General features: G+C 42.8%; 17 protein-coding genes across 24 annotated transcripts; 6 read left to right on the top strand and 11 right to left on the bottom strand.

Moving 5' to 3' along the window:
• Positions 1–363: 363 nt before the first annotated feature.
• Positions 364–6,542, bottom strand: usp12a (ubiquitin specific peptidase 12a). Its single transcript, XM_085762603.1, has 9 exons — positions 6,449–6,542; positions 5,209–5,289; positions 4,899–5,112; positions 4,451–4,686; positions 4,028–4,104; positions 3,256–3,339; positions 2,940–3,137; positions 1,381–1,459; positions 364–1,286 (listed from the first exon to the last, which is right to left on the bottom strand). The coding sequence occupies exons 1-9, from the start codon at positions 6,494–6,496 to the stop codon at positions 1,185–1,187; spliced, it is 1,119 nt and encodes a 372-aa protein (XP_085618729.1). The 5' UTR covers positions 6,497–6,542; the 3' UTR covers positions 364–1,184.
• Positions 6,543–9,034: 2,492 nt separating this feature from the next.
• Positions 9,035–11,116, top strand: rpl21 (ribosomal protein L21). The gene is made up of 5 exons (XM_085762757.1): positions 9,035–9,114; positions 9,233–9,294; positions 9,965–10,077; positions 10,589–10,739; positions 10,997–11,116. The coding sequence occupies exons 1-5, from the start codon at positions 9,048–9,050 to the stop codon at positions 11,084–11,086; spliced, it is 483 nt and encodes a 160-aa protein (XP_085618883.1). The 5' UTR covers positions 9,035–9,047; the 3' UTR covers positions 11,087–11,116.
• Positions 11,117–18,027: 6,911 nt separating this feature from the next.
• On the top strand, positions 18,028–20,359 carry gtf3ab (general transcription factor IIIA, b). The gene is made up of 9 exons (XM_085762755.1): positions 18,028–18,239; positions 18,397–18,491; positions 18,575–18,671; positions 18,789–18,877; positions 18,970–19,043; positions 19,118–19,198; positions 19,295–19,527; positions 19,932–19,985; positions 20,102–20,359. Exons 1-9 carry the CDS (start codon positions 18,126–18,128, stop codon positions 20,219–20,221), a joined length of 957 nt encoding a protein of 318 aa, XP_085618881.1. The 5' UTR covers positions 18,028–18,125; the 3' UTR covers positions 20,222–20,359.
• A 104-nt stretch (positions 20,360–20,463) lies between these two features.
• Positions 20,464–34,207, bottom strand: lnx2a (ligand of numb-protein X 2a). Of its 2 annotated transcripts, XM_085762754.1 has the most exons (12): positions 34,103–34,207; positions 32,508–32,679; positions 30,972–31,534; positions 27,478–27,722; positions 27,232–27,369; positions 25,733–25,932; positions 24,544–24,957; positions 24,263–24,436; positions 23,390–23,567; positions 23,058–23,283; positions 22,172–22,330; positions 20,464–21,272 (listed from the first exon to the last, which is right to left on the bottom strand). In XM_085762754.1, the coding sequence occupies exons 3-12, from the start codon at positions 31,376–31,378 to the stop codon at positions 21,137–21,139; spliced, it is 2,277 nt and encodes a 758-aa protein (XP_085618880.1). In that variant the 5' UTR covers positions 31,379–31,534; positions 32,508–32,679; positions 34,103–34,207; the 3' UTR covers positions 20,464–21,136. The 2 variants fall into 2 exon arrangements, with proteins under 2 accessions (XP_085618880.1, XP_085618879.1); XM_085762753.1 differs by lacking the exon at positions 32,508–32,679.
• Positions 34,208–35,829: 1,622 nt separating this feature from the next.
• Positions 35,830–38,479, top strand: LOC146966586 (uncharacterized). Its single transcript, XM_085762752.1, has 3 exons — positions 35,830–35,996; positions 36,497–36,571; positions 37,862–38,479. Exons 1-3 carry the CDS (start codon positions 35,971–35,973, stop codon positions 38,190–38,192), a joined length of 432 nt encoding a protein of 143 aa, XP_085618878.1. The 5' UTR covers positions 35,830–35,970; the 3' UTR covers positions 38,193–38,479.
• Positions 38,480–41,439: 2,960 nt separating this feature from the next.
• On the top strand, positions 41,440–45,272 carry pdx1 (pancreatic and duodenal homeobox 1). Its single transcript, XM_085763275.1, has 2 exons — positions 41,440–42,503; positions 44,563–45,272. The coding sequence occupies exons 1-2, from the start codon at positions 42,122–42,124 to the stop codon at positions 44,961–44,963; spliced, it is 783 nt and encodes a 260-aa protein (XP_085619401.1). The 5' UTR covers positions 41,440–42,121; the 3' UTR covers positions 44,964–45,272.
• Positions 45,273–45,427: 155 nt separating this feature from the next.
• On the bottom strand, positions 45,428–46,282 carry urad (ureidoimidazoline (2-oxo-4-hydroxy-4-carboxy-5-) decarboxylase). The gene is made up of 2 exons (XM_085763276.1): positions 46,045–46,282; positions 45,428–45,920 (listed from the first exon to the last, which is right to left on the bottom strand). Exons 1-2 carry the CDS (start codon positions 46,217–46,219, stop codon positions 45,571–45,573), a joined length of 525 nt encoding a protein of 174 aa, XP_085619402.1. The 5' UTR covers positions 46,220–46,282; the 3' UTR covers positions 45,428–45,570.
• Positions 46,283–51,714: 5,432 nt separating this feature from the next.
• On the bottom strand, positions 51,715–62,146 carry LOC146966583 (receptor-type tyrosine-protein kinase FLT3-like). The gene is made up of 24 exons (XM_085763243.1): positions 62,072–62,146; positions 61,438–61,508; positions 60,871–61,019; positions 60,656–60,780; positions 60,440–60,551; positions 60,225–60,349; positions 59,894–60,060; positions 59,640–59,778; positions 59,329–59,506; positions 57,597–57,697; positions 57,387–57,489; positions 57,101–57,300; positions 56,897–57,009; positions 56,680–56,812; positions 55,977–56,081; positions 55,778–55,888; positions 55,444–55,600; positions 55,178–55,290; positions 54,969–55,081; positions 54,214–54,336; positions 53,984–54,095; positions 53,787–53,886; positions 52,898–53,003; positions 51,715–52,711 (listed from the first exon to the last, which is right to left on the bottom strand). The coding sequence occupies exons 1-24, from the start codon at positions 62,097–62,099 to the stop codon at positions 52,496–52,498; spliced, it is 3,000 nt and encodes a 999-aa protein (XP_085619369.1). The 5' UTR covers positions 62,100–62,146; the 3' UTR covers positions 51,715–52,495.
• A 1,077-nt stretch (positions 62,147–63,223) lies between these two features.
• Positions 63,224–81,433, top strand: pan3 (poly(A) specific ribonuclease subunit PAN3). Of its 5 annotated transcripts, none has more exons than XM_085763820.1 (19): positions 63,224–63,358; positions 63,504–63,922; positions 64,858–64,979; positions 65,343–65,415; positions 65,521–65,591; positions 65,718–65,865; positions 67,021–67,238; positions 67,527–67,631; positions 67,735–67,792; positions 68,244–68,405; positions 68,628–68,744; positions 69,603–69,704; positions 70,628–70,793; positions 71,073–71,160; positions 71,322–71,461; positions 73,683–73,812; positions 75,961–76,025; positions 76,111–76,249; positions 78,784–81,433. In XM_085763820.1, exons 2-19 carry the CDS (start codon positions 63,529–63,531, stop codon positions 78,922–78,924), a joined length of 2,439 nt encoding a protein of 812 aa, XP_085619946.1. In that variant the 5' UTR covers positions 63,224–63,358; positions 63,504–63,528; the 3' UTR covers positions 78,925–81,433. The 5 variants fall into 5 exon arrangements, with proteins under 5 accessions (XP_085619946.1, XP_085619948.1, XP_085619947.1 ...); XM_085763822.1 differs by having other exon boundaries at positions 63,224–63,706; positions 63,758–63,922; positions 65,721–65,865; XM_085763821.1 differs by having other exon boundaries at positions 63,224–63,706; positions 63,758–63,922.
• Positions 81,434–82,446: 1,013 nt separating this feature from the next.
• On the bottom strand, positions 82,447–115,988 carry flt1 (fms related receptor tyrosine kinase 1). The gene is made up of 30 exons (XM_085762613.1): positions 115,682–115,988; positions 113,007–113,103; positions 111,138–111,343; positions 108,703–108,827; positions 105,421–105,586; positions 105,170–105,306; positions 103,976–104,147; positions 103,636–103,753; positions 103,116–103,285; positions 102,843–102,990; positions 96,486–96,609; positions 95,328–95,436; positions 93,182–93,484; positions 91,163–91,309; positions 90,949–91,080; positions 89,952–90,058; positions 89,396–89,531; positions 88,803–88,907; positions 87,673–87,786; positions 87,410–87,498; positions 86,847–86,952; positions 86,639–86,736; positions 85,939–86,061; positions 85,379–85,490; positions 85,082–85,181; positions 84,435–84,540; positions 84,249–84,346; positions 83,944–84,013; positions 83,727–83,821; positions 82,447–83,426 (listed from the first exon to the last, which is right to left on the bottom strand). The coding sequence occupies exons 1-30, from the start codon at positions 115,737–115,739 to the stop codon at positions 83,261–83,263; spliced, it is 3,837 nt and encodes a 1,278-aa protein (XP_085618739.1). The 5' UTR covers positions 115,740–115,988; the 3' UTR covers positions 82,447–83,260.
• Positions 115,989–118,006: 2,018 nt separating this feature from the next.
• Positions 118,007–127,719, bottom strand: LOC146966580 (suppressor of tumorigenicity 14 protein homolog). Of its 2 annotated transcripts, none has more exons than XM_085763815.1 (19): positions 127,587–127,719; positions 126,834–127,008; positions 126,555–126,679; positions 125,388–125,455; positions 125,077–125,273; positions 124,725–124,820; positions 123,601–123,820; positions 123,300–123,442; positions 123,029–123,126; positions 122,744–122,853; positions 122,467–122,600; positions 122,237–122,341; positions 122,033–122,146; positions 121,816–121,929; positions 121,577–121,696; positions 120,418–120,601; positions 120,062–120,333; positions 119,382–119,518; positions 118,007–118,462 (listed from the first exon to the last, which is right to left on the bottom strand). In XM_085763815.1, exons 1-19 carry the CDS (start codon positions 127,665–127,667, stop codon positions 118,295–118,297), a joined length of 2,661 nt encoding a protein of 886 aa, XP_085619941.1. In that variant the 5' UTR covers positions 127,668–127,719; the 3' UTR covers positions 118,007–118,294. The 2 variants fall into 2 exon arrangements, with proteins under 2 accessions (XP_085619941.1, XP_085619942.1); XM_085763816.1 differs by having other exon boundaries at positions 122,036–122,146.
• A 606-nt stretch (positions 127,720–128,325) lies between these two features.
• Positions 128,326–137,058, bottom strand: tmprss7 (transmembrane serine protease 7). The gene is made up of 18 exons (XM_085763818.1): positions 136,915–137,058; positions 135,848–136,052; positions 135,554–135,684; positions 135,395–135,462; positions 134,791–134,984; positions 134,678–134,713; positions 134,355–134,583; positions 134,056–134,180; positions 133,636–133,742; positions 133,377–133,483; positions 133,011–133,147; positions 132,581–132,688; positions 132,325–132,432; positions 131,561–131,677; positions 130,550–130,745; positions 129,462–129,730; positions 128,641–128,777; positions 128,326–128,552 (listed from the first exon to the last, which is right to left on the bottom strand). Exons 1-18 carry the CDS (start codon positions 136,987–136,989, stop codon positions 128,391–128,393), a joined length of 2,511 nt encoding a protein of 836 aa, XP_085619944.1. The 5' UTR covers positions 136,990–137,058; the 3' UTR covers positions 128,326–128,390.
• A 306-nt stretch (positions 137,059–137,364) lies between these two features.
• Positions 137,365–152,480, bottom strand: spata13 (spermatogenesis associated 13). Its single transcript, XM_085763814.1, has 13 exons — positions 151,938–152,480; positions 145,138–146,679; positions 142,641–143,096; positions 141,641–141,785; positions 141,285–141,412; positions 140,818–140,997; positions 140,093–140,272; positions 139,781–139,960; positions 139,458–139,690; positions 138,950–139,079; positions 138,455–138,830; positions 138,229–138,303; positions 137,365–138,108 (listed from the first exon to the last, which is right to left on the bottom strand). Exons 1-13 carry the CDS (start codon positions 151,944–151,946, stop codon positions 137,927–137,929), a joined length of 3,816 nt encoding a protein of 1,271 aa, XP_085619940.1. The 5' UTR covers positions 151,947–152,480; the 3' UTR covers positions 137,365–137,926.
• A 922-nt stretch (positions 152,481–153,402) lies between these two features.
• c1qtnf9 (C1q and TNF related 9) lies at positions 153,403–155,169 on the bottom strand. The gene is made up of 3 exons (XM_085763824.1): positions 154,793–155,169; positions 154,633–154,695; positions 153,403–154,412 (listed from the first exon to the last, which is right to left on the bottom strand). The coding sequence occupies exons 1-3, from the start codon at positions 154,977–154,979 to the stop codon at positions 153,643–153,645; spliced, it is 1,020 nt and encodes a 339-aa protein (XP_085619950.1). The 5' UTR covers positions 154,980–155,169; the 3' UTR covers positions 153,403–153,642.
• A 987-nt stretch (positions 155,170–156,156) lies between these two features.
• On the bottom strand, positions 156,157–160,000 carry tagln3b (transgelin 3b). The gene is made up of 5 exons (XM_085763826.1): positions 159,724–160,000; positions 158,643–158,868; positions 157,559–157,733; positions 157,338–157,440; positions 156,157–157,242 (listed from the first exon to the last, which is right to left on the bottom strand). Exons 2-5 carry the CDS (start codon positions 158,820–158,822, stop codon positions 157,101–157,103), a joined length of 600 nt encoding a protein of 199 aa, XP_085619952.1. The 5' UTR covers positions 158,823–158,868; positions 159,724–160,000; the 3' UTR covers positions 156,157–157,100.
• Positions 160,001–161,200: 1,200 nt separating this feature from the next.
• Positions 161,201–166,174, bottom strand: abhd10b (abhydrolase domain containing 10, depalmitoylase b). The gene is made up of 5 exons (XM_085763825.1): positions 166,064–166,174; positions 165,438–165,624; positions 163,076–163,187; positions 162,092–162,229; positions 161,201–161,974 (listed from the first exon to the last, which is right to left on the bottom strand). The coding sequence occupies exons 1-5, from the start codon at positions 166,155–166,157 to the stop codon at positions 161,633–161,635; spliced, it is 873 nt and encodes a 290-aa protein (XP_085619951.1). The 5' UTR covers positions 166,158–166,174; the 3' UTR covers positions 161,201–161,632.
• A 1,702-nt stretch (positions 166,175–167,876) lies between these two features.
• Positions 167,877–175,239, top strand: ythdf3 (YTH N6-methyladenosine RNA binding protein F3). Of its 2 annotated transcripts, XM_085762619.1 has the most exons (6): positions 167,881–168,201; positions 168,724–168,748; positions 169,085–169,164; positions 169,404–170,235; positions 170,314–171,158; positions 174,144–175,239. In XM_085762619.1, exons 1-6 carry the CDS (start codon positions 168,178–168,180, stop codon positions 174,165–174,167), a joined length of 1,830 nt encoding a protein of 609 aa, XP_085618745.1. In that variant the 5' UTR covers positions 167,881–168,177; the 3' UTR covers positions 174,168–175,239. The 2 variants fall into 2 exon arrangements, with proteins under 2 accessions (XP_085618744.1, XP_085618745.1); XM_085762618.1 differs by having other exon boundaries at positions 167,877–168,201; positions 169,404–171,158.
• Positions 175,240–214,789: the final 39,550 nt, after the last annotated feature.

Genomic DNA, 214,789 nt, shown 5'->3' with positions numbered 1-214,789 from the left:
TCTCCCTCTCTCCCCTGTCCTCCATCTTCTCTGCCTCGCCTCTCCATCCCTGCAGCGCTGCCTCCCAGACACCTCTGAGGGGGGGGGTGGGGGGGGGGGGTAGCTGCTCATATGCATGGATGTGACCGCTCACTCAGTTGACCAAGCGTCAAGTCTGCTCTATGTGTGTGTGTGTGTGTGTGTGTGTGTTATTCCAAAGCACCTGCCTTTGGAGTGTGAATGGATTAAAAATAGCTCCTGTTGCAGTGGGGAGGCAGAGCTGCCACATGACGCCGCTGGGGGGCGACGCTGAGCGCGTATGAGTCATCAGTGCGTACCTGTGGGACAGAGAGCACACACACAGACACACACAGACACACAGCCTCAATCTTACCGGCTTTATTTCGTTTTCTTTAAAACAGAAAATGATCGCTTCACAACAGGCCTTTTCAAGCAAACCCTCACATTAAACTCGCCAACACCTACAAAACGGTATCAAAAGTGCACCATAGTGTTAATACATCTTCTCAAGGTCTAACATTTTCCAATGATAATATTATCTTCTTGTAATATTTATACAAATACCATTCTGTACACTGTAGAAATACACAACCCGGTGGGCCCTCATATCTGGGACGCCTCACACACACACACACGCCCTCCTTTCCATCCATGATCAAAAACATGATCCACTCAGTAAAACCCCAGCAGAGTGAGAGTGTGAGGGGTGGAGACACCAGGCCAATATTACATCATGAATTGTTAAATACCCATTCAACCCCGCACCCAAGGCAAAAAAAAAAAAAAACTAATACGCCACTCACACGACCACCCGAACATCTGTACAGCTCTCATTCAATGTCTTTTTTTTTCTTTTTTTAAAACAATCTTGACACAGTTTTCATTCATTATCGTCTCATTGTCCCTGCAGCAGCAGCAGCAGCAGCAGCGTCCAGCCGAAGTGAAGGGGGATGATGTGGCGGTGTGAGACTCGGAGGCCAGGAGGGACAGCTGGTACATAGGCAGAACTTCCATGGCTGAGCTGCGGCGCCGAGTGCATGAAAGCACAGGTATTTAATTACAGCTGTGCGTGCAGGTAGGACACCATGCAGGCTGCTGTGGTGTGTTTATGGTCCACTCTTCCCTGCAGAGAGGGAACAGAGCATCGCTCCTGGTTTCTGTGGTGAAACACCCTAAATCCACATTTAGTCTCTGGACTGGTAGAAGAGGATGTAGCCCGACTCAGAGTTCTTGGAGATTTCAGAAGTGAGGCCGTAGAACTCCTCTATGGCCTGTGCATCGATTTTCTACGACAACAGACAGGTGACACACGGCAGTGGTTAGAAAAGCTGGTCTTCTGTGAAAAAGACATGTGGCGGAAGTGTGAATAAACTCACTCACCTCTACAATGTCATCGTCGAACAGCAACCAGAAGTCGTGACTTTTCACAATGGCGATATAGTGACCCCTGTTTGGACCACTGAAAAGAAACAAGAGTGTGTTAGCCTGACAGAGTAAATGTGAGTCTTATCACTGAAGGCCTGACACAATGGCAGCATGAACACATCCCCATTTAATTTGGGTTTAGTTCAACTGAACGACTGAATATGGCTGATGTAAGACGCCCATATTTGACTTGGCATTTCCGTATTACTAAGTTACAGCGTTATCATCCTTTTGTTTGTGAAGTTTGGTGACTACCTGCAGAGCTCCACCTAAGTTCAACCTGAGCAGACGACGTCTTATCAGCCAAAACAGGAGGGAACAAGTGTGTGGAATGGGACATGAAATCTGTGCAACTACACACTGAACATGCTGAAAATGAGATGACTGATCATGTCGGACCTGAATCCGGCAGAAAAATAATAAATTCTATGTTAACAGACCAATAAAAACAAAGGGTGAAGTGTGATTCTCTGGATTTTTTAAAATTACATTAGCTATTCTTCAGCTCTTCCCTTTACTGCTTTATTTATATGAAACAGCTAAAAATGAAAACTGCTAGATTTGCACAAGTTCTGTTTTAAGAAGCCTGATCTTTGCCCTTGTTATTGTAACTTATGCTTTTCTGTGCTTTCATGAAAAGTCATCATCAGCTTGTTTCAATATCCGGCTTTGTTGTTTGTGTTGAATTCTGCTCATATTGTACAGGTCACAGCAGACAGAAGAAGGGAACAAGATGAAAGAAAGGTCCCTGGTCAGATTTAAACCGAGGAACCAGATACCAGAAAACCTGCACTCTGAATATAGGCAACAAAGTGAATTAAATGTGCCGGGTAATTTCTTCTCAGAAACATATTTTTAAACTAATACACTATTGGCCTGGATTGATTTTAATACAAAGAAATGCGGTTTGTGGTCCAGGTCTATCCCATCACTTGTAAGAAATAAAAATACTCTATCATTTAAGCACAACATAATAATGGAGCTCACACACGCTACGGTATGTAGCCTCACACTGTGGCAATCAATTCCATGATAAATCTCCCTGCTCTGAAAATAACCCTGGCAAAGCTGAACTGGGAGTTCAGCTTAAAGGCAGGAGACTCAGACACCCAGACAGATAATTTACATCTGTACGACTGCTAACTCACTCAGGTCCAGAGAAGTCTGACCTGTTAATTCATTTTCCTCACTCTATTATTCCTATCAGAGTCGTGAAGGGCCACAGTCTGCTCCTGCATGCACCGAGCGAAAGACAAGGAAACACCCTGCACAAACACAGACAGACTCACTCCCACTCACTGCAGGCCGAAAGTGGAGCTGAGAAAACACAGCTCAACTATGATGACAGGTGTGTTTTCTCCTGTGAGATGTGATTTAGACTCTAATGTGCCTTTATTCTCGGGCCAGTGGGTACAGATGCATTTTATTATTAGCGCGATGATTTCTCTGCGTCGCCAGTTGCTGTGGAGACGGTTAAGAGGTGTTGTGTTCTAGCTGCGTGTTCACCTACACACCTCCCACAATGCACCACCACAGCGACCAGGTCGTACAGCCTCTCCGGGTTGGTGGCGTCCCCGGAGGTGTTGAAGAGGCGGAGCTCCAGGGGGAAGACGACGCGATAGGACAGCTTGGTGTAGCGCTGCAGCTGCTCCATGTACTTAAAGCGCTTCAGGTGCAGGGCCAGGATCATCGGCAGCTTCTTCACACGCATCCTAAATCACAGATATCACAGCGTCAGACGAATCTAACATCTATGTCGTCTAAATGTCCAACAACAGACAAAAAGTAAAATCTGAAATTGATACATGAAGAATGAAACTGGGCTCTGACCTCTTGTGTGCCTCCTGCTTGCTTCTACATTCTTCACAGTAGTATTTGTACTCACTGCACAGCGTCTCTGTGTTGCTGAAACCTCTGGGAGGGGAAACCAAGAGAAAACTGGTCAGTTGCACATATACATATTTACAGATAAAAGGCAGCAGCCTCAAACCAATATATGGAAGAGAACTATCTAACTTCTTCAGAATAAAAAAGGGTTAGAATAAATAAAAAAGTAGTTACAAATAAGTATTAACTTCAAATTTTACAACTATAATGTACTTTATTTCAACCAAATTTTGTAAATTAGAGGCTCAAAACATTTTAAAGCCTCAGTGATATTCACAGCTGAATAGTGCTGTGACATAAGCTAACATGTTCATTTTTTCTTTATATTGAATGGATAGTTATAACATTTTGGAAAACATTATGCAGCAACTTAGCCTGAAACTAGTACCAAGAACTTATTTACGTTCATTTGTTAAGAGATTGTTTTCTTAATTCATTGATCAAATGTTAGTCTTTAAATCAAAACCAAACCATCGATTGTTGTCCTCATTTTGTCTGACTTGTAGCCCAAAAATGAAAGATATTCAAGGAAGTAAAATACAGAATTGAAAGAGCCGCTCCCTTCTTTACCTTAGGGCAGCAATACTGGTAATAACATATTGTGGCCATTGGTTACCATCACATTTTGTTTTTGTTCATTATTTCCTTAATTTAGTTTTGGTTAGTTAAAAAACTACAGTACTAATTCAGTGGCTGATACATGTGGTTGTTTTACCTGAGGCAGTGTGTGATGGAGGTATTCTGTTCAACATCCACAGAAAGGTCCAGAAAGTCCTCATCTTTGCTGCTTATCTGAAAAAAGAAAAGAACCTAAATTAACCTGCATAATAAATATTAAACACATCTTGATTTGTCTCGGATACTACAGAAATGTCTTCCTTCCAACCTCTGAGCTGTGGCAATAAAATTCCTTTCTGTGTGCAGTTGTGTTGTATTTACTCAACACATGACAGAAACGATAGCTCACACAGCCTGAGCTGGTGCCTGAGTTAATCTTTGTACGTTTACTAACCCTTGACATAAGCAGCAGGACTGTTTAACTCAAAGGAAAACACATTTTAACAGAGCTATGGTGACACAATGGTAGTAATCCATTCATAATTCCCCATCAGATGAAAATAGAGGTGAGGCATTTTACCGTTTCACAGGTGAGGCAGCGCGTCTCATTGGTAAGAGTGCCTTGGAAGATCTCATGGACCCAGGTGGGAGCGGGCGTGGCATTGCTGTTGTTGTTCTGGGAGTCCAATGTGCCGTTGGCGAGGCGGCCATTGGTCTTGTCCTGCTTCCTCTCCTCTTGTAGCAGGTCAGCAATGGTGTTGAGCAGGTAGTTTAGGAACTCATGAGCATCTTGCTGCATGTAGTTGTCAAACAGCTCTGAGGGAGAAAATATACAGAAAGAGACAATTTAAGAGTTGTTATCCTGCTCTTCTACATGCTACGCAGGTACTTCAGGATCTTCAGGATAGTGGACTCATCAGCAAACGAGGAAAAACAAAAGAAGGAGTAATTTAGAGTTGTTTAAGTGATGCCTTGACACGCTGGTATAGCCTCTTTTTACCACAACAATCTCCCTATGTTAATCTCACCATTCTCTTTGCGTAGTCGTGTGATGAACTTCTTGGGTGGTATAACGCCCACTTTCCTCTTCTGGTTGGCAATGCTGTGGAAAAGGTCGGCCAGGCAGGTGAGCAGGTTCTCCTTCCGGCGAGGCTGACTGCGGTACGCCAAAATCTTTTCTCGGAAGGGCCGGCAGAAGTACAGAGCCTGCAGCACCGAGTTGCAGTAGCAGGTGTTTCCAAACTAAAACCAAACATGGCATACAGCAGAATCAGTTCGACTTCAAAATGGGTGGAAATGAATACAAAGTGGACCTGCACCGTGTTATCGCCCACTTACATTGACCAGGCCGAAGTAGTGCTCATTAACCGGAAACTGCTCAGATCCAATCTCTTTCTCCAGAGCAGAGGCATTGGCGCCCTAAATGTGTGTGCAAAGAAAAAAAACCAGGAAAAAAAATCTGTTATTCCCTTGAAACAAAAGTAAACTTTTATTTGTGAACAAGACAATCACACAAATGTAAACACTCTATAACTTTCTAAGTATCTTCCAAATTTGATAGTATCTGATTGGCATTTTCAAGGTCATTTGTTACTGGGACAAAGCAAAAATAAATAAATAAAAACTAATGGGTGCTTAACGCCTCCAAGACTATGCACGTTTCCCATGCGACCTCCACTCTGCCCTTTTATGCCATTAGAGCTAAAAGCATGCACCATCTTTAACTGACAGTAAAGTGCCTGACCAGTGCTGACTCTCACCCCCAAAAAGCTTTTAAATGCAAAACTTAGCTTGGATGACAAAACTGCATGTGTGAAAACAGAAAATATTACAGGTGCAGAGGGTTAGGAGGTAACCGGGGTTACCTGTTTATGCAGACACATGCCCTACTAGTGGGATTATACAGTACAATACGATGTGCAGACAGTAACAAGCTGTGCGCAGACATGGACTTGGAGCGGGTCCATGACTGCGTAGCTAATGTTAAACCATGTCGTCATTACATTGCATGCCTTTTAATATTATCTGGTAGTTTATCAATGGCCAACGCGCCGCGACTTGGCCTGTTATTTACGATTCTCCTACACACGCACTGCAGATTAATGGTCCCTCGGTCGGAAGTCATCCATTATCCAGCTGTGTTCCAGTGGTTGGCAAACAACCGAAACGCTGGTTTAGCTTTTTTTTTAGTTGCCTTTGCATTAGCTTATTAGCTGTGAATCCCAACAGCAGCAGCAGCAGCAGCAGCAGCAGGTGCACTGTCATTGTGCTTGAATAAACTGCGATAAATAATAATAATAATACAATGTATCGGCTACGAGTAGAGACAGTCAACACAGGAGCGTCCATTAGCAGAGCAGAGAAGGCGGTGGGTGGCTGCTCGCTTTGCTTTGCCATGGTCGGAAAACTGCTTGGCTTAGCACACACACACGCACACACACCAACACAAACCCCGTGTTGAAACTGTTTTTTCATTGCAATTCCGCGGTTTTAAAAAGCCAATAACAGTGCAACTACTGTCTACCTATCAACCCCCACAGTCTGGCTAATGTCAACACGAGCCCGCTGCTGCACTCACCATGGTACAAAAAGACGCAAATTTGGAGACTGTCATTAGGATTTCCATTCGGCTCGCGCCATCTTCCACCACACCGTCTCGCGCTGACAAGACTGGGCTCTGGCTCCCCTCGTGACCATAGATATATATAAGAAGACTAGATGACTCACCTGACGCTGCTGCCCAATGAAACTGCGTCGCTACACGGCCGCCATCTTGGCTCAGTCCGCTCGCTCCCTCAGAGCATTAGGCTATGTCTACGGTGCATTTTCTGCTATGAAAATAACCAGAACTTGCTCTTAAAAAAAAAAATAAAAAAAAGTATTATTATTATTATTATTTTTATTTTATTTTATTTTATTTTTTTTTTTATTTTTTTTAACCGATTTTCAAACAGGCTTGGTTTGTTATGAACGTCAGAAATGCAGTAATGATACTGCATACTTAAAATCACGAATAAACGTATATTTTATTTCAGACTCAAGGTCCATAGGCAAGAACAACACAACAGACACACTACACATACAACAAGAAAATAAAGCTTACAAAAAACAAAAACTACATACTATGAAAAATATATATACTACAAAGTTAAAAAAAAAAAAAAAAAGACAACTGTACCAGTGTCTCCAGTACAGACTGTTACCTGGTGGAGCTGTTGATGTTGGTCAAACTATTGATTATATTGTTTTCTGAGGCATCAAGTCTACACATACAGTAAATCCAAACATAAGGTTTCTAAGTGGTGTTGACACGTGCATTTACAAACATTTCGCTGGGTTTCTGCAGTGCTTTCATATAGTTAGCCCACAGGTATGCGGTGCACAGAGATGTACAGTAACTTAGGCCTACGCTTTGAACAGAGATATTTTTTATACACGAATGAAATGCCTGCACATGCATGCACATACAGTTTGCGAATTACGAATAGTTTTAATCATGTACTTTTACATGGAAGTAATATTATGAATATTATGTAGAATATTTTTTTTATTCATTTTATTTTATGATGATGATCCATGAGCCAGAGTCAGAGTTGACTGACCCAATATGGCCGCCTGTGAGTTGCGTCTGCGCTAGAGTGCCTAGGCACTCTAGTCTGCGCGTAGTGCGAGGGTCCTCCCCCCTGGTCCCACAGCTCAAGAAAAAGACGAGAGCGATATCTGCATGTTGCGTCCGTCTTCGCGTAGTCAGCCCTCGGTAAAAAAAAAATAAAAAGGATTGCTCCGGGTTTTGGCACGACACGAGTGTCACAATCCGGGTACACGTCTAGCGACCCGATAGTGGCTTTTTTTTTTTTTAATCCAAAATGAAGCCATGTCAAAAAAAATCTTTAATATGTCGTTAAAGAAATTAAAGGTTAGCCAGCTTGCTCAAGTTTCGCGCATGCGTATCAACACCAACACAATGTACGCGTTATGTATGTATTTTCACCGTCGTACAAACTAAGTGTACCAGGTTTAAAAAAAAAAAAAGAGCTGTCCTTTTATTTTTAACTTTTTATTTCTTAATAAACGAAACGATGCTGTCGTGTATTTTTTATTTATTTTTTATCCCACATTCTGCGATAAACAGCAAACACGCCACAGAGAGAGAGGGAGAGACTGTGTTGACTACACCTGCTCTGGGATCAGTTGACGTATCGCTCAGGCATGCGGGGCCTCATTGTGACTGATAAATGTGCTGACTCTGGATCAGCCGCTGCCCACTCCCAGTTTCCCCCCCCACCACAGTCATTCTGCTCAGGCGGTATCGCGGACTGCCTCAATGGTATTTCACAAGGCGGAGTTTGGGGTCTTTCGCTCTCTCTTTCCGCCGTACCCGCCATCTTGTAGATCACCGGGGGTAAGATCTTCTCCGTGAAAAATTACAATTTCTACCTTATTTTCGTATTGTTCGCTCGTCAATTACATTTATATAAACTCCGTAGCAACACCTTTACGTGTCATCCGGTCGATATGGTCTGAAAACCGGCCCCACGGAGTGATATTATCCGTGTAATGTGGACGGCAGCAGCGGTAGCGTGGCTCTCCCATGTGGAGCTTCACAGGCAGAGGAACCACTAGTAGAAACAGTAAAATCCCTCAGACACTCTGTTACCCTGCTGAAGAGCAGTCTAACTCGGCACAGGTCTTTTTAAATCAGTCTCTTTTATCAAAATAATTGAATCTGTGTGTTCGTTTCAGCCTAGTGAGGCGTCCTCTACGTTAACTTAGTCTTTCTATCCTCTAGTCGGCGTAAACCTGCTAACGGACCGTGCCATTAGCTAGTAGCTATGTTGCTATGTTAAATCAATCGATCATCCATCCAAACTATTTATATTATAAATGTGAGGGGGGCATACTTGACAGTTAGCGTTGCCCTGCACTAGGACCAGCCAGTTTTTAGACGCATTGGACCCAGTTTCGTTGTGTAGCAGCAGGATGTTTGCATCTATCGGGTGTCAATACATGCCATTTTCTCCCTTTTTTTAGTTAATCCTACTCCATATCTTTCTTGATAAACTTAAAAAAAACAACACTTGTGGACATTAGTTTCTATTATAAAAATAGATGGAAAATGTGCGAAATGACACCATGACTAACTTCAGTGTCTTTCCTTCTTGAAGTAATCAGGCATCATGACGAACACCAGAGGCAAGAGGAGGGGGACCAGGTACATGTTCAGCAGGCCATTCCGCAAGCATGGTGAGTACAGATTAAAACAATCATCAGGCTTTGTGTAGATTTGTTTTTGTACAGCCTCGAAGAACTGTTAAAAGATGTGCAGAATAACATGAATTAATTGGAAGCATTTACTTCACAGGCCCAATCCCCCTGTCCACTTACATGCGCATCTACAAGAAGGGCGACATCGTTGATATCAAGGTAAGATGAAGCATGTGTGTTGACAGATGTTCTTGTTTGGATTGTCAGTAGTCATTCATGAAATCAATTATTTTTTCACTTAATTTTAATATTAAACTCAGGGTTGCCGTTTAGCTCTGTAGGTAGAGCAGGCGCCCCATATGCAGAGGCTATAGCCCTCGCTGCAGCCAGCCCTGGATTGAGTCCTGACTCTGGTGGCCCTTTGCTGCATGTCATTCCCCCCTCTCTGCCTCCCCATTTCCTGTCTCTCAAGACTGCACTATCAATTAAAAGCAAAATTCCCCCCCAAAATATACTTAATAATAATATTATGCTCAGGGTGTTCAACATTTTAAGTTGGCTTCCATAGTTTTGTTTGCTCAAGCAAAGTGTTTTTGCAACCTCAACATAAACCAAAGCTTCCAGCTGAAGCTTTGGCAAAGATACATTGTACAGCAATTTTTCTGTCGGTAAGACATGTTTTGAGATGGTTTCACCTGAACTCGCCACAGACTCAACTCAAACAGGAAGCCATTTGTGTTGTAGCAGTAATTAGATGTGGAGCCTTGTCATTGGCACAGTGGAGGAGATGAAGCCTGTTTGTTCTGTGCTCTTGCAACTAATATTAAAAAGATACTTTAGCTCTCCCTTAACTTTTAATAATACAATATGAAATGTGGTTTCCTCCCAGGGCACAGGCACGGTTCAGAAGGGTATGCCTCACAAGTGCTACCACGGCAAAACAGGACGTGTATACAACGTAACCCAACATGCTGTCGGCATCATTGTCAACAAGCAGGTCAAGTAAGTAAAGAAGTGATATTTATTGTTTTAGGCTTGTGTAACCTTGAGCTGGCACACACCAAACAACTGGAAATCCAAAAAGCCTCATACATGTGGTCTATTGTCACCATGACATGGACAGGTGCTGATCGAAACGTGTATTGTGTTTCCTTCAGCGTTGGCTTGAGTTTACATGATTTGGTCTGGTTAATGTCACAATGTCCGAGTGCAGATTGTTGAATCCCTTTGGCTTCAGTCTTTGTTGTGTGCCTTTGCTCATCTTTACTCATCTAGAAAGATGAATGTGACCCCATCTTCACTTTGCCACCAGGAATCTTTATGTCCTGAGTGGTCATTCACGTGGGGAAAAGTATCTCAGCCTCTAGTACTCCAGTCCAACTCCTTCTGTTTGACCTGGGGTCCTAACGAGGAAACAGCCGAGTTATTTATAACACCCAGGGCAAAAACTACCTGGGAAGATGCGTAAATTATGTTTTTGATATGAACATGTTGATGCTCTACGCTCTCACAGGGGCAAGATCCTGGCCAAGAGGATCAACGTGCGCATTGAGCATGTGAAGCACTCAAAGAGCAGGGACAGTTTCCTGCAGCGCGTCAAAGAGAACGAGGCCTTGAAGCTGGAGGCCAAGCAGAAGGGCAGCTGGGTGGAGCTGAAGCGCCAGGTAAGAATCTGGAAAAGTTTATTGGAAACTTGGATATTATCTAAGATATTCATTCAAATGATGCATTCTGGGTAAAAACTTTAATTCTTAACCTTGTGGTCAACACTAAAAAGGTGTTGTCAATGGTTTCAATAGGCCTTCAATTGTTAAGTTACAAAAAGAGTTGTCTTTGCAGTGGGTCCGCTTGCTTTCGTTATTTTGTCAGTGTAACGTGTGTTCTCGCTGACCACCTGAATTTCTGTGTCTCGTCTCCGCAGCCCGCTCCTCCCCGTGACGCTCACTTCGTCAGCACCAAGAAAAACGTGCCCCAGCTGCTGGAGCCCATCCCCTACGAGTTCATGGCCTAAACGATCCAGAATAAAAATATTTGTACACACGCTGCTTGTCATTTTGTCGTCTGTTCACACATGGATGTATTGTAACGCTTCCCTGTCATGTGTTGTCACTCGGTGATGATTAGCCTCTTTTGATTCAAAATGAAATCAAAATCACTTTATATTTCACCGGCGATCTGAGAGTGACTGGTTCACATGTCATAAGCATTTCACATCTCAGCTGCTGTCAAAACGATCTCCTTTCAATACCGACCACCACACTGACAGGCAGGGAGAAACGGCCCCACACGAGTTACCTGCATTAGTGATCTCGCTTGGTATCCGTAATACATGGAAAAGAAGGCACATAGAAGATAAAAAGTGAATGATTAGCTCAACTCCATCTGGTTTCTTGTTATTCCACGTTCCTATTGTCACATCTTATCGAGACTTTTGACCAGAACAGTCGTGTGTTTCTACAGCCATCAGTCAAATGTCTGCTGTGATGCCTCCTGCAGTGTTTGGTCATCTGTAGCTGCAGTTAAGCCTCCACACAGCCGACATAAGTCTGTCACTTGACCAGAGTTTGGAGTTGTCAAAAGTCTTTTTTGCATAGTTTTTAAATAAAAATGTAAAAAACAAACTCATTCAAGGAAGTTGAACTCTGGGGTACAAATATGTCTTTGCAGGGTTTCCATGGCATTGTTTTATGAAGATTACATTTTTGACACAAAGATGAATTATAAAGAAATAACAGCCAACATGAAACTTCAAGCCCACCATCCTGTCAGGATATTTATTACAAACTATTGCTTTGCAGGCAGCATCCATCAACACCTCTTGAATCTTGAATGGTGCAGCTATAACAATATGGTGACTTGGGTTTGAGTATTTCACCTAGAGTCAGAAAAAAATAGATTTCACCAACCTTAAAGCTACTTTATAGTGGAAATCAATGGACAGTGGACCCTGAGGGTTTAATTACAGGGCTGGAGATCATCAGTAATATGATAAATCACTGGTTGTTGCCCCTCAGGCCCAGGTGGCCCAGTCTCCACCATCATAGGCAGCGTTTCTGTCTCAGAGCAGTAGGTGGCAGTGTCCACTAGAAAATGTGCTGAACGCAGAACGTGCATCAGGTTTTCTCTTTCGTAAATCGATGACACCAAGCTGTTCATGAAGAAATAAATACAGTAGATGATGTATATGATTTCATCTTCTGTGATACTGACTGAAAACACTGACAGTGTTTTGCTTATATTTTGGTTGAATTAAGACAGACCATGATTCAGCAGTTCCCTTACTTAACTAGTTACCCCCACCATCATTTTTCATGGTCGTAATCTTGATTTCCCACACTCACCTCCAGACAAGGGCATTGTCTCATATTAATCTGAGTTTTCATAATCAATCACACACTGAGATGAAGTTAGTATTGAACTATTTTATTACGAATGCCTTTACTGAACTTATGTACATATAATAACCCTATTGCATTTCTTTTATTGTTTACATTCCTAATACTCCTGAATACTGTAATACTACATTTAATTGCATAATATTTTTAGTGAGGGCTTTCCAGTGCAAGTAAAATGACATTAAATAAGAAAAAGGTTTTGAATACTAAAACAAAACATAAAAATAATCCATAAATTAAGTATAACTTTAAAAAAAAGTCAAAAGGCCCAGAATTGTATACACAGATCATGTGTATATTTTATTATCATTATTAATAGGCTATTTTAATTTAATTTATTGTTATTTTTGAAACAATTGAAACTACAAATTTAGTTTCAAAACAATTTTTTTTAATGATTCAGAATGAATGACTCATAGATAAGAAGAACAAAAATAGTAAATCGGTATATATATTTATATTACAAAAAATATATATATCGGTATATACACAGAAGAACCGCCATCAATTTTGCTTTTTCAAAGTGTGTGTGTGTGTGCGCAGCACTTCATGTGTGCTGTTTAATCAGTGGAGGCTGAATGGCTGGCTGGTTATGTGACAAATAGGTTATCTCAACCCACCTCAGTACTTTACCCAATATTTACACGAATTAGGGCCAGTTTACAGAGATAGGGGTGAGCAGCTGACAGGACTAAGTGTCTGTGAGAGGGAGAGAGGAGGCCAGCAGTCAATCAGTCCAAAGATTATATTATATGCATTTTTAAAAGTGTCTTTAAAGACCAAAGCTGAGGAAGAAATTAGTTTTATAAACCTGGAGTGGATCATTTTAGAGTTGAACGTGGAGAGGCTGCCTTTCTTCACCCTCATGACCTCATGGGCCTGAGGTCAGGGAATTCAGACACAGTCTTATCAGAGCAGAGTAATAAGTATCCAACAACCTGAAGAGATAAAACCAGAAAAAATAAAATGCAATCAATCAGTTGAGCAGGTTGGCAGCCAAAGCCTTTGGTATTGATCGGTGAAGTCTGGATTTTGCTTGGTATATTTAGATAAGGGAATTGTATCTATGCTTTTCTTGTATATTCCCACAGCTTTTAGCAGTGATCCAACACATTATATACCGGTATATTAACTGAACACAGTGCCGTTGTATTTCTGCCGCTTTGCTCTATTTTTAATGTAGCCTAACGTAACCATGATAGATGAAAAAGTCTGTAGAGTTTTCCTCATCTAATCAGTTTTTAAGAACATTTCCTGCACTTATTTTCATCCTTCCTATACATCTATAGTTGTTCCTTTGTGTGTTTTCTCACAGATACACCAGAGTGTCATGTGTGGCACTGACTCATGGAAGTTACTGATTGAAGGAACAAAAAGTAAACAGAAAAGGAGAGAGAAAGAGAGAGAAAGCAACTGAGAGGGAGGGGAGCAGAAAGACAAGGCATGTGGATAAAAGCTGCGGAGCACCATGAACTCCTTAATCACACATGTTTGACACCCACAGATTGAGTCTGTCAGCTCAGCCAGCAGCTCGGAGCAGCTGTATCGACTCAGGGCGTTACATATTAACCGCACACACACACACACACACACACACACAAACAGTAGATAATTGGATATAGACACAGACAGGTTTGTACCACTGATGCCAGAGGAGCTATGTGTGGAAATGTTGCACAATATGGAAAATCTGAGAATTATCAACCGTCCTACTGCCACTGAATCACACACAGGTTCATCCAACAACAAACGTAACACACACAAAAAACACATTTTTTCACTGTTGTCTCGTCTTGTCTTGTCACATAGCCTATGAAATTTGTTTTTTGTGACCAGGGCTGAGATTTCTGCCTCTATCTTGGCACAACAGAGATTGATGTGATTTCATTTGTGTCACTCAAAGTACTAAAATGTTTTTAGCAGCCATGTTGACCTTGCAAAAAATAGTGTCTTGATTCTTCTTGGATAATCTACATACCATAATATCAATTTTCTTTGGAGAAAGAAGAAATAATCAACAGGAAAATTGCAACTGTCTTCAGTTGATTATTGTGAGTAAAAGGGACAAGTTCTATGAATATGAAAATTAATTGTTAATATTGTGACACTGATTAAAGAAAAATACTACAGATTCAAAATAAAAAAAACTAAAATTGTTCTGAATCAAAATGTAAAAACCCTGTGGTAATAAGAATTATTATCTCTACTATTTGTGTCGCCCATGCTTTGATTTACTCTGCATTGTAGTTCTCTGCCTCTTTTTGGATGGTTCAACAAACTGTAATTGTAATTCCCCAATAAGCTCAATGATGTATAGGCAGAGGGTACGTCCTCCTTGTAGCATAATTGTTGAATGATATGCCTCTGATAAAAACAAAGTACTACTACTATAATAATAATTTTATATGAACACGTAAAAGTGGAAATATTACAGATTAGAAATATTGCATTCTAAACAGTATTTTGTATAAAGGCAAATTTATTGTTTTTTTCCTTTTGTCTTTTAAAAAAAATATTATTATTTCTATGGTGTAACAATAAATATCATAGCCTATAGCTATAGAATAATATTTTGTAAGGTTACTGAGGACTAAAAAACTACAATTCAATGGGGTAAAAAGTAAATATTTGGCCAAAGATCTGTCATGGACTAGAGGTATAAAGCAGTATTAAATTAAAATACTCAAGTAAAATAGAGAGATGAACCACAAAGACGTTCTGCTTAAACGCAGTAGTCTATTTGGGATTAATGTAATTATTGTATTAAATTTCCATAATTGCAAATTAATTTTGTTCCCATTGTAATGGAGTGACATACTGTCAAAAAAATGGGGGTAAGTGGAAACACTAACCCTTTAAACATTGTTCTCCTTATCTCACTTCAAGGCTTCACCATCCCACATGTATTCTCTCTAGTTGCTGCAGAACGAAGGCCTTTAGTTGTAATAATGACAATAATATTTGTGACTGTGGTGCAAGTGAGCGAGCAAGGTGTGACAGTGTGTGTTTGGGATAGGCCCGAGGGTTTGACAAAGGAAATCCCACCTCGGGCCAAACAGAGTGCACGCTGTACTGTATCTCTGAGCCTGATAGGTGGGTGATAGAGTCTGTGTGGTTATCAGAGACGGGGGAGGCACGGTCATATATGTGGATATTGGGCCAGCTGTATTGATCCCGGCCCTGACAGCAGGGAGAGGGGGAGGTGAAGCGTTGGGGGGGCCGGATGGGAAGAGGAGGAGGAGGCTGATAACGGTGTCAACTCAGCCAGCTATGCTCACCTGACGCATGGGAGGGCACTGAGTTAACGCCCAACAGGCTCTCAATAGGCCTTATTCAGAGAAGTCAGTCAAAGGTTTCACATGAGAGCGTTGCACGGGCACAGAGGGTCATCTCTGCTGTTTAGACAAGCAGATAGTGTCACTGGATTGAAATCTTGTCCTTTTTTTATTTAAAGAGTCACTGTGTAATCTATGTTATCTTTAGAAACGTTTTTTTGTACACAAATGCACCCTCGCTCAATTCAGTTCTCTCAGGGGTATTGCTGCTACAAAACTTGTGATGACTAGTGGCTAACAAACACATTGTTTCCTTGACTTTATCACTCTGTTGACGTGGCGCTAAAGTGTTGTAGCCAGGGCCGTTGCTAGGAATTCTGGGCCCCCTTAAAGAATACTAAAGTGGGCCCCTCCCCCTAACTTTTCCTTTTTTTTTTTTTTAGACTACGTATTATCGTTTTTTATTTAGCCTTCTTTGTTTTGATGCTAATGCAGCATTATACTGCAAAAACTCAAGTATCTTAGCAAGAATATTTGTCTTATTTCTAGTCAAAATGTCATTTCTAGTCAAAACAAATCTCATTATACTTAAAATAAGACACATCATATTAAAAGTAGCTTGTTTTTAGACACTTTTTTTTACTTCTTTCAAGCATATTTTCACTTGGAATAAGTAGAAAAAATCTGATAGTGGAGCAATTTTTTCTTCCTTATTACAAGCACAAAAAACTTACTTTCACTGGCAGATTTTTCTATTTATTGTGAATTTAAGTGAAAATTATCTAAAAACAAGTTAATTTTTAGGTAATGAGTCTTATTTTAAGTGGAAAGAGATTAGTTTTGACTAGAAATGAGACATTTGGACAAGAAATAATGTTGAGATGAGATGTTGAGTTTTTACAGTGTACTATGAGTATTAGTCAGGGTCTTACGCAGAATAAATCAGTCATACAAAGATTAGACTACTGGGGTTTTTTATGGGCCCCACTGGGCGCTGGGCCCCTAGAATTATCATCACCTTTCTCCCCTATACAACGGCCCTGGTTGTAGCACAAAAGTCTCACTTTAGGAAGTTTGTCATAAGCTTTAATGTCTGAATTTCTGCCTCAATAAACAATTATTTCTCACTTGGTGTGGCCCAACCAGTAGCTCATGTCGGCTTATATCAGCTCATTTTATCGAGGTACTGCTGTGTTAATGAGTCAGACGCTGAGTCACTTTGCTAACGGCTCCTCTCTCTCTGCTTGTGTAGTTGTTACACTACCTTTGAGTGTTTACTATTATCCCATAATTGTCACTTGTGGCCACAGTGGCACTGTTCAGATAAAGGCAGTTTAGCCTTTGAGACTTTGTTACCTTTGCTTGACAGTGGCTGCAAGTGTCACTAACACCTAATTTATCTTAAATGGTAAACTAATACAACACAGATAAAGTTTAAAATAAATAAATAAAAGAAATACCTAAAAGAAAATGAAGAAAAAATAGCTAAAGAAACCTAACATCAACCATGTGGTGCATTATGGCAACATTTAACAACAATTTGCCAAGCTACTGGTTATATCCAGACTAACAAAAGGTGAAACTACCCTCTTGTATTTCAGTGAATAATGATCTATTTTATTGCTAATAAATGTAATTTTCTACTTGTAAACTACAAAAACAAAACGACACAGTCTTGTGGACCTAAAGGCTGATGTAGGTTCAGGTTTGTGCGTTACAAAGGACCTCACTGAACACTAATTTCTGACAATAATAAATCACGCTTATCAGAAAGCAATATTGTAGGGTTGATAAGATTAAGATTAGAGCAGTAGATTCTGTGTATGTGTGTGTGTGATTAATGGAGACAGACAGTCGCCTCTCTCCCTGCCTGCGCGCCACACGCACACACACACACACACACACACACACACACACACACACACACACACACACACACACACACACAGCCGATCAACAGATAGGAACGTATACTGCAAGGAGCCTGTGTGACATTTTTAAAGCCTGAATCAATCAACATGAGGAAAAGAGTCACGGACGTTTAGCATGTTTGAGTATCAATGAGATCACTATTAAACTCAGGGCAGGGGCTTAAATCATTTTCCAGCACCTGTTGGCTCATGTGTACTGCAATGTTACACAGCTGCATGTGTTTTTTAGGTGTGTAAACAGTTAAAACACTTAATTCATTGGAGCAAACCGTTCTCTTTCTTTCTGTTTCAGTGAGGCAGGACTCCCCCGTTCGTCCTCTGATTGGTACGTCCCAATAAGATAAATTAGGCACAGGTGAGCTGCTGGTTGTAGGTCACCAAGTGTCCTGCCCCTTTGATGCTATTTTTGCCTGTGACCACAACACCACATCTGACATCTATTATTAAAGATGGGGGAGAGGTTGCAAAGTCAGAAAAACTATGTTTGCTCATTTTTTGATTGTAAAGCTACATTCAGTAAGTCGTGGAAGCTAGAGGCTCATCTTTGCAAACACACAGGATTGGTAAGTGGCTGCGGTGAGCCAAGCAGAATAAATGCAAATAGCTCGACATGAAAAAGATCCAGGATCAAGTGGCATATTATAGTAGTTAATGTTGTGTGTCTGACTATTAATGACCTGGAAATGTTTTGTTTTGTCAAATGTTTCCCTCTGACCTCAGAAACCGTTCTCCTGTGAGAACTGTGACAAGAGCTTTTGTACTCGCTATCAACTCACCAGGCATGAGCTCAGTCACAGTGGGGAGAAACCACACAAGTAAGCCACCATTTGAAATGAAGAGATTGTAATTTTGATCTTTTTAAGCTGCTATTTATTTCTTTGAACTGTTTGGTCTCCAGGTGTTTGGCTGATGGGTGCTCCGAGGCCTTTGTCACCAATGCCAGCATGAGGAACCACATGGCCCGAGTTCACCAGCACCAGGAGAAGCGATATCAAGTACACTAACCTTGGAACAGTCTTTTTCCTTTTTCTTTTTTTAAACCCTCAATTTTTGTCCTGAACATTTTTGATTTTTGTACGTTGCTTTTGGCTCTTACTGTCTTTTTTTTTTAGTGTGACCATCAAGGCTGTAAGAAGGATTTCAACAAGAGGAACCAACTGAAAGCACACAAGTGTGAGCACCAAAAGATTCAGCCTTTTCAGTAAGTGGCTTCAATTCTGATGCAAGAATAACTGTGGCTTTTATCTGTCTCTTTATTTGTCCAGCTAAACTATTTCTGATCTTTTGATACAGTTGCTCCTTCAGTGGCTGTGTGAGGGAATTCCCTTCTCATGGAAAACTGAAACATCATGAGAAAGTGCATGAAGGTTAGTTGGTGTTTTGTTTCGTTTTCCCCTCATAATGAAGATGAATTTATCTGACATCTGTCTCTCTGCTGCAGGTTACCCCTGTGAGACTGAAGGTTGTCCTTTCCAGGGAAAGACATGGACAGACTATCTGAAGCACAGAAAAGAACATAAAGGTATGAATGCAATACTGGGGAAGTGTTAAAAATCACCTTGTTGCTCATAAGCTGCTGAGTCACAAATGACACAAACGTTATTTCAATGCCTCTCAGTCAAGGTGCCATGTGGAGAGTGCAAAAAGCAGTTTAACAACACCTGGTTCTTGCACCAGCACGAGCTGCATGTCCACTCTGGGGAGAAGAGGATGCTGCCGTGCCCCAAAAAAGGCTGCGGCAAGAAATTCACTCGTCCCTTTAACTTGGAGAGTCACATACTGGGAGACCATGAGGGCAAGAAGCCGTTCAGCTGTGCCTACGCCGGCTGTGGGAAGAGCTTCGCCATGAAGGTAAAATTCACCCAATGCACACTCACTGCTGCAAAACATTGGTATCAGCCATCTGTGTAGTCGTTGCAACAGCAGTGAATTGTTTGCTGTGCTCCAGAGAAATGAAAAACGACATAGCAGAGCTTTGCGGCTTCGTTTCCCACATACTACAGAATGATAATCTATTCCACATTGCTATTTTCTATAGAAGAAATGCCAGTGGAATCTGTGCAGAATGAAATCCAGATCACCTCGAGTTATTGATTCTTGAAAATGTATTTTCAGTGTGTCTGACCTGCAAAAATCCAAAAACATGATGAAGAATTGAAAGAATATATATGGCTAGGTCACAAGTCTTTGTTTGTTTTTTCCTCCGTAATCCATTTAATTAACTTTGCGATCTAACTGTTCTCATTGTCCACTAGGAAAGCCTGTGGCGGCACGGAGTGGTGCATGACCCAGCAAAGAAAAAGCTGAAGGTAACATGTCCTTGTCGACCTCTTTTCTTTTCCCCTGGCTTTTTTAGATGGATAGCTGTTCTCCCCTCCATCTTGCCCTTGTATTATTATGTGTTATTTTATTTGTTCCCTTCCAGAAACTGCATCCCAAAAAGAATCAGCCCGTGCGTTCGGCACAGCAGGTCAAACCGGCAGCTGCAGCCAATCGAGCAGATGCCAACAAGCTTGCTGCAAAGCTGCGCCATACAACTTTATAGAGAATACAAATATATTTGAGGCTGCTTTATATAAATCTGGTTTTCAGTAATGGGTGAAATATATCACATTTTTTGTTTCTGTATGCAAATGTAAAATAAAGCCTCATTAATGCAGCACTATGCTAACACTCTTTCTAAGTCTTGGTGTACAGTTACTAATAAAAACGCCTCTTCATATAAATCACACTAAACTGGCTTCTAACAGTCACTTTGCACTGCAAAAGAAGATGTGGAGCAATTAATCCTTTAAAGGAAATGTTTATTAAACAAACAGAACACACATTCACACATGTATAAAACTCCAGCTGATGGGACAGCTGGTTTTCATGGTGATGAGGCCTAAGGGTAGTTGAGCCCCCAGGGTGCGGCAGGTTTCTAATAAGGCCTGAGGCTTATTCAGCTGGATACAGCGCTGGTGTTGCAGAACATCTTGATTAAAGTGATTATAGGTCATTATCCTAGATGACGCAGGATCACAGGCTACTTTCGTTTTTTTTATTTTTTCGTCTTTTTAATATTCTATCTCTACCCACAACGTTGCATCCACCTGAATACAGCCCTGGATTCTACAACTGCCTGGTGAGATGAATACAGCACAGATCGCCTGTTAACAGTTGCAGTACCATTCTCCCCTGCGGGAGTGAAGACAACATGACCATATGAACACAGCAGTGTGTTTGTGAGTGCAGTCTGTCGAGGGACGTGGCACGATCTGGATCAGTTCCCACCTGGTCAGGACAAGCGTAGTCCTGCTGGGTCTACTACAGTTCTGAATGCTTTTGGTCCTGGATTAAGCCCGGTATGGAGCGATGTACAGTAGCGTGTACCAGTTCACTTTGGCCAAGGTCGTTCTCAATATAGAACATTCAGGGGTGGACTCGGCGTGGTGCGCAGCCTGCTTATGATCTGGCCTAGCTACACCAGGCTGCCGGGCCAGGAGACCACAGTCAGCGCCACCCGGCTGCGCTGCTCCTTCAGCATGGGCACCAGAGCAGAGTGGCTCATTCCTGCTGTCGACAGGCCGTTGACCGCCACGATCATATCCCCACACCTAGGATGACACCAAGAGACAAGTCAGTATGGAATATAAATAGGAAGTGACAGCTGCAGCTATGTGTGCCATTCAAACAGCTCTGTCTGCAGTAAAGAGCATCGTATGAAAGCTGTTAATTTGAGATGATGGGAATATTAGGAAACAATACAGTTAAAGGATGATGCTGGAGAAATGTAAATATTCCTCATAATCAACAGTTTCCATGAACAAAACCAACTTGAGTTGACAGGATTACTCTTTCAACTGATCAGCTGATCAACACAAAATGTATCTTTAACAATTTCAACAAATGTTAAATATAGCTTATTTTTTCGCAAAGATACCAAAATGACCTAGTTCCAGCATCTACAATGTGATACAATGGTGATATCATATGACAATAAAATGATTGATGATATATGATATTAGCATTGAGCTGTATGGCAAAAGAGGAAGTAAATATTATCAGGCTTGGCAACACTTGTAAGGACATTAACTTGTGGTTTGTTTTGTTTTTAATGGAAATTGTCTTCTTTTGGACGACAGAGTAAATGTTTGCTTACTATTTAAAATCGAAGGCAGATGTAAAGTTTTCTGACTTTAAATCATTTCATGTGTGTAATAATGGGGTCAAATAATGACTTTTGCTTTGTGGTTGTCTGCGTAATGACAATAACTAAAATATGAAAATATTACACACGTTTGCCCATGGACTTAGGCGTGTGTTTTAGAAAATGCTCGATCAAAGATCTTCTGTCCTGAGCGATGATAAATATTGTGCAGCTGTTTCGTTAAAGGTGTTTGGAAAATTCCTGAATTTAAATTATCTTACAGTACTGAAATATGTTCGCCTTACAAAATATCATCACACTTCTCACCCCACAGTCAGTAACGTATGGCAGCGACTGATCACTCACTTGAGGCGGCCATCGTAGTACGCAGGTGTGCCAAGGACTATGGTCTTGATGAAGAAAGCCTGGTTGCCGTGGGTCTCCTCGTATCCCCCGACGATACTGAAGCCCCAGCTGCCGGGATGACTCCTCCGCAGCACGATCTCATGACTACTGTGCAGGTAACTACAAGGAAAGACAATCGGAGTCAGGGAGGAGAGATGGACTGACAGAAAAATGCATGGAATGAAAAATAATACAATTTAACCTCAAAAGATGTAGATTGTGAATTCTAAAATGTACAAAAAGTATTAGATTAGATTAGATTAGATTAGATTATACTTTATTTCATCCCCGAAGGGAAATTCGTTCATGACAGCAGCATTTGACAAAGGAAATAAAAACAAGACAAATAATAAAATACACAATTAGAAATTGTCCAGTGCTGTTATATAATCTGTTATTGTTGCTGTTGATGTCTGTTGTTCTTGCCAGATGAAATCAATATTCTTAATAGCTTTGATCAAATTTAAATCTTGCCAATTGTAGAAACGTGTAGTCTGTGCATCATTTCACTATTTTTCCGGTTTTCTAATTGTTTGACAATTGGATTACTGCCATTACAAGCCTCCAAATGATCCCAATTCACTCATATTGCAATTTTCTATTAGTGGTCACCATCCCATACAAATGCACTGGCAATAGTTGTAAGAACTAATGACATCTAAGCAAAAAATTAAACATCCCATATTCAATTATGACAAACAAATAAAAAACAATACAATGTGACAATGTGGCAATTTAACATCCTATATGTTTCAGTGCACATTGTCCAGTCCTAAGAAGAAAAAGGCAGAACAACATTGATCCAGTGAAGTCTGTATGTATGTTTATGATCTCCTCTGTATGTTACCTGGGCAGGCCCAGCCACATGACCCACGAGGGCGACCAGTTGGCATCGAAGTCGCTGTCATGAGTGTGAGGCAGCAGCTCGTCGTGGTCGTGTTCCTCCACCATGCTGACCTCCAGCACTCGCAGCTGGACCGAGGGCGAGGCGGCGCTGGCCTTCAACGTGCCCACAGCCTCACTGTGGCTCAGGTATGTCAAGTCCTGCCCATTGATACTTAGCAGAACGTCACCTAGAGGAGCGAGAGGATGCACCTGCTATCGATGAACTGCGTATAATGTAATGCGACTTTGACTTTAAGCAACACGCAAAATAGTTCCGGTGCGTATTTCGCTCACCTCGTTTGATTCGTCCGTCTCTCGACAAGCAGCCGTGTGGTTGGACGCTGGTCACAAAGATTGGCAGCTCCCCGCTCTTACTGCCCCTCCCTCCCGCAACAGTCATACCCAGAGACTCAAGTGGTTCCTTCTTCACAGTGATGTGCTTCTCCTTACAGGACACACACTGGGAAAGGTCCTGTGAAAATGATGAGTCAGAGGTAAAACACACACATGTAGGTGAGTCTTCTAACTCTTTGTGCATCTCACTCAATTTTCCTGTTGTTTAAAACAGATAAAAGATGGGAAAACATCCCAAATAATAGAAATATACAGCTCTGGAAAAAATTAAGAGACCACTCCCAAAATAGGTATATGTTTGAGTAAAATTAAATTAATTTTTTGTTTTGTTTTATTCTATCAACTACCGACAACATTTCTCCCAAAATTGAAATAAAAATATTGTCATTTAGAGCTTTTATTGGCTGAAAATGACTAAACTAGTCTAAATAACAAAAAATATCAAGTCTTTTCAGACCTTGAATAATAATAATGCAAAGAAAACATGCTCATATTTATTCCTCGACAACACAGCAAGAATATTTTAACTCAGGAAGAGTTTATAAATCAATGTTTGTGGGATAATGTTAAATGTTTAATCTCAGCAGTGGTTTTTATAATCTTCCTATAAAACCAGATGTGGTTCAGGTGATCACCTCATCAGTGTCTCATTAAGTAGAATGAGTTGTGTTTGTGTGTTGGTATTTAAAAAAGAAAAGAAAAGAATGACTGTCATACATGTAGAGATGCTTTTAAGAAACATTTGTGAAAGTGGTATCTTATTTTTTCCCAGAGCTGTATGTGTAAATAATAAAATATAAGTGTTGTCCTCACTCTGTGGGTGCTGGTGCGGGACAGGTGTAGGGGCACAGGACTCGGAGTAGAGCTGTGGTTAGGCAGGAAGTGATCAAGGCAGTAGAGGTCTCTGGTGGAGCTCGATTTGGGTGGTGGGGGTGGAGTTGGTTTGCTGGGTCGGCCAATGAGCAGGTGGACTCGCTCTCCACTGGCCTAAAGAGTCAGAGTCAGCAGAGCCAGCGGTTTTAAAATCGAATCTCAAGTAAATTAATTTCACTGAAATTTCAATATTTTTCTAAATAAATCTAGGATAAATGAACCTGTATAATCTGTGCAGCCTGCTCTGGGGTACCGTGACGTAGGTCCTGGTCGTTGACGGCCAGAACGCGGTCGTTGCTCCGCAGTCTGCCGTCCTTCGCCGCCAGGCCTCCGTCCAACAGGTCCAACACGAACACTCCCGACTCGTCCGTCCGTCGTACCAGCTTAATGCCCAGCTGCTCCGTCGAGTCCCTCTTGTGTAGGGTGATTCTCAGCGTGGCGGGGCTGGACGGCGTCCCCTCGGGAGTGGAGCAGGGGGCGTGGGGAACGGCCGGGGTGGAGGAGGAAGAGGAGGGAGGGGCCCGGGAGGCGCAGCGACGCTCCCTCAGCACAGTCAGCTGCAGCGTGGTGCAGGGACGAGCCAGCGTCGACCGAGCGAAACTGTGGGGCACGTTACTGATGTCCACGTTGTTCACCTTTGGAGAGAGTGAAACCGAGATTAAAGGGATAGTTCAATATTTTAGCAAATTGGCCCATTGCCCTAATCCCTATAGTCATAGCAGTAGGTTCGTTACCTTTAATTGTCGGTGCAAGCTATTTTTAGAACGGCGGAGCAGAGCCGCGAGCTGCTCAGAGCTACGTTACGGAGGCTAATGGGATTTCTTGGTTTCCCTCATCAAACTCATCAAATACACAATCCAACAACTCCAAAACGCTCTGGTGGACAAGTTGTGACCTGCACATTCACCACGCTATGAGATAATAACAGAGATGGAGTTATTTTAGAGGCAAATACAGAGACTGCTTGCTGAAAAACTGTCCCTGAAGGCAACGCGTATCAGTGGTTTTGCATGAATTTTCCTCTAAAACAACTCTGTCTGGTAACGTTCTGTTATCTCATAGCGTGGTGAATGTGCAGGTCACAACTTGTCCACCAGAGCGTTTTGGAGTTGTTGGATTGTGTATTTGAAGAGTTTGATGAGGGAAACCAAGAAATCCCATTAGCTTCCGTAGCGTAGCTCTGAGCAGCTTGCGGCTCTGCTCCGCCGTTCTAGCGTGCACCGACAATTAAAGGTAACAAACCTACTCCTAAAACTATAGGGATTATGGCAATGGGCCAATTTGCCAAAATGTTGAACTATCCCTTTAACTGATTTTTTTTTTTGGCTACTTGGTGCCACCATAAACAAAACACTGACCTACAATCACCTTTTAACGTCTCCTTTCCTTACAAACACTGACATCTCTCACCTGTAGTATCTGATCTCCAGCCAGCAGCCTCCCATCTCGTGCAATGACCCCGTCTCTGTACACCTCCTGAATCACAATGTTGATGAGAGGCGTCTCGTTTCCCCCGACGATGCTGATGCCCAGCTCGACGTACGGGTTGGCCCGGTGGACCTCTATGGCAGTTATCTCTCCTTCAGGAAGGGAGGGCAACTTCACGCAGCCTGATGGACGCCAACAAATCACATTACACTGCTGCATCTCAGGCTTTAATTTCCACATCTTAATCACAATGTTCCCTGAACCTGATGACCCTGTTGTCTAAGATTACAGCTCTTACGCTCACAAGGAGGACGAACTGCAAATATTTCATATCTCAGATTTTCTAGTATTTAAAGGGCATTTCCAGTCGTAATCAATGTTTACCTCAGATATCAGGTCACCTATGATCAGTTCATTTCATACCATCTATACTCACAACTGCAGCGTGTGGACGTTTATATTCGTTTTTGTTCAAGAATCTATCGTTTTTTCAATGTTCATTAATGGGCTCCGGACTAATTTTAAAATTATTCTGTGGTCGCAAGTAACGTCCTTTTGACCATCATTTAAATTTTAAAATTCGCTTTACAATTAAATTAACCCTCCTGTTGTCCTTCTTGGTCAAATTGACCCAATCTGTTCCCTTCCTCCATCCTTCTTTTCTTCCTTCCCTTCGTCCTTACTACTTCTTCCTTCCTCTTTTGATCCAATTCACCTGGTCTGTTCCCCCCCTCCATCTTTCTTTCCTCCCTTTTCCCTTCCTTCTTTCCCTTCTTCCTTCCTTGAACGAATCTGTTCTCTCCCTCCATCTTTCTTTTCTTCCCTTTTCCCTTCCTCCTTTCCACAGTCCTTTTTGCCTCCCTCCCTTCCTTCCTTCCCTTCATCCTTACTTCTTCCTTCTTTTTTGCCCCAATTGACCCAATCTGTTTCCCCCCTCTATCTTTCCTTCCTTTTTCCCCTTCCTTCTTTCCTCCTATCTTTCCCTTTGTCCTTCCTTCCTTCTTTCCCTTCATCCTTCCTGCATTCCTTCCTTCCTTCTATCCCTTCATCATTCCTTCCTTCTTTGACCCAGGAGGACAACAGGAGGGTTAAATCAAAATTTGGACTTAACGCGGCTTCTGCATTGTCTACTGTTTTGTTCTCTGACCCGGAAAGGAACAATGCGGTGCCGCGGTAAGTCCGAATTTTGATTTAATTGAATTGTAAAGCAAATTCTAAAATTTAAATGATGGTCAAAAGGACATTACTTGCGACCACAGAATAATTTTAAAATTAGTCCGGAGCCCATTAATGAACATTGAAAAAACGATAGATTCTTGAACAAGAACGAATATAAATGCCCACACGCTACAGTTGTGAGTATGGATGGTACGAAATGAACTGATCATAGGTGACCTGATATCTGAGGTAAACATTGATTACGACTGGAAACGCCCTTCGACCCTTCGGGAGAATGTTACGGAGGATACAGATTATCATACCCTCTTCTGCAGAAAGGGGCGGGGACTCTGGGCAGTCCCAACCGGAGGAGGTGGAGCTGACGGAGCGAAGGAGGTGGATGCAGGGGTTACTGAGGGGCCGCTTCACCCTGGGGACCACGCACTCCAACCCCACCACACCTGGAGCCACGGAGAGATTAAGAGAGTTTCCACGTTAATGCTGCGTCTAATCAATCTGAACTTTATCGTCTTCATTTTTTTTGGGGATCTAGCAGTGGATTGGCTCACTGTCTTCCTCTGTGCTCTCCTCAAAGGCGGGGTTGTCGAGGCCGGCGTCGTCCGTCCACACGGGTCCGTTGCTGCTACTGGTGGTGGTGGTGGTATTAGGTGGTCCTGTGGGCGGAGAGGGCGTGTGGTCCCTCAGGACGGTCTGCGGGGGCGACCTGGGGGGGCTGGTCACCATCGCTCGCTCGTCCCCGCTCTCGCATCTCGGACCGTCCACGTTGGTCTGCTGACACCGCGTCCCGGGACACCTTTCACCAAGCAACAGGCGTCAGTTTGTTAGTCCATCTGACGTGTAAAGAAAATCAGGTTCAGCATCAGTTAATTTAATGTGACGCGACCGGTCCCATGAGGGAACTTCTCTCTTTGTTTGTCCCCTCCTTAAAGAAGGTGAGAGTGAGTGACCGGCCCCGAGCAGCTGGGACGGATTCAAGGGGCAAAGGGAAAAAGTAATTTTCATAGGAAAGGTCCCAACTGAGTTATGGTTCATGCACATTGATCTGATGCTGATTAGAGAAAAAATACCAGATGTTGGGCTAAAGATTAAGTATATGATGGACTATATGAAGAGGGCATGAATATTATGTGCACATGTGTATTGGTTGCAGAAAACCATTGTTTTCCCTCAAACATAAATATAATGTTACGTTTTGTTGCCTGAACCTAATAAATAAATAAAAAACTGAAAGTAAAATGTCCATCAACCTCCCATAGTAAGCAGTTTGACCAACCAACAGGTCATAATCAAGAGATATTTAAACCATACAACGAAAGAGTGAGTGCACAGACAGAAATCACATTTGAGAAGATGGGAAGGAAACACTGAGCATCGTTGTTTGACCAATTACATAAATAAATTAGATAATGACATATAAGTCGTTCCAAGAAGTTCAAGTGTTCTTTCCATCGATGTATTAATCAGATGGAGGCGGCTGAGATCGGCCCTGTCCCACAAATAGATACTCTTAACTAAAGAACAATTAAAAATACACACAGACAGACTCAAGAGGTCAATGTGGTCTCACTGTTAATTGACTCTGGAGTATTTACTGTAAGAGGCCGGTTGAATAATTTAAAAGCTTTTGTTCTTCCAAACCTACATCCCAGGAAAAATAGAAAACAGACAACTTCCCATGATTCTTTGCTCTTGCAATATAAACCAGTGAACACTCAACAAGTAGCTGTTAAGTCGGCCTGATTGTAATTGTTAGGATTTATTAATCCATTCTCTTCCACCTACCTTTGACTTAACTTATCTATTATGCATTATCTTCTCTTACTTAACACTTGATTGGTTTAAGCTCATATAAAGGTTTAGTTCATGTACTTTGCTTCAGGAACAGTGAGAGTACTTCAGCCTTTACACATACACACCACCAGTAATAAGATCAACCAGCCCACCTTGACCACTGCGGCCTGTCTTTTAATCTAATGTCTCTAATCTTCACCATAAACAGCGTTGACTGGCAGCCGCGGCCCCAGACGGCGACAACAGACTGTAGGCTTCTGTTACTATGTTAGACATAAGTCTGCGGGGCAGGAGAACCACCAGCGAGCCCACGTGGGACCGAGGTCTAATCTTTACTGAAGAATGTCACGTTAGTCCTCACAGTGACCTCGTCGTTTGTCGCTTTCTTGCACCATCTTCCCTCGTCCTCCCAACACGACACGATGCGTGGTGCTCTGAACTTCCCTGAGATGCATCCATCTGCTGATGTGACTGACATGCAGACTGTTTGCAGAGAGGTTTAAACGGGCTGCAGTGATCAAATACTGATGGTGATGCTATTTAAGGGTTAGAGAAAATACTGTATTTTCTTGTTTTTCAGGCTTGGATACAATTTAAGTGCAACTATGCCGTTTCTGAAAGATGAATAGGCCTATATTGTTTAATTCATAGATGAAAAGTAGATTTTTTAGACATTAAAACACTTCATTTCACGTTTCACCACTAGAATATGTTTGCTAATATTAGAGAGATGTTCCTATAAGACAAAGACACACTGCTGCCCCGTCTCTCCTACATTACCTTCACCTATAACTCTCACTCATGACCACAGACTTGTCATTTTTATGAAGTAACTCTCTCTCGCCTGCCGAGCTTTCTCTTAAAAACGGCTGACTCAGAAAGGCTTTAACCAGCTGGTTAGCTCTAGCTTGTTAGTGTGAGCTTGTTAAGGCAAATCTCCTCGACTTAACGGAGGTGTTTGGCAGTGAAGGGATAACAAGTCAATAAGTTAATATCAAAACACCGCATCGGATCGTTCCTTAGCAACACACGCAATCTCAGGAGATAGATGTCTACTCCTGAATCAATACATAACCTTGATCTCCTCAACTTAAGCTACGATTTTACACCTTTTAAGTATGTTTTGACTTAAACATCGCAGCAAAGAAAAGTAAAACATCTATATGTTGTTGTATTGTAAATTCTCCAAGCAGCACAGCTACATTTACTTAGATATTCTGCTGAACGTACACTACAGTACCTCCATTCATGGGTTGGCAACAACATCCTTTTGTGGTTTTCCCTTTGGTGATGCTGATGCATAGACAAATACACACACACACACACACATACACACACACACACACAAATTGCCTTCTGTTTCTATACAACATCAGAGAAAGCAAAAAAAAAAAGCGAGAGCAAGAGAGAGAGTAATTTGAAAAGCAGACAAAAGAAAAGACAGAGGGACATCATTCAGAGGAAAATGTCATTCTGTCGTCCTAAGTCACGCCAACCGCCCGTCCCACTATATTCGACTCACCACAGGCCAGGGTTGCCCTTGGCTGTCTCACAGAAGAAATGGTTGAAAAGGTCTCTGGTGTTGAAGTTGCTCAACATGTTTGCAGAGTGAGAACATGGAGCTCCTGGTCTGCAAACCCATGACTGTGGTAGGGAACCACTAATCCCCCGTCACATGACCTACAGCCCAATAATCCCCTCAGGGTCTCACAGCACCTGGTCCAAATGGGCCAAAAGCCAATGTGTGTGTGGGGGGGATCTTTAAGGCTAAAGATGGCTGGAAAGTTTAATTGATCCACTGGTTTCTCCAAACGTTTCAAGCCAATCACGAGGGATGGTTCGGTTTTAAAGTTATAAAGACAACTAGACTTGAAACTAACAGTTATTTTCATTATTGATTGATTACCCTCTATTATCGTTTAGTGAATAAATTGTCAGCAAACTGAAGAAATTTGCTGTTGCAATTCAGAGCTGAAAGCGATCTCTTCAAGTACAACCAACCATTCACAACGCAAAACTATCACAACCCATTGGAAAAGCTTGAACCAGCACAGATTCACTCCTGGAAACCTGGAATCTGCTCATTTGTGCCAGTTTGATAATCATCTGTACAACTCTAACACAAGTACAATAAAACTGCATTACCAGTACAAAGCTTAGGAGAACTTGTCCGTCATGCATGTGTAGTGTTTGTTGCTGTACGTGCGTGAGTGAGTGTCCGTCTATTATATCTGAATGTGAGCTTCATTACCGGTGTTTGAGGTGTGCCTCCAGGTCACATCGTGGCATGCTGAGGGAGCAGACGGGCGTCAGGGGGCAGGACACGGACAGCTTGTCCAGCAGCTTGTGAACCAGTATGCTGGACCTGCGGCAGGCCTGGAGCTGCAGCCGCGTCCTGTCCAGAGGGCAGAAGTCCCTCTCCTGGAGGAAGCTCCGCAGGCAGCGGGCGCAGAAGGTGTGTCCGCACGGCGTGTCGAGCGGCTGCACCAGCGGCTGCAGGCAGATGTGGCACACCAGGTCGTCGTCCACCTCCAGGCGGTAGTTGTAAAGGTGGTTCTCCCAGGTGCGGTGGATCTGGCCGCACTCGGGGCACAGGGCCTCCAGCGCCGGCTCCACCACCGGCACGGCGAGACCCACCTCGCAGCCCGGGCTGCCCATCTCTGCTGCTTCCACGCAACTCGGCTTTGGCACAAATGACTCCAGTGGGGCTGCAGCGTTTGGGAAGGGGCACGGTCACTCCTATCCCATAAGCTTCAGAGGATGCACAGGCTGCGGCGAGGACAGATGCCCCCCAGTGGCTGACGGCACATCACCCTGCAGGTCAGAGGGCAAAGACAGAGGGTTAAACAGCTGTTTCAGAAAAAAACAACAACAAGTGTCTGATTATGTGCTCGTGCATTTATTCGTGGGGCAAATGCTTTGTGCACGTGAGCCCACGTGTTCGCATGAGCTCGTGAGTGGCGCCGGCGTGTATGTGTGTATATGTGTGCGCACGCATGTGTCAGTGAGTGTGCTGAGATTATGTATTGCTGCTCCTGTCCACTAATCTGACAGTATAATCTCTCTTTTGCTCTCGCCTGCTGCAATCTTCCAATTCCACAGAGAGGGAATTATCTGGGATTGAGGCAGAGAGAGGACACAGATCAGAGGAAGTGGGATTGGGAAAGCAACGGAGAGGGAAAATAGTCCCAGAAAGAGTAAGAAAGGAGCAGAGACGGGGAAAGAAAGTACAGATAGAGACAGGGAGGGGGGTGAAAAAAGATTAATGTGGTGTGGAAATCTAAAGGAAGTATAAAACAAAGACAGGACAAAAGATGAGAGAGAGGAGAGAGGCAGTGAAGAGCAAGAACGATGGAAAAAAAAGCAAACAAGGCAAGAAAATAGTAGAAACTCTTTAAACATCCCCCTCAGCGAACTTCACAATTATTTTTGGTTCAGGCCACGTACAGTACAGTAGATGCACTCAGTCTCCTCTGCAACAGAACGAGAACATGCCTAAAGCAAAGTCTTGAAATATATAGCACTCCACCGAGCAGAGCGGTCCCCAGAGCGAACGCACTCGGTGTGTGCACTGATCATTTCCACAGCGTTTCACATCCAAAGCCATTCAGACCTTCAGCTCCCTCTATTAGCAGCCGAAGCCCCCCCCCTCCCCTCATCCCCTCATCCCCTCTCCCCCTCTTCTCCCTCCCCACCGTGGGCCTGATGCTGCTATCGGCGGACAGCAGAGGGCGTGCCTCAGCACACACACAGCGGGGCCGGGCCCAAGCCAAGCCACAGTGACTACCTGCCTCTGTTCCAGCGAGGGTCTGCTCCTGTCTCCATGACGACCTGGAGCCTGTGCTGTTCAGCGGGGCTTGACATTCAGCGTGTAGCCGGAGAAGGATGCAGAGGAGCCACACAACAGATGCACTTCTCTCAGCAGGATGCTCTGCTCCTCCCTGGTGCAGCCTGAACGCCTGTCAGACAGCACAGACGACGATGATGATGATGGTGATGATGATGATGATGATGATGATGGTGATGGTGATGATGATGATGATGAGAGCCTCCTCGGTTCCTTTTTTCGCTGCTTTTTTTCCGTCTCGTCTCCGTTTCTGCCCATTTCCCCCCGTGACACAGACAACCTGTCTCTCCTGTCTCCTTGGCTACCGGACCGGTAGTTACTTATTTCAGCCTCCTTTAAGTACGTGCTCCTGTCTGTGTGTGACTGGCTGCTTCTGTCTCTATCCCGCAGCTGGACATGAATTAATCATGAGGACACAAGGCTTCTCTGTTCCTATAACAAAGCTGTGACATCACCACATCACACACACACACACACACACACACACACACACACAGACTTGTAGACATGCAAGCATAAGTCTACACAAGCAAAACCAAACACACACACATACATCATGCACAAAGGCTTTTTAGGTAGGCGACCAGATGCTGTAAATAGACTTTATCAATAAGTAAAGTCTTCAGGTTTTCACTGTGGCAGCAGTTTAGAGCCCCGTCCGTCCATGAAAAGCACTTAAATCTATTTTAATCGTATCCGGACTCAGTAGCAACAGATTCCTTTACACTACTCATATGAAGACTGGCAAATGCTTGTGAAATATCTTTCTTTTAATCTCAGTGTGTAGGCTATGTGTGCTGTGTGTATGTGTGTGTGAGAGTCCAAGGCCATGCTGTTATTGTCATTGCACTGCTTTCTATATTAATAAATAACAGTCTTGGCCCTGCACCTGTCTCTGCTCATTTTTCATTTTTCAGAGATGACAATCTAATCTTACAACACAGGACAAGCCATGGACTACCTCACATGCAGGAATGACATTTTCAAATAAGATGAGATGATGTTTTAGGCCACAGATTTAAAATCTCAGGTCCTGTCGGCTTAGCCTACATTTTCATAAAACCCCACCTCATCGTCTCTTATCTTAAAAAAAAAAAAAAAAATCCAGAAAGGCTGTTAGCCACTTGGAAGAACAGGCCAGCTGCTGTTTTCTGCGAGGTCTGTTGCAATAGGCTGCCTTTCCCCCCTCCACAATAGTCAGACAGACATGTAATGATAACAACAAAAACACACACTAATTTCATTGAGATTTGCAATCATTTTTTCAGTTGTCATAGTCCTAATTTGCTTTGGCATCGCACCAACTGCAGTGTCATGATCTATAAGCAACCCGTAAGCGTTGAACACGTTTGATTAGACAAGAGCATTTTTTTTTAAATCATTGCTCCCATCTGTCTGACTCCATCCCACCCCTCCACAGGCGGAAAAGCTAGGACAGATGAAGCGACAATGGCAATATCAATGCAAAGCCAGCCACACACTGACACCGTTCATACAGGCTGTGGATAATATAGAGAGATGTAGGGTATCATTACCTATTCTCGCTGCTCCTCCGCGCCGCGCACTCCGGCCCCAAAAAGGGGGGACGATTATTAGCTGCGGGACCTCAATCACGCATTCACCGCAACGGACCGATCCGCAAACCCGCACGAAAACGCCCCCGTGCCTTTGGCGCCGCCGGCCCCGCCCACTGCTGTCCGTCAGCGGGGAGGGGCGGGGTCTGCGGCCGTCAATCCACAGCAAGAATCAGGAGAGGCTGCCAGACAGCCTGCTCAAAAAAATATATCACTACTCACTGTTTTAGACTAAGTTGTAGCTATTTTCCACAGAAATGTAATGTTGTAGATTAGCTTATTTGTTTGTTTTGTTTTGTTTTAATCTTGTTTCTATGTCAAGATTAATTAGCCTACATTTGACAGCAACAATTTATAGCAGGCCAATATACAGTAATAGGCTTTTTGAAGCACATAATACAATACAGATCAGTGAAAGCATGGAACTCTTTACCACTGCCAATAACTAAATTCACACAGAAACTAACATTCAAAAAGCAAGTAAAAAAATATTTTGGAATTTCATATCCGTAGAATAACATACGCGCACATATATGCACTATGCACAAATAGGCCTACATACACACAAAGGGTTTTTAGCCTATGTAGGGTCGTAGGTTTTCTTGTTATTGTCATTTTGATTTGTATTTTATTTTATAACCACTGTGCATTGGAGTATCTTACATACATTCTTTGATGTAGATGACAATGCGATTGTACAGATTTAATCTAAGTTTTTGTTTACATGTCTTGTCTTTTTCATGCTGTGATTGTAAATGTATATTAAATGTACTGGTTTTAAATGTGGACCCCAGGAAGAATAGTGGTGCTCCAGAGCACGGCTAGGGGATCCATGGGGGATTATAAGAGCTATACTTAGGCTACCTCATGATTTGACATTTAACAAATCATGAGGTAGCCTAAGTAGCTTTTATAATCCCCCATGATTATTGCCCTACAACATACACTTGAACTTTGTGTAGGCTAGTAGGCCTACGTGTGTAGGACCCAAAATTGAGAGTTGCTTGGTCACACACAGAAACACTATCTTCAAGGATGAGCCTGTGGTAGAATCACCATAACATGGTAATATCAAGCTACTGTATAGGCCTTGGCTACAAAAACAAAGATATTGCCTGCACTTCCCATTAAATAGCTATAAGCATTTTGGTCTGGGTTATGGTGGGAACCGTTAACAAGTAGGGTGTGTCTGACTTCAAGAGTTTCATATCATATACAGCTAGATAAGCCTATTCTAATTCTAATTTTATCAGTAGTGCTGGTAGCTTTGCCATAGTTGAACTTCTTCCTGTGGAAAGTAGTAAATTGACTGCTTCCACAACACAACAATTCAGATTAAACTGCCCAAGTAATATTATAAATAAAGTTTGTCAATCTAATATATCTCCACCAATTATCACCATCAATGACGAATCCTTACTGTATAATGGGTTATCTTAAATCATTTGTTGTTAAGCCCATGTTGCTGGACCTACTAACCCCAACCCCTAACTTGATTATACTACTTTTATTTAACTAAATACTACTTCCACTGCTGTTTCTTATTTCTTGTATTTAGTATATATGTAAATAAACTAACCTGCTTTTGTGCCGTTTAAGTTCATTTAATTGATTTTTGCCAACTAGTTTCAAGTTAAATGGTTGCAGGGGGAAACAACCAGGCATCGCCATGGACACCCCATACCACGGGGTCCTCGGCGGAAGGACCCAACAGAGAGGTAAACAAAAAGGAGGTTACGTTAATTAACCTGCAATCATCGATTTTTCGCTGAATTAATTGCATTGCAAGAATAAAGTTTAGGTTTTAAGGTGTAGTTGTTTGCGACGCGATGGCAGAAGACAACGAGCTGGAAAAGTACGTCGCCATTTTGTTTTTTATCTCGTTTTTTTTCGTCCTGCTGCATTTTGTTCACACTAGTGGCTGGTTTTCTACTAAACCCGTAACACCCATCCCCTCAAGTGGGAAAAGGGATATTTTTAGCCGACAGCTGTTGTGTTTATTGCACAGTAAGACAAGTGTGAGTGTGTTGTGGTTGTAAGGAAACCCTGCCTCGATAATAGACACCATTAGCTGCTGCCGCCGGTGCTGTGTGGTTAAAGGTCGGCTAAATCAGTTGCGTCTCTTCTGATGAGACTGTGCTGATTCAGCAGCTCGGGTCACACCAGGACACTGCCTTTCACTAATGATTCATTTTCTCCTCAGCTCTCTGCATCACTGTTTTCTCTCACTTAATTAAATCCTAACCCCCTCCCCATCCCCTCCCCCTTTGCCCCCCCCCCCCTTCAGGACGCTGTGCCATCTTTGTCCTCAGCTTCTCCCCATCCCATGATGTTTTTCTCTGTGTGTCCATCCAGGCGTGCGGTGGAGGAGCTCCTCAGGGAGACTGACAGGGCCCGGGTGAGAGCAGAGACCATGGGCCCCGCGGGATGGTGAGCAGTGTGTCTGACATGATGCCATCTGTATCAGCCTGAACACATGTGTCATCTGTGGATATTTAACTGTTACTTATCATCTTAGCTGTAATTGCAGAAGGGGGATATTTGTTTGTTGAGTGTAGCCTACTACAGCCTAATTTGGTCTGTGCACAGTTTGACTTGAGTCTGTTATATTCTCAGATGGAAGCACTGCACGATACTTAACTCATATTATTGCATTTTTAAACATTTGTGACATTCTTAGTATTGCATAACATAGGCCTACTGTGATACGTTGCCATGCAAAACAAAACAATGTCCAAAAAGGGAAGCTTTAGCAACATCTGCTTTATCTAATAAGATACAATTTGCAGTCTGTTTATCTCACTGAAAGGAATAGTTCACCAAAAAATGAAATTCAGTCATTATTGACTCACCCTCATGCTGATGAATACTCCGGAGTAGTTTTTTATGCCTCAAAGTGCATCTGGAGACCTGGGAGGGGTGTTGGTAGTCCAATGAAATCCTTATATGAGAGTGAGTCAATAGCGGCCGACACAGAAAGGTCCATAAAACTACACAAAAACCTTGTAATATTCCTCCATACACTGCTTGTCCGCAGTATGGAGTCCTGAAGGGAGTCCTGAAGGGATATAGTCCAGAGTTTACTCGAAGCAACGTCATTTAGGACATTTTTATAGCCTAAACAGTCCTGTATTGAATTTGCCTGGTGCGCACTCTCATGTTCAGGCAAATTCAATACAGGACTGTTTAGATTACAGCGGACGAGCAGTATGGAGGAATATTACAAGGTTTTTGTGTAGTTTTATGGACCTTTCTGTGTTGGGTGCTATAGACTCTCATATAAGGATTTCGTTGGACTACGAACCCCCAACCCGGGTCTTATTATTAGGCAATTAGGCAGGTTAGGGAGTAGAAAATTAAGAGGTGCTTTCAGAAAATGTGGGTCTTCCAGAGAGCCTTGAAAATGTAGAGCAATTTTGTAGTATTTAGTAGCTTGCTTTAACAAAATTGCACTGACCAACTCAATTGTTTATCTTTTTCATGGCCTTAAAGTAGTCAAAATATGACTAACGTATACGAACTGGACTCAATACATGATTTATCCATAATGTAACTGACTGTAGGTTGCTATGGCCCCCAGATTCTTTCAACAAATTGCAGGGGTCATGACCCAAGTGTCCTGAATTACATCCCATGGTTCTTCTTGTTACAGAGAATCATGTGTCCCTCATGTTAGAAATGTCCCTCAGAGTTTTAAAACTTTGTTCACTTCTCTGTCAGGATGAAGTGTCCCCTCCGGAGCACCAACAAGCGCTTCCTCCTCAACACCCTGCGCTCCACCCGGCCCCAGCGGCGCCCCAGCGAGCCCACAGCCGTGCACTCGACCACGAGAGGGCACCTGAACAGCGAGAAGACCAGGGACAGGAGCCACGAACGCAGCAGGTCGCCTCCCAGAGATCGAAGGAGCAACGGAGATCACACAGATCATAAGAATCATCACAGAGACAGCTGGAATAAAAAAGACAAGAAAGAGGACAGAGACAAAGAGAGGAAATCCAGACACAGAGACCGAGACAAGAGACATGCGGACGATGGACAGAAAAGACAATGACTTAATAATGAAGAAAGTACTTCTGTTTAAAGGAGGAACACTGCTTTTTCTGAGGCCAGTTGTTTCTAGAGAGCACAGAGGTGGACACTCCAGCACATCTCACAGGGCAGCTTGAGCACTGCTCACCTTGAAGAAGCCAGAGAAGACACTGATTTTACTTTTTATTTCTGCCTATAAAACAGTCTCAACCTTTTTTTTCCCCCAGGGAAGTGGGTGAATGATTTACATGTTACTTGATTAACTGGTAATGTTTCTAATGTCAGAACCATATCATAGGTTTAATTGAGGCTTATGGTATTTCTTGGTTTCCCCCATCAAACTCACCAAATACACATCAAACAACTCCAAAACGCTCTGGTGGACAAGTTGTGACCTGCACATTCACCACGCTATGAGATAATAACGAAACATTACCAGACTGAGTTGTTTTCGAGGTAAATTCATGCAAAACTGCTGCCTGTCGGGGCAGTTTTTCGGCAAGCAGTCTCTGAATTTACCTCTAAAACAACTCCGTCTGGTAACGTTCTGTTATTATCTCATAGTGTGGTGAATGTGCAGGTCACAACTTGAAATTGGGGACTTACATAAAAACTACTGAAAAGCAGTTGAAACAACTGATATTACCTTAAAAAAAAGACAAAGACTGTGATGTGTGTTCAGCTTAATTTACTTGGTTAAGTTAGAAGTGACAGGATATCCTTTATATTTCATCTCAAACAGAGCACAAAACTTAAATAAACAGTTTGACAGTATCGACACATTCATTAAAATCTGTATTTTGCTTTTATACTGTGTATTTCTGTTATGTTTGTAAATCAAGTACTTACAAAGTCAGGTAGAGGGAACCTGTTTTGAAAAGAGGTCAATGACAGAGTCCTTACGTTTGACCAGTGAGAGCAAGAATGACACAAGGTGAGTTATTCCTTATAGTCATATGTTTACGTTATAAAAACAAATTAACACAAGATAACTTTATCTGTTAGTATTGAGAAACCTAAGTCAGGTTGGAGTTGACATTTGGATCTTACGTTAATTACAAGCCATTTTGGATTCACAGTATCTTTACTATGATAGGTATTGTCATTGTCATAATGTAACTTTTCTCATCTCACTCAGTATTGGATATACAGACAATTCAGTCCATTGTAAGGTGCTGCAATAAACAGACTTATCAGTACCAATTAACGTTTGGGCAGAGAAGAGTTATTGTTGTTGTCATATGTAGCATACTAATTAGATTACTATTTAATTCAGCACTGTATTATGCCAGGTTGTTTAGCTGCCAGAGGTGAGGGAGCTCTGAAGGTCCGGCCAACTCTGCTTCCCCCCAGTGATCTACCACAGAGGAGGAGAAGTCTTCAGTGCCACCGCAGGTCATTTATTGATCTGCAGCCTGTGAGTTCAGCTCAAGTTTTTTTTTAATTCACTCAGGGTGTGTGTGTGTGTGTAGTGCCTGATTATATAATTTACAGCCAGAGTGGTAGAAAGCAAAATAAGAGTGAACAAACACAACAAAGAGAACAAATAACACAAAGAACAATGAAAACCAAAAGAAGAAATTAGATGAATTAGTTGTGTAATTGTGTAACAGCTTTTTTCACTCTTTATTATACAGTATTAACATTAGATCAATATCAAAAATGATAAAACTCGTCATCCCAGTAAATGAAGGAAACCGAGTTAAAATAAAGGTTTAAATAGTTGAAAGTGTTAGAAGTACCAATTTGGAAGACAATTTTAATTTGTTTGCAGTTCAGCCTATATTTATGCATAATATAGTTGTCATCAAATGTACATTTAGGTAATTGACGTTGCATTCTTATGTTTTCCCACTGGTTTTCCATAGTAACTTGAATAAACAAACAACCAAAGAGTTGTAAAAGCCCTGAACCTAAGAACTGCTGACACTTCTCTTCATGTCCTCCCTCTCTCACGTGACTGCTGGTTTGGCTTAAATCTGTGTCACCATGAGGTTTGATTTTAAATTATAATGTCATTACTATTATTTACTAGTCACAATGTTTACATAAGCCATGCTGCTGTCGCCACCGGGTAAGCACGTTTTATCAGGCGTCCAACTTCTTTGACATGTGTACACCAGCTATCAGAAAGGGTTCTGTTTGTCAAAGGAGAAATCAACTATTTCCCTGCTGACACTCCTGTGCTCAACTCCTCCAGTGAGTAGATTAATAATCCTATGACTAAACCCAATACTACATGATATAATATTAGTATGGTTTGTCATGGTTCAGGTGTACCTTTGGAAAACATGAACCTTTACGCAAGGCCTCTCCACATTTGGCTCTGGTCCATGTGTTTAAGGCTCCACTCTTTTATTGCTCCACATGTTTTAAAAGCGTGGCAACTGTCAGTCTCTGTGGCCACGATTAAACCCGTATATCTATAATAGCAAAGTTAAGCTGCATTTACTCCTCCTCGCTTAAGCCATTACGCCAAAGTTGTGTGTCTGTAAAGTCCGGCTAAAATGCGTTTAACGCGCCTTATGGTTCATAAATCACGTTGTCCCTCTTCACTGTAGTGGGGGAATAGCCTCGGTTAACTGTTTCCTTCCTCTTTGAAACAATGATCAAATATAAACACCATTGAACGTGCATAGTGCAGCGGGTGATTTGTATAGAATTGGTTTACTTGAACTTTATTGCATCTGCTGAGTGCCCCATTAAGATACCATGGAAAGTGCCTTAATTGCTTTTCAAGAACTCAGTGTAAATATATAGTCTATAGATACACGCTATCAAGGTAAAAGCCCCGTGGTGCTGAACAGTTACCTGGAGAATAGGCACATTACACCTGTATTATAGCAGAGGCTCCAAATGTTGCATAAAGTTGCAGGTGGAGCTCGCGGGGCTGAGTGTGTGTGTGTGTGTGTGTGTGTGTGTGTGTGTGTGTGTGGAGGGAAGACACGCTCCGTGCGCACGCCGGTTAATTGAGTTTTGTTGCTCACTCCAACCTAATTGGTTTTTACCGCGAGAGCTGTTGTTTAATGGGGCGAACACGCACCGGCTGAAGGCTAATGGCCAGCAAACATGGCGAGAGTGCAGCGGCTGAGGCGACCGCATAGGCTCCGTGTTTGCTATATCGTCAAAGGGCCCACGGTGCCGGGGCTGCGGGGCCACACGGGCCAAATGGTGTTAAATGATGCATTTACAGGCGCGTAATGGGTACATTTTCAAAAGTCGGAAAGGTGTGGGCCAAAAAAAAATAAAAAAAATAAAGGAGGGTGGGTGGGTGGAGGGCTGGAGTGGAGTGGATGTTTGAGTTTCTCATCCGAGTCTCCAAGACAACTGTCTCTCCATCCAGGTCTCTTATCTCACAGGTCAACCAATGTTTGCGCCCATACGTATCGATTTGTCAGCCGCAGTGTGCAGACAAGAGATCTATCCATATAAATGGTCGATGGCTTCACTGTTTGCGGACAAACCTACAACTCCTGCATGAGAATCATGTTTCTGTCGTGCGCTCTAGACCCAGCAGGACCTCTGTAACACACTTACACAGGGTCCCGGTCCTGTACAGACTCTGTTGCTCCTGTGCGCAAACACAGGTGAGCGCCGGTGTACTCCTATACCCAAACGGTGCGGTATTTACAGAGGGACATTGATTTACGCGCGGGCAGCCGCTCTGCTCTTTACTGAAAACAATCTCACAAGTCACAGAATATCCTGGAAACTGAGGGGGCTGTAGGTCTGTCGGTCTGAGCAAACACTGAGACCAATGGCTTGTGCGCTGCAGGGTCACATGGTGACAGAGTGACACACCTGTGCGGAGCCGTAAGGGCCTCGCAGTTGCGCCAGACAGAGGCAGGTAGAGCAGAAGGTCCACGCCGAGGCAGCTGCTGGGCGCATGCAGGTACAGGTTCAGGTACATGTGCGCGCAAACGGCCCCACAGCCTCGGGTCCTCGGCAGCCATGAATCGGGAAGATCATTATTACCCCTCGCAGGTTTTCAAAGACTCCTGCGCCTACCAGAGACCACAGGGCGAGGACTACAGCCACAGCCCGCCGCCCTGCTTGTACATGAACAGGCAGGTCCACTCCGTCTACACGCCGCCGTCCATGGGGGCTCTGGAGCCGGCCAGCCTTCCTGACATCGCCCCCTCTTACAGTCTACCCGGCCTGCGAGACGACCCCGGTGTCCCCCAGCTGCACCACCCGCAGGGGCTCCAGCAGCAGGCTCTGCAGCCCACCGCGGGGTATGGAGACACTGTGGAGCAGAGCAGATACCACCTCCCCTTCCCCTGGATGAAAACCACAAAATCCCACTCGCACACCTGGAAGGGACAGTGGGCAGGTAAAAACCGTCCACGCCGCTACAAGCCAGTAAATGGCTTTTGTTTTTCAAAACACACAGAAGAGAATCACTGAATGGAGACAAGCTGTACATGAAAGCGAGATTTATTTCTCTTTGATAACATTGTAATCGCTTATCAAAATACATGGATAGTGTTGTTTGCTGCATTTCTCTGTAGTCATAGCACTAACTTTCTAAGTCCTGCAGTGACATCATGCCCTCAACAATATGATCCTGGGTGTTTCAGTTTACCTTGTCAGTCAATTTGTAAAAGGCCCGGAAGGTCAACGCTCACCTTTATCAGGTCTTATCGTCACAAAAAATGTGGGTTTTGTCTTTTCAAAACATTTTTCACAAATCACCATATCTTAAGCCATCAGCGGCAGGTTACTATAGAGTATTATAACCAACCAACAACCAAATCTACCACAGTCGGCAGTGATTCATGTGGGCCTGGTAACATAAAAAGGAGAAAAGATTATATTAACAGAGTTGTTCCAGAAGTTTGCAGCTTAAATTACGTTAATAAACCATTACTTCTATCACAAAATGCTGATTTTAATTGTTCTAGTTAGTCTATAATGAGCGTAAAGTATCTAACAGGGCTACCAGTTTGCTAATAGGAGAAATGTGTGTGCCAGAGTTTCTTCTATTGTCTGTAAAGTTTTCAGGAAATCAGATTAACAAACATTTATTCTGCTTCAGTGATTTGATGTAAATGTGATATATATTTTTAGCCACATGGCCACAGTGATCTATTTTCTCGCGTTACACTTATACGAGTTTGGTTAACTTTTACGCACAGTCTTTGTGAGCAGAATCAGTGAGAATTATAGCAGATTTTGGATGTTTTATTACCAGATGATTCAAATAAACCTATAACAACAAGATTCAAAGAGTCCTGAACAAGTTGAGATGACATTAAAGTTGTTTACCATTCAGAGATGCTGTAGGCAACGGCACAAAAGTTTCTAAAACAGTGCTGCTCTATCCAAAACAGTATAATAACAACATGGTCGTTGACTGTAATTAGTGCCATATGCATTTTAATTGTAAATGGCTGAAGCCTATTTTTGTTAAACCTTCCCAAGAGCTGTCTTGCCTAATTACAAAATAATTAAAATGTACTCTGTTTGGAAATACCCTCAATTTTACGTTCACTTTGACTGAACTTTTATTTATTTATTTCACATTTTGTCACATCAAAAAAAAATCATGTTGGCCCTTCATGATCTGTCTTAATAGCCTATAAATTCAAGATAATGTCAAAGCGATAACTGATATTAGGCTAACTATTTTAAAAGTAGCTACCAAATGAACGACTAATCATGCTAAAGTAAAATAATCTAAAATTGTAATAAATAAAGAAAAAATTGTCACAACTGTATTTTAAAATTAAGTCTTTTCGGTCATCGGTAAAATACAGGAGGTCATTTAATCGATGTCGAGGAGAGGATCAGGAAGTCCCGATAAAATAAAGCGTAGGCTGCACTTCGGTTGATTTCATTATAAAATAATTTGTCTCTCTTTGACCTTTGGCCTTCAGTCATGGAAAAATACTATATCTTCTTTGCTCTCAGATATCAAACCACACTAATTTCTCAATACAAACTACTTTTGTCATGGGATGAATTTTAGATGTGGGTCACCAGATGAACCAAAATGGTAATCTTAATCTCCTTCATAATTTAGTCTGTAACTCTGCATTCAAAAGTTTTTTTTGTATGATTTAAAAACAACACATTTTCAGTGGGACCTTCACCTGTTGCTTTCAAATTTCAACTTTAACCAAGGAGGGATTTTTGTGGCAAATCTCGGCAGATTTCCTCTTGACATTACAAGTTAATAAATGCTTATTTTATCCGCTATGAGACGCTTTTATCATGTGTGGTTTCAGCAAGAGCCAGTGGTCAAAATCTGTGCGCACTTGACATAAATCATCCAGTAAATTTACAATAAAATAAAGGAATAGATTAAGAAAGTATAATAATTAAGATTAACAAAATCCTACTTGAAAACATCTCACTGACAAAGGCACTACACCTCTGTCTGTGTCCAGGGCCGTACGTGATGGAGACTGAGGAGAACAAACGCACGAGGACCGCCTACACGCGCGCCCAGCTGCTGGAGCTCGAGAAGGAGTTTCTGTTCAACCGCTACATCTCGAGGCCGCGGCGCGTGGAGCTGGCGCTGACCCTGAGCCTCACCGAGCGCCACATCAAGATCTGGTTTCAGAACCGGCGCATGAAGTGGAAGAAGGAGGAGGACCGGAGGAGGGCGAGGGGGGCAGACCCGGACCAGGACAGCTCCATCACCTCCGGAGACCAGGGGCAAGGGGAGGGGGCCGCGGGAGGGGGGGTCTCCTCGACAAACGGACCCCACACCGCCACTACAACACCGCCCGTTTCCCCGCTGCACGGCCACTCTCTCACCGCCCCTGGCCCCAGAGAACCTGCATAGCCCCCCCCCCCCCCACACACACACACACACACCAGCACTTACTTATCCCTCAGACGACCACCCAGATGTTGCAGGGAACTTTTCCCGAGGGAAAGAATGGAAACCAATAAAAACATTCTACACGGAAGCACAAAGGATTTATATTTAAACACTGGACAGAGTGAAACAAGGACCACCGTGGGCCTCCTTTATCATTTCTGGACTTGAAGGGGACTCCATCCTCTCCAGTGACAGTGAAGGCTTTGAGACTTTCTGAACACCCAGTGACATGCTGAGACAACCAGATCACAAGAGACCCTCCTCCCACCCCACCCAACTTTGAGGGAAGCAACGTGGATTCAGTTGCACAGACTTTTGCTGTATAGTCCATGCTCATGAATGTAAATATCATAATCTGACCATCAGTAATATGTATCAATGTTCACATGTGTACATAAATCCACATCATGTAAATTGCGTTACTCAATGAGCCACATAGCTTATTTTATTCTTGGAAATTTTAATTATGATGAATGAATAGCACGTATAATAAATTTGGAATAAAATCACAACAACAATAATGACAGTCTTTTGGCATTTGGCATAGGTGAAATCCAGTGATTAAAGGTCACAACTTGTTTGGAGCGTCAGTGAGCACGAGACCCTGGAGGCGCAGGTGACATATCTTCTTCACCTCGTCGATGCCTCGCGCCCTCTCCACGACGCACTCGTTCTGACAGCGCGCGGCCAGCTGCCGTAAAATGTTGGCCTTGTCGTTCATCCGGGCGCAGATGACAAACGGGAACCCGAACCTCTCTTTGTACTCCTCGTTGAGCCGCGCCATGCGCGAGGCTTCCGCGGCATCCAGCGCGTCCATCCCGGCTCGTGCCTGCTCCTCGCGAGACTCTGAGGTCAAAGTGCCCCTTTGGAGATCCCTGCCCGCGAGGTCCGGGTGACATCTGAGGATCCCCTCTTTACCTGGACACACATGATTTTGATTATTGCCCACAAAACCAAATTCCGGGAGTAATAAACTCAAAATAACCACCAAAAAGTGAAGCAAACTAACAGAAAATTTATCAAACCCAAATCTGTGTCTCACCTGATTCCGGAAGAGAATCGATAAACTCACTAATAGCAGCCTCCAGAGCAGACAAGCTCGCAAAGGGACGCCTCGACCACACAGCAGCTGTTATGATGGGACATTTCTCCACCACGTTGCCAAAAATATTCACAAAATCCTCATAGGGAAGAGCGTTTACTGCGTTGATGTCCATGTCTCCTTGTCGCTGGGTTGTGGTTGCTGTTGAATGACCTCAGGGTTATTGCACTGGTGGACACACACACACACACACACACACACACACACACACACACACACACACACACACACACACACACACACACACACACACACACACACACACACACCCTTGTAATGCTATCTTTGTGAGGACACTCACTGACATAATGTATTCCCTAGCCCCTTACCCTAACCTTAACCATCCAAAACAAATGCCTTAACCTTAACCATTACTCTTAACCTAACTTAAACCTAATTATAACCTAAAGTCTTAACCCTCAAACAGCCCTTGGAAAAAGTGAGGACCAAAAATGTTCTCACTCTGTTGGTTAAAAACTCTTTCTGGTCCACAACGTAGTAAATACAAGAACACACACACCTGATGCCCCAGAAAACGAGTTCAGACAAGTTTACAAAAGGGTGTGAAAGTAAAATGCAAATTTTTAGAAGCAGGTTGACTTCTTCAAAGTGCAAACTCTGATCTCTGGCGTCACCTAGCGCCTAAAGAGGGCAACTAACAGATAAACTGTTGGGCAACACTGAAACACTGAGTGGCTGAGGGTCAGCAAGCTGTCAGAAGATGGTTAAATAGACGGAGGGCAAATTGTTGTTTTATTTTTTGCACTTTTATTCTTTTATTTTAAAATATTGGTTTGTTTTCTCCTAAAGACAGATTTTTGCTTTAGCTATTGACAGTCACATGTACAGATGGCATCATTTCAAGCCATCACAATAAAGAAAAAAAAACAACCCCTCACTTAACACCTGACTTTCAATTATTTATTTTACAATTTTTTAATAGTTAAAGCAGAAGTAAGCGATCCGGTCGTTTTGGCTAACTTCTTGTCAGCAGATGGAGTTAGCAGCCCCCGCACTCGTCATGGATCTATTGGTCCTCGTCCCTACGTCACCACATTCACGCGCATCCCTTGGCTGCACACACAGCCCTTCATGCAGTTCTCTCTCCTCATTGGATAAAGCTTGTAGGATACAAGGAAGTATACAAGAAGTTTTCTCCTCGGATTACAGCAGAGCAGAGGGACTGACAGACCCGTGTTTCGGTCCAAACACTCTATGTAAGTGATTGCTGTCGGAAGATATAACTATTTAAGACTTAGGTAACACTTTACAATAAGGTACACAAAATTAGAGTAGTTAATGAGGAACTAATGAAGAACTAATGAGGAACTAATGAGGAACTAATGAGTAGTTAGTGAGGAATTGAGGTACACAAAATTACAGTAGTTACTGAGGAACTAATGATGAACTATTAATGATCAGTTCTTCATTAACTCATGATTAAATTTCATAGAAAGTTAATCACAACTTGATGATTAGTGAACTAATTACTTCATCAGTACAGAATCATTACTCAATAACATGTCCAGTAGTTAACCTTTATGACCTAAAGTGACACATATAATGAGTGGTTTTTCATTTCTTCATCTTCATCTTTACATTAGTAGTTCCTTAAAAATATCACAGACAGCAGGATTCTTGAGAAGATTGTATTCATTAATTTCAGACCACATACACATTACTATGACCATCCATGTTGCCTTCGAAATAAATATGATAGTTTGTCACATGTTTGGTAGGATAAATGAATGTATCATGGGGCTGTGTGTAAAGTACTGTATACTGATCACACCGTGGTTCACAGTAAAGCTGTTTGAGGTGCACAACATTTTGAGTAGTTATTTACTATGAAACAAATTTGGAATGAATGAGGAACTCACTATTAGTTAATGGCGAGTTCTTCAGTAACTCCTAATCAAATTACTGAGGAACTAACTATTACTTAATCATTAGTTACCCTTTTTGTGTACCTTAAGGTAAAGTGAGACATCAAAATGAGTAGGTAATGAGTACTGAATACATTGAAGTGAGATGGAGCTAAGCTAACTCGTTGGTTGTTTTATTAATGCAACAGGACGTATTTTGTCTGTTTGATGTGAGGTCTGGTAAGGTTAAAAACAGTTTATTGGATTAAAACGGTTAAAAATATTTATTTCATGGTAATACAGCACTCCATTTGGATATTGTCTTTTGATTAAAATAGATAAAAGGGAGTCAACTTACATGATTGTTTATGTGATAAAAGCAGTTAAAAATAATTTCATTTAAGTAAAAGGAAAGGTAACTGTATTTTATTTTCTTCTTCTCATAGCTCTTACGGTGTGTCTGCAACTGAATACGGTCCACGGAATAAAGGAATCTATACCATCAGTTTCATCATTTGTGACCATCATTTAGCTGGGGATGCTACACACTTGTTATTTTTTATTAGGCTATTATTAAAACAAGAAAGCTACAAAGGTTTTTCTTTTCTTTTCTTTCTCTCTTTTTTTTTTTTTTACATTCTATGTCATTTTCTTGTGTGTGGACATAAAAAAAAAAGTTATTTTGGTGGTGCAGGTAAAATCTTATTTTGGTGCCTGTGAAGACAAAAGTTATTTTGGTGCACATGGAGGCAAATGATTATTTTGGTTCTTCATTAGTTCATCAGTAACTACTGTAATGTTTGTGTACCTTACACAAAAATAGTAACTAATGAGTAGGTAATGATTCTGTACTTATTACCTACTCATTTTGATGTCTCACTTTACCTTAAGGTACACAAAAAGGGTAACTAATGATTAAGTAATAGTTAGTTCCTCAGTAATTTGATTAGGAGTTACTGTAGAACTCGCCATTAACTAATAGTGAGTTCCTCATTCATTTCAAATTTGTTTCATAGTAAATAACTACTCAAAATTTTGTGCACCTCAAACAGCTTTACTGTGAACCATGGTGTGATCAGTATACTACACAGCCCCATGATACATTCATTTATCCTACCAAACATGTGACAAACTATCATATTTATTTCGAAGGCAACATGGATGGTCATATTCATGTGTATGTGGTCTGAAATTAATGAATACAATCTTCTCAAGAATCCTGCTGTCTGTGATTTTTTTAAGGAACTACTAATGTAAAGATGAAGATGAAGAAAAGAAAAACCACTCATTATGTGTCACTTTAGGTCATAAAGGTTAACTACTGGACATGTTATTGAGTAATGATTCTGTACTGATGAAGTAACTAGTTCACTAATCATCAAGTTGTGATTAACTATATGAAATTTGATCATGAGTTAATGAAGAACTGATCATTAATAGTTCCTCATTAGTTCCTCAGTAACTACTCCTCTGAAATTTGATCAGGGGTTCCTGAAGAACTGACCATTAACTAATAGTTAATTAATCAGTAGTTCCTCAGTAACTACTCTAATTTTGTGTACCTTAGTTCCTCAGTAACTACTGTAATTTTGTGTCCCTCAATTCCTCACTAACTACTCATTAGTTCCTCATTAGTTCTTCATTAGTTCCTCATTAACTACTCTAATTTTGTGTACCTTATTCGTTATAAGACTTAAAACTAAAGGTCGATCAGTTGCTCCCATACTAGTCCTAATACTGATGAAATGAAACTCCTATAGCTTACATTGTCTACAGTCCTGAGTTGTTTGGATTTATTTATCAGACCTGTTTTTCATTTTCAGCTGCACAATACAACATGATAAAAAAACAAAACAAAATTCAGAACATTCAGAACATACCATCAGATAAATCTTTTATCAAGACTCTGAGGACAAAGTGCCCCTTTGGAGGTCCCTGCCCGCGAGGTCCGGGAGACATCTGAGGATCCCCTCTTTACCTGGACACACATGATTGTGATTATTGCCCACAAAACCACATTCTCCCGCATTCTGTGAGTAATAAACTCAAAATAACCACCAAAAAGTAAAGCAAAGCTGTAACAGAAAATTTATCAAAAAGCTAAAAAAAAAAAAAAAAAAAATCTGTCTCACCTGATTCTGGAAGAGAATCGATAAACTCACTAATAGCCAGTGGCGGCCTTAGACATCTGGGGGCCCGTTTCAATATTTCATATGAGGCCCTACCCTGTTAAACATACAATGATTTGCCAGCTATGTGCCCATGTGTCGCTGATGCTTTAAACCCTGAAAGGACGCAGTAAACGCACTATCCATGCATCCCAGGTACGCACAACACATTAAGTGTTACAATCACTATCAGGGCAAGAAACCAGGACTTCGCAGAAAAAACGAGGACTGAAGTTGGTTTTCATCAAAAAGCAAAATCATTATGTACATTTTCAGACAAACTACAGGCTTTAACAATATTCTGAATTTAAATTGGCAACAAAAGTAATGAGAGCAAAGTGCTCCGCGTTATTTCAGCACCACGGACAAGGAAAGGACGAGACATGCGGACAGACAGACGTCTACAGGTGCTGATCCTGCCGGTGCTGCGGTGCTGGAGCAGCAGACAGACAGCTGTCTCCTCCATTAGTAAAATCTGTAAATAAGCTGCCAATAATATCACATTTTAGTTGTGCTCTCGCTGTGTTTTATTTCTCTGTTAAGTTAGGACGTACTCATAGATCGCCTGTTTGGAGGCATTTTAACCCGAGGAAAAAAAGGAAAGAGGAGGAAAGTGATTGACAGACGTCAATCATCAGGTTACGCAACTGGGCGCACGTCAGGAGGAAAGCAGGAAAAACAAAAGGACATTAGAAACACTAAGAGAAAAGGAATAATACTGGGAGAAGGAAAACGAGGGTCTATTGATAGTCTGCGGGCCGTTTTCAAAGGTAAGCTACGTTGTTATTAATATTTCCTGCCGTATTATTAATTAGGAGCGATTAGTAGGCTACAGTCGCGGTGTGGCATGACACGCGCATCAGTGGTTGTAGAGCGGATCAGGGGTCGAGTGTGTGACTGCACGGTGGACAGAGCTGTGTGTGGTGGATGTAGGCCTGTGTGTGTGTGTGTGTGTGTGTGTGTGTGTGTGTGTGTGTGTGTGTGTGTGTATGATAAGGTGAAACCTATGAATTATTGTACTGTCTTTTACTTGGTGGCTGGCAGCTGGGGGCCCCCCTGGTGGCTGGGGCCCGTTTCAATTGAAACGGTTGAAACATAGGTAAGGCCGCCTATGCTAATAGCAGCCTCCAGAGCAGACAAGCTCGCAAAGGGACGCCTCTGCCACACAGCAGCTGTTATGATGGGACATTTCTCCACCACGTTGCCAAAAATATTCACAAAATCCTCATAGGGAAGAGCGTTTACTGCGTTGATGTCCATGTCTCCTCGTCGCTGGGTTGTGGTTGCTGTTGAATGACCTCAGGGTTATTGCACTGGTGGACACGCACTCACACCACACAGAATGACACCCTCTGAGCCCTGTGGTGGCTAAAAATTCATTTGTCAGAGATCACTTCTACCAAGTGCAAACTCTGATCTCTGGCGTCACCTAGCGCCTAAAGAGGGCAACTAACAGATAAACTGTTGGGCATGTAGCTACCTGAAGCCCACAACACTGAAACACTGAGTGACTGAGGGTCACCAAGCGGTCAGAAGATGGTTAAATAGACGGAGGGCAAATTGTTGTTTAATTTTTGCACTTTTATTCTTTTATTTTAAAATATTGGTTTGTTATTTCTCCTAAAGACAGATTGTTTTTGCTTTAGCTATTGACAGTCACATGTACAGATGGCATCATTTCAAGCCATCACAATAAAGAAAAAAAACAACCCATCACACCTGACCTTCAATTATCTTTTTTTTTTTTAATAACATTTTTTAATAGTTAAAGTACATTTTATTGCAGGTAAAATGCTTCTCGGTACAATTAAAAAAATACATACATGGAAAGCTGGGTTATAAAATATAAATGTGTACAAATAGCTGCTGATAAAAAAAAGTATAACAATGAAAATCCATAACATTACAATGTCCAACAATGTTTTGAGAGGAAGGGTTTTTGCCGTACATTAACGTTAGAATATATGATACAACTTAAAACTAAAGGTCAATCAGTTGCTCCAGTATATACTAGTCCTAATACTGATTAAATGAAACTCCTAGCTTACATGTCTGATGTCTACAGTCCTGAGTTGTTTGGATTCATTTATCAGACCTGTTTTTCATTTTTAGCTGCACAATACAATAGATAAAAAAACTAAACTAAATAACTATTTACATTCAGAACATACCATCATATAAAACTTATATTAATCTTAACCCTTTGCATAATAAAATCTATCTTCTGATACTGTTACTGCTATACAACTGTTATACTATTTCATAACCCTAACATAAAAGAAGTGCACTCCACTGTAGCTGCTGAGATTATAATGAGTAAAATATTGTGTAAACCGTTAACAAATACAGACAAAATGATCACTCCCTATCAGATGGTTTCATCAGTTTGTCCTCAGCTGCCTCAGCGTCGGTGTCAGACACCTCTGCTTTGTTATCTTCAGTTGCGTATGTTCGACAGTAGTCATTGGCCGACGGTGTCTTGCTCTCATCCCAATTTGCCAAAGGAGAAATGTCCAGAACGAAAGATGTGTTTTGGTAGTCTGTCGACGTCTGGTCAAGCATGTTGTGGTAGAGCTGAAAGAAGAAGGAAGTAGGTGGTGAAAAATAAGGAAATAAGATGATAATGCCACTTATAGATCAGATACACAACATTTTGTCTCTTTGTCCAATGGAGAGAGGGAAAGGCTAAAACTATGCTGCCTTCACATATATTATCTCTAAATAGTATAGAAGCATGTTGACGATGCACTCTGTTCCTACCTTCTCCTCTCTGTCTGTCAGCTGGTCACACATAAAGGACACCAGTTTGGAGAACGAAGGGCGATTGCAGGCATCCAGAGCCCAACACTTACACATCATCTCATACCTGGAGAAAACAGACCAGCACAAAGGAGAAACATGAGTGAATATTAGTTCATCCATTGATCCTTATATCTATTATATCCAAGTGATTGGCAACAGGACTATTGTATTGGCTTGGTCTGGAAGATTTTTTACTTTTATGTGAAAATATGAATACATACAACAATGTCAAATTAATACATTACACGCAAAAGTCAATAAAAGAAAGAAAAAATAAAACCGGGTCAAAAGTAGACGTATGGTAAAATGTTGCATGTGGTCATATAGCCTACATATTATATAATTGGATAATTGTCATGAATGTATTAATGTATAAATTAGATTTTACCAGTGTACTCTTGTCAAGGTGGAACTAGTTGTCTTATTACAATTGGATGGTTTATCAATTTTTTATACTCTATTAAACAGACAATTCTTGCTGTAATATTTTACAGTAAAAACTGTATTTTCTTTACATGTCAAATGCAATTTAACCAGTTTCTGAAATGTATTTTAAAAAAGGTTCTTTTTTTTAAGTCACAAAATAATAATAGAAGAAATTAGAGGTAGATTTCCCTTTGAAATGTTGTACACTGAAAGTATTACAATGAAATATTAAAGTAAAATAAATGATTTAATATTGTTCAGTGCAGGCATTCAGGAAAAACTAAACCAGTTTGTGGATCTATACTGTTCCCCTTAATTGTAATCATTGGTAAAATGATTAAATTAAATGTGTTTTCTTTCTGCAACACTTACAGTTTTGTTCAATGTCTAATAATGTTGCATGCAGACCAAAGACACTTACACAGCATCGTTGGCATAGTACGGACAGTCCATCTTAAATCCTTTCTCAATCATTGAATAGAACGTGTGATCAACCTTCATCCCAGGATATGGAGTGACACCTGAAACCATACGTAAAAGGGGATTCAGTGGATTATGTTATGGAGGAACTGACTCTAAATGAACTACTCATGGAGGGCACTAGTCTATGAAAGCTACCAAGTGAGAAGATCTCCCAGAGCAGAATGCCATAAGCCCAGACGTCACTCTTCATGGTGTACATCCCCTGGAAGATGCTCTCTGGTGCCATCCACTTCACTGGTAAACGCACCTGTAAGTACAGTGGAACCATATCACCCACAAAATGTGTGAGAAATGACGACGCAAGACGGACAAGATTAAGCAACAAAACAGTGACGTAAAACAGGCGCCTCTGTTATCTCACATACATTTCCTCTCACAACGTAGTTGGAGTCGTTGTCGATGTCTCGTGCCAGCCCGAAGTCACCAATTTTCACCATTCTGCCCTTTGTCACCAACACATTTCGAGCTGCCAGGTCTCTGTGGATACACTGCAGAAATACAGGACCAGTCGTCAATATAGTTATCTATATACTATCAGACCACCTCCACAAGACTAAATCAAGAAGTGACATTTGAATTTGAATATTGTGTTATTTGTTTAGTGTTACTTTATTTAACTATTTCACTTTTGTTCTATAACAAGACTTTTACATTCTTGTTTTACAATGTCCGGCAATTAGAGAGATGATAAGATATAGTTAAAAAAAAGAAAAGTTTTTGATTTCCACACTATAACACTGTGTTTGCATGTTGGTTAAATAAAGTATCTCTCTTTGAAAAACAAATGAGAGGTTTCTAGTTATTCTTCTTTAGCTCTCCGATGTGCAAATTTGTTATCAAATGACCTGCAGATTATATCATAGTTTAGACTCTCATTATGTAAAAATGAAAATGCAAATCCAAAATTTTCATAGGCCAAGCTGGTGTCTTTAAATGTGTTTGCTTGTTTGTCTGATTAACGGTACAAGATTTGCAGATTGTCAAGAGCAAATCCTCACGATTGGGAAGCTGGAACGAGAAATTCTTTGGTATTTTGCTTAAGATTTCTTAATAAAAAATGATTAAGAAATTAAATGATTAATGATGGATTTTATCTCTAGTCCCTCCCTTTGTCTCTTACATTCTTGGAGGAGAGGAAGTCCATGCCCTTGGCCACTTGGAAGGCAAAGCTCAGCAGGTCATCGAAGGTCAAGGCTTGAACGTCGTCATCAGGATCATCGTTTTCATAAGAATCTGCAGTTCACAGATTAAAAGTAGATCTAATTTGCACTGGTGAACTCATGTTTATATTTAGTTTATGTCTTGACTTTAGAATTTGTGTTTCCTGACCTTCATACATGTCCATGTCACCAGAGCTGAGGGTGAGGAGGGAGATGTCCTCTTGCCCTGTGCCGTTAGCAGGATGCATTGGCACATAATTGTCCACTGGAAATTTTCCCTCACTGTAAAAAAAAGAAAGAAAGAAAAACACGATGTGAGTGATACTGTAATATTGAACCAGACTTCTAACAGAATAATTTAATATGTCTCTAAATTTCATGTTGGACCTCCATTTGCTTAACTATCCGCACTATTGCGCCTCTTTATTTCCCCACCTCGAGCATTTCTTAGGCTGCAGGTTGTGGTAAAGGCTGCTGAAACGGTCCCTGTTGAAAGCGTCGGTCACAGACTTGTGGTAGCGCTCGCTGTTGGTCTTTAAATAGTTCAGCAGGTCTCCGTAACAGCAGTACTGGAAAATCAGGTATATGGGTCCTAAATGGAGAAAAGTAACATTAGCATCAGCTTACTGTAAATTCACCCTCACGATTATCTGACACCATTTTACTATTCATATCATCTCATATACTGTAGAGAAACCCACATGCTTACTTGGGATGTGCTGCGGTGGGAATAAATTAGTTGTGCATGCGTGTGTGTGGTAAATTGTACCTGTATTTGTGCATGCACCCAGCAGGTTCACAATGTTGGTGTGGTTACCGACATGAGTCAGCATCTTCAGCTCTGACATCAGCGCCTCTTTCTCCATCGTCTGGTGTTTGTCTGTTGGGTCAAACACCACATCAGCCACTGAAATCACCTCCATGTCAATTCGCGTTTCACTGGTGGAATAAACATAGGAAACACCGACCTTTAAGCATCTTGACAGCCACCTGCTGAGAGACTCCAGGCTTGTTGATACCATAGGCTGTAGCTTGGAGCACCATACCAAAAGCTCCAGAGCCCAGTTCTTTTCCTGCAGGTGATACAAAAACATAACAAATGAAAAAATGTTTTCATTAATTTTTTTCCCTCAATATTAATATGAAGCTTGGAACAATAATAAAACAGCCTGGAAATGGTTGGAAATGCATTTACACTCATATGTCGACAAGTTGATTCGAAATGAACTAAAAATCTGAAATATATAATATGATATGTGAAAAACTACCACATAAAGGCAAATATTAGAGGAAAATTAATTAAAATCTTTGTCCTTAACCCATAATAATAATAATAACCTCTCACATTTATCATCAGACCCTAAAAGGAGCACCTTACCTGAGTTGGGAAACACTGCATTAAACTAACTGTAAAGAAAGTACTTCATATAGCTCCACCCCTCGTGATTCACAATAATGAAACACTGCTTACATACTAACTTTACTCATAAGTACAAACAATTTTTTAACTAATAAATGTAGTAGATTTATCAGATAATCTTCGATTTTTACTTGAGCAGGATTTTAAATACAGTTTATATTTTATTTTGTGTTTTTACATTCTTCTGAATCTGAGTAGTTCTTCCAGCACTCGGATGCTGCATTATGTCTCATGCCTGGTGTAATTCGTACCCAGCTCCAGGTTCTCCCGGGGAAACTCCCATTTCTGATCGTATTCAAAGTCCTTGAAGTTGATGTAGATGTAATCATTGTCATTGGGTCCAACCATCTGGATCATCTGAAGCTGCGGCTGATACTGGGGTTTCTGTTGCAGAAGCAGAATGAGCTGTTGTAATGTCTTCACATGTCTGAGCTTGCATATCTTTTCTCTGATGTATATAATACATACCTTCTTTTTGACAAAGTGAATGAGCGCCACAGATAGCACTACCAAAGCCAGGAGCAGGAGCAAACTGCCCACTTTCAGCACCATCAAACTGTTGTCATCAGAAACTTGAGTACCTAAAAAAACAGTTTTGTATTCAGAAATGTTCCTTATGGAAATGTAATAATTTCATTTGATAATTTTATAAGGTGAAAAACATCTCACTACCTATGGACGGCTGGTATAAAGGTCGGTAGTATATTTTGTCAAAACACCAGGAACCCACTGAGTTTGTCACGCAAAACCTTAACTGGTCCCCGGCCACTTCATCATTTCTCAGTGAGCTCCTGATTGTTTTGTGGCAGAGGACATCAGAGTCTGTTTGAGAGGTGCCTTCGATTTCTTCCCAGGATGAATCTGTTTTACAACTGTAATTAAACAAAGAGTTGGAAAAAACAAATCAGACTGTGTGCACACCAGGCCCTGACCTGAGCACCTCTGACAGTATCCATACCTGTCATTGGAGGAGCAATACATCCAGGTATAATTAGCTGGCACAAGAGTCACAACCTCAGCGGTGAGGCCATCATCATCGCTGCTGGAAAATGTTGGTTTGTCTAAAACAAAACAAGTGGATTTGTAAGGTTATAATATAACAGCAAAATCAAAGTGATATGAACAGTATTGGCTATATTTTTTAAATATACAAACACATGTGTCTTACCAACAACACACACTGATATAGTTCGTGTTTCTCTTTGCCCTCCAGCTTCTAGGTGTAACTTGTAATCTCCTGATGTGAGTGGACCAACCAGCTCCACAGTCCTGAGAAAGAAGTAGGCTATTATAGTCATTATCATATACTGCAGTGCCGTGAAAAATATACTTGCTCCCTTCCTGATTTCTTTGTTTTTTGCATATTTGTCACACTTAAATGTTTACAATAATCCAACAAATTTGGATATTAGACAAAGATAACCCAAAATGCAGTTTTTAAATGATGAAAAAACAAAATCATTGATACCTATCAGCCAGGAAAGTGTTACAAAGCCATTTCTAAAGCTTTGGGACTCCAGTGAACCACAGTGAGAGTCTTTATCCACCGGAGAGAGATTTAATTTTATAAGGGAAAAAAGCTGTCCAAACCTACCTGGCCCTGTGTGAAGAAGTATTTGCCCCCCCTTGTTAAATCATGAATAAGTGCGATAAACCAATTTTTTTAGAAAGCTGAGTTCAATTTCACTGTCCACCCCCAGGCCTGGTCGCTGCCAGACCTGTTGAATCAAGAAATCACTTCAATAGAGGCTGTTTGAGTGAAGTGAAGGAGGATAAGAGATCTCAAACAGAAACACATCATGTCGCTAGCTAAAAAAAATTCAAAAAAATATGAAAAACAAAATCATTGACACCCATCAGTCAGAAAAGTGTTGCAAAGTCATTTCTAAAGCTTTGGGACTCCAGTGAACCACTGTGTGAGCCTTTATCCACTAATGGAGAAAGCTTGGAACAGTGGTGAAAACCTTCCCAAGATGGCCGCCTTACCAAGTTACTCCAAAAGCGCAGCAGCAACTGATCCAGGAGGTCACAAAAGACCTCAGAACAACTTCTAAAGACCTGCAGGCCTCCCTTGGCTCAGTTAAGGTCATTGTTCATGATTCAACAATAAGAAAGAAACGGGGCAAAAACTGCATCCATGGGAGAGTTCAAAGGTGAAAACCACTGCTGAGCAAAAAGGCTCATCTTTTTTGGCTTCGTTTTCTTCTTGATGATCTCGAGACATTTGGGAAAATATTCTGTGGACTGACGAGACAAAAGTTGAATTTTATGGAAAGTGTACTTCCCATTACATCTGGTGTAAAAGTGATATAGCATTTCATAAAAGGACCATCATACCAACAGTTAATATGTTGGTGGTGGTGGTAGTGTGACGGTCTGGTGCTACTCTGACTCAACTTGCAGTAATTGATTGAACCATGAATTCTGTTGTCTATCAGAAAATCCTGAAGGAGGACGTCCGGCCTTCAGTTCGTGACCTCAAGGTCAAACTCTTGGGTTTCTCCATTAGTGGATAAAGGCTCTCACTGTGGTTCACTGGAGTCCCAAAGCTTTAGAAATGGCTTTGTAACACCTTCCAGACTGAAAGGTGTCAATGATTTAGTTTTTTCATCATTTTAAAACTGTATTTTATATTCACTTGGGTTATCTTTGTCTAATATCCAAATTTGTAAACATTTAAGTCTGACAAATATGCAAAAAACAAAGAAATCAGGAAGGGAGCAAATACTTTTTGTATTTGTACCTGTATATGATTATCATGTTATATGATGATATTCCCAAAAGTAGCTGTCTATTGTACTGTATGTTGTTCTTATAGATACTGGGACTTTTCTACATCCTGACAATTTTTTGGAAGTTAATTGAGACTGAGCTGTAGAAACATCACTTCCTGGGGTTACCTGTGTTTTGTTACCCATTTCTCCTTGTTGCATTTAATTATGGTTTTGTTCGGAGTCTGCCAGGAGCAGTGCTGGAGCACGGGGTGGTAGGAGACATTGGCTTGCAAACTGGCGCTAGATGCATCCTCTGCTAAGAGAGTCTTACTCTTATCCAACTGGACAGACAGGAAACCTTCAGCTGATAAGAACAAATCAGTACAAATGAGCCAAAATATTAGAGAACATGAATAATTTAGAAGTGTTCATTAATGACAGAGTCAATCAGCACATACAGGGAAGAAAAACAACAAAATAAAATGAGCTCTACTAACCCTGGACATGAACGTGAACAGTCTTAGTTTTATTGTCTTGTCTTCTGCAGGTATACGTGCCACTGTCCTCCACTCTAACTGAGTTTATGAACAGGTACGCCACCCGATTACCCATATGCGAGTCATTTTTGATGCAGACCTGGAAGAAAAAAACATTTTTATGATTGAATTGTGGTGATTAAAAGTAACCTGTTTGTGTGAATTGAAACATGGTGAGATAAAGTCAAACAAAAAAGCAATTTTTTCCTCATTACCTCATTTTTGACTTTAGAAGGACATGCCATTGACTTGTTATTCAGTGTTTTCCCGTCTTTCTCCCACACAGGTGGTTTTTCTTTTTGATTTCGTGCACGAAGCAGCAAAGACTGACCAGGGCTCACGGTCACATTAGAAACCTCCGTCTGTTTATCCACATCAAGGTCTAAAACACACAGTATAGTCACAGTGGTTAGGTTTTTAAATGATAGATAGATAGATAGATAGATAGATAGATAGATAGATAGATAGATAGATAGATAGATAGATAGATAGATAGATAGATAGATAGATAGATAGATAGATAGATAGATTCAAATGGTTCATTACCATAGTCATACAGTTGGGAGCACTCGCGATCTGCAGCATTTGAGGCACAGCACATCACAGATCTATCAATGTTGTTGGCACCTGACACTTTGCTCCCTGTTCTGTCACTTGTAACTCTTGTGTCTCTGTTCAAAAGAAAGATAAACTGTTTATAGTCAACATTGGTTTTAGTTGAGACATACTCTGAATTACATACAGAACTGACAACATCTTACTTAGACCACTCAATTGTGGGCATTGGGCAGCCCCGAGAGACACAGGCGAGTTCAGGGGACTCATATGGCCTATCTGCACCCTCCAGTGTCAACTGTGGTTTTGTGGGACGTTCTGGAAAACATTACAGCATTAACATCAAATTGTTAACATCTTTTTAATACCACAGATTTATTATCAGCATCAAAAAGTCTGGTATGATCAATGCTGTTACTCACCCATTGCTACGTGTAAAGACACAGTCATTGAGGAGTTGGCCCTGCTGCTGGCTTCAAAGCTCAGCAGGTACTCCCCAGAATCTGTCTCAGCAAGCGGCGGCAGGACGATGGAGTCATTGCTGCTTCTGATAAGGAGTGTGAAAAGGCGTCCGTTTTATCAAAGTTACATAAAGAGGGGGAAACCCATCGAAATACACACAACGATGTTCACTTACATAGTCGTTAGGTCTTCTCTTCTGATCCAGTGACTGACAGGATGTCCATCTAAGCCCTCTGGAGAGATGACGAGTTTCTTACCAGCACACACGTCTATGCTGACAGGACCAGTTGCATTCAGATGAACAGCTGGGACGAAACATGCCACCTAGAAGATAAAAGTCGTCAAGTAATCGCTCACTTTATGTACAATTCAGTGCAGGAGCATGAAACTATTCCCTATTCATCTCTGGTCTGTTAAACAGAAATGAAACAGCGCTAGGCTAATTTTAGTGACATTTGTGTCATCTCTGTCTCTGAGGTTTGAGAGGCTGTTGCTTCGCTGCAGTTTTGTTATTGCAAAGTCAAAAAATTAACCCGAAAAGATATTCCAAGTACAGTATCTTTCTGCAATATTTGTGTTCGACTGTACAAACCTAAGTTTGATATTTTGCAGAAGTGTAGACAATATGCCTGATTCTGTCTCCTTGGGACAATAGTGCTAAATATATTAAATAGATTATTGCATAATGTGATTAATTAATTTAACTGTTGAGTTAAGACATAGAAATGATTGTGGATGTTACCTCCTCACTGGGTACACACGGCTGACTGCGTGCTGAGCAGAGCAGCCCGGCAACACACAGCAGGAGACCAGCTGAAAGACAGGAAATTTACTTTATTTCAAACATTTATATAAATGTATGTGTATGTGTGCATAATTAAAGCACACATACACATACTTATCAGTGTGAATTGATTTGAATTTGTATTTTAGTGCAAATACATGAATAGCAAAGTTTGTTCTCCTTTAATCCTAAAACAGAAGTAATTAAAGAAACTAAGCAGTAATTAAAGAAACTAAAACAAATACATTAAAAGTAATAAGTATAAGAATGCAAAAATGAAAACAACCGTAATTGGAAAAAAGTTTTAGAAACACAAAAAGCACAGAAAAACACTGTTGTGCGGATAAATTAGGATGAGGATAAACAGTTTGGTTGATTTCTTTAAACCTAGTTATAGTCATATATTTTTGCACAGACACAAAGTTATAGACTTATTTTAATATTTACAAAAACTTAATTTTGTCTATTTCCTCATTTTAATGGCACACATATGCACACACTATATTTTTTTCTTTATGTTATGTTATGTTTTGTTTTTTTAAAGGCGTTTAATCCCAAGGCATCATGATCTCAGAAGTGAGACGCAACTCACCTGCAGTCATATTTCTCTGCCTCGGCATTGATGCTCTCTGTTTCTCCCCCCCCACCGTCACATACTCATTATCGGACTGCGAAACCTTGACATGCAACTTGAGTTCAAGTACCTACTTTATAAAGAGAGGAAATGGTGACGTTATAAGTCACGCCTGACAACGGTTTTTTTAAAAATAGTTTTTCATTTCTTCCTTTTTTGTTGTTGTTGCGCGTCTATTCCTGCAAGTCCGGTACCAGTGTTTAGTGACCAGTGGGCTCTAGATAGAAACTGACTGACTTTAGTTTAAATGTTAGTATACATTTTCCCTTTTCTATGATTTTGCTATAGGACAGCTTTAAATGAGGAGGGGATATTTGCTTCAGTTACAAATGTCCAAATAGGCCAATGTATAAGGAATCCCTAGCCTTTCTTTCTTAAAAAAAAAAAAAAGAAGATAATAAACCACTTGTAGAGCTATTTGCTGAAAAAGCCAGCGTAATTCTGCTCCTATATCACTGACTGCTATAATATAAAGTTAAAAATCATTCTTCTGTAAAGATTTAGAGAACAAAAGGTCAAAAATAAAAACCTGAAAACTTAAAACGTGGATTCTTGAATATGACCTCGCACAGAAACAGCCGAAATTTTCAGTGGACGATGGGCCTACACATTTTGACAAATGCATGAGAAATGTACATTAAAGGGCTGCTTGGAACTAGTCACAATTAACATTGGTGATAAACTATCACATAAATACACTAATGTATCCTTCACTAACTTGCCCTGTGCGGAGTTGCATTAAAAAAAACAGTGTTAATTTAAGTACTAATTTCTTCTCATTCCGATGTTTTACTTTCATGTATCATCTTTTCAGCATTGTGTTGTTAAAATGTAGCATTGCAATTGTATGAGTAGTCACTGCAATTTAAGTTGGATTAATTGGGAAATGGATATTATGTTGTGCCAGCTGAAAACAGGAACTGGGAAAATGCTGATCCTGTAGACTTTCGCTCTTAAGTCCTCTACTCCTTCAGCTTCAGTGTCTGCTTGCATTTCCAGGCTGCAAGTGCATTGCATGTGCAGCAGGTAAACTCAGTCAAAACGCTGTAGTACCCACAATGCAAAGCTATGCTAGCTGGTCCCTAGCAGAGCAGAGCAGAGCAGCCACACACACCGCGAGCAAAAAAACAACAACAGGCTACTTTCCGAGGACGGCAGCTGCATGGATAACGACAACAACGACGACCAGGATTTCGCGCATGCAATGATATTTCCTTAAACCAAAGTGCATCCTAGCCTTATAATGTGAGTACTGTAGCGTCTGAAGTGTTTCCTCACCAGCTGAAGTGATATTAATCCGTTGGTTTTAAGTGGAAACTGTTTGCAGGGCTAGCTGGCTAGCTCGCTAGCTATCTGCGCCCCTCTATGTTTGAGCGTCTTCCGGCAGCAGCGGCGGCGGCGGCAGCAGCGGTGCCATGAACAGTGGACTCCCAGCTTCAGCCGCTCCGCTCGGGGGTGCCGGGATCATACCAAATGTCAAGGTGAAGTTTTGCCGATACTATGCGAAAGACAAAACGTGCTTTTATGGAGACGAGTGTCAGTTCCTGCATGAGGATCCGTCTATGGCCAGTTTGCCGCTGCACGCCGGCGCTGGTGGTGGTGGTGGTGGTGGCGGTAGCAGCGGCGGCGGCGGAGGAGGAGGAGGCAGCCCCGTGCCGATGTCCATGGCCGGGGGAGGCGCGGCGCCGGCGGGGTACTCCCTCGGCGGCTCCGCGGCAGCCTGTCCGGGCGGCGGGGGAGCCGTGGTGCCCAAGAAGAGCGAAGCACTGGGGCCTGCAGGCACGTCTCTGGAGGGGCAGCTGTTAACCAGTGAGTAACAATCACAACAAGACACAGCAAGGCCTCACACGAGGAGACTGACGGCGACTTTACTTTTGGGCCTTGTGGGACTCGTGTAAAAATCGAGCCCGAGGATCCACTGCGGCCTGTTCCCCCCCCACAGCACAACGTGGGTTGCGTTTCCCTGCCAGACATGATGCTACCTCCTCCCGCGTACACAGCTAGCTGGCCCCGGTCCTCTTAGTGTGTCTGTGAACTCCTTTTGTCTGAAGATTGTTAGTTGTGCCCGGTGTCAACATGTAACATTAGCCACGCTGTTGCAGCTCCCACGGAGGAGGAGGAGGCCTGTGTTTGTGTCACAGCTGTGAGTGGACAGAAACCCGTGGGCTAGTGCGGCTAGTGGCTAAACTAGCGGGAGCTAAACTAGAGTCAAACTGGCTGCTTTAACTAACTTTAATACATCTGTTGAGGCATTTAAAGGTATTATAGACAGTTTTGGTTGTGGTGCAGTTAGTCGCCTTTCCCCAATTTAATAACTTTGTTTGCGTGAAGCTCAACTTTGCTGTTTAGATACAAGTTTATTAATGTTTGCTAACATTAGCATAGCTACGCTTTAGCTGTTCACGGAGCATTGTTTTTACTGTGTTGATGTTGTTGTGTTTAGCCAACGTAAACAAACAACAAGTAACTAACACTCAACGTGCACCGCTAGTGTTCACAGTTTCCTACGTCCAGTTTTAACCAGGAACATCGGTAACAAGTAATATTCACCAGAAAGTTTTATTTCTGTAAGATTATTCACACTTTAGTAGCGCACCCTGCAGCTGTATAGTACTGTTTACATGCTTTGTGATTGAAGTAAACACTGAGTAGTTCTGACATTATTATCACTGTTAAGTTATTTTGATCGAAGGAGCTTTTGTTAAGTTGTTAAACTTTCTTTTCTTTTTTTAAATCATCCACAGTCCCAGGGATGGAGGGCGCAACCCTGAGCGATGCCAATCTCACCAACTCTTACTTCAGCAGCAGCTTTATTGGGGTCAATGGGTTCGGAAGCCCAGCAGAGTCTAAATACTCCATGATGCAGGTACAAGAGAGAAACTGTTTGTTCATGTGGGGTCCAAAAGTGTGAGACAACGTGAATGGGAAAATGCTGACTTTTGGCCCCCTGTTTATTGTCATTGTGAACATACGGTCTAACATTGACTGCTTTTAAAATCATTAGCAGTGTAGTTACCTTTCTGTTTACATGACTGTAAATTCCCTGGATAAAATGAGGCGCTACATTATCTGATTAGATGTCTTGCATGTATTTGGTTTTCATGCAGTTAGTTTAAAATGTTTTAAATTTACACACATTGTATCATAAAAGTACAGTTTGCTGACAGTGTATGGATAAATGTGAATTCACATCAGTGTACCCACTGTAACACGTCTGTGCTCTCTTTAGCGAATGACTACCAGCAGCAGCTCACCCAGTCTCCTCAACGATGGTGCCAAGAACTTCAGCCACAGCACTCATGGTAGGACTGATACATATGTAAATATATGTTTGTGCTCTGTGATGCAGGACTCAGCAGTCATGCACTGAATACTGTTCAAGTCCTTACACTTGTGGCTTTCCACAGATCCAGTGAACTCTCCGACATCCTCACTGTTCAGTGATTTTGGTGCTCTTAGCATTTCCCAAAGGAGAAAGGTGAGCATACTTTTGTTTGAGCAGGTACTCAAAACATGTGCATATTCGATATGTTGAACTTTACCTTTGTCTTTTAGCAGGAGTTGTAGATTTCGATTAATTCTTGTATGCTTTTCCTTCTCTCAGCAAACTCCAAACCCGGCAGCAAGTGAGTTTATCCCAAAGGGAGCTCCACGTATGGCCACCATGGCCCAGTCCACTGTCCAGGCCTTCCCCCCTCCTCTCTTCCCACATCCTGCTCTCAGCACTTCAACAGCTGCTGCACTGGCCCCAGGTGGGATCCTTTTTTTTGACAATGACCAACTGAGAAATCAACCTGTTGTATTTGCTTTGCTCCGCACCTTAACAACTCAGTTTTGTTAAATTAAACAAATTTAGGAGTTCCCCCTTGTGTATAGCAACACCGTTGCTACTGTAAACAAAACAAAGAACAGAAAGACACGGTCAAAATGTGTTATACTATGTGTGAATTGCATTTGGTCTGTGCTAAACTGAGGATGTAGTTTGAAGCTATTGTGGACTGCTGTAAAAAAAAAAACTGACATGTCTATGTCATATTTGTACTCTGCCAATTGTCACCTGAGTTTAGTGCTGTATCAGTTTGCTGTCCTCTTCCCCTAATGTACAGCATTTTATTACAACTAAACTTCCAGTAAGTCTGTTCTCAGTTATGCCATTATGTTGTCAGACTGTTCAAGTATGCAAACCATCACTAAGCTGTTGCTCGTAACTACTAAAATCCTACTTTTTTATTTCTTTTTCAATTGCCATGGCATTGTTTAAAAGACTGTGCAGTTGTTTTGGCTATATTTACTTGTAGAATGATCACTCAGGAAAATTACATTTATTGGCTACTCAGATCTGCTCTCTTTAGTTCAGCACTTAGCAATGACTTCTCTCTCTCTTTTCCCACTCTTGTTTGGTTTATCTCATTTTAATTATCCCTCTGTCTCCTCTAGCACTAATTATACATTTGATGATAGTAGTTAATTTGCTGTAATAGAGGCAAAGCTCAATTAATTGGAAGAGCTTCTTGGCTTTCGTGCAGCTTTGGAGTGGCTGTGAAAACAAGGTGGCAGCCAGTAACAAGACGGTTCGTGTCCATACAGCATCCAGTTATATATTAGGTTTATACCTAGTCTCGTTTGAATGAAAGTCCACATCTTGTGACAAACATGCTGCCCGGTCTTATGCTGTCTTACAGGTTGCAAACACCTCCGTAATACTTGTTTGCACCAAATTATTTTTGAAAGAGCAACAGCCAGTGAGGAAACTCCCAGTCAGTCATATGGCATTTATCTGACAAATGGTGGAAATGTCCAACTTAAAAAGGCAGATCTCTTTGCTTTGCTTTTTGTTCCTTTCAAACATTTGCATGATTGCAGCCATGTCTTATTTTGAAGTAACATTTCCCTCTGTCTCCTTTTAGGCATGTCCTTGTCCGCGGGCTCGTCTCCTCTCCACTCTCCAAAAATCACACCGCACACCTCACCTGCCCCTCGTCGGCGCAGTCATACCCCAAACCCTGCCAACTACATGGTGCCCACCACCGCATCTGACCCGGGCCCCCACATAATTCAGAAGGAGACTGTGGGTGGTACCACGTACTTCTACACGGACAACACCCCGGCGCCGATGGCTGGGATGGTAGGTGCTGCACCTGAAAGAGCGGCGCTTCACTTTGCATGCAGCATTTAGTCATAGTCGCACCGCAATCTTAAAAATACAGTCATTATGGCCAGAAGGGGGGTTGTTATTTGGCTTCTAATGGCACGGTTTCCGACTTAACGTTTCAATTTGTCATGTGTTGTTTCGTCACGTTCAGCTGTGTATCCTGTATGTTTCTTGTTTGGGGGGAAAAAGGGCACATGTATGGCTGCACTGGTTTTCATTTCTCAATAAATAGGAAGCTCTGTTTTTCTGGTTTCATCACAGGTGTTTCCTACTTACCATATCTACCCCCCTACTGCACCCCATGTGGCTTACATGCAGCCGAAAGCGAACGCCCCGTCCTTCTTCATGGCTGATGAGCTCCGACAGGTATCGCCCGCTCTCCATCCTCCCTTCCCATCAAACAACACCCTCTTGCCCACCTCTCTGGAGAGCATGTCTGATTGTGGTGTCCTTTTTGTTTCTCCCCTAGGAGTTGATAAACAGACATCTGATAACCATGGCTCAGATTGACCACTCAGAGAACCCAGGTAACAGGTCTACTTTGTTGTCGCCCATAGGGTTGTTATGGATTAGGTCATTTACTGGCATATTTACAGTTTACACATCCTGAGAATAATAATAATAATAATAAAAAAAACTTTGTGAAGAAGAAGAGGCCACTGAGATGCTCTGTTGGTGTCGTTGCTTCACAAAGAAACAAACCAGTGTTGCTTGTGTACATAAATGAAAAGGTAATTGTGCAGCACAGAGTTGAGCTATATATAATTATATATGATACATTTGTGGTTTCTGTTTGTCGTGTTGGTTTTGTTTCTATTCTCAGACATGCAATAATGCGCTCAACTGTAAACTATCATATTGAGTTATATTGCAAATGTGAAAACAAATCACAAAGTCCATTATCCAGTTGTTTTTTGTTTTGAGTGTGTTTATGGAGAAGTTTGAGTGTGTTTTTTGTTTGTTTTCTTTCTTTGGCAGATGTACCATCTGAGGTGGATAGCTACCATAGCCTATTTCCCCTCGAGCCCCTCCCTCCACCAAACCGCATGCAGAAGACCAGCAACTTCAGCTACATCACCTCCTGCTACAAGGCTGTCAACAGCAAAGATGATCTGCCTTACTGCCTGAGGAGGATACATGGTGAGAAATGGTCACGTGCAACAACTCTGAAAAAGCCACTGTGAGAAATGACGTCATAGTGTAGTGATGCGTATCTTAAGCAGCCCAGAATTACAATTATTCAAGTAGCTTGAATTCCTCTCATGTCATTTAGAAGAAAATGTGACATCTATGGGTTATATTCATCTGGTGTTAGATCTTAATTTCCTGCATGTCTGTTGTTTATCCTTAAAATGTGTTCAGGTTTCCGCCTTGTTAACACCAAGTGCATGATGCTGGTGGACATGTGGAAAAAGATCCAGCACTCCAACTCTGTAACACTGAGGGAGGTCTTCACCACCAAGGCCTTTGGAGACCACTGTAAGTGTTTACAACCAGAAAGTATTCAGAACCCCTCACTGCTTTCACTGTTTATGTGCAGATTCGTTATACAGTCATTTAAATGAAGGTTTTCCCCTCATCAATCTAAACCCAGTGACCAATTATGACAAAGATAAAATGCCATGTTGATTAAAAGGGAAAATCAGAAGTAGTTCATTGAGGTCAAGATTCAGACTTATTCCCATGACACTTGACATGAAACTCAGGAGTCTCCCCTTTTTATCTTCATGTTTGAGATGTTTCAATACCTTGATTGGAGACTGATTGAATTATTATAATATAAAATTATTATAATTATGGAAGAAGTTTTTAACAATTGGGACTCTTCCTAGAGCTGGAGGACTGGCCAACCAGGGCAACAATGGGAGAGAGGTTTTGATGAGAGAAGTGACCAATAACCTGGTGGTCACTGTGGCTTCTTAGATCACATGTCCCATCAACCAAATCCTCACCTCGGTGAATGACATGAATATGAAAGTCCTCTTGAGGCTTTGCACAGAAGCATTTACAGGACTGTGACAAGCCCGGCCAAAGCGTGAAGCGAACTGTACGCTTTAAAACCACTGCAGGTCATCGTGCAAACTAATATTTACTACTCTTTAGGCATTGCATTCAAACTCTATGTCATTTTGTCACCAAAGTTTTATGTAATTTACACACTAGCAGGTTAAGGTTTTGGGTTTATTTCCTTTTATTTAATGGTTCCATGATGGTAAAGAAAAAACACTTTAACCAACACTATACAGGCGTTAATGAGAAATTAACCTAAGTGGCTGAAAGTATTGAACTGGTTTGAGTTTTCTGGCCCCCAACCATTGTCCACTTCTTGTTTCACAGCATTGGTGTTCTCTTACGACTTCCATGCGGGCGCAGAAACCATGTTCAGTAGACACTTCAATGACCCTGCTGCAGACTCGTACTTCACGAAGAGGAAGTGGGGTAAGTTGTTGTTCCAACCCTTCCTCCCTCGTGCTGAAATAGACCTATCATCACTTCATATTCCCTTTCACACCTCCGTGCTTCATATTGTATATTTAGGGTTTGTTTACTTGTGTGTCAGTGAAATCATTAGCTTCGCTCTATTTAGGTACGTTGTGTCAGGTTTGCAAAGCCTACATTTAGTGTTTGATGGCTTAAACTGTGCACATGAAATAAAGACGCTCTCTAAAACTATGCTCATGGATGTCCGGGGGCTTCAAAACAGATTTAAATGTTTACACTCTTTAAAGTGCCCTAGTTTTGACAGTTGGCATGCGTGTCTGTGAAAGAGAGAGACATGGGGAGTTGGAGGAAACTGTGGCTGAAACTGATCCTAGGGCAGGTGCTGTATGGCCTACCTACAGGAATGCACGCAGAGGAAGCAAAACCATTCAGACCCTTGGAATGGCCAGTCTGATGCAAACTCCTACAACATACTATAATGTTTTACTTGTACACAAACATTGTTTTGACATTTTGGCCAACACATTCTCTTAGTGACATTGTGGCTTTTGTTGTGCAGCACACACCCTAACACGTTGGATCATTTCTTAACCTCATGCAGAGTTGCAGCCCATTTCACATGAGACATGTGCACTTACTGTACATGTGAAGTCATGCACACATGATTTCTTTGAACTGTACGCTGAGTTTCCTATAACATATCATCAAAGGGAATAATTTGCAGATTTATTGATGAAAGAAATTAGGTTAAATCAGAGGAAATTGAGAGTGTTTCTTTCGTCACATCACAACTGTAAGAGACGGTTTATTCTGTAGATAAGATAACCAAGGAAGTTCATGACAGTTTGAGGTTTAGTACTCAAGTAATGTCTAACCCTCCAGACTGTGTGTTGTGTGATAAAGCGTGTGTCTGTGTGCAGGACAACATGAGCCGCCCCCGCCACGGCAGCATGCGGGTCTGCTCCCCGAGTCTCTGATCTGGGCCTACATCGTCCAGCTCAGCTCCGCGCTGCGCACCATCCACACTGCCGGCCTTGCCTGTCGTGTCATGGACCCCAGCAAGATTCTCATTACTGGCAAGACCAGGTACACACACACACACACACATGGACTAAATGCCTCAGCATGGGTAGATAAGTGTTGTTGATTACACTCTGTTAACATGCAACTATAAATGTCAGCGTAAGTTCGCAATTTGATTTCCAACTCATTGCAGATAAGACTGTTAACTGTAAATACATTAAAAGCGGAAGAGCATTTTTACAGGAGGCTTCCTTTTTTTCTACCACCATGTGAGTGTTCACACACACACACACACACACATGCACAGAAACTAATGATGACATTGTTATCTCTTCTTTGTAGGTTACGGGTGAACTGTGTTGGGGTGTTTGACGTCTTAACATTTGACAACAGTCAGACCAATCATCTTGCCCTAATGCCACAGTACCAGGTACTTACTGCTTATGCTCACTCGCATGTCTCAAAGTAGTTGTACAGCATGTACAAAAGGTCATACATTACTTTCGGATGTCTAGTTATAGTTCTTTTTTCTTTTTTTCTTTTTTTTAAGATGTCTGCATTAACACAAAAAAACTGTGTTTTCTCCTGTAGCAAGCAGACCTAGTGTCACTGGGCAAGGTGGTGCTGGCGTTGGCATGTAACTCCCTGGCCGGCATTCAAAGGGAGAACCTGCAGAAGGCCATGGAGCTGGTGTCTATCAACTACTCTTCAGACCTCAAGAACCTCATTCTGTAAGAAACATGCACGACACGGCGCATGTTGTCCATTCAGTCTATAGATTTCGAATCGAATGGAGATTAGTTGATTGAAATAAAGTCAAAGACATGACCCAGAAGCCTGTAGCCACGCCACAAAATGACCCATGCTGTCCAGTTGAGGAGAAATTTCAGACCAAGATCTGACAAACGTTTTGCACAAACAGTAAAAAGAACCTGTTTACATCTAGGTTTACCACTTTAAAAAGCACATTTCTTTACGTTGAGACAATTTCAAAACGGTTCAGTCTACTACAGTCAGAGATACTATACATTCAGTCATCCATATGCTCTTTATCTGGGGCCGGATCACGGCAGCAGCTGGCTAAGCAAGTTAGTCCAGAAGTCTTTCCACCAAGCAAACTTTTCTAGCCGCAGCCGGGGATTCCTGAGATGTTTTAGGCGAGATAAAATTGATCTGTTAGGCATGTTCTGAGTCAACCTTGATTAATGTGTAATTATTAAGATGCAGGTTGACATGTGTCATTATCCACCCACTCCAGATCTGCTTGTGATGTGGTTTTAGTTGTATCAGCAGCGGTTAATTTTTATTCATCAACACTTGATTAAAAAATAAAAAAAACGTGGAAAATGCTGTCGGCAGCACTGAGAAGCTTAGACAGTGGGTGTCTAATGATCTATACCAGCGGTACTCAATAGGCGGCCCGCGGGCCGCATCCGGCCCGCCGAACCTTCCAATCAGGCTCGCGACTGAGTTCTACTAGTTTACATATTACTGTATACTGTATTTCTCGGGCTCCGTGCGCCTGTAAGTCAAAGCGCTGGGACATGGAAACACGTACGGAGCGTTTGTGTGTGCCTGTGAGGCCCTGCACTGGGATACAGAAACGCCGACCAACCCAAATCACCATGCGCGAGTGTTTGGGGAGCGGGCTGGACTGCAGGGTTTTCCCTGCCTGTCTGCAGAGACCGTGGGTGATTTTGACCGCCGTCTTGGTTCAACTGTGTGTGCATCATGCATGGGGGGCCGTTCAGATGAAGCGTCTTTTGCGCGCGCTCAAACCCATTCAATGTAGCCGTGCGTCATGCACGCTCACAACTCAAAAGCCGTAGCCGCGCGCATTTGATGAGACGCGATTGTTTTTTCGTGCACGTCAGCGGTGCACAGCTGCACGACCAAGCCCCCCCCCCCCGGTGTTGTGTCCCGGTGCCTTCGGCCTGTGTCTCTCCTACTGTTTCCCACTGAGCTCTGCCTCGTTTGACAGGTGAAGGAAGCCCGTGTGTGGAAAGACGTCGCCTCCGAGATGTAAAATGTGTATTATAGAAGAGAAACACATTTCAGGACCAATGACTTGTATCCTCAGAACAGAGTCAGACATGTCCTGTGATGGTCAGGTCATATTTAAGCTGAAAATCACAGGGCATGTCTGAGGATACAAGTCAGCAGTGTAAAGCTCCAGCATGATATGTAAATGATGATATGATAATGTCAAGACATTTACAAAACACCATGAAGTGTATAAATACAAATTATGTGCTTACAAGTAAAATAAATATATTGAAATTATTAGACGAAAAAGGTGGATTTAATTTCAATCTAGGCCTATTTGAATGTTCGGCCCCCAAGGTGTCTGTCAAGAAAAATTCTGGCCCTTCGACAAATGTATTTGAGTACCCCTGATCTATACTGACAGTCTAAAGTCAGTATAGATGCAAGATCAAAGACACATGTCATTACATATGTATGTGAACTTCCTGTATTCAGTTCTGAGCATTGACCTTTTCACAGGACTGATATGGTCATATAGTCACCCAGTCATCTGAAATCTATACAGTGTTTCCAAACCTGTCTCTGAGATACAGCAGCAGTCTAATTAGCCCATCGCATTACCTCTTCTAATTAACACAACACCTGAGTTAAGTACCTGTAAATAGAAACACCTGTAATGTTTCAAATGTGTTTAATTTTACAGTTTCATGTCTTTTTACAAAATACTTAGTGCTAATTAAAAATAGAGCAGCTGCAGATGTCAGATGTTAGGAATCTTTACATTTTTGCACATTTTGGACACCCATAAATTAGTGCTTTCAGACTTGAGTGTTGGCCTCAAAGTAATTATCACATTCATTAGAGGAGGAGTGTGTTTACGACTGTGTGACAGCATTGGGCCAATATAATTACAACTCACCTGGGTAAACTGACTTTCTTGTGTTTTGTGTGTGTGTGTGTGTGCAGGTATCTGCTGACTGAACAGTCTCGCCTGCGCAGCGTCAATGACATTATGCCGATGATTGGAGCCCGATTCTACACACAGCTGGACGCGTCACAGATGAGGAATGATGTCATTGAAGAGGATCTGGCCAAGGTATAAGCAGGATGCTATCTTCATCATGCTCAACAGTACTTTGACAAACACAAAAGAACGTTTGTCTCTCTCACATGGCGCCGAAGGACATGTGAAGCACGCGTGTGTGAAGGTTGCATGATTCAGTGAAGTTCTTCTCAGGCTGATATTGTTAGGTGGTGGTCAGAAATAGGGCATTGGTTTAGTGAGTTAAAGAGGGAAGTAGTGTGCACACAGGATGTTGTACGATGTATCGTAGGCTTTGCAGTCTCGCTTTGCGTTTAGTTTCCTCATGTACAAGTGTGAATGTGTGAAACAACCAACCTTCACCTCGTCTTTTTTTTTCTTGCTCATGCTCCGACTTCCTCTTTACTGTTCGACTGTGTACGCATCCACCAAACCAAAAGGAGGTAGATTGTTGTCGACTCTAATGCAAATGATGTCAGTTTCTGCTTTTATTAGTTGTTCAGTAAACCTCACTGAATATCTCGTCAAATAACTTCACTGTTCAAATGGGAAGATATCAGTAATATTAGTTCATAGAACATAAGATGACCCCTTTGTAGTAATAAAAATTAGGCTTTTACCTGCTTTTTATTACTTGCCTTTTTGTCATCACCCCGAGTAAAAAGTAGGTTGAACAACACATGGCTGCTGATAACTGCGCTGGTGGGGCAGTGAAAGTGTTTCCTGTATATCAGGCCATCTCTGTTTTATGTGTTGGTTGAATGAAAAGCTGCTGCAGAGGCACTGCTGTTTTCTTTTTTTTTTTTTGCTGCGTTTGCAATTGTGTTGATCAGATTAGAACATTTTAAAACATGTGAAAAACATAATTTCTCAATACAAAAATCTGAAGATGAAGAGGAACATGCCTTTCAGAGCTCGTGGCTCGGTTTTCATGTAAAAAGTTGTGGGACTTTTGTGATGGCATCATTTCAACACGCCTGTTGTGTCAAACTGTGGCCGGAACGTTTCCATTTTTAAGTTCAATGTTCATGACCAAATAGCATTTTTTAATGTTTCAAACGGATGTGTGGTTTGTATGATTATTATAGTGCATTGCAGCTGGGTGAAAAAGTATTTACATTTATGTTCAATGCATTCATCTTTCTCAGTAATTTTGATGACATGATTGAAATGCTGTCATTAGAGTCGTTATTTTTATCCAAAGGTCTTTGACGTGTGATGAAGCCATGTTCCCATAAAGCACAGCAATCACTTTGAGAATAATCGTTTCATCATTGATAGGAACAGTGATCAAAATAACAGCTGTGTGTGAAGGTAAAGGTCATAGCAGGTTTCTGTCGAGGCGCATTCACCTGTTGCAGAAAAAGACAAAACACTCAGTTGTTGGGTCTCCATTAATTTTCACTTTGTCCAACAGTGGAGAAAACGTTTGACAGGGTGAGACAGGCAGGGAGGAGGAAGAGAAAGGAGAGACAGGAGTAAGTTATATCTGCAAAAGACGAAAGGTGAGCCACAACTTGATGACAATGTTACATAAAGTCAGAAACATCAAGTTTTTCTGCACATGTTCAGCAGCGGGATCTGAGAAAATATTCTGCAGCCAGCCACCGACTGCTTTCATGAATAGTCAAAACTGTAAATGAATGTAGAAGAAAAGGAAACGCAGCCTCCTCCAGTCGACTCTCAGTGAGGAGGAAGTGTTTTCTGGAAGCTACGAGAAAACGGGGACCTGCACCGTTTACGGACAGACGGTCAAGTGACAGAGGTTTCAGTTTCTGATCAGTTCCCTGCAGCAGGTCCATTGTTTTTAAGGAGGAATTCCTAACCCATTGTGTGTGCTTACGTTGTATTTCCCTTTTTTGTCTATTTATTAATTTTTATTCATCCCCCAGCCTGCAGTATGAAGCTACCTCATTGCAACACTCGCTATTGGTGTTGGCGTTGGTGTAGTTTGGTGTCTGTGAGTGTGTGAACCATACTTTGCATCATTCAGCCTCCAGCAGCGAAGTACTTTCCTCAGTTTGTAGCAGTTTTATTCTACTTCTTTCTTTTCTCTGTTTGCCGATCTTAAGTTCTCACAGGTTTGTGCAACTGCTCAAAAACCTCCTACTTCTGCAGGGATGCCTTCTACATTTTTTTCCCCCTGGAAATTTAAATATGTTTCGAGGCCAATAACTAAAACCGTTGTTCATGTATTTGCAGGAGGTGCAAAATGGCCGCCTCTTCCGTCTGTTGGCCAAACTGGGCACGATCAATGAGCGACCAGAGTAAGTCGAGCATTTGCAAACAGAGAGTTTATGTGTGACCCGTGTTTCTGGTGTTACTCCATGACCTTGTCTTGTGTTAAATCAGGTTTCAGAAGGACCCGACGTGGTCGGAGACGGGAGACCGATACCTGTTGAAGCTTTTCCGGGACCACCTGTTTCATCAGGTGACAGAAGCTGGAACGCCATGGATCGACCTCAGCCACATTGTATCCTGCCTCAACAAAGTTAGTGAGATTTCTTCTTCCTTCTTTATTTACTTTTTTAATGTTGATGGAAGAGGGACAGTGAGAAGACAGGAGATATTGAGGAGAGAGACATGCAGCAAAGGGCCCGGCTGGGATTAGAACCTGAGCCGTGTGGTAAACACTGAACCTAATCTACCAGGTGAAGCAACTTTTTAATTTGTTTAAAGAAATGTTAAGTGGCCTATTTTCAGAACATCTAAGGTTTCACATGTACTTGTGAAAAATCACGCCTTTGCCAACTGATTGCGGAAATAATGAGTAAAAGCAGGTCTGATTACGGCTTCCATTACTGACATTTAACATTTGGCGAGCGGCTGCTTACGGGCAGGAGCAGCAGATGTGACGTTTGTGTCATGTTCTGCTTTGCTTTCCGGAGCCACAGAAAATCTTATCAGCACTTCACTTAACTTCTTGTAGTTGTTTTTTTTTATTTCCACTTCTGTTCCACTATTTGCTGTTTCAGTCAGAAGCCGGTTAAGCGCGGACTGTCTGTGGTACTCAAGTCTTTGATCAGTTTTATTATTACACACATGACTTCACACACAGTTGTATCCTCTTCCTCTCTCTTAGACTCTTCGTGTGAACCCAGATGATCTCGTACAACTATTTGCTCAAAATTAGCACTGCAGCCAACAGTTATTTACAGTGATTAACCTGCTTTTTTTTGTTTGCTTACCATCTCATGAAAGAAAGTAAAGTGATTTGTATTGACTGACATGTCAACATGTTTGTGCAGCCCCATCAGGGTTCAGTCATGAAAAAGACTTGAAGCAGGTTTTTCAACACTAAGTCACTTCACACATTCATACAGCACTTTCACCCTCATGTTGTGCATTTCATCAGTCACTTCATCAGTTATCTTTCATTCACACATTTGAACAATTTTGGGTTCAGTATCTTAAACATCTGAGTAGGAGGGGTCAGAGGTCAAACCACCAGCCATCTGATTAGCGGACTACTCACTGTCCATCCAACCTGCAGGAGCTGAATAGTTTTTTCTGGATAAAACTAAAATGTGTCACAACTTTGTCGTGTTGTTGACAACATCAGCATCGTGGAGCAACAGGGACCCCACCCTGCAAATCATACTCTCCAGACGTAACAAAAATCATCACTTAAAGCAGAAGTAAGCGATCCGGTCGTTTTCGCTAATGCTGCGTTCCAGGCAGGTTTTTGAAACCGTAAATTACAGCTTCAAGTCACGACTTACGACTTTGTAGCGTTCCAGGCAACCCACTCGTGTTTTTCCGACCTGTTTTACCTGTGAAAGTCACTACAACGGCCACTCGTAACTTCCGACCGGTGAACTCGTACCAGATCGAACTGGTACGACTTCACAGGTCGGAAAAACACGAGTTACGAGTTGCCTTGAACGCACCATAACTTCTTGTCAGCTGATGGAGTCAGCAGTCCCCGCCCTCGTCATGGATCTATTGGTCCTCATCCCTACGTCGCCACATTCACGGCGTTCCTTGGCTGCACACACAGCCCTTCATGCCGTTCTCTCTCCTCATTGGATAAAAACTGTAGGATACGAGAAAAGTTTTCTCCTCGGCTCAGAGCAGAGTGACTGACAGACCCGTGTTTCGGTCCAAACACTCTATGTAAGTGATTGCTGTGGGAAGATATAACTATTTAAGACTTATATTAACACAGAAATATCGCTTACTTCTGCTTTAAACAAAGATTTGCAAAGATTAGCATTACAACTGAAAGTGCATATCTAATCTCAATCATCAAAGTTCCTTAGTAAAGTGTTGGTTCTCGATGTGCTTGACGCTTGATGGTGGAGGAAAGCACAGCACTCCCTTAATAAATATAATTATAAAGGGATAGTTTAGTTCGGTGCAAGCTGTTTTTAGAACAGTGGAGCAGAGCCGTGAGCTGCTTAGAGCTACGCTACGGAGGCTAATGGGATTTCTTGGTTTCCCTCATCAAACTAATCAAAAACACAGTCCAACAACTCCAAAACGCTCTGGTGGACAAGTTGTGACCTGCACATTCACCACACTATGAGATAATAACACAACGTTACCAGACAGAGTTGTTTTAGAGGCAAATGCAGAGACTGCTTGATGAAAAACTGCCTATTGACGGGAACACGCATCAGCGGTTTTGCATGAATTTACCTCTAAAACAACTCTGTCTCGTAACGTTCTGTTATTATCTCATAGCGCGGTGAATGTGAAGGTCAGGAGTTGTTGGATTGGGTATTTGATGAGTTTGATGAGGGAAAACAAGAAATCCCATTAGCCTCCGTAGCGTAGCTCTCAGCAGCTCGCAGCTCTGCTCCACTGTTCTAAAAAATAGCTTGCACCGACAATTAAAGGTAACGAACCTACTGCTATGACTATAGGGATTATGTTGAACTATCCCTTTAAGTTTAACACGTCAACTAGATTAGGACATCACATGTGATTCACATCAACAAACTAATGACTGCGTCCCGTTAGCAACAAACTTTTCATGGTTTTGCCACTCGTCTCTACATTAACTGTTTCTTCCTCCCTCAGCTGGACGCAGGCGTTCCTGAGAAGATCAGCCTGGTGTCTCGGGATGAGAAAAGTGTCCTGGTTGTCACCTACTCTGACCTGAAGCGCTGCTTTGACAGCACCTTCCAGGAGCTGCAGGCTGCAGCCTCCGGCTCTCTGTAGCGCCCCCTTTGGGCCCGGGGTGGGACTGCCCGGACCTGGAGCACACTATTGCACTACAGCGGAGGACCAGGCTTACGGAGATGACATCAGCATGGCGAAGGCAGCGGGGCAGGGCTTCGTGAAATTCAGTCACATACACTGACCCTGTCCACCAGGATGGCTTTTTCTAAAGTGTATTTTTTTTAGTTTTCCTAAACCCCGCAGCTGAAAATTGAAAAACAAAAGGAAAAAAAAAAAAAAGAAAACGGACAAACACGGAAGCTGTGACAAACAAGAATGACATTTTTTTAGATTTGGGGAACAAAACCAGAAACAAACCATGAGGTTATAAACTTTTTTCCTGCTTTTATTGTTTATTTCTACAGTTGGGGTTTATTTTTCTGAGGAGGATGCACTAAGATTTTAATTTTTTTGTTAATTTTTGTTATTTTTATGAATATGTGTGAGTGGCCTACAGGGTGTACAGAGAGAGCTAAAGCCACACATGGACATCAAAACCAGAGCAGACTCGCAATTAAAACAAACACCCAACAACAACAACAACAAAAAGAAATCCAGCTTTTTACTGACTGCATCTCTCATCTGGCTGGAGACCACACCCCTTCATTCTGACGCACTAGGAGATGGGGCACACCACTCGAGGCTTTCATTGGGGCGGGGTGGCACCTGTTAAATGAAATGGGCCAGCCCACCTTTGCCTTGATTGTTGGTTCCCCCCCTCAGAAAGGACAAACCACTTGGGTGGGTGGGACGGGTTCTTAAAACTGGAAAAAAAAAAAAAAAAAGTGGATGGATTTCTGACATTTTAGTTCAGGAGGTTGGAGGAATATCAGGCTCATAGGTGCAGGAGGAATGGGTGGGTGGGCTAGAGAGGGCTAGGATTTGGGTTTTTTTTGGTGGGGGCGGGGTCTAATGTGGTTTCTGTTGGCACTGAGGAAGGGGTGTCTTCTCCTGATGCCGTCTATACCAAGTGTTTGTTACATAATGCAGCAACCACCTTTTTGGTTAATGGACGCTATTGTGACATGAACTGCTCAAAGACGGCTCATTTCGTTTGGCTGTCCAGCACTTGGGTGTAGCCCCTCGGGTGGGGCTTCTGTTGAGGTGGAGCCACAGCTGCCTCTTTGTGGAATGTCCTTATTTTGTCCCCCACCCGTCCTCCTGCCCCAACGTCCCCTTTTCTCTGTCCCTCTCTCTCACTCTCCCCCATCTTCTTTCTCTTTTTCGTCCCAAACTTCACTTCCCCTCAGGGGATCTGGGCCTCTCTACATTTGAGAAAAAGTTGATGCTTTTTGTGACTTTTCTAGCTGGTTTTTCTCTTTGCTCAGCTGTTGTGCAGGAATGCATGATGGGAAGTGGGGAGGGGGGGAGGGGTGGGGGGCGGTGGGGCAATACATTTTTGCCTCAATTCTACTCTTACTTATTCTGTGGACCAATTCCAGCAGGGGTTTAGGGGAAAAATGGGGGGGAAAGGTTAGAGGGCGAAGGAGAACAGGAGAAGGGCACCAACCGTTTTTGTTTTTAGTTGACATTTTTTTTAGATCATGAAATTAAAAACGTGCTGGAGACGAAGCAGCGGCGCCGGCTGTTGCACTCACTCGGATGGCTTGGATTTCTCTCAGGATGACAAACAGCTGGAGGGGCCCAATGATTGAATGTGTTTGGCTGTCATTGGCCGCCCCCTGTCCAGTCGGATAGATGAGCTACAGTGGAGTGGGCGGGACGTCTTTAGATGGAGGTTATAGGAAGTTAACAGCGTCGTGGAGCTCATGCTGCGAGGGATTTTCATGTTGCCCCTTAAGCACAGTTCAAAAAGTCCATTGATGAATTGAATCAGCATTGCCGACCAAATGAATTTGGTGCAAACCTGTAGAGAAACAGCTCTGTTGTTGATTCCTCGGCCTTCGTCTTTGTTCTCTGCAGCTGAATGTGTACAAATGTAAGACTGTAGAACAACAGGGTCACATCACGCGTACGACCCGCATTGTCAGACGAGAGACGAATCAAGATGAAGCGCACAATCAAACGCAGAGTCTCGGCTGCAGGCAGTTTAACAGTGTCAAAGTCCTCATGGATGTCAGTGGTCTGTTCTTGGGGGCAACAAAACTGCAGGGAGCTGGTTGTCTTAGATCATGTTCTACTTCCTCTGTTTTAGGTAAACGGACAGACAAAAACATATTTGGTGAATGTGGTGCTTTAGAAAACCCCCAAGACACAAACACACACCACACACACATGAACACACAAACACACACCTACCTTCAGACACACACAAACGTGCCCCCAACTTGGCCTACACAACGTCAGTGCTCATATCACTATCTTCCACATCGTAACAGACACACGCTCCAGTTACTATTAGTGATAATGTTCTTCTCCTCCCCCACGTCAACACACCTACAATCACCATCTTAGTATGTTTTATGCCCCTCTTGTGTTCATTGTCTCAAATTTTGCAATATTTGTGTGTACAGCAGTATTTTAATAAAGAATATCAAAACATACACAACGGATGTCGTCTCTGTTTTTAGTGTTACAACTTCATTTTACATTTGGTATATTTTATAGCAAGTTTATACAACCAGGACAATACTGACAACATATGGATGGGATTTTACATAAACAAGTACATTCTTATGTGACTGTTCATCTTTAAAGCTGAAAATACTACATACAGTACTTGAACACACACTTGAGACTGCACAGCTCTTGAGGGTTGGTTTTAATAGTGAAATGTCTGCGGTGTAGTTCCTGCGTAGATTCATGACGCATTGTAGTGTCATGAATCTTTCCCAATCTAACCAACGCTCTGACCCCCATTTAACCACTATATCTCTTTTAAATGGAAAAAAATAAACATGATCGATGCAAAACTGTGGTTGCAAAGGCCACAAATGATGTTATGCAGCGATATACAGTATAAACAAGGTGTTGACGTGCAGTCTAAGTCTGCGTCACCATGGCTTATGGTGTTTAAAGAGTGGATACATCTCTGTAGGGGAACGTCAGTTAATTAATTGCCAATTAATTTGCAACTACTGTGTCAGCTCTCTGGAGGTTAAGCGCTGCATTTAATAGAATTAACAGCAGAGATGATATTTTTGTTTTTGTCAAATCTGAACGAATTAGATTATTACTCAGTTGCCAGTTAATTTAGGATGAACCATCTAAAACTAACAGATTAATACAACAGCCCTTCAGTAAATCCAGCATGTATTAAGATTGTAATGTGAATTTTTTAAAAACTGTTTAGACACAGTTAGACTACTTCAGTGTGGCATTTTACACATTTGTGATATCATTGCATTGTAGTGCCTAAATCCCCCATATTTATGAAACAGTTCTGATCAGTGTTTGTCAAAATGGGTTTAAATCAAACAGCACTACTTTGGTAAAAACATAAACTTATATTTATAAAAAGAAAATATAAATAATGTTTTTAAATTAAAATAAATGTTTTAAAACATTTTAAACACCCCCCTTTTTTTTTAAAACCAGACTACGATGGAAACTTGTGTTGCTACCTGACCACATTTGTCTGATACACAACAAAAATGGATTATTGGTTAGCAACAGGAGGCGAAAAAAAGGAAAGTCAGTTAGCTATGATCAAAATAAAAAAATGCATCCAGGGCATATTATTCGGCTGCCAACACTTTTGAGATTTCAAGTGGGCACTGTTGTATTGTTCACTGTTTTAATTATAGCTGCACCCCATAAACCGGCAGCTGAGTCTAATCAGATACAGACGTCAGACTAAAACAGATTAACAGGTGACTCTTCTTTAACAAGAATACAGCATAAAAATAAATACAGACAGATACATCCTGTCTAGCACATACAATTCTTCAGTGAGTAATGACTTTTGTCCAGCATATAGTATCTGTGAAGAGGAATAGTTATTTCATACAGCAGTGTTCCTCTTCACAAAGCTCAGGGCATGAGGTACCAATATAATAGGTTTTAATAGCTGTGTAAATACATTCTTCATAACTGTGTAGGATAAGTCCTGTCAGGTAATAACATAGCTGCTCCGGGAAAGAGTTGCAATGCATTATGGTAATACTTGATCGTAGTGAGGAAGCTTTGTTGTATAACAGCATGTGATTTTTTGGGAGACTGAGAAAAAGCAAATAAAAGTTTTGTTTTCAATCGAAAGAAACTATTTCTTATTTTGACTGAAGGAGGAAAAGGAAGACAAGAGGTTTACCTACAGAAATTATAATGAGGTAACGGATAAAACGGAATAAAAAAAAAAAGCAGCAGGATACGCTGATGAGCAGGAAAACATATTGACCCTGTGTAACGCTGTCAAAGAATTAGACAACAGCGGATGCTAGAGAGACGGGTAGAGGAAGGCTGAGTTGTAGTCTGGAGGAGGCGAGCCGCCTTCGTCCGACTCCCAGTCACATGGCAGGATGGACGGCTCGTAGTCACGGAGACCTGCGGTGTCATTGCAAATGAAGGGGACCTGGTTGTCCCGACACTTGAAGGTGAAGAACCTAAATACAAAAACACACAGATTAAGAGTCACAACTTGTTTGTTATGCTTTATATCAATTAGCCCTGTGTCTGTCGGACCAGTACATTCCTTTACAACAAGGATTCTGCCTCCTTGTTTTCTTTATCTTGTTTGACACATCTAACACATGCATTGCACACTTATCTGTAATCAAGAGTGAAAATCATTTGAATATGTGCAAAGTCATTGTGTTTGTTTGCTGTGGAGATGATTGCACAGAGATAAATGACTGGTAGCATGTGAGGAAATGGGTTGAAAAGGTTAGAAAGGGAAAGTCCACCTGCTGAGCTTCCTGCTCTTGGTGTCGTCGTTATTCCACATCACGTGCTTCAGCTCCTCAGATGAAAGGACCATACCACTGTCGCTCTGCTCATCCTGAATGGAGAGGATGCAAACGCCACATTATCACTTTAGTTTAGTGTTTTTCCTGAATGGAATTGGGGGTGCATTTGTGTGTGTGTGTGTGCATTCAAGCAGAAGTGAAGGTGTTTTCTTACATCAGGGTTGTCTGGATCCTCACAGGGCAGTTCCTCAAACGTCTGGAGCGTGGCCATGCCCCTCATGTAACTGATTGGATTCAGATTCAAAACACAAGTTAGAAATTTCTCTACTTTCTCAACCTGTTTCCTGTTGTTTCTGTATTTAGTTTCACTTACCTCACAAGGCCCTCTTCCATCACTTTCACATCTGCAGCTGCCTTGCTAATTTTTTTATATTTTTCATCATCCTTTTCTACCTCACTCAATCACTCATACACACACAGACTCATCATCATACTCTCTTCATTTTCTCATGTCTGTACCTTAGGTTTGTGACTGCAAGTGGGTTTTCTTTCATGGTCACGCTGTGATTTTTGTCTCCAGTCATGAAAGATCCAAGAGGAATATAATCTTTTCCATCCTGTTAAAGGGATGAAACAGACGGGGGTTTGTGAGAACCTTTTTTGTGAGACATATTTTGTGTTTTTCGTCAGCCCTGAGGCCCTGACCTGCTGAACTCTTGCTTGCAGCAGGTCTCCCAGTGTCTCCACCAGGTTGGTGAAAGTGGGTCGATCTGCGGGACTCGCCTCCCAACATGCCAGCATAGTGCTGTAACTGAACACATACAAGCACACAAGTATATTCATTAATGTCAAGTCAAGTCAAAACATGAACAGTATCACAGTCTGGGTCACTCCTGCACAGTGGCGTGCACTGGGGGGGGGGGGGGGCAAGGGGGGCAGTCGCCCCCCCTAAAGTGCCCTTTTGGAAGCCAAAACGCGTGCTAAAGTGACCTCATGGGGGCCAAAACGTGTGCTAAAGTGCCCTCTAGGAGCCAAAACCTGTGCTAAAGTGCCCTCTAGGAGCCAAAACGTGTGCTAAAGTGCCCTCTTGGAGCCAAAACGTGTGCTAAAGTGCCCTCTAGGAGCCAAAATGTGTGCTAAAGTGCCCTCTTGGAAGCCAAAACGCAAGCTAAAGTGCCCTCTTCAGTGGCGAGAAAGCGCTATGTGCCCTTTTTTTCCCAATCGCCCCTGCCCTTCAAAAAGTCTGTGCACGCCACTGCTCCTGCAGGCCTCTACTTGATGACAAAAAGGTTTAAACTTTAAAAATCTTTATCTCTAAAGTCTTTTGGTGAGTTACAAACGCTTCAACCCACATCTCAGGTGTGCTGTACTCCGGTGCTCGCATCCTCGTCCCCGCCTTCAGTCTGTGGCAGAACTCCTCATCAATGTGAAGACCAGGGTACGGTGAAGCTCCTGTTGAACAAACATAAACATATCAATACCTGAAAAGCCCAAACTACAGTGTGAAGAATAACCACAGAGATCAATGAAAATTTCTCAGACATCCAAGAAAAGGGGGAGAAAAAAATCAAATGATTAGCTCCACAAACTATTTCTAAGTGGTTTTATATGGGATAGAGTGAGGTGAGGTGGTGGCTGGTGTGTTTTACCCAAAGAGAAGATCTCCCAAAGCAGGATGCCGTAGGACCACACGTCACTCTGGGTGGTGAACACTTTGTCAAAGATGGACTCAGGAGACATCCACTTCAGAGGGAGACGGGCCTGTCAGCCAATCAGAGCACAGGAGCACAGTTGCAAATCGTTAGGCCACAAGTCACATTGATGTTCATTGGTTTATACAGACAGACAAGTTTAATTAAAACTAGATGTGTGACGTGGTTTACAGGACCTGCTTATCTTATTTATTTATTATGCAGTTTTCCTTTTTCAGTCGCATTAATAAATACTATTACGTTGCGATTTACAGAAAACCTTTTTGCCTTAAGTTATCTGCCCAAACTTATCATTTGTTTATTTGTAGTTGTTTTTTATTACTGAATAATTTATTAAACTATATAAAATGCCACAACATATTTTAAAATTGACAGAGTTGTGCTTGTTTGGTAACAGTATCACAATTAGAGCTACAAGTCGAGTGTTTCGCTTCATAAAACAGAGATGGGACAGTTTTTTATTTTCATTCATACTTTGACGGCTGACGCGTACTCACATCTCCCTTGCGGACGTAGTCGGGGTCTTTGTAGATGTCTCTGGCCAGGCCGAAGTCACAGATCTTCACCACTTTGTTGTCAGACAGCAGAACGTTTCTGGCTGCCAGGTCTCTGTGAATGCACTGATGTAGACACACAGAAAGCACCATTAATGACATATACTAGGGATGTCACGATTACAGATTTTCTTGGTACGATTATTGTCAGAGAAATAATCAAGGTATTACGATTATCACGATTATTATGCATTGATTAATTTCAATCATAATAATGTAAAATCAAATATAGTTAAAATATACATTACTAATTATAAAATATTTTAAATATCTATTAAAATATGACCAATTATTAATCCACCAGTGGAAGTGTCATCGATACCAAATGTTTAAGTTAATTTTAATCTTTTTTTTTATAATTACAAATGACACTCTAGCATTTAAATTCCCACCAATTCAATGCTACGTTAGGTAAATGGACCAGTATCTGTGCATTCACCTTTACTTTGGCGCCACATCTGCCAACACGCTTCATACATGATCTTTTGACGGTATTTAGGAATCTTTGCGATCAATTAATTGTGGCGTTTAATACCGCGATTAATTGTGAAAACAAGTAATTGTGACATCCCTAACATATACCCAATAAAACACATGCAGGTGTAGATTAATGCACACACACATGCACACACAGTCTGCAGACCTTGCGAGAGGCCAGATACTCCATGCCACGAGCCACCTGGAAGCTGAAGGAGATGAGATCCTCCAGGAATAAAGGAGCGTTGGGGGCAGATTTGGGATCTAGCAGGAGAAAGAGAGCAGACAGAGGGAGGTTAAAGGACAATAAAGTAGGAACTTAAGCCGTTTGAATTTGCACAAACAGGAAAATGTTCTTCAAGGTGCTGTCTCACCGTGGCAGTTCTCTTTCTTGACCCTGTGATCAAACTCTGAACTAACATCGCTCTGGTCGTCAGAAACGCTGCTGCCACTCATCCCTCCTTGCTTTTCATCAGCCAACTAAGATTGGGGGAAAAAATATGTATTGTTATCAAATATTGTATTAAATAGGGTAAAAAATGAGGACAGTCAAAGGTCATCATCTTAATTGATCTGTTACAGGCTATTTTCGGTCGCTTTTTTGGTTGGCCGAAAGAGCGAGTCATTGAATTCACCTATGTGGGGGCACAGTTTTGAGTCATGTTTAAACCTGTGAAGAAAATAAGGAAGTAAACATCCTGCTCAAGGACTGATAGCATCTTCGAACCTCAGACATTTTGCAGAAGTGAGTGTTTGAGAGCATCATTTTGTAATTCTGTACAGCATACAGAGATGATAGTGTTTTCCCTGAAGCTGAAACAGGGGGCCCAATGTTCACAGACATCTTGACACATAATAGAGGCGAATCATAGCATATCGCCACACCATCTTTAACCGTGTTGGTCAGTGGCTACTGTGCTGACGCAGCTGAGCTCACCCTGTCGTGCACAAACACATCTCTCTTGCTCTTCAGGAAGGCAGAAAGGTTTCCATAGCAGCAATACTCCACAATGACCATCAGAGGCCCTGCACACAAGAGAGATTACAGTTATGACTGCTGTGAGAGTGTAAACACAGTAACACTGACATGGTGACTGACTGTGCCTTTAAATATGGACATGAATTAACGTTAAATTCTATTATATAGCCTTTATCACATATATTATTATTAGCCATATTTAGAGCAGACGATGCACGCACCCCCCAGCTTGGTGCAGGCTCCCAGTAGGTTGACCACATTCAGGTGGTGTCCAATGTGGTTGAGGATCTTCAGTTCAGTCATCAGAGCTTTGTGCTCGCTGGCTGTGGCGCCCTCTGGTGGACGACAGGCAGAAAAGACACAACGGGTGCTGAGACTTGGGATTTAGCTTCCTAACACAGTGGTTTTCATTTCAAAGTGGAGTCAAGATGAGAAAAAATGCAAATAACAAAATAAATGATTATATTTTGAGAATTAATATGAAATATAATGTATAGTAATATAACATATTGAAACCTTATTTGCCATCATGCTCATCTTTCTAATTGCTTGCCAGTCAAAATATCATTCATGACGTCATTAACTGTGTTGACCTGGCAGTTTTTTTCACCTTTTTTTTCAACTTTCAACTTTATTGTCCCCAAAGGGAAATTCATGTTGCAGAAAGGTAAAAAACACAGAACATATAGAGCACATCCACACAAACTCTACACAACACTGAAATGGCAAGTACCCCAGAGGGCAAACTGGGAGCTGTTCCATACAATCGAGGAAATAAATAAATAAATAAGTGGAGTGTATCATAACTGTTAAGAATTTGAAATAAGTTGGGTAATGGCTTGTGTTATGAATTAGTTTTTCAGTCTATTTGATTTGACTTTTGGCAATCTGAATCTCCTGCCAGAGGGAAGGAGCTCAAACTCGGCATGGAGAGGATGGTCAGGACACTGAATAATGTCCTGAGCCTTAGAGATTATCCTCCTGTGAAAAGTTATGGACAGATCGGGTAATGTGACCCCGATGATTTTACTGGCTACTTTGACAATATGTTCCAGCCTCTTTTTATCTCCAAGTTTGAGACTGCCAAACCAAGAGATGATGGCAAAGGTCAGGACCGATTCGACCATAGAATGATAGAAAATAGTCATCAATTTGCTGCACACTCCAAAACGGTTGAGCATCCGGAGGAAATGCAGTCGCTGCTGCGATTTTTTATACACAATGTCTGTGTTTTGTGCCTGACATCAAGCCTCAATCTCGGTGGGTTTGCAAAAGGGGTCCCCGGCCAGAAGCTAATGCTTATTGGGGGGCCGTTTGGGAACCCCTGTTCTAACACATGACCACCTTATACCTTTGAGCATCTTGACAGCCACGGTCCTGCAGCTGGTGGCGCCATCTATACCAAACGCACACGCCTGCATCACCTTCCCGAAGGCTCCGCGGCCCAGAGGTTTCCCTGCAAGGAAGAGAGAAGGAAGGCGATGCTGATAGGGAAAAGGGAGGTGTGTGTGTGTGTGTGTGTGTGTGTGTGTGTGTCTAATTGAGTAACATTATTAATTACTATTATCATCCATCCCCGGATGTGAGATGCAGAGATGAAGAAAAGACTTCAGGAGTCCATCTAAACTGAATCCCACCCTGATGATAGTGAGAGCTGATTAGTTCCAGTAAACACAGTTCACACCCCCCTGCTGGAGTTGATTAGCGCGCCACAGACAACACAGACACAACGTCTGATTAATGGAATGAGAGTCACTCCCAATAATAATCTGATAAGACCTATGAGAAAGTCCTCGTATCAGTTCAGTGATCTTAAATCCCTCCCCTCTGCCCCATCGCTGGATTACTCATCCAAAAATCCTTCCACTCGTATCACAGTCAAAGCTAATCATGCTGATGTTGACAAATCCTGAATCATTTTAATCTGAAAGAAAAGAGAAGTACCTAATTTGAGACGCTCTCGAGGAAACTCCCACTGGTTGGGGTCGTATTGCAGCCTGTCACACTGCTCATCTATTGGCCCCTCTCCTGTGTCCAGAATGATTGACAGGTATTCTGGCTTTGTGTTTGAGCTGTTGGGCTTCAGAGAAAGAGGAGAGTGTTTTACAGAGTCAATATCATGAAAACAAAAAGCAAACAGTGTGCAACAATACAGATGTTTAAAAGTGGAGGTTGATCTGTGACATTCACACTGTGCTGTAGTCAAACCTACAGGCTCAGACCAATATTATGGGGTATTATAAGCTTAATAGTTATAAGATTAATAGTTGAAACTGACAGACAATTACAATATTTTTGCCTCTTGGCCTGAATTATTAATATCTATCAGACATTTTTGTTATATGATTAATACATGTTGGGCTGCACATGTAACAAAAATAGTCTAATCTATTCTAATCTATTAATAATTAAAAATATATGTTCAATATCAAAACAAGTTTAAAGTTGTTTTTAAAGTGCACTGTGGCATAGAATAAAACTTGGTCTTGTTTCTTCTCACCTGTTTCATTTTTCGTATGAAGAGTGTGAGCAAAAGCCAGAAGAGAGTGGCGACCACACAGGTACAGGTGAGAGTGGGAATCTCCAGAAATGAGGACTCTGAGGCACCTGTAAAAACACACATGTACACACACATAAGTAATTAAGATTAACATTATTAAATGTAGTTTTCTGTTTGATGTTTTTCATTTTAATCAATTGATTTGATTGTACATGTTTTTATTGTTGTTGTTGTTTAAATTCAACTGAAATTAAAACAGAGAAATACTAAATTAAAACTGCACTATGCGATTTTACTTGAGTGTGTGAAGTTAAATTTTTTTCTCATGCTTTCCACTGGGGGCGCTACGTTTTCACCGTCGCATCATGAAATACATTAATTATTTTTTTAAAGGGATGATGATGTAGATGTAGAAATGCCCAGCGATGTTGAGTGCAACGCAGAGCTTCTCTGAGATTCAGGCCGGACCCTTCCGCGGGAAATAAAAATGGGAGACAGCTTCCTTCCTGACTGATCAGAACACAACAACACACACACACACACACACACACACACACACACACACACACACACACTCCTCTCACTGTCCAGAACCGGACTGAGGAGCACGTCCACCACTTCTGTGAGGGAGCAGAGCTCAAACTGGAGCGTAGTAGAACTGCACAGATGCTCCATCCCAACCGGATGTATTATGAGTGAGTGTGTGGGTGTGAATGATGTGAATGAGGAAAACGGAACAAAAGCAGTATGTGTCCTACTTTGAGTCTATGATACTCAGATGATGATGATCTCCCATTAATAGAACTGAGACGTCACAGCCCAACGTACATCTACATCCATGAAAACAACCAGACAGCTAATTATAGCTCTGAGAACAATGCACATCCAGACATACCCTTATATGGACGAGCCCCATCTTCATGGCTGAGATAACCACAGCCAATCACAGGTTGAGCATCTTGAAGAAGAACACAACTGGTTTGACACATATACTCACCATTGACCCATATGTAGGCAGAGCTCTCTGCAGACCCCCTCTCATTGGTGGCCTGGCATGTATACAGACCCTGGTCCTCCCCTGTGATTCGGTCAATATGGAGGCTCCCGTCTTCTGGTGAAATGACGATACCTTGCATACGGTGGGAAAATATTAAAAGACCACATTACAGCTACAAGTTACATCAATAGTCTGTTTCCCTTCTCCTTTTTACCTGATCCCTGTAACAGAGCGTGCTCATCTTTGTACCATGTGATGGTGGGTGGTGGGACGCCCTGAGACGGACAGCTGAGGGTCACTGAGCTGCTCACGTTGACAATGCAATCTGTCAAATTATTATACAGCACCGGAGGCTCCAGAACTGGAGGGAGACACAAAAACATGCATGTTAACCCATTTATGTTGTATACTGGACTTTTTACTCCTTGGACACCTGCCGTTATTCGTTACATGAAAAACATACCAACCTGAAATCAACTTGAAAACTACAATATATTGAATTTACAATACGTATGATCCATTGATCCACTTTGATTTCAACATGAATCATATAGTAATACAGTAATATAGATCTTTTGAAGAGCAGCTTTCACTGATCCATTGTTAATATAAAACTTTACATTTTAGCCTTTAATGACATTTTGCTGCTAACAGTCTGTAGCTTCAATTCAATCCAAGTAAACCGTTGAATAGAACATTTTATGCAAAACAGACTGTATTGTTCACAGTTGTCTGAGTCCATTTGTAGTTATTTATAGACAGAGATTTCTAATGGAGTGAAATCACCGCTATTTTCTCCACAGTTTGTTGGACCAGTGCCACTTTTGCACAATTATTCTGTGTTGGTAGTTTCACATTTGAGGCCTTGAGTTCAACCTGTGAGTCAGACAACATCTGGGACCAGGAAAACTCCACAATACAATCCCATATTTCTAGAAGTTGTATTTCAACATGTGGACAGTAATTGTCCCATGAGTGAACACAATGAGTTGTAGTTTTTTTTTAGTTTCCCTCTCATGCACTTTAATTACACCACTGTCCTCATACACTATAATTAGATCAAATGACTCCTCATTCTCTGAAATGCTCAAACCCTATGTTTCAGTTTTTTCTCATTCCCCCTCTTTCTCTCTCTCTCTAGCTGCCCCACTCGTCGCTCTCTGGTCACCATGTCTCTCTAGTAATTCCTTTGTGAGGGTCCCGAGGGAGGAAGTTGTCCCGTTGAGCCCTGATTGTATAAAGAACAGCAGTAAAAGACATGAAGAAAAGTCACTTAACCAAGGCGACTGATTGTTGTTTCCCCTATCTTCCTCCTGGACAACAATTGATGATTGTCCGCGGGGGCTGGGGCCTGACAGTGTCTGATTGGCTGATTGTTCCTCCGGCCTTGTGTAGGGGCCTGTAAATGTGGCATTGTGGGAAGTGCCATTGTGTGCTCTTCCTCCAGACAAGAGCTCATTCCCACGTGAAAGAGGTGCTGAGCTGGAGCGCAAGAGCAAAGGCAGGGTGGGGCCCCAGGAAGCTGAGGGGACCCAATTCCCAAGCAGCAAGACCTCTGTGAGAGAGTGTGGGTGTTTGTTTGTTTGTATACGTATGTGCAACATATGTGCACGGCAAACATGAAGAGGCAGAACATGTGGTGTGATCAACAATCATATTTGAATATAAAAAAAACAGCAATTAAGCTGTGTGAAGCTGCACGCTCAAGACCCCTGACAACAAATGGAGCCCCCAAACAGTAAATATTGGTATCTGTTCAGCACCGAGTCCCCTGAACCATTCAGTCCCTGTTTCAGGGTTCAGGATTCAGGAAAGGGAAGGTCATAAAGATGTGATATAATGATTTAATAAAATTGAATATTTCATTTCAGTGAAATATTTATAAAATGCATTTGAATTTATGTTTTTTATATAGGATTTGACTAAAGGTGAGATAAAATGAAAAATTACTAAATAGGTCAGATCTGAAGGTTTTAAAAAAAAATTAAGCTGCTGTGAAATTCAAACTTGTCAAGTAATCTGAGCTCAGTTTTCTATCTGCATTTGTGACATTGAGAAAAATATGTGAAATTAGAGGGGTGGTTGTAAAACAGACTTTGTGCAATAAAAAAAAAGTTTAATTTAAATTAAACGACCCACCGATCGGTTACTTTTTAATAAAAACCATGTAGTGATTTTACCTTCCTACTAAATATGAGGATGAAGAGGAAACCATTAAATGGAGATGACTCACTTGTGACCTCCACCTGTGTGTCCAGATGTGTTTCCTGTCCCGTGACGAGGTGGCGGGCGGAGCACCTGTAGGCGCCAGAGTCTCTGGCTGTCAGGTTGCTGAGCAACAGGACCAAAGAGTCTGAGTACTCCCCCGATGTGAACTGCTGCTGACGACTCAGGGATCGGACATCCTCCTCTGTGTCATTCACCCGTTGCCATGCCACCGCGGTGTACAGGTACCTATTGGCCACACAGGTGAGGTGGAGGTCCGCGCCCTCTCTGGGCTCCTCCTCCTGGTTTATGATGAAGCCTCCCGGGACGTCTGAGGGGGAAACACAGAGAAACCAAGAGATGTGTCTGGGAACATGAACAATCTCTAAGCCTTCAGTGATCTCCTGTTTGATGAATGAAGCCTTCTCAGTTTCCCCACATGCCTGAAACACACACTTAAACCCCTGATTCCACCAAACCTCCATTTTTTGCAACCTTTGATGACAATGTTGAATGGCTATTGTGGGTAAAAGCAGCTAGTGGAATACAGTGAAAAGCCTTCTTATTTACTTTAGCCATTCGAAACTTCCCGTGGAAACGGCTCGAGAGTTTCCTGATGGCAGATAGTGTTTATCTTTCCCGAACACCCCAAGGCCTCCCGAAATAAAGCGGACCTGCCAGTCCAAGGAAGTGCGCTGCACGGGGAAGTGGAACGATAAGAGCCCCAGTTTCCTGTTTCGCTCTCGCTCACACACTAACAGCTCTGCACGGCCTTGTGCGCAGACACACACACGCACTCATGCACACATTTAAAAACTTGCACAACACAAACAACCTTTATCTGTTAGTCTAAGTTACAAATCTAACCACACATCAAAGGTACACACCTGCAAGATACAGGAGCCTATGTGAGCTGTAAACTGCACGTTGCACGTACGCTACTTTGTTCTGCCAAATACTAAACCTACACTGATATGTAGGTTGCAACCTTTTCACTATCTGGTGTGTCCTATGAACTGTTTGTCCACAAAATTTCCGTAGTGGTTTATTTAAAATGTCCTGTTTGGTTCTTAAACCTGCTGATCTGCTCACTGTTTTATGTGCTTTTCCAATAAATTATCAAATTCAAAACAAACAACACTGTAAATGCAAATAAAAAGTTGCATTTCTTTTACACAAAACTAATGATGCAGTGTGTAAAAAAAAAAAAAATATATATATATATATATATATATATATATATATATATATATATATATATATATATATATTTTTTTTTTTTACATATATATATATATATATATATATATAGTAGTTATTAATGCTGCTGTCCCTTCACTGCCAAGTCCAGTCTAGAGCTCTGAGCTTCATGCAGTGTCTCTTTATTCTCTGACACAGCGCCCTCTGTCTTACACTGAAGATAATAGTGAGGACTTGATCCTTTTTTCCCCTGTACACTAAAAAAAAGTAGAAAAAAAGCCCACACTTCACTGTCACATTTCCTTTACTCTCTACTTATCTTATACTCTTGCACTTCTGCTTATTTAGGTTAGGGATGTTACCTTTTGTTCTGGGAATGTTCATAGCAAAAGGGAGAAAGCAACAAGTAGCCTATAGTGTGTCACAGTTTAAAATAATAGACTGTGTATGAGTAATATGTAATATCATCACAAATTATGAAATACAAAAAAAAGTGCTGTAGAGTCACACCCATCCTTGATTTCAGCTTGAAATTGACTGAAAAACACTGACCACACATAAGAAATACGATTCTTTCACTATTCAATCATTACTCTGCATAAACACCTAATATGTTGTTCTAAAGTTAATACTAATACATATACTTGATGCTTTGACCCAACAATGACAAGGCATGGGTCAGCTGATGTGAGCCTTGTTTCATATTTAGGAGGGAGGGTGTCCATTGAGAAAAGCGAGCGGATGACAGAAAGACAGAAACTAGTTATTTTAAGAAAGAGGATACTGGGGAGTGAAAGGGAGGAGGGACGGGGTGGCTAGGGACCGTAAATATTTGTTATTTTAAGACTTGTTACTTAAGATTTCCAAAGAATTTCCCAGATGTCGACAAAAAGGGGGGCGGGGGCAAAAGAGAAACACTCAGACATGTGTAACTTTATATTTCAGAGGATGTGATTCATTTCGTGTGGGTTCACCTGTGATGTAGAAGTGGATGTCGAGCTGGTCGGAGCCTGCAGAGTTGGAGGCAACACAGCGATACACTCCAGACACAAAGGCCTCTGCCACAGTCAGGACCCCCACTGTCTGTGGAGAGCACAAACATCCGCATGAACAAACCAGCTCTTAGCGCACACACACACACACACACACACACACACACACACACACACATTCATCAGGCTCATTACCTCTGCCACCGATGGCAGGAATCATATTTTCCATTGGTCGAACTCAGCAGACAATAGGGGTCTCTGAGCCAGACCTCCTGCCCACTTCCAACCAACACAGTGGGCAGCTCTATATGCAAACTGTCGATAAGTATTAATGTGTGTGTGTGTGTGTGTGTGTGTGTGTGTGCATGTGTGTGTGTGTGGGAGGGAGGGAAGGAAGGGAAAAGAGAGAGAGGAAGCAGAACAAGTGATGATCCTGTGAATGAAATTGTAACATTTTCTCCTACAGTTCACTGATGGAAACTGCACAGTGAACTTTCCCTCATGTTTTTTTTTTTACTATAATCCACTAGGGATGTCACAAGTACTTGTTTCCCCAATAATCGCGGTATCAAACGCCACAATTAATTAATCGTAAAGATTCCTAAATACCGTAATTTTCCAAAAAAAGTTTATGTTGGAACCATAATCGGCAGATGTGCGCCAAAGTAAAGGTAAATGCACAGATACTACTGGTCCATTTACATAACATTGAATTGGTAGGAATTTAAAATGCTAGAGTGTCATTTGTAATTAAGAAGAAAAGATTAAAATTAACTTAAACATTTGTATAGATGACAATTAATGACTTGAATATTTCAAACACCTCCCCTGGGGGATTAATAATTGGTTAAATTTTAATAGATGCTTAAAATATTTTGTGTAAATATTTAGTAATGTAATTATATTTTGACTATATTTGATTTTACACAATAATAGTGTTAATTAATCATGATAATCGTACTACCGTGATTATTTCTCTGACAATAACCGTACCAAGAAAATCTATAATCGTGACATCTCTAATCCAGACACTTTGTTTATTTTTAATATTTTTGCTGATGATTGCAACAATTTATTTTTTCTGTGACTTTCTCACAGCTCCTCTATTAGTCGCTGCATGGATCCCGGTGCTTCACCTACCTTTTTCTTCCCCTGAAGCACTTCCTGTCTGTGGGTAACACTCAGGATGTGGTTGTCTGTGGACGTGGCGGGGAGACTTTCCGTCACAGGGCGCCATAGTGAGGAGGACGTTGGACACACACACCTTGAGGGAGGAGGAGGCGGAGAGAGAGGGACAGGGACTCAGCTGTGTTGACACAAGCCGTTTTACACTGCTTCCAGGTGTGTGTGTGTGTGTGTGTGTGGGTGTTACACAGCTGTGCTCGGCAGGAGGAAGACAAGAACACCAGGGAAACGCCTTGATCGTTGCTTCTTGATTTTATCTCTATCGTCATTCACATAACCGTCATCATCACCAATCCATTTTTATCAAAAGCATCACGTCCTCTTTGGCTGATAGACAATAGTGGATCTTTGTAGTGCTATGTAATGCAGGATTGTTCATTTATGGAGGATGCAGAGGTGGTATTGTCATCCTGTAGATCAGCTTCCTTCCATTCTTAACAAATCATCCCACATTTCCAGGACTAGAGTTCCTGTCCTTGTCAATGACTCTCACAAGTCTAAATCAATAGATTACACACCAGTGGAGCTGTGGGAGCTGTGGGAGCTGTGGGAACTGGAGCTTATGCAAGCTGCTCTGTGGCTTTAGTTACACACAGAAGGAGCTGCAGGGGTTTGATCATTACAAACGGTTACATTAGAGGAGGTAAATAGGCATTATGGATTTTATCTTTGTCTGTGTGATACTTAAACATTCAAGTATATTTAGTATTTCAAATTTAGTTTGGAAAGATAAATGAATTGCAATGGAAAGGTAGCAAAACCATCTGCAAGGAATAGACGGGTATCATTATTCAATAAAATGAATGATACAATTGATAAAATAAAACCTATAGGATTCATTCTCTCTCTCTCTCTCTAAACATAAATATATATATATCTATTTGGTGAATCCTGCATAATGAAGGTTTCAAAAATACAAAGTAGTGTTTTTTAAGCAATCTTTTCCCCTTATTTGATCTGGATTTGGTAAAAAAAAAAAGAAAAGAAAAAAAAAGCTATTTAAGTGTGTGAAGCGGTGCACAAATGTTCTCTATTGTACACAGGTCTCTGTTAACTTTTCTTTTAACCTCTATTCAGAAGATAATTTTGGCTTTACAAATCTTCACATTGCATAAAAAATAATAGTAGTTAATTTAATGTTATATCAAGACCAATGGTTAATTTTTATTAGCCATCAAACTATATTGGTCCTGGATAAAAAAAAGAAAAAAAGGCATTTAATAGACCAATATTCCTTGTTTAGAGAGAAATTATGGCCTAATTATGTATCACATCACTAACAATACATCTACATCATATAGTTGGAATCTATCTATCTATCTATCTATCTATCTATCTATCTATCTATCTATCTATCTATCTATACAGATTTCCTAAGATCAAAACAATGCAGCTCCATCTTTTTTGACATTAACCACTTTCGTCATTGTAAACTATCATTTCCACCGTGTTCATTGATCCTCTGTGTGTTTATGGACGTGTCACTGTCCCTCTCTGTCTCACTGTCTCTGTCTGCGTCCTTGCCGTCATCCTTCTCTGTCTGTCCTGAGCACCTCCCTGAGGTTGATTCCTCTCTGCTCCTTGATTGCCCTTCCTCTTGGCATGTAGATAATGTGCGACCCACCCTGTGCATGACATTTCAAGCCTGACACATGCACAAACACACACAGAGACATACACAGACACGGACACAGACACACACTCATCACACATCATTCTTCCCAGGAAAAGCTTTCGCAGAGTGACACACAAACATAAAAATATGATTAGTTACATGGATGGTGTGGACATAAACAAGGTTAGACACAGAAGAATGAACACGTACACAGTCACACACCACAGCCTCATTCACACAGTGTGTTGTGTGTGTGTGTGTGTGTGTGTGTGTGTGCCTGCCAACAGGGTGAGCAGCTGCCTGGAAATATGAATGAACTACTCCAAGTTGTGTATCAGTGGGGGTCGTCTCCTGCCTTTTCTTCCTGTCCTCTCTCACTGCCTGAAATACACTTGTCTACTGTCCCTGTCCGTTCCTGTCTCATCCCCAGAATAACCACAGCGCTGCATGAACCAATACACAAATATAAGCAAAGTTTAATGCAAAAACACAAACAACTGATACAACACTTCAGTACATCTTAACAGATTCATACAAAGTTGGCAAATATTGTCATTCGTCATATGTAAGTTAGTTGTATAAAATTATTAAATATTAGATTCATATATTACTCATAGAACATCTGTATACAAGGAATGAATCACATTGGGTGACACCCGTAGAATGGGACACAACCACACACACACACACACACACACACACACACACACACACACACACACACACACACACACACGTTCAAACAGACATTCCTGCACAAGCATTTATGCACATGCAAATGCTAGCTTTACACACACATACACATTCACACACAAACATGCAAACAAATGGACATTACTAAGAGCACTCATCCTCTAGAAATGGCTTGTAGTATCAAACATACATCTAGGTTTTAATTAACTTTCAATACAAAGACAAAGGGCTGTTATACTGACATCGTTGGACACACAAACAGAAGACATTTTGACATGGGATGACACTGGACGACACTGGATGACAGAATGTGACAGAGGGCAGTCATAGTCTCTGGTCTGTGGAGACTTCCTACATGGTAGGCGTCTGCTGACCTTCAGTCTTTTAATAGAGAACTGTAAGGCATCCCATAGTGAACAACAACAAAGCTCGTCCTCTCTCTCTTGTTTCGCCCCGTCCATGGTGAGCACATTTTGACCTTCTATACCGGTGGCTAGAAATCGGAACACAAACTCACAGCTTTTGTGGATGTCAGAATCAGATCAGGGCTTGAGACAGGCACGGTTCATGCACCCATTATAGTACCACTCTAGGACACAAAAAACAAGCAAAGCAGCTCCAGAAATGTGGCTGTTGGATTGGATGGATGGAATAATTGCACTTCTTCTGGCTCAAAACGTCTGTGAAATGTAAAAGCATAAACAACTACAGGATGGCTAGGTGCGTTGGGAGGACTGACATGGAGGGGAAATGAAGGAAATAAATAAATAATCAGTAAAGCAGGTGTCCTTATATCCATAGTGATGTGGCTTATTTTCCTCCTCGTTTCCTGTGTCTCCTGGTCTTCACTGCTCAGCAGTTTTCCAAGTCACTTTCCTCACTTCCCACACCAGTTGAGCAAGCACAGGATCGTCACTTAGGATCTCTGGTTATGTCACTGAGGGCTCTGGCTGCGGTGCAGAAGCACTGATGAGTGTGTGGAGTGGGGGGGTGGGCTCCGGGGTGGGAGAGGTGATGGGGAGTTGTTCTTCTGTAAAGGTGGAGGATGCTGGGTTGGGGGGGTGGAGGGCAGAGCTGGTGAGGGAACGGGTAGGAAAGGTATGTGTGGGGGGCAGCAGAGTTGTGGGGGACGGGGTGGGGTGTTGGTGGGGGGTGGGGGGCAGGAGGGGGCTCTCAAGAATAGATCAAGCTCTTGAGGAAGCGGACTGTGCCACGTTTGAAGACGAAGGGACAATCACGCTGCTGGGAAGCGTCTCGCATCGGAGAGGAAGCCAAACAACGAGAGGAAAAGCGCTCTGATTTTCGCACAGGAAGCCCAGTGCGCCTCCTGCCCGGGCCAGATAAGAGCGCTGCGGTTCCCAGGGCCAGACCGAGGAGTGGACCCAGGACCCAGGCGTGAGGCCCCCCATCAGCCTGGCCCGGCCTGGTCCACTGCCCCTGGGCCTCCTCCGGCGCGGCGTCAGGCTCGTGGTGCAGCCGGGCTGCAAAGAACAAGGGCCGAGTGAGGATCCAGCCACAAACTGGTCTAGAGAAACACACTCAGACACTGAAGCAGAACCAGAACAGAGCTTTACAAAGGACCATGAGTCCACTTCAAGACCCCCTATTTAGCATTTATAAACAGTATATAAACATTTAATTCACTCTCCAATGAGACATTTAATTTCAGTACTGCATCTCATGAATTATGTATTTATACACGAGCCTCCAACTATGGGTGCTCATAGGAGTATTATAAGGTAGTTATTGATTGGTATAGTTGTTCATCAATACATTAGGAAACAAATGTTATGAAACACTGACATACTGCTTGTGAATGCTAAATAGAGGGATTTTCAAATGTTACCATAAGTCAGTAAAGAGGCCAAATGTAATATGTTGCAGCATGAGCGTGCTCCAAGCTGTAGCTTCAGTGAACACAGTGTCTGCCTGCAGAAATCTTGTTTGCAGCAACAGTTTGGTAGTAAGATAAAATGTAATTACTTACAGACTGAAATACATTTCAAATTTCATATATGGACTTAAATTTGAAATTTGACTTAAAACCCAATCAGAATAAACATACAAAATCTTCAATTTAAGTGATGAAAATTAGGTGGGACTGATTCCACATGTCATAAAATATTAGAAACAGTAATATAGTCTGCATATGCAGCAGATCATATAGAAAAGAGCAGACAGCAGCTCACGTCTCTGCAGGACGAACAGTGCGTATCACGTTGTCCAGCTACAGTGTGACGCTGCCAGCTGGTCAAGAGCAGGCTCATGTGCATCATGTAGATTACACTTGGCAGAGACGGACGGATGAAACCACAGTGGAGGCACCTCGGCATGGCGCCATGCGAGAGTGCCGGGGTTAAGGGTCAAGTACACCGATGATGTCAGTGTGTCTCAGAGGGGGGATAGAGTATGGGCGGCTGCTGTGGTCGCTCTCAGGTAATACTTAACCTCTCTGACTTGGTCATGAGCAACACAATAAGTGTCTGACCTCCAAGAACAACTCAATCAATGTTTCTGCCAAGTGGCTGCTTGAGTACTCGCGCCTGAGTGTGTTTGTGTATGTGTGAGTTGACTAAACGAGTGTCCCGCTGCATCTCTGGGTTGGGCCATTTCTCATGAGAACTTTATATATAGTGTGTGTGTCAGATATAAGAAAAAGCATCACAGGATGCGGTGTGCAATCACAATAATAAACAGGCCTCTCACCCTGCGTCCTGCACAGGAAATTCATTAAATCATAGCGTTTGATTTGGAAACCAACAAATCGTGACTGAGAGCACGGAACTAGCCTCTATTGAAGTGTGTTTTTTTTTCTCTGCCCTTTCAAGTCTGAGATACACTGTGTACTATGTCTGTGAGAGGCGCACACACACACACACACACACACACTGACACACACACACAGACACAGACTGCACACTTGTATACACTTAGACAAACACTTGAACAAACGTATGGAAAAGGACACATAGACAGTGAGAGAACAAACATATGGGGAACGAACGAGTCGCACAAATAAGCAAACATACAAACACAGACATGATGAAACGACACAAATTGTGGGGGCGCATTTACACACAAATAAACACACACACATTTTCACACATTCCCGCACATGAAAGGCCCCCAAAGGCATCTGTTCTGGTTACAAGAAGGAAACGCTGTCTGAACACATGCTGAAATAGACAAAACATGTCTCGTTTTTCAACACACACACACAGACAGAAACCACCACCACGACCAAATAACATTTTTTGTATGTGTAACATATGGTGTTGTTATTTTTACACTTTGTAGTTCAAATAAATATAAACTAATGACCACAAAAATGTTTCCTCCAAATCAACAGGTTTTATATTTTCTCCTACTCATGTTTAACTTGTTTCAATACTGAGTTAATTATACATTTTAACTTCAAGTGTCAGATCCACTCAGTATGGGCTGTACACTCATGTTTATACGATATATATTTTGTATGGTGTGAGTTTTGACACATTATCCACTATTTTGTAAAGTAAGATTTAATGATTTTCATACTATTTAATAGAGAAGTTTTCTACAATTACAGCTGATCAAAAAAGAAAAAAAGAAAGTATTTATATTTAAGATGATGTTAGACTAGAAATATCAGGACTCTTTATTGTTATTATTGATAGATATTTTCTTTCCTTTTTCTAGCACTTTCTAACACTTTGGGTCCTAAATGGTATTATATTTTGTTTGTGCTGGTATCTGCTTCATGTTACTCTAGTCATCACATGACCCACATCAAATGATACTCAATCTGTATTTCTCAAGTCTGACGAAGAGCTGCTTCTGCTCGAAACGTTACTTCTTTTTCTGTGCAAATAAATGGACTGCATATTGGAGCCCTTCTTTTCCTTTTCACTATAATTACAGCTGGTAATGTCTGAGGTGCAAGATATCCTGATTTTCAGATGGTTTAGAGATGATTTAACGTGTGCACTCTACACTGTGTCCTCTGTGTCGTCTGAGCTACTTACAGGCCTTTGGACGGACAGGGATGCCAGAGCCACTGGATGTGTGGAGGAGGGACTCCATGGGACGTGCAGTGCAGGCCTTGTCTGCTCCCCCGCGGCACAGAGCCGGGGTCCTGCAATGACACGGCTTTCTCCCCTATCTGAGGACTCACTGGTCAAACGAGAAGCACCACACAAACACACACACACGAACACACACCGGAGCAAAGTTAAATCACTGACAGGTTGGGGGAAAAAACTGAAGGCGTTTATAGTGATTATTTTCTTTTTTCTTACCGTTGACGACAAGTGTGAGCGTGAGATTCTGGTAAAGTCCGTGTTCCTGGATTCGTACCAGGACAGTGTAATCCCCGGCATCCTCCTCTGCAACATCGCGGATCACCAGGGAATTCCCATCGATGTGGTAACGGGAACATTGCGCCTTTGCCTCCATGCCATCCTTTTGCCTGCCAGAAAAAGTTTTGGGAAAGTCAGGACTTGCAGCTTTAAGGCCGACCCCTATGTGACCTAAGAGGGGAAAATTATTTGGAATTATAATATTACAGAATTAATGACTCTGATGGCTAAATATGATAAGTGATGCATGGCTGCTTAAATAAACATCATCAGGCTTTTCCTATGAAAGGCTGCTGAAAGTGTGCCAGAGATTTAAACAGATTTATAAACAAGCCCTATTTAGCCATTAACAAAGGCAGACATTAAAAAAGGGGAGTGAAAACACTGCAGAGGAAACTCTAAATTCAAACAACGTGATGAGGTGTGAACACAGAGGCGTGGGTTCGGCGTGATCTCTTACCAGATAACCTCCGGGGCAGGGAACGCTCTCAGTTTGGGGGTGATTCGATAAGATTTCTGTCCCGCTTGAGCCTCCATCACTGATCCCTGTCTGGCCTTCAGATTGATAAATGGACGGTCTAAAATTGAAGAATCACAAGACCATGTTCAAGTAAGGTGAAATCATCGAAATGACAAAAAAGGGACAATTGTGGAACTGTTTCATCACTCTTGATGGTAATTCCGAGTCTGTAACCTCAGAACGAAACTCATTTCAGCTATAAAAATATGCATGAGTAATCTCTGCACTTCCATGGGTGAACTACCTACATGTCAGCAGGTTTCAATCAGAAGACACTCACCATACACGGTCACTGAGACCATCTTCTGCTTGGTTTTTTCACCGCTCGTGACCCGGCATGTGTAGTCGCCTCGGTCTGATCTCTGGAGCTTGGGGATGGTCAGGATACTGTAGAACAACATGTGCGTTCGGTGTCTCAGCAGCCTCTTGGAAGTGAAGCCGACGTTGTCATTCTGAAGTTTAAGCGGGAGAAAAGCCGGAGGATTAACACGGAAAGTTCGCCTGTGTGTGCATGGAATTTATTTTGAAAAGCTGTGAGACTGAATAATTGAAATTAGAATAAAAATAATCAGAGTAACGTGGCATTCTCTTTATATAAAGGCTGGCATGTTTACACACTGTATCTGTATCTGTGATATTTCTCTTACACATAATTAAATCACATGCACTTTTTGGAACCTTCTTCTTCATTTTCATAAGTCAAACTTCGTTAAATTCATATTAGGGGATTTCCAGATAATAAATAACACGTCCGGCTGGTGCACATCCTCTTCCAGCAACTTTTTAAAGTCCTGTGGACTTGGAAGCTCATACTATGTGGCCTGAACATTTTTGTTCCCTGTTAAAATGTATCACTTAAGATTTGTCTAACCCAAGAAACACACAGGATTATGACTCATCCGTGTTATGTTTATAAGAAAATAAGGGTTCTTTCCTTGTAACGATTTCTCAACGAGCTTAGAAATGTTTACTTTAAAAGTGAGAGGTTGCTCTGCGGTTTCTAAAAAACAAGTGGAACAAATTAAGGAGTATTGACAAGTCATCCAGTCCAGCGATTTCTAATGATTAACAACGATAAAGCTATTGGTTACAAGAAATGAACTCCTAATGACACAGACCTTATTGAAAGTGGAAATGACTACAGATCACTGTAGTATGAAACTGAAGGGAGCAATAAAAGGGAAGGGGAAAAAAGAGTCACTTGAAGTAGCAATTTTATACTTTTGCTTTTGCTAATAAAGTGTCAATAAATCAACTAGTGTGCCCACTAAATATTAAACAGGGATAATTGTTATTTAATGGCACGTTAGCAGACACCTTGACCAGGCTGCTGGCTTATCATCTCGTTTCACACCGTGTACAGAGATAGACGTTTCTCAGGGGGAAACTCATGAACACATTCAGTCTCTGTCAAAGGTCATCTGTCATCTAAAACTGTGCTTTTCTTGTCTCCAGACTGTAATGCAGGTCTGACCTTTCCGGGGTAGTCCCAGGTGATGTTGACTCTGGTGTTCAACTCCCCTGTGGCCGTGCAGTTCAAGACCAGTCTCTCTCCCTTCAGAGCCTGCAGAGGGTCACTGCTGTTCAGATACACATCGATGATGTTACTCACTGCAGTGAAAGAGAGAAAAAACACATGAAACATACAGAGGTCGGAGAAGAGCAGGCGTTCTGCATTTAAACGTTCACATGTGAGGTGTGTACGACTGCAGAGCAAGTGCTGACCTGGTCTGTGTACTAAGAATTTTTGCGACATGTACGTGACATCACCAGCGACGGTCTGGCAGAAGAAGAGGCCGATGTAATAGAAGGTGGCGGTTCGGATGGTGAAGCCCTGTTTGCTGTTCCAGATAATGTTCCTGTGGTCTGGGCTCAGGCCGGACCTGGGATACTGTGGAGGAGGAGAGAGAGGAGAAACAATACCCATGAAATATTTGACAAACGGAGCGCATCTGGAACCACAAACACCCAAGGAAAGATTAGGGAAGAACAGAGCCACAGCTGACTCACTCTGAAGCTGAACTATTATAGACATCATCAATTATAGCATCACTTCCACTGAAAAAAAGGAGTGAGGCAGAAGAATGTATCATCTCTGTTTTGTTTGATTTAAAAAGGCATGCTGCCGATCAGGTCACAACCCCCAGGCTTTCTAAATTATGAGAAAATAAAACTGATTTAATCTCAACCTGAGCTAAGGATATATCTTATCTTTTTATCTTTTCTTTCTTTCTTTCTTTCTTTCTTTCTTTCTTTCTTTCTTTCTTCTACTAAATTGTGAACGAGAAGTGTGCAGTTTAAAAGGAGTGGGCCTTTAGGGTGTAGGAATTCGGTGCTAATTGAATGAGAATAATAATAGAATGCTATTAGATTGCATTATGGTGATTGTAGGATCCAGTGTTTTTGCAGTTTGATTGATACTAGAGGCTAAACGTCGTATCTGTGTCTCTGCTGCTTTGATTTTGACCATTCTGTTCTGTATCCTCAAAAAAGATAGGCACGTTTCAAGTACCTGGATGTAAGATCTAATTCCTCTTGTCGAGTCTCTTTTTTATGTGAGAAAAAACAAAACAATGCAACGTTTGGATAATGCACAACACGTGCAGTGGAACGAGGGAACAGATGCAATACACTTATGACATGAGGTCTATGTGATTGGTTCTTGTGCAACTGCAGATTGGAAATGTGTTTGCCTCAACTCAGGCTCATCTTAGGTTTAATCCTGGTCTGGGTTTGTGTGGTTTAATGCACGGATCCATTTCAGGGACCAGCAAAATGAAAGACGTATTCCCGCAGCGTTGGTTTTATAATCGGTTTCTTGGCTACCTTGATGTGGACACTTGTGTAACAGTGCAACGTTGTTGTTTTCTTGGAGGCTGCTTCAAGGAAATGTTACTGTGACACAGTGGAAGCCTCCCACCCTCTCTCTGGGGAGCAGGTAGACCCCCACCCCCACCCCCCTCTCTCTTTCCCCCACTGATACTTCCCCCCTCCTCACTCTTCAAAAACCAGCTAATGTCCCCCCTGAGCGCCCTCGGTGCCCTCTCTGCCACTCTCACACCCATCTTCTAACCCGACATAAAGGCGAGGCGGCGGTGGAGGTGGAGGAACGGAGGGGAGGAGCCAGCGGGTTCAGGGAGTCAGGATATGAGAAACGTGACTCCAGTCGATCTCCCCGCATCCTGTTACCGCAGGATATAGACATTTTGACTGGAACCCCAGGTCGACCCCATCATGCCGGACCTCCGGGACCCGCCGGTCACTTTCACGGCCCGGAGCGAGAGAGACAGAGACAGAGAGAGAGAGAGAGAGCACGGCCTCCTGGGTATTGTTCCCACCGAGAAGGGTCATGTTAAAGATCCCAGCGAAGTGCTAAATCCTTCCAGGAAAAAAACACTCCAGGGGCTGTGACAGAGAGTGGATTCCTGGTTCAGACCGGCCAGCGCAGGTTAGAGGAGGAAGAGGAGGAAAACTATTTTTAGAATAATTACCTTAGTGGTCCCAGGCATTTGGGAGGAGATGGAAGCAGGAAAAAAAGTTGTGCGTAAGTGTCTTGATGTCCAGCCATGTGTGTTTTAAGATCATATTTAGAGCCTGGGGAACATGTAGGATGTGACATTCAGGGTCTTATTTCTTTCTAGTAATATTTTTGCACTTCCTGGATTTGCACGCTTGTTTATTAGCCACGTTAGCACCGTGTTTCTTTGGAGGGCAATGTTAGTCTGTTTAGTCCACACTGAAATAACTCAACAACTATGGGACTGACTGCCAAGAAATTTTGTCCAGACAATCATGTTACCCAGAGGATGAATTTGTGCAACTATGACTATCCCCTCACTTTTATAGCCTATTGGTTAGACAACTTTAGGCATTTATCTGGCAGACTAGTCGAACAAAGACGTTTTTGGTTGCATGATGGGAAGTAGAGTAGGGTAGGGCCTGGCATTTTTACACTTTGAATCACACCTGGAGTTAAAAGTCAGGAAATATCTCATAAGCAAAAAAAAAATTGAGCAACACCTTCTTATTATTGCTCATTTGGATTGTCTAGACCAGCGCCCTTTGCATGTTTAACAGCTACTCTATTGTCGTTAGACCACAATACGCTTCCTACAGTGACGCACAAGCCATCGCATTATGACCGAAGAGAATGGGCCGCACTTTGATGTGTCAGGGGCCAACAGTAGCTGCCCCTGCTTCCTCCGCCGGGCACAGCAGCTGGTTAAAGCATCACTTGGGGGAAGCTGGCAGCCAGGACTCTTACTACAAGAGGCAGAGGTTGAGATGTAGGAAGTGCTCCCGGCTTGGGGCCAATGGGGCACTTCAAACCCTATGTCCTGTCTCCAGAGGTGACGGCAGTGTTGCCATGGGCACCGTTTGATTGGAAAACACCCGTAAAGAAAGAGACACCTTTGATTGGTAGCCTTGGTAGCACTTATAACATACTGTATAGATGAAACTACAGTCCTTCTATACATTGATATACTAACATGCACACACATGCATGAGCTCAAACACACAACAGACACACAGTCAGCAAGCACTCTAAATGCTCCTCTTTGCACTTAGTAACTCTGCTCACTCTCTCCCTCACTCAGCACTCAAGCACCAACACTCACAAACATATCCGCACACACTTTCACACATATCCGCAGACGGACATAAACAAACGGACACACACGCCACAGTGTAATGGCTGCCAAGATAAGAACAATGTGGCAAATGATCTGCAGAGGGAGAAACAGCGGGACAATGCGTTGTGTTGTATATATATATATGTGTGTGTGTGTGTGTGTGTGTGTGTGAGCCCTGATGGAAAGAACTGGGCTGATTTGATGATGTACAGAAGATGAATGTGAGTGTGGGGTGGCTGAGCAAAGTGTGGCGTGAGTGCACAGACACACACTGTACATGTAAAGATGATGCAGACAACATATCAGAATGAGAATCCGAACGAATATCTGAAATTATGAGTTGTTCTTTTTTGGGGGGGTTTTTTGCACTGACCTTGACCAGGGTGGTGGTGATGTTGGGGTGGGTGACCCGGCAGGGAATGAGCAGCGGCTCTTGCGCCTTCAGGTACAACACATCTGGGCTCTGTTTCGGACGTTCCACAAATGGCTGCTGGCTGTCTGAAACCCAAACACTGCGGTCAGGGACACATATGGTACGGATAATAAGCTTGTAAAATGATTGCATGGAGGCATCACATAGAGGAAAGTATACATGTGATTAGTTTAAAGGGTCAGTTCATCTAAATTACAGCAATGGGCATCTTTTCACTTACCCAACTAACTAACTAACTAACTATTACTGAATATACATGATTTAAAAATCTCCATTGTTTGTTTTTTCTTTCTGAAAAAATCCCACCACAACTGACATCTTGGTTTACACTGCAAACTGTTAAAAAACTAGAGAGATATTAAATATGCATCGACAAAAACAGAGATACATAAATGGATTGAAAAGGGGCAGAAATGATTAATTTGCTATAAAAATCATTATGAATATTATTTCTGTTGACTGATTTATAAATTAATAAACCACCTGTGTTAGTTCTTTTCATTTTTTATATGTTTGGATCTGTTCCTGTGTGTGATATTAATCATCTTTATGTTGTTCTTAGCACTGAAACCTGATCATCCTGAACTCATAACCTGATTGATAATGTTTGAAAACACACTTGCCAACATGACAACATGTGCAATATGTTGGCATGTTGGCAAGTGTGTTTTCTTAGGAAATATTTCTTCAGTCAGAAGTTATTCCACTGAAAGGATTAACACAGTCCAAGGAAACACGATATAGAGGCAGAAATCTAGACATATTCCTAAAAACACAGACTATTTGAAATCAGTATCATCTTCATGGTGAGACATGATTTATTTGCATCTTTACCTGATTTTAGGATGATAAAAAAAGTAAAAATGTAGAGTTTTACACCAAGGGAATAATTCAGTAGCTCTTTTTTGAGCCCTGGAAGTGTTTGCGTCGTCGGTAAAGACGTCTGTGTGTGGCCTCAGAGGCGAAATGCAGGCCAAAATGAATCATCTGTCATTTGGTCTGCAGTGTGTGACCTTATTCTGAAGAGTCGACCCGAAACAATAAAAGCCTCCTTGACAGAGTGAGAAAATATGTTGTTGTTTTAAATCCTTTTCTGTGAACCGACCCTTTAATTTCATGCACACACAGAAAGGAAAGAAAACAATCAGCTGCTTCTAATGCACAACACACAAACAAACACACACACTTCCAAGTATCAATCTCAACAACAAACAAAAACAAACAGACACACACTCCTAAACATACACTGTCCTCCACACCCATTCATTGAATACCCATTCAGCAAATGACTGCCTGCAGTCAACAATAAACACACAGATTGTTTAGAAGCAATCAAACGGCCGCTCTGTGCTTTCTCCTCCCAGCTCGACTACTGTAATAGTTCTGTGCCATTCAAAGGTGTGGGTGTTGCTCACTGTATTGTTTGTTACCATAGGGTGTTATTCAAGGAAAGCAAATCTCTGAACATTCGAACAAAAGTACCCCAAGGACTAGCGGACTGAGGGCTTCCTTCTCTTGCTTTGATTCCTAATAGAGGACTAAAAAAGAGGGAGGCAACGTCTGAGCAGAGCCGCAGGCCAAGTCTGACGCTTAATGGACGTGGCGACCTGAGCGATTGATGGCCCCCGAGGGTCCTGTTGGCCAAACAGTAGCATGCCCTGTGACCCTGGCCATCTGCCCAGCTCCACACCGCCGGTGCGGCCCAGCCCCGAGCAGCGTCACCTTCCAGGACAGGGAGGAGGCGTCTGGGCAGACATGGTGCCTCCTCTGCCCCTGGATACCACCGAGCCTCTGGCCTTCATCTCATCCCTCTCGGCTCCTCTCTCTCTCAAACACACATAAACACACTTCCACACTACACTACACCTCCCCGCCGCCACCTTGTAGAGACACAGCGACATCCCCTCCCATCACACCCCCCCTCGAGCCCTTCCCCTCCTCCCCCAAGCACAGGATGCTTCAAGCAAGGCTGAGCCGAGCAGATAAGGCTGATGCCCTGGGAAACTCTGCCCGGGCCTGAGCCTTTCAGCAGCTGGGCTATTCCTGGCCTCGAGGTAGCACGTAAACGAAAGTAAAAAAGGATTTATATATAGACAACAGGGAGGTAGGCCCGGGCTGAGAAAAGAGCGGCAAGGGGAGGAGGGGGGGTGAAACTGTGCCAGACTCATCTAGAAGGATGTGTTGTTGGGACAAACAGTGTTTAGATATAATTGGCTCTCTGGCATTGGTCTGTATTTAGCACCCACTACATCCTGTTTAACCTGGGGATATAAACAATAAGCGCGACAGGGTGAAGGAGTGAGTATGAGACAGACTATAGAGGACAGCTACAGAGAAAGAAAGATGGATGGAAAAAAAGTGCAGTAGTGTGTTACCTGTGACATAAACATAAACGGAGGTCTGTTTTCGTGGCCGGTGTCGGTATCTGCAGCGGTACGAGCCTGTGTGCTGGGCCTGGCCGCGGCCGACCGTCAGGCTGCTGCAGAACTGCTGGCCTCTCCTCCCACAGCGGCGTTCCTCCACTCGCACCTCATCTCTGTCCAAAGCCGACGGGTACGCCCATGTCAGCTCCCAGCGCCCCCTGGTCCGCAGGTAGAGGGGGTTGAAACGGATACACACTTGGCGGACTTCAACGTTCACATTCAGCTTACATCACAGGAACTGCATCTCTTTATCTAATGATCGTTCTACCATATGGAGGTGGAGGAAGTGTGTAAGAAGGAAAGAGATTTAAACTTCATGTAGTGGCCTAATGAGGGCGATATAAAAACTACTAAAGTACTTGTGATTTAAGTTGATTGGTTTGATTTGGTTTCTTTTGTTCTTTTCTTTAATGTGTTAGGTATTAAAAATAAAAATAAAACACGAATTCTTCATCTATGTCACTAGTTTTCTCCAAGTAAAAAGTTCAACCAGTGTAGAAACAGTTGCTAGTAAGTGTTGAGAAAATGTTTTAAAAAGAAATTGTCTTTTTATTGGTCCACATTGCATTTCTAGAAGTGTATTGTAATTTACACCATAATAAAAACTATGATTACCATAATAAACCACCAGTTTTGGCTCTATTCTTTTTTGATATGTTTGGATATGTTCCTTGGAGTGAATGAAATCCGCACTTCAAAGGTTTTCTAAAGCTTTGGGACCCCAGCCAACCAAGATATGAGCCATTATCCACAAATGGAGAAACAACCAAGAGCGCTTGACCTTAAGGTCAGGAACTGACCTTACTGACCTTACTGCAAGTCGTCCAGTTCCTCAAGCATCAAAGCAGCCATGGACCATCACACTAACACCATGTGTAAATGTTGGTATGATGGTCTTTTTTTTAATCAAATGCTGTATTACTTTTACACCAGATGTAGCAGGAAGCACACCTTCCAAAAAGTTCAACTTTTGTCTCGTCAGCCCACAGAATATTTCCCCAAAAGTCTTGGGGATTGTCAAGATGTTTTTTTGTTGTTGTTCAAGAATGAGTTGAGCCTTTGTGTTCTTTCTTCACCTTGTAACTCTCTCATGGATGCAGTTTGTGCCCAGTCTCTTCCTTGTGGTTGAATTATAAACACTGACCTGAACTGAGGCGAGTGAGGCCTTCAGTTCTTCAGAAGTTGAGTTCTGTTTGGATGAGTCGTTGCTATTTTGGTAAAGCTTCCGCTGCTGGTGAAGTTTCCACCACTGTTCCATGTTTTCTCTATTTGTTGATAAAGGCTCTCACCATGGCTCGCTGGAGTCCCAAAGCTTTAGAAATGACTTTCTAATGCTTTCAAGACTGATAGATTTTGTTTTTTCATCTTGTGTGTGTTGCTTTTTTGATTTTTAGTCTCATCTCCTTCTCTTTAAGTGATTTCTTGATGCAACAGGTCTGGCAGTGATGGATAGTGAAATTGAACTCAGTTTTCCAAAAAAGTTGGTTTATCACCGTTAGGTCATGATACTTTTTCGCATAGGCCCAGGTAGGTTTGGATAGCTTTTTTTCCCTAATGAATGAAATACTGTAAAAACTGCATTTTATATTCACTTAGGTTATCTTTGTCTAATATTACAGTTTGTTTGATGATCTAAAAAGAAATCAAGAAGGGAGCAAATACTTTTTCACAACACTGTAGGTGTAGTTTCAGTCATTTTTCTGTAAATATTAAAATGTCAAGTTTAAGTACTTTTATTTACTCAAATCAGTCATGAGAGCCGTTGCTCACCCCGCCCTCACCTTTCCCCCTAGCACCCACATCCATCTACCTGACACTCACCTGCAGCTGAGCAGTATCGTCTGGTTGGTGTCCACGACCAGCTGTTTGGTTTTCACATCCAAGTTGGGGACGCTGTATTTGCCCTTTTGTTCTTTATCTGCAGACACAGAGAACAAGCAACAGTTAATCACTGAGTAAGTACATTAAGATTGTGTGACTCTGTGTTATTAGTAATTATGAAATGTAACTCCTGTATGATTTGCCCCCCCTTCCATCCTGTGAGATCAGTTGTATTTCAGGGTCTCATGTGCTGAAACGGGGGCTTGTTGGTGTAAACAGGTGTGGTGTCTGCTGTTTCTTTGCATTTATATTCAACACAATTCAAATCCCCTTCAGTCGAGCCAGCTCAACATGAGGGCCCTTTCAGAGGAAATCCTGGAGGACAAAACACTTTACAACCAATAAATATTTTGGACGGTTCCTGTAAGTAACGTCGACTGCAAACTGGACAAAAGCAACTTCTCAAGAATCTGTCTCGGTGAGTCCCATGGCTCTCCAGCACGTCCTCCATCCAGGCCACGGTATCTGTGACCCTCCTCGCCATCTCCTCGCTCAGGCCACTTGACAACTTGTGTGGAAATGCGTAAGCAGTGTCCCTCTTGTTTATCAAATCAAAAAGGCATTCCTCCACTCCATCGCTGAGGTTTATTAATGAGAGATAAAGACGCCTGTCTGTCCGCCCTTCCTTCCTCCCAACAACAGCGGAAACATCATTCAGGGAAGTCCGTCCTTCACTCTGACTGCTCCTTATAGATTGTACAACACACACCTCAAAACACTTCTGAAAACACAGCTATCTCTCTGCCCTGTGAAGTTAAATCACTTGTAAGGCAGTTAGTGAGTTTATCACCAAAGTCCATTATTCCCATTCATTGTCAGCATCATTGTTCCCAGTGGATGCCCCATTGAGCAGATCTAGCATTACTCACTCTGCTAGCACTTCCTATACTATTTCCTCGGGTTTGACAGTGTGTGTGGGTAGGCAAGAAATACACACACACACACACGCACAGACATTCACGCACACACTCCCACACAGGGTAAGGGAAGACAGAGGGGAAGTAAAGGATCTCCTCCAGGCCTTTTGGGGCCTTTTCAACCAGCTGGGAAGCTGGGAAGCCCAATTTCCAAAATAATTCAGCACTTCCTGCTTATTCACCTAATCAAGGGAGAGCTGAGTGTCTCATTCTCATCACAGAGAAAGTCAATGTCAGTCATTTTCTTGGGAAAATCCCCGAGACTGACTCTTCAGGAAGTTTGTTAGAATCATTTGGCAGCATAGAGGAAAGCGATAGTATCCGTGACAAAAGTGATATTCAACTCAGATCCGTTTGTAGTGAATCACTGAGGTCTGTGGAGATCATTTCTAGAGAATCAGTAGGGAATCTATTTTTCTGCAATATGATGATCTCAGATAACAAATGGGGTTCCTAATTCAAAATCATAGTTTAGTTTACCCATGGGCTGATCACTGAAGTATATAATTTATGTGTTTTTACATATTTAGAGAAAGATTTATCATAATCTCAATTTCAATTTTTTATTTTAAAATAACAAACAGTATTGACGCCATGATAATATCATTATGAAGTAAATTATATGATCTTTTGACAGTAACTTTGGGATATATCCATATGAGATATGACTGAACATTACTACATGACATGGGAATTTAAATTCATGTAATACAATACGGAGAGTGAATATAAGGCGGATTATTGTGGCCTTAAATTAAATATTTCAAATGTATAGGGTTATTCTATTAATCACTGCGTTTTTCAGAATAAATCTTATCTATGGCGACATCATAAGTCCTGTTTACAACAAATATTTGTTGAAACAACTACAGGAAACAATTGTTATGAGTTTCATTAAAGCCATAGCCTACCCAGGACTACAAAGTGCTCATCTGTACAAAAAGATAATCTTCAAAATAATATATATCTATATATATATTGTAATATATCACATTTCATTTCATTTTGCAGCCACACCACCTGAAGGATCTGCGGAGCGCGTCACAGCGACGCGCAGACTGTTTTATCCATAAACGCACATTAACAATGGATCCTGCTCGCTGGATGTTTTCCTCCAGTTTGGTCGCGACCCCTCGTCCATCTACATCAGAGAAGGTCCATTTGACAAACTCATCAGTGTCAGGAAACAACGCCCTGCATGTGTCCATTCAACCGGGGCCAAACGCACAAGGAGCTCGGCCACAGAGGTCCGCGTTATCCAAACAGGAGTCCCGAAGGACGCCGCTTATCTGGCTGAGTGCACTTGGAGCGGACAGAGGTTTACAAGCTGGACAGCGATCGCACAGAGCACTTAATTGACTGATTAATGAGCGCTCGCACCCCACAGGAATTTGCACGTCTTTTTTTTTTTTCCCACCATGATGGAAATGTCTCTCCTTCCAAAAAAAAGAAGGAAAGAAAAATAAAAACCCTGATATGTGCTGATCATGACTGTTTTTTTTGTGCGAGGTAATATCAGTGAGTTTTCACTTCGGTTTACATTAAAACTGAATTAAGAAATTACAAATATTGCGCAGAACTCCACTTTGAAATACCTGAACAAGTGTTTAAATATATTTTTTGACAAGCTCAGATCTTGACAGCAGGTGCTCTGTGCACTGTGCATGCAGCAGCAACAAGAGTAAACCTGTTACTTACCTTTTGCAAAAACACCATACAATCCACAAAGCAGGCAGATGAGAACACAGTTCATCATGTCTGGCGACTCCGACGCAGATATTCAATTATAAAATATGAAACCAGTTTTATTCCTGCTGTTCTTCCCCTTAAAAAAAGAGTGGACTACACACAGACGGGACACAACAACAGCGCGCTCGGGCTGCTGCGCTCTGCTGCTGCTGCTGCTGACGGGCGGTGAGTGGAGATGGTTGGTTTTTCCTGAGGATAGCTGCGGGAGATCACGCAACAGGACACCACGGCTTGAACTCCAGTGCAACTTTTTCCCATCGTTTTGGACAGCGGCGCGGATTTATACAGTTCCCACAGTGCAGCCACCGGATAGAGGACTTCCGTGACGTCCACTGACACACCCAGGGCGCGTAACAGCCCCCCACCCCCACCCCCACCCCTCTCTCTTTTTCCCTTTTTTTTTTTTTTTAAAGATCTCCCCAGTGGTCAACCTCATCCACCAGAGAGGTGTTGATGAGAAAATACTGTGGTATCCAAAAACAACAACGAAAAAGCCTATTTATGAGCATTTTCAATAAACATATTGACACGTGAAACAGCCACCCAGCTTCTATCTAACACCTCCAACCATGACATGTACCCGTGTGTCACGGAATGTGCACGGGGCAACTCTATGAGGAAATCTTATATGATGATTGCTGTTGGCTACGCGATGATCAGCACGTAGGCACCGGGGTAAACGTGTGGTGTCCGCATCAACGACTTGGCAGACACTTGTCTCTGATTCCCGAGCTGTCGATCTCTCCTCAAAAAATAAACAAACAGCTGTGCGCCTCGGACAGCAGCCTGAGGAAACACTGAGTTCACCACCCGAGCACAGGCAACCTGCATATACACATCCTTAGGTCATTGTTATGCAATATAACCGCTGCACAGGTGTGTCACTGAAGGCAATGCAGTTTAAAAGCAACAACTACATGTTGAAAGTTGAGAAATGGGTCAAAGTCATAAGAAAATAAAGCTACAGCCCGTCTAAGAGCTTGGATGAGAAACAAATGCCTGACCTGCTGTTGGAAACGGTGTCTTTAATATAAAGGCATATAATGTGATATCATTTAGCAATGCTGTGTGTGTGTAAGGTGCATCATCCCCTCAGTAGATACAGTGAAAGAGGCAAGGCAGTGGCACAGACTGACCACTGGGTGGAGATGTGAGCTGAATGTGGAGAGAGTGTCTACAAAATAAATGATGATTTGAAAGTTTCCACCTGATGAATCATATTTTTGTTCCTCATGGTTTTCAGAAGTGACTCAAGCAAGAAGTAGAAAGGAGGCACCGTGAAGATAAATTAAAACATCACAGTGAATCAGAAATGCAAAATATATTACCACCACCTCCTACTGAGGGATTTTTCACTCCACTACAGAATATATTCAACACGAAGCTATGACGCATGACATACAAATTCACATACATGCACATACAGTACAAAAGCAACACACTGAATACACATATACAGTACATGGACAAATGGAGATGCATGGTGACCGACCGAGGGGAGAGAACTGTTTCCACATCCAATAAAAAAAGACTATTGTTGTTTTTTACAGCACCTTAAATGGCCACCATTTTGGCCGACCGTGCAGCCTGATGTTTAAGGAGGTGCTGACCTCTCCATCTGCTACAGGCCAGCCTTTGATGCAGAGACTCAAACATACTATTTTTGTCAAAACAGAAATGCATTTGATTTGTTTTTAGATTTTCTGAAAGCAGAACAGTTTAACCAGATTTAGGATTTGGATTTACGATGCTACGCCAAGAATATTTGGGCTTTTAGCTGCAAGAAGACACAGTGTGCAATGACTGATGTTGCCCTGTGGGAAGTGCAGCTCAGACGACGCCTTACATCCACGGAGAGCGGTGAGAAAATTAAAAAGAGAATGAAAATGAACTGTCGATTAAGCACAGGAGTTATTGAAGATAATCAAGTCCCACAGCTGTAAGTGGTGCTGTAAAAATCTGATTGTCTCTCACAGTTTCTTTGATGTTTTTCTAATTTTTTTTTTTGAAAAATGCAAACATATGATCACAAGTGCCAAGTTTCATCGAATAAAGAGGAGGAAATTTGGATTCCAACAATATTTGTAAAAAGAGATTTGATAATAAAATAAATACTGACCCACAGTTTAGTCTACATTTGTGCACAGAGTAGTCCCCGAAAGCTAACTGAGTGTTTTTACAGTGTAGTTTGTAATTTTGGAGCATGTATTGCATCATAAATCTTGTAATCTAAGTTGTAATACGTTCCAAGCAAATTGTAAAATGTATGCTCAGTGACCCAGAACCACGTCAATTTAATATTCAGGTGAAGTGCTGAGGTTTTTGTGCATGTGAACATGGCCACTATTTGAGACGAGGTCTGAGCTCGTACAGACTGGGGGATGATGCCCACACTGGTACGTTGCTGCTGCTGCTGCTGCTGCTGCTGTTGCCCTCAAAAACGGAGTGAATGTGTCGTCATGCCATCATGACAGCAGTCTGGAGATAAGACTCGACGTCTGAAGCCGTCGTCCTGTGTGTTTTAGGTTTGTCATTTTGCTCAGTGTGTCAGTCTGGTGATCATCACACCTGTCCTTTAGTCTGCTGATGGATCCAGTCGCTGAACTTGACCACCTGTGTGTAGACGCCGGGACGGTTCTGCCTCGCGCAACCTTCACCCCAGCTCACGATCCCGGCCAGGAACCACCGCCTGCCGCGCTCTAAACACACCAGTGGACCTCCTGAGTCACCCTGAGGCCACACACACAAACACGAACAAGCAAACAGATAAATACCAGATAAAAAGAGGAGGTAGGGTGGTGGTGTGAGTCATTTCTGTTTAAATTATGGGTTTATTTATTTTGCTAAATTTAAAGAAAATCCCACAAAGTTTGAGTCACATGGATAGACATCCAGTGACACAACAGTTTCTCAAATTCCCCCTCCTTCCCACTTACTCACTACATTCAAAATAATGGACACGCAACAGTCTACCCAAACTGAAATTTCACACACTTTGACATGAGTCATCGCTGACAGCTGCAGAGGCACGAGCCAATGATGAGGGAAACCAAGAAATCCCATTAGCCTCCGTAGCCTAGCTCTGAGCGGCTTGCGGCTCTGCTCCGCTGTTCTAAAAATAGCTTGCACCGACAATTGAAGGTAACAAACCTACTGCTAAAACTATAGAGATTATGGCAACTGGCCAATTTGCCAACATGATGAACTATTCCTTTAAGCTGTGTAGCTATCCCTACCTAATTTTGCTACTGTTCGCTAACTAGTCTTTAGTGGATCTTCTGTACTAATTTGTTTTATGATATTTTCAACACCTGCGGATGAAATCTCATCTGTTGAGTAGCAACCAGATCATTTGGTGACTCTTTCACAACTGTGTCCAATAAAAGTTCAACAGCTGTCTTCAGTTATTCTTGGATATTTTCCTGCAGCCTACTGTGCAGACATAATTTTATTTCTTCATGCTCACATGCTCTTTTGTTGATAAGACATAATTTCTGGGAAAACATATATTGAGCTGTGTTTCCTTGAGGCCAGCTGTACACTTTGTGGTTATGATGAAAAATAAATTGCAACACATCATCATCATCATCACACTGTCTGTCTGAGAACGAGTGTTAATGGCATTATAATAAATAATGTGCACACTCACCTGGCAGGCGTCCACCCCTCCCTGCAAGTTCCCAGCACAAAGCATTCTGGGAGTGACGGCATCATCATACAGTTTGTTACAAGTGTTCCTGTTAATGATCTTCACTGAGGCTTCTTGTAGGCGAGAGGCCAGCTCTCCTGTGGTGGACACAAACACACGACAGGAACATTTTGAGTTATTACAAAAATATGAATATGCCTTAAAGGGCTAGTTCAACATTTTGGCAAATTGGCCCATGCCAACTATAGTCATAGCAGTAGGTTTGTTACCTTTAATTCTAGGTGCGAGCTGCTCAGAGCTACGCTACGGAGGCTAATGGGATTTCTTGGTTTCCCTCATCAAACTTATCAAATACACAATCCAACAACTCCAAAATGCTCTGGTGGACAAGTTGTGACCTGCACATTCACCACGCTATGAGATAATAACAGAACGTTACGAGACAAATGCAAATGCAGAGACTGCTTGCCGAAAAACTGCCCCCGACCGAAACGTGCATCACTGGTTTTGCATGAATTTGCCTCTAAAACAACTCTCAATTTGCCAAAATGTTGAACTATCCCTTTAACACTTGTCTGTGTTGCACCTGCTTAAAAACACTTTCCAATGCTTTATTAAGACCTTATACTCTCTGTGATCTAGCTCTTCAGTTTCTTTGGATAGTTTTCGCCAGCTCCTACCATCCTCCATGAGGACGCCCCAGCCGGTGACGTAGCAGGTCGTCCCGGTGGTGAAGGCGTGTGAGGAGGCAGGGACGCACACCGGCTGCACCAGGTCGTTGAAGAAGATGGGAGCGCCGAGCTCGAGAAGAGCGATGTCGTAGTCGGAGGTGAACTGGTCGTACTGTGGGTGGAGCAGGATGCGCCGGATCGGCCTGGTGGCTGCGCCGTTATTCCCCACGGTCATCACGCGCATTCCCACGTAGGCCCGCCACGCACGAGCATCTGAGTATCTGCAGACACATTACGCATGAAGAGTGCATACAGTACACATCCATTACGACTACAGTGATGAGGCTTTCGGGTGTCTCTCCTACTTAATGGCATCTGAATCCTGGAAGCAGTGAGCTGCAGAGATGAGCCAGCGGTTAGAGACCAGCGTGGCTCCACAGACGTGACCATAACGCTCCATCTGGAGGCTGACCTGCCACGGCCACGACCCCGTTCCGGCATCAGAGCCCCCCACTATCTTAGTACGCTTCCTGGGCCTGGTGCCACAGCCTGAGGGGACAAATACAAAGACATGGAAGTCCACTCCATCTTTGTTATGAACAGAACAGAACAGAACAGAACAGAACAGAACAGAACAGAACAAAATAAAATAAAATAAAATAAAATAAAATAAAATAAAATAAAATAAAATAAAATAGAATAGAATAGAATAGAATGGAACAGAACAGAACAGAACAGAACAAAATACTTTATTGTCATTGTGCATGTGACCATACAACGAGATTCTTGTTCGTTTCTTGTAGCACAAGCATAAGCATTTACACATTACTAAAAAACAGAACAAAACAAAACAAAAAACATAACTAGTTTGTACACAATAAATATATAATAAAAAAATAAAGTGCCAGTTGTGAAGAATCTTTTAAAGGCCCCATGCTGTGCACTTTTCTCTGGGTTTATTTACCTGCTGATATCCCTAACAAGATATATCATTGGTTTTGAGTACCTGTGATCTGCTTAATATCGTTTCTACTGCCCCTTTCTGTTGCCTCTTTCTGGAGATCTAGCAGGCACAGGTCATTTGGCCAATCAGAAGAGAGAATGAGAACCTCTCCTCTGATTGGCTGACTGTTTTTGAGTGGCATGTGGTCGGGCCAATCACAGGCAAGTAACTGAAACCTAAGCTGAAAAAAAAACAACTGGTCACGGTGGGCGGAGTTACCTTGTGTGTGACATCACAGAAAGGAGGAAGTGCTATCTGCTTGTCTTAAAGAGAATGTTCCTACAAATGGGCGGTGTGTGTTTCTCCGTTTATGACCAGTTTGATGCATGGGGCAGTAGGTATATACGTGGCCCAGAGACCTCCCCAAGCACAAAAAAATAACCAAAATCACATTTTTCATGCCATGGGGCCTTTAATATAATAAGTACTTTAAAATATATTGGTATGGTGGCGAGTAGGCGGAGTATGTGTGTATATATATGTGTGTGTACAGAAGTATGAGTTTGTGAGAGAGCACTCACCACAGCGCAGCTCATCAGAGCCGTCATAACAGTCTTTCACGCCGTCACACTCAGGGTTGATCTTACTAACACACTTTCCATTGGCACATTTATATGAGGACGAGGAGCAGCCTTTAAAATCTAAAGGGGATGAAAGACACACTTTACCAAAAAGAGTTGATTTACATTTTAAAATATAAACACATCTAAAATGGACTATATTATCTCGTCATCCAGTACCTGGTGTCATGAATACTCACATGCTCTGGTACAGTTGAGTTCATCACTGCGGTCTTTGCAGTCAATAATCCCGTCGCACACTGAAGACTTTGGCAAACACACCTTGTTGGGACACACGTGATAACATTTACTTCCTGACAGGAGGAAACAGAATGAACCCCATTAAAATCTGCTTTTAAAACTCAGTAAAGCACAGATATGTGTTGCATCAGCATTATTGTTCGTGTCTCCGCTCACCACCACAGCCGCCCTCCTCACTGCTGTCTGCACAGGCGCTGTGACTGACACACTGGCTGCTTTGAGGCTTACAGTGGCCGTTAGCACACAGCACCTCCCCCGGCCTGCAGGACGCTGCATGTTCGACAAGGAGACACACAAACACATAAGATCTGTGCTCATTTTATGATCAGAAGACAACAAGTGTACAGCAACAACACTTACAGCATCTGGCCTCGTCTCGTCCATCTGAGCAGTCTTTAACCCCATCACACACCTTCCTCAGAGGGATGCAGCGCCCATCGCCGCAGCGAAACTGGCGAGGACAAGCTGGAGATCACAGCAAGTAAAATTAATTTGAATTCTATCGTTGTTTCTTGTCTACAATTGAGTTTTCAAAAACACTGCTTTTGCAAAATCAATATGATGGGATGAGAGCGTTGTGTTTTACTTACTGCTCTCTGGAGAGAAGGCTCGGTAGAGCAAGTAGAAGCCCTTATGGGTGAGGGATTCATCGGAGTGGAAGTGGAGAGAGAGAGGAGATGAGTAGACCCGCTTTTTGCTGCTGTCTGATACCGGATTACAAAGTCTAAATGAAGAGATGGATAATAGAAACTGACACTCAGAGTAGGTGAAGCAATATTATCAATTTGCTTTTTAATTAATTTGACTGATATAGATGGCAAGTTCATCCTGACCCGTGGCTATGTGCACCTTGGTTGTACGACTTACTTGACCCCTCCGATGTCCAGCCAGTCTTTCTCACAGCCGTCTGATGATGAGGAGTCCTGAATGTCCATCGTCACGATCGTCATGGAGATCAAGTATCCTGGCAACGGCGCCTGATAAAAGAAAAACCACAGACCACTAGAGAAGGAGGAAGTGAGGACAGGCTACATGACAGAGGGATGATTCACGCTTTCATTCTTTACTTTCCACTTTCTCCGTCTTCTTTCACGGTTGGTAGCACACACACATGCACAAGCACATGTGTGTACATACACTCATGTGGCTCACCCGCAGTGTCCAGGTGCAGTCTATATTAGGAGGGTAATAGGAAGGGTAGTAGGGTGAGGAAATGGAGCCGTTCCAGGAGGAAATTGTGCCTCCACAACCTGTAGGGGGAGACGTGACATAGACAAAAGCACAGAATACATTACAATACTTTGCTGAACATACAGTATATTGATAATTGCAAATAAATAACTCCAGTATGAAGGCAGTAACAGAGGAAATGAGGTAATTGGTTGAGATAAATGGTTCGGTCGGTGCGTGAGAATACTCCCACCTGCTTTTGGGATGGCCTGGAAATAGGCTTTGAAGATTGCTCCATCTCTCTGTCTGCTGAAGGAGAAGGTGACTAACATGACATTCCCAGAGGACGTCAGCTTCATGACCGGAGATGAACCCGAGACAGGCAGCCCACACCACCTGAGATCAAGTAGAGCCATTTATGTCATGTGTAAGAAAATATGCACCAAATAACACACAAGGATTTCTGCCTTGACCCACTTCTGCAAAGGGCACGTTCTGCCCTCTGCTCTCATTTTAGTCACCACTATTATTCCACAATATTAACTCATCTTCACCTGGCAATGATCTTGTTCTGTAGAGGAAGCAGGAAGTCGTAGGCGGAGAGCTTGTGGGCAGTGCAGCTTCCTGGCGTGGCACCGTGCAGGGTGAGGATAACCAGTCGGACTACGTGACCCGACGGCACACGTAGACGCCACTGGTAGTACGGCTTCTTGGGACTCACCAGGCTCAGGGTGCGGTTGTTGCCATATTTGGCGTAGAGGTCGAAGGACATTGCTACACACATGGAGAGACGGGAATATTTACTTCAGTTACAGTGGCTGTGTTAATCACAGTGGCGAGCAGAGCACAAACAGATGGGAGACACGTTAGAGTGAAAAGCAACATATGGTGTCTCAGTGAGGTGTTTGAATGATGGAGGTGAAGAGAGCTGGTCTTAAGTCTCCCATAGATCTTTGCCACAGTTTGTGATTCACATTATTTTCATACACACAAATCCATTCAGTTGCTCATGTTTTAAAGGGGACATATTATGGAAATATCACTTTAACATATATGGCTCTTTAACATATATTGGGGTGTTTGACTTGCCCTCCTACCCCCAAAATGTGAGAATTGACAAAAAAAAATCTGTAATTTTCAGGCTCCCTAAATTGAAATCCATGTGCTTTTATGAGCTGTTCCCTCAGATGTCTTCCAGTGATGTACCTAGCATTTGAATTTGCATAACCCCACCCCTACCTGGTACCAGTAGAAGGAGTGTGGGCGGGGCAAGCAGTGGTTCATTTGCATTTAAAGGGACAGGCACTGAAACCAGCTGCTCTGAACAGGGCTGTTTTGAATGGATGAAAAGAGCTGTGATGTTTGATCCTTGGGGTATTTTGACCAAAGCATGTCACAGACATGTCTTTAAGACACCTGGGAACTCTTTTTAATTTGTGGAAAAGAGGGATAATATGTCTCCTTTAACTTTAATTTGTCTCGGATGAAATAAAGTACATGCTGTTATAAGCCTCTTAGATTTAGCAAGGCAGACCACGCAAACATCCTCACAACGTGCTCTGTTGTACTTAATCAAAAATCTGTGTCATTACACAGACACTTAAGTGTTGCTTCTGCTTCAGTTCAACACAAAAACATGTGTACAGTAGCATCACGGCAGAGGTGTGTTTCCCCTCACCTTGAAAGCCAAGCTGCCACTTCCCACTCTGGATATTGTTTGGATTCTTAATCTTGTCCGATTTCTCTTCTGATTCAAAGTCGTCAGGGTCCAAACCTACACACACAGACACACACAGGGACACACACATGGGTGAGGCATTTACAAAGAGTTTGCCATTAATTAAAGTAATAACAAGTAATTAAAATGTTATGTCTGAAATGCGTAGTGTGTGAAGCATTTGCAGAGTTATTATAGCTATCAGCTGAAAGAATCTGGACAAGTTTTAGACAAAATGAAATTACATCTAGCTCTGTTCATACATGTGTGTGTATGTGTGTGTGTGTGTGTAGACAACAGTGAGAGCCTCTACCCAGTAGGTGGAGCATGTCGTCATCTCGCTCCATGTAGTAGCGCTGCTCGTTGCGGCTGTCCCGCTGCACCTTGTTGCTGCTGCCGGGGAGCCTGCGCCGCAGCTTCTCTGGGCTGGACGTCCGCATCTCCATGGCAACATCGTCCGGGGCGGAGAATTTACTCCAGTAGAAAACATTGAGCCCCTCTGCTCCTTCACTGTCACACAAAGGGTTTTACAATGTTGCTACAGCTGACGACAGGGAACATACATTATGTTGCATGTTGTTGATATTGCAGGTTGTTAGTGGGTTTTGTTTTGGTGCAGGATACCTGAAGGCAGTAATTCCTGAGCACAGGTAGTAGGAGCTCCACGGAGAAGACTCGTATAGATCTGAGAACTGTTTTTAAAACATGAAAAGAAAGGAAACACAACAAAATATTAACCCTCCACCCATACTGTAGTGTAGATGATACACTGTGACATCACAGCGGTGCAAGTGAGGTCACTGTTCCCGTGTAAGTGACACATGAACGCACCTGGTTGAACGTGCAGCTCCGGCTTCAACAAAAGCATTGTTCTTGTGTGTGTGTGTGTGTGTGTGTGTATGTTGACTTTGAGCAACACAGAGCTCCATTGTGTTTCTACCTGCAGGCTGTGTGCAGGTAGGGTCCTGGGTGGTATGGGCTGCTGGCCTTCAGTTCACCTGCTCTTTAATGAACAGATCGCTGCACAGATACTATGACCATTTAACAGGCCTGCAGACTCACCCTCACAGCTGATTACAGCCACATTTCTGGATGTCTGTCTGTGTATGCTTGTGGGGATTTCAAGCTGTCGAGTGAGAACTGCAGTTGTGCATCTGACATTTTTGCTCCTGAAATCCAAATCCCCCTCCTCAAATCTCTGCCCAGCCCCCACAGTCCTTCTGTCATCCCAGACTGTCCTACTGCCCTGTCTCTCGCTCCCAACCCCTGCGTCCAAATGAGGTTCACCTGCTCTCTGTAGTGTAACAGCGCACAGAGCGTCTGATTGTGTGAAAGCTTCACAGACAATGTTTTTATTGAAGGCCTGCTCTTCCTCTTGCTGTTGCTGCCTGGGCCTAGCTGGGCTCACAAATGCCGGGCTTGTCCTCAGCCCTGAAAGGGCCCTGTCCCAGGGGGTCTCGGGAACTCACACACACACTGAGCCCGGCTCCTGTTTCAGCTTTACATTTAACACCACCAGAGAGAGACAGAGAGAGTGAGAGAGGGAGCGACAGGGAGGGAAGATAGAGGGCAGAGTAGAAAAGGTGAAAAGCATATGAATAAGAATGCAAAACAGAGCGCAGGAGAGGAGGAATGGGAACGAGAAAGATGGCAGCAGTGTTTCTTGAAAGCCTGCTGTTGCGAACCATGGAGCTGCAGGGATCGGCTTCAGGCCACGCTGGGAAGATCAAACACCGAAAAGTGTCACTCAGAGGGGGAGGCAGTCGCTGACAAGTCAAATGTTCCACTTACATAATGGTTCAAAGCCTGAGTCTGCAGGCGAAACTGTGGGGAGGTGGAGTTAGTCAGCTCCGAGGAGAAGCTCAGGTCTGGGAACTCCACGCTGCCTCCGAGGAAGAACACTGAGGAGGGTGGAGCTGCAGAGGAGGAGGAGGAGGAGGAGGAGGTAGAGATTTGAGGCAAGTGCACTGTCCGTGAATGTAGGTGGGAGTCGAGATAAACACATTTTTAAGGACAAAGGAGGTTGAGGAGAAACCAAAAACACCAACAGCAGCAACAGTCTGTACTCACATGTTAAGTAGTGGAGGGTCAGTGCAATGGCGGCAGTGAAGGGAAAGAAAGGCAGGAGACCTAACATCCACCTCCTCCAGGAGCCGCAGGCTGGAGCTCGTCCCCCCTCCGCTTGCACCTCAGGCTTCGTGGGGGGGCTCAGTGACTGGGTGGGCTCCTTTAACTCCCCCTCTCCCTTCAGAAGACAACACCATGACTCAAATATCATACGCCTCTGCTCAAGTTGCTTCTAATTGTTTTGGATTTTTTTATTTCTATGTGACACACAGAGGAGCAATAAAGAACATGCAGCCTGTACGCCTCAATCAATGAGCCATAGGTTTTTATGACTGGGGCAGCAGGACACTGATTTACTGAGAGCAACGGTGAACATCTTTGAGCTGAAAGGATCTCCTAAAACATTGAAGGGGTTGGCAGGAGTCCCCGGGGGAGCAGACAAAGCATGGATACAGGGGTCTGCTTTCCCACGGCCTGGCTCTGCGGTGTCAGCACTCAATCAAGTGGCATGGACATTCATGAGAACCAGACCCCCAAATCCCTAGAGACGGATTTTGCCATCAAGATGAACCATGGATGGGCACCGGTTACAACGCACAGCCTACCTTTGGTGTTTTTTTGTTTTTTTTAAGTGTCTAAATGTTCAATAAAATGACTATTTCCAAGATGCAGACAGGATAGTTTGAGGAAACAGCGCAAACTCCCGTCTTGCATCGTGCTTTACGCACAGAGAAAAGCGCAAAGTGGATGACTCACCTGTGCAGCGGAGCAGCCTGAGTGTCCATGCCCACAGACGGAGTACACTTCGCAAGTTTTGCTTTTGGGGAGAGTCCTCATAGCACTGTCCCGATCAGCTCCGGAGAGGCGATATGCAACAATACCTCAGGCATAGAAACGATGGAGAGAGAGAAAGAGAGAGAGGAAACCCCCGCTGTCCTTTCCTTTGCAGGAGAGAGAAGAGAAGAGAAGAAAAAAAAAAGTGCAGAAATCCGACCAGAGCTGCTCGGATGCGGCGGGGCATTCACCGCCTCCCGTTTACCTGAACTGGGCGGCAGGTGTCACACGGAGCCCCAGAATGCAGTGCGGGGGACAATGGGTGCACTATGAAAGGGAACAAACCGGCACAACCATCCGTGCGACAGATATTGTGGGCAAACTTTCTCGCTGTGTGTGCAGGAGTTAAGCTCGGAAGGACAAAAGAGTGTTTGAGGGTGGGGGGAAACGTGTGTGTGAGGTTTTACAATCAAAGCTCAGGCTGCTGCTGCTGTGGCCTTGGATGCTGCTCCACAGGGAGGCAGAGTAAGACAGAACCTGCAATTACAGATCTGGCATCAAAACGATCCATTATTAGACTGTAACAGAATTTAATCTGGGCGGGTAGTGGAGCAGAAATACCTGGAGAGGAGAGAAATGTTTAAAAATTGATTCTCTGACGGTATCTTTTTGAGGACAGATAATGTTAACATGAAGGAAAAAAAAACACACACAGTCCTCTCTGTCTGAAGATGTTTTTATTATTTGGTGTGAGCGATGGAAGAGTGAAACATGAGCTGCAGCATGTCAGCTGATATGGCTGTAGATCCAAGAGGTGAACTTGTTGACCTTGGTGTAGACACCAGGCAGGTTTGGTCGGCCACACCCGGCCCCCCAGCTGACGATGCCAATCAGGAACCAGCGGCCCCCGCCTGGTGCCTGACAGGACAGAGGCCCCCCCGAATCTCCCTGAAACACAAAGACTACAGTTAAAGAAGATGTACAGTGGATTCCTAATTGTAAACAAATTTTTTTTTAATGATTCACTCCTACTCACCCTGCAGGCGTCCCTCTCTCCAGACGGGACCCCAGCACACAGCATGCGCGGGGAGACAGGGCCGTACCTCTTCTTACACTCAGTCTGACTTAATATGGAAACCTCTGCTTTCTGCAGGACTGTGGGCAGCACCTTGTCTGCAGGAGGGAGGGGTAAAAACATCAGAATCAGAATCAGAATCAGAATACTTTATTGATCCCCAAGGGGAAATTTCTTTTTGTTACAACATCTCCAACTCAAAGTGTACAAGTTAAAAGAGCAAAGTAGTCAAGAAATATAAATATATATATTAAAAAATATATATATATATGTGTGAAAAATATAAAAATATATGTACAAGTACAAACATGGACAGGAGTTATTGCACTATACTAAATATGGCATTGAATGTTGGTTATTGCACATAAGTATGGCATTAAATATGAATTATTGCACAGAAGGAACTTGCAGTTTTGAGTTAGTGGGCATAAATGGGCATGAATCTACAAGTGAGTAGAGATGCTCAGGGCCGTTGTATAGGGCAGAAAGGTGATGATAATTCTAGGTGCCAGCACCCAGTGGGGCCCACAAAAAACCCCAGTAGTCTAATCTTTGTATGACTGATTTATTCTGCATAAGACCCCGACTAATACTCATAGAAATGCTGCATTAGCATCAAAACAAAGTAGGCTAAATAAAAAGTGATAAGACATAAGTAGTCAAAAAAAAAAAGAGGAAAAGTTAGTGGGTAGGGCCCACTTTAGTATTCTTTAAGGGGGCCCAGAATTCCTAGCAACGGCCCTGGAGATGCTCTCTGCAACATGCTCTAGTTCTCTGCTCACCCTCCTCGGAGCGGTACCCCCACCCGGTGACCCAGCAGCGGTGGCTGTCGGTGACGGCGTGCGAGGTGGGCGGCAGGCACACGGGCTGGACCAGCGGGCCGAGCTGAGGAGGCCAGGGCGCCTTCAGCTGCAGCAGAGCGATGTCGTAGTCGAAGGTGTACATGTTGTAATACTCGTGCACCACAATCCGCTGGATCTCTGCGACATGTTTGGCACCGCCCTGAGTCAGCATGCCGAGGTGAGCGCTCCAGTAGCGCGGGTCAGACAGCCTGCAGAGACAGAGGTCAGAGGTCAACGAGACTCAAGAGGGACATTTGTAATTTATACTTTTTTTGTGAACAACTTTTTATTGTTTTAAAGTGTAAACAAGTACAAAAGACAGACAACAATACAGGTGCATCAAATCCATCAAAAAAGAAGAAAAAAGTAAGGGATAGAGAGAAAAAAATCACATCTGGATCTCTACAAGACTCTTGCAGGACATGAACGACCACATTTTCACAAAAAATGCATTTGTAATTCATACTTGAGCTAATAAAACTTAAAAGACAAGCAGATTTCTACAGTAAATGACTGTTTGTAAAATCAATTGGATGAATCAAAAGACATTCACAACTATTTTGTATTATTGTTTTTAACGGGGGCATTCACTGCACCAGATACAGCACAAATTAATTTGTCCCTGCAGTAATAACTTGTCATAATTGACTACAAATGCATTGAAATACATTGAAATGTAATAAAAACTAATCAGCAGATGATTAAATAAACAATTATTACTAATGAATATTATATTAAAACAAATATGAGGTGCACATACTAAAACTCATTACATTTTCCCTATTCTTAAAGTTTATCAGTTGATCAGGTATAAATCTGCACCATACAAAAATGATGAGCTTATGTCATTTAATCTTTTGGTATCACAGAACATCAACATTTCTACATGTGGTTTGCAAGGTTTGAGAACAGTTTGGGAAACGACTGCTGCCCAGTTTAATAACTCTGTGGCTCTTACATGCATTCGTTATTACAATGAGCATCTAACAAGAGGAGAGAGTTGATAATCAGGGTTGAGGGTCACTGACCTTTGCTTGCTGAAGCAGTGTGCAGCTGAGATGAGCCAATTAGAGGAGAGGACGGAGGCACCACAGTACAGGTTCCCCGCAAAGTGGAGGCTGACCTGCCACGGCCACTCCCCCTCCACAGAGTTAACTCCGCCCACGATGCGTTCAGAGCCCGTGGATGAACCCACCTTGTTCACCAGGGAGGGCCGACCACAGGCTTAGGAGCACAGTGATAGATTTTATTGTTGTATTGGTTATATTTATTATAATTTTCTCTTCATATGAAAACCTATTGAGGATTTACGTGTGAACATCGTTTACAGTCTAAGTGTGTGTTTGTACACCTGTGTTGACACGTTGAGTCATCACCTGGACAGAGTGCCTTATTAAAAAGTTTTTATGGGTGTGTGTTCATGTGCACACACACACATACTTTGTGCCAAGTAATCAGTGAGTGATCAAAGACAGGTCTGTTCCCACCACCTCCACTCTACATCATGATAAAATAGCAGCAAACAGAGAGAGGGCTATAACAGCGGGGTCAGCTCAGTGCTGCAGGTCAGCAGCTTTGGAGCTCACTGCACCAGTGGCTTATGAAATAACAACGACTTTCTCATGACCCCACATGAGGCCTCTGGTAGATGAATTGGCAGCTTAATCACTATGTACCAGACTCAGGCGGGGATCAAACACTCATGATGGCAGCAAAGTGAATTTTTAAGGTGATGAAAAAAGGTGGAGGAACATTTCAACATCATCTTACTTCCATATTTAACATATTTCTGGCTGCTGGATGTTGAAGGAATGCAGAGCAGCTGAAAAATGTTTAAAAGAGTAATGATAATGATGCTTTAGCTGTCTTTAAGTGTTACTGGGGTTTAGTCTGTTAAGTAAAAGAGAGCCAGTTTGACAACATACTGCAGTTGGTGTGTCTCGTGAATGTAAATGCGATGTAAATTTCTTCAAAATGTAATTATTGAAATATTTGCCATAACTACAACAGACATGGAGGAGGGAATGACAAGCACTCACCACAGTCCGCCTCATCACTGTGGTCCTGACAGTCATCAACACCGTCACATCTAGCGTTCTTCTTCAGGATGCAAGAGCCGCTGCTGCACCGATACCTGATTGCAGAACAGGTTGTTTCTGACAAAAACAAAAAACAGACATTATGATACTGTTAGCAGTGGTTGGAGGGTGAAGGTGCACACTGCGGGATATACACTACTCACAAAAAGTTAGGGATATTTGACAAGAATATCCCTATAAAAAGTTCATGCTACAGTGATACTCTATCATGAAAGCCTTTTAAGCAGAAGGATGCAATGGTCATTTCTTTAGCTCAAACAAAAGCTACAGTAACAACAGTGGTGGCTATAGCACAACAAAAATCTCAATGTCTCAATAACTTGATCAATTTGATCAAAGTGCTGTCTTGGTCTCATGATGTCAAAATTTGAACATCGTGATGAAGAGGAGTTTTATACAAATTGTGTAAAAAAAAAAGGGAAAAAATGAACCAGAACATTTAGTGGTCCAATGACAACTGAACCACTAAATCAGACGGTGCTTGTGATTTTTGTGGTTAATCACCTTGTTAGAGAACAGCATGTTATTCAATAAATACTGAAACATTGAACAATTGGACATGTGCATTCAAAGTTTAGAGATGGTTAAATTAAGTTCACCCGTAAAGGTTATAGTGCATTTTAGGTGCATTCTGAAATTTAATCCAAAAGCCATTTTTGTGAGTAGTGTATGTTGCACTTCAGAAAAATAGTTAAAATCCACACCCTGAGTGCAGTTGATCTCATCTGTGCCGTCGGTGCAGTCTCTCTCTCCGTTGCACACAAACAGAGGATGCACAGGGCTGCTGCCTCCGCAGTTCATCGTGGGCCTCGCTGCAAAGATATGCAACATTTTTCAACATGTGCTGGAATGTGTAGGTGAAAATAATGTGTTATCTGCAGGGACTCAAACAGCAATCAAAATGTCAAATGACTCATAATTATAAACAATCATAATAATGTAGCTTGTGGGACAACATACAGCAGAAGACCTCGTCACTCTCGTCCTGGCAGTCGTCCAGGCCGTCACAGCGTCGGCTTTTCTCCACACACAGACCTGTGGAGCACAGGAAGTGGTTCTCTGGACAGGCTGCAAGACACAAAAGGGGAAATAAAACTAAGTCCTTAAAATTAAAAGACATTAAGTGTATAAATATAATATTTTTTTCCTGCTTGGCACCACTAGATGCTCCTAATGTGATACTGTTTAAGGCTACATAAAATTGTAGTGATATAATGGAGTAGACTGGACAGTGAAGACCACGGCTCAGTTTCTCTCACTGCAGCCGTTAAAAAAAACAACAAAGTCATTAACTGACATCCACGCTGAGGTACAATGAAACACCTGTGATCAGTCATTTCCTTCACTAAACAGCCCAATGAGTCATGTTCTGGCTCTCTGCAGTGCTTACGTTGGCTGACATTGTAGCTGCTGTAAGAAGCCTGAAACGGCTGAGCAGAGTTACGTGAGCTGCAGCGAAACTCCACCTCCGGGCTGTGGTCAGCGATGCGAAACACCGTGCGGTGTCCCACGTAACTGCCACAGAAACTGTAGGAGGAAAACAACCATTGGACAAACATCACAGGATGTTGTTGTGGGATGAACACGCACATGCACAAGTGAATCACTGAACTGAATGTAAAAACAACTGGTTTCTTGTGACTTATGGAGACGATGCTGTAATTTGCAAAAAATGTTTAAAATAAATGAATAGTTTAGTGTAAATCTGGTTATGAGATACATTTTTCCTAGTATGCATGTAGCTGTACACACATACATGATCTCATTAACCTTCCACCAGCCGTGGTCGCAGCTCTTCATGTCCTTTGGTTTCAGTACGTAATTCTGAAACTGCAGAGCAACTCCCAGAGCTCTATTAGAGGTCTAGAATAAAACAGGAACACAAAACATGAGCCACCATTCAAGGAAATCTCACCCACAAACTTAATGTCAAATACAGTGTATGTGTGTTTGTGTTTGTGTGTGTGTGTGTGTGTGTGTGTGTGTGTGTGTGTGTGTATGTGTGTGTGCTCTACCTCAAATCTCCAGGTGCAGGAGCACTGAGGGGGCAGAAGGCTGGGGTGGAAAGGGCTGTAGATCTGACCAGAGACATCTAGCTGGGTCTCAATTTGAGACAAACACACTATCAGACAGAAACAGATTTTAGAGATTATACACTCAGAAGGGGCTGTGAGATACTCTTAGGGGTGATAAAAGATGTTAAATGAAACACAAAATGATTTTTCTGACTTCTCACATCATTCCTATGAATCATTTATGTCTCTATGGCTCCAAAAAATTCAATTTCTAACACATTTAAGATGGGAATCTCTTTGATCCAACCACACACAGTTTATCAGCATATTAAATCTGTTGCAAATGGATCACACCAAGATACTTTGGTTGAAAAAGTTTGGGAAGCACTGGCGTAAAATGAGCAGGTGAATGTGTCATACTTTCTTCAACGATAGCTTCAAAGTGTCCTCTGAAGGTCTTGTTGCCGTTGGTCATCCTGAAGGACAGCAACATGACATTGGAGGTAGAGACCAGGGAGAAGGAGGTGGTCACTCTCTCACACAGCCTGCAGCAGAGACACAACTCAGTGTGAGCAAAGTCATTGTGCAACATGGCAAAACTAAACAAAAAAACAGCCTGTTGCATTTCCTGCAGCTGCCGAAACTTCATGGCAAAAAAATCCCCCCCGAGTCACACGAGGAGGGATCTGTCTGTGCTCCGATGGCAGCTTCACACTCGCCTGTGCAGAATGCGCCCTCTCATGGGCAGCAGAGCGTCGTACACAGTCAGGGCGTCGTTCACACAGTCGCTGGGCTCGATGAGGAACGAGGAGATGGTCAGACGGATGAGAGAGCCGGGGACGGCGGTGAGCTTCACGTGGCAATTCACACCACCCCAGGATGAAAAGACGTTTAAAGGGACCCTCGCCCCGGGAAGGTTGGCATACATCTTGTCTACACACTGTGAGCCTGTGAGCCAGGAGAGACGACAAAGACCTCATGCAAACACAATGCGACACACAGTATGAACTTTTACTCCTCTAAAATCAAGTGTTTTGCCCACCTGCTAAATTTGATGTGTAATCTGATCTCTGAACAGCTGCAGGACACAACAATCAGATTAATCACACTGATGATAAATGCAGTTGGAGCGTGTGTAGAGAAATGCAGACGCACCATTGATGAGGATGGAGTCTATGTCCACTGGCAGACCCAGCAGATATCCCACAGACGACCTGTTCTTGAGGCTCGTGTGGACAGAGTCTCTGAAAATGGCACCTACACACTCCTCACACACTGCTGGGCTCTTCAGACGTGGGACCACAAACACCATCCAGAAGTGCACCAGCACACCGCCCTTATGGTTGTTACTGGATGAGAGGGGCAAACAAGTTTACATTAAAGCTTTAAAATCAGGGTCCCACAGAAAAAAACACATGAACTTCACATGATGATTTTTAACATATGAAAAATTTTGCACATGGGAATCATGTGGTTTTGGCCCAATTTTATGTGAATCACATGTGAATTCCCATGTGAACCCATTTTTCACATGTGGTAACATGTTTTACACATGTGCTCTACATGATTCCCATATGCAAAATTCTTTACATGTGAATCATGTGTGAAGTTCATGGTTTTTCTGTAAGGGGTGTGTCGCTTAGATGTAAATTAGTGATGAGGATTAAAAGTGGGGCTAAAAGTAAAAAAAACAAAACAACAACTAAATATCATCTGGGCCTGTTTTTGGATTGTGATGATGACGGTGACTAACGGGTACCTGAGGTCTGAGATGACGGCCTGCTTGTAGAGTCTGGCCACTGAGGACATCTTGTACACATTGCTCACCTACAGTACGACACACCAGCAATTAACACTAAGACTCCCACAGCAGAACACTCTGCATCATTGTAAATAACAGGGTTACGCTGATACGTACCACATGTTGTATTTTGTTTGCCATGGACACAAACTCATGGGACTCAGCCTGGCGGTACTCTGGTATAAACTCAACGTTGGCAACACGGAACATCCCGGCAAAATACGCTCCACTGTTGCTTTCACGGCGAACTGAGGCATTATAGTCAAACTTTGCATCATCTGCTGCACTTACAAGTTAATTCTCAACAAAAACAGTATTTGAAATAGTATTATTATTGTTATTATGATGTGGAACAAAACCAAAGTTCATCATTTTTGAGTCATTTTTAAGCACAAGAAGGGATTCACTTACATATGAAGACCCACAGCAGCGTCCACATGATGACCACGACCACAAACACCACCGCTGCGATGATGAGGGCAATGTGTGGGATGTTCAACAGGCGAGCCCACAGCTCCTTGAGCCCCTTGGGCTTCCGTCTCGTCTTCCTGTACTTCCTGCGCAGTTTCTGCAGAGTGTGGTCCACTGTGGAAACCTCCACAGACACATCTGCAATCTACAGCCAGGGAAGAGGGAAGAGAGGAGGGGAGGGGAGGGGATGCAGGTGGGGTGGGATTGTAGTAGCTGTAAATATGACTTGACCTTTCCAGCAGTCACTTCAATATGTGCTGACTCTAATAGGGATGTGGTTAATGATGCTTAAATAATATGAAAAATTGCTCCTTGACGTTGATGTTGCAGATCCCTCAGCAGGAACATTAGAGCACTTAAACTACTACAGACACAGGAAGAGGGCACAACCCTGCTGTTACCGCTCTCCACTTATTACTCTACTTCATCTAGGCCACATACTTTACATTATAACAGGCTCAGCTCTATGCTAATTAGTCCCGAGTGCAAAAATCCCATGGTGAGCAATATGTTTTCACACATCAAAGTTCATAAGGTTCAAACATTTCAGCGTTGATCTGCCAACAATGATGCAACTTGTGCGCCTCATGGTAATGATGCTCCGTTACTGGTCACTTTACCTTGTGAAGGAGCCATGTCTGAAAGCAATACTAACTCTATCAGATGTAACACTCATTGAGTTACCCAGTGCACATTTATTATTCATTCAGTGTCATCCCATACTGTGCGGGTGGGACTTATTAGCAGGGTATAGATTCCCAGAAGAGAAACAATAAAAAAGAACATTTAAATCTGTTAACACATATTTAATCAAGCTGTATGACAACAGATGTGATTTAAGATACTTAATGTGTAAAAATCTTGTTCTGTAAACTTAAATCTTCAGGGTTTAATTAGGATAAAACAGCCTCAAAGTGCTAAAACTGAAGTTAAAGTTCAGTTTGTACAATTCTAGTCCCCTACCCTAAATAAAAACTACACAAAAATCAAAGATATACTTTACTTACACTGGCAGCGTCCTGTTGAGATGCAGCATCATCATCTCCTCTCGTCTGCCCGTTCTCCTTGCTCTCTGTGCCCATGACACAGGCATCCCATCAAGCCTCTATCATCTTATTCCCGACGTCTGCTTTTTCAGGTCCATCCTCCTTTTACCCTTCAGGACGAAAACTGCCTCGTGAAAACAGCAGCAGACGCACAAACGGTTGCGGAGGAGCCACGCAGCGCGCCGTGTGGACGCACAGCTGACAGGTGTGTGAGTGAAACCAGATCCTTCAGCAGTGAAGAAACTGATGGCAATGTACCGGTACCTCCTCCAGCTCCACGGCTAATGTTTCATTCATTACCTTCTATCGCTTACTTTTATCAAAGTCACATGAGCTCATATCCAGACACAATTATTTGCAAGAGGCTTTAGTGCATAAGCAAACAACTACTTTCAAGTGACAACATCCTCATTTTGTATGTTTGTACAAGAGTTTTATTTACACTGTGAACAGGGAAGATGAGTGTGTCAGTTAATTTAACCTCTGGCTGTTTGGAGCTCAGAGGTGACAGACAGTCAGCAAAAAGAAAAAAAAAAAAGGGTCCAGCCTTTGTGAAATAACCTAAAACCGTGTTTGTCAATGTAAAAGCAGAATATACATCGTTGTCATTATTAAAAAACAAAAAAAACAACAAAAAAAATCAGCTGGAATTAATAAGACAAAGGGGCGGGGTTTTATGAGCTTTAGTGAGCAGCATTTTTAACATACCAACAAAATGGACAGTCAGTATTTTAACACTTTTTGTCATGCCCCATAGTAGTGAAGGCACTGGACTTCATCAAACAACAAAAAAACAAACACAGATAAAGACACGTGAGGCACAAAAACACAAGTTGATAGTACATTCACAGACAGGAAAATACAGAAAAAAATATAAAGTGTTCTTTGAGTCTTCAGGACGTTTTGGGCATGCTCAGATCATGCACAGAGGGAGGGGGGGGGGACAAAAAGGACAAATGAGGGAGCAAAAGCCTCATTTCCTGAAAAAGGCGGTGCGGGTGATGCTGTACAGCAGGTGGTAAGGCTTTCTTTTTGGGGGCTCGGCCAGTGAAAAGACCTGCTGCTGAGGCACGCGGGTTGGAATGGTGATGTGACGCTGGTGAAGTGGGTGCAGGTTTTGGTGGTGATGTGGGACAGAGCCAGAGTAACCAATGGCTAAAAAAAAAGGTGAACAGGCGAAACGAAAAGTCAAAATGACGAATAGCGAGTAAATTAAATAGAAAATAAATCAAATAAAGAATGGCTTAATAGCATTTAGAGAAATATTTTCCTTACTTTTGATCTTTCCCTGTTTGCCTCGTCTGGCGTTGACAATAGCCTGTTTTCTCTGCTCTTCACTGATCTCCATTCCTGCCAAGAAACACACACAAACACCTTCGGGTCAGAATATTTCCAAGCACCCCCTCCTTCAACAATCTTCTTACCCTCTTCACCTTTTACTTGACATCTACCCACAGTGGCTGTTTTGTACCACGAGTGAAAGGAATCCGGCTCCACTCACCCATCTCTTGGTCTTCCTTGACTCTGTGTCTCTCCTTGGCAAAAGCCTCCAGCCACCTCTGCTTGTCCTGGGCCTTTCTGCAGCACAGCACACACACAAACTCCAGAGTGGAGGCGTGGCGCAAGCGCAGGGCATTCCTCAGGGTCAGGCCCAGGTCTGGGTCCCGCCCGTCTGGCACGTCCAACACCTCGGTCTGGTCCATATCCAGCCGTCCGCGGTAGTGGAGCAGGTCTCTGCGCAGGACGTCTTTCTTGCAGAAGACAAGCTGGTGGTCAAACAGGAAGAAGCTGCGCTGCTGCATTTTGCCTTGTCGGACGATTCGAGTCAGCTCGCCAGAGTGGATCAGCTCTGAGCTGCGCTCCAGCACATCAGGTCCCTGCAGCAACAATTCATACAACATAAAGCAGCAGTCTTCACATGCTGGAAAAATACAGACTGCCTGTAATTCATGACCATAAAATAAAAACTGATTTTATATTCTGTAGTCATCATCACCTCCCAGTGCAGAATGGCGACCTGCCAGTGAGCGATGGTGTCAATACTCTCCAGCCGCCTTTTCCTCTCATTTATCAGACTGGCCACATTCTTCATTGCCTCATATGCTTTACTCACTCCGCCGTAGTCACTGCAATAAATCAGCAAACAGAGCAGTGAGCACAGGGCACAGCAAAGACATAAAATTGATAGAGGAGGCATTTCAATTTAGACTAACACACTGCCTTCATCTTAAAAAGGACACACTGTGAGTTCTTTATTAAAGATAAAATGGCTCAAAATGCAATGCAATGTGTTGAATGTATCGCTGATACTGCAGAAATCAATAATATTAACCCTCTAGAGTAGATGGTCTGTGACCTGTATGCTGTATATCATTTGATTTTATACATGTTAGTGTGGGGTTATTTTTTTTATAATATGGTGCATTCATGCAAAGACAGTTGTATAAAGATGTTCACAGAAAACAAAGGGCAGTGCAGTAAAGCGATGGATTTCATCTTCTGACCTATGGTCCTTCGGCGTGTACTTGAGCAGCTCTCCCAGCTGCAGGGGGTATTTACAGATCTTCTGGACGGGCGTGAGCAAGAAACCAGCGATGGAGATGTCGATCATCTGCTGGAGGAGACGGCAGGCCTCAAAGAAATGTTTATATCGGCCCATCTTCATGAGGCGCTGCAGCTCCGCACAGGCTGCTGGATGCGTGTTACAGTAGTCTGAGTAGATGGAGAAGCCTTCGCCCTTGGGGAAAACAGAGAACTGTTAGATGAGAGTTCACCGAAGCAGGTAAATACTTGACTGATTGCGGAGGAGTCTGCATGTGGCCGTTACCTGCAGGAGGAAACAGGAGCCTATTTCACTGAGGTGCGGTTGGTCTTTGTTGTACTTCCTCTCCAGGTCTTTCAGAAACTGCCTCTGGAATCTGTAGATGTCCTCTATGTTGCTGAAGATGGTCTTCAACTGCAGCTCGGTGAACATTTGTGGGTGTTTGCGACACTGGCGGATGTAACCCTGGAAATATACATGAGTACGTTAAAATGACAGAAGGTCTGAGAGGAATCAGTAGAATTTTAATCTTACCATAAGATGTATTTAAATGTATTCACAGAAACAACAGTGAGAGTGAAATTCTGCGGCTCGTACCTCACAGATGTCTTTGAGGTGTTTGATGTAGATGCGTTCGGTGTTCATGATTTCCTGAACCACATTGGTTCTCATCTGCTCCTTGTGCTGAGCACTGTGCGTGTCCCTGGGAGTCGGATCCTCCTGGTCGGCTACGCTCTCCACACTCTCTGCACTGGAGTCTTCCTGGTTCACACGCACCTGAAACACATCCACAACAAGCACAACGCACAACCCTGAGTAACAGTTGAATCAAAAAAACAGAAAGAAGGATCAATTTCAACCAGATCAGTCAGTTTTCCGGGACAGATTCAGCCCGGTTATTTCTTCTCCAGCCTCCAAATTTAAGATATTTGTTTACTGGTTGCTTATGGTGAAGTCAAAATGAGCAGAGATACAAAACAAGGAGAACAATAACCACTCCACATCACTATGGTAACAGTATGTGTAAGTTGAACCAGTTGTTGTTCAGAAACATTGATACCGCTGCAAGCAATTACACAGCAGACGCCCATCTGCCAATCAAATAACCTCATTGCTGGTTGCCGCAGCCTCCCTAATTAAGACCCAGCTGTCAATCAGCTCTGGTCGCCGCAGAAACCAGCTGAACATCTGAGGTTTGAACCCCTTTGCACACACATCGTTAAGAAGTAGGTCTTGTTTGGCGCTAAGCCAGTTTGCGAGTCTTTTTCTCTGTGCTGCTGCAGAGCAAACATGCATCAGACACACGGGTCAGATCCACTTACCCTCACAAAGCTGGAGGGGAACCAGGCCTCCCTGTCCGCCCCTCTGCCCCACCACCAATCCTTGTGCGAGGCTTCCAGGACGCGGATAACATCTCCAGCCTTGAAGGCCAGCTCCTGCTCCTCCATGGTCACATGGTCCCAGAGAGCCTCAGCGTACACCGTGTGGCCCGAGCTTATCCACTGAGTAGCACACACACAGATAAGATAAAGACACAATTACATGCAGGCTAAGCCCATGTCTAACGTGTAAGATTATGTCTAGACATGGTGGACACTGCCGAGGTTGTCTGTTGCACCGAAAGTCTTGAAAACACACAAAGATGCATCTTCACATGGCAGTTCACGAGGGACGCACACAAAAAACGGGCCAAATGTTGCATCATGACCTAAATTCGCAGATTCCGAGAAGATGTTTGCGAGCGAGGGTTGCAACGTGACACAAGCGAGTTCCCCTTCCTCAGCCTCACCTCGTTGAGCACGGAGATCTCCACCCCTGGCTGGAGGTAGGGCGTGCCATCAGTGAGCTCATCAAAGCTGCCCTCCTCCTCCTCGCTCACGCTGTCATCAAGTGTCGCCGAGCACTCAGACATGCCATCTGTGCAACATACACACAAAAATACAAAAAAATCAACCATGTGGAGCTAGAAAAACCTGAAACAAGAGTCAAATAATCCACAGAACAAGCCACAGATGCACACACACCCACACTTGGCTCTAAACCAATATTTTCCTCCAACACATGTATTGACATTCTCAGACTCCAGTTTTCCCACAGACTGAAAGTTTTTGTTCAGACAGCGTTCGTTCACACTCCGGTTCTCACCGCTGAGCACTCTGTGGAGCCTGCGACGTCCAACGCGGTCCAGCCCTATGGGGGTGCTCTGGGAGAGGGTCGTGGGGCGAAACCTGGCCGACACCGCCTTGTAGGGGGGCACCTGGTGGGAGGGGATGGGCGGCCGAGACAAGGGCTGCAGGGAGGACGAAAAGGAAACATGTTGGGATTTAGAAGAAGCTCTCTCTTTCTCCGACTTTTAAAACCTGCCTGATGACACAGACAACAACCTGCCACCGCTTGAACCTGATCTTGATCAAATATTTTATTACCTCATGTTTGAATCCAAGTAGTTTTTTAAGTATTTTAAGCTTTTGTTACAGATAACAGAGAAATATGATGGTCAACGTCCTCTGAGCTGTAGAAGCACCTGACCTCTTCTCTTTTTGTGTCATTCAGTGGTGCAAATTAATTTTTTGCTCTTATTTTTGTGAGTTTTTCAAGTCATTGAGAATCTAATATGTATTTTCTTTTTTTACAATTGTGTTTTCACACTAGAAAGCAGGTAAATATTGTTTCTGAAAAAGCCTCCTGCTCACTATACAAACACTGGTTTAGTGTAAACATTTTTTGTTTACATTTTGTGTTTAACCTACATAGAGGTGGTTCAGTGTATCATCAAGAAATACTTTGCATCTCTCTGCACTTTCCACATCCACGTGTTACATAAAGTGATAAGCACATGATTTTCAGACAATCTGAGATGTCAAATCTAGACTCAGCTGATTTCCAGATATTTTTGGGGGATAAAAAAAACCATTGAAGCACATTTGTTTTCCTTCCTGACATTGTGAAATATATACAGTATTGTTACTACACTGGAAAACTCCAATATACGTATTTATGACCAAGAATTTAATTATTTCAATTCCTTCATTGTATCTAGTGGAAAGTTTTAGTTGTGTAAAATCCTCGAGCCAATGGCATCAACTACACAATTCACAATCAAACATTCTTCTAGTGGGTCTAATCTCTGACTGTAGCAGCTTACAGAAGGAAGGCGGTCGTCCTTCTCCTCAGCATCAGGACGGAAAGCATCCACCACTCCTATCACCGAGATGGGCCGGTACCTCCTGCCCTGCACGTCCCCGTTCACGCTGCACTTTTCGGGGCTCTCTCCACTCCCAGAGGTGTCATTATCGCTGCCGCTTTGAAGCAGCGATGTGTTTTCTGTCCTTCCTTCAGCGTGCAGTTCTGCAGCTTCCTCGGGAATGGAGTGCTTCCTGGAAATGAGCTGCCCGTAGTCTGAAATGGGCCGAGGTCTGGGACGCTCGGTCCTTCGCCGGGGCTTGACGGAGGTCGTTTCTGTGGGAGTCGTGGCGCCGCTTGTGGATGATGTCGGTGACTCCGGGAGGCATGTTGGGGAGATGGGCGGGGTGCTGGTGCTGGTTGTTGGAGACACTTCATCTGTTTGGAGAAGCGCTTCTCGCCCCTGTTCTGATGCCACCTAAGGATCAAAGGAAAAAGTTCAAAACGCCGCTGTTCAATGACCTGCAATGCACAGAGATGCTGGAAGAACATCTGTTAATGAGAAACAGAGCACAAAAAAAGTACTGCAAGTCATAAAAGCCCCAAGTTGAATAACTGCCACCATTGGATTTTCAAATCAGAACCACAAGAATGAGTGTGAAACTATTTCAGTTCAACTCCAGCAGGATTCCTGTGAGAAACTGGATCAGCAGCTCATTGGCTCCACTTGAACGTAATCAACCCCTGCTGCTTATCAAATTCAAACAAAGACCTGCCACAGAAAGTGCACAAATATTCATACAATTAAATGTTATCATACTGCATGTGTGCCAGTAAGTATTGTGTGCTTAACAGTCAAATATTGGCGAATAGTTACTCATTTAGAAACTCTCAGTCTGTTTAGTCGGCCGGTGATATCAAACCTCACCTCTGGGTTTTCTCGATCTGGGTCTGGTCCACGGCATATACACTGGAAAGGCACACAGTGGACTAGTACCATTGTGAAACACACACAAACAATGACCGGCCTGAGTCCTCAAGGCCAAGTCCCTCGACTTTTCTTGGGCCAATAAAAGCCGACTGATTTCTAAAGTAAACAAATCTGACTTGTCTTGTCCATCTTCAAAGCGAAAATCCTTCTCTTTGACCCAAAAACATCTCACTGTAACAGTGCGTTTGTAATCCTGCCTGCTCAGTGCTGCTGCTCGCTGTCCCAGGCCCAGTGTCCATGGTGCTGGACTTTGATCCATTGGGCTGCAGCTTGAGGGAAAGGAGCGGAGGGGGTGGGGGGATGTACTTACTCACATCCGCCCCCCCCTCCCGCAGCAACAGGACTATGGAGCTCTTTTGCGCAAGGCCCACTAATCATAAACAAAGCCTAATGATTAACTCTGTCTGCTCCTTCGATGTGCCTAGTAGCACAGAACAGCTGGCTTCAGCATGTGACCCCCGCTGCAGCAGAAGTCAGTATATCAAACACAACTGACAGGAAAGGGAGGGTGATACAACGTTGTGCCTATGTCATTATTTATTTGACACCACAGCGGACTTTGGAGCCTCAGCTCAGGATTTTAGCATAAAAGCACAGTGCTGACATGTACCACGTTGGCATGAGACCTTATCTGAGTGGGCTACAATCGTGCCAGATTCAAAGATCGCTTCATAAAATCATTTCTTTCAAGGGTCAATGCCATTCAGCTTAAGACTGGCAGCCATTAATGATTGCACTATTCTGCATGATAAGCAAGAGAGTCAATCTTTCCTCTGTCTCTCAGAGCTTCCTTCCTCACTGAAACTTAAAAAGAGCACTTCTTATCCTAATGATTTCCAATCCTGGGCTTTGATTTGATAAAAAAAAGGTGCCACTGGTTTGTGATAGTGTGAAACATTTTGCCGCTCTGTTGTATTTTAGATGCAGCTCATCTTTCCCTCATCAAACTCATCAAATACACAATCCAACAACTCCGAAATGCTTTCGTGGACAAGTTGTGACCTGCACATTCACCACGCTATGAGATAATAACGGAACGTTACAAGACAGAGCAAAACCGCTGATGCGTGTTCCTGTCAGGGGCAGTTTTTCAGTAAGCAGTCTCTGCATTTGCCTCGAAAACAACTTCGTCTCGTAACATTTTGGAGTTGTTGGATTGTGTATTTGATGAGTTTGATGAGGGAAACCAAGAAATCCCATGAGCCTCCGTAGCGTAGCTCTGAGCAGCTCGCGGCTCTGCTCCGCCGCTCTAAAAATAGCTTGCACCGACAATCAAAGGTAACAAACCTACTCCTAAATCTATAGGGATTATGGCAATGGGCCAATTGGCCAAAATGTTGAACTATCCCTTTAATCAGACAGGCCAGTTGCACGAAGATGAAAACTTTGCTTGATGTCATCAGTATTATCTCCTGAACAAACGACCAGAGCAACGCTGCCTGATAATTTAAAAAAATGTGCCAAGAAAACGTATTATTTTATCCTCATGTCATCTTAATGCACAGAATTTGCAAACTCACTCTCTTACCTTGTCTGGTACCGACTTGACCTCAGTCTGTTCTTGGTGTGAAGGCTCTTTTTGGCTGAATGGTGACGAGTCACAAGCTGCCATCTGTTCATAACCACCTGTTGTGGCTGCAGCCGGCGACTCATGTTGAGCAGAGAAACCAGGCGAAGTCTCTGTCGCCTCGGATGGATCCACAAACACGGGGCTGATGAGGACCTGGTGCTGCTGCGGGCCGACGTCCTGTTCAGGCTGCTGGTGAACCAGCGGCATGTGTTCGACAGACATGACCCGGGCCCTGACGGGCGAGGGCCGGCGCTGTCGTTCTGCGGTTTGCAGGCACGGCACGCGGCGGGAGTAGTCGTCGTGGAGACGGGTCAGAGGGGACAGAGGGGACGGAGACGTGGGGCTGGGGGAGGGGCTTCTCCTGCGTCGGACGGTTAGGTCGGTCATGCTCCCCACCAGCTTCAGCATAGGGCCCTTGGTCTTCACCGGGCTCTTCCTGTGACTCGCTGAGTGGCTTCTCAGGTCCACGGAGGAGGCGCTGGCTGTCCTCTGGATGCCCTGCATCCTGTTCGATGTGGTCGTCCCCTGAGGGTCGTCTGGAGAATCTTGAGACGGGACTTTGCGTCTGAACGGCGCCTTAAATAAATGAATATTTTCGACACTTTTGCTCCTTCTGCTCAGCACCTTCACAGTCGTGTTGTTCCTGCCCTCCGTTTGGACCGTGACCTTGGACGTCTGATCAGATTTCTGACCGTCAGCAGCTTCGGATGTGCTGCTCCCTGCAACTCTCCCGTTCACCGAGTCCAGTAGGGAAATGCGTCCCGCTCCGTACGCTCTCCTCATACTCCGTGAAAATCGCGAGTTGCGCGTGAGGCCGTCTCCTTCATCGTTTTCCTCCTCCTCAAAGTCCTCAACATCCGAGCCACACTGGCAAAAAGCAAACTTCTGTCCATTAGAGAGACTGTATCCTTCTGCCGTCTTTAGATGGTTTGTTTCATCGCCTAGACCCGGCGCAGTGTTGCCCACAACCGTGCCGTTAGCCATGTCCTGATTTGATGAAAGTGCATGCTCGCCATCGTGGTTTGAAGCTCCTCTACTCTGAATACCTTGAAGCACAGATGAGCGGAGCTTTTTGAAGGAGTCCACAACACCCAGTCCTGAGAGTCCAGGCCAGTTCTGGGGGCCGCTGTTGTTGACTGAGGCAGGGCCGTCAGTGGTTGGACCATTAGCAGGGACGGGACCCTTCTTCGCATTGGAGAACAGCCTCATAATTCTTGAGGAGTAAGGCTTTCCTTCGAGTTGACCTATGACAGGGTTGGACCATGCGGAGGAGTTGATGCCGTTGAGTTTGTTCTCGTCAGTGAGAGGGCCTGCGGTCATTGGCTGTACTTGGGCGCCACACCCAGACAGCAGATACGGGACTGGGCCCCGATCACACTGACTCTGAAATGGGTATATATCACTGAGGGGTCGGCTTCGGATCAACGGGTCAGCTTTGGAGCCGTGGAAGCACAGGAGAGAGTCCTCGCTTGTGGACAAGCCTCTGTCCTTCTGTTCTTCCTGCAAAACCAAACACAGATTCATTTAGTGACCTCTTTATGTTGCACTATAGAATAATCCATTTCCTTTTTACGAGTTTGCAAATATGAAACTTACATGTGCAAATCAGAATAATAGATAAAGCATAAAAAGTATATGTAATATCCGTAAAGGGATGGATGCATGAGAATTAACTGTTGTGTGTTTACAGTACAACGTCCTGGGAGTTAGTTAGTATGTAAGAGAGGAGGCATGGGAGGAAAGAAAAGGGAGAGACAGATAAACAGAAAATGAGTGCATTTGTCCTTGGTGCCATATTTCAACATCCAAGGAGAGCTGAGGCACAAGTTGGGGAGGTATTGTGCTTAGTTCAGCTTTGTGTGTGTGTGTGTCAGAGAGAGTCAGGGCAGTGGCTAATGCAGCTGAGCCTTTGAAGTGGGGCCTTGTGAGCGTGACTAAGCAATGAAATTTGCTAATCCATTGTGATTAATGCAATAAATTGCCCAGTTTTCTCCAGATTACGTTGATGAGGTGATGTGGAGGGGGAGGAGGAGGACGGTTGTGTGGTCATCAAATCAGCGCCACACACAGGAACCCAGGACCCTGACAGAGAAACAACTCACTCTTTACACCTGTTCTTCTGAGACTGGTACAAAATGTCTTCTGTGAATAAGGCATATTGTCCATTTCAGACAGTCAGACTGTCTCCTCGTCTCTTTTATGACTGGATTCAACAGTTTTGGCTGCTGTTCAAGAAAGAACATAATGATACACTGAGGTCCCTTTATGGCAGGCAACTGACTTACAGAGATGATATAACAAGAACAAGATAAAAACATTTAATTACTAAATGACTTAGGCTAACTATGGAGACAAAAGTTTACTGACGATAACGGACGTAAAATTGAGTAACTATGAAATGCATGTTGATATCTTTCCAATATTTAAATATCAAGTGTGTCTCCAAAGAAACAATTTCCTTCACAGTGTCTCTGAATCAAGACAAGTGAGAATACTAGTAGTTTTGTCATACAAACGAGGAGTATGGTTATTATAGGATTATATAATATAGTAATATTCTTATCTTTCAGGTTTAAATATATAAAATTGAATATGAAAATAGAATGGAAATGCTTACAACACAATGTAGTCTATTCATGTGTATGTTTTTCGCCACTTCTAATGCTAAAAGTGATATCAAAGTCACATCATCACTAACATTTCTGATAGGAAAACAAAAATTCAATAACAGTCATCTCCTAATATTGTGAATAATTTTCATGTGTTTCGTGTGATTCTGTCGACACAGACTGAACTGAAGACACTTTCGCATGTGAGAGCATTGCCTCCAATTGTTCCTGTATGCACAAACAAGCATGGAGGCGCAGGGATCCTGGAATTGCTCCCATACTTCCCGTCCTCATGCGTGTTCAAGCAGCAGATGGGCTCCCTCAGTCAAAACTCTGTGAAATATGCAGTCACTTCAACCAGCCGGCTCCATCACCCGAGCACTTATGTAAACACAGAGCCACCGCTGCCAAGCACCGCTGCTGACAGACAGTAAACACCCCTGAGTGAACAATGTGCTGCTTTCAAAACGACGCTGAATTGTCTTCTTGTGCCTTCTCCTCCTCAGGCACGGAGAAGGAATCATGTTGAGTAGCAACTGGAAAAATAGACAGAATCAATAATCCCATCTATTTCCCACTTCCTGAGCAGAAAGATAGGAGATAGGGGAAGAATTTATCCTGCTTAGGTATTTAGTTTTTCCTTGACATGCTCCTGTCATGCTATCATGCTATCAGCTGTACCATCCTTCAAAACACCTTCATGCTTTTGCCCCACTCTTGGCGCCAACTGTCACAGGCCAGTTGGTGTGTGCTAATACTTGGCAGCGCTGTGCGTCGGTACCAGGCTTACACAGGTGATCACCACTTCACAAGGAGACAACACAGACTCTCTTGTCTTCGACAGCTTGAGTTTTAACACTGCCCTTCCGAACTAGTGGGGGTTTTGTGAACCGTATTCTGTTTTTAATGTAGAGTTAAAACATCAGTCTCAGTGGCAATTTTACACAGTTATCACATACTTCAACAACAAATTCATGACAATGAAAACACTGTCAACCACAGTTTCTTTAACTATGACAAACAGCTTTGCCCCTATAGCTATGTATTTAGGCACTGTATATTTCTTATACTGCACAAAACACACACTACTCATTTCTAAAAACATCTTTAATTTGTCAGCTACTATAAAAGTAAAGACCAGACTTTTAAAATCTCAAACTCTGGCATCTATCTTCTTTCCTTTGAGAAATAACGCAAATAAGATAAGTACAACATCTACACCCATACAGCTATACATATTGTAATATCCAGACAAATATTACTTACGTATGCATTAATGCCGATCACTTTTAGTGAGTTAAACTGTCCTGAATCTTCTTGCTCTGCCTCACTGTGCACCAGGATCACCGCTGCTCTCTCTCCAGCCTCCGTCTGCTGAGCGGTGGATGGGAGCGGCACTCTGGGGCCCTGGTGCAGAGTTAATTAAGAGCTCAGGCAGGAGTCCCCCCCCCACACACACATGGCAGCCAGCTGGAGCCAGCCTCAAGATTAGACTCCCAGAGACAAGGATGAACACGCACCAGGATACATAAACATGTATACAAGGGCTGAAAGCATGCACTCTGAAAACACAGGCAAATAGTTGGTGGAGCATCCTTCCACACAGTGCACGACCTACGTCCACGTGCGCGAGTGTGCGTGTGCGCTCACACTCATACGAGCACAGAGTTTGATAGGGAGGAAGCATTTAAAACCATTGACTCCCTTCCTGTTTGGCTAGAAAACACAGGTGGTTATATAAGAAGTTGTACAAAGTGAGAAGTGACCCCCAGCCCATAGTTCACCTTCTACAGAGGCATGTCCTGCCTGAGGCTGGGATAAAAGCCATTAGGTCAAAATGAACTGAGCATTAAATTGAAAGACCAGCAGACAGGGAGTATCACGGGAAAGTACGATTTTCTGTCATTTTCCATTCTTCGGCTTAACTCTGAGACAAACTCAATCACCCTGCAGCAACACCGCCATTCCTTTGTAAGCTGTCACTTTACTCGTCGCCTATTTGTCTCGATGAATAAAAGCTGTGGGGACGATGTAGCAACATCACACGGTATTTTAAAGTAGAGATTGGCTGATAAGCGTATCTGTGATCAGTGTGAAACTGAAGCCGAACATACTGTATGTTGCACCCTAGAGAAAAAAAATCACTTTATTTTGAATCTGGCGAATAAGTAAATGTGATTACGCGACAAGATTAAGCAGCACTCCTCAATATTCAGACTTAAATATCTGAATCCACATCAAAATATTTTCAGCCTTGATGCTTTCCAGCCTCACAGCCTTCCTCCATGCAAAGATTAAAAGTGTCAGCGAGTAGGGGTCTGTGGAAAATCTTTTGTGTGCAGGAACAGTGTGGGAGTACGAGTGTGTATGTTTGTGTGTGTGTATAATAGCCTATTCCTCTTCCTTACCAGTAATAATCTGATTAGTGGAGCTTTACCAGTCTGTGTTCAGGACTGGTTTCATCTACACATGATAGCCTAATCAGGGAGACAACTAGACCATTCAGCACCGACTGAGAGTGACACCAAAAGCTTGTAAACAGCCCACCAGGATCTGACTCCCAGGGAAACTCTGGCCTTGGTGTACTCTATGGTTTTAGGAGGAAAATTAAAAGTTAAAAGTGCACCAGCAGCGCTCTTAAAGAATGACCCATATCATCTAGGGTCAAATTACAAACAATACAGTCTTTTATTCTGTATGGCACTGGTTTGAGCAGTATGTCCTGTCCTGCAGCATATCCTGTCTGGATCAGGTGAGTACATAGGCTGAGGGTTAGTCCTGTGGTTAAAGTCTCATATTTGGCCATGACCTAGTTCCTCATTTTTTTCAGTCTGGTAAAAAGAATAAGGGGGGATGCCACGCCCCTTCTTATAAAGCGTGGGAAGTGCAGGCACCAGCCGAGCCGGGGAGTGTCACCACTCTCCAACACACAGCCTCTCACTCACCTGATCTGCTCTGAGCTGTCATAGAGAAAGATAACCAGAAATCTAACCCTGCACAGTGCACAAGGCTTAGCAAGGACAAAACACTAGAGCCTGGCTCTCAACAGTCAACAGTGAAACCTGACTGCGGTACAACAATAACCAAAAGACTGCTCCATCAACATTCAAAGGCAGTGAAAACAGAGGGCCTCTCAAGAGCTCAAATCAAACAGTATGATGTAGGAATCTGACAACCGGCAGCACTTTCCCATTGGTTTCTGAGGTTGGAAAGACTTTATACTCCAGATACAAAAGCACTTTTTGACAATAATAATAATGAAAACACTGTTTCCCTGTTTACTTTGAGGTGAATCACAACACTGAACATTTCTTTGCCTTGAAGTCCACAAATAATTAAACAACTATAGCAGATTAAGTTCATGAACTGAACTCCATAAATAAAGCACTGGGTGTTATATTTTGTCTCATGCGACAGAGTTGAAACTGTGTGTGAAAGATAAAGCAGCCTTGTGTAAAGTGATATTGGAATATAAAGCTTAGTCCTGTTGTAAAATTGGGGTTTGAGGCATTATAAAGCAGAGGACTCTGACCTGAGGCCTGTTTAACATTAAATGATCCGAACAGCAGATTTACCTCTGGCACTAAACTATGTGTCTGAGGTAGAAATAATGACAACAGGTTTAATTTAATTGCTTTAATTGGGAGTAGGGGCGTTAGTGGCTGCAGAGGAATTGTAGCTATGTTATGTTAGTACCTGCTATGAACTAAATAGTTTCTGAAAACAATGAGCTCTGAAAGAAAGGAGGATTACACTGAGTAGTTTTCTAAGCTTGTAAAGAACTCAGGGGCAAACTGCTTATTTATTTCTGCATTAATTAACTTTCCTTGGCCATAAAGCTCTTTGTAGTCCCCCCCTCCCCTTCCCCAGCCCAGCCCCTCCTTCACCAACTCCCTGCACAGCCTGGCATCTCCCACATCACTATAACAACCAGAGCTGTAATGCACTACAATAACCCCCTCTGGTCCAATTTTCAAGCAAGGACACAAGCGGGAACACAACACACCAACAAAAACAACACTAATGTGACCTATGAATAATATAGAGGATGAAAATGAATTGTTTTATCATTTAATGTGAGATAGGCTATCATTTCAACCACCTGCCACAACCACAGAGGTAAGAAAACAACACGCAAGTCTTGCTCACCCTGCTCATAGTCGCTGATGTTGTCCTTCCTTCCTCGCCTTCACATCAACAAAGCAGCTGTTTCTGTTGTTTTAGCCATAGTGAAATGAGCTCCGACTTCTTGCTGCCTCACATCCGTCGTCTTCACGTAAAAAAAACATGTCGAGTACAAGAAATAAACAAAAAATAAATAAAAACTATGGGGGAAAAAAGAAGAGGTGCGGTGCTTCTGCTGACTAGTTACCCCGCAACATATTGAGACAAATGGCTGGCTGACTTCTTAAACACACTAGGCTAACTACTTGAGCTAGCTCACGGGGCTCACTTGATAAAAACTTCTTCTAAATTTCGAGACCCCTCCGGTGTTTTAAAATATCGCTTTCGCCGACCGGACAAAAAAAACAGTGTGTGGTCAAGTCAGTGCGCAGAACAAAATCCTGAATTCCGTTTTCATCCGAGGTTTTCTCAGGAAAAAAAAAAGCTTATAATTTCGCTGCTGACTCCAGTTAGAAGACGGTCTTTCTTGGAGGATTGAAGCTGCCAAGCATCATTAATGCACTTGTTGCAGTGTTTGCAGGGGGGCGGGGCTTCGAGGGGTTACAACGGAGGTTACTGGTTGACCGCAGCGTGACCATTCCCCTGACAGCCAATCACGAGTCAGAAGATTAGACCGTGACGACAGGGCCACGCCCCCTGTGGAACGCGCTTCATTGAAGAAGAAAGAATTAAGAAAGGAAAAAAAAAGATAAGACAATGCTGCTCCCCACTTCACTTCCTGCGACTCACCGCAGACAAAAAAAGACTGGGCTTTCCAGTTGGTGTCGGTCGTCTTCCTCGTGTCATTGTGTTGTAGTGCTAGTAGTAATATCTCAGGTATTTTTGGTTGTGCATGCCAATCCCCAAATACCAAAGAGAGAAAGCGTGAGGCAGAAATAGTTTCTCTTTATTTGTAAGACAACAACAAAATAGGTAAGGAGAAAATCAGAGCAAAGGTCATTTTTGAATATACAGGTACAGTACATCAGCAAAGATGCTGCGTGGAAACTACTTTGATTAACTATGTGATATAAACAAACCAACCAGAAGTGAGAAAAAAATTATCTTCTACCCAGGTTAAACTAACAACACTGGACTGGAGTAGCCTATACTCCACTACAAGTAAATGCCTTGTGTTCAAAAGTGAAAGTGTGGAAGTATCAGGAAAATGTAGGCCTAGCCTACTTGAAATATCTAAAAGAAAAATAAGACAGAGACATTTCCCATGTGAATTTGCTTTTAGATGCTTATAGTTAATCTATGACACTTTTAGATCAGATTAGATTCAACTTTAGGCTACTGTCATTAGTACAAGTATTAAATGAAATGTAGGCAGCATGCAAACAGATGTGTAACAATAGTATGATTTGTTATTTATTAAATAATGTAATATATTATATTTTAAGTTATATTCTATCACAGTATTGTATTGTAGCCTACTCTCTTTGTTGTAGTAACAAGCTTGGCATGTTTTGCATATAAAATCTTTATAGTAACTAAAATTTTATAGTCAGTAAAAGTAGTGGTGTAAAATGCCTGTTGACTGCTATAATATAGTGGAGAGCTTGGCATAAAATGAAAATACTCAAGTAAAAGTGCCTGAAAATTGCTTTAGTAGGCTATGGCAGACTGATCTTGCCTTATGTTTTTTTTTCCAAATAATTTTTATTTCAGAAAAATTATGAAGTAATCAAGCTGCAAAGATTAAAAACCCAGAGAAGGTAGTGTCATCATCCTCATCAGCAAAGAGCCCATTGTAAAGCTCTCCCCCAGCCACCTGCAGCCACACCTTATCTCCTGTCTCCAGGTGCAGCACAGCGCCCCCCGCTGCCTGGTCCTCGCTGCTCTGGTAGTTGTCCATGGTGTGGACGATCTTCACCCCATTCTTCATCAGAACCACTTTCACATTTCTGGAGTAGACTGTGATGTGGTAGGTGAAGTAATAAGCGCCTGCTACCGAGCATGTGAATCTTCCTGTTTGAGCATCGTAGTGATTCTGCTGGTTGTAAATAATCCTGTCGAACCGGATTGGTGCATTGGCTGCTGGGAGTTTAGTCAGCGCTGTGAGTCCAACACAAAATGCGCTTTTAGAGATAACAAGTGCTTCCCCCTTCTCGCCCTTATCACCCCTGTCTCCTCGCATGCCCCTCTCCCCGCGATAACCAATGTTGCCTTTGTGACCCGGGACGCCGATTTCCCCCTTAGACCCCGGCCTGCCAGGGGGTCCCAGTGGTCCCTGAATGCCTCTGTCACCTCGAAGGCCAGTTTCACCCTTTTGACCCAGTGGTCCAGGAGGCCCCAAATCACCTTTAGGCCCCTGGGGTCCGGGCAGCCCTAGCTCTCCCTTGTTTCCTTTCAGACCTATGGCTCCTTGGACTCCTTGAGGCCCCATTTTCCCGGGAGGCCCCCTTTCTCCATTATCTCCCCTTTTTCCTTTGAGCCCCGCTGGGCCAACAGCACCTGTAAATGACAAGCAGAAAATGTTCCCCTCTATGCATTTAAATCGTGTTAACATACATGTAAATTGAATCTACTGAGAAATGTATACAAACTGTATTCCAAAAAGCCAGATAAAGGTGAACAAAAATAACTGCAAACTGCTTTAAATATGTGCAAATAAATGGTTTATTTTAAGACCCATTTATTTTTCAACAGTGCTATTCAATCTGCAGGTACATACCAGTTTCCCCATTGTCTCCCTTGACGCCATTACTTCCTGCTGGTCCAGTAGGTCCAATTTCACCTTTTCATGAAAGATACATTAAATACTGACTGTGAAGTTTAGGAAAATATGCACATAGTCAAGTTATATATAAAAAGAATTCTACACCATAACTCACCTCGGTCACCCTTTTCCCCTCTCAGTCCGTCTCGTCCATCTCTTCCAGGTGTGCCATTGTGCCCGGGGTCCCCTGGTATTCCAGGATGTCCACAGACACAGCCTTTAGTGTGGGTTTGCTCCTGTGAAACACACCTGACCACCAACAATAGGAGCAGAAGAGTATTCCTACACGTCACCTGCATCATTGTCCTCCAAAGCTAATATCCCTCAATGCAAAACCTTCTAGACCCAAGTTAAAGCAGCTGCATGGTTTGTCCTCATAACCACAAATACACACATGTAGCAGTGGACCTTCAAATTGTCTTCAAACAGTCTTACTCAAAGACAAGGCTACCAGGACACCAACCAAAGAAAACACAATATGGTCAAGAACTTTGGACAGAGGTGTCCTCAGTCCTGTCAAAGCCTTTTCATTGGTCCGGCTGTGTTTTTGGCTTACTTATTGAGTCTATCAGTTAGAGATCACTTGTGGCCCTCAGACACGTCACCAGTTTGGTTGAGGCTAATAATAAGCTGACTCGAAGTGTATATGAGGGCCAGACATGCAGAAGGCCACATAGTTTCACATACCACCTTCCCATATAGAGGGAAGAAAAACAGGATATTAAACTTTGGCTAATGATTGCATGCTGCTGCTGCTCCACATTTTCATGGCAGGAAGTCTGAAATAAAATAGATGGCATTAGAGATGCACGCCTTGGAATAATATGACCTGTTACTGGTTCATGGGATGCTATTTACAAGCTAAAATGCTAATCCATCCATGCTTTTCTCATATGTGCTCTTTGAAATGCCAACAGTCAGTCACAACTGACCCCATAAACCGGATCACTGACATCCAGTGTGACCTTTTCTGCTCCACAGCCTAGCCCAATGTCACTAGAACGGCTTAGACAAGCATTTCTGCTCACCCCTCAGATGTTATTTAAATGCTACACCCATGTTCAAAGCATGCATTTTGAGTTGTGCAACCATTCCTAGAAACATTGTGTAGTCTTTCCAGTGACTGTTTTTCCCCCTTCATCTCCAGCAAAAGCATACAGATGTTCCATCAGCTATTTAACAGCACGTCTGGGCCAGATATGGATTTAATATCTTACGCAAGGTCACTCAGCAAGGCAGAGGTTTTCTGGCACACAAGCTTGAATCAGGCCTATCTGGTAGCTCAACCCTCGTCATTGTGCCATACTGCTTTATTAGCTTTATTAGATTGTGTACAGTCAGGAGAGACACGAGGGATGGGCTAGACTAGAGGGAGGGGCTGGAACATAAAACCAAGATAAGGGCAGATACAGCACACATCATTCACCCCCGACTACCGTGCTATCACAACACCCAGCTTGTGTGTAACAGAGACACCAATACATGTTTGCATACTTTATTTTTTTCAATAACTCTTCTCACAAGCCTTCAGATATAAATATATTTAAAAAATATAAACATGACAATACATAAATGTGCACATTCAAGCAATGTCTTTACCTGGCACCAGAAATGGAAACGTCACTGTCATACATGTTGGCTGCTGCACATTGATCTACTTGCTTGGACAACAAAAATGGACACAATATGGACAAAGATGTAATCTAACAAACAACAAGGGCATGGCTCAGAAGGAATGAAACTCATTTATAACTTGAGGCCAATATATCAGGACCCAGCCTCTGTAGTCCCATAACCAGGCACAACGTGAGGTTGATTTGGTTACAGAGGATACTGCAACAAGTCTTCAGACAAGATAGCAGAGACATCGTCAGTCATTGAGCCATTAGGTTTAAGGCAAAAATAATTACACAAGTCCTAAAACAATGGCCGATGATACAGTTAAATAAAAGTATACATAAATACAAATAAATAGCACTCAACATGCTGTAACAGTGTCTTACAGTATTTCAGATTTCAAATATGTAACACTGATGGCTTGTTTTGTAAGTAGATTTCAATCTTCTCTTCTCTATAAGACTAAATTGATGTTGAATGACTTTGAGTTTCACATTAAGTAATCATCATTAGAACACAGGAAATTAGGAAACAAGAGTCAATAAAGCTAGGGAGGGAACAGCACGTGGCATAAGGAGAGAAGGAAGAGGAAGATAGCTTGAAGGAGCAGATCTACAGCATTTGACATCATTATCATGAGGGTGCGGACTGAACACTCGGTCTGGGAAAAGCAGCAGTTTCCAGGGAGGTTGAGGTTAACATGGCAGGTGCTACAAAGGGGTAGGGAGGTTTGAGGGCCACAACATTTGTGATATTAGTAGAAAATAAGGGCTGGAAGCAGAGGAGCGTGTTAGGTAGTAGTTGGTCTACATGATCTGACGGTGCATACCGTAGCCCGTCATACCAGCTTGCGAAGCCCCACGGTTGCTGCCCATCTGCAGACCAATCAGACTCTGTCCTTGGCGCAGCTGCTCATCGGTGAAGTCGCGTCGATACCCCTGGGCTTTCCTGCAAGTAAATACCAATCGAAATGTGAGGTAAAGAAAAAAAAAAGGTTTCATGAAGATTATGATGCTCATGTGTTAGAGTCAGTGTCTTTTTACCTATGGAACCAGTCGTGGTCACCTCTGTAATGACCATCATCCTTAGTGACAGCCACACTCCCGAGAGCCATTAGGGTCCTTTGCACTGCTGCCATGTCCTTTCCTATGGCCACAGTAACAGCATAATTTTACTTTACCCATGTAGTGACGAACGATTACAACCAAGACGGAAACTAATTAATATTAAGTGCTATTAAGTGCTCTTTCTGAGAGCTCTTTACCTTCCCAGAGGTCGACCGTTTGGAAGATGTCAGTGGTCGTCACTCCGTAAGCCTCGGCTGCCTGCAGGAACTGGGAGATCTTCTCCATTTGTTTGAAGGCCATTTGAGTCTCTGGAATCTTCTTGATGGGCTCCTTCCCCCTTGGATAAAGGCTGTTGATGAGTCTACACAGGATCTGGGGCAAAGAGAGGTCAGAAAACGGGTTTGATAAAATTAAAATGACACACTGACCAGACCATCGTGACAGCTGAGGGTTCTTAAAGGGATAGGTCGCTCTACTTATCATGCAGCTACACTTAACACTTTTGATGTTCCAGCTTTTGTCTCATCTTTCCTTGTTGTTTTCTAAAAGTAAGTATCTGTTATCATGCCTCTACGGATGCAATATAAAAATGCATTTGCAGTTAGTTGAGAAAGCTGAGAGGATTTCTAATGAAAAAAAGTGTGAGTCACTGTGGCATTGATAATGTAACGTCTTATGGCTGCATTGCATCCTTGTCTGCTGAGTTAATTGCCGATTGCAGTAGCCGATACCTCCGCCTCGTCTATGATGGATTTCTTTGAATGATTTTTTTTTTTTTTTTTTTTTTTACATCAGAGTCAGCTGGAGTGTCGAGCATGAAGACGCTGCACCACTGTGCTGGGTGCATTTTACAATTGGCTGTTAATTAGATCTTACAGCGCAAAATATATTTTCAGTGTGCCGACAGAGGGATTTCCCATCAAATACTTGTAGGGTGATTCAGCACTTACATTTGCAAAACAATGATCACATCAGCTTGGAACCTCACCATTTGCTCAAAATTAATTTTCAGTAAGACACAACAGGCTCTTCTACGCTGTCACTGCATGCCCAATTTCAGCTGGTGTGATGAGGCTGCGGCTATAAGGGATAAAAAAGCATCCATACTCCAACTTGAGACAAATATTATTTACTCAACAACAAAAATGTGGTTGCACACTTTTTTACTCCATGGTCTCTTTAAGTCTGACCGAGCTGGCAGATCTATTTAATCATATCTTAAATAATTGAATGCTAACTTCTATTTTAAGTACAAGTGCTGCTGCTGCTGTTTCCACTCACGGTTCCGTCCATCAGCCATTTCTGGAAGTTCGTTTTGCCCGTCTGTGGTCTCTCAATGTTTCCTCCACACTGTGCCACTATCCAGTCCACCAGCCTCTGCTCCAGGTCTGGGTCGTACTTCTGGTCGATCTTCTCCTGCACCTCCCGGCTCAGTCCATAGCTGGGCCCTCTGTTCGCCATGGCAGCTCCAGCAACACTCTGCTATGCTGTGTGTGGTGTGTAGTAGCTTTAAAGAGAGCACATGGTGCACATGATGGTGAAACAGTGTTATTCTCTGTCAAAATGCAAAAATATTATGCAAAACATCAGCATTATAATATTCCTATGAGACAGCCCAGCCCATTCTAGCATATTAGTGAGAATTTAGGGGCTAATCCTGATTAAATGACTACAGGATAACAGTTTTTTTTAGAGCTTAATTTTTGTATTTCTCCATAAACCACCCCAGTTTCTGCAGAAAAAGCCAAAAAAGCCAGGTTTTCCTCTCCCCAAGCTCAGCAGTGCTCCTATGAGCATCTCTGGAGACTGGAGCAGGGAAGGGTGTGGTCCCTGGCAGCTGTCCCGAGCGGGGACAAGCCCTCTTATTGCTATGGTAACAATCAAACCTGTTTCCGGCACGTTGAGCGCTGATATTTCTCCGCATATGAGATGATGGTTAAAGTGTGACCTACAGTTAGGCTTTCAGCATGACAGCAAATTGAATAATCAAATCACTGTTAATAAAGTTTAACATTTGCATCTACACACAATGTACTACAGTTTCATTATTAGCCTGCTGTGCACTTTAATTAAATTACGTCAGTCTTCTTTGACGCATGTTGTGTTTATTCTTCATTGTCCTCATTGCATCTGTGTGTTAAAGTTAAATTCAGAAGATTCAAATAAAGTCCCGCCATCTAATGTTACGACATCATATTGCAACGCATTCTGCAGCTTTTTATTTAAAAAAAACAAAACATGAACAAAACCCAAAGGCAACTGCGCAAAGCTCGCACACTGGCTGCGACACAGCATCTGTTACATAAACATTAGAAAATCCAACATGTCATGCACTGATGAGAGAAAGACTACAAGCACTTACTAAGGAGCAGAGAGATGTTATTCGTCCGATATCACAGCGTTAATTCCGCTGAGCTGGTGGACACGGCTGAGGAGGATGCTGAAGTGAAGTGCTGAAGCATCCATGAAGCGCAGCACAGGCGCGTCGAGGCGGGCTCTATCTCACTTTGTCCGGGAGGGGCGAGTCGCTCGTTTTATATGCCAGCTCCTCCAGGAGGGGTCCCGAGAGACTCTCAACGCCACAATGCGACTTGACACCGCTCCCGGACAGTGGTCAGTGTGCAGAGCATGTTCAGATACAGGCAGCATGAAGTGATTGTGACCTTCAGTAAGCAAAGGCACATGATAGTGCCAAATTCATTTAACTACTGTACTACAATGGAAAAGTCCCCTTTACCTCTGTATCACTGGTCAGTTCTTGCTCAATGGTATCTATAAGCAGAGATGTAGCCTGTGGTGGGTATTTTAAACAGCTGCTCTCCCTCTGACTTGTTATTGGATGAAACTAAGGGTTATTATTTGTAAGAGCATCTGTTTCTTGTGATGAGAGCCATTTCTCTCAGCTTATTGGATTTTAGATTTATTTCTTTATTTTTTGTGTGGGTGGATAAATGATCATGGGGAAATGCTGTTTGCTGAGTTCTGTGACTCAATGTGGAGCACATGCTGCCTTATTTTAAGCAACTAGATAACAAACAATTAAAATGTGGCATGCTTAGAAATGACTTCCTGGTAAACAAGGATGCGAGTTGCACAAATGTGCTTCATGTAATAAATAAAACAAAAACTATAGCAGCCAGAGCAGCACCATGTGCAGTGCCTCTTCTGCACTATACAGTATGTCTTGTGCTTGCATTACAATTATATCATACATGCCTATAAATCTGTGTGATCTTAGTTTTGATGTGCAAAATGAATAACTACATAGCTCAACCATGAGTTAAAGGTCAGAGCTGCAGTTAAGCAGATCTGAGAGAGTAAGTGGTTGGTTTCGCCCCATTGAGCACAGTGCAGCTAGTGGCCAATTACATGTTAATAATCAACAGCCCAGTGGCTCCATTCAGCACGGCTCTGTGTGGCTAAAGGCCAACAGGTATGGGGAGTCGTGTAACAGAATGTCCTGCTAACAAAAATAAACCTTGCATAGCTGTGGCCCACAACCCTTGATGATTTTGACTCACTATGCTTCACTGTGTTGACATGCTAGTGTAGTTTAGCCAGCTGTACTTAAAATTGTTGAATTACCTAACCTTTATGTTTATTCGTTTTAAGCTAGGAAGAGTTAGACATCTTATAAATGTTTAATTATATGAGAAAGTTCTCTCATACTACTACATAGACTGCTTGAGCTACTATAAATTAAGATTTCTGTACTATAGCTCTTAATTTCCCTACAATTAATGAGTGTGATGCATGTCAACATCATCATGATTCATAAATACAGCTGTTTTTCAGGTGATTGTAGTGTGTTAGTTGTGGTAACAGACTGAGACCTGCACTCTAGTGTGCAGAGGTTTTATTGGCCAAAACGGGTGAAAAGTGATTAAAAAAGGCACAGAAAAACTATGCATCTAATTAAAGGGGGAGGGAAAACAGTAAGAACAATGGCAGAGACAGCAGCAACAGCAGACCTAATAATGGCTGACCAACATGACAGTCAACATAATAACCTGATACACGCACAAATGCAACCTGAAGATATAAGGGAACAGCTAGCAGGAGAGGTCCCTTTAAATATATAGTTTGCACTGTAACGGCATGTGAGGATGACAGATGAAGTACGGAGAGAATAAGGGAGATGGATAAAAGGTCATATTTGGCAGACAAACATGCCAGTGTTTGGTAATTTCCTTGAGGGTTGACTTCCCAGTAAACACAGTCCTTCTCTCCTTCACCCAGCAACCTCTCAAGCTCACTCCCCCGTCTCTTACTCAGACCATGGTGGTCAGCTTGTCTATGAGATCGTCAATAGTGTACACCATGAGTTTGATGTCGTCCTTCTCAGACATACGGTGCTGGCCGTGCCGCCGAAGGATGACGTCTACATCGGGACTGAGGATGCGCTCTGCAACCTGCATGGAGATGTGCCAGGGGACGTCCTCGTCTTTGAGCCCGTGGATGAGCCGTACGGGACAGGTGATGGGGATGGGGCTGTGGAGCACGCAGTGATTTTCCGCCTCCTGTAGGAAGTTCATGCTAAACTTGTAAAGGCCGTCATCCGAGTGTTTGGTGGGCACCATCCACTCCCCCTTCTCCTCAAACTCCTTACGTGCCTGCAAATTCAAATATGCACAAATTGCAATGAGAGGCTGTCACTCAATGAAATTCCTGCAAACTTTCAAACAAAATGATTACAGTAAAGTGAAGAATGTATTATTCTATGTTCCTACCTCCAGAGAAAGAGAGTTGAAAGATGTGACTAAGTGATCAGCAGCGGTGGAGATGCCCACCAGAGCAGCAGTCTTCTCTGGCCTTGCAATGGCTGCCAACAGCATGAGCCAACCGCCTATACTGGAACCCACCATTATCTATAAGTGAGCAAAACCCCAGTTAATAACCATACATCAAATGACCAACTGATAAATAAATAAATAGATCCTTAAAAACAATCCATATACTGTAGACCAAACCAGATTTATTCATGACAGGCATGGTAGTGAAAGACGAATATGGTAAGACAGTGCCACCATCTGGACACATCGAGGAACAGACACATTAAACACTAGAGCCGAAGCTTGAAAGGATCTTAATTCCAGTTCCAAATATTGATTCTGCTGTTTGATCTCGTATATGCATTAATTCTCTTATCAATACCACTTTAAATGCTTTGTTGAGAGCAAATAGAGGTTTTAAACAGCCTACAGATTTTATAATGTTTATCTTGTGTCCATTAATTGCTTTATTTGCTATTATAATTAACTTAACTTTGTTGTGAAACTACAATGAGAGTGAAACAAACATTAGAAATGCTATATAATGTTTGCAAATTATGCATTTTGGGTTTCTTTTTGCATGAGGGAAACAAAAAAAACAAAAAACATCTGTGCTGAGGCTGCCTCTGCGGACGTGATGTTACAATTATAGAGAAACTAATTCCTGTAATTTAAAGCATGCATACTGAAGGAACATAACCCTGCTAACCTAGATGGGAATCAATACTTTGCATGCATTTCCTTTTTTCCATTCTGTCCAATCTGTTAAAATAGAATTAAATAATGAAACCATACATTTCAAGGTACATCACATGACAAGCCTGAAGACTTCACATTCCCATGTGCACGATCCTAGATATTAGGTTACAGTTTGCAATGCCCAGAAATCAATATTAATGGACTAACTACTCGTCACTTTCAAAAATGGGCATGTAACGTTACCTGTGGCCCCTCTGTTAACTCATCCAATACAAAAAGGACGTCTTTTTTCCAGGTACCAATAGTTCCTTCTGCAAACACCCCCTCTGAGGCCCCATGTCCTGTGTAGTCAAACCTGGGAAAACATAAATAGAACAGCCGATGGCCATTTGTAACACAGTGTACAGCAACAGCAAACCATGACAAGGTCACATACAAGGCTGATTTAGATGTTGTTGTTGTTTTTTTACAGCACATCAGTCATAAATTGCAGTGAACATGGGACTAAGCCTTCATGTGTTTAGTACTATGAAGCCACGTCTTTTATATTCAACCCCAGTAGGAACAGAGGCTTTACAGAACAATGAGCAGGCTGGAGTAGTGGGTGGTATTCTTAAAAGTCTGAAATGATTCATTTATTTATCACTCCAACATTGAACAGATAATTAAATGGTATGTTTGATTTGTTATGACAAATTGCTGGTGAAGACATTCATTCTTACACATCACAGGTTGCTGTTTTTCTGTGGTCCACCATTGCTAGGAATGGGGTTCTTTGGCTTTTAATTTCTGAAACGACTGAACACAGCTCTTTCAGATCCCTTGTTAAAGCAGAAGTAAGTGATATATTTGTGTTAATATAAGTCTTAAATAGTTATATCTTCCGACAGCAATCACTTACATAGAGTGTTTGGACCGAAACACGGGTCTGTCAGTCACTCATAAAACATTTATCGTATCCTACAGTTTTTATCCAATGAGGAGAGAGAACGGCATGCAGGGCTGTGTGTGCAGCCAAGGGACGCCGTGAATGTGGTGACGTAGGGACGAGGACTTATTCTAGAGAGTAAAGTCTACTCTGCATCAAATAAAACCAATTTTTGAAGCAGAAAGACAAAGTCAGTGATCCCTTTGGAATTACCTGGTTCCTGCATCGACTGGTCATAAAATATCATCCCATTTTCGTCTGACTCACAAATGTAAACCAACATTATTGTACATTATTGTCCCTAATATCACATGAACAATCACAAACTTGTACGGTATGCCTTAATTGGATACACCCATTACATTCAGGGTAATAATGGGCCACTCAGCTGGAGATATGTAGATTTCATGTAGGAATGTATGTGTTTTTAGACCAAACATAACACAGTTCCTCCCAGTCAATTAAATCTTTTTCTTTACTTTTTTTTTAACCAGTCTATGAAACATCCCAGTAGCATTGTGTTATTTTTTTTTTGGAGAGCAGCAGCTTCTTCTGTGTTGTGTAACTGATTGGTCAACTTTGTGTTTTTGGAACCATCTTAGCTTGGCGCCCACTTTTAGTGAGAGTAGCCACAGAATGAAATCATCTCCATTTACAGACAGTTTGTCTAAATGTGGACAGATGAATATCCAAACTCTCTTGGATGAATCTGTAAGCCTGCCTTGATGCAAAAAAGACAATTCTTGATCCCAAGTCTTCTGAGATCTGTTTTATGAGGCTTCGTTCATAGCAGGTGTGACTGGTGAAAAGCAAACCTCTGTTTTTAATAACTCGAAGCTCAAAGCCAAGTGTCCAATATGGCTCCTGACTGAGCTCTACCAACTCCAATGAGCCTTTAGGGCCATGAGCCAAGGGGTTCACATACTTGTTTTTCAGCCGAGGCAGTGAGCATTTGAATGAGGATTTCAATATGGACAAGAACAATAATAGTGAGATTGTGTTTGTTTGTAGCTGTTACTTGGATGAAGATCAAAATATTCAAGGATTTATAAATAAACTGAGGTAATTCCAACCTACATACTTTTCTTGCCATAGTATATACTCTGTTACCCTGGTCCATAAGGCTACAAAATCAACATTAAGGTATTATAGTAAATCATGTCATTTTCACATTTTTTATTGTTTAATTCTGACAGAAAATCACAACATCTAACTTGACTTGATGGCAACAGTGTTGGTTGTGCTGTAGAATTATCATCTTTCTTCTATTTATCATCTCAGTTCACAAATACTTTTTTTTTTTTTAAACTTAACTTCTACTTGTGCTTTATCTCTTGCTCACTGATCAGTATCAGTAGGAACGGGTGTGTCAATATATATGTTATATTTCTGGTTCTTTGCAACCCTGTAACTCAGCTAAAATCAGCTGTATTTAATTGTACATTTGGATTAGATTACTATTCAAATGCTGTGTCTAAAAGTTGCATGGTTTGCAAATAAATACAGAGTTCCTCAGTTTTTAACGTATGAAAACTTAGACTATGATCATTGATCACCCAGTACTGCTATGTATAAAACACTGAGCTGTTATTTTCAGTGGGCCTATGTCCTGAGATAATGAACATGTACGTACTGTACATACTACATACTCCTGAGGCGTGTGTTTGGGTGTCTTACCTAAGATATGAGTGTCCTAGTGACCTACAGAACTCCTCCAGTGCTTCAGCTTTCTGCCCATTCATGTTGGAGCCATATCCAGGGAGGAAGACAACACCTGGACTCTTCCCCTTCACTCTTCTGTATGCCAACTTGGGAAGTTCTGGTCGTGAAGCATACTGAACTGTGGACTTGTGTCTTCTGTCACCTGGTTCACAAAATACAAAGTATTATATATATATTAATATGCCAAACCCTTTTGTGTCTGGTAAAACAGAAAACAACCCTTGCTGGACAACACAAATAAGCCTCATTTTGTAAGACATGGCTTCGCTTGGCACAATTTAGCAAAGCTGGACATAGATACTGAGAAAACATTATCGGTATGCATGTGGCTGAAGGAAATAACATTACAGACGCTAAGTAAAGCTAATTAACGTCGAAGCGTCTCTAAATACACTGGGATACAAAGCAGACAGTGCGACAAAAGCCACAGGCGCAAACGCTGCACGGTTTACATTGCCCTAAATTTTTAAGACGACGCAGTCTGTGTGAGCCACACCCCCTCCTGAGCGTATATTTAGGGCCTTTAAATGAAGCTCAAACGCTGAGAAATAATTGTGGCAACAGCGGAGTTTATAACAAACCTTCCAGACGCTTCGAAGACGCAGCTGCGAGCCCTCCATTACTTAAAATCTGTGAAAGTCCTCTGCGGCAGGACCTCAGTGCGACGGCTGCCATACTGTTACGCGACCACTGAGGAGAAGTATCGCGAGAGGAGCAGCAGTGACTCTCGTCTAGAAAACTGTTCAGTCCCTTTGCAATTTTTTTTAAGTTTTGTGGAGCAGAGGTGGAAGAAGTACTCCAAACTTTAAATAAAAGGAGCAATATAATAGTGTAGCATCAATGAGTGGTTGATTTTATTTTGTGTGCTTTTTATAATGTGGCTTTCACAGTCTACCACATTTTATGAATGACAGGTTTTGTATGCAAAAAACAATTTGCATAGTCATTGGCCAACACAGCCCTCACACAAATTCAGCTGAGTAGAAACAGAATTAAAAAGTAAAATGTAAGACCTAAAAACTTCAATTTAATTGTTGTGTGGGTTGCCTCTTCTCTACAGTCATATTTTAACATCATATTGATATATATATTTTTAAATATATTTTTCTCTAGATTGATGTCACCAATGCTCTGATCCTAATACTAATAAATTGTACTAACTAAATGCATATTGCATACAGCAACATGTTATTCTTTGATCTATGATAGAAGTCAAAGCTAGTTGGTGCCAAGAGTTATTATACCGTAAGCATAAGTAGCCTAGAGGTAAATTTGTCAATATGAAGTGAAAAAAAGCCTTCACTAAATGTACTAATTCCTCAACATAATCCACAGTTTCCACTGATGGTTGCGCAGCAGTGGAATAAAATGGCATCTGTATGAATTAGCTATATTTTAGTTCATATGACATAGAATTTAAATTGTAAGTAGTGTGTTTTAAAATCAATATCATTGCTAAATACCGTGGCTAGTAATATTAATGCTACATAAATGCAAGATAGCCTATATTATGTCATTGGTATATCTATTTATTTATTTTTATATAACAAAATGATATATATCCATGAAATATAGTGGAACATACTGTATGTACCAGAAATTGGAAAATACTCAACTACAGTGCCACTAATGAATAAGTAGGCCTGGGAAGTGTGCAATAACTTGGTGTTCTGTTTGTTTTGTCCTTTTTTAATCTTCTATTGGATGTGTCATGATTGTGTTTATATGTATTTGATAGAATTTCTGCAAGGCAGGCAGCTACTACAAATTTCCCCTAGGGTACAATAAAGTAAAGTTTATTCTATTATATTCTATTTGACTAAATGGAATTATTAGTATTATTATAAATTAGTATTATTTTATTTTTTATTTAGACTACATGCAAATCCGTGTGGTAGGTATGTATAGCGAAGCAACCCTCCCAGTACTGGCTCCACCAGTGAAGAGGTGGCTGTTATTGTGATATCAGCCTGGGCAGCAGCAGCAGCAGCAGCAGGTCTATAAAAATAAACAAAATAAAGGGTTAAAATCACCTTAAATAGAAAATATCGAGAAAAGTAGTGGGAGGGAGGGTTGGAGTTGGAGTTGGAGGAGGGGGGACTTGTTTGATTGTGACTGTCATGTGAAGTGTCAGTTTGTAACATGACTCAGAGCGTCACAGGCGGAAGGTCACGGAGCAGCAGCACGGAACGGAAGCGGGAGTAAAGAGCCGAGCCGCCATTGTGGAAATATGGTGAGGGATACTCCAGCAAGACACTAGTCAGTTTCAGATACAGGCTGATTTAAAGAAAAAGAAAGAAAAAAAAACACCGTCTGTGGCAGGGAGGATCGAAACACATCAATTGACGCCTTCTTCTCCTCCACGAAAACAAAGTCGCCGTTTGTAAAAGCAGCAGCAGCAGCAGCAGGAAGCCGCCGCGGACGGATCGTCGTCAGGTCTGACCACGGGAGAGGAAGGGGGGTAGGCTAAAAAAAAAAAAAAGAAAAAAAAAACGCTGCTGCCTTGTAACGTTAACAGAGTGACTGGACAACCCGAGAGACGAGCCAGGAAAAGCACCGACCGAAGTGCACACACACACATAGAAAGACAGAGAGAAAGACAGAGAGGGAGAGGGAGAGAGAGAGAGAGGCAGCCGGGGGGAAGCCGCCGTGGACAGTCTCACAAACAGCCATCATCGGTCTCGGTTCCTGGAGGATGTCTGCGACCACAGTCGATCAGGTTCGTGTTATATATATTGACAGCAGCTCAAACCCACCGGGGGGCTATAAATATGATCCCGTGGGGTGGAGGGGGGGGGATAAAAATAAAACTTTGCCGGCGACAACAGTTTGATCCGGTTCGGGGGACACGCGATCGAGGATCATCAAACAACAGGCTATGATCGAGGGGGGGAAAAAAAGAGAAAAAGTCTTTGATATGTGATAGCTGTTAGCTTGTTGTAATGTAGGCCAAACTGTATTTTCCAAGCAACTCCAGCGGTAGCCGGTTGTTGCCCAATGCGGCACCGTTTACTGGATGTCACAGCGTTTGACATCCGGTCGTTATAAAGCCAAGCAACCTGTAAATGTTAACATCCGGGCTGATGGCTGCAGCCTGGGGTTACTATAGTCGACTGTTAACATTAATCCATATAGGATACAGCCGGCTGTGTGTGTGGTTGCTGCTGCTTGTTTCCTGTCGTGATCATCTGACAACAGTCTCATCTCTCTTTTTTTTTTCTGTGCTGCCCATTATTTACAGAGACCCAAAGGACAAGGAAATAAAGGTAAGGTGTTTTTTTTAATGATTAAAAAATGCTGCAGAAGTCTGCATCTTGGCTGTTTTCATTTACAACTAGCTAACGTGGGTATAGTAGCCTAGTTTGATTTGAACTGCAGCTAATGTGCACTGTGTTAGCATTGTTGACACTCCTTAATTCTGCATTTTTTTATATATATTTTGTTATTTCTAAACGCTGTTACACCAGACCGAGGCCTCACGTTTTGGATGTGACTCCTACATACCTTCTGAAATAAATCTCATCAGCTGACATTTACTATTTGGCAGTCGCACACATTTAAAGCTGTATGATCATTTAATACCTTCTCTTTCCCACCCTTAGTGCAAAACGGATCAATGCATCAAAAGGATGGTGTGAATGATGATGATTTTGAGCCTTACTTAAGCGGCCAGACAAATCAGGTAACACTATATCTTAATGGTTAATAGTCTGTTCAGAGTGACAATTTGTGGTTATGGTCTGTACTCTGCTCATATTAGAAACACATTACTGCTATATATCAGGTCAGCCATATTGGTATTGTGATTTCCAGTTTGCCTCGATTTATTTCTTTGTTTCTGTGTTGATGATTATTCCTTAAATCTACTGTCTATGATCCTGTATAAGTAGTATTAACTCGTTGTCTCTCTGCTTTATACAGAATAACAGCTATCCACCAATGTCTGACCCCTACATGCCCAGCTACTATGCTCCATCCATTGGTTTCCCTTACTCTCTGGGAGAGGCTGCTTGGTCCACAGCAGGTGACCCTCCTATGCCCTACCTAACTACCTATGGACAGATGAGCAATGGCGAGCCGCACTACATCCCTGATGGTGTGTTTAGCCAGCCAGGCCCACTGGGAAACACCCCTCCCTTCCTTGGCCAGCATGGCTTTAACTTCTTCCCTGGTAATGCGGACTTTTCCACTTGGGGTACCAGTGTCTCTCAGGGACAGTCCACTCAGAGCTCAGTCTACAGCAACAGCTATGGGTACGCCCCCAGCTCACTGGGCCGCGCCATCACGGACGGACAAGCGGGCTTCGGGAGCGACACCCAGCTCAGTAAGGTGCCGGTACTGAACAGCATCGAGCAGGGCATGGCGGGGTTAAAACTGGGTACAGACATGGTGGCAGCTGTCACAAAAACCGTGGGTTCACCGTTAGGAGGCACAGCGGGTATGAGCAGCATGGCGGCCAATAACCTGCCCCCGTCTGTCAGCTCGTCAGCGCCTAAACCTGCCTCCTGGGCGGCCATTGCCAAGAAGCCCGCCAAGCCACAGCCCAAGGTCAAACCCAAAGCCAACATGGGGATGGGGGGAATCGCCACCATTCCCCCTCCTCCCATAAAGCACAATATTAACATTGGTACTTGGGACGATAAGGGCTCTCTGAATAAGCCCCCCTTAGCTCAGACTATGATGCCCCCCCAGCCTATGGTGCAGCAACCTCTCCTAGCTCAACCCCAGCCCCTACTGCAGAACCCATTGCCCCCTCAGCATCAGCATCAGCATCAGCATCAGCATCAGCACCAGCACCAGCCCCAACACCAACACCAACACCAACACCAACATCAACACCAACACCAACACCAACACCAACATCAGCCCTTCCAGCTCCAGTCTCTCCAGTCCCCTCAGCACCCCCACCCCCACTCCCACCCCCACCACCAGTCTATGCCCCCTCCACACCTGCACCTTCCCTCTCAGCCCGGCCCCCCGCAGCCTCTCCATCAGCAACAACCCCAGCAGCCCGGCCCGCCCCCCAACCGCTGGGTGGCTCCCAGGAACCGGGGCGAGGGCTTCGGTCTGGGCGGGGGAGTCCCACTTAGTGCCTCCCCTTGCTCCGGAGAAGTGCACCCCGTGCTGGAGAAACTCCGCGCCCTCAACAACTACAACCCCAAAGACTTTGACTGGAACTTGAAAAACGGACGTGTTTTCATTATCAAGAGCTACTCGGAAGACGACATCCACCGCTCCATCAAGTACTCTATCTGGTGCAGCACAGAACACGGCAACAAGCGCCTGGACGGTGCCTACCGCTCGCTGGGCAACAAGGGCCCGCTCTACCTGTTGTTCAGCGTCAACGGCAGCGGGCACTTCTGCGGCGTGGCCGAGATGCGCTCACCGGTGGACTACAATGCCTATGCAGGCGTCTGGTCTCAGGACAAGTGGAAGGGCAAGTTTGAGGTGAAGTGGGTTTTCATCAAAGACGTGCCCAACAACCAGCTGCGACACATCCGGCTGGAGAACAATGACAACAAGCCGGTGACCAACTCCAGGGACACTCAGGAAGTGCCTCTGGAGAAGGCCAAACAAGTGCTTAAAATTATCGCCACTTACAAGCATACCACCTCAATCTTTGATGACTTTGCACATTATGAGAAACGTCAGGAAGAAGAGGAGGCTCTGAGGAAGGTGAGACAAGCACACATTTAAAGAGCCCACGTCCTCTGTAAACGAGTTGTTTGTATGCGTGAGACATTTCCATTTAGTTACCCTTTAATTCAAAGAGAGGGCTTCTAACTTTCACTGAGTCATTGCTAAAGGCTAGAGTCAGCTGATCTTGTTCCACCTGCTTTTTAGACAGAGATTGTAACATCCTGTTGCTGAATGAACAGTAAATGGAAGTTCCCCCGGGGACTGTCAGGAGATTGACATGCCACCATTACTCATAGGCAGGTTCAGGAATCCCTGATGCCTCATCCTCATCAGCCATCTTGTGCTGTCGAGATCGCAATGATCTGCCCGAGTGGAGTTAGATGCATAGAGGTTTCCTGAAATAGCCCACATTCCTGGCATTCTTTCGCTCAGACAAAGGCAGATGTAGGCACTGATCTCCCTTTGAACACCAAGCCTCTCTGCTCTCCACAGGCTCCTCATGCTTTATTAGTCTTTAACAACATAAGCCCTCGGCCCGCAAACTGGCTGCAACCGTGCCTCAGAGTTGGCACAGTTTGCCTTTAGATGTTGTAAAAGGGGGTTCATTTTGAGAATATTTCCCAGCTAAATGCATGATGGAAATGCATGATTAATTACATTTTTTGTCTGTGCACACAGCTTGGAAAAGCACACACGCTGTGTGAGCCCGCACCCTCAGAGGGGTGGGGAGTGGGGGGGGCGAAAATATGTTGCAGTGGTAATAACAGTGGTGTACCACAAATGTTAGTCTAAGTAGTAAAAACTCTGTGGGTTGCTACTGCTGTGCGAAAGCAGCAGCCAGGCAGAGGATAACATGTTATCATTGCTAGCATTCTGCTGCATCCATTCTTAGATTCACCAGTATGCTAATCTAATTACGTTCAGAAACCCCCCACCCCTACCCATGACCGGCCCCCTCCTTTTCTCCCACTCCCCCCACTGCCGGTGCCCCATTGATGCTGTATTGACTCCTCGCTGCTGACCTTGTTAATATGCGCTGGGTTACTTTCTCATAAATATTTCAAGTCAATGTTTTCAGGCTTCTGAAAACAACCTGTCAGTAGAAAGCCTGTTTCATCCTGCGTCGTGCGGGCGTTGCGCTGCGCTGCTTTTGTAGCCCTGACCTCCTACATGACAGGATCGGCCCAGCTGAGGCCTCACCCTCCTTCGCCTGACAAGGTTAATTGTTCTCCATTGTTTGGCCCGTCCTTCCCGAACTTTGAGAGGTGTCAAACCAGCACAGCTACCTGCGCTGTAACACCTTCCCAAAGCATTTTTTAAAAATAACTTCCTGTGATGGTTACAGCTGTATCATACTAATCAAGACGTAGTTAACGGGGTAGGTTTTTTTTTTTCTGCGCAAGGAAGTTTTATTACCTGCATGAGAATCAGACCTAATATCAAGTTAGGATTTTAATAAAAAGAAAATTCACATGGCTCCATTTTATGGAGTTTCTTTCTTTATTAAATTCTTTATTAAATTCCATTATGAGGCTTGATTTTTAATTAGATACTTTAAATAGATATAACCGGCAAACTTGCTGATCTGTAAGGGAGTTCTGGGAAGGTTTCCGTCCCCAGAGCCACAGCCCCTCTGGGGATTGAGTTACACTGAGGCCCTGGGTCTCACAGGATGTTTCCCAGACCACTGACATGGACACCCACTCCTCAGAAAGGACACAGTTCCACCTTAAAAAAAGGCTTAAAATGGCCTGAAAGTTTGGTCTGTATCATCAGTCCATGAAGTTCCCCGGGTTATTTTTGACTTTTATGATTTTTCCATTATGTCTGTAATGGGAAACTGACTGGGCTAACCACATTTTAGTTTTTTTGTAATCCACAACACACCCTGGAATGTTTGATATTTTAAGGTGTATTGTGATTACTCATGATTTTGTGTGTGTATTGTGTTTATACATAGCCAAGTGAGACTTATTAGTACAAGCTGAGTCGTGGTTGCAGTCTCATGCCTCAAGAGTAAACATAGCTGCACATTCTGCTTCATATTTACCTGAAGCGTATACTAAACAAATTTTCACTCCATTTTTCAAAAAGGACTCTCTCTCATTTATTTAAACGCTAAACTGAGGAAAGCTCCGAGTATCTTGTGATAATCTAGTGATTAGTTCCCCCACCAGTGTTGTGTAAATCACAAGAACAAGAGTGACAACTATGGACCAACCTGAAAATATGACATGTAGTTCTCAGTGGTTTTCATCTGGTGAGGTGGAGGGTTGATGAAAGGTTAAATGCTTTTTTCTGTGACTAACTAATCATCATTTTGTCCTCGCAAGATAGTTTGTGATATCTTTATGTAAGTTTGGTTAAACTGTGCTGAATACATTATTTTTAACATAAGTCAGTACACATCTATAGCTATACTTCATGGCTCTGAAACCACACATGGAAACCTCTGAGAATTGAGAGAGTAACTGTTCTCATGTAGCCAGAATTGACATAAAAACATTTATTCTGACTTTACTTTCAACAGCACGTTTGGTTTATTAATTCTCTTTGGTGCCTTTGGAGACACCCACTCGGTTCCCTGCACAAATGGCGCAGATTAAAGAAATTGCTAAAACCAACTGAACCTTTAAGTCAATTTTTTTTTTTTTTACACAAACAGAAAAGGATCTCTCACTGATGCTGTCAATTTGTTACCAAAGTCTTGAGTTGTAATTGAATATTTTCTTTGTACAATTCAAAGAGCACATATGAATGTACTCAAAATAGAAGCTTCCACTAGATCCTAAGTGTTAAATGACATTTCCGGAGCGATGAAAGGCATTTATTCGATACATGGTGTCAAAGGAGTGAAAATCAGCATTGATTGCGTTTATAAATGGTGTTTGATCATCTGTCAGGGAGGTGTAATCAGGGGAGCAGCTCTGTTGTTGCTCCTTTTTAGCCGATTGTGTCTCTTGTTGCTCTCGTTCTGATCACCTCTTTCTGTTTTTGTTTTTTTTGTTTTTCTCTTGCCAGGAGCGCAATAGAAATAAACAGTAACCTTCAAGCAAGCTCTCTGCTAGAACTGCAACACTAATGATGTAGGACCTTAAATAAAAATTTGCCTAACCAGGAGGAAAGGAGGAAAGGCTCTCTCACAATCTTTTCCGCTGGAGACGACAATGTATCTGAACACTTGAACATGACAATAGACGGACTCATCTGTATCTGTTGACTTGGTGCATCAAACCCCGTGTTCCTGTGTCACGAGAAAAACAACCCACTTTGAAAACTCTGTCTTTAAAGCACTTTCAGTCCTTCTAAACAGCCTCTACCAATACCCTTAACTCTCTAACTGTGTTCTTCTTTGATTTTGTTTGTGAGCAACTAACTGACTAACCAGAGTAGTCAGGAGATTTCACCAGGCTTATTTGTAATTTTTTTTTCTTTTTAAATGCCTCAAATGTTTGGGATATTGGTGAACTCCATTAGCTGCTGAAGAGAATTAAAGATGATATGTATAAAATAATCTCGTACTTGAATCTGTATTCAGCCGTCTGATCCCGCTCGGACAGGGGCTGTCGATGATTGACAGGTGGGATGAAATAATTGGGAAACAGCCACAATCATGCCAATCATAGGATGTATCCTCCCCCCCCTACCTGTTCCCTTCCTTTCTGCATCTGTTTCTGTGAACCAAAAGATTACGAATATGCAGCAGGTCGGCAAGCGCCAGCCAGTGCACATCTTTGTTTTATTTTATTATTTTTTTTGTTTTTTTTCTCTCTCTCTCTTGTGATTCTGTCATTCTGAAGTGCATTTGTCTGAGGAGAAACCTGCTGCTCTGGTAGAACTAGTGGAGGCCTTTCCCATGGGCCCGGTGGGTGACCGTCTTTGCGCTGATGTTGATGTACTCTACCGTACCTCAGGCTCAATCAGACTGTCTGTCCTCAACAACTCTTAAGCACTTTTGGGAGAACCCCGCCCCCCTCAAACCCCCAAACATCACCCATCCTGCTCGGCTTGACTGGGATTCCCCCAAAACGGCAAAGACATCAACTGCAAGGATGTGACAGTTTTCTCCTCTAGGTAACTCACTAGCTAAATAAAAAGTACCCATGTTTAGCGCAAATGTTGTTTTGTGTTTTTACTCTTAGATTTTACCTTTACACACACACTATCAGTGATTGAACTCTCACCACCAGATCCTCTCTTTTCAATTTGTTAATGCGCTTTTCTAAATATACTAGTTGTATGCAGTGGTGGACAGTAACGGAGTAAATTTACTTGAGTATTAGATTTCTTTGGTACTTATTACTCTTACTTGAATACATTTCCAAGACAAATATTTTTACTTTTACTCCAGTTAATTTCTAGGAAGGCTGAAAAGTACTTTACTTTAAGTATTTCTAAAATACTACTGGACACAAGCTGTGTTTGTCACAGCAGGAAACCCTAACCCCTAAAAACAGCACATCAGTGCAGGTGGTTTTAAAAGAGTTAATTCTCAGAAACAAGAGTTAAAAGGTCCTTAAATTCATTTAGAAAAAATTATAGTAATTCATTGATGTGAAAAATAAGGAATTTACTCTTACTCTCACTTTTACTTAAAGTAAATTTAAAAGCATGTACTTTTGGATACTTAAGTACCTTTAAAAGCAAGTACTTTTTTACTCTTACTCGAGTAACATGTCGACTGAGCTACTTTTACTTGTAACGGAGTAAATTTTGACCAGTAGTATTTGTACTCTTACTCAAGTACTGGGGTCGAGTACTCTGTCCATCTCTGGTTGTATGTTGGACAGAAATGGCAGCTTTGCATTTCAGCGCTTTACTGAAGGTGGGTGTGAATATGTGTTGGTGCCAGGAGGAGGGTGGGTTTGACCATAAAGTTAAAATGTCAAAGGTGTATAATAAATAGCAGAAGATGACACCACATCAACACATGTGCTTTGTGGGAGGCAGCTGTGCCAGTCTAAAGTGGGTGACCTAACATCACAATAGACGTGCAGGGGACAACAACCAGTGCTGGAATGCAAATTCTTACCCATTGTAACAGCAAGGACACAAATTCATGGGCAGAGGTGGAAATGACCAAGTCTATTTACTGAAGTTCAGTTTACTCCACTTTATTTATTTGACAGGATTTTGAACTTTTAATGGTATTTTTGCATCGTTGTGTTTGTATTTTCACATAAGCAAGGGATCTGAGTACTTCTTCCACCACTGCATGCTATAGGTATCTTTCCGGTTCATGACTAAACCTTGGAGTAAGTTAAAGTGTAATGAACACTAGACTGACGGTGGTAGGCATAAGCTTTCTCAGCTTCAACAACACAAACATGATTTTAGAGGAGAGACCGATGCATCCAGTCGTGGTTATTGCACAGAAGGAGACACCTTGATGCCATGATGCGAAAATGATTTCAGAAACATTAAGGTCAAAGTGATATTAATCACTTTCACAGTAACACAGACAGCATACTGCATTAGGTACATATAGCCATAACTATTAGGCTGTTGTGTGAAGCACTGATGTGTGAAATAGCAGCTTTTAAGACCCAAGCCATGATCTAAAATTCAACTGTCATTACTTCTGCAGTGACTGACAGGTCTTTTAATAGACAGTAATTCTAGAGAACAACCTAATCTACAGTGTTTAGTTGCAGCATCAGTGATGTTTGGAAATAGAAGACATAGCAGCTACAAAACTGACTGAGCTTTTGACAGTAAAACTGATTTAAGTGTCATAATAAATGACAGCAGTTACCAGGGCCACAGGCTGATCTACATGTTGCTTTTCTACTTTTAGAGTCTGTATCTTTACATCAATTACTCATATTTTGAGGAATATATAGATACAGAATGTATCTTCAAATATCCTGTGATAAAAGAATAAGTAATGTGCTGAGCCAAAGATGACAGAGAAAGTATTTTAAGAATGAGCTGTTAGTTTCCAATGATGACAGGTACTTTTTTTTTTAGTTTTTCCACAGAATTGGGCTGTGGTCAGTGTGGAAAGGCAACTGAAACTGAATTTCCACTGTGCGATGCTAAAAGCTAATGAGGCGGTTTCATTTCATCATTCAGCTGCTTAGAGCGCGATGATTCCTTCACATTATGAGACAGATGCTGAGAAACGTTTGATCTATAAAAGACCAAATAATGACAAAACACATAATTGTGTGATTGAATAAATGAAACTGTGGGTTTATGTGTTCAGGAAAGAAATTCCATTAGCAGAGGACATAAAAGGACAATTTCTGGTGATTCCCTCAGGCCTCATTCAGTGTTGTGTGCATGCTATGTATTTTATTATGTGCTCTTAATTTGCCGAAAAATAAATGAATTACATCACAGCACTTAGTGCGGTATAATTAGACAGAATAAATGCAGGAATAGACTTGATGCACTTCAGAGGGCACTATTTTTAAGTGTTAATTTTCTTAGTTATAATTTTTCATAATTTCTGTACACTTTTATTTCACCCTCAGATAAATAACTCCTCTTCTGCTGTTTGTCCACCAGAGTGCGCCACCACATCACGTTCTCTCACACATCCTCAGCTCCCAAGACGCACTACAAAGCCCCCTTTCTTCTCAAGCCCTCCAACTCCTACAGACACAATTACACCAGGATGAGAAGCACTTGTTGTGCTTCCACCGCTTTTGGAGCAATTAATGCCAGCTCACCAAGCTGTGCAGTGAGAGGTGGAGTAGAGAGGGAGAAAGAGGATGTGAGCGGGGAGTGACAAAAATCCCCCTTTATGTTTGTCAAGGAGGGAGGAAAGAGCTGTAATTATAACATTGGAGGCTTCGGATTGCAACTTCTCTCCTCTGTGTGTTAATTTGTGCATCCATCAGGTTTTTCGCAGGCAGCCTTTGAAAAGACCACACTCTTCCTGCCTCCATTTGTCTGTGAGCACAACAGACAAACTAAGCAGGGAACTCGCTATTTATTCGCCTCACAATGCCCTCACAATTACTAGTTGTGTGTGCCATGGTGCTGAGATGTACAAATTCTCAAACATGCAAAACACTGATTTAATTAGAGATGTGCTGTTGATTTCACCTTGTTCGTGGAACAGATGAAAAGCACAGTATGATAACATTTATCCTCAAGTTTTTTTTTTTTACTGTTTCATGAAAAGCACAAGCTGCTCTCGCTTTTTAAATCATTAGACTTAAACAGGAAAAAATGCGATGTGGGCCCACTCGTGCTGTCATTAAATACCAAAGGCTTGTCATGTTGTTTTTACCATCAAGGGGTCACACTAACTTGCTACTGACTTTTAGTGTTGCTAGCATTTAATCTATCACCATCCACAGTGGTCAAAGCCGTTCCAAGAAAGTGCCAAGCAAACTTTTCGTCTTCTTCTTTTTTTTTCTTTTTTCCCCAAACCATCAAAATGTCTTCTGGAGAGGGATTCAGTTGAGTGAAGATGAGAGAGAATGAGCATCTTCTGCTTAGTGAGCTGAAATGCCTTTGAAGTTTCAGTCACACTGAAGACTCATCAACACATGGCTCAAGGCAAGGTTAGGGCAAGACTCAGGGTTGGCACTTCCTCCATGTTTTGAAGGTTTTCACACTCTGGGCCATGGTGTGTCACTCACCGAGTCCTCACAGAACATTAGTCCTATTGATGGCTATGTTAACTGACGTGTGGCTGATCAGAGCAACCTGAAATCGCTCTGAATGTATATGTCTGCGCTCCTCATTAGCAAGCGCATCCACAAAAATAAATGTAACAGAGCCGTCAGCTGAGTTTCAAGGTGTTACTCAGCACGTCTGGTAACTGACAGTTACGTCTAAGTTCTGCCCGTTTTTCCAAAGTGTCTCTGTTGCCATGGTTATATCATTATCTGTGAACTGAAAGTGGAGGCTGAGCACTTTCGCTGAACATGATATGATGTAGATCTGAGCTGAACAGACCATTGTTCTGTGTACGGTGAAGAAGTCAGTGATTTGCAATCTAATATTCTCTCAATCTTACTGTAATTCTGTTAGTGCGTGTTGAACAGGACACATAATTATAAGACAAATTGTGTCTTTATTTCAGCAGACCTGTGTAGTTTTATTTAATATATGATTATTAGATTTATTCTATAATTGTATCCATATTTAAAGCAAAAAATAAAGGTTATGGAAGAGGAGTTCTGCAGCTTCTTACAGCTGTTATTGTCACCGAAGCCCACAGGGTGGCGCCCCCTTTAAAAAGTGCACAGGTTTAAAGGGTTCATGACAGCCACCTCACTAACCTGCTATGGCTCACACTAGTTGAGTTTGCTTTGGCTAATGGCCATCAATAATCAAATGATATCTTTAATATATTTTTATTGTAAACCACACATACACACACACACACATAACACAGCACAGTGGAAATGAATGGGAATTTTAGATAGATGCTGTATAGAAGGCACTTGAATAGTCCCTGTTTACCGTGGCATTGATGCTACATATCTCCAAACTCACCATTGTTCAGAAATATATTTTCTCAATTGATGTTTAGATGATTTGGTGAAGAGCTTCATCTCCAAAATGTTTTCATAAGATGAGATCCAGTGACTCAAAACACCATAAAACATGATTCATAGCCTATAATTTTCATACTCGTCAAACTCAACTCATTTATTCAGGTTTTGTCCCCCCTCTATATACACAGTGTGTTCAACAAGCATTCAGACCCAGACCCATTCATTTGTGCTGTAGATTTACCACTCAATACACACTCTGTACTACAGTCAATAATCAACAATGGCAAAGTGAAAACATTTTTTAGAAATTCTTGCATATTTCTCAAAAATCTAAAACTGGAATCTCTCATTAACTAAAATGTTACAATTACAGCTTTGAATTAACTTATTGTTGAGAGAGCAGGGGTTTCCAACAAGGACTTCTCTCTATTTGGATGCAGCCAGTCTCTCACTTCTGACTGGCCTTTCCCGCCCCTGTTAAGCTCCTCCATAACTTGAGGCTTTCAGCACCACGCTTCACTCTGAGGATGGTATTAGCAAGGTGATGAGCGGTTCCTGGTGTTTACGGGACGTAGTGTTTGGAGTTCTGCCCAAAGAGCTCAATGTTTGTCTCATCAGACCAGATAATCTTGTTCCTCATGCTCCCTGAGTCCTCTGAATGCTGTTTGGCAAACTCCGAGCAGACTGTCGTACACGCCTTTTACTTAAATCGGCTTGTGTCAGGCCATGCTTCTGGAAAAGGCCGGATCGATGGAGTGCTACTGAGACGGTTCCCTCCAGCAGTTTCTCCTATTTCTGCAGAGGACGTATGAGAGTGAAGCCATGTGAAAGAGACCACTGGGTTCTTGCTATGAAGGGTGCTAGTGTTTCTAGACAGTTTCTAAAGTATTGAGGCCACCGGTCTTCTGTAAGCACTCGTGCTGCAGGAGATTTGTCGGCAGCATGATGCACAAAGGTCATCGCTCAGGCAAAGAAAGGGCAACGGATGAGATAGGAGGGAGTGGAGACGAGGAAAGCCTCCTATGAGAAATGGAAACATTCACAACAAGCTTCGCCATTAAGACTCCCTATGATGTCCTGCCAAGATTTTCAACCAGTGGTACACTGAAGCACGATTGGAAGATGGCGGCAGCAGGCTTAGGCCAGGGGCTCAGCTTCTCAACTGGGAGTGTGGCAACCAACCTCAGACCCGACCTGCTGCTTAAGTTGAGGTACACTTAGCTTGCACAAAGTAGCGGGAATGTAATGGTCTGACCAGTAAAGTAGGCCGCAGAGGGTTTATAGCTACATCAATATTAAGGCTACTCTGGGAATTCAGAGTGCAAGGGCAGGAGCCCAGACCTGCTGAGAAAAGTAGCCACAAGGATATACAAGTATAAATGTACATGTATATACTGTATATTAATCTCTTTGATGTATACGGCTATTCCATCAGTGGAATAATGCAATGTATTAGTCAGCGCCTTTGACAACCCTGTAATTGTTGGACAAATGAAATGTTTAAGCAGTGCATACAGGCACTGGTCAAACCAATGGGAAATAATTCAAGGCCCAGGGTAATTAATCTGTTCAAATGTCTCCTGGCAACAAGAAGCGCTATCAAATCGAGGTAGATGTAACTCCTTGGGCAGGAAAAACATTTCCCCTTTGTATCACTAATATAAGTGGCGTATGAATGGGTCTGAGCGTTAAGTGGAGTGTATCCAGCTGACGTTACGATACTGAGATCTAAAATGTATATGCAGGAAACACAAAAGAAGTGTGCCTTATCCGCTGGAGTGTGAGTGCATATGGCTAATGGAGAAAAAAAAAAAAAACACCCATGAAGGCACGAGAGACAGTGAACAGAAGGAGCCACACTTTGAGCAAATTTCAAAGGTCCCTTATCTAAGATCATCTGAGCATATCTGGGCCATCGTTATTCATTTTACAGTAGGTTATCCACAGCCCTGCTTCTCCTCCTGCCCTGAGGTCTGAGGTTATTGTCAATCCATTCTTTAATTTATGTATAAGTAAAAGCAGTGAGAGGGAAAAAATGTACAAAAAGGAGTGAGCGAGAAAGAGAGAAAGTAATGAAAGAACATCAGAGTGAGGTACAAGGAGACCGAGAGGACGGTTGCTGTATTTTTACTCACTAATTTCTATCTGTATGTTTATTATGCTGCGCAGCCCTTTTAGGACACTCGGCTACACCCAGCACCCGGCCTCATAAATATGAATCTTTAATCTGTGAAGCAGATGAGTAAAATATATGAACTGAGGGAATGAGAAAGCACTGCATCCAGAGCTTTGGTACCACATCTATACTTCATAACTGGACTACAACCTCTTTTACACCGTGGTGATGATGACTGGAGACACCCTCGCTATGGCCGGGGCTGCTTATTGAATTCAGAGGTTGGAATGTGAATTGTGTTTTGGGATGGCGTGTCGAAGCCAAGGTTTTGCATCACAGGGGGTAAGCGCAGAATGGAAAGGTCTGAGATGTAATGCATTTGAAATGAAATGAAAAGGTGCCAAAGAATGAAATATGACATGCTGGCTGCAGAGGCCTGGAGTCCTGGGGGTCACGTACTATATGTTTATGTGTGTATGTATGTGTGTATATGTGTGCGAGGGAGAATATATAAGTGCACACGGCATTGTTGAGTGGGTAATGTAATGCTGTGACTTCCTCTTCCAACCCTCCAGTTCAGGACTGATGGAGATTAAGGGCCATTAAAGGCTCTCTGCTGCATGTGCAGTTTCTATTGATCACATCGACTCAACCCACTGTAGCCAATGATCCGATTACAAGTGTTGTACCCCGATCCTTACCCCCCCCATCTCATTTTCTTCATGCCCCTCCCTTCTCTTCTTCCTCTTTCGCCCACCCTTAGTGGTTCAAGATTCTCTGTGGGGGTTGCGACAGCCTCTGCTGATGTCAGCAGTGGGGCATGCCCAGAAGGCCTGAGCACCCCCCTCCCCTCTCCTCCACCGCCCACCTCCCCCTCCCCTCCAGGCAAGCCTCTGAATATATCTGCTGGCGTGTCTGTCTGTATTTTTGTCTTTTTTGGCCACGCTGTCCGCTTCTGCATCGTCCCCATTCCTCACTTCCTCCGCTCTCACCATCTCCAGTCATATCCGAACACAGCGGGGCCGTGACGAACCTTGGTTTCACCGTGAGAGAGATGGTATGGCCGCTTCCCCGAAGAGCCAAATGAGTTAAGACAGTCTGAGAGGCATCAGCTCAAAACCCTCCAGACCCCCAACCTTCCCCGAAACCTCACCCCCCGCTCCCCCCTCCCCATTGCTTGCATGGTCAAACAGCCCTGGGGGAGCTGTCTGCCAGACCACTGCGGTTATTAGCATTGACAGAGGCTCACGGAAATCTCCTTAGTTTCTACTGTACAGGAAGTGTCCCTCCACGTTGCTAATTCAGGGGGATTCCCACATAACTCCCAATCCATTTCCTCTAAGGAACTCCTTATCTTAAAGCCGACTAGCAATTTGACCAGTCTTAGCTGCACAGGTGTTGTGGCTCTATGAATGCCAGTGTTTCCCATATTAGTTACAGTAGTAAAAGCTATTTCAGTCATTTACCCCCATTATTCTTTGTGCATTTTATTTTATTGTTAATCAGTTCTGGTGATAAACATGTTTATTCTGGCAGGACTAATTCTTATTATTAATGAATCATAACACCACTTGCCACTGTGTAGCTATTCTTACCAGGCAGATGAGCTAATGACACAATTTGCGATTTAGGCAGATATGAACATAACACCACACCCTGTCATTTATACAATGTAAAGACCAAATTTGATTCAATGAGAAAAACTGATCAGTTCTCAGATCAGGTAAATCTTACCAGTGCATTTCTGTGGCATCGTCCCAGAGCTTTACCAGCCACTAGCAAACTAGCAACCAACTTAAGACAACACTTCACATGATGTCACGTGATGAACCAACTATCTAAAATTGTTGCCCTTGTGGCTCTTTTCATTATGTTTCTGAGCAGAATATGGTCTTAACCAATTATGACCGGTTATATTGGCTGGATTTGATTTTATGGGGGTTATAACCCCCTAACCACCCCATAAATTACACCCTTGGTCCAGAGTGTAATACCTCTACACATATCAGATGGACAGTCAAAAATCTTGTTCAGTTGTAGAGTTGCATCCCAATGACTTTGATACCACCGGTGCCAGCCATACTTTGTCTTATGCACGCTAATCTGTAGCTGGTGTTTGGTACTAATTAGAAATCTGTAAACTGTAGCGCTAGGCTACGATGATAATGGATCTGGTAAACATCATACTGTTGCGGAGCTGTTACCATGGTGGAAGACTTGATACCATCCAAAATTGGTTTGGCACGAAATTATATGCAAGGAAAAGTTGTACAAAAGTTTTTATTTTTTTATTTTTATCAAAGGTACTCTGAGTTCAGAGCTGCAGCTTTGTGAGTTGAGAGTCTTGAATTGTTTTACATGTTGGTCATCAAGTTAAGATTTGGTCCGTTGCGATTATGTGACTGACAATTCAACATCCTTCCTCACTAAGACTGACACAAACTCTCCAACCACCTTAAGGACAAGTTTGATTCCATGTTAAATATTATAATACATACTGTTATATATATTTTTTAAGACAAAGTCATATGTTGTGACAGAACTGGGTCTGATAGCAGTCACAGCTGCGTGATAGGAGTTGTTCTCTGTCCTGGTTCTATCAATCAGATGCACCAGTGAGAGATTCACAGGACACAAAACAACCAGGAAACAATACAGAGAGAATAACTGGAACTACATCAAGTCACCACAGGATGAATCACTCACAACAAAGGCAAACATGCTTGATTTCACTCACAAGGCACATTATACATTTTAGAATGTAGCAAGGGATCTATATTCAAGAAACACGTTTCTATTTTTCATGTTTCTCGTTGAACATTTGGATGCTTTACTTTGATACGCAGCAGATTCCTTGGGGCCAGATCAGGGCCAGAGTTGGAACATGAAAATGGGGTGGAGCGGATGGTGGTGGGGGGGTTGTAAACACCTTTACTCCCCTGGATGAAAGGCTCAGTGTGATGCGTGTCCAAGAAGAGAACATGAGAGCACAACATAGTAATGTGAGGGTCAGACCCCTGAGATCATAAAAAAAATGTCTGGCGATAACACAATTACACCGCACAAAGCAGATTTTCATCTATTTAGACACCTCAGCCAGCACAGTGATCCTCCATCTTCAAAATGCATGGAGATTACCATAAAGAAACCTGAGTGGTGTGTGTACATCTGGGCTTTGATATCCTGTACGGGCTAGGCAAAGGCACTGACCTTCGCCGCTACCGCAATTACATCATAGGGCAGCTCCTGCTCTCATGCATATTAATGCAGGTTCTGGAGGCATCACCCACACCTTTGATTCTCCGGGATCTGAGCTCGCCATTGCATGACAAGTGTATCTGGACACAAAGTGTATGTAATGGTTTTCTGCTTCAGCAGAGATATAGACCAGGAGCAAGACCAGATCAAAGGTGCACGCACACTTTTCTCTGCAGGGGGATGAGAGAGATACTGTGGGTTTGTGTGCGAGAGACGGAGAAAATGTGTGTGTGTGTGTGTGTGTGTGTGAAAACGAGTTAACGTGCAGCAGAGAGAGGCATACAGCAGCACGTAACTAATAGCTTGGTGGCTAACACACAAAGTTAGAGCCAAAGGTTAATCAGAATCCTCTTTTATCTCATTTTGTGGCACTATTATTGCCTTAATGGGGTCGCTATAATTTTAAACACAATAGGACGTTTTATTTCAGAGCAGATATATTTAGGCTGAAAGGCACATGATACAGCTAATTGCAGGAGTGTCTTGGGTGTATTCCAGTGTTTCCTCTGCATTCATGCAACAGTGGTGGTGGACCACCACAATGAGGAAGCCTCCTAAGTGTTCACCAGTGTTTCCCCTCACCTTGTAGCCCACATGAATGCCACAAATAAAAGCTAAAACAGAGATTAAATAAGGAATTTAAAAACAAAATTAAAAATGAAATACATCCCTAAGGACCCAGGCAGGACCCCGGTAGTGTTTTCCTTGTCATATTTTCCAACGGGTGCTGGTGCAGAGACCCTTTCCGCCAGTAGAGGGCCTTGTTGTTATAACATAAAGCTCAAATATGGTCGGTTCCATTTTCTAGCATCCACACACTGATTTGATCCCTGAGCAGAAACAATGTCCATTCAGTGCCTCTGAACTGGTTTAAATAAATGTTATCATTATTATTATTATAAATAAAGGTAATTTAATTGGATTATTTAAATCTGATATTTCAACGTATAAGACATAACCATGATGAGATCATTCCCGTTTTACAACAAGCTAGTATAGGAATTATTTTGACTGAAGTGGACAGTTGCTTTAAAGGTATTTGCACATTTATCCATTTGGTATATTTACTGTACACAGCCTTATTTAAAAGCATAGTTTGATTTAATATGGTGACATAATGGAACATGATTCATCATCTAAAGACTTGCTGAATAAGTGAATGGCTCCTTACATGTATGAAGCCAAACTGCTCTATTTGCCATCATGTCATAAAAGGCCTGAAGCAGCATTAACTTCTCAGAGCTGTGAAAGAGCTTTTCTCACCAGGGAGCCAATAGGGGACTAACCATTATGTGAATTGGCTCCAGTTGCTGCTGCTGCTGCTGCTGCTGCACTGATCGTGTCATGCCTGAACATAGAAAAAAAAATCTGTGCAAATAAAGAAAATGTTTAATTTATTTATTTTTGCATTTAGGATGAGATAAAAATATGTGAAATGTATCAAAGATCCAAATGTGAATTGAGAATGAATCGAACGACGAGCTGAAACACACTGAATGTCGGTGCCGTGTATTAGTTACATGTGATCAACGCAGCAACATCCTCTCGTATTAAATCTCCATTATGAGTAAATTAGTGGGTCTCCATCTGTGGCATTGCAAACTTACAGTCACACATGCTGGCTGCATTCACAGACTCCTGCTGGGTGTGTTGGTGTAGAATAAACACACAGATAATTTCACACACGTTACAGCAGCTACAGTACAATGCAAAAAAGGAAAGAAAGAAAGAAAGAAAAGAAAAGAGGATGCATTATGGGTAGCATGTACTCTGTAACTCACACACTCGCTGCTGAGAAAATGTTGGCACACAGAACGCTTAATTTACAATGTGAAGTCAAAAACGGACAGGTCTTTCGAGCACTGCTATTGATCTGACTGCTCCCACCCGACTCCCCCCCTCCAACCCTCAGCATCCCCCACCCCCACCTCCTTCCCCCTGCTGCCGCCCTCCCTCTGTGGTTACATTTCTTCCTGTGTCATGAAGTGCGCTGTAACATATATCTGATTCATTGCACATTCATCATTGATTTACCGGTGCCTCGTGCTTCGGGGCTAAGAAAGGGAACACACCGGCTCATGTTTGGCATCAAGTGAGCTCACGTCTCGAAAAAAAAATCTTGACTTAGACTCAGACTTTGTGACGATACTCTTGAGAAGCCGTCAAACAAAAACACACCAAAGAGCTAATGTCTCAATTGACTTACTATGCCCTAGATTCAACTCTCTGCTCTGTTGGCTCAGAGCAGAGGAATATAGAGCACGTACGCGCTTAAAAAAGAAAAAAAAAAGCTTTATCTTCTATCTATTATATATAAAATGGTCTTGGTGCAAAATATGGATCTCGGATAATTAAAAGCAAATGTACAACACAGCATTTTAATTATAAGATGAAGAAACAGATTGTTAAACATACATTTGAATGAATACACAGGCAGCCTAAAGGAGGCTGCAAGTAATTGCTGAAATATTGCAACCCATAATTATGGTGTCAGTCATTAACGCTTTATCTGGGTGCAATAAAATAATCCATAGAAGAATTTAAATTACCAACCCGCTTTATTCCGTCCTGTGTTTGTGTGTGAATGTATGTTTTTGGTTACACACACATGACAAAAGATAGGAAACCTGCACACATATTAACAAATCACATAAACACACATACAGTATGCAAGCAAACCACACAATCACACACACATGCACACACTACACACACACCATTTACATATTATCTGCAGCCATCTGCTCTAAATGATAGGTAATTAACTCAGGCCTGCCTTTGTCTCTCTGGCTGGTAGGCTGACATATAGAGGCTCTTCAGCAGGATATACGTACGTGAATCAAGGACTTCAGAAGAATAAGAGGACAGGAGAGTGAGCGAGGGGAAGGACGAAGAGGAGGAGGAGGAGGAGGAAAGGGTGATGTTTGTGAATGATGCTGCATAAACCCAGAGAGGCAGCACAGAGAACCATTACGATGATGGGAGTAAAAAAAAAAAAAAAAAAAACCTGAGATGATGGAAAGAGGACATGCTGGGTCGGAGAGGATGTACACTGCACACAATCACATAGGCACACAGTACATGGCGTGTGTCTGTGTGTCTGTGTGTGAGTGTGTGTTGAACCATGCCGTCAAGCTCACCTACAGTTTCCCGATCAAGGTCAAGCTGCACTAAACCACGCAGCTTTACATTATAGGATGGAACAGAGAAATACTGAAGCTAATATTGGCACCTCTGTGTCTATCCAAAAGAAAAAGGGTTAGAGCTGTGGGTGTTATTTTAGACATTTTGTTTCACACATGAGAATGTAGAGATTGAACATATTTTTTTTACACTGCACAGAAAACTGAAAAAACATTTCTGGTAAAATTGAAAAAAAGAAAGAATAAAATGTATTGGAAAACTGAAATATTCCAGTGGAAAAAAATGTTGCACATACTGTAAGTCTCAAGCGAGAATAAAAATAAAATGAGATCAAAATTCGCTGTGTATACATTAAAAATGATATTTAAAAAATATCAGCAGGTTCTATGCTGGTGTAGATCTGATGTGTCCTACACAGACTGATAAGCAGCAAGATGCCTTTGTTAATCCTCTCTCTTCCATATCCTCCTTTTTTTCCCCCCAGCAATATCTGCTGCTCCTCCCAGTCACCCTGATATCCAGGTCTGTCTCTATTACAGCAGCACGGGGCTATAATTAGCCAGGTATCTCCTGCAGTAATGATGAGTGGGAGAGAAGCCCTGTATATACCTGCTAGGGCTGGAAACGACTCAGGAGCCAGAGCAGCAGCAGTAGCAGCAGCAGCAGCGGAGGAGCCCCGTTTCTCATCAGATGGGATAATTAGAGTGTGTATGGAGATGTGGTTCCAGGTAGGAGGTGACAGAGAGCACGGGAGAGGACGCTTGTCTACACGCTTACGTCCTTTTCTTGAATAGTGAGCGGTTGAGGCAGAGCGAGACAGGAGCAGGAACAAGACAAGGCTGCGTTGTAGAAAAAATAGACATGAAGAGAACAAAAAAAGAAGAAGTTTGTCAGAGGTGAGACAAGAAAATGTGGTGACATTTAAAGATACTCATAGTAAAGAGGTTGATAGTAAAGTGAAGGCGAGATGTAGGGTAAATGCATCACATAATCACAGCTTTATACACTACAAGGAGCGTGTTTTGGTGTGTAGGGTGTGGTGCAGTATGGAGACACTGACAGATGACCTGATGCAGCAGTTCCTCCAGTTTGTGCACTTCGCTTCGCTTCGCATCGAGCGAGGAAGAAAAGGGAACAGAGGAGGAAGAGGGAGAGAGAGAGAGAAGAGGAAAAAGAGAGACATGGTAAAGATGATGATAATGTTGTTTAAGATGATGATAGTGGCGGCTCCTCTATCTGGATGGGACATCTGCAGTCAGCATCCCCCTCTAACCGCAGCGTCCCCTCCCCAGACGCCACGGCTGACACGTCTGCGCCGGTCGGTCAGCGGGATACAAACACACTAATGCATCTTCCCAAGCAAACAAACAAACAAGTGTGGCCATAGTAATTGCAGTGATTAGGAGATAAGCGCCGAGAGAAAACCATACGTTATGGAGGACACACACACACACACACCTCCCACCCCACCTCTGTGTGACCTTTTGCCAGGCTGCAGAGCCCGGAGGAGGCGGGGGCGGAGGGGCTGCGGTCTGATTCCAGACACGTATGACTAGCGCCACATAGATCCACAGTGCAGGTCATGCAGGTAGGAAATATGGAGACACATAAGCCTCCGCAGGCCTTCACCACAGAGAGCACGCTAAGCTCCTTTTTTTTTCTTTTTCTCAAAAGGTATTTCCGAGCAGCAGTCGGGAAGTGTGATATTTTCACCATAATAATGTTCACAGGCCGGATCTTTACACGACTCCCAGCAGAGGCTGGTTCACAACTTTTTACATGCCGCCGCCATTAAAACCTCCCGCAAACTTACTTTCCATATATCAGATGGATAGAGACTGCTGGCTGCTGGGATTTTTTTTTCACACAACTCCCACAGTCTTCTCTCCTGGTATAAAATTAATTCACACAAGGTCTGATGGGAAAATAAACTTCTATTTAATCTTATTGTTATTGCACTATTGATTTCCCTAGTTAATATACAACGCACTATGGAGTTCTTCCAGTCTATAGAACGGTTTTTAATTGTATGTTTAATTGCATGATAGCATCTTATATATGTAAACACACACCAACAGACCACACATAAACTTTGCATATGTATAATAGCTAAACGTGCATTAAATGACCTAATCTATTAGCCACACATGAAATAAATAATCAAATACATGCCAATCAATAAATCAACAAACAACTTGAGATTGAATCATTAATTAAATATAATGAGTAATTATTATGGCTGTTTTAATGTCTTTAGTTTTCTAGCTAATTCACCGATCGGGATTCTAATGTTGCAATTATTGATGATGATGCTGATTGATGAATAAACAGAACAGATTTTGTTATTGATTTCTGAATTTTAGAAAGTAGACGGGCCAAAGTGTTGACATGGTTTTTGATTATTACGAATACTGAGTCTTTAGTGCATTAACGTCCAAAGAGAAACCAGGTACTGTAACACAATTTTTTTCATTTCAAGTCACAAGAATAAATTCCTTGAAAAGTGCACTGGTTTAGAAAGTGATTGTCTAGTATGTGGCAGGCACAGAAACACAGATTCATCCTGTTCTGACAGAAACACAAAGTATAAAGGTAGACAGGTCTGAGTTACTGGATGATATAATCAAAACACCACAGTAACTAAACCACCCAACTCCACATCCCAGGCACTCAAAGTTTATTTGACTCGACACGCTCTCTGATCTAATGCGAGCTGATGTTCTGACAAGTTCAACAATAATCTAATTCGCTTTCAGAAAGGCAGCACTTTGGTCCAGAATTTCATAAATACAGTAAAGACAAGAAACAAAGGAGGTAAAATGTTTATGCTTGTTGTGTTTTTCACAGCAATATCACAGTCGGTAAAACTGGCTTAGTCACACATACAGAGCTGAAGGTGTTAGAGGAAAATCAATGGTTGGATTGCAGTGTAAGGTCCTCTGGGTGAGGTAAACACAGTTTGTTATACATTCTGCCTCAGGAACGCTGCAAAAAGCCTCCAAAGAGGGAAATATGGCCATTAAGGTACATGCAGACACATAAGGACACAGATACAAGCACATGCATGTCGGCCACAAAACATGAAGATTATTCGCTGTTGTCATCGTTTCATCAGACGGAGGACAGCGTTCCTTCACCGTCACTCACGACGTGCAATTGGTTTAAAAGGTGTCTCATTTTGGAGCCCACGTGGCCTCCATCCCTACCCTATCCCACTCTCTCCCACTCTCCCCCTCGCTCTCTCTCTCACACACTATTGCGCAGCTTCCCAAACTCTCGGGCTATGAAATGTACATCACACCTCCGATCTAAGGGAATCTCACCCCAAATCCTTCCTTTGAATTATTGAAGAGGACCAAGCCAGCTTGACTCTGATTATCCTCCGATCAATATGCCTCGCCTCTCCTCCTATAACATCAAATGCCTCCCGACGATCGATCCAGCCAATCGGAGGAGCCACTGCAGCTAGAAATGCAGTGTGTATTGTTCTGCATTGTTTACACTGACACCGCTTGCCGTGTATAATAGGTGTGTTTATGCTCGGGACAGACGTTGATTGCTGTTTGACTGAGATGCTCCTGTGTGTTTTTGCTGTCTGGTATGTGTCACAGATAATTCCACCCGTTTTGTTTTTGTTCTAGTCGTCGTTGGCAGGTCAGGAGAGTTTTGTAGCGATGCCACGAAGCCTGAGGATGTGATTAGTATTTTTCTTTTCTGTTCTTTTCTCTTTCTTTTAAGGTGTTCTCCTCATTGGAACATACTGCGCTTTGCGTAAAGTTGATCTTTTATCTGTGTCTGTGAGAGTTAGACGGAGAAAAGATGCGAGTATGTTAAAAAAGAAAAAAGATGAAGTCAGAATTATTTTAACATTTCACAAAGATGTTGAAGTTTGAATCCTGGAGTAGCACGATGCAGGAATGTGTCAGCCTCCAGCACAAAAAAGCCTGAGAAAGCTGATTCGTGCACTAATACAAGTCGGTTCATTTCACTTCCCCCAAAAGCACTTTTTTTTCCTCCCCCCAACTGCAAGCCTGAGTGACTTGTAGTGATTTCCCTTTTCAATTACGTGCTGAAAGGTAAATCGTCACCTCACAACCTTTTTTACAATGAGCAAAATGAATACAAACATATGCCTGTAACCCTACAGTTATACAAGTCACACACACATGCACGCTCTCTCCCTTCTCGCAGGCCCGTATAATGATTGCAGGAGGCGCTGGGCTATTATTTGCAAAATGGAACGGGCGATGTGTGATTGTTGTCTGTCTGTGGTAAAAGCTGCTGGTTCCTCCTTAAGATGCTGTCGGGGTAGTTTGAACACACAAAGTTCCACGCTCAATCCGCTCCGCACCGTGTTATTACACAGATTACCTCGAATGCACAGGCACGAAAGAGCAAACACTTCAGTAGCGCAGGTATGTTCTCTGTTGTGCACCACTATATACGTATATACATCCATCATGCGTGTGTGTGCTCTGACTTAAAGGTACAGATTCCTCCTTCGAGACGGGCCCCGATGTGTTGTTTTAAATCTATTTTATTCCCATTCACACTTAAATACCTTCACTAAACACCTCACAGATCTGCTGTTGCATCTCTCCACACGCCACACGGCTCTCTGCAGTGGGATGGATGTATCAGCGGGGGCCAGATGATGGCACTCTTCTCTCTGTACCAGGCTGCCGGATGCCCCCACCGCGTGCTCCGACTGCATGATGCAGCTGGCCTCATTTTAATGATTTAAATCACTTGAGGTCCACCGCCACACATTTTAGAAGCTTGACTGAATTTATCCTCGTTGATAGAGATCAGTGCCCTCAGCCCTGGACGTTGCCAGACTACAGTAGAGAGGGAGAGACCTCTCCAACTGACACGATTGGATACAGCTCTCCGCTCTGATTTTACTTTTGATCCCGCAGCTCTGAGTCTGGCCCTGGGGACAGATGAGTGGAATGGAGCGGTGGAGATAGAGCAGAACGCCACGCACCCTTTTCTATCTCACTGGTCAGCCTTTTATACAGATGCGGGTCTGGAGTGAGTACTGCTAAAAATGTAGACTCATGTACTCTTGCATTAAGATCAGGCGTTTTTATGCTCTGCATCTGTTGGCATGTGAAGTTACTCTGCAATCAAACAACCACTGAAACTCTAAGTAGAAAGCACTAAAGAATAATCCCACCTATTTTGATTATCAGTACTCAGCCACACGGTGACAGTATTCCTAAAAAAATTCTTAGACAGAAGACAGAAATAACCACAGCAAGCAGCTTCTCAATGTTTGGAGCCACAGAAAGAAAGAAAGGCTGATTTTGTTGCTGCAGTTAAGGTAGGTAGAAACACACACACACACACACACACACACGGGTGTTAAGTGCCCCTGTTGAACAGAAGGGCAGAGCGAGGTGGAGGCGGAGGACGAGATGATACAAGTGTAACCTCTATAGCGGAGGTTCAGGAGCCTACATAGCGCTAACACACTCAGCAGCACCGCACATACGATCAAACGTCCCACATACACAAACACAACCCTGCGCGGCGGCCAAGAGGTCATCATCGAAATATCGCTTTTAGCCTTTGGACCCTGCTCATTACTAACAACACACACAAGCAGATGTAAGCACACATACACACACATACACACACACACCTCTCCCCACATGTGTGACCAGTCATACCGCTGCAAAGCCAATGATTTTTCCCAGGGGCCCCCTCCACGTGATTGGGCACGCTCAGTTAATTCCCTGTGTTGACCCGCAGCCCGATACACTATTGATTAGTGGGATGGCAATATGTGTATATGTGTGTGTGTGTGTGTGTGTGTGTGTGTCTGTAATGACGCGTTTGTTGAGCCACAGGGGGCACAGCGAGGCTAGCAGCGTGGCGACAGAGGGCATGATGGTGCGCCGGCAAGGTCAAGCGAAGGACGTCGTCGGCGAGTTGCTGCAGAATTAGAGCTGGGAGCTGGAGCCCGGCTGAGCGAAGAAGAAGGGCCGTGCTGCAGAGGGAGAGCAGAAAATAGCACAGCCGAGGGAGACGGAGAGACGGAGAGACAGGGAGAGAGAGAGAGAGAGACAGAGCTCATAAATAACGGGGCTAAGATTTCAACTATTCTCTTCACACTCAGTCACCTTTGCTTCACAGGTAAGCACACTGTGACGACCACGACGAGCGCCCGGCAAGATCTGTGTGGAGCCTCCGAGCTTCTCGCCAGCGGTCCAGCAGATGAGGGATGTGGAGCGCGGCCCGTTACAGCCCACAGTGATTCACGCACACACATGCAGCACGCACGCACACACACACACACACACACACACAGGAGTTTATATAACAGGCTTTCGATGAGTTGCAGAGCAATATTACACTCAGTTACATTCTGTTACCTGTGACATCAATGCTCACTTCAGGCAGCTATGACTATGAAAGTCATAATGTATTATTTATTTGCTTCATGTTGTGTGTGTGTGTGTGTGTGTGTCTGTGTGTGCACAATGCAGAATTGCCTCTTTCAGTGTCATATACAAATATACATATGATGTTTTAACGTCTAAGCTGCATTTTAATGCTGTAGCTGGTGGAGGTGGGACTAATTATAACTAATTTATGGACTGCTTGCTTGTTCAACTACAGTAATGCATCACAGTGTAGATAATCATAGGGTTTCTATGGAAAACCTTTATGTGCAAAGTCAAGTGGAAATTCTTTTACGTAAGTGTAGTGGAGGGAACAGTATATGATTTCCCCGCTGACATGTAGCAAGGAGAGGCAAGTTTGAAATGAGAGAAAACGGAAATACTCAAAGTTACTCAGTAACTTTGCATGAATGCGCGCTAATCCCCTCGAGTTTGACAACTTGCCAAGTTCCGATCACAATATTGTGACATCTGGTCGAAAGCGTTTTTCACTGATTCAATTACGGTATTTTTTAATATTCCTTTGCAATTAACGCCTTATGCAAATAAAGGTGCAACCTGTTTGGTAAGTGTGTGCACACGATTCACATGTTATTGTACTGGACATGGCCTCCAACTTTCTCCCGTCATGTCCTGTCTGCCTCACTCTTTTATTGTTTCCAATCTTTCTTTTGTACAGTGTCATCTATCATGGGAAATTTGACCCATATTGTGTAATTAAGCGATCGATGGCTCTGCAATCGCGTGGGATGTGTCCAGGCTCCAAACTCCAGCTACCATGACTGATTGAGATCTGTTGTCTTAGATGTGTGGAACGGAGCCGCGGCCTCTGCGGACCGAGAGACAGAAGAATCAGTGGACACAAAGTCCTGTGAATGAAACGCCTGGGAGTCACATGGTGTGATTACTTTTGCAGAAAGTTGAGGAACACAAGCAATTACTATGTAGAATGTGAGATATATTTTCAATTTGACCGTATAAATGGCTTTTTGCTATTTCAATAAAAACGGCTGTAATTGGAAACATAGTTCATTCTATTATACTTTAATTATTTTGGTAGAAGACTTGGTGACTTTATTGTCGAGGTTACACTGGCATCATTACTATAAATGGGATACCTTTCTATGCACCTCGAAGCTTCTATCAAATTATTAACAGTATGTGCAATTTATAATGGAGCACCTAAAATGCTCACTTATTTTTTTTTCAATTTGTGTGAAGGTAAACACACTATATAGTATTTACCTGTTGTTGTATGAGTGACATATTGGCTGAAAGAGGCAGCTTTGAAATTAAAGTTACATCACAACATCACAGAATCACATTAAATCAAGTTAAGTTTACATTCCCCCTGCCACTGGAATAATAACAGACTGCCTCCTTGACAGGTGCGTGGGCGTGAACGAGGCTGTGGTCGACACGGACTGAAACTCTGAGGCAGCTGCTAAAAGCCAATTGTGGGGTAGTTTTGAAAATGCCAACAGCCATTTCTTATCGCGCATCACAACAATTAAAACTGTCTAGGAGGTAAAGCATAATGAATCAAACCTGGACTCATGGGTTTCCATTGAAACACGTGTAATTATGTTAATTAGACCATTGTGAACAATCTATTCAGTCCAAATTAAGAAAATATGAACCGAGACCCAAACGAGCTCTGTCGAGAAAATGTAGAAACAACGGTGTTCTTGGCATTAAGAGCGAAAAGAAAAACTTTCAGCCCCTTCAGGCTTTATGACATTTATTAGAGGATAGAGCGCTCTCCCAGATGATCTAGGGAGAGGGAGGGGGACAGTAGAAGGGGGGATCCCATTTGCACGACTTCTCCATGTTATTTGCTATGTATCAGTTCAGATTTTGTTGGCATGAAACATGCAGACTGTTGCACCACTGTGGCAGGAACACAAATTGATGCATATCAAGTCAGCAAATGCCCGAACATTGCCTAATATTTTATCTTATTACATTTTACATCTAACTCCACTTTTGATAAGCTCAAGAAACATTTTGTTGTGTAACAGCCTGTTGTTATGATTATGTTTTGATGTCTATGAGTTGTTAACAGTACCACATTTATCCTAGTTTAATTAAAGCCCCTGTACAGACTTTTCATTTAGTGTTGATTTTGGCGGCCCCTGTGGACGAAAACGGTGGTGTTTTGCCGGAATGAAGACTGCATTTCCCACTGCCGTGAAGACGTTTGTCTGGCCGGCGCGTGTAGATTTGTTTTGGAAACGTCGGAAAGAAGACGGGACTTGCTTTGAAAACTTTTTTTTTTTTTAGCAGCTATCTGCAGCGTGCATATGGATGAGGTAATGTATCTATTCGTATCGTTTCGTTAGTGGTCCGACCCGACCATGCCTTCCAGAGGTATAGAATTAGACTACTTAGAAATAGCGTATCTTCACACTGATGGGCTCATTTGCTGTTGTAGGTAACAGAGACACATCAGCAGAACCAGAGACTTTTGCATATCCAGTTAAAAGCTCCGTACCAGGGCTTTAACAAGTGTATATCTTATATTTCACAAAAAAGTCCAAGATGAGTGTACATTACAGAAAAGACAAAAAATAATAATCGCAAATTTGTAGAGCAGGGAATTATTTCTTTCTCCTTTCCTGCCTTGTTACTCATCTCACAGACCTTTTAAATTCATATTGTGACACATTGGAGCTGATGCGATCTGAAGGTAGAGAACCACTGGACGGACTTGTATATTAATGAATCATTTAAAAAGTAATATCTTTAGAGTTCACACCACATGTGAGAGTGAATGTTACTATTTCCTCTCAAAATATATACAGCTTGTAGAGAAAAAAAATGTCAAAGGTTGCTGTTGGTCACAGAGGTCTGTGGAGACACGAGTTACAGCAGCTGCATGACAGGAAAACAGGGCCAGTGTGGATAGATTAACCTCTGACTTAACATCCTGTCAGATGTTGCACCTGAGCAAAGTCAAAGAATTACAGTGGCTGTCATATACAGTGTGACATGTGAGGGCTTGGCCTGTTATAATCAATGCAAGTCACTGTGTTTTTGATCTAGTGTGATACAGTTTGAGAGTTGCTGAGGTTATGGGCTCTTTTTTTCAAACTCTTCGTCCCAGATATCACACTCCCATTCACTCTCGCTGCTAATGATATTGATTCCCCTTCATCATACATCTTCGATGTAAATTGTCCACTGCGACTTCGCAATTGATTGAGCTGGATGATGTGGGAAATGTTAGCACGGTAACAGTGAGGCCATTGATTCGTGGGGTGATTGATAAAAAGCATTTATCATTTTGGAGTACCAATGATAATTAATTGATATTGATTGAAGCGGGCCACGAACGCTGATACCAGCCAGGCGACGACGAGAGGCAGGGGGGGAAATGACGATCCAACATTGACGCTGCTCTCGTGTACAGAGTGTCCTCAGAAGTGTAGCATTCCTCTCCACAGCATTCAAGAAGTAAAGGAGATAGATATGCAGATATCTTGTGTAATTGAAGGCTATTATCATAATGCACTCTACCTTGTGTATTATTCATATTCAAATGGACAGGTTTGAGCTGGAAATATTTCACAACCCCTCAGCCTTGATTGCAGATTGAGAGCTGGAGAATGGCGACCACTGATTTAAATTACACATGTGAAGAGGTACGATGAGAGCTTGTCTTTTGTCTCCATCTAAAAGTTCATGCAATTTAAACATTAAATTATCAAGTTCAATATTTGATGTTTCCACTATTGCTGTTAAGAGGAGGATATGAGATCCACTTGTGCTTTGTTATAAAATGGAGATTTCAGTTTGCACAAAACTCCCCTGTATTATCTGTGCTGGTGCAGCGCTAACAGGCGACTCGTTTTCAATGATGAGAAGAGAGAATTTGCAAGAACGGCCATTAGCTTCATTTAAGTCGAGAGAATAATGCAGCTCTTGGAGTAAGGAGTCTTCCTTTTAGCATAGTACATGTCGTGCTCCACGCATGTGCTATCCACCTCGCTGGGTTCAGAGGAAAAATCTTTTCTCACTTATTGCGCCTCTTTGGCAGCATTGAGAGAAAGGCCCCAGCTCCTCTCAGCTGAGACAGCACCACGCTCTTTTAGCTCCAAACACATTCACCAAACACTGCACAGACGCTGCCAACGGCGTGGATTAAAGAAGCTCTACCCTTTAATTTCTCTGTGATTGTCACTTCCTTTTTAGCACCCCTGAGCTTTATCAGATCACTAAATCATTTCTTTCGCTCTCTGGAGCCAAAGGTGGCTACACAGAGGTGACCCCGGCTTTGTGCTCCGCGGGGCCCAGGCACACCTCTTGGTTATATTTATTTCTCCGGGAAATATCAAGAAGCTTGAACCCTGCTCTCGCTGACCCTTGGTGTGCTGTAATCACACTCTGCAAAGCACCCTGTTATTACAGGCCCCATCTCCTATTCATCAGTGGATAGAATGAAAATGCCTCTGAGTGTGGTGGACTTCTGCATTCTGCTTTCTTCTCTAATTAAACAGCAATTGTGCTGGAATAAATTTAAAAATAAATCATGCTCTGCATCAATTAAGAAGTAAATACCACCTCAAAATATTCACTTAACATTTTTTAAAGGATGTGTAATTGCTTTCGTACTGAAAGTTAGATGAAAACATTGATACAACTCCCATATCTCTGTTAGCCTAGCTTAGAGTTAGCTAGCAGAAAGACGCAAACACTGAAAACTGCTGAAGAAAGAATTCATACGTACTATTATTATGACTCTCTCACATTAGGCTTTTGTATTAAAAAAAATATGACAGTGTGTTGATTTGTGATAATAAGAAATGCTACAAGCTGTCGCTATCTCCCATAGTTTCCAGTATGAATGTTTAAAGCTATGCCAGCTAAGCTAACCATAAGCTAAAATAAATGTCAGCTAACAGACAGATATGAGCACTGACTCTGCTCATCTAACACCTGATGTATATAAAGTCAAGTGTGTATTTCCCAAAATGTCAAATATTCTAGTAAATGGACCCTCATTAGAAATCTGTCACATTTGATATAATGTCAACCTCAGTGTTTGAAGGACAAAAGTCAAATTGAGGTTTACATATTTGTTCTGACTGAAAAGTCGCCCAATTACGGTCGATAATTCAAGAGCGGCCTCATAATGTGATGTTCTTCATTTTCAAGAACATATTCATTATTTTTTAAATGAGAATTAAGAGGGTTGAATAAATACTGCATCACTACAATGATAATGTCCCAGACAGAAAGAGCTGCTCATGCAGTTTAGATGTAGCAGCAGTTAGAGAATAAAGGATGGGCACAGTGGACAGATGAAATGTAGGCAGATGTCAATGGAAAAACTAATGTAAAACCCACTATATCAAAGACAGCAAAGGAGCTCAAGATAAAGACAAAAGAGAGTGGGGGAGAAAATTAAAGAGTGAAAAAGGAGGGTGGGATTGAGGGAGAAAAAAACATAAAGCGACGCCGAGATTTCTCCACATGCTTTTCTCTGATTTGCTGAAATTCATAATCCTCTCTCTTCTTTCCCACACCCAAGATCCTTTCCCAGCATCCATAATTCTAAGCACTGAACCAATCCCCCCTGTTCATTTTAAAACTCCATTGTTTCTTATCTCACTGGAAGTGGTTGCTGCACAGATGTGGTGCGCTTCTTTTACACACCAGCAGCAACTGATAAACACCTTAGTTTGCTTCTTCGCTGGTTTTTTTTTTTTTCCATCTTTCACCGTTTTTTCCCCCCCACGTTTTGACTTGCGCTCCTGCAGTGACCAAACGATACCAACAACCAGTGTAGCTCACAACACAGCGTAACAGGCTCTTTCTCCGTAGCTAAATATACACTGTTACACTCATCTCTTGTTATATTTTTAATGGCTTCAGTGCACTCATGTTGCAAAGGCTCTCCAGGGCAGATTCTTTCTCTTCCCCTCTCCTCTATGGCCCTTATCCCTCTTGCCTCGGGGCACTTGCAGGCCTGCCGAAAAAAATCACCCCCGCATCACTGGAGACATGCAGACCCCCACCACACTCCCTCCACCCCCCCCCCTACCCTTCACTGCTAAAATAAACTGCACACCTTCCCTGTGCATTGTTAGCCCATCAGTCTCGCTTTCAGGTGCGCTCTCGAGCTTGAGCCTGTGGGTTATTTAAAATCGCTGCAAATGAAACAGCAGCTTCTGCTCGATCTAAAAACAACAGACATTTTAGTTTTTTGGGGCTAAAAGCTGCAGGGGTCGCATCGTGCACCTTGTGGTGTTGTGCTCCCGTTTTTGTCCTCCTCTGTGCAGCAACAAATTTAGCCTGATAGACCTGGAGGGGGATGAGGAGAGCACGGCGTGGTCACAGACAAGTACAAGTTGATTTGATGCAGCGTTTTTTGTTTTTTTTTGTCCCCGTTGGGTGTCCTGAGCAGAGCTCCTCCATTACACGAAGCTCCATGCAGCTGTTCCAAAATGGCTGCCCGTGTGTTTCCGTTTGCCTGGTGTCAGAGGACTGAGCAAGGGAGGAAATATGTGCTGCGGTGGATGCATACAGATTAGGATTAGAGCGAGCGAGCTGCAGCGTTGGGGCCTTTGTCATTAACAGGCAGTTTTAATCAGGGTCTGTCCCAGGGCTCTGCTGCTCGCCTCAGGAGCCCTGCAATCCTCAGAGAGCAGGGGAGGCAGAGATAGAGAGGGAGAGGAAGAAACAAGAAGGAAAGGAGTGGAAGAGAAGGAGGATAGGCGGAACAGGGAGGAGGAGAGGATGAGAAAGAGGGAGAGGAAAAAAAGAAGAAGACCCTATAGTATTGGGAATAGGGTGGGGGAGGTAGCGTGCAGAGCAGGGAGTGCTGGGTGTGTTTTTTTTGCATCTACATGCTCTGTATATCCTGTAGGAGGCAAGATGGCTGCTGGATGTGCAGTGCTCTTCATTACGCTCCCTCTATGTGCTATTGATTTTGCTCCGGCCCCGGTGTCTGTGTATTATTTAAATGTTAAGATGTCAGTGTTGGTAATCACTGGCTCCATTAAAAGAGCGGGCGGCACGGCCACAGCCACAGACCTGCAGAGAGCTCAGCCCGGGCAGGCGGATGAATTATTAAGGAGAGGATGAGGTGGTGGGACATTTCCACCGCCGCCCTCGCGAATGTCATCCCACTCAGCCGGGAGACACACAGGCACAGACTGGCTTGACAAAAATCGACAGTGACTTCCTCCTCCCCCCACCCGGAACCGGTTTGATCCTGATTGCAGACACCGCAGCTGGCAATTTCCAGAATAATCTGCAGCTCCAGCCCTGCCTGCCTGCCTGCCCTGCCCCCCACAGATCCGCCAGCTCTTCCCACCCCCACCCTGCCTTGTGCCCCGGCATCCTCTACGGCCCTCCAGCAGCATCGATAATATGGACAGGAGGAGAGGCCTTTGATTTGCTGAATCAGAGAATCCCATCTCACCACCACCACCACCACCACCGTGTGTGTGTGTGTGTGTATGTGTGTGTGAACATGTGGATGAGAAAGACACAGAGCGAATACATGCAGTCTAATGGCTGCCCCATAAAGTCAATAAAGCTGCTACATCTTCTCACAGATGATATTTTTACACAAACCTACAACAGGAAGCTGGTGGGATTCAAGCAGGTGAATGAAAAGCACAAATACCACATTTAAGCAAATAAATGTTCACAAGTGTAGATGTACATCAATCAATACAGTACATTAATCACAATTACAGACATCTGATGCCTTTAAAACCCTAAAAAATGTCTAAATTCTCCTTCTCTGCTACATGTTAGTATCTGCACCCCCCATTTATGTTCTTCGCGTGTTTATTATGCTTTTATGTTTATGAACTGATCGTGTTGTCAGAACTAACTACAGCATCCTCAGCACCCTTGCTAGTTTTTATGACATTCATCTAGAATAACGTCGGCATTAAAACACTGACTGAGAGGTCACGTGCAGGAGTTTGAGGGAAATTGAATTATAACAGAATAGCTCCATTATGCTACTTAAATTAAGAATAAACTGGGAACACCCTACATCTTTGGGGTGTCATCTAGACAGTGTTTTCTGTCATTCATCAAAGCCCCCACCCCACCCTCCACCCTTCCTCATTTAGATGCATTATTTCATAGACTGCTCAGGGAAGAGGATCGATCGTGAACACTGGTAAAATTCAAGCTCTCCTAATAGATAGGCTTTGTCACTCACTGCATGCGAGTGGAAACCTAGCGAGCGAGGCTGTCCTCCCACATACATGCTGCTTATAACAAAAATAATTGTCCTATCAGAGGGGCTTTTCCTCTCACAGTCAAGTTTAGTCATACAGCACTTCATCATAAAAACATGAGCTGAACGCCAAAGCCTCAAAAGAGCCAGGGAGTCAACAGATCTCTGACGGACGGGAATCCATCATTTAGGATGTTGGAATATGAAACATGATATCACCATGTTTTCTGAATAATTATCCAACGGTAGTATGTTCATTAGGTGTGTTCATTTAACACACACTGCAGGATGAATATGTTTTAATGTCTCTTTCTAGTAGTCAAATACAAATTCAGTTTATAGAGTTTGTGAGACATGACTTAAGATGTGTAAATAATGATAATAAAAAAAAACGATAAAGGAAACGTGGTACAGAGATGATTGTTTGACATTATATGTGAAAATATATTTTAATTTACTTTTCATATTATGAAACAGAAATAGAAAATGATTTCAATTTAATGTTGGATCTTATTATCAGCATATACAAACTCGTACACGCACAAATCAAGACAAGTGATTTGAAGTTAAACATTTACACAAACATACTTTTGCACTGTGCGTGGGTTTTTGAATACATGAGCTAAATTCAGCCTCCATCACTGCGTTATTTGGCAAACCAGCCATTTATTTGTACAGTTATGTTAATAATGACATTATGATTTTAATAATGGAGCCTGCATGCGCACACTGCAAGGCCAGAATTTATGCAACATCTTCACAGGCGACTCTGACGCAGTGACAGACCGCATCTACGTTGGGGTGACTCCAACGACTCACTATTTCCCCCAGAAATGGCGAGTAATTTTCTCTTCTATTTGGGATACTAGGTCTCAGCACAGATAGACATAATAGGATGTAAATTGGCTGAGGGCAGATATAGGGGAGGGGGTGCCTCACTTGAAGTAACATGAACGGCAATTAACCATGGGAGAGACAAGTGTGCGTCGTCTCCATGGATGTGAGCTTGAGCTGCTACACCGTCCACCACGTTATCATAAAGATACACATAAAAACACGAGGAGGACGAGTCCAGACTGAGACCAGCGGAGCTTCTTCACTGCTCATATTTGTGCTGGTGTTTTTCTAATGGCATATTTAGCTAGATTTTTGAATTCAATTATTACGAGCATAGTAGTATAGTAATAAGAAGATTTCTATCTCCCGTATATATTCATAAACGCTTCAAGGGCTTTTAAGGTGATATTCATTCAAATTCAGATGCAGCATTTTGCTTGCATTAGCAACACTGTCACACTTCTGTAGCCCGTTGAAATGACTGTTTGTCTAGCAAATGACAATTTCCACATGCATATGCTACTATAGCGTTTGACTTGCAGGCAGAGTCGGAGACAAGTTCAGGGCCTCACTTTGTTTACGGCTCTTGGGCATCCAACTTAAAGTGATGGTGTTTACAAATAGGCTGCAGACGTAATAGGACTTCAGGGGGAGTGCCAATTGGCTCTTTGTGCTAACTGCTAAAGAAAGAAAGAAAGAAAGAAAGAAAGAAAGAAAGAAAGAAAGAAAGAAAGAAAGAAAGAAAGAAAGAAAGAAAGAAAGAAAGAAAGAAAGAAAGAAAGAAAGTGTGGTTTCTCTGGTATTGTAGGGAGACAACTGTGGGCTTGGAGTGATGCAGTCAGAGATGTAGGGGAACATTTCATCCTCAAAAAGGAAGGACAAGTACAAAGCACTGTGTTATGATGCGGGGGGGGGGGGGGCAGGGGAGGGGTTGACAGCGATTAAAAATGCTGTTCATTTTATTTCTTCCTCTAATAGATTGGGTAAGTGAAGTTGCCTCCAACTTACGTAACATCTCTGGAGGATTGGAGCTGCAGTGAGGCCATGTGAGTGGGGGAATTCATTGAGTGAGTCATGTCGAGAGTGCAGTGTCTCTTTAATCCTGGAGGCTGAGAGCGATGGCACAGCAGGACCACCGTGCCAGTCAATAAAACACTAACATCTTTCTGGATGGCAAGTGATGAGGGTCAGATGTAACGCAGCCAAAAATACAATTGTACATTCCATTTGGTTTTCATTGAGGGGTTTTGTTTTGAATCTAACGCCATGAATCCTGGGAAATAGAGAGGAGTATTTAAAAGCCATCTACAGAATAATTAGACCAGACAGCAAATGATTCAATCATCATAAAACAAAAACTCACGGAATATGAATGTGTAAGTGTTCCCGTTTAGATCTGCATATGTCTATGAAAGCATAAAACAGTTTAACTCCCTGGAGTTGAGCCGTGCTTGAAATGAACTAGTTCAAACCACATCACAAGTTTGCAGAAAATGACTCTTTGTACCAGCAGAATTTCATCCATTCAGTCAAATAAGCTTTTGAAAGTCTAGAAGAGCTGTATGATTGAATTATTTTACCCCATCCATGTGTGCAGGGAGTGAACAGGAAGTGAGGGAGCTCAGCCAGACTCCAGTGCACCTGCTCTATGGGCCCAACTACGTGGAAGCGTGAAGAAGCTTGCAGAGACATTTTTTTCGACGCAAGTGTTCACTGAGCAACTTTAACAGGAATGAATGGGGGTGCCATCTTTGAACACCGTGTCCTCTTCTCCTTAATACATCTATGGATTCACTGCACAGCCGGCCAATCGCGGCGTGACGTGGGCACGATTGACGGAAAAGCACAGAAACTGTCGGGAACGGCTCAAGTGTCATTGGGAGAGAAGGTTCGACCGGTATCGTGGCCTCTGCAGCCGACAATACAACTGCCTGACACCTCAGAGGCCTTAAGGTGAATTTATAGATGTGTGTAAAGGGATTAAAGCAAAGCTATGAAGCTTATGCACATAGCCACTGCGCTGTGTCTGATGTATACCTCCTTTAAAATGAAACAAAATCTGGGCTACAGTGGCTGTGGAGCTACCATGTGGTGTTATTCCTCTTCTCAGTTTCACATTTAGAGCAAAACCATCTCTACTGCAAAACCTACTGCTTGCTGCAATTGCTACTCTCCATCAAAGAGGAAATAAAATAAAATGATGTCACATTCAGGAATGAGACTAAACAGTCCTTCCCCACCGTCGTGATTGAATGTAAACACAGATTTAGTGCGGAATATGCAGTAATCAGAGCACGATACAATCTGATGGCGTATGATACATCAGTCGGGCGTCGCTGTGGTGATATCTGTGGGTGAAATCTGATGGTGAGCTATAAATCAATACGCATGCTGCAGGGATTTATGGTGGAAGTACTGCAAACTAATTGCTTCAAGCGTGAAACCACCTTTCCAGATACGGAAGAAAAGGACAAGAAGTGACACCCTCCATAACAGGTCGCAATCAAGTTCAGCCACATCGACTTTACGAGGTAGATTTACAGCCTCCTCCTCCTGTATCCTTGGTCCAGCTTTGTTTTTTTTTCTGATGTTGCATTTTACATACCTGGAAATCTGGGTATGGGAAAAATGGAGGGAGCGAACTCTGAGGAATAAATGGCATCAAAAAGCTGTGGACTTTGAGATCTCTGGGATTTTTTATTCATATCATGCACAGAACCTTCTCCACCTGTCCAAAGTTCAAGTTCAGTTGTTTGATGTTGGCTGTCTCCATGTCCCTTGTGTGTGTGTGTGTGTGTATGTGTGTGAGAGAGGAGAGACAGGCAGGGAAGGAGGGAGTGTGTATGCCTGTGGCTGTGTCTCTGATGTGACAGTATGTGTGTACACTGGCTATGTAATTTAGTCCTTGTAAATTTATAATTTGGTTAGCCCAACTGCTCTCCGAGTCTGCTGGAATGCTGCCAACCCCACGCTGTGTGTGCGTGTGTCTAAGTGTGTGTGAGTTCATTGCCGTTACTGCTACGCTGAACCTGTGACACTCACTCTTCCTCCGCCGATTCTCACTGCAAAGGGGCTTCTGGTGGCAGCAGAACGCCACAACCTTCAAAGCGCCAAGGTTGCAGCTCAGCCCCGGTCTCCTCTGTCTGGTCTGCCACATGACAGCAGCATCACACCGCTCCTTTCCTTTCCTGCCACTCGGTTACAGCCTTCCCCTAGCTGCCTCCAGTGTGACTGTGCGGCGCATACAGCCCCGCCATCTGTAACTGTGTGGCTGCGCAAGTAATGCAATTGCGGCTCTCAGTTATCTGCGCCGGAGTTGCGGCTGGCGTGGTAACCTAGATGGATGGGGAACAGCTCGCAGCGCTCGGCTTAGGTAATCAGCTGGAGTGCTGGCACGGGCAGAACAACACCTGCTGCTGAGGGGAGTAGCCAGCGCTAATTGCGGGAGAGTGATGGGGGCCTAGTCGCTGCAGACGCCACCGACAGTTCAGGCTAATGCAATTAGCCGCCATGTTCTCCTCTAGCAAAATTGCATTATGGTTTTTACATTTAATTTAGCCCGCGCAAAATGAAACGGTATCAGAGAAGAGAGATAATGAGAGCAAACTGATATTGAAATCTGCACTGCGTTGGGAGGCTATTAATGAGACAATGAAACACTGTGGCTGACAACATGGTATACTGTGGTAAAACAGTTTAATAGTGTCATTAGGAAGATTTAGCGTTGTGTTACTGCTCTGAGGCTACAAGGAGACAGTGAAAGCTAATATTTCCTCTTCTCCGTTTCCTTTCGCCTTACTTCTCCTTTTAAGTTGTTTTCCCAATATAGATTGGGTATTGATCACCGACCGGTTTTCTTTTCTACATTTTATTGATGGCAAAGCCCATCTGTTGGAGTGCATGTTTATGAGGGTTTCCTATTGATCCGCCAAAATGACCTTCCTCTGGTCTTAGTCAATGTTCCAGTCGACAAACACTACGTCGACAATAAATGCTAATATTTTTGTGATAAATATTCATCGTTGCTGTGCAGTTTTGCTCCGTGGTCTAACTTTAACCACATATCAAAGGGAATTTTGCGGTTTGGTGCTGCGTGCTTGTGGAGGTGATAGAAGGGCCTTAGCCCTATTAGAGGGAGCTTCTTCTTTCAGGCTCCAGTCATCGAGCTCAGCTGAAGTAAAAGCAGAGCAGAGAGACAAGCTGCTGCAGTGTGACTTTGCTCCTCTCCCATGCTTTGATTCATTATTCAGCACCCGAGAAGTCGTCCTGCAATCCCACAGCAGCACAGAGAAACACGCATACGCACACACACACACACACACACACACACACACACACACACACACACACACAAAGACACGGACTGAAGATAGATGCACACACACATTCACACAGAGAGAGAGAGAGAGAGAGAGTGGGTTAACACACAAATCTGTTCTATGTAAAACGTAGAGATTCACAAAAGTATGAAGACACAAAAACTGGTGCTTCATATTTTATGTTTTAAACATGAACAGACACAGTTAAATATAAAGACGTGATCACAGGGGCACACACACACACATACACACACATACACACACACACACACACACTGCCCCCTTCTGCCAGCACTACTGGCCTGCACGCTTGTATGGAAATGTTTCTCCTAATGACTCCGTAATGACAGCGACTTATGTCCTTACCATAGTTGATTTGTTTCCTGGGTTTTAAGAGTAGATTATTTCCATGGTACAGACTTAGCGTAAGCCGTTCAGAAACCACAAGCACTGCACTTCAGCCCCGGTTTGGGATTTTAGCCAGGTCTAATCAGATTAAAGCACTGTTTTTCCCCCCTCTTCTCCTTTTTGAAACAACATGCCACACTGCTCTCTCAGTCCTGCTACATGAGCCTGAAGAAGCGGGGCCAAAAACAAATTGCTTTTAGTGGAGGCTGACAAGTAGTTGTGTAGAGAAAATAAAAGGTTGTTTGTAGCAGATTAATTCTCCTTCACAGGAGAGCCCGGCTGCACGGCTGCCGTGTGCATTCTTCCCTCAGTGACGGGGAGAAGATAGCTTCTTTGGGAAATGCTAAGACGGGAGGAGCTCATTGTTGTAGACTTAGCCGGACTGGGGGATACTTTGTGAGAGAGATAAAAGCTAAATAAACTAGCTATATCCATATCTAACGTACAGTAATGGCGTGCGGCTGCGGTTCATTCAGAACGACTCAAGTTGGTATTATCCTCATCCCACAAAAGACAACCGTGTTAGACAAAATAGCCCGGTGTAGATTCAAAACCATCTCCAACATGCTCCCCCAGTGAACACAGTCCAACTAATAACCAAACTTGATGTTCTCATCCCGCCTCATATCGGCTCCCTGTTCTGCAAACCCTGTTGAGCAAATATAATTTCAAACACATTCTGTTCTCATTAGTTTCACAGTCATATTACAAATAGAAGAGAAACAGCTGTGGAAATGTATTTCTAGTGGATAATAATACATCACGCCTCTGGACTTAAGTGGTTTTGTTCTTGCTCGCGGTTTTGTGCGAGAGGAATCCTGACTTCTAACCTGTGAAGGGTGCTTGCTGGCCTGACCTGGATCCTTCAGCATGAATTAAGTGAACAATGGAAGAGCCGGCTGAATGATTGCTCCACGCGCCTTTGTGCCTCTGTTACAAAACCACTCCTAAAAGGGCGGCCTAGATGACACACTCTCTAGAAATCGATCATATTTACTCAGCCCCTGGGCCTTCCAAAAGCTGGATTTATAGCAAAAAAAAAAGAAAAAAAGAAGAAGAAGCAGAAGAAGAAGAAGTAAAATGGCAAAAGGAGAATGAAATGAAATCCCCTTTGCATTTAAAAACAGAATGGAACAAAAGTGAATAAGGGTGGGTGAAGAGAAATGCCTCGGTCCAGGTCTATTTTGCAGACTCCGACGTGCACCCATGCGGCAAATTTCATCAGCAGTAGTCCTATTGATTTTTAACCCTGGAAATATAAGACCAGGGAAGTCGGGCACAGAGATATCCATGGATGTTTGGGTTGGTTATCTCTAGCTCTCCCTTGTCTCTGCCTCCTTCCTGGGAGCGTGAGCAAACCAATGCTCTCTCAATTGTCTGACAATACCCGGGCTAACACAGAGGCTGAGCTTTATAGACATGATAGTAGATTGAAAAGACAGACCTTGAACCCAGCGCTGGGAAAATTCAATATTTCTACTGAATACACCGACTCCTGTACAATCAAACACAAAGCCAACAAAGTCTACACTAACCTGAATGTTGAAACTGATGGTTTAACTTACATTCAAAAAGATTTTCGCGTCAAACCTGATCAATGCCAAAGACACACAAATAAACAAAATAAAAAAAGCCCCCGTGCACCTGTCTGGAGCTGCCTCTAAGTGGAGTCTAAATGGAGGTGCAAGCCCCTCTGGCTCCACGGCCGTGCACAAACTCGCTGCATTGCCAGGCTGTAACAGCGCGCTCAAAAGCTTCAAGGCCCAGTCTCTGTGACAGGCCCATCTCCTGCTAATGGGTCACACAGCCATTAAAGTGCAGAGGGATAAGGGTGGCGGATCAGTTGCTCGGCAGGTTGGATTGTTTCACTGTTTGGTTTCTTACTGTCTGTGAGACTCAGCGGCGTGGCAAGCTGCGAGCTGGAGGCAGCGGCAGCAGCAGTAGCAGCAGCGAGGTCTGTTCGCCATGCCACTAAAGAGGACAGAGGAGCAGGACAGAGCTCTTTAGTCTTCAAACACAAAGCGTGAATCACTGCTCTGAAAGGGACCGGGACACAGAAAGCCAGTTAGAGTCCCCTTTTCTGTTTGGCCCGCAGCTTTTCAGAAGCCGGGAATAAAGGAGCGTAGCTGCTGAGAGACTGCGCGGCTTAATGGGAGTCACCCCCTTGGTTTCTGACACGTACTTTAGAGAAATTAAAACCCCAAGTGACCTTAAAGGCGGCGCAGGCTGGGTGTGTACCGGGTCAAGGTTAAGCAAGGGTGTCCAGTTCTACCGCTGCAGCGTCCAGACACAACCTAGTCCATCTGCCTGAGGTCACACCTCGCTTTCCATCACAAACGCACAGAAGATGACACGTGGCGTTTGAGCGATCACCACCCCCCCCCCCAGCAAATAAAGGGAAGTGATTTCATAATGGTGCCCTATCAGACCTCCACGCGTCGGGGTTATCTGTATGACAAAGCAACTTTCCTATCCTATGCATTTTCATGAGTGGACCAGGAGAGGTGGATGAAAGAGAAGGGGTAGCGGTTGGTGACCCGGGGTCAGGGGGTAGAGGGCTCCAGCTGGTCACACTACCTCCTCATTGACTGATTCCACATCCAGCCTATTGTGTTTGGCGCGTGTCCATTGTTCTGCAGCTGCATTAAAATGCATAGATTCCTGACAGCCATTTCACTGCTAGTTGACCTTATTAGTTAAGGTGGATACATAAAACATGAAGTTTAGGGATCATTAGATATATGCGATTCATTTAAAGGGATGATAGTCGACGCCGGTGGTGAATATAGCTGCAATATCTATAGGGATGCTTGGTATTCATGGCGCAATCAATAAAACATACAGTCTCGTTAAGCTGCTTGATAGCAAACAAATCCGTGATGTAGGTGAGGAGATATATTCAGACAATAAACCGAGGTATAAACGCCTCTGGAAATTCGTTGTGCTCTATGGAATCTCCAGGCAGCCTATTGTAGGTACTTGCCACCCTGCCCCCACTCTTCTCTCTATTTTTCTTCTCTGCACGCTTCTTGCAAAGCACACACAGACATGCTGCAGCGAGCGGGGAGGAAGAGAGGAGAGAGAAAGGGGAGAGGGGAGGAGAGAAGAGGTGCTGATACTCAGTAATTGAGGGGCAACCCTGTCACAGTTGACCTGCAGGAGACCAGGGATAAAGTGTATTCCATTTTCTCTCTCCGCTATCCTGGGACTGACAGCCCGCAGAGTCCCAGGTCTGACAGACCTAACAGAGGGCTGTCAACCTCTGCCCACCTCTCTCATAGCACATAACACCCATTTCTAGTTTGCGTTCTCGCTCGCATGCGCGCACACACTGTGCACACACACCGGCGTTAGACCCGCAGCCTCCCTGCGGATCAAAATTTGCACCGCGCTCCGACAGAGACACAATGTACTTTTGGGATATATAATCAAAAAGACACACACAAGACAAGATGAAAGGCATGTTCGCTGATGCCCTGTGTGTGTTACACTGACTTCAATTTCATCTTCTGCCTTGATACATCTATTTTAAATATCTATTATCTCGAGAAGGCCTTTTACTATATCGGGTCACGAGGAGATTTTATAGAAACACAGCGAACTGACAGCGCTGCCTATTTTAGAGACACTCTAATGCCTCTCTAGTAAAAACAAAGTACCACCGCTCATCACCAGAAGCGCATCTCCCAAAAATGGGGCTGATGCAGTGACGGATAAAGGGAGTATATTTAGCCCCCCAGTCCCTGCCCTTTGTGTCTTCCTGATTTGTTCTAATGTGAGAGCCTAATCCAGAAAAAGCAGATTATACATGTATTAAATTCCTTAAAATTGCAGTATTTTAATACCACATTTGCAGTGGAAATGCAACGGAAGCAGCTTACGAAACATAAACCTCCCCAAACTGTGTCTCTGCCGCAATAAAGAGGTTGAGACATGCGCGGCACAAAAAAAAAAAAAAGAAGCAAATGATGTTTTCGAAAAGATATTGATGTTTGTATGAGAGGAAGTAAGAAGAAAATGCTCATCCACCCAGAAGGAACAACAAAAAGTCAGTGATTGCAGAGACTGCTGACATGTGCTGTATGTGTGTGTGTGTGTAATTGATTGTGCACTGTGACCCAAATAGCTGCACTGAAAAACAAAAAGGTTTTCCGACTTTACTTATGTTACTTTACTAAATCAATATAATATCACTTTGCCATTTTCACAGTCTTTTCCTGCTCGCAGATTCCTCCGTCTCATAAGAACCCTCGAGTGGATTAGCTCCAAATGAGAACATGGAAGTGGGCAGAAAGAACAAGTCAGCTGAGTTTCTGCCTTACAGGCTTCTTGCACATAGTCTAAATCACTTTTTGCATTAATGGCTTTTCAAGAGAAAAAAGAAGAAAAAAAAAAACTATGATTCACAGTGACCTACAAAATCAGTAAAAGAGACAGAAAATTGCAAGTAATTTAAATGGCATCCACCTGTCTGGCAGAGGGTTTTATCTGTGACATGCAGAGAAAGGTCATGGACAGAAGCAGCAGAGATGAAGCCGCGCTGTAAAACCAAGGCCTCTACACAATACGCCACATCCACTGTCTGCACTGCTCTGTACACCTGACCCAGTGAGTGTCCTCTCAATGACAACATGGCTGCCCCCACAAGCTGTAGCCCGGCCGCCATAATGACACAATGTACCCATCTGCCCTTCAAACCAACCCGGCAGCATGAGGCTGACCTGTGTGTGTGTGCGTGTGTGCGTGTGTGTGTGTGTTTGTGTGTGTGTGTGTGTCCCATCTGCCCTTTCAGCCAGGCAAGCAGCATGAAGCTGACCTCTGACCCTTAGGATTATGGCTCCACCATGTGCCAGTGAGCAGGGTGATGAGATTGACCTATGTGGGCTGCTGCCGTGTATGTGTATATTACTGATATCTGACAGCACAGGATCCACCTACCAACACACACACACACACACACACACTCAGACTCACACGTGCACAAATGAAATACTGCTTGCACTGCTCACTTCCAGATCCATAAATCAATGCCTCACTCTTCTAATGAGCATATTGTTACATTTGTTGGTATGAGGAGTGAAAAGCTTTCAATCTTTCACTTTACATGCATTTCAACAGTGTGTGTAAGTGTGTGTGTGTGTGTGTGTGTGTGTGCAGATCTGTTAATACAAGTAGCTCTCCTGTGAGTGATCTAATGCGCGTCTGAGGACAGCCAGCCATTCTGAGCTCTGACACAACCAATCATCGCAAAGCCAGCGTGATCGCCTTGGCAACCCCTGTCACCACATAGTTTATCTGCAGCCTGGTCCAATCAGGGAGCACCACAGCCTCTCCAAGCTCCTCCCACAGGGGGATGGAGGGGGTGACGCTCGCCGTTGGTGCAGAGCCTGCTGCATGAGCGGATGCTCTAATCTGGATCCAGTGAGGAGAGGATCACTAATCCCAGATTATGGCTCTCTGGGATTAAGACATGCTGATGCACAGGTTTGCACTCACCTCCAATCCCCAAACCTCTCAATCTGGCTCTCTGCTCCGAACCTCAAACCTCACCCAGAGAAGTCTATTAAAGTAAAGCTGTGGCAACGCTGTCGGTGCCTGAAATGAGACGTCTTGTTAAAGGTGTTGTTGGTCTGAGTGATTCACAGCTCTGCCGCTGTCGGACTTGAGATGTTTCTTCCCTGTTTGATGTTATAGTACAAGTGTACAGAGAGATTTGGACGCTCCGAACTGTCGGCACACTGAAGGCAGTGGGTTAGCAGGAAATGAAAGTTTCTATCTGTCGCCACTATTTGACTGAGCACAAGTGATGAGGACATCAGGGAGGGAGGAAAACAAAGCAAAGCAAAGCAGACACTCCACCTCCACGGGATAGCAAATCACCATGCTGATACCTACTACATGTCATACAGAATAAAAGTGGGGACAAACAGGAAACTGCTCAGGCTAGATGAACACCAAACTTCATGAAAATGTTTCTCCGATCTCTCTCTGCCACTCAGGAGAAATTCAATCTCTTCTGACAGCAATTCTCAAAAGTGTGTGTTCTTTTTTCTTTTCTTTTTAGGATAACAAAAAATGCTTTTGGATGAACACAACAAAGCAGGAATCAGAAACTTTGTGCCAGTACTTCAGAGGGGATACATCAGCGTGTAGCAGTATTCCCTCAGCCGGCCTAGGGGGGGGGGTTGATTTATAAGTGACAATCTTGGAGATTTAAGCCCCGGCTACATGAGTTTATCATGAGGCCAAATTATTTCTGCACACAGAGAAATATCAGGAGAGAGAGGTGGGAGACAAAGAGAAGAAAAATGGTGGCAGGGGGAAGAAATTACTGCTCAAATATTGTTCATTACAATAATTCATAGACACAGTGACGTGTAAATTAGGACCTTGGTGTCAACACGCTTACAAATAATTAAGTTGAAATATTAATGATAAAATGTCCTCACAAAGTGTGCAGCTCATGATCAATTTGGGGTTAATGAGTCGTTTATCTCCATCCAATCC

The sequence above is a fragment of the Trachurus japonicus genome, chromosome 20 (assembly GCF_045865225.1).
Source record: "Trachurus japonicus isolate A0001 chromosome 20, Traja_1.0".
NCBI classification, from domain to species: domain Eukaryota; kingdom Metazoa; phylum Chordata; class Actinopteri; order Carangiformes; family Carangidae; genus Trachurus; species Trachurus japonicus.
Note: the sequence above shows the minus strand (reverse complement) of the source record. Positions and strands in the feature narration are given on the sequence as shown.

Excerpts from the sequence above, each read along its gene's own strand:
- usp12a (XM_085762603.1), bottom strand. The coding sequence starts at position 6,496 with ATGGAAATCCTAATGACAGTCTCCAAATTTGCGTCTTTTTGTACCATG. Across the intron at positions 5,113-5,208 it reads ACTACTTCGGCCTGGTCAAT|TTTGGAAACACCTGCTACTG; the intron begins GTAAGTGGGCGA and ends GTTTGGTTTTAG. Across the intron at positions 3,340-4,027 it reads TCCATCACACACTGCCTCAG|AGGTTTCAGCAACACAGAGA; the intron begins GTAAAACAACCA and ends TTCCCCTCCCAG.
- rpl21 (XM_085762757.1), top strand. The coding sequence starts at position 9,048 with ATGACGAACACCAGAGGCAAGAGGAGGGGGACCAGGTACATGTTCAGC. Across the intron at positions 9,295-9,964 it reads GCGACATCGTTGATATCAAG|GGCACAGGCACGGTTCAGAA; the intron begins GTAAGATGAAGC and ends GTTTCCTCCCAG. Across the intron at positions 10,078-10,588 it reads ATTGTCAACAAGCAGGTCAA|GGGCAAGATCCTGGCCAAGA; the intron begins GTAAGTAAAGAA and ends ACGCTCTCACAG.
- gtf3ab (XM_085762755.1), top strand. The coding sequence starts at position 18,126 with ATGGGGGAGAGGTTGCAAAGTCAGAAAAACTATGTTTGCTCATTTTTT. Across the intron at positions 18,240-18,396 it reads TTTGCAAACACACAGGATTG|AAACCGTTCTCCTGTGAGAA; the intron begins GTAAGTGGCTGC and ends CTCTGACCTCAG. Across the intron at positions 19,199-19,294 it reads GCACAGAAAAGAACATAAAG|TCAAGGTGCCATGTGGAGAG; the intron begins GTATGAATGCAA and ends AATGCCTCTCAG.
- lnx2a (XM_085762754.1), bottom strand. The coding sequence starts at position 31,378 with ATGGGCAGCCCGGGCTGCGAGGTGGGTCTCGCCGTGCCGGTGGTGGAG. Across the intron at positions 25,933-27,231 it reads GCCCCTTTCTGCAGAAGAGG|GCTGCGTGAAGTTGCCCTCC; the intron begins GTATGATAATCT and ends GGCGTCCATCAG. Across the intron at positions 24,437-24,543 it reads AGGCTGCACAGATTATACAG|GCCAGTGGAGAGCGAGTCCA; the intron begins GTTCATTTATCC and ends CTGACTCTTTAG.
- LOC146966586 (XM_085762752.1), top strand. The coding sequence starts at position 35,971 with ATGGCAGAAGACAACGAGCTGGAAAA. Across the intron at positions 35,997-36,496 it reads GAAGACAACGAGCTGGAAAA|GCGTGCGGTGGAGGAGCTCC; the intron begins GTACGTCGCCAT and ends GTGTCCATCCAG. Across the intron at positions 36,572-37,861 it reads ACCATGGGCCCCGCGGGATG|GATGAAGTGTCCCCTCCGGA; the intron begins GTGAGCAGTGTG and ends CTTCTCTGTCAG.
- pdx1 (XM_085763275.1), top strand. The coding sequence starts at position 42,122 with ATGAATCGGGAAGATCATTATTACCCCTCGCAGGTTTTCAAAGACTCC. Across the intron at positions 42,504-44,562 it reads CTGGAAGGGACAGTGGGCAG|GGCCGTACGTGATGGAGACT; the intron begins GTAAAAACCGTC and ends GTCTGTGTCCAG.
- urad (XM_085763276.1), bottom strand. The coding sequence starts at position 46,219 with ATGGACATCAACGCAGTAAACGCTCTTCCCTATGAGGATTTTGTGAAT. Across the intron at positions 45,921-46,044 it reads CGATTCTCTTCCGGAATCAG|GTAAAGAGGGGATCCTCAGA; the intron begins GTGAGACACAGA and ends ATGTGTGTCCAG.
- LOC146966583 (XM_085763243.1), bottom strand. The coding sequence starts at position 62,099 with ATGCCGAGGCAGAGAAATATGACTGCAG. Across the intron at positions 60,061-60,224 it reads CTCCCAACTGTATGACTATG|ACCTTGATGTGGATAAACAG; the intron begins GTAATGAACCAT and ends TGTGTGTTTTAG. Across the intron at positions 55,291-55,443 it reads CAGCCTAAGAAATGCTCGAG|TGAGGGAAAATTTCCAGTGG; the intron begins GTGGGGAAATAA and ends TTTTTTTTACAG.
- pan3 (XM_085763820.1), top strand. The coding sequence starts at position 63,529 with ATGAACAGTGGACTCCCAGCTTCAGCCGCTCCGCTCGGGGGTGCCGGG. Across the intron at positions 63,923-64,857 it reads GGAGGGGCAGCTGTTAACCA|TCCCAGGGATGGAGGGCGCA; the intron begins GTGAGTAACAAT and ends AATCATCCACAG. Across the intron at positions 76,026-76,110 it reads ACGATCAATGAGCGACCAGA|GTTTCAGAAGGACCCGACGT; the intron begins GTAAGTCGAGCA and ends GTGTTAAATCAG.
- flt1 (XM_085762613.1), bottom strand. The coding sequence starts at position 115,739 with ATGATGAACTGTGTTCTCATCTGCCTGCTTTGTGGATTGTATGGTGTT. Across the intron at positions 93,485-95,327 it reads CATCCACTTCTACATCACAG|ACGTCCCGGGAGGCTTCATC; the intron begins GTGAACCCACAC and ends TTTCCCCCTCAG. Across the intron at positions 84,014-84,248 it reads CTTGCAGTCACAAACCTAAG|TTACATGAGGGGCATGGCCA; the intron begins GTACAGACATGA and ends GAATCCAATCAG.
- LOC146966580 (XM_085763815.1), bottom strand. The coding sequence starts at position 127,667 with ATGAGGACTCTCCCCAAAAGCAAAACTTGCGAAGTGTACTCCGTCTGT. Across the intron at positions 125,456-126,554 it reads CTCAGGCTTTGAACCATTAT|TTCTCAGATCTATACGAGTC; the intron begins GTAAGTGGAACA and ends TTTTAAAAACAG. Across the intron at positions 120,334-120,417 it reads CAGGATTCAGATGCCATTAA|ATACTCAGATGCTCGTGCGT; the intron begins GTAGGAGAGACA and ends ATGTGTCTGCAG.
- tmprss7 (XM_085763818.1), bottom strand. The coding sequence starts at position 136,989 with ATGGGCACAGAGAGCAAGGAGAACGGGCAGACGAGAGGAGATGATGAT. Across the intron at positions 134,181-134,354 it reads AGAGGGCGCATTCTGCACAG|GCTGTGTGAGAGAGTGACCA; the intron begins GCGAGTGTGAAG and ends TCTCTGCTGCAG. Across the intron at positions 128,778-129,461 it reads GGGGTACCGCTCCGAGGAGG|ACAAGGTGCTGCCCACAGTC; the intron begins GTGAGCAGAGAA and ends TCCCTCCTGCAG.
- spata13 (XM_085763814.1), bottom strand. Across the intron at positions 143,097-145,137 it reads TCAAGTCGGTACCAGACAAG|GTGGCATCAGAACAGGGGCG; the intron begins GTAAGAGAGTGA and ends TTTGATCCTTAG. Across the intron at positions 139,080-139,457 it reads TACACGCCGAAGGACCATAG|TGACTACGGCGGAGTGAGTA; the intron begins GTCAGAAGATGA and ends GATTTATTGCAG.
- c1qtnf9 (XM_085763824.1), bottom strand. The coding sequence starts at position 154,979 with ATGATGCAGGTGACGTGTAGGAATACTCTTCTGCTCCTATTGTTGGTG. Across the intron at positions 154,696-154,792 it reads AGGGGAAAAGGGTGACCGAG|GTGAAATTGGACCTACTGGA; the intron begins GTGAGTTATGGT and ends TTTCATGAAAAG. Across the intron at positions 154,413-154,632 it reads GGGAGACAATGGGGAAACTG|GTGCTGTTGGCCCAGCGGGG; the intron begins GTATGTACCTGC and ends TGTCATTTACAG.
- tagln3b (XM_085763826.1), bottom strand. The coding sequence starts at position 158,822 with ATGGCGAACAGAGGGCCCAGCTATGGACTGAGCCGGGAGGTGCAGGAG. Across the intron at positions 157,734-158,642 it reads AATGGCTGATGGACGGAACC|ATCCTGTGTAGACTCATCAA; the intron begins GTGAGTGGAAAC and ends TCTTTGCCCCAG. Across the intron at positions 157,243-157,337 it reads GACCACGACTGGTTCCATAG|GAAAGCCCAGGGGTATCGAC; the intron begins GTAAAAAGACAC and ends ATTTACTTGCAG.
- abhd10b (XM_085763825.1), bottom strand. The coding sequence starts at position 166,157 with ATGGCAGCCGTCGCACTGAGGTCCTGCCGCAGAGGACTTTCACAGATT. Across the intron at positions 165,625-166,063 it reads GTCTTCGAAGCGTCTGGAAG|GTGACAGAAGACACAAGTCC; the intron begins GTTTGTTATAAA and ends TTTGTGAACCAG. Across the intron at positions 162,230-163,075 it reads AGTTAACAGAGGGGCCACAG|ATAATGGTGGGTTCCAGTAT; the intron begins GTAACGTTACAT and ends GCTCACTTATAG.
- ythdf3 (XM_085762618.1), top strand. The coding sequence starts at position 168,178 with ATGTCTGCGACCACAGTCGATCAG. Across the intron at positions 169,165-169,403 it reads TAAGCGGCCAGACAAATCAG|AATAACAGCTATCCACCAAT; the intron begins GTAACACTATAT and ends TGCTTTATACAG. Across the intron at positions 171,159-174,143 it reads AAGAGGAGGCTCTGAGGAAG|GAGCGCAATAGAAATAAACA; the intron begins GTGAGACAAGCA and ends TTCTCTTGCCAG.